Source organism: Ammospiza nelsoni, chromosome 1, assembly GCF_027579445.1.
Source record: "Ammospiza nelsoni isolate bAmmNel1 chromosome 1, bAmmNel1.pri, whole genome shotgun sequence".
Taxonomy (NCBI): Eukaryota; Metazoa; Chordata; class Aves; order Passeriformes; family Passerellidae; genus Ammospiza; species Ammospiza nelsoni.
In genome coordinates, this window is record NC_080633.1 from 137,399,869 (window position 1) to 137,688,226 (window position 288,358).

Consider the following 288,358-nt stretch of genomic DNA (forward strand, 5'->3'; position numbering starts at 1 on the left):
AGCTGGCCATGTGCATGGCACAGGTCCACTGTAAGCTTCAGCAAATTTTACAGCTCTTTCTGCTACAGGTTTTAAAAACGCACTCTGACAACTGACATCAATTTCATGTTGGTAAAGCAGTTAAAAACAAAATACTTTGATTGATATGTTAAATTAAAAAGAGAATGCTATACTTCTACAGTAGTTCTCTTATTTTACTACCCAGTGAAAAAAATCCAGAATAATTTGAATGATAAAAGAAGAGTTTATCAGAGAGTGTTATCTTTAAAGGGTGTGTGAGAAGAAGTTGGGTTAGGCAGAGAGCCACTAGAAGCTTTTTTTGTATCAATGTTAGTTTTGAACATCTTCCAGTATATGGGCATGAATTTAGATGTGTGCACTTATCCTGTTAAAACAGTTTGTTTTAAAAGCTTCCCAGGATTTTAGCTATGGTGACCTAGAAAAGCAGTGTTATAGGCCCTGAGAAATGTGAAAATCAAGTCCAGACCCTTGAGTAGCCAGACTCTGAGAGATGTCTGCTGTAGGTGCCTATTGGACAAACCTCCCCTGGAGCTGGTTTGGTCTCCATCCTGCAGCCAGCCTATGCATGTGGATAACTGCAAGCATAGCCCCCCGAGCCCCATGACACTTCTCACGTGTGTGACTGTCTGCAGAGCCATAAGGAAATAACTGTACTTTTTGGCTTGTATTTAACTATTCATTGTGTTCGGATTTTTTTAATCACTGTTATTCTCCCAAAGTAGGCCATGCTTCCTCAGGGATATTTATGAAATTGTTCTACATCTCCTGAACAACTATCTGGATCCCAGCATATTCTTCTGAAAACTTTTTAATATAAATAAACATGTGGGAGAGGTTTTTGTTCTTATGAATGGGGGCAGGTACTGTGTTCTCGGAAAGGCTGTTGAGTGCAGACAATCAAGTCTATTGCATTTTTTATGCTGAACACCTTATTAATACCAGACATATCCGCTTTTGCCTGGGTCGCAGGAACAGTTCAGGGGAAAGAATGCTTTATCTCCAGTCAATAAATCATTTATGTCGAGAGTGCCAAAGACCAAGTCAACATGAAAGGGAGCAAATAAGTTATTCTGGCAAAGGAAGTGAATTTAAATATGCTCAGAGCCATTAGTTCTCTGCAAAAGAGGGGAAGACTAATGCTGTTTTCATAAAGCAGCCATTATCAGCCAGTGCAGATAGATAAATTCATCAAGGCCGTGCTGCTGTTACAGTGATCACCAGTTATTATCTCTGAGACAAGGCAGGGTTGTGACCAGGACCCTGTTCCTGTGCAGACCTGCAGCCCTCCTCCCAGCCTGGAGCCTGCCCTGCTGCCACGCTCCCCTGGCTTCCCTGTGCCAGGTTCAGCATCAGATCCCTCCAGGAATCCCTGGCAGAGCTCAGCCATCCCGAGTGCTCCGCTCCGTGACATGGCCTCCACCAGAAACCTGAGGAGTTGCTCACCCCAGAGAGCACACTGCAGCTGGGATCATCCTTTGCACTGTTTTGTTCCTTGTTTCTTTTTCAGCTGGGTGGCTTTCTGTGCCTGAGCACCTGCCAATTTACTCTGTTAAGGGAAAGGCAGCCTTCCAGGAGGGGAGTTTGGAAAAGCTCCATGAGCTCTTTGGTTTTGCTGGTCCAGATGCATGGCAGTGCTGAACCAGTGAGTCCACCCCTCCCCGGCTCTTCCTTAGGGTAAGTGTTGTCACTCAACTGCAGCTGCAATGTCATTGAGGAAATGAAACCACTAAAAATTACAAAATTCTGGGTTTGCCCTGAATTTTCAGAAGACCCCATGGCAGACCCTGGCAGACCTCCATTGGCACTACTCCATCACAGGCTCCAGAGATGTGTTGATTAGTGCCAGCCAAGGAACCAGCATCGAGGTGGCATTTTTTTGTGATCACTAAAATGAACCTCCCTGCACCTGCCACAAAGCCAAAAGATCTGCATTATTCAAAATAAAGCAAAGCAAAACCCTGCATCTTTCACATTGGTCCCCTTAAGAGTTACCATCTCTGCCATCAGAGTCTCCTTGAACAGCTCTGCTGCAGGACTGCAATTAACCCTGGTACATATAGGCTGTCAATAAGATTGTAATTTAAAAAGAGAAGGTCCTTTGGTATAATTAAAATTGATGGGTGAGGGGAAAATATGACCAACATTACCTGCAACCTCTTATAGTAAAATTCAGGAAAGTAATCTGGAGGGCAAAAAACCCACCAACATAATGTATGGGTGATTAGGCAGGCTCATGAGGATAAATCAGCAAATAAGGAAAGTAGATGCTTAATGAAGGAAGCCAAAAATGTATGGGAAGTCAGTGGCAAATAGGTTAGGGCTGGTTACACCAAAGACTTTACATATATCCTAATAAATACTGCCATAGCAAAGCTAAGTGTGATGTTAGACAGGCCCAGCACAGAGATTGCTCACACTACATTGGAAACCCAACAAACAGTCTTGTTTTGTATTTGAAAGCAGTGGAAGGAGAGAGTCAGATTACACATTCAAATGTAATTGCTCCTGCTCCATCAGTAGTTACAGGTAATATTAAGCAGTAACTATCCAAACATAATTTTAAATTTGTAGAACCATTACCTGAATCCAAAAGTGAAGGAAAAATTTGCCTAGGACTCCTCAGAACCAGAAAGCATAAAGGAAGCTTCAAATGACACCAGACCCACAATAATGCAGAAGAATGAGTGGTTTGATACAGAAAACTATAGACTCATTAGCTTCCTATCAGTCTTAGGCAAAATCATGGAAAAGTTGATATGGTGTAATCATTAGAGTAATTGATTAAATTGTTCATATTATTTTTATAGAACTGTATTATGCCAAATAAACTTGCTATTATTTTTGTGGTATCAAAGGATTGTTGAGAAAAGAGGCTCTGCTGGCATACTATACTTAGCCTCCTATAGAGCATTTGATTCTGATAAAGAACAAAATAGCACAATGCAAAATCAATATCACCCATATTTAATGGATTAAAAATGGATTACAGGCTGATCACAAAAAATAGCTGTAAATATGAATTATCCTCACTGAGACTATTTCTGATGAGCTCCTCCCAAGGTTCGCTCTATTTTCAATATACCCCCCAGGGAAAGAGAAAATTACTGTTGGCAACAGCCAGAGATGACAAAAACAGGGGCACAATAAATAATGATTTGAGCAGGTCAGTACTGGAGAATAACCTGGAGGACAGAAAAGTTAAAAACCCAGGAGAGATGGCAGCAAGTCCAACTTAGTAGCATGGGGAGTATGCAATAACACAGTGGCTGTGAAGGTGTCATAAATTATCTGTTCAGCATCAGCCCCAGAGATGCCTTTGCCAGCTGGAATGTAGGACCTGGCAATAGTGATGCCATTCCAGTCTTTCAAGAAAGGTATCAACAACCTGGGAAGATTATTTTCAATAGTTCCCAGTGTCATTCAAGGGCAGGAAAACAGGTCTTATTATAGTGTCAAACTAATGAAGCTCAAGCTATTAATTTATCTCAGAAGCAATTTGAAGCGGTGACTTGATCTCTGTCTGCAATCACAATCTTCTGTCTGGGCAGGGAAACGCTGTCTGAAGGCAGGTGGCTCTTGTGTTTGGAGGAAAAGGGAAAGATGTGCTCTGCTGGTTGGAAACTGATTTCAGGCTAGAAATTAAGTGCAAATACTCAACAGGGAGGATAATTACCAGTGGAGACAACTTACTCAGTTACCTGGTATGTTCTCCATCACATAAAGTCTTTAAATGTATGCACAGTATTTTTCTAAGTCAAAAAGCTCTACCTCAAACTGAAGCCCAGGCTTGGTGCAGCAATTACTGGGTGAAGTTATTAGGCATGTGTTATGCAAGGATTAGACTAGATCATCAGATGTAAACTTCTGAATTAAAAATATCCTGAAGTTTCCAATATTACAGGAAGGCAGGGCGATCTATATCCTCTTTTTTTCTCTCCCCCACAAAATGGTATTAATTTAAACAGCTTCTGTGGAAAGCTCTGCATTTGGTATGAGCATCACTAGGTCTGCTCAAGTTGTAAGGTTCTGCTGCACATATTTAAAGGATGAGAACTGGACAAGAAAGGACAACAAAACGCTTGGACATACCAAGAATCTGCAGCTTTTCATTGATGGCAGCCTGGGACAAAATGCTGCATGCAAATGATGGGGCCATGTGGATGTGTAGTCAAAGCAAGGCACAACACCTGTGGGTTTGCCAGTTAAGGAGGCAGCATCTTGCTGGCAAGAAACAGATTTTCGTGCCTGCAACAAGTGGCAGAGAAGCTGCAGTGCTGATGGAGAGGGTGATTGTATCACTGTGCAGCTGGGCACAGCACACAGGTTCCTTGCTTCAAAGACAGCAAACTTCTGCTCTCATGAGGAGCCCCACTGGAGCTGGGTAATAAAGCCCTGCAAGTGAAATTACATCAGTGGGATTACCCAGAGACATGACAGCTGCTCCCAGCAGTGGGTTTTTGCCAGATTGGGTCCCATTACCATTGACTGGATTGAATGTTGTACTTCAGAAATAAGCAAAGGAGTACTTGCTGTCTGATTCAGATCTCACAAAACCACTGTTGATGTGCACAAGGCAAGTGTGAACCACTGGAGTCACCGTCCATGTGCTTCATCAACTGTGGGGAAAGCACAAACTGGATGTACAGTCCAAAGAGTAAACAGTTCACACAAACAAGGGAAACTATAAAAGCATTATTTACTGCAGATTGGTCCTGGACACCTTGGAGCTCTGGAGGAGAGTGTTCTGTGACAGGCATGGCTGGGGCCAGCTGGGATGGGGTGAAGCTGGACTGGCACATGACTCTGACATCTGCTTCTGCCATAAGAGTGGGACTGACAGCATTATCACAGCTCAGGCTCAGGCCAGGCTCAGTCTAAGAAGGAAATGAAAAGCTCCTTTCTGGTACTAATACCAAATATATCTAAATAGTTTCTCAGAAAATAAAAATCCTCTGTAGTTGTTACACCTCTAATCACATTCCTTCTATTAAGCATTTGCCTTGAATTTATCTATTTAATATCATGAGTCACCAAATTAAATAGCAAAACACAGGGATTTTTATAGCAGAGATTGGTATTGCAGCAAAACTGCATGTAAGCAATAAGAAGCTGTGCAGGGAAGGAAAAAAACCCTCAGATTGTGCCATCAGATGCTTAGGGGACTTGCTAAGTTGGTTGCGTTTTTTTCAATATTGAGAGGGCAGCTTTACATCTAGGCAGAAGTTTTCCTTACCGAGCTAGGCTTTGGTCTCAAGAGCAGATAGAGAAAGAAATATTTGGAGTACTTTTGTCACTTTGTCTGCTTCCCTTGTATATAAGAGGCTCCTTCTCTGCACTTCTGAGAAAGGTGGAGAGGAGATTAAGTGACAGTAGAAGAAGCACAGAGGAACAGGAGCTTCCAGCCTATGCAAAGCATCTCAGCATGAGACTCACATCTCATCCTTCTCCCCTGAATCCAGCCCCACTGACCAAGGGGAGGAATGGAGCCATGCTGGGCTACCCCCCAGGCAGAGAGCAGTGCTCTGTGTGTGCTGAGCAGCTCCTGCAGCCATGGCAGGAGACATTTCCTGGCAGGACTGAACAATTCCCTGGTGATGGGAATGACCAGCATTTCCCCAGAGGGGATGTGTCCTCTCAGGAGAGGACTCCTTTGCTTTGCACTAAGCTGCAGGGATGCTTGGCAAGGCTAAGATGAGTATTTTTAAATTTCTCACAGATATTGCAGAATCTGAAGGTGGCAGGGCAGTACCTTGGCACATGCTGGGCTTTGCTTTCATTTCTTGTAGGGGCTGCAGCTACCTGGACCTGCCTCGAAATTATTGTTTCTTTTTCACTGTCTGGGTAAGAGGGGAGAATGCCTGCCTGGCTCTGCACACCATAAACCAGCAAAGAGGGCTCTAAATTTGGGGTCCTCTGCTTTGGGGAGTTGAATTTAGGGTTATTTGAACATGACCTTGAGGATGTCAGGCAGCTGGAATTGCAGTTGCACCTGAGTTGTCTCCAAAGGCTGCTTCCCAAAAAGGAGCCCATGGACAGAATCAGATCCCAGGCTGTGCTGGTGCATCCACATCGGCCTCTGATGATGGACATGAGCTGCAGGGAGTGACAGGGAGGCTGGGATCAAGGTCCTGGGAGATCTGGTCTCCTGATGCAGGACATGGGATGCAGAAAGGCTGACTGTGAGCCCTTGGCCATGGTCGAAGCAGTCATTGAAGCCAGCAAGCCGTGTCTGGTCCTGCTGCCTTGGGACTCAGTTCTGGCTTAGATTCACTAAGGAAATACTCTAAGCCAATGATCTCCTTTTAATGTTAACTTGGTTGATAATCTAGGAAGATGCCAGCACTCTAATGCTTATAAAGTGACACACTGTTATTCCCAGTACATCTATGGCTGAACTTTTTAATGATGGAGCCAAATGAGGTGGCATGAGACAAAAGTGTGCCTTTTTGTTTGATGTACACTGCGTTTCCCCAGGCATCCAAGGTGTTCAGCTGCACAGCTGTGCTTTTTTCCCAAAACAAAACTTATCATGCAAACTAATTTTTAGTATACAAAGTGGCCATCACTTAATTCCAACTAACAGCTTTTATATTCAGTCTTTACTTCTGTTTTCAAAAATCAACAAAAATAAAGCCCGGGCGGGAGGGAGGAGTTCTTTTAAACAATAAAATTAAAACCAATATCAAGTTTTTGGTATCTTTGGGCATGATCTCTGGAAGCTTTGGGTATCTGCTTTATCATTTTGTATATTTGACAATTTTGTACTCTGCATTGTTTGACTTCATTTGTGCATGGCAATGTATTAAAACATGGAATTTTTATTATACAGTAAAAGTATTTTGTTTGATTTAAATAAGATCAAGCTTGATCCAGGTCATGAACTGTAGGGGAAAAACCCCAGAATTTTCTCTAGAAACAATTCTCACCTGGCAGTCCAAGCATTTTCATTCAGGTTGTTTCCAAGACCTGAAGGTGGGCAGAGCTTTTTGCCCACCCTCAGGTCTCCTTCCGCAGTGGCAGTCCCTGGCTCTGTGCAGTGAATTGCTGCACGGGTGCAGGGGTTGCCCAAATGCAGCGCAGCACAGCTGGACCTGAGCAAAGGGCTCTGCTCTGCTGGGCAGGGCTTGGCTGGGAATCCAGACCAGCTCTTCTGGTTTTGCTTTAGTGCAGTGCAACAGTGAGCAGACACTGCACACTGTGAGGAAGAATTCTCCTTTCACTGCCCTTATTTCTCAAGACTTGGGGGATGCCCTTGTCAGCAGTGAAGCATCCTCCAAGGGGACCAAAAGAAGCAGGTACTAGACTGTTTATGCTGTGAGGCATTTCACTTCCATCCCACCCACCCCATTTATTCTCAGTATTTATGGCATGCAAGCAATTTAAAAGTCAATGGATTAGGTAGCTTTCACAAAAATGCTGAAATGATGAAATTCCAGCATGATATTATGCTCTTCCATATATGTAGGTTTTTCTTTTCAGCCATAATTCTGAATATTCTCACATTTGTAAGGCAGAGACTGATGACATGTTTGGTCAAACACAAAACACTGGATTAATACAAAATAGTAGAACAAAATTATATAGTGTAAGCTATAACTGACATAGACAAGATAATTTGTCATCTAAAAAAATCATAAATCATGTTTTTTATTTTAGCATCTCATGATGGGACTGCAATTTACTAAATTCTGTTTATGTCTTTAAAAAGCTTTTTACTCCATAAACCTTGTCAGTGAGAAGAAAGTGTTAGCAGGGAAAGCTCTGCTTTTGAACAGATCTGTGCACATTACTTCTTGGGCTGAGGGAAATAAAAACAAGAAAGAGAAAGTTGCTATGTCACATACCCTTTGCACCATCAGAGTCTCCCTAGGGGTTACAGTGGTGCCATATTATTACAACTCTGTGTGCTGCATGCTAGGATTTTTTCCATTATAAACAATATGCCACCTAAACCAGATCTGCTTTATAATGAAACAGCAGCTGTCGTGATCATGAAATATTTCTCCCTGGTGACACAGAAAATATTAGCTGAAGCTGTGGGCAAGGCGTTTCCATTTGTGCCCGTACGGGTTTGGCGTTACAAATCCTGGGGATGGGGTTGCAGTTTCTTTATGCACAGTTTGTCAGAAGCCATCAATGGAGCCACCAATTGTACAGTTCATTCTTCCTGGTCATTTCCTTCCAGTGGCAATCAGTTCTTGATGAAACTTGCATGACCTTGTGTTATACCCATGTACATCCTATGGATCCATCAAAGTTTACCATCAAACCCCTGAACACCTATCAGGGGTTACAGGTCCAAGCTGTGCTGCTTGGAATTATGCCTTAAGTTTTAGCTTAGGACCCGTTTAGTTCAATGCCCTGTCCCTGTCCAAAAAATGTATTCTTGAACTAACATTGTGTTAGCTTAGCAGCTCTGTTCTCATTTGAGCAAAGCCTTCTGATGTGAGCACATATCCTGAGTCCATAGTGAAGTCCAGAGAATGAAGTCCAACCCTAGAAACACACAGGATATTCCCAGTCCCATTGCTGACCTGTTGCTTGTGAAAGGACAGAAGGACACGTTCCCTTCCATCATCTCTTCGTGTCCCATCTCCTTACTGTAAAACTGGAACTGCATTTACCTGTCCCTGCTAAACCTTGGAAGTCACCAGAGGAGCTGCAAGTCTTCCAAGAAGACTGTGTTACCAGTTGGATTGTTTTGAACAGGCTGGGCACTGTGATACAAAAGAGACAAGATTGCCCTTATCTGAGAGACAAGAAGATGCCATCCACAGCTCCTGCTTCTCCCATGCTGCCTCTCCCTGCCCCCAGGTGCTGAACTGTGTGTGCAGTGACACTGCCACGGGTGAGGTGTCACATTGTCCTGCTCTTGGCTGTCTGAGGTCTGCTCCTCTTTTATGCACTCCTCATTCATGTCACTGCCTTGTCACTGCCTTCTTGCTTTTCTGCACTTGATGTGATTTCTTGCCTTCTACTGTTATTAGCATCACATGGGAAATACTGAATTATTGCATGTGAGAAACACACCGTCAAAAAGGAGAGTATTCCTTTTAAAGAATGGCACCAAGGCCTTGGCCTTGGGAGGAGATAAAGCAGAGAACAAATTGCTACAGGGTTTTTTTAGGGAGACACGGGGATTAACCTCATCTCCATGTCAGTGATGGAACAACAGACTAAAATAGCACACTGGACACTTTCTAGGAACAAAAACAACAACAGCAACAAAAAAAATCCTTTTTAGGAACAGGGATGCTGAAGCAGCTGCTTAAAAGGGATGGAGAATAGCTTTGAAAAGCATCCCTCAGCAATCCTGACCCTGTGGTATGACAGGACCAAGTTGTCTACCAAGATCTCTTTCTCAGCTCAATTTTCCTGCAGGTAAGACTTGAATGGGAAGCAAAGAGTTACCTCTGTTAATTATCATTACTTTACATTTCAAATGGAACTGCTACTGCATTTTCTACCTCTTCCAGGTAAAAACCTGCTACCATGTAGCTATGACTAATTCCAGCCTCATTTAAGTCAATACCTCTGGCTGTCAGCTGAGAAACTGGGACACGTCCCCTGCAGTGGCCAGTTCAGATGCAGAGCCAGAGCCTGGGGTGACAGCAGGGACCAGGCCCACCTTCCCATCCAAGCCACCAGTTCGTGTGCTGTGGGGTGACAAATGCAGCTCTCAGTGAGACCTGTGACACAAAACGGGGGCACCCTGCAGGACCAGGGTCAGCCCAGCTCTTCACATCCACGCTTTCATCTGGTCTTTATTAGGCACCATCAGAAAATTAGGGACAGGTAGAGGAAAGCCCTGGAATTAGGGGTTAAAACAAACAAAAAATTATATCGAGCCCATTTGTGAGCTGAAGAGAGGCAGGATTTTATAGCCTCGAGAGCTTCAGCCATCCATTACAGAGGGCAGGCTGAGGGAGCGTGCGTGGCCACCTCCACCAACAGCTCTAGGCAGATTAGGAAAACTGCTTTCCCTTCACTGGGGAGTTTCACTGCAGAGAAATGAAGCCCTTCAGGGCACATCATAAGTCTCAGCTTGAGCACTGTGCCCTGGCCCTTTCCAGGCGCGACGGGAGAGCCGGGCTGGTGCTGAGCGCCAGATGCTCAGCCCGAGCGGTGCTGTGGCTCCGCTCCGTGCTGTGAAATGGGACAGAGCAGACTAGGTGGGAGGCAGATTGCTTTATGGAAAATATTGGAAACCATTGTACTAAGCTGATTAACTCATTTTAACAATTTTACTTAGCTGCAACAGTTGCCCCACATGAAAAGTGCAGCTGCAAGGATTTGCACAACAGAAACACTCCCACATGCAGGAAAGCCAGATAAGCCCCTGCCTGTCGTCATTACAGCAGGAAATTTTAGTGCTTTGGGGACATTGCAGGGTTTTTTCTGCCTCTGTTTGAGTTTTAATCCAGAGCATGGAGGGTACTCTTATGCTGACTGATTTTGTCCACATCCCTTAGGTCCCAGGCTCAGCCTGATTTTGGCAATTCTTGGCAGGTAAAACTTTTGTCAGGAACATGAGAAATTGTGGGAATTAGGGCTCCCACTGTCTAAATTCCTCCTGGGGACAACAGCTGCTTGTTTTACCCTTAGGCAGCATCTCCTCTGCCCTCCTCCACTTCCACGAGTGAGTTGTACAGTATTACGCAGGGGAAATTAGGCTTTCTTCATGCTTCCCCTCTTGCTCCATGTTATTAGTCCTCTAACAAGCTGCCTCTTAATCCCAAAATATGAATATGAACCTTTTGGACAATGTTCTGCCAGTCCCATGAGGGACTTGGCAACCAACAGAAAAACCAAGATTGTCTGGAATATTATCCAAACACGTTGGACCAAGGACCACCCTCAGCCTTCAGCATTTCTCATGGGTCACCAGTCACACACCCCTCCCTGTTAAATTAAAACCACTCTAAAAACAGTGTGGTTTTAAACACTAGCAGCAGGGCATTTATATGGAATTTTCAGACTGATACTTCTCCACGGGCCAGTTTGGGACCTCCTGAGAGTAGGATATTGTCTCAAAATATTCCCTGAAAACCATCAAGAAGCTTTGGTATCTAAGCACATCAGGAGCAGTTCTGCCATCTCTGCAAGCATTAGCTGCAAATCCATTTTACCCTCTCTAGATGTTTCAGAGCTCATGGCTGGTGCTTTTGCTCCAATTTCCCATGCTTCCAATTATAGATTTGGAGCAGCAGCAGACCTCCACCAGAAGCAGGAGCTGGGGTGGCTGCATGCTCCCTCAGTGCCAGCCAAGGCACAGAGCTGCTGCAGGGAACCAGAAGCTGTGGGCATGCATCTCCATGGAAATAGGTCCTTGGGAACATCAGAGCCATGCTGGGGGTTGCATTCTGTCATTCAGTTTGTTCTGAATGGTAGCACTGTAAAAATCAATATGGCATTTTTAAAATGGATTATGAGGCAGTTAAATGACAAGTCTCCAAAGAGGAGTTGCAAATGAAGGGGGATCCCATGGGGGTTTTTATAGAGGGAATAGTCAGGAAGCTGTTCTTGGCTGTTTACCTACGAGGTCACAACAGATAAGCAATTGAATACAAGTTCCATGTGTGATGCTCTTGTTAAAGGGGCCAATATGACTCTAGGATGTATAAATGGGAATATTGAGTACTAGGGGAAACTTATTAGCTCTATACATGACACTAATGAGACAAAATGAGTCTGGTTCAGCTGTCAACACTTAAAAATCATGTTGTAACACTGAGGAAGGTTGGGTGAAGAGCTGCAAGGCTGATTGAAAATATATCTTACAATGACCCAAAAGAGCACAATCCATTTATATTATCCAAGAGGAATATAAGGGATGAATTGATCTATAAGTATCTACACGTGGAGAAGGAATACAGTACCAGAGACTACTTAACCTAGCAGACAAAGGCATATAAACCAGGAGGAGTGGAGCTAAAAAAAAAAATGCAGTTGAAAATGAGGCACATTTTTCTCCTTAATGGTCTTCTAATTAACCACTGGAGGAGCTGACATGGGATATGGTTCTCCATCACCCCAGCAGATACTTGAATTAAGCATGGATGTCTTCGTACATGATGTAGCTCATGTATTGGTGTGGGAATTGCTGGGCAAAACTCCATGGTCTGCATTATGCAGGAGGGCAGAGGAAACCACCATGAGGGTGCCTTCTGGCTGTGAAATCTGTGAAACTATCAAAGTGATGACATCTGTATATCACATCCTGGCAGCATCCTGCCTATTTATGCAACACATATTATGAAAAGAGTCTTTTAAGGATATTTAGAGGGCTTTAAATATTTTATTAGGGGTTTTTTAATATACTCTACCTGTAAAACCAGGTAGATGAAATAAACTTTAAAAATAATAAAAAACATCCTGAAATAGATTTTCTATACCCCCAAATCCCAGTCTTAAAGCCAATATCTCAGAATATTCTGGGCTTTCAGTATGATGCTCCAAGGACTCAGGCCTTTATCGTGGTTTAAAGCTTCTATTTCACAGATTTATAGACGCTAAACTCAGGAGAGACTACTGTGAATATCTAATCTGACCTTGTACATAACAGAGGCCACAGGCCAACCCTCAATTGCCTCCAGGCCACACTGAAGCCTTCCAGATTCTTCCTTCAGCCCATAGCCAAGACACAGCCTTCCCCTTCATCCTCACAAACTTCAGATCATCTAACATCTCACCTTCCTTCTGCATCCTTCCTTCTGCCCCTGACAAATGAAATCTTTCCTGGCACATGTCCATTCAAATTGCTGCTGCAAAGATCATTTGCCATTCCTATATCTCCTTGCTGGCTCTCCCTTTTGCCTTTTCACCAACACATCTGCTCCTCTTAGTCCCTACCTCTGCCTCTTCATCCCATTTGGTATCAGCTCACTCCAACCTCTCATGGCCCCCTTTGCTACCTTTTCTTTCATATCCCTTCCTTTTTTCCTGAACAAGCCTCATGTGGTGTATCACCAATTCATGTGGAAGGACCCTAAGACACTTCAGTGCTGCTAAAGGAGAAGATTCTCAGAGCATTCCCACCCACCAGGGGACAGGGAATGGGGGCTGTGGTCAGTTCATTACACATTGGCTCTGCCACTCCTTCCTCTTCAGGAGGACAGATCACACTCCTCTCCTTCTCCAGTGTGGGACAGTTCCATGGGACACAGCTCTCCACAAACTCACAGTATGGGTTCTTCCTATGGGCTCCACTTTTCCGCAGACTGCTCTAGTGTGGGTCCCTCCCATGGGGTGCAGTACTCCAGGACCAAACTGCTCCCATGTGGGTCCCTCACAGGGTCACAAGTCCTGGCTCCAGACCTGCTCCAGACTGGGCTTCTCTCCACAGTCTGCAGCACGGGCTTCCCATGGGGTCACAGCCTCCTTTGGGCACCCACCTGGTGCAGTGTGGGGCTCTCCAAGGGCTGCAGGTGAATCTCTGCTCTGCTGTCTGCCCTTCCCCTCCCTCCTCACTGACCCTGCTGTCTGCAGGGCACTTCTGCTCACACATTCTCACTCCTCTCCCCACTGCTGTTATTCTGAAGAGGTTTTTCTTCCCCTTCTTAAATACATTATCACAGAGGTATTACTGACATTGCTGATGGGTTTGGCCTTGAGTGTCCTGGATTGGCATTGGCTCTGTCAGATATGGGGGAAGCTTCTGGCAGCTCCTCACAGAAGCCACCCCCTGAAGTGCCCCTGCTACCAAAACCCTGCCACTCAAACCCAACCCCGTTTATCAGTGACAGATTCTTGTCACTGGATCCTTGTGCAGGGAGAAATCATTCATGTGTGTTATTAAATGTCTGTATATCATTCCAAGGCATACAACAGTGTGGTGCAGTTTCCACCTAGACAAAGCCTGTATTTTAATGCTCTGTGTCCTTCTGAAAGAACCCAGCTTGATCAGCTTCAGTGCAGGAGACATCATGGGACTGTGGTCAGGGGAGAGCAGGGGCAAGGAACAGGAGGTGCCACAGCAGGGGAGCAGGCTGGAGAAGTCAGAGCATGGAGGAGCTCATCCCAGACTTTCCTTTCTAGAGAAGAGCTCCTTGCCCTCTGTGTGTGAGTGCTGCTCTGCCTGGGGTGACAGGTAAGTGGGGAGAAAGGATGCACAGCAGAATCCACTGCCTTCACTGCTCCTGCTCCATGAAAACTCACAAGCATCCCCTTTTACAAAGCCTCAGTGCACAGAGCTTTTTAACCTGATACTGCTCTAAACAACTGCACAAGGTTGCCTTGCTTTATGCTACAGCAGATTTTAATCTTTCTGGAGCCAAACTGAATAAAATTGCCAAAAACTGACACATGTCTCTGCTCAGTGCTGCCTATTGACACGCAGGCACCTCTGGCCAAGCTGAGAGGAAAACATCTGTCAGTAGGTGTTAATGAGACCATCACATGTAGCAGGCAAGACCCAACCAGCTCAGCAAGATCTGACAAAATTCATGTTCTCATCGGGTGATCACAGCTATCTATGGTTCCACTCAGCTGTCAGGGAATGACTTGCACACATCTTTCCTCACACGGATATTTTATGAATTTTGGAGTTAGCAGGATGCAAATCTGCCCTTTGAGGATCATCTGGCAGAGCAGAGCTTTGGCCAGTACCTTGCAGGACTTCTGCAGGAAAACAAAGCAGTATTAAAGAATGCCCTAAGTGTCCATCTCTGTGAGCCAGCACAGTTGAAGCCTGGGGGCAGGAAGTACTTCTGTTTAGCAGAGATGTGAAGTTAAATGCCCCATTGTTTGTAACTAGTCCTGATGCCACGTTGTTTTTGCAGGAAGTCATGGGCAGCTTCAATCTTTTTACCTGCCAGCAGTCCTGAAGGAAACCCTGCTGTTGGAGGAGGAGTGTGGCATGTTTTCAGGCTGTCAGGCAATGGCATCATGGCTTTAAACACTGGTGAGTTAAAGCACAAGGGAGGGGGCTGAGGGAAAGGGAGAGAGGGGAAGCAGTAGTTCACAGAGAAAGTTTTCATTTAATTAGCTGATAATTTACATCTCACTGTACAAATCAGAGCTAAGCATATCTGTCCCAGCCAATGTATATGACTCACAGTTCGTCACATAGATATTCTGGAAGTGAGAAGTTACAGAAATAAAAATCATGAATTATCAGTTGTTCTTCTATTCTCGTGGACAGCATCTTTTATTAAATGTAAATTCCATATATAGCCATTGCAAACAGGAAAAATAGCTAAAGTCAAGTTTGCATGGATGGAGAAGTGACAAAACAAGAAACTGAGGATGGATTTCACCCTGTTGTGTTGGAGGATCCACCTGACCAGCACAAAACATCTGCAAAGTGTTTCCAGCTCTGCTTGGGGATTGCCCATCCAGTCTGCAGCAGACAGCTGCAGTAATGATGCACAGCCTGAAAGCTGCTGTTTCTGTGACCACCTGAGGAGCCTCAGACGGAGACTGTGGTTCACTAAAGTTAATAAACCACAGATGAGCCCTACTTGCTAATGCTTCTTGAAGGCAAATTCATAGACAAGTCCCAAAAAATTGTAAGAATTTTCAATGAGACACCTGGTTTTATGCATGAGCCCCTCTCTGCAGTATGCTGAGATCCTGCCATGCTTCCTGCAAAGATAAAAGCAGCAAATGCCTCTTCACACACATTTAAAAGTCACATCACAGAATCTGAGCTAAACAGCTAAAAAAGAAATGGCTCATTTTTAATGTGAGGTCCATGAAAGGTTCACTGTGGACATAACTCAGCCCTGTCCTGCTCTTGAGAGCCAACATGGGCTTTTGCCATGGCTTGTTGGGAGGACACACGTGGTTTGTCTGCAGAGGGTGGTGAGCTCATTTCTCAATGTTTCTTTAGCATGCCAAGAGATGCCAAGGGTTTGCACAGAGGGAAAAAGAGCCCCATTCCAAACCATCTCAAATGAGACCCCCTTTCAAGGAGCTGCTGCCCCATATCTCTCTTCTAAAGATGCACCAAGCAGGAGGACTACAATGTGTATTTTTTTTCCTCTGAAGTACATCTATGGAGTCAACAAACATATGGATATAAATTTAGCTGTTTAACTGACTCAACTGTTTAGAAATTTAACAAAAAAATGTACATGCCAGTAGGTATCTGGAAACCAGTGTTTTCTATCTGAGACAGCAAAATGAATGGAGAGCAATATTCAAACACTGAAAGTTAGCAGACTAGGTACAAAAATATACCAGTTGCTAGGAGATGGCATTTAATCTGGAATTTTAGGCAGTAAGTAAAAATAAAGTTATAAGAAGAAATATTGTTTAGGGCAGAAATCAGGCTGAAGCAAGAGGCTGTTTGGGAGAGAGAGCACAGCAAGGACGCTGCCCAGCCACATGCTGTGGGGCTGGAGGTGAAGGGCAGGGTTATTGACTTCACTGTGGGAACAAAAGCCCTGCCAGTGAAAGACGGCGAGGACAAAACTCTTTCCTGGTTGAAGCTGCTGGGAGATGTGCTACTGAAGTAAATAAGGGCTGTACTTCAACCTGCAAATATCACCTTTGCTTGTCATGGAAGTCCAATGACAAGCTAAAATGTTGTGAAACTCAGCTCATTCCTCCAGTTGTGAAAATTACAGAAAGAACACAGCAAAGTTCATTGCTTGGAAAGCTGGGTCCCCAAACCAGATTCTGCTGGTTTCTTTCACCACTGAAAGCCCCACCTTCTTAATAGCATTAGAATTGATAAATGCTGGATTTTAAGACTAGACTATCTTGTGAGACCATAAGGGTTCAACAGCAAGGCCAGCAGGGAATGAGTGGGGCTGGCTGCTCCTTACAGCAGCCCAGTCCTTGGTAGGAATTGTCCAAGTGGGATTTTAGTCCTGTTGAATACAAGGCAAAATTGCCATAGATCTCAAGAGACCATCTCCCCCCCGCCCTCACACAGGTAAAGGGTTGTGTGTAACCTAGTCCAGCACATGGTAATCACCTACATATATGGAGGACAAACCTTGCTCCTGGTCCCTATAAGTCCATGCAGGTCTTGGAAGCAGTGTTTGCCTTCAGCACCACCCCTGGGTAATCTCCACCTCAGACATCCCTTTGACCAAGGCTGGTAAGCTTTTCTACAATATTTGGTCACAGTGATTACATTCACTAGTTAGATCAAACTATTGGGGTCCCAAGGCCAAGACAGAAATTCTGACTTTTTACAGCTTTGCTGTTACCTGTAATCCTGATGCTGGAGCACTACTTATTTAGACTTCCTTTGGATAGTGTTTGTCAAAGTGATTAATAATTTTCTCTGGGCAGCAGCCAAAGATCAGAGTCCATGCTGACATCTGCAATCTGCCAGAGGGCTTTGATGCTGTCAGCAGGGCTATGGTGAAGCCTAAATAACCACTGGTCAAGGGGATATGTTCTCCTTGCTCAGAAATCCAAAGGACTGTCCTGTCTGCTGACCCAGCTTGTATTCCAGAGGATAACTACTGATTGCAGACACTGCTGGCTGCTCCACTGGCCTCTGCACAACAAAGTTTCTGGCAGAAAGGCAGTAATGTGTCTGCTGTTACATCAGTGCTGATGGTGGCACTGGCATCTCCTCTTCATGAAACCCAGAGAGCAGGGCTGGTGCCATCAGGATCTGCAGCCTTGCCAGGGTTCCTGCAGTGAGGAGGGGCTGGACAAGGACTGATTGGTTGTTGTTCAATCCCTCTGACTGATTCCACTGCTTGGGTGGCAGAGCATCAGCCAATGAGGGTTGGCTGGATTTTTGTCATTACCTGTGGTTAAGAGCCCAACCACTACAGTCACTGACTGCATCTCTCATATTTTATCATCTCTAGATGACCCTGCTTAAGTGGGAGGGTTGAACCAGATGCCGCCCAGAGGTTCTTTCAACTCAGAGAGTCATTCTGTGACTCTCTGAGTTTTATGCAAGCAATGATTGCTGAAGTTACAGAGCTCACTGTAAAGCTCAGTGTGAGAACTCACCTTTGGGGACCTGCTCTTGCAGCCCTGTGAGAGGCCCAGCCTGTGCTGTAAGGCTTTCCAGTTGCACTGGGGAGACCTCCAGGAGGTACCTGGAGGATGCTTTGAGGAAGGATGATACTGGTGATGTGCACCTAGTGCAGGAAAGCAGGGCCCTTGCAGAAGTGAGGGATGAACATGGGTCACAACAGCCCCACGAAACACTGCAGGCTTGGGGCAGAGTGCCTGGAAAGCTGCATGGTGGAAAAGGACCTGGAAGTGTTGGCCAACAGTGACTGGACATGTTCAATCACCATGTGCCTGGATGGCCAAGAGGGCCAATGGCCTGTATCAGAAGTGTGGCCAGCAGGACCAGGGCAGGGATTGTCCCCCTGTACTACCCTTGGCCTCACCCCACTGGTGAGGCCAGACCTGAAGTGCTGTTTTGGGCCCCCGTTTTGGGCTCCTCACTTGAAGAAGGACATTGAGGGGCTGGAGTGTGTCCAGAGAAGGGCAACAGAGCTGGGGAAGGGTCTGGAGCACAACTCAGGTGAGGAGCAGCTGAGGGAGCTGGGGGTGTTTGGCCTGGAGAAAAGGAGGCCCAGGGGGGAACTTATCACTCTCCAGCTCCCTGAGAGGAGGCTGGAGCCAGGTGGCGTTGGTCTCTTGTCCTAGGTAATAAATGACAGAACAGGAGGAGATAGGCTCAGATTTCACCAAGGGAGGTTTAGATTGGACATTGGGGAAAATGTCTTCACAGAAAGAGTGGCCAGGCACTGGAACAGGCTGCTCAGGGGAGTGGTGGAGTCCCCATCCCTGCAGGTATTTAAAAGATGTGTAGGTGTGGCACTTAGGGACATGGTTTAGTGGTGAACTTGGCAGTGCTGGGTTAGCAGCTGGACTTGATCTAAGAGGTCTTTTCCAGCCTAAAGGATTCTACAATTCCATGATGGCATGGCCACTCTGGGTTGCAGCCAGCTTTTCTCCCAGAATTACTGGAACTGCTGTTGCTTCTGCTGGCAGCAAGCACAGATTTATCAGTGGGTGATGGAGGCAGTAACCTCCATCCCTGCCATGTCAGGTGCAAGGGGCCAACTGCCCACACTGTCCATCTGTCCACACTGTGGCCTAGCCTGGGGCTCCCTTCAGCCCAGTGTGGGGGTTGAATGAAAAAGAGAAACATAAAAGAAGCATGTGGGAAGCGTTAGGATTTTTTCAGCTTATTTGTAAAAGAGTGTGTTCCTGGGCTTTCAAGGGACAGCAGGAGGGTTTTGTCCCTACAAAGTGAGTCACAAAGTGAAAGAAAACCCCAGAGTATCCTTAATTCTCAGTCTGTAATTGTTTGCAGTGATTTCAACCTGGAATATTGTGCTAAAGCAAATCATATCCTGGGCTGCATTAGAAGCATGGCCAGCAGGTGATGCAGGAGCTGATGCTCCCCTTCTATTCTGCTCTTTACAAGACTTGGAGTACTGCATGCAGCTCTGAGACCTCAGTGATTAGTAATGGAAGAAGTAATAGAAAGGCATAGAAGTAATGGAATAATAGAAGTAATGGAAAGGCATGGTCCTGTGGAGCAGGTCCAGAGGAGGGCCACGAAGATGAGCAGAGGGATGGAGCATCTCTCCTATGAAGGCAGTCTCAGAGTTGCTGCTGTTCAGCCTGGAGAAGAAGGCTCCAGGGAGGCCTTTTAGCAGCCTTCAGTACCTAAAGGGGGTTCACAAGAAAGAAAGAAAGAGACTTTTTACCTGTAGTGACAGATCAAGGTGTAATGGTTTTAAACTGAAAATTTGCTAGATTTATATTAGATATGTGGTGATTTGACCTGGGCTGGATCCCAGGTGCCCACCAAAGCCAGTCTACCACTCTCCTCCACACCTGGAGAGGGGAGAGAAAATATAAAGACTTGTGGGTTGGAATAAGAGCAGGGAGAGATCACTCAGCAATTACCATCACTGTCAAAACAGACTTAACTTGGGGAAATTTGTTGAATTTATTACAAATCAAAATAATGGAAGGATAATGAGAAGGCTTAACTTCAGGCTTAACTTCATTCATTATTCTTTATCTCCTCCCCCACAGCAGTGCAGGGCAACAGGGAAGGTGGGTTATGGTCAATTCATCTCAGGCTGTTTCTGCCTCTTCTTCCCCCTCAGGGAGAGTCCTTCCCACTGGAGTCCACAAAATTCTTCAATGTGAGCCTTTCCCAGTTCCCCACAATCTGCTCCAGCATGGGTCCCTTCCATGGGGTGCAGTCCATCAGGAGCAGGCTGCTCCAATGTGGGTCCCTTGCAGGGTCCCAAGTCCTGCCAGCAAACCTGCTTCAGTGTGGGCTCCTCTCCATGGGTCCACAGTCCTGCCAGGGGCTGCTCCATGCAGCTTCCCAGGGTGTCACAGCCTTCTTGGGCATCACCTGCTCCAGCATGGGCTCCTCCATGGATCTCTGCATCCCTGTGATCCTGCATGGGCTGCAGGTGGATCTGTGCATCCCTGTGATCCTCCATGGGCTGCAGGTGGATCTGTGCATCCCTGTGATCCTCCATGGGCTGCAGGTGGATCTGTGCATCCCTGTGATCCTGCATGGGCTGCAGGTGGATCTGTGCATCCCTGTGATCCTGCATGGGCTGCAGGTGGATCTGTGCATCCCTGTGGATCCCCATGGGCTGCAGGGGCACAGCTGCCTCCCCATGGGCTGCACCAGGGGCTGCAGAGGAATCTCTGCTCCAGCCCCTGCAGCCCCTCCTGCCCCTCCTTCCTCACCCATGACTTCCTGCAAAAACAACATGACCTTGGGGACTGCAGAGATGTTTCTCTCACATATTCTCACTCCAATCTTCTCTGGCTGTAATTACTTCCATGCAATAACTTTTTTGTTTCCATTCTAAAATATACTATCACAGAGGCAGTGCTACCACAGCTGCTGGGCTCAGCCTTGGCCAACAGCAGATCCACCCTGGAGCTGACTGGGATTAGCTCTGCTGCCCATGGGAGAACTTCCAGCAGCTTCTCACACAAGCCACCTCTACAGTGCCCCTGCTACCAGAGTCTTGCCATGCAAACCCAATACAGATATTAGAAGAAATTCTTTGCTGTTAGGGTGGTCACAGTATAACTGGTTTCCCAGAGAAGTTGTGGGTGCCCCATCCCTGGAAATGTTTAAGGTCAGTTTGGATGGGGTTTTGAGCTTCTGAACAACCAGATCTATTGCAAGATGACCCTGCCCATGGCAGGGGGCTGGACTAGGTATTTGTGAAAGTTCCCTTCCAGCCTTTCTGTGGTTCCATGACTTGGCCATGTTTTGATTTGGGGGAACTTTGAAAACCTTTAAGTTAGCCACACAGGTCCTGAGAGGTCTGGGAAGAGGCTTCTGTTTCTCTTCTGGTATCTAGAGCTGAAAATAAGTAACTGCTTGGTGAGACAAAGACCCTCCAAACCCAGGGACTGGTACACAGACCAGTCAGTGAACCAGCAGCCACAGGGCTTCTTGCTCCCGGGAGAACAGCAGCTTCCAAACATTAGGAGGATATCTGCCTGCCTTCAGCAAAGCTCACCCCCACATGCATGGACAGTGGGCTGGCTGGGCCTGCTGGTCTCTGCTACCACTGACACACAAAGCCTGACACAGCCTGGTGCCCTGTGCAAAGCCAGAGTAAGCACTGCAATTCCAATAGAAGATGAAGAAGAAATAAAAGCACAAGGCGCTGCCAGGGTCCAATACAGCACCATGTGAATTGAAAGAAATATGGAAGGGGGATAGAATTTGTTACCACTTTCCCATGAGTTTCCTATTTCTCTTCTTTTAAAATTGGATGTTGAGGAGACATGTTAATTTTGAGGGTGCTGCTGTAACCCCAGCTGTAACTCGATGTGCCTGGGGGAGGGAGGGGACAGAGGGAGAGGCTGGTGGGCTTTTCATGTGGGGAAAAGAAGAGAATCCAGGGCAAATCATGTCTGAGGTCTACTCAAGGGTCAGTGAAGATCCAAACACCACCTTTTAAACTGGCTTAAAGCCACATGAGCCAGCTGTGCCCACCCTGAAGGGAGCAATGTCCTGCCAGTGAATAGAAGTGACTGCTAAAGGTTCCCTTTCTGCAACAGCACAGTGAGCCCAGGGGAGAGCTGGGCTGAGCTGAGCTGAGCTGGGCTTAGCCCAACAAGCCATGCCCAGCCCAAGGATTCTCTGCTTCCCTGGCTGAGCTTGAGAAGCCTTCTTATTTCCTCAGCAGCTTCTCAGGGTTTATACTCACCACCTACCTATGGAAATGGGGATGGGGACTCACACCCACTTACTCTGTGCAGCAGAGCAGGCTGTGTGGAGAAGATGGATTACTTTCATCTTGCTGTTGTTTTACCTTTTGATGCCCTGGATGTTTATTCCTTTATCATGTATTAATTATTGGCATTCTCTAGGCTTCCTTCTCTCCTAATCTGATTCAAAACAGACATTTGCATTTGAAAAGTAGCTAGCATGTATAGCAAATCCTTTCCCTTGGTTTGCTATTAATGCAGCCAGCTTTGATGTATTATATTAATGCTGTTTGCCAGGTGTGAAATCAGCACACCACCTATGGAGAGGCACTTCCTTGGTGAACCTACTGCTTTTACCCACAGGCAAAGCATCTACCTACCCTGGTGAGAAACCTGGGTGCTGGCTGCAGCAGCATGGTCCCACACCTGCTCCTCTCCCCGCTGCCTTCCATCTGCTTTGGGGAGCCTCAGAGGCCCTCACTGTGCCCATGATGACCTCACCTGAGGACCTGCCACATCCATGGCAATGGAGGAAGTGAGAGCTAAATGCATGACAGGGCACCAAACCAGGGGCTGAGGGCTGTGCAGGGGGTGAGGCAGGCAAGTGCAGGGTCTTCCTGAGGGCTGTATGCACTGAGGCTGAAATGCATGTGTGCTTCAAAATGATCCAACTTTTATGTAGCAATATCTCCAGTTGAGTAGATTAAATGAATCCTGTGGTGAGTTCAATTCCAGTATTTCCTTTATTTCCTTCCTTAGTTTTTTGTTTTTTGTTTTTTTTTACTGTACTGCTTCCATGGTTTAAGACTTTTGGGAAGTTGTCCTAAGCCTGATGATCTGTTGGAGCTGGTGCAAAGGGCACATGGAGCTGCTGCTGTGACCCCTCAGGCTGGGTTGGCTGTACTGTGAGTGATGGGCACAGGACAGGTGACCAAAGGAGCAGTGCCCAGCCTGCTCACGTGGCCGTAGCAGAGGTGGCTCAGGTCACCAGCCTCAACCCACCATGGTGCTTGTGCAGGCTCTCCCTCTGCTCTGCTGAGGCCTGACAGCCAAACTGCCTGGAGCAGCCTTTCCTCCTCCCCCTGCTCTGGCACCTTATTCCAGATCAGCTGTGGCTCCTTGAATTGGAGTTTGCTCACCTGGCTCCTGCTATCAGGGCTGGCTGAGGAGCCTGTTTCTGTGTGGCAGAGCTGGGGAGGGGATAGGCTTGGCAAGAAGCAGTGCCAAGCAGTAGGGTCTGGAAACCAGGCTCTCCCAGAACAGCATGTCTGATCATGGCATTAGTTGAATAGAAACAGCTCAAAGTAAACTTGTTCCTTCTTAAATGCTCACATAGAGTTTTGCACCATGTTGACTTGGATTGAAAAGAATTTCAGTTAAATTATTACAACTTCTGCCTCTGGACAAAACTTAAAGAGTTTCCAGAGCTCATTTACCAAAGGGGTTGGAAAAGTTATTTCAAGTTAACAGCCCACATTACAGTAATAGTTATTTGAACAGGTGGGGACTGGGGGAAGTAGGGACATTAGCCAAATCATGAATCATAAGCTAATCAGATTGCCACCCATGTTTGCACCAAAAGAAAAGCCATGCACGAAAATACACACATCACCAGCTACAGAATTGACTCAGCAAGGACCCAGACTTTTGTTGGGTTTATTGGGGTTGTTGTCCCCTCTGACAACTCTGAGGGTGTGGGACTTTTTTGTACTCTTTGCTCCCCATTGCATTTCTGCTCCATCCAAGCAGGGAGAAGTTTGGGGCCCTGCACTCTTTAACAAGGTCTATTCTGCACACCCTTGGATTTGAGGCTCTTTCCACAGGTGAGCAGGAAAAGCAATTTCAGATATCCCAGGAGGGTACCTCAGGACACCCATAGCCTCCCCCTCCTGCAGGAATGTTCCTCTCTCTGGTGCAGTAGGATGTATTTGGTGTCCAGGAAGAACTGGGTCACAGAGCTGTTTCTTGAGCCATCCAAAACCCAGGCAAAGAGCTCTGCAGAACCATGCCATGGCCCAGCTATGCTGGGGAGCAAGGGCTGCAGCAGCTCTGCACTGGCTCTGCACTGGGGGTTCATCTTCTCCTAGAGCACAGTCACTGAGAAGTCCCTAGAGTGAAAAAAAAATGGAGATTTAACTGGATTTAGAATAAAATAAAATAAAACTACACCACTGAAACTCTGTTGATGTTAGTGAAATTCCTTGTGTCTTACACCAGCAGGCAGAAAATCAGATCTGAAGTGCTGAGGCTGCTGGCAGATACTTTCCTGTTTGTGTGTGCAGTGGAGAAAAGTGCTTGTTTGGTGCTGATTGCAGACTATGGAATAAGAGCAATTTCTCATCCCACCTCCACAGAAGCTATTTAAATAGTTCTACACCCACTTTGAAAGATGCTCAGTTAGAAAGGAGTAAATCTGGAAGTTATTACTCCTCAAAGAAAGAAAAGCCAATAAACAGGCTCTGCTAGGGCTGCTGGTGCTCTCGGGGACAGCAGCCCCAGGAGCCTCCCCTGGCAGCCAGGCTGCCTTTGCAGTGCACAGCTGCTACTGGCAGCCTGCAGAGCAAACACGCTGCAGAAGGAGCCCTGTGGCTGTGTCTGAGCAGCCCCTGGAGCTGACCCTGTGTCCCATGACCCTGTGTCCCACTGAGGCCCCTGGAGCTGACCCTGTGTCCTATGAGGCCCCTGGAGCTGACCCTGTGTCCCACTGAGGCTCAGGGCCAAAGCCCAGCTGGCTACATGCAGGCCCCTCGCAGGCTGCACCAGCCCCACGTGCTCTCCATCCAGCACAGGAGCAAGGGGAACTCCCAGCCAAACCCAAGGACATGCCAGGAGCAGCAACAGGCAGAGTGCTAATTAAAAAAGCCCTTATGAAACACTGGGGACAGAATGGGAATGTGTCACGTGCAGTCATTCAACGCCTCTCTGTCCCTTCCTCGGGGATCACTGGCCACAAACTCACTCACAAAGTGGAAGTGTTTGCCAGCTCCTTCCCAAAACTGGAGGTGGAGATTTAACCCATGGCACCTCTGCAGGGCCTCTGGCAGGATGCTGCCCACGCTCCCCTCTGCCAGACCCAGCAGGACAGGGAGGGGGGAGGCCCTTCCCCAGAGCAGCTGCTGGCCAAGTCTCTTGCTGGGATATCCTGGGTTGGGAACTGGGCCAGCTCTGTGCAGGGAGAGCCAGTGGGAGCCAATAACCTTGCTGCTGGCTGCCCCCAGGTCACCTCCAATCCTGGTCACACCTGAGAGAGAGCAGGCACTCAGGCAGTCCAGGAGCTTTCCCACCCCCACCACTTCAGATGTTCATGGATTTATGTTGTTTCCAAATTAGGTTGGACCCAAAGAGAAACTTTTAGGAATTGATGCACTCAAAATAGCCACAGACTGTTAAATCCTGGAATAAATCTCATACAATGCTACTGTCAGAGCCAGCTGCTTGTACTCAGACCCTCAGCACTGTCACCTTGCTCCATAACCAGCACACAGGGCCCTGACCCTACAGCAAGTTTTAGGCAATGCCTTGTATGTCTCTGGCTTTTGCCCAGCAGAACTCTGCTTTGAGATTAAGATCTTAATATTTATAAGCCTTTGGTTTTACTATCTGTTTAATATCATGGTAAATCAGGTGCCTACACTACTATTCCTCCAACTCACCTTAACAAAGGGCAGTTACATTTTTCCTTAAAAATAAACTAATTATAAAATCACTGTGATTTTCTCACATTTAAACAGCCAATTATTTCTGAGGATGTGAGAAACTGAGAAACAGCTGTTGCAATGTTGAAGCTCAAACAGTTACATCTCTGCTATTTTAATGGGTAAGAGTCAATATTTTTATTCCCATGTGCTATTACCAAGACATGATAAGCAACCATAGCATTAATATTAATTTGTGGAGCAAAGGTCACTTCAATTTGCCCCAATGAGGAATAAGTTTAACAGAAAATTAGCATTCCACAAACAACTCTTTTGTGTTCCTCTCCCCCCCTTTTCCCCCTCTTCCTTTGTTTTTTGATAAAGCACCACAACCCTGGGTAAGGGCAATTTGGAGGCAGAGACAGTTCTTAAGGCAGCCTTAACTCTTTCCAGATGGGGGAGTGAACTTCAAAAAATGGTTTCCAAAGTTTAACTTGGCATTGTTGACCACTGAATAAAGGGAGAGCACTGACTTTGCCTCTTACCAGAAGGTGGACAAATACCAAATAGGAGTCAGTTCCTCTCCCACTGCCTCCAGGTGAGGGTTTCTGCTAAAAGCTTTGCTCTTCAATCTGTGTATGATCACCCAAACCAAAGTGGCATCTGCAGGTACCTGGCATCTGTAGAAGTCAGGCTTATAAAGGCAGAGCCAAGCCTGGAGCTCCAGGCTGCTGGTTCTGCAAGGCTTTGCTTTAATCTTTGGAAATCCTCGTTGCACTTAGTCAGGGAGAAGCATGTGTGCAGCACAAAGAATGGTGATTTGAGCTAAGCATGGAACGGAGTCACAATTTTGAATTGCACATGTGTCTGTCAACAAGCCCTTTCAAACATCTTAGCTCCATTGTACTTTTATCCTTTTTCCCCTAGGATCATGACACACTTGACAGTGGTGATAAATCAGCTCTCATGCTGCTCTATTAGCCAGGAAAATATTATCAATCCCATTTAGCTGGAGATGTGAGGCCCACAGGTAGTCTAGAGCAGTGATTACCCCAGGAAGCTCCTGTAACAAGGCAGCCTCAGCAGGGGAGTGCCATTCCACCCCCTCAGAGAGGATGCTCTCCTGGAAACTGGGGGGTGATTTGAGGTCTCCTACTAGGACAAACACTTTAAACACAGCATTACCAGATCAAAAAAAAGGAGGGTAGGGACAGGTGAGAGAGAGTGAGAGCACTTTCCTCTTGTGTTTTGAGTGGATTTCAGTGCAAGAAACAAGTTTCTATCTTCAGATTTGAACTCTGTAGATGGAGAAACATCTAATGCCCAGTGAATCAGTCAAGGACACTACTCAACAGCATCAAAACTAACATGCATCCAAGCGTGGGAAGCAGTAGGAAATTTTTGACATTAAAAAAGTGGAAGGTACCTCCAGATTTAAGTGACAGCTGAGCCAGGAACTCTGAGGAATTAATTTTTGAAGGCATTTAAAGCTATAGCTGGACACCATAAGAGACCCAAAAATGAGGAGCCCACACTAATGTGCCTCTCTAAGAATTTGGCCCCAAGTGACTTGCCACAGATTGGGCAGGTGTTAAGTTACAAAGTCATAAATAGAAAACCAATTCCCTCTCCTGGCCTTTCATTTAAAGGCTTGGACAGATTCCCAGACAACTGTCAGCCACATGAGGATATAAATTATTTGGAACAGTGCAAAGGGTAATGAACCAGGGTCAAAAGCCACCTGCAAACTTGCAGACCCTTAGCAGGCAGCAGTGGCCAGAGCAAACCTGGGTTTGGCTACTCATGCTCTTGCCACATGGATACACTGAAATAAATAACTTTTCACCACTGATTCCTCCTCATCTTCAGGCAGAATTCCTATTATACACTGGTTTCTGCTCCATCATCTACCTGCCAGGTGGCAGATGCAGGCAGGAAAAGGTAGGTTTCCTTTTCTGGAATGCTCAGCCTCCAGTGCCTGCCCAGGCTGTGGAAAACTCTCCAGCCAAAGAACTGAAGGCTGGCTGTGTGATTCCTGCCACGCTGCCCACAGGGCCTGAGCAGCAGCAGAAGTGGGCTGGACACAGGCTGATTTCAGTCTGTGACACAGGAAAGTTAAACAGTGTGTGATGGCTAGTCTAGAAAGGTCTTCAAAAAGGCAACTGATCACCACAGCCACTCTCTCCCCAGGTACAGGCACACACATCTCCTGGAGTAGGTTCTGCCTGGCACAATGGGATCTAGATCTCTCTGGAGATGTAACTCAGATTCCTGAGATGTAACTAAGGAATCCTACACATAAAACCTGCTAGCAGTGATCTGCAGAAGTTTATTTATCTGTGGTCTAAAATTACAACCTCACTGCCTTTTTCCAGATGCAAATATTTCAAACCTGAAGCATTTACTGGTGCTGTGAAGTCGGAAACAGCGTGGCTACCTCAAGCGCAGGGCAGTTCAGCTGGAAAGCCAACAGCTTTCACTTCCCTCCTGCACTTCCCTGTTGCAGGGAGCAGCACCATGGCACCACAGGCTCACCAGCACTGCATCCTCAAAACCTATTTTCAAGAGCTACCATCCTTGGCACAGGCAGCAAAGCTCACAGCCTTCCTTTTCTGTTTGAAACTGGTCCCCAGAGGCTTAATTTGCAGAGCAAATTTGCAGTAATGGGATTCCAGATTCCACCTTCCTGTGCCTGACAGAAGGTGCCTCTGTGAGCTGCCTTGGTTCACCTTTCAAGAAGCTGACCTCTTTTTTCCTGAACAGCATCTCAGTTCTGGAATGCAAGCTGTGACAAACGGTTCAGAGAAGGCTACAGGGCTAACGAATCCATTAATATTTAATCACACTTCCCCACTAGTGGGTCATTGTCCAAAATTTTTGACTGCCATACCTAAATCTACATCAGCCACAAATATGACTGCTCTCAGAAACTGACTTTTTCTTATTATTCCAAACTTCTTCCTGCAACAGTCCTCCCACAGTCAAATTATTTTTGAAGAGAATTGTCTTCTCTTGGCTCCAACTGGAGCCAAGTGTGGATTGACCCACATTTTTCTATCAGTAATGTACCCTTCCTTATTAAGGTCTCACCACATTTCCTGAAGAGACACTGCCTTCACACACATTATGATGCATTTCTCCTCCTCAACCCAGCATCAGTGCAGGGACAAGAGGAAAGGACACAACAGCAGCCTCGGCTCATTCTTGGGACATGCAGGGAAGAGTGCTGGGGAAGGAAAGCTTTCGGCTGATGCGAAGTTTCTGTCCCTCAGGTGGTGCAAGACCCCTCTATATCTGGCAGCTGGAGAGGGGAATTGCAGTGCAGGAAAGGCAAATCCAATACTACTTCTAATGTAGGATGTGAATGACAAGGAAAGCAGGTTGGGACAGACTTTAGCATTGGATAGTTACTCGGCACCCAGGGTCTTGTGCAAGCACTTTGAAGCCCATCCCAGGTAATTTCCCCACTATTATTTGCTGAGCTAGCAGGACTGAAACAGATACATCCACTGGCGCTGCAATCATCCCTTCCAGCCCTGTGGGTGCCAAAGCAAGCTGGGCCCCAGCTGTGTTCCCGCCACCCCCTCCAGCCTGGGCTCGCCATGCAGGCCATCCTGCCGGAGCTGAGGGCTCTCCCAGAACACAGGCTGCTGGTGAGGAACTGAATGCCAAGGAGCAGATGAGGTTAAGCTCAAAAACGTAGCTGCAGGGATGGCTGGGTGCTTAGGCAGCTCTCCACAGACCACTCGTTTATCAGCATCGTTTTGCTATCTGCCAGCCCCGAGGAGCCGCCTCAGTGGTGCAGAGGGCCTGCTCCCAGTGAGGCCGGGCACACCGCACCCCGGCCGGCGATGGCCATGGCGGGGACACCCGGGGCTGCGAGGGCAGCGCCGGCAGCGGAGCCACGTCCCGGCCGGCCCCGACCCCACCGCGATCCGCAGCTCTGCCCGCAGCACACAGAACTCTCGTTAGCAGGCGCCTCGCTGCTGGGCTTTTGGGTCTCAGCCCCGGTTTCGGGTCTGTTCCCTCGGGGCCGCTCCAGCACAGCGGCGCCGCACTCGGCAGGGGGCGGCAGCGGCGCCGGCACAGAGCCGGCTCGGGGCACGCTCGGTCGGGGGCTGAAGGCTGCACTAGCAGGGGGGCGAAGGAGCCCCCGAGCCCGGGGTGACTGAATGCCACCCGCGGGGCAGCCCCAAGCGCCCAGGCAGGTCAGCGCCACCCGGGAACCCTCAGTGCTGCCTCAGCAGCGGCGCCCCCCGCCCGCCGGGTTATGAATGGGCGCGGCGGAAGCCCCGCCCCCCCGGACGTGACGCCCGCCAATGGGGGCGCGGGGTGCGCGGCGGGGTGAGGTCAGCGCGCGGGGCCGGGGCGGGGGCGGCGCGGGCCGGGTGCGGCGGGCGGGGGTCGCGGCCCCGGGCGGGCGGGGTGGGCGAGCGCGGGGCTCGGCGGCTGCTGCTGCCGCCGCTGCTGCCGCGGCCCGGGGGAGGCGGGGAAGGAGGGAGGGGCGAGCAAGAGAGGGAGGAGGAGAAAAGGAGGGAGGAGGAGAAGAGGAGGGAGGAGGGTCCTCGCCGCCGCTGCTCTGTCCTGGGGGCCATTCAGCGGGAGCGAGGCGAGGAGCGAGCGACGCCCGGGCCAAGCGTGGGGCGCCGGGCGATGCGGGGCTTTGTCAGGCTGCGGCGCGGCGGCCGCGGGCTGTGAGCCGGCTGGGCTGGGCTGGGCCGGGCCGGGCCGGGCCGGGCTGGGCTGGGCTGGGCTGGCGGCGCGGGGCGGAGAGGGGTGGGCGGGAGCGTGGCGGAGCCGAGCGCCGGCAGCGGCGGGAAGGCGGGAGCGGCGCTGCCCGGTGCCCGCCCCGCGCGGGGGGCCGGCCCTGAGTGCATGCGGGGCGCCCCGCCGGGCCGCCGCCGGGCCGCCGCCCGCCGCCCCTGAGACACCGGCGGCGAGAAAGTTGCGGCGGTCGCCCACATGCGCGGCCGCGGCCGGCGGCTTGGGGAACGGCGCCGAGCGGAGGTGGGCGAAGAGAGTTTGAAGCGCTCGCCGGCGGGAAGATGGCGGAGCGGAGCTGAGAGCGGCGCCCGGCGAGCTCGGGCTGCCCCCGCCTTCCTCCGCAGCCCCCCGGACCCCCGCCGGACACATGCAGGCCAAAAAACGCTACCTGACGCTGCTCTCTGCCGGCACCTGTCTTGCCCTGCTGCTCTACCTGGGAGGTGTGCGGCTGCGGGCGGCCCGGCACTCGCCGCCCGGTAGCCGGCATGGCCCGCGCCCCGGCGGCGCCGAGCGGCCCTGGCCCCGCTTCCCCGACGCCCTGCGGCCCTTCGCGCCCGCCGAGCGCCCGGGCCCCGAGGGCGGCGGGCGCGTCTCCCCCCGTCAGCGGCGGGACGCCAGCGCCGGCCTCTACCGCGGGCGCCGCTGCCGCATGGAGTCCTGCTTCGACTTCGCCCAGTGCCGGAAAAACGGCTTCAAGGTCTACGTGTACCCGCAGCAGAAGGGGGAGAAGATCGCCGAGAGCTACCAAAACGTCCTGGCCGCTATCGAGGGCTCCCGGTTCTACACCTCGGACCCCGGGCAGGCCTGCCTTTTCGTCCTCAGCCTGGACACGCTGGACCGAGACCAGCTCTCGCCCCAGTATGTGCACAACCTCCGCTCCAAGGTGCAGAGCCTCCACCTGTGGAACAACGGCAGAAACCATCTAATTTTTAATTTATACTCCGGCACCTGGCCCGACTACACTGAGGATGTGGGGTTCGACATTGGCCAGGCTATGCTGGCCAAAGCCAGCATCAGTACTGAAAACTTCAGACCCAACTTTGACGTTTCTATCCCGCTCTTTTCTAAGGATCACCCTAGGACAGGAGGGGAGAAGGGATTTTTGAGGTTTAACACCATCCCTCCTCTCAGGAAGTACATGTTGGTATTCAAGGGGAAAAGGTACCTGACGGGGATAGGGTCAGACACCAGGAATGCCTTATATCACGTCCATAACGGAGAGGATGTTGTCCTCCTGACCACCTGCAAGCATGGCAAAGACTGGCAAAAGCACAAGGATTCGCGCTGCGATCGAGACAACGCCGAATACGAAAAGTAAGTGAGCGGTGCCCCTTTCCCGTGCTTGTGTCCGCAGGGCATGCCGGCGTGCCGCCGCCGCCGGGCAGATGGGAGCAGATGTGTGCCGGTGCGCTGGCGGCGGCCGGAGGAAGGCGTTCCTCGGTGCTTTGGGCGAGCCGGTGCCTTCATCGCTGCTTTGGGCGAGCCGGTGCCTTCTCCCGGCACCCGTGAGGCGGCCGGCCGGCTCCGTGCTGCCTCGGCCGGGGAGCTGGCGCGGCGGCACTGAAGGGCGATGCTGTGTCCTGCCCGGGGACGGTGACCTGCATGCGCAGCCTGATCGCTTTCCAAACCTTGCCAGCGGCCGGGGTGCTCTTGGAGGATGCGCTGGCATTTGGCACTGCTTTTTGTCCCCCAGTGCCTCTTAGGCCAGATGCCCTGTGCCTTCCCTGCCCTGAGACAAAGTTTGTACGTGTCCTCAGGTCTCTCCAGGTCGCATGTGAGCCAGGCTCCCAGAGTGGGTTTGTTGCTGAGGGTGATGTCTGGGATGCGCCCTCCAAAAAGCACTGCCTGGCGTTTAACCTGTGTCTGTGTATCTCCACAGACAAGTCTGTAACTTGCCTTGCCGTGTTTTTCCTCTCAGTTCAAACCAGCACAGTATCAGTGAAAGAAGGAGTGTTGGCTGTGTTTGTGTCCTGTGTCTGAGTTTCTGGTTTTCACATGTGAGAGGATACACCAGTGATGCGAGCTCAGTGTGTGCTTTCTGTGAATGCCTGGTTGCTTACCTTTCCTCGACTTTTATTTGTTGGTAATGTCACTGTGAAGCCAAATTTTGTCTCGCTGTGCTGCTGCCCTTGTCTTCCAGTCTGCTTTTTAGGTTTGTATATATAGCTGCCGGGAAAATCGCTTCTGGGAATTACCTCCAGGATTGCGATGCTGACTAAGCCCTTTGCAGCTGATTAGTTTATTTAAATGCCGACCACCGCTATGTTTGCTGCAGAATAGGTTCCTGTATATGAAGTTTTTCACATGAGAGTATTTCCTGGGTAGCACGGATTACACGCTGAATTAAAACAGACCAGCCGTACAGCAGTGCGTGGTGTGCAGTGGAGATGCACCCAGAGCTGCCAGCGGCTGGAGGGTTTTGTGGTGCACAGGGGAACGTGGGTGGAAAAATACTTCTGGAGAGCATTTGGGAAGAAACTACGCTGGCATTAATACTGGTGAAAATTTCCGACTGGCTGCCTGTTTCTCCACCGAAACTATCCCCGGGGGTTGGGAAGAGACCGGGAAGGTTAGCATTGCAAAGTCGAGAAGCCTGCGTGAACTCTGCTCACCTTTTGGTTACTGTAATTCTGCTGCAGAGGGGGAGGAAAGAGCAGTGCAAATACTCAGTGGACTTTTAATCCCGTTCATTTTCAGGAAACTGATGGGCAAATGGTGAAATAATGCACATGTGCAGGTGATACAGCGTCAGTGCCAAATGATCAGTAGAGATACTAAGCTAAGCTCATGTTATTTATCACCTGGGAGTCCCTTTGGCTTGTGATCTCCTTCAGGGAATATATGCTTTGTGGGAAAGAAGGGAGACCTGACAGTTGCAGGCTTTCAGGGTGTATTGGTTTTTTGGTTTTGGATCTGGGCAATTGGAGCTAATTTACAGATGGGGGAAAATCCTGTTTATTTGCTGTATACTACAGTGTGTGTGCTGTCAAGTTGTCATAAAACCAAACATACCTGCCTGTGGTTTCACAGGTGTGAGTCTGATTTTTTTTGCAACTATACCATTTGGTCTAATAAAAGATAGACCTCTCCCTGAGAGTTCTGCTCCCCCTAAGTGTCTTTGCCACTTATTGTGGTTGTCTATAGCAGCCCTCGGGGGTAGGATAGCATGCACCCAGCTGTACACAGTCTGCCACGCTGTTCATACAGGACGCACACTCGCTGCTAGGATGCAGCTGGATCTGGGGTGGGGGGCTTCAACATTTGTTGCAATGCTGCTGTTAAAAGACAGGAACTAAAAACTGATGCTGTCAAGAAAATAAGATTACGCCAAGAACTGAGGCAAGCTCAGTCTGTGGTCAGGCTGCTGAGGTGGAGGGGTTTGCTCTAGTGGACTGCAGCAGATGTGCAGCTCTTTGACCCCGCATCTTAGGGGAGCGAGGACGCCTGACGGGGTGTGCTGCTGCCCCTTCCCCTGGTGCCTCGGTGCCGATGCGCAGCCGAGTGTGCCATCTGCTGCTCTGCCAGCGCCGCGTCCTGCCAGCCCCTGTGTCTTCTGCTGCCTCCTCTGTGCCCGCAGGGACCGTGCCTGGGGCTCCACTCCCTTCATAAAGTCTGCTAGGCTCACATCCCCAAGGTAGCATGACACAGCTGTCCAGTTGAAATGCTTCTGTGCTGATGTGTAACTCAGATGTGAAAGCTGTGGGAAGAACTCCATTTTTCATCCCACATAAAGCAGCATCCGATCATCAGTGAGGCTGTAGTGCTTGGAAAGAAGTGTCTCTAAATATATCTGGGCCTTGAAAACTGCACATGGAGTGGCTCTTGTGAGGTATTTGGGGCTTGGATTTAACAACGCATCTTCAAGGTTTTAATAAAAAAAAAGGAAAAACATACTCTCCAGGATACGTCTGTTGGCATATCCATATACAATTGGCAGTTGCATGTTGTGCTTTTCTGATTTTTCTATCCTCTGCTGTGATACTTACACCACTTCATGTGAAAGACAGTAGTGTAGGTGCCCTGGCCATGGAGAGCTGGTCTTGGGATACCAGTGCTTGCCAGGGTGATGTATGAATGATTTGGTCTAGGTTAGAGGCCTTGCCAAGCCAGGTAGATTAGGTGACCAGATTTTAAAACGTGCTGACCTTGTGTTAGCAGGGCAGTGGTGTTATGATGTGTTGGGTGTGGGGCTGCACAAACCAAATTAATTTGTGATGGGGTTTCATCTAGAGTGTAACATTTGATATTGGGTTCGCATGAGGTCCACCTGTCTGCTGGATGTGGTGTTTCCTCTCTAGGAGATTGAAAAGGCCAAGCAAGGTGACTTCCTGACCTCTGGAAAAATGTGTAGAGTGTCTTTCTTTGTTTGGGGAAAGCATGGATGGGCATGTGTGTATTTGACTGTCTCTGTGAATTGTATTGAAAGATCCATCTGTATGTCACAGCTAATTAATTTGCATCCTAGTTATGCATCTCAGCAGATAAAGCTGAGGCAGACTAAAATGAATTACATTATCATGATTAGACCGCTGGCAAACAGGATATAAAAGAAAACAAAGAAAACCTCTGGTTTTCTTTACAGTGTCCTTGGTTGTCAGAGGTGGCCTTTTTCACCCAGCACTAAGGCAGCTGGGCTTTCTGAATTCCTCCACAATAAGATTTCAGCCTCAAGCTTTCCATTTCACAAAGGGTTAAGGGAATAAAAGCTGCTGCTGCTGAAGTTTGAAGACAGCCTCTTAAATATTTAATGACGGTCTAAATATATACATATGTACAATGTGTTTTAAACAAAGGCAGAATTCATATACAGGCTTAACTGGTTCCAAATAATTACTTTTTGGAAGGTAATATAAATGACTGTGGATACCAAAAGAAATGGAGGAATGTGATGTTCTAGTGAAGCCAGATGCAGAGAAGAAGTTTGCACCAAAATGAGAATCTTTCTAGGAAAGTAAAATAATGTCTGTGGTATATCCCCTGACCTGCAGCAACCCTGCCCTCGGAGGATGGAGAGGGTAGCAGAGATAGTATCAAAAAGCATAAGGTCTCACCAGAAGCTCATGCAGAGAGACTTTTTCCTCATCCATGCTTGATATCTGAAGTTAATGATGAGAATGAAGCAAAAGGGGGAAAAAAAAAAAGGAGTAGAATGTAGAAGGAAAAGTGAGAAAAAAAATGTGTTTTTGGAGAAAAGTGAGCTATGGTGGAGGACAAATAGGATAATGAGGTGTTCTTTATGGACTAGGTTTTTGACTGGTCAGTGCTCAAAAAGCCTGTGTGATCATGACTGACCTGAGAAAAGGAGGTAAAACATGCAGGACCTCATGAGTGGGACTGGTTCTGCCGGAGGAGGTTGGAAGCAAGTGGTGGTGGAGGAGGAGCCTATGGCAGGAGCTGCTCACGGATCTGCCTGGGGCTGTGGGTGCTGGCAGAAGGGGAGAGCAGCAGCACCTTACACTCTGCATGCTTACACCGGGGAGACATCTCTGCAGGGCACACAGTAGCACTAGGCAGGGCTGGATGTGTGCTTCTACAGGAGAATGTACCCAGCTGAACATTTTCATTGGTGCCTGGTACCCGGTAGGTTTACCTGGTGTGCACTCTACTGGTGGAACATGGGCCAATCACAGCTGAACCTGCCACCCTTGAAAAGCATGAGTGATGGTCACTCATGCAATAGGCACAGAATGGGAAGAAAAGCAGGTTTTAGTTTTGCTTCCTTCCCGCTAGGAATAAAATACACATACTGAAAAAAAGAAGTGGTAGAAGTACACATGAGGGATGACTGCCACTCAGCAGACTGGCAGGAGAATGTGAAATGAGGCTTAGGCTTGCCCGTCCAACATGTGATGATAATGTGAATGCTCCATATGCATGTATGTGCATGTTTCAAACAAAGGTGAAATTCTTGTACTTGTAATATACTGAGCTTCCGTGTATTGTACTAAAATACAAATGTAAATGCCACACTTAATCACTCACTGGATTATTTTTTTAATTATCTAAAAGCCTTCACAAGGCAGCTCATTTGCAGCTATTTAGGATGGGTCTGAGAAGTCACCCAGGGTCAGGGTGGTTGTTGTTCAGGACATCTGAAGTGAGATGGGGACCAGTCAGGGCATCTTGTATATCACCAGGCTGTTTTGGGAGCTTGGATAAAACTCAAAAACTACTGAGACTGCTGGGCATTTTCCCAGAGTAACTTGGCTCCTACAGAGACCTGTCCCCACCAGACTACTTTTAAATATTGATTTTTTGAGGAACTGGAAATTTGCCTGGTTTACAATACATTTATCCAAAGTGCAGTAAACAGGTAAATAACAATGAATGTCTGAGAATATAGGACTTGCTCTATTGTGTTCTTCCTCTTGCTCTCTGTATGTATTGCAGAGTGTCCTTATGTGCCTGTTATTGCTGATTTAACGCAAGTAGGGCCCTGAGGGGTAGGAGCTTCCAGAGGCTCCAGGCTGATGCCCTGACAGGAGCTGGGAGCAGGGGCAACAGGGGCATCCCTGAGCTCACAGGCAGCCGTGCACTCCTGAGCCTGGCCGCTTGCAGCAGGCTCTTCCCTCGGTGGATCCGTGAGGGGGAGCGGGTGGATCTGCGTGGCGCGGGTAGATTCGTGTGTGGGAGCAGGTGGATCCATGCATGGGAGCAGGTGGATCTGTGTGGGAGTGGGTGGATCTGTGTGGGGGAACGGGTGATCCGTGTGGCAGTGGGTGGATCTGTGCGGGGCAGCAGTTGATCTGTGTGGGGGAACAGGTGATCCGTGCGTGGGAGTGGCTGGATCCATGTGCGTGTTCCCGGTGTTCCCGTTGCTGGGCACTGCCGCGTGTGTGGCCGGGTTGCAGGGTCAGGCACTGGCAGAGGAGCCCACCCTGCCCGCGGGCCTTAAACCAGGCGCCCTCCTAACCTCAAGTAATTAAGTTTTCTTGTGGGGTGAGTTATTATTATAATTGGTTGCCCCAGGCCTTTCTGTGTCTTTCTATGAAGCATCTCATATGAGGCTGTGTGGTGACAAAGCATTACAGTAGATGGGTGATCTGGTCTGCAGCAGATGTTTTCTGCATGCAGAATGTATGTCAGCACAGCTTTCACAGCTCAAGGGGCTCTGCTTTTATTTTTCTTGCCCAGGAAAATTGATCTAGGATAGTTTATCGATAAATACTCATCATCGAAGAGACACTTGATGACAGAACAAAATTCAAAGAAAAAGATTATCTGAATCATCATTTTAAGTAGTATTAATCTGGAAACAAGTAGTTTCAAGGGCTTGTTGAACCCAGATCAGAATGGAGCTGAGAGTAACAGTTCCAGCTACCTATTTTGGCAAGAGAAAGTGCTCTTGTGCCTCCAGTGAGGTGGCCTCAGCAAGTAGGTGCTGCAGAGCATCCCTTGGTGTTCCTGCCTTCTTACCCTCCCTGTCTGGGTATTTTACAGGGCAAAGTCTGATTTCTGCAGGATGTTCTGTAGTGGCCTAAAGTAACCACTGAAACTGCTCCTAAGGGAGAGAGGTGGCTGAATTTGGGATTCTCTTGTGAGTTGTGTGCAGCTGCCTGCTGCTCCCTACTGCATTGAGGGTGTTCCTGTTTGCATCCATGCATCTGTGAAGTGTTGCATCTCACTGGGAGAATGGGATGGAACAAGAGGAGTCCCAGCTCGAGACAAACCTGAACGGAAACGACTGCTGCTCTGACTGCTGCAGATAATCCTTTTGCCCCACATATAGTCCTGGAACAGCCTGCAGCAAAGTAAACCAGCAGCTGCTTGCAGGAGAGGGAAGTAAATGAAACTGGTCTGCACGAAGCACTTATTTACTCAACAGATGTGAGTCAAGAGAATGTGCTGTAATCTGATGATTTCTGGAGTAATATCTGTGATTGTTTTCCTTTTTTCTCTGAAGGCTTTCTTTCAGAAAATCCACAGAGTTTTGTGGTCTTGGGTAAACAAACTGTTTTGCTAACCAGAGAAGAATAATTGGTAGGTACATGGACAACTGTCTGGCCTGTGAATGGAGTTAAATGGTGTTCTGAGCTGCTAAGGTGACTGACTTCTCATGGACTTGGCTATATCTAGATGATAATGCAAGATTTATACTCTTGTCTCATGTCATATGGATATTAGTTTAGCCTGTGGGAATGTGTGAGTATAACTTTAGGTTATATTTAAGGTTTTACACCTTTCCACATTTCCATGTATTTGGGACATACAGGTTTCATTGAGCTGTAGATTTGTTCCTGTTCCTGTGTTGACCTAGCTATGCTGTGCTTTTATGTGAGGCTTTGTGTTGCTCTTTTTCAATACAAATTTCAGGAGCAAACAGGACATGTATCATCACTGTTTTGCCCTTAATTTGGGAGCCTCCTCAGTCAACTGTAAGGAGCATTGCTACTATGTAATGCTGATACAAGTCACCCCCAGTCTCTAGAGAAGCCAGGGAGGGAGGGAGCTGTGGCAGGGGGTGCCTGAGATCCCAAGTGTGCACAGGAGCTATTAAAGATTCTAGCCAGAGAATGGTGGGAGTCCTTTCTTCCACTTTTACGACAAATTGTAATTTGTAACAATTTGACAGCTGCACTAGAAGAAACTATCCTGGTAGTGGGAGGGGAGCCCCATAGCCTGGGAGGGTGTTTGAAAGCCAAAAGGTGGGAGATCAGCCTACTGCTGTGGTGCAAGGGGAAATTAGTTTAAGAAATTAATTCCAAATGAGAATGAAAGAGAAGAGATTCATTTCACATGGGAAGGGGGAAATAGTGTTGTAAGTAATACAGGCCCTATCTCAGCAAAATGTTGTGTCTTAACTGCTTTTCTGGGAAAAAGCTAGTATGAGTGCTGCCAGGCTGATGACTTTCCAAGTGCAATCTGATTTCCTAAAATGTTATCATTTCTTAGAACAAAAAAACATAACTGTAAGCCAGTCAGGAGGGTTAGGCCTGCTCAATAATAGGAGAAAGAAGAGGCTGTTTTCTTTAAACATCTTGTGTTTCTGCACTTGTCTCTCCCACCAGTTCTTGCTGAGATTTACCTTCAGTTTTTCAGGTGGTTTGGTGCTGTCTCCTTGGCCAGGATGCTAAATGGAAGTTCCCTGAAAGGTGGTAGGGGTGGGATGTTTGTGTCAGGGAAATAAGGCCCCCATTTCATACTCCAGTGAGACAGACTTCTCAGCCCTCCTGCAGTCCCTGGGAGAAGTGAGGTGCTGGCAGAGCTGTTGCAGGAACTCCTGCCTTCTCTTGCCTGGATGTCTCAAGCCTGCAGTCTGACAGTCAGGATTGCCACTGGCAACCATGCTTATGTTTCCATATGCTTTTAAAATGGAAAGGAGTCATTGCTTTTCCTAGGCATTTTAGAGGTTTACTTTAGTGCTTTATAATGTTTAAAGCCTGCGTAAAACTGAAATACTACTTCTATATCCCCTTCTCAGGAAGCATCAGTGAGCATCGGTCTAAAATTATTTTCCAATAAAAGGTGACAGTTGTCAGAAGCAGTATAAAGCAGCTCTAGCAGCTCTCCTCTGTGTGTCTGGTGAGGACAAATAGCCTCTAAAGCTTTTTTTCTGGGTTTTACTTGTCCTGAGTGAGGACATGTTTGTATATGAACCTTTTAACTCTCCTTGCTTCACTCAACTGCTACCAAAGACCATTGCTTTCCCAGGCACTGAAGCGCTGTTGTTCCTGATCACTTGTCCCAAGGACTCCTGCAGTGCAGTTAGCAAATTCAGTAAAGCTTCTGTAAGTTGACTTATTTCTCCATGATGGTTTCTAGTCCAGAAATACATGAGAACAAAATAATTCCTGGGTTCCTAAGTGAATTTTCCATTTATTCACTTTTTTCCCCCTCTAATATCCTCTTTGTGTTTATGAATGAAACAGAATTAGGGCTAATTTAGTTGATTGGCTGCAAAACAAAAGTATTCAATGCTAAGAATGGGAAATGAGAAGGCCTTTCTGAAATGTTACTTCTTTGCATAATTATAATAGATTATAATTATACATTTGGGTGTTTAGCAGTGGATTTGCTGTAAACACGGTCGTGGGAAATCTCTCGTCGCTCGCTTGTGTCGGTTCGAGTCCCAGTGCGGTCCCGCCAATGGCTGTACCAGGATCCCTCACATCATCTTCTCTTCGGGCAGGGTGATGTGCCACAGAGAATGCAGTCTCCACTTCCTTTCCCAGCTCCTCCTACAAAATTACAGCAGGTCGATATGGCCATGTCAGACTGTTGACACAAATCAATAAGATCAATCATTCTTCAGCTCCTAAACAAAATTGAGAGCGTGATGCTGACGGCCTGCGCGTAGCAGTAAATTCCTAAAGGAAAATTGCATACCGTAGTGTTTGCTGAGGGTATCTGTGGGGGATCCTATCCTGTTAATAATTAGTTCTCTGAGGCTGTAAAAAGGAGCATGGTATAAATAGTTTGCTAGAGCTGCAATGTGTGTTATGACCCCTGCAGCCTTCAGGTTGATGGAGAACATCACCTGACCAGCAGCAGTGTGGGAGACTTTGGGTAGGAATCCTGTTTTTCTTCATTCTTCTAGAAGATCTTGATTTCTGATACTGGTTTTTGCCTGGCAAATAATTGCAGATATTTTATCACAATACTGGAATTCGTGGTGCAGTCAGGTAGTTCAGTGTGTTACTACCAGAAAGCCCATCAGAATTGTAGTTTTTGTAGTAGTGAAGAATAAATTCAGAGACTGCTTCTAAAAATCAGAATCTTTGTCTGAAGGGAGGGAGAAATTTTTGTTACAATGTCTGAGTTTATATCTCTGAAGGCTTGTTTTGGTGTGCCTGCTCATAGGCTCAGTCAGCTGCTTCAGGAAGATAAACGCATGAATGTTTAACTCTTAGGAGTTTGCCACCAACCATTGTGCTGGGTGCTAGCAGATTTTTCTTTTAATTAAATGTAATTTATCTAATCCTAATGGGAAACATAATTATAGGATTTATTTTTTAATACTGTGATTTCAGAATTATTTTATAAAGAACAGTAACACTTCCCCCTTAGGGGCGGTTTAAAAATCAGCAAACAAAATAGAAAAAACTGAAGTACACTTTGCTAGAAGTAATAAATCTCAGACAAGATGCAAAAAAAAAAAAAAAAAGGCAGCTGAAATGTTGGAGCTGCAATAAAGCTGCAAATTAATGATCAGTAGGTTGCTGCTGCAAGAGAGACTGAATGCATTATGGATTTGAGGAGACGCCTATAGCTTATTAAATGCCAGCAAATTTTTGCATAAGCAGTAGAAAACCCTGATCAGAAATTGTAAAAGGGTGTGAACTGCAGCTGGAAGATCCAGTGCCACAGAGGATGTGTGCACCATGTGTATGGTTGAAACATAAGAAAGTGCTTCACAGGATCATGCTCTAAAGTTGCATGCTAAGCTCCTTTAGTTTCTGATCGGGGGGATTTAAATGTTTCAGTAAGGCATGACTGTAGTTGCAGGAAGGGATTTATCATACTTTACATAAGAAGGTGTGTATAACTGTTCAAAATAATTTAAAACAAATAATATCCCTTCACCCTTCCACACTCCCTCACACTTTTTTTTTCTCTAAACTCAAAAGCTAAGACTACTACTTGAATTGTAATGGAATAATATATCAAGTGAGTGATCACATCAGGCATGGACACTTACCAAATCACAGCGAGATAACTGTGAATAACTCTCTAGTTTCAACAATTTGCATGGCCATTAACAATTGATGGGTTTCCCTTAGAACCGCATTATCTGTGGCAGCAGGATCTATTCCTGTGCACTGCTCCTGCATACTAAGTGCCAGACAAATTCTCAAAACTGAGGATAATAAAAAATCTGATAGCAGCGAGGTGAATGAAGTAGGTAGAAATTTCAAGGCAACAGTTTTTGAAGATAGAGAAATATTTCAGGCAGTCCTGCATTTTAGTAACTGTTCTTCATCCCCTGTTCCTGCCTGCTTTTTTACTACAGTTCTGCAAGTTTTACTTCAGGCTGATGTTAGGTTTCTCTTCTCTGCCTGGCATCACTTCAGGTTTGATAGTCAGTGTGGCCTGTGGATCAGTTAAAGTAAGATTTTAAAATGCTTTTTGTTACAGTTTTGTGTTGGATAGTTGTCTTCAGAAGCTTTTATGCATATTTGACAAAAGATAAAAATGGCACTGAATTTAGGTGTCCCAGATTGTTGGGTGGCTCTTTCATCGGAGGGATTTCAAGGAGGTGCCAAAGATGTGCTTTCCTTATTAGAATCATACCACGATTTTAATAAGTGAGCGACCCATCCCTTATTTCTAGTGCTTTCATCTCTGCCTGACAGCATGTCAGTTCTTTCCAGATTCCTCTACCAAGCTGACTTTTCCAGCCCCAAATCTTTCTCTTTTTATTTCTCTTTCTCACCTCTTTCCTCTCCCCCTTTCTCCTCACGGGCTGTTGTTGTGGCAAGATGAAAGCAGCTGAGTGAAGTGGTGGCGGGGAAGGCTCGGGAATCAAAGCACATAAGTGGCTGGAGCTGTGGGAAGGCAGGTGGGTGACACATCAAAGTCAGGGCTACGTGTGCTTGCTGCTCTTACCTCTCCTTGTTAATGACCCCCCCGCCATAAACAGAGTTCCTGGGGTTAATTTGTGAGTTCACATGCACACAAATGCAATTACTTCTCTATGGCCTTCCCAAAATTTACTTGCAGAGACCAGTAATAAAATCTCAGCTTTGTTCCTTGGAATATGGCTTTTGCAGATGTGGTGTGTAAGGAACAAGTACCTAAGCTGTTGATAGCAGGAGGTGGTTGTTCACCTTCAGCTGAGGGTAGCCCATCACCTTGTCCCATCTGCCTGTCAGTGTTGTTTCAGGGTTGCTGGAGGCAGGATGAGAGCTGGAAGGGCTGAGCAGCATCTGGCTGTCCCCAGCTGGGCCTTGCACGCTCAGAGACCCTGAGAAGGTGTTGTCAAGGCACCCCTTGGCTGGGGCAAGGAGCATCCGTCACTCAGCCGCAAATGGACGGTGCTTCCTGAGCTCTGTGCCCGGTGTGAAGGCTCCAGGTACCCTCAGCTCAGTAGAAGCCCCAGACTCCCACTCATCTCTAAACTCTGTGCATGTCTCTGGATGTGGAGCTAACTATGGGGGTGGCTGTTTTCTCAGCTTGCCTCTCCTCAGATCCTCCTTTGTCTTTGCTGTGGAGCTCAGCAGTTGAGTACCTTGAGGTCTGGGTTGACTCTTGCTCTGTGTTTGTGCAGGGGGACCTGGTCCTTGTCTTAAGTGTTTGTGCTAAAGGTGTCAAAAAATCATTGCCATTCATTGACAGGGCTCTTCCTCACTGCCTGCTGATGGCTGTTTCAGTTACTGTTGCTGAGAACCAAAATAATCAGGGCACTTGTCTCTTTACTTTCTGTATCACAACATTAGTGAATTGCAGTGAAAACAGGTTTCCATCTTTTGTTTTATTAGCTATTTCTGATGACCTGTAATAATAACCCTTTTTAGCAAAAAGTTTTTTTACTCTTTCATTTTTAATGAAAATACTTTGACACAGGTCATAGTAAAATAATTCACAGTGTGTGAATTATTGTATTGTTATTACAGTGTGTGTGTGTTGTTTAGGTCTAAAACTGGTGGTATAAGAATTTAGAGATAGTGGTGTGATCCCTGGGTGCTCTGATGGTGTAGTTACTGGTTATAGCAATAGTTGTTACTTTTAACTTTGGTCTCAGGGTAACCATGTTTCACAATAATCAATACACTGATTGCTGTAATTGCAGCTTGTGGTACCCTGGTCTAGGCCAAGAAAGTATGGAATTTAATGAATATTTGTAAACAAACTTGATTAGGAAGTAGGTTGAGGATATGCAGTGGTGGAGGATAGAAGAGACCCATCCTCAGCTTTGATAAATAGAACAGATGGAAACCTGAAAATGAGCAGCAAAGCATGGAAACCATCCCACTGCTGTTTACCTTGCGTTTATTGCTGCACCAGGTCCTAAAAAATCTCTACTTAAAAAAAAAATAGAAGCTGACTCCCCACTGCAATGAGATTTTGTGTACACAATTTCAGTCTCCTCTGCAGAACTTTAAAGTATTATCAGACCTAATGTTGAAAACTGGATTTACAATGTAGGGCTGGTATCAGCCTTAAGTAAAGAAGTGTCTATTGTCACCCCATGATTGAATCATAATGCACTTCAAATGAAAAAGGAAACCACCATTGAAAATGGGAAATAGATTTCATAGTGGTGCCTCTGGGGAGGTGAATGGCTGACATCTGGCAGTTGCTGGAAAGTTGGCTGTGTTTTATTGTCCTTTAGGAGCTGCTTCCCATTTTTGCTGATTATTTGCTCTGGTTTTGTCCACATGTTTCAGATGCATGTCCTTCATCTCAGGTATAGAGGCTTGTTCTACACCTTCTGTCAGGCCATTTGGGAGTGTTTTGTATGAGTCTGGCAACTTAGCAGTAGAAGGGTATGTCAGGTTTTGGATGGTTTCTTTAAGGTTGCCTTTACACCTCCTTGCCTTCTCTCTTCTCTTTCTCCATCGTTAAGAATTTGACTTTTATTTGCAGGTTTTCCTGGCTGAGTGCATGAGTGTCTCTAACAAAAGTAGCATTAAATCCTGCTTACTTCGCTTCTCCTTATTTTTTATTTTTTTTTCTTATTTATTTAAAGCTTTTGGTTATCTGTAAAGTTTGGCATTAATGGAACTGCATTAAAGGGAAATGCATAAGGAGCCTAGGCCGATGAATGGTTGCTCCTGCTGCAGGAGCTTGGAGGGGAGGGGGTCTCTCAGCATCTACAGTGCATTTGTTTGCTTCCTACCTGCTGGTTTCCAACAGTATTAATTTTTATGCATTTATTGTATTTAATTAAAAGCAGAGCTGCTTACAGCAATGCTTGCGGAGATTCCGCCTCTCCCCCAGATGCAGCAAATAGGCATCTGGTATTTGTTTTGTATAATACAGTCCTCATAAAATGAAAAGTAATAAAACATAATTATCTGTAAAGGCTTGTTTTATAAGCCTAGGAATGAGCTTGTTCCTGTCTTGTTTTTGTCTAGTTGTAAGATGGTTTTAGCCCCTCTCCAGATTAATAGAGAATCAGTTATTATTGTGTTTTAAACCTTGGTGTGTATGAGTAGAAGGTGGGGTGAATGCATGCATGAGATAGCTCTGCTGGATCTCTAGAGGTGAGGATAGTCTTTCTGTTCCCTTTAGAAGTTTTTCCCTTACAACCAATGGGTTTTATTTGAAATCTTTGGTAAAGTAAGAGGGAGGAAAATCTGTAGACTGCATGAACAGTATTTCTGAGCTATAGGCCTTAAAGTTGGGTTTGAGCCCTTTGGGCACACTGCTCATCCTTGGCAGTGTGAAGGACAGGTGTCATGGGTCTGTGCTCATGCTTGGATGTGTGTAGGATTCCTTGATTTGGCCCTCCCTGCATTACTGAACAGACTTTAACTGCTATGCGTCTTCATTTCTCAGAGTATTGCTGGCTTGATCCACCTCCAGCGGTCGTCAGGATTCCCAGCTCAGGATTCAGCAGTTTTGAGGAGCTAATTATACTAATTTCACCTTAGATTTGCTGCTTGCTATTTGTTTTTAGGCAGCTATGCCATTTGCTTGCCTTTTGCTTGCTGTAACCCTGCAAAGTCCTGCCTGCTACCACATGCTACCCAGTATATTTTTCTGGGAAAAAGTGAAATCAGATCATCTAAACCGATTAGATTGTAAGGTGAGACATGCGAGCGGCTTATGGCTGTCTAAAGATGAAGTGTGAAAACCAAATCCTTTTAGAAAACTCACAGTCTGAATTTATTACTTTTTTATTTTTCTTTAAATTAGTAGTAAGCAAGAATCCACTTTTTTTGTAGTGAAAGCTGAAAGCCATGGGGCTGCAATGCACCTTCAACTTCAGCGAGCTTTGGATATGTTTGCTTCACTCCTGTTCTGTGCATAATTAATTAAAGTGATAGAGGAGAGCTTTGCTAACCTTTATGTGAATTGTAGCCTTCTCAAAACTAGATATAACTTAGGTATTGCTTTTTCTCTGCAAGACAAGTCTTGTAATTTTGAATCTTGATGAGTGGCTGCTTTTGTTCTGCAAGTCTCAGAAACAATGGGGTTGGGAGCATAAAACAAATTGCCAAATGATAACACTTTGGAGAAAAAATCATGTTCAAGTGCCTCATTCCCTACATCTTTCATTCTGCAGAGGCTGCCTTGATGCAGCCCCACTGCTAGGGCAAGGAGATGCTCCCCCAGCCAGTCCTGCTTTCTGGGTGGCACAGTGCCTGGGCATGGCCATGTGCTGAGCTGCTGCTGCCCTGTATTGGAGTAATTTTCTTGAAAAACATTTTCCTTGAAATACACTTTTTATTCATCATATCTGGGGATACTGGTGTAATCTGCTCATTGCTGACTTCAGTTGTTTAACAGCACTGTTGTGGCTGCTCTGAGTCCTCAGCCAGAGCACGGCCAGCAGCAGCAGCAGCAGGGGAGGTGTTAGGAGGCTCTCAGCTGCCTTGTGTGATGTTGCTTTCCATGGCCAGAAGTCTTTGATCTATTCAAACAGAAGCCTGAGAAGTGGGGGATGGATGCCACATTGCAGGCTGATGTGTAAATGCATTCTTTTGCACCAAAGTCTCATTTAACCTCTAAGCTAAATGTGCCATGTATGTCAGAGGCTGCAGAGTCTGGCTACAAGTCAAATGGTCTGAGATGTTTGTCATCCCCACACAGTATATAACGTTCCATTTATGTTTTCATGCAAGATATGGAATTCAAATGTTGTATTTTTTATCTATTCCTTATTGCTCTACTTAGGTGTAGAATAGGGATATATCTCCCTGGGAAGTTAACTGATCCTTATTTCATTCATGTCTCCAGAATGTTCTGAGACCAGTGTTGCTTTGCATTCACAGCAATAGAATTGAATTCAAAAGTTTAGATGCCTTCTGATTCAGACTTCTTATTTCTCAGGAATAATTGGGTTTTACTTTACTTTAGGCAAATGAAATGAAGCTTTTAGCTTCAGTCCTGCTATCAGTGTGGCATGGACTCATCATTTGTTCTCTTAGCCATTGTGTGCGGAGTGATCGCTTTTGGCACGTTTTCTTTTAAATGCAACGCAAAGTGAAATCCTGTTATTTGCACACATCCTGTGGCATGCATATTCAAAGTATCTAGGCAACCTTTATGTAGATGACACTTTTAACTCAAACTTTTCCATCATTATGAGTGTGGTCCTGTGAAAAGAAGCAGGATAAAAAAGGGGGGGGGAAGAAAGGGCTGGTTTGAACTCACTTTGGGCAGCTTGAGTCACTTGTAAAACTCTTTATAGGAAGTATGACACACACTGAAGATCTCTGCTACCTTACACGTAAAACATCAACTTCAGACTATTCTATGTTTTTCCTTTGAGCTTGGGCAGGTAGGGGATCTCCTGGCTCTGCTGGAGATGATAGTAGATCTATCAGTAAAGGGGGGTTTCAGAGCTTCTGCAATCTCACACCAAGCAGTGGACTTTCTTGCGTGGTTCTTGGCTCCAGGCTCAGGAGGATGAGTGGTTCAAAATATCTGCAGCTGTAGCCCTGGGAGGTATGTGTGTTCTGACAGCTTTTGAGTTCAGCTGTGCTTCTCAGAAAACGAGAGCTGAATGGAAGACTTGAAAGACTTAAGGGGAAGCCACCATTGCAATCCCTGCAAGGAATAAATAAAGCTTACACAAAGGAAATAGTTTGAATAAAAGCGTGTCTGTGGGGTCAGGTGTGACCATGACCCATCAATGGTGCAGATGGAGCAGGCATCACTACTGCAGCAGTTTGATCTCCGGTTGGGAACTGGTCTCCAAAGCCAAGGTCGCTGAGATATGTTGCACAAGGAAAGTTGTGGCCCCAGCTTTGTATCAGGATGAATGTAATCTCTTAGAGCAGTTCTGCTTTAGCTAGATGGAGCAAGCATCCTCCAGGCAGGAAGCAGGGCCAGTGCAAACATCACACCGTGTGCTGTGCTTGCTTTGGCAGAAATGGGATTGGTGTCCTCATGCTTGACACTTATTGAATTGGGGTGAGGGTGATCAGCATGGTGCATGTTGGTGTTAAGGAACATGGTGGTGCTGTAGGTCAGTGTGCACAACAAAACAATCACATTTCCCCCCTGCCCCTCCCCATCAACAGGCAGCATACACAGATCTCACTTTGCTGCCCTGGTCTGGTGCTGGGGAACATGATATGTTCCGTCTGTCCAACACTTAAGAGGATGAGGGTGTTTGGAGGACTGGTGCCAGAAGCCTGGGACTGTGGTTTGGGGAGATGAAAGGTTGTGTGTCTGTGATTTACATTTACTGGGAGGTGATTCCTTTGGGCTCTCATTGCATTCAGGGTGTCAGCCCACATACGAGTGATGGCATCTTCCCACATGTGGTTGAGTTGGCCCAGAAGAGCAGGCTGAAGGGAAAGGTGAAAGGGATGGGAGGTACTGGATGCCATTGTTGCCTTGGGTGCTGGGTTTTAGGAGCTAGCAGCCCCAAGCAGCTCACTGAGGTCTCCCTGGAAGCTGATTCAGAACAGAAAATGAAGCTCAGGTTTCTCAAGAGTCTGGTTGCCAGATCCCCTTCTGCATACTCATGCCACCCCTCTGGTCTTTATCCATAGCTGAGCTGAGTGTTTAGCAATAGTAGGACAGTGAGTGTAGCTGTTTCTTAGGGAATGCTAAAAGGAAAAACCTGGGAATAGCCTGGAAAAATATTTAAAGTGTGGGGAGAAAAGATCCAGATTTTTGTGTTTGAATGCTTAGGACAGTAAGTGAAAGCTTCCTATTGCAAGTTAAAGCAACTATGCTCATAGCCAGAGGTTGGGTTTGGGGTTTAAAAAAAAAATCATTATTATTAAAGGCCAGCTGTTTATATAATCTTGACTTAATTTCTGTGCTACAAAAGGCTAAAGCTGTTATCTAGGACTTCGTGATTAATGCCCAGTTTGCCTGTAATGAGGGTACCACTGCTAAGTATCCCCCTGCAGTGATTTCTTCATTTGACCTTATGTCTGTGGGTTGGTCATGAAAGCTTGGATGGATATTGACTACTCTGATCTTGACTGTGTTTTTAATTGCAGGGCAGCAAGAGTCAAGTGGGATAGCATTTTGGGTGGTTGGTGTGGGAATAAAGTGACATGGAAAACTGAACCCTGGTAGCTCCCATGGGACAGTGTGAGTTGTTGCTGCATGATGGTGGGAGAAGCTGCCAAAGGAATGCCACAGTCCCATTAAGTGGGACTGTTAGTGACATGGCTGAGTGAATTCAGCAGTGGGAATGGTGTATTCTTGTATCTGCTTGTCCTCAAAACTGCTGGGGGAAGATACTTGGGTGAAGCAGGACTGGTGGAAAGAAGGGGAGGAGGAAGAGACTCTGAGGATCTGGTGCTGAAATGCAGCTGTTTCTTGGGTGGGTTGTACTGAGTACTGGCAGTTTGCTGTCAGTGGTGCACTCCTGATGAAACATCTTCATGTAGGTGCTGTTGGTGTGCATCTGATTGTTGGGTAGGTTGGAAACAAGTGGAGGAAAGAACAGATACACTTCTGCCAGGTGTAGGCTTCTGTGCAAAAGGATTGAATCAAGGCAACAGCTGCTTTTGGCAGAGGATATATTCTCAGTTACTGGTGTTTTCATAGGCAAATAGCAATAAACTTGTGTGGGTGTTTGAGATATAAGAATGCATAGACAAAGATGCCATCTTTGAGCTTCCAAAGAAAAGCTAAAGTGAAGAGCTGGAGGCTGTAGACAGTACAATATTTTCGTAAGTATAGACAGAGCTGTTGTCTGACCTCTTCCTGTTTATCAGCATATTTGTTAGAAATTATTCTGCTGAGGAACCTTGTAATTTTTGTTGTTAAGGGGAGATAATAAAGATGACCCTAAAGTAGGAGTGGCTTAGAAGAAAACCAATACACTTAAACAGTAAAATGCACTCCTGTAGCAGAAAGCATACTTATGATCAAGGGTGTGAAGGTTTATGCTTGCTTCTATTGAAAAAAGGGGTCTCTGTTTGAGCTGTGCCAGGGTGTGTGGGATGACCTCTGTCCTGCTGGGGTGGCCCAGTGCCAGTGTTGATGTGTAATGGGTGAGACATCTTCTGGGCATTAAGAGAAGCAGGGTGAGCATTAAGGAGCTCTCAAGGAGATAAATATTGGGTGTGAAAACCCAAGGATGGAAGGAGGAGGAGAATTAAGAATTAGAAAAGCAGCACTATATCTTTTATTATAACATCTTTTTCTTCCCTCTCAGCTCTGTTTCCTGTCATGTTTGTTAGGAGTAGGGTTGCAGTGTTTAGGTACTGAGCAGGTGAGAAGGTTACTGTCTCAATTTTTAATGTGATACAGTTGAAACAAATATGCCTGCAACAGAAATGCTCATCGTGGCTTGAAACACCTCAGTGTTGACCTGGAGAACTTCTGGTGTGAGGGCATTTGTGTCTGGCATCTTGATTCACAACCAAACCAAATCTGAGAGCTGTCAGTGCTGAATGGTGCACCACAAGCCTGTGATTTCAAAGCACACACCTTGTATGAACTTGCTCCACTGCTCCAAATTTCATTAGAAACCAAACCAAAACACCAAAGTGTGATCATCTGAGGTAGGTCTGGCAGGGTTTCTACTGAGACAGCTATACACTGAGGCATCCAGCTCTGTTCAGGTGCCATGTCACCTGAAACTGGTGTGAAACCAGTGTGGAGGCAGAAGGGGGTTAGCCTGCAGGGAGATGCATCTGCCCCACAGGCTTCCTGGGTGTTGCAGCCAGGCCTCTGGTTTAAAGAGTGTGATTTTCTTTTAAACATGGTAAAATGATGTGCAAGATGTATTTTTAAACAGAGCATGTTTGTTTTGTATCCCTTTGCAAGAGAGTTTATGTTGGTGTAATCACTGTAGCTAAATTGTCTTTTCTGTCTCACACCCATTATGCAAATGTTATATTACATCCTTATGTGTTTTAGTTTTGATTTTTGTTTTGTACAGAATCAGGCATGGCTGCATTGGGAAGCAGGTGTTGCAGTGGTATTTGAGACACTCTGCTGCTACATGGGAAGGGGGATGGAGGAGCAGGCAGGGAGGGGAAGATGTGCATTAGGCACTGCCTGCTTTCTGTCCCTGTGCAGGGGCTGGTTCAGCAGCCACCTGAGCCTCAGCTTCTGGCAATGGAAACATCCAAAGGATATAATTGTCTGTGGTATTAAAATGCAATGCTTGAAAGTGTCTCACAACACAAAGGTTTACTAAACATTGCATTTGGAGAACATTGGAAAGTGCTAAAATGGCCCTGGGTGTGTATTTGGATAATGGGAGCACAAACTGGATTCTTTGTACAGGATTTTTCTCCCCCTGCTTTCCTGTTTAACGCCTGTCTCTAAATAGTGGTTAATGAAATAAACTCTGAAGCCTGTTTGGATGCTGTATATTGACAAAAGCTGACTATTTCTCTTCTTAATTAAAAATCCTGCCTCTGTTTTTGCTCCAGTTTTTTTGTAATATCAGAAAAGCTGATCCAACATGCCTTGCACGTTTTTCCTGTTACATTATGCCCTGAAAGTTTTGACCTCTAGCTTTTCATAGTGGATTGTAAATTATGCATGAAAATATTCTGTATTGTTGCTGTATGAACTTCATGGAGATGGGGTGTCTTGAGTTGCTCGGTTTGGAAATGTTTCCATGTGCATCCCCAAACTCACAGCAGTATGCTATTTTGCACTCACTTGTACTGAAGATAACTTTTGTCTGTGCAGGCAGAAAACCTGGAGTTGCTCTTAGCCAGTTTAAGATAATGGATCACTTGTAAGAATGTTGCCTAGTATTTATGGCTGCTCACCAGAGGATAATTTCAATAAGAGTTTATCATATTTATTCAGCAGCAGACTAATAAATTCAGATTTGTTTAAACAAAGACTCGAGGAAGAACCTGCTAAACGCTTACGGTTATATTCATGGCAGGCATAAGCTACTCCATTCCACTCAATGTGCTTCTACCTGCTTATGTCAGCAATTAGTTTGGCTCTTAATATCTTATTTTCAGCACTTTTTTTTCTTCTGGGTACAGCAGTTATATTCATCTCTGATGTAAGTGTGTTGTGGATAATGACATCTCTGATGCTGTTTGTCTGTTTAGGGGTTTGATTTCTTGTTGTGACAAAGTCTAGATAAGGAAAAATGCTGTTGCAGGAAGGAATGATCTAACATGCTGAACTCCAATCTGGGAAGGTCTTGAATATGAATTTTCCTGTGCTGTGCTTGTGGCTTTGAAAAGTTCACTCAATCTGTCTTTCCCCCCCATATTTAAATACAATAAAGTATGGTATTTTTGTATGGAAAATGCATGCAATTACATTTATAGTTTGAGATTTTTGCTAGGAGTCAATCTAAAAATGAAGAAACCAGGAGTGAAATGAGTGATCAAATGATGCCTGGGAGCACACATGAATGGGTGAGAGGTACATTTTGACATAATACGAGCTTAAAGCTGTATGTTAATCTCATATAACTTGCTCTACCTGTGTTTGGCATTGCTTCTGGAAGCCAAATGGATATTATTGAAACAAAAGCTTTCACCCAAACTGAAATTTCTGCACCAAAGTTTAATTTGCAGAACCATATCCTTTGTGGGAAGGGAGATAGTTTAAGTAGGTGAAGTATATTATTGGTGGTGTCCAGATTTTTCTCTGCTATGGGCTGTATGTGATTTAAATGTCTCTGCAGGTTCAGAACTGATGTATGTATAGATCCTAGGTTTCATTTACATCCCTGCACATACACACACATCTTAAACAGAATTGAATACACCATGACTTTCTCTGTTTTGCTGGTTGTCATCCCACCGACTTGCCCCTTCTTTGCTTTTAATCATCTTCACTACTAGGTCACTGCAAACTCTCTGAAATAACACGCATTACATATGTTAGCTGTGAAAACCAAACAAACCCTCAGAGGTTAAAGAGTTGGTCTTACAGAGCACAGGCACCACAACTCAGACACCTGAAACAACTCAGCACATGAAATAAGGTTAGTTTTGCAGGCTTTGGTCTTGACTCTTTGGTAAATCCATTTCATATCTAGCCAGAGCAGTGGCAAGAGCAGCACAACCTGACCCAGGAGTCCTGTGCCCCTTTTTCTGCTGGTGGTTTAAGCAGTGCTTGTGCTCCACCAGATATTTTGGCATTTACAGAAGATGGTGATATCTTAAAAAGCTCAGTGAAAGTCTGGTGTTTGGACCTGCAGAGTATGGAGGGTTAATATTGGGAGGAAAATGTAATGGATGGTGACCTTTTCTATGTAAAATTAAGCAAAGGAATGCCATGGTTATTTAAACTGAAAAGGCCTACTAACAGTTGTTGACTTTCTAGGAAACATTTGCATGTGTTGGTTTCTATTCCATCACAAACGGATTTTTCTGTGTCCTGGGAGTGAATCATAATTTTTTCCACTTCGTTTTTAGTTAAAAAATAAAAGAAAGAAAACCCTTTTATAGTAGTGGTTGGAAAACCAAAGAATCCATAGGAGATAAATAAACTGATAGATTATTGAACTAAGCAATGGAAGTGACAGATTCTTGTGCCTTCAAATCCTTGCAAAAAAATTATTACTATGACCAATATGTTGGTTTCTTAATGTGATCTCCTCTTGCACTGCAAATGATTTTATGTGGGCACTGTGCGTTCTGAAATAGAGAGTAAAACAAAGAAAGTGGTGTATACATTTTTGCCATTAGCAGTAGTGTTTGAAGTCCAGTACTGTTGCAAGCTTAAAACTATTGGCCAACAGAGAGTAAGAGAAATCTGCTCAGTTTTTTATTTCTTAAAGTCTTCCAATATAGATTTAAAACACCTGGGCATGTGTGTCTGTGCAGTCTGTGGGCCACAAGTGGTTATGTGCCTGATGACCTTCCTCAGGCAGCACTTACCTGGCAGCCTCAAAGATAAACTTGCAGTTAGTATTTGATGCACAGATGTTACAGGGTTTTAATTGCTATTGTGTCTGGACTGGTGGCAGGGCTCTGTGATTGTTGTGTGCATGGAATTAATGCTAGAAGGTGGATATCAGAACTGCTCATGGATGTGTGGATGGTACAAGATGGGGCTCTTAACGCAAAGTTGCTGTTGTTGGCTGCATCTGCCCTTCTGGAGAGGCCAGAGTCTCCATGTGGTGTTCAAAGCTGATACTTTTTATTCCACCTGATGTGATCTTGCAAGACCTCTCTGTTAAAATAGCCAGAGGTGGTTTTAAATGGTGCTCTCCTGTGTTATCAACAGGGAGTGTACCACACCACCAAGCTGTCTGGAGATAATCACTCCCTCTGTCTACACTGCTGGGGGAGAGCTGGGTGTTTGATGGGAGAAGCTGGAATTTGGCTGGCACTGCTTCAGTGCCCAGGAAACACCAGTGTTCCCCTGCATGGCCTGGAATGGGGTGAGAAGTTGAACTTTGTTGTTATTCAGAGCAAAACAGTGATGGAAACTGAAAAATTCAGTTTGCAGCTATCAGTTTGGAGTAACTGATTTATTTTGAGGATAAAGGTGAGGAAGAGAACTGGGTGCCTTGGCAAATTGTATTTGTGCTGGCCTTGGAGTATCAGATGTTTGCCACTCCTAAATGCACAGGGACATTGAGGTCTGTATGTGGCTTTGTTACTAAATGGAGGTAGCAAAGATGAATGGCCTGCATGATGTTTCTGCAGAGATACTTTGTCACTAACCATGTCAGTCTCACTTTAGGGCGGAGGTTACTGGCCTTAGGTGGGTTTTGGCCCTGACCTGTTAGCATGGGACTGGAGAAGGTGACATTGAAATTGCAGAGCACTGTCCTTGGGCCTGGGAGCCTCCTCTCAGCTAGTGACTGAAATCTGGTGTCAGGATTGTAAGGAGAGATTATAATGGCTGTGCAGCTGGGCAGCAGCTACCAGGAATACTGTTAATGAGTGTTTATGACCCTTCCTGGTGCCTTCAGTGGTTTGGTGCAATAAATGGACACCTTTTTAGTGCTAGTTTGAAAAGGGACAAACTATTTTTGTTAGATTGGTCCTGATTTGCACCAAGAATGCGGTGACCTCTGCCAGTCTCTGTGCATTAACCAATTTCTTAAAGGTTTTACAGATATTTTCCATTAGCCACAGCATAGCTGTTGCCATGAATATTTAATGTCAAGAGCTGTACTTTTCATTACTTTTGTTCCTTTTTTCGCTGCTCTGCTTTGACAAAAGTGGATATCTGCCCTCACAGACCAGGTGGTGGCTGCATGTGCTGCACACCCCACTTGTACCTTCCCCTTCACTTTTTATTTGCAGTTTAGCGAGGCCCTAAACTTTTCCTCCTCCTCCTCCTCCTGGCCCTCCTCTGTAGCCCTCAGGGAGCAGTGCCCTTTCCAACAGGATTTGCAATTGAACTTCACTGAGCACAATGGCTGTCCCGTGCCTCTCTGGGTGCCGGAAGATGAATTCCCCACGCTTCATGGGTCGCTGGGCCTTCTTTATCTGCAACAGGAACAGAGGAATGCCTACAAGACAGAGCCACTTCTGAGGGCACACATGGATCTGCCGAGTCTGGGACACCCTCTGACTTTTATTTCTTTGCTGAAGGAGCCACATTCTTCTGATTTGTAGCCCAAGTACTCTTTGGTTGTAATTTGTTTGGTTAATACTTCTTCCCTTGTCATCTTTCTGTGTCTGTGTTGGCTCCTGTTCCCCACTTCCTGTGCATATCCACAGGCTGTGTTTTGTTCTCAAGGAAAGCTGTCTTCCATTTTCTAAGAGGAAGAATAATGCATGTCCAGGATACCCAGCTGCATGGGGCAAAGGTGGAGGTGTTATGGCATTAGGTTAAGTTTTGCTAAGTGAGTGAGGTATTGCTTAGCTACATTTGAATGTTTCCTAAACTAATGCAGAACAGCCCTGCCATTGCTGCAGCATAGAGGGGTTTGTGTCCCCAGCTGGCCAGTGGAATTGTAGGATGGGTGATGGAATTTGTGTGCACTTTGCAGCAGCTCTGTGTCAGCGCTGGGGGCAGGACATGGGGCCCTTCTATGGCCATCTACATATCTTCTTCAATACAGATTTGGGGCTGAAGCTCTTGAGTTTGTCTCATGTGAACTGTGGTCACTATTGAATTGATGCCCATATGTGCATGTGCTGGTTAATGTGTAAATTGCCAAATCTGTTGGAAAGCCCCAGCAAGCCCTTTGTGCAGAAGCAGGTTTCCACCCCTGCTGTGTTATGGTGGTGTGCTTTAGCAGCCTGTGCCTCACATTTGGGTTTCTGAAGTTTCAGAGACACTGAAGGGCACACTGCTGTAACCATTGAGTGCTTCTGCAATTATCTCAACCATGGTCCATGCTGGCCCAGCTGGGATAGGATGCTGCATGTGTTGTCTGTTCAGAGAAGCTTTGTGCTGGTTGAAGACATCTTCCTGCTGGGGATTGTATCAGGAGGTCTCTTTTTAATTGTTAATTTAGATGTAACTTGTTACAGCCAAGTTATAACCACACATCCTGGATTAGTTTGTATGCCATCTCTTAGTGTCAGGCAGGACCACTGAGGGTTAGAAAAATATTTGATGGTACAAAGAAGGCTTGAGGGCAAGAGACTTTTCCTTCACCATTATCTTTATGACTGGAGCAGCCACAATGCTTCATTCTCCAAAACTTCCTGCAAACTCTGGTCTCTGTAGTTCTGACACCAAGCTAAACCTGATCAATGGAGAATTTGAAACCTCCTGCTTTGTAAATTAGTTCCTGAAGCCTATGGTCACAGTTGTTGTGGGTACTGTAACTGCAGGGGCTGCATGTGCCCAGCATCTCTTATGGGTTTGGTTTTGCAGGATGTGAAAATTGAAACGTTCAGGTCTGGAGGCAGGTGCTGAGGAGTACATGGGAATTGGAGGGCTAAGGCTTGAGAGGCCAAAGCACTTCTCATTGCAGCCTGCCTGGAGTGATGCTGGATTGTGACAACAGTCTGATTGGATTGGGCTTTGCACAATCTACTTAAAATTTTGCAATTGCTCCACAGGCAGGTAATAGCTTTGAGGCAGCAAATGCATTTGTTCTGTCTCACAGACCTGCCACTCTACCAGCCACCGCTGCTCATTGCAGCAGTCACAGACATGTGAGGGGATGGGGCTGCTTGGTGCCACTCTGCCTGGCCCCCTGCACCTTTAGCAGAGGAGGGAGACATGATGTGCACAAGACCTTTTCAGGAATAAAGGGAAATGCTCCTGGTGCCCTGCAGGCATGGAAAAGTGCACCGAAGGCAGAAGGAGTACAATTGGTGAATATTTAATCCTGGCTTCAGGTTTTACTTTCTAAGAATAAATAAGAAAATGTTTCTTGGGTGGAGAATTTTGAAGAAGTGTAAAGCATTACTGGAAGGCAAGTGGTGGTTGTATTGAGCTTGCTTTTTTCCCCAAGCAAAAAGCTTTTGTCTCCTTGCAGGTATTCCCCTTCATGTATGATATGCTTCCATGCCAGATTAAACCGTTGTAAGTAATCTTACCTCTTTTGGATTGAGGGAGTGACAACCGTGCTTGATCTCTTTGCCTTCCTCTCTGCACTGAGAAATGAACTGGGGCTGGGATGTAGTTTTGTAGTGGAGAGCCTGGCTGCTGTCTTGTCAGCACAGGATTGCTAAACTACAGTCTCTGAATTGGACATGCATAATAAAAACATTACTAGCAAGCTTCTCTCTTTTTAAGCACCTTGGTAAGACACACATTGGAAACATTCAGACTTCTCCGCTCTACTCTGTCCTGTCCCTGGGGGAAAGTCTCTGATTGCTCAAACTTGGATTTCCCTAAATGAGAGCTTACAAGCAATTAGGACACTTCCATCATTGCTCTAGCCTTCTATTCAAGATAATATTAAGAGACATCATAACATCACAGTGTCAGAACAAACAAAGCACTATGTAATTTTATCCCATATTAATGCAGAGCGTCGCAGATGGTGCTATCATTAGACAGCAATCTATAAAAACGGCCCATGAGACAAAGCCCTGGCACAATTATTTATTCTTCAATTATTTATTCAGCCCTTTAGGATGTGTAATACTGACAGACAGCACAGAATGTACTGCCTACCAATTTGCAGATCTTGACTGAGTCCTCCATCCTCAATGGAATAAAACATGTATGGGGGAGGGTGATGTCGCATGGCTTTGAATTTTAGTTTTTGTTTGTTTTCCTGTTTATTACACGACTTCAAGGCTACCACTTTGAAGCAATTTCATCCACCCTGTTGTTCATCTGTTTATTTCAGTGAATTGCAAGGAAGATTTAATGTTCTGAACCTGAGGTTTTTAATCTCATGTGTGTTGGAGCCAGGGGTTGATTTCCCCACAGAACTAACATCAGCTGGCCAGCCTTGCAGGGCAGACTAATTGAGTGGGCGCCTGCTTTCCTGCCAGCCCTGTCAATCCAGGGAGCTCTGCTCTCAGCAGCTGACAGTGCTGTGTGTTCTGCACAGACCCACTGCTTTCCAGTTGGATTAATGGGTGAAGATGCAGGCTTGTTTGGTTGAGACTCTCTTGCCCAAGACATGACCCGGTCCTGACAGCTATTACTATTGTAGTGGCATTTTCAGTGAAGAATTTAACCCCTTGATGAATTTTTACTGTTGTTTTACCATCAAAGTGGTGCAAAAAAGTAAACACTTCCATCAAAAGGAACACATCTGCCTCTAAATGTACCTTTGCCTTCTCTGTGATAAGACAAATATTTTTGTGGTTGCCCAGTAAACCAGAACTGGGAACTGATCTGGTTTAAAGCTAGGGACGGATTCAGGTTTAGGCTCTAAGTGACAATGAAATTGCTAAAGTGTCATTTTCTGAAATGGCTCCTATTAATCAGAAAAATCCTCCTAAGCACCTATAGTATATAAACAGTAACATTAATTCTGTAGGATTTTAGAGTCCAAATAAATTGCAGATTTATCTGTCACTAGTGTCTGCTTTCTCTTTCTGGTGTATGTTGATTAGGTTCATCTCTTGACATCCATATTGTCAAAGACCCTGCCTTTTTTACTGAAACGTACCTTAAACTACTGCCTAAAGGTATTCTTCTGTATTGTTGGGTTTCTTTTATAAAATGAATCTATAATGTTCCATTGGAAAGTCTCCCCTCCTTCACTACAGCACTTGTCTTCACATCTGTGATAAAAATTAACAACGGCCCCTTTCACTCAGAAAACCTGTTTCAGTTATTTATAGATTATATTAACTACATGTATTTAAAACTGTAAAATCCAACCCCACTCTTTTATTTGATGTTGAGTCATTCTGGCAAGCCCTTTGTATTAAGCTGGTAAATTTTGGGCTGGTGTAAGTATGTAAGTAACCTCCTAATTTTTTAATTTGGTGGTAAATCTAAAACAAATGTCTTATAACCAACAAGATAAAGTCTCTAATTAGATTAGTTTGCAATTTCTTGGTGCCTGTTTAGAGTGCTAAGTTAGCTATTTTTTTTTTTTCTTGATGAGATAGGATCTCTTGGTCATTTACTTCATTTAAATACTTTCTTAAATTTGACTTAAATCTTACTCTGGATTTTAAAAGTAGATGGAGAAAATGTGTATGTATTGTGTATCTCAGCCCTGCAGGCAGCTGGAGCTGCCATTGCTTGGCAGAGCATTTAAATTGTGTGGGAAGGAGCTGGGGGCTGCTTGTTGTCACTTGTTTAACCCAGGCAGCCTCCTCTGGCTCCTCACTTTTACCTGGGTCCCCTTCCCTTTTCCAGCCTCCATGAGTGAGGCTTTGCCTGCTTCAGCATTCCTGAGGCAGCAGTCCTGATCCAGGCTGTGCATGTGTGGGGCTGGTCCCGTGTCCCCTGTGTGGGACATTTGTGTGTGCTGGGCCCTGGGGACTCGGTGGGGCTGTGCTGTGCTCATGCTGGCTCTGGTGGGAGAGCAGTGAAGCCAGTGCGGGAGGGGAGCAGCCTGGCACTCCTCCATGGCTGCCAGCAGCTTGTGTCCAGGAGAGCTCTCCTGCAGGAGTGGGCTCGCCTGCTGGGGTAATTTCACAATTTAATCCATTTTCAACCATCCTCCATTGTGTAGCTCATAGTCACACAAGCAGAAAAGGGAAAAACCTCACCTGCTTATTGGTTTGAGCTGTTTTTTTCTCCTGTGATAGTTTTAGATTTGAGAAGCTCCTGGAGTGGGACAGCAGGGAAAAGGGGCAGGCAGTGGCCATGGCTGTGCCCACCTGCAGCAGTTCAGGCCCACTTCTGCCATTGGAATGGAGAATATTCCCTTTCTGGGAAGTCACTTCCCAGTAAAGGCCACCAAAGCTTCCTATCCTCACCCTCCTGTTAAAAGAGCGACTAAATTAATTCAGTGAGGGTGACTAAAAGAGCCAAGAGCAGTTCCCCAAGCACCATTTTTGGCATCTGTGCCCCTTAGGAGAGCTCTGCCATGGCAAATCCCCAGGGTCCTGCTCCCGCCCACCTTCCCGGGTGTGGGAGGGCAGCCAAAGCCGGATCCTTGGGATCCTTGGGATGTGACGCTGCTCTGAATTACCAATTGCTACGCTTGCCCAGGTCTGTTTGTCAGCACTATTCAGTGCTGCTTAATCCCCTTTTGTGTCCACTCTGGAAGGCCAGCTGGGATTCTGTGAGTTGGTTCATGCTGTATTCACAGCCCTGGGGAGAAGGAAGGTGAGACCACAAATGGAAAGGTGCTGGGTGTGGAGATGCGTGTGCATATGTGCTTGGCCTTCATGAGGTGTTCCTGTAAAGTTAAGAATATATCTGACCGATGCTAGCAACATAAGTAAAGCAAACAAATTAGTGGCAAAGTCTGGGAAATCTCTGCTGACATGCAGGCTTTAACCCAGGCAGTTGTGCCAAAAGATCCAGAAAAGGCTTAATGGCAGGAGATAATGCTGCTGTGTCAGCACGCATTTTCAGCCCTGGCTGTGAATTTCCTGGCTTTTGTGTACTTGAGTTAAACCCTGATGTTAGTAGCCCATCAGCCCTCCAAATAAGTACCCTCAAACAAAGAGAGAATCAAATCCCAGCAGTTGGCTACTTTGTGGGGGAGACCGGTGGGTAATAACCAGGCATGAACCTGATGAGCATTAAGAGCAATGTTACAGTCTATGAGTGACCTATTATACCTACAGTAGTTTGGGTCAGTATGGACATTCCTGGCCAGAAATTCCCAGAAAAATATATTGAGTTCATGGATCAATAGCTAGAGCTAACAAGTCCTTGGGAGTCAGAGGTGCAGCCACCAGTAATCTTTGTGCTGTTGCTGATAGTGAAATGTGTGTGCTAAAAAAAATTTTTTCTTAAGCAATTGTTTGATTATACTTTTAATGAATGCAGGCTGCAACCAAACACTTTCATGACAACTGTGTAATCTAATTACTGTAGCAATTTATCTATTGCTTTTTTATATTTTACTGTCTATTCCTTGCAACCTGCAAGTTCACAGGTGGGGGCATGTGCTGCAATAATCCCTGTTATGTCCTGGGTGCTGGAAATGCCACATGACCTCCTGGGAGCATGGTAACGGTGGCAGCCAGGGCATTTGCTGTCTAAGGAAACATGATCCTTCTGACAGCACCAAAACAAGAAGACAGATACTGGAAAGAATAAAAAAGATACCTAGCAACATTTCAGTGACAGCAGAATTTGATTTTGAGACTCAGAGTCTGTGCTGGAATCCATTAGGTTCTGATCCCCAGGTGTCCTACTCCTTCAATCTCTTCTAACAAGAAACATTCACGAGAAAGGAAAGGGAAATCTCTCTCTTGAACTTGAAGCTGTAACTGGTGTGTGAGTGAATCTATCTAATCCAGCAAAGCAGGGACAGGGTTTATCTTCTGCCTCAGCCAAGCCCTTCTCAGTGTCTGCAGTGTGGAAACGTACAAAAGTGTAATGTTCTTGGTAATCCATGCAACGTGTGTGCCTTGGAGTACTGTTGGGACAGCCATGCATTGAGTGTGGCCTGTTCATGCTATTGGCAGCCTGTCTGAGCTCAGCCATCCTGCTGGCCCCTCCTGAGCACTGGGACTGGTGTATCCACCCCCAGTGACTGTCAAGGTTTAGCATGGTTGGAAGCATGGCCTTGAGTATCATCAGATCTGCTGACCAGATAAACTGGAGACATGAAATGTTAGAGATGTTTTGGGCAAGGTGGGTTGTCTGGATTTGTGTGGTAGTTGCTAGAGAGAAATGCACACTCCAGGGTGCAATTCTTCCCCTCCTGATGCGGCATTAAAAATAGGTCAGATGACTCAGGCCCTAAAGCTCCACCATGAGCTCTGCAGAGAAGAGATGCCTAGTTCAGATTGTAGTTATTTGAAGAGGATATGACTTGTACTTGACTTAGATGAAAATGGGTTTGGACTTGTGCGTAAAACAAGTCTTAACAGAGGTGGTGCTCTCATGGAAGAACAAATGTTATTTCTACTACCTGTGGAATAACAAATGTTACTTCCACTACCTGTGGAAAAGCTGCATACTCAGGTTGCCTGGAAAATGAACATCTTTTTTTTTTTCCCCTTTAGTTTTGGATGTTGTACTGTGACAAGGTTCAGAGGTACCATTCTGCATTCTTTTGGCATTGGAAATTTCCCTGGGTGTGTTTGCCCTTGCAGCAAGCATACCCATGGGCATGTACAACGACCCATTTGCCCTCTCCCTTGGAATTGTCATAGTGGCCTTGCTGCTAAAGGGTTTTCTGTCAAACAGTCTGTAGAGTTAAGAGTGGGGTCATCTATGTGTTTTAAGTCATGGGTTCTGTGAGCATGTTTGATTTGCAGAGCTGATTTCTAAAAAGACCTGATGACTCTGGTTGCATACTGCTTACCATTATGAGTGATGTGTGCAGTCCACTGTGAGGACACAGTGCAGGGCCCAAGAAATTACAGCTTACCTAGCTTCTGCCTTTGTTTAGTAGGGTTTGAATGGTGTGGTTGATATCTATACTATGGTGATTGGAGGTAGGAGGAGGAGATCTGTCCACAAGCCAATTCTTCTTTTAAATCACCGTAGCCCGCTGTGTCCAGATTGCTGAACAGAGCCTTTGGTCCTACTTCCCTCCTCCCCCTTTAGTGAAGAACTTTGCCTTACACCATTGAACCCAATGTGAGTTCAGGTAAAACCAACTGTGCACCAGACCTAGTGAAGATAAAGTGACTGCCACACTTCAATACTGAAAGTGCTTCTAAAAAGCTCCTTTTCTATAAAAGGCAGCTTTTTGTGTCCACAGTTGACTTTGGAAGCTGGTGTTCTACAAGTGTCCTGTGCTCCTCATTCAGATTCGTAGTTGAAGAGGGACTGATGTTCAGAGGCTGGTGCAGCTGCTGCAAGGTTTTGGTCTGGAAACCTTTAGCTACATTTCAGCCAAGGAGTTGAAAAGTCCTTAAACAACCAGCACTTCCAAGTGGTAAGAAGGAAATGGAGCATCTTCATCACTTCTTTTTGTGGAACTGGTACAATCCCTTACCTCTGTGAGTCAGATAATCACCTTCTACTTATTTTTCTCCAGTGGGCCTCCAACTTCTGCAGTTGTATAAATACTGATGTAGCTGCCATGTAAACATACAGATCGTGCTTTCAGTAAAATCTGAATACACTAAATTTGAAAGTGAAGTTTATTCCACATTAGTCTGATATGCTGGTTTATGTTGAAAACACAATTTGGCCCATTCTTTCTTTGGGTTTTTAAAGAAGGGGAATGTCTGTTACTTTTACCTCTGTAGTACTTCAGATATGCAAATAAGTATAAGAGCTTAAACAAGGACTATGTTTGTCAGTGATTTGTTGGCATACAAGAGTTATTTTTTACAAAAAAGAAAGCAGAAAGGTTGGATGAAGCTCTGTCTTTGAAGATTTCTCACAGAGTTGTGGTTTTCACTGTTGGCTTCCGTGTGGTTTATTGTCCTTCTCAGGGTGGTGGTGGTGGTGGTGGACATGTTTTTCTGATTGCTCCAAGCTATGGTTGGTAGCCTGCCTGCAAGCCAGCTCTGAGTCCTGCAGGACAGGATTACAGCATCTAAATATGCAAGTAAATAATTTTTTTTTAAGTGACAGCAAAATAAAATGAAATTTTATAAAGGACGTGAGAGGAGGCAGGAATGAGGATTCTCTTTTCTCAGTTTCCCCTTCTCCACAAGGTTTTTTTGGATTGTAAAACCTGATGAAAAGCATGATACGGGAATGTTGTAGTGGTCCACAGTGCTGCACTTCTGCATTGGGCCACAGGTATGGGAAGGCATCTCACTGACAGACATGGAGAAAATTGTAGCTTCTCATAACTACATTGGCTGCTTCAAAAAATGTACCATTTAATGGATATAATATTACAGAGCCTTAAGGGTGAGCCATGGTATATTGTTCAATAGCTGAATTCTGTCGTATACAAGTCTTCATTTTGGAGAGAAATGCTTTCAGGCCATGCAGAGAAAAATCCAATAAAGGTTTTAATCTGTAGGAAGCTGAATTTCCTCTGTGTTGTGTGAGACCTAGGTGCCACTTATATCTCATGTATCTGTCAAAATACTTCATAGGTGAATTAAAGTAGCATCTTGCATTCATGGTGACCCCCTGTTTTGGTGATAGTTTCCTCCCTGGGAGCATCGCAAGGAGCAGAGGTGTCTTTGTTTCACTTGGTCAGCCACTTGCCTTTCAGTAACATCTTTTTTCTCAGGCCTCTATGCTAAATTAAGAAACACCAATCCATCTTCAGCTGGCATTCCACAGGCTGGCCTCATGCACTCCATGCACAGCCTGTGTGCTCTAGGAATCATAGACTAGAAGTGCAAAGGAACCTCAGTGATCACCTGGTCTGGCTGTTCTTGGCAAATACATGAGATAAACAATTTTCCCATCACCCCGTCCAGCCAAACCCTAAACATATCCAGTGCTGGAGAGTCCACCACTTCCCTGGGGAGAATATTCCAGTGGCTGGTTGTTCTCATTGTAAAATTTTTTTGTCTTGTCATCGGTTGAAATCTCCTCAGAAGTAACTTGTACCCATTGCCCTTCATTTTCCCCTGTGACAGGAGCAGCGCCCCTGGGGCAGGAAGGTCTCCTGGGCTGGGACAGTGAGGTGATGTGGTGTTTTTGCAGTTGCTCTTGAGCTGGGCTTTGCTCAGCAGAGGTGGCTGGGGCTGGCAGCTCTCTGTGTGCACAGACTGTGCCAGGCCAGGATGGCTCTGTGGCACCAGGGCTGTGCATGTCACAGCCACCCCAGGCACACTTCTGCTCTTGCCTCCGTGTGGGGACAAAGGCTCTACTTGCTCATCTGCTTTAAAAGGGTCTGCAGGATGCTTTGAAACCAGTCATGAGAGTTTGATTTTGGGGAAAATCAGGATGTGAGTGAACAGAGGCAGTGGGGTGGGAGGGGGAAGCAGGCCAGCCTGTCTGCATGGCCTGGGTTGGGTTTGAATGGGCCAAGAGTGGTGTGATGCTTGTGGGAGGATTAGAGCAATAAGGGCTTCAGTATCTCTGAAACAACAAAAGAGTCTGGTGTATTGTGCTCATGTTCTTGAATAAAGCTATTTTACAGTCATTCTGGTAATAGGTTTTAGGGCCAAAGAGAAAATGTTTAGATTCTCTTTTTAAGGATAGTCTATTTGCATTAATTCCTTTGTGTTACATTGAAGGGAATGTCCTGGCAAAATGTCATTTGAAAGGATTATTTTCGAGTTTAAATGCATCCTGCCAATCCCTCCTTTCTTTGCTTCACCTCCAAGAAGAGCAGAGAAGTGTATGCTAAAAGAAATTTTGGCTTCCTAGCTATTTAGGGGCATAAGAGTAAAAATAATTTTGAAAGAACTTAAAGCTACCAAAATGGAAAAGATTTGTTTCTGCGGTTTATTGCAACTGAAGAAATTTGTTGTATTTACCTCCTGCTTTTCAGTTTTGGTGTGAAGTGCACGGGTTTACAGCCTAAAAACGGGTAGAAGCTTGGCTTGCATGGCCATTCTTATTACACAGTCTTGTCCAGCCCAGCTCTCACTTCTATTTTTTTTACAACCCTTGTGAAGTTGTTTTTACTGAGATTTGATGTATGTAAATTCTGCTAAACAGTGATGAATTGAAAGTGAGGAATAATTTAGCACTTGATTTGGAGTAGTACTCTTGACACAGTGAAACTAGACTTTTATTGCATTCTAATTTTAATATATTTTAAAAAGAAAGGAAGATAATTGACTGTTTCTCACAGAATTTTATAAATGGATTTGTAACTCTTAGTGGTTCCAAAAAGAAGTAAACTTGAATGATGCATGAGAGGATGTGATCTATGACTTCTGGCACAAAATAAGCAATGCTCTGAGATGTACTTTACACAGATACTTCAGTATGAACAGAACTTTGCCATAGGCCCTTCCTCATCCACTTGTGAACGTACTGTGTTCTTGTGACTGCTTATGAAGAGGTAGAAAAGTCAAGAATATTGGTATTTTCTGCTGTGACTTAGCAGATAAGCTTGATAGGGATTGAATATCACCTGCTCTGTAAACCTAAAGCTATAGTCTGGGAGCTGTACATTCACAGGCAACTGGCCTTTCATTTTCTCTTGGTACTGATTGTGCAGAGCTGATTGTTGGTTTTGCTACAGCTCTCTTTTGCCATATGTGGTAATTACAGACTGAGGCCTTGCTTGTATAGCACATTTTGTTCTTAAAAATACTTTAAACTTGTTTCTTTCTAGATGTTCACCTCTGATACCTTTTGACCTTACCGTGGAGATGCAGCAGGGGCCAATGGCAGTTCTGATGAGAGAAGGGATAGCAGAGAGCCCTTGCAGCAGTGATAGCACAGAACTCTTGCAGTGGTGATAGCAGAGAGCTTTTGCAGCAGTGATAGCACTGCTAGAACAAAAGAGAATATTGTAGTATTTAAATCACAGAGTCTTTCAAACAGAGGTGAAGCTTCTGTGCTACCAAAACCAGGGTCTCCTGGTAGGTAAGCTTAAGTGTGCTGTTCTGAGTCAAACAAAGTGTATACTCTCCTCTGTGTGGTCATGCTCATAAAAAGTTTTACTCGAGGGAAACTGCCTGAGATTTTACATCTGGTTCTGTCTTTCAGTTAAGGTGTCTCGTGCAGCATGACCAGGTCTTAACACTTTTCAGAAAAGAAGTTACCAAAAGCAGCTGTTTTATCAACTGGCTTACATTTACAAAATTGTAACTGTACAATTACAATTGTAATTGGAAATGTATTCTTCTGATGCAATACATTACAATTTTCTCCCCAAAATACAGACATCAGCACATACATAAATGCACTCTTTACCAAAAGAGACATGAGAATACTGACTGATGTCCAAGAGATAGCATGCAGTTCATTCACTCGAGAAGTTGAGGAAATACCTCCTCAGCAGGAGGAAGAAGTAAGAATGCAGCTTGGAAAGCCTGAAAACCACACTGACATATGCTTCTTGTTCAGCAGCCACCTTGCCTAACCACAAGGTCGAGATTTCTCAGCTCCTCAGTCAGGTCTGTGCAGAGTGGTGCTGGGATCCATAAGTCAAGGTTATTCAGTATCATGATTGTTAAACTCCATTTGTCTTTCATTCTGTATTTATCAGAGAGATCCATGTAGAACTGAGTAAACAAACAAAAAAGATATAATTTTAGTAGAGATTATTCTCAAAAACCCAGAGTTCAGAGGAAACTGTGCAAAGTACATGTTTGTTTCCAAGGAAAACAGTAATGAGAAAGAGTTAGGTCGTTGTGGAAAAAAAACCCACATAAAAGATCTCTTTTAACAAGGACATGGTAACAAAGCTTATCTTCTTGGACAGCTTTGCCTAACAGATAAGGCCCTGGACTTGAAGTGGGTTCAAATCCCAGTTGTGCTGGAGAATTTTTGTCAATTTAGACCTCTCAGTTTGTGCCCTTGTAATTTCTTTTTGCAAAGAGGAAACAGTACAGTTTGTACTCTGAAAACTGTTCAGAGTAGAGATGAGGGCCTTGGGTGTGATGCAGGTGCAGGTTCCTGCCTGTGCTGGGATTTAGGGCCTGGGGCTTGAGCATGACAAGTGGTCCTGCTCACTTTTTTGTCCCGACTGAAGTACTTTCACCCTCCCTTGGCAGAAAAGTTGTTACCAATCGACAGCAATGTTCTCAGAGACCTTACACAGGTAAAATACCTCCCTTTTCCACCCCCAGCTTCAGAGAAAATGAGTGTATTGGTCACTTCAGTGTGTTTGAGCCAAGGCCCAAATGCTGGTTAATTAAGCCTTGTAGCAGGCTTTTGGAGTGTCTAAGCATTGTCCCAGCTTTGCAGGTGGTGAATGAAGCATGGGAAGGTTAACTGGTGTGCTCAGGATTATACAGCCCTGTGATCCATCCCAAACCTACTCTCTTTGTATTCTTTCCTCTGTCTGAGGGTGAGGATTAATGTATCTCATGCTACTAAACCCAGCCTATAAGTGCTAGGCCAGTGTTAGAATAAGGTTGTCAAAGAGCTGGAGAATTGGAAGAGGTACAGAGATCTTACTTTCTGAATTGTGAGTCTTCACAGAAAAGGAAGTCCTGTGTTGCTTGGTGTTACAAACCCTGGACCTGCCAACTCAGTGCTGAAACAAACCTTGAGTGATGAGTAGCAGTGCTTGCTTTTTTCTCAGTATAATGTTGCAATCTTTGTTTTCTCTTTGTGGTATGCAGAGTTTTCTGTAAGCTGCAGAATTGCTGTATTATTGCTGACAGTGTCCTGAGATGTAGTGGAGAATGTGCTAGAAATGGGCAGGCAGTGCTGGTGGGCTTAACTTATTACCACAACTGTAAACTGTGAGAGGATGAAAACAATTGAATGAGAGTGTCTTAAATTTTTACAAAGCAGATTTAAATTCAGCATCTAATGAATTTTCACAAGGAGCGAGCCCAAATGGAGCATCTCAGTTAAATCAAAATTTAATACTCACATTTCAGCATCCCACTGGGGAAATACAGATTCTGTGTATTTTCTGTCATGTAAAAATTAACTGCAAAACCAAGTTCTTCTTCCCTACCCCCCAGCCTTCCAGGCCTACTTTAAATCTCCAAAAGAACCAGCAAACTATAGTCAGTCTATTGGGAAAAACCCTGCAAAGCCAAACCACCAAACAATTGCTAGAAAAATAATTTTCCGTTCTAGATATGTTTAAGGTAGTCATTGGGTCCAGCAGTATTTGTAGCATCAGAAGCACCTGCCACAGGGTTAGCCTTGGCCCTACTGCCTCACATTCCCTTCATGCATCTCTGCTTAACAAGCTGGAAACCTCTAAAGGGTGCCCAGGTACCTCCTGGAATTCTAGCTACTCATAAATCAAAGTCAAGCAGAGGCTTTGTGAACCTTCTATTTAAGTATGTTTTAATTTTCAAGTGGTGGTGCTAGATTGTTGATAGTTATTTTTTCTTCAAACATTTTTTTTAAAGTGTAAACATTATTTAATTAATTTCTAAGTGAGATAAGTAGTGGAAATCTGCCTGTTGTGAAGAAAGAGAATATTGTGGGTCAGTGAAAACTGACAAAAATAATGTTCTGTTTAAGAGCCTGTTAATTCCTTGGTTAACCAGCACAGTCCCAAACAAAATATGACCACAATCTGTGTGTTCATATTGGCCACAGCTCTTGGTATTACCCTAGTATGGGAAAAAAATATTTCATGTTGAGCCTTGTTCAGAAGCCAGTGGTTAAGTTGTAGGTGATTTCAAAATGCAGTTACTCCCTACATAAAAAATGTACAGTAGAGAATAGCAGCTTAACCATGTGGAGAAATAAAGCCAGAAGAGAGAGTATGTTTTCAGTAGCAATTTAGTGCATGATTGATCTTTCTGATAGCAGTAGTGCAGTGTTCATAGCTGAGTAAGCCCACCAGCAACAACTTGCTTGTAATGTGTGTGTGTTGGAAAAATGCAAAGGAAATAAAACAAATTTCAAGTAAAATTTACATTTGTGTTATAAAATTCAACATGTTAGAGTTAATTCCCTTTCCAAAACTCCTCTGTTTATGTGTTTATTTTGCCATTTCCTCTGACTCTTTTCTGTGTCTGTCTTGATATGTCTACTACATCTGGGTTTTTTTAATTAACACCTGAAAGACAAAAACAGTGTTATCAGAGGCAGTTGACTTTGCCACTTTGTGTTTATTTTCTTGTTAAATTGCCTGCAATGCTTCCTACCCTCTCACCCCTCCATTCCTCTGATAAGATACTTGATAAAGTCATTCAGTTTTTTTGCCTGTGAGTGTCCCAGAGGAATTGTCCATTGCCTGGCTTATAGAGACAAGAAACCATTCAGAGGGCAGAGCATGGAGTGGCATGAAAGGCAGGTCCCCCCTCTGAGGACCTGGTGGCTCTCAGAGCAGCAGGGCCAGCTCTGAAGGGTGACACTGATTTGAGATTGTGCAGTTGTGCGACGTGGGCTGTGCACTCAGGGCACGGTTTTGCTCTAGTCATGCTTTGTGGTTGAGTTGTGACTTGGGTGTTAGTGAAGAAAAGCTTGTTTTCCCTGATGATGTGAAGGGAAGCTTGTAAGCTGAAGACTTCTACCTGTAGAAATTTGAATATGGAAGTTGTCAGAACCACGTGGCAGTGGGTGAGAAGATGTCCCTTTTCACCCTGACCCATTCTTCAGCAGTTTCACATGTGTGTCTGGGCAGCCAGGGTGAGTGTAAAGGATGTGTTCAGAACAGCTCTGGCACAGCTGGGGAGCCTTTATGTTTGTCCTTTCCTCTGCAGCCCTCCCTTCACTGCTTCCCTTTGTAACCAGGGTGCTCAGAGTAATAGGCATACTTCAGCATTGTAAAATCAGCATCTTTATATTGATTTATCCCTTTTCACTGCACAGCTTCTTTTCCCATCCAAAACAGGGCAATGGCTCTTACCTTCCTTTCCATCCCCTGCAAAGAATCAATTTGAACACTGTTCTGGTAATAGCACCGAGTCCTGCATTGAGGCAGCAGTGACCCTTTCCCTCAAGCTCCTTGTGCTGCTCTGGCACACAGAGAGTGTGTGCTCCTCCTTCTGTGCTCCTTGTCTACTGACCTTCAGAAATAAGACTGCTGAGCTAAATTTCAGGTCCTGCCTGTTGGTACCTGTGTTCACAAACCTTAACATGGTCTGACAGGTTGATGTCTGCAAAAACTGTCTTCCCAAGAACAGAAAGTGTTCACATTGTTGGATGGGAGATATTCTTGAGCCTGATCCTTATTTGTTTGTCCAAAAAATGAAAATGCTGGAATAATAATGACAACATCTTGGAACACAGAACAGACTCAGTGTTATCTAGACCTGCATAGCCTTAACTTTGAAACAGCCTTCTGAATTTTCCCCATTTGGTTATATTTGTATATTGTTTTTCCTCTAAACTTCAGTTTTGATCTGTTTTGTGCCAGGACTGTGTTGTTGTTGTTTGGTTGGTTGGTTTTCTTGAATGACTGCAGTAGTTATGCCAGGATTTCTGGATTAATAGAACAGATTCATTGTCTGTGTAAGGGCCTGATATATTTCAGTTCCACTTGGGAGGATGCTGGTATCCAGCTTTTGAGAGTATATTAAACCATCATTGTGGGTCATAAATTGTTGTTGTAGTTTGTTCACAAAGTACCTTGAGATTTGCATTCTCTGAACTGATAAATAAAATGAGTGATTGTGTTCTGAGTAAATTCAGGCTGTCATGGTGCTGTTCCTTTGAGGACTGGATGTTGCATGTTGGATTTTGTGTGCATGCTGTGTGAAGCTAGCCTTGTTTCATAAGAACTCACTCCACAGCCATTTAGTGTGAGGTGTTACCTTGTGGCCTGGGAACAGCAGGTTGTTTCAGCTTGGTTAGCTCAGTGGCAGCAGTTCTCCCAAGACCATGCTCTCAGGTCGAAAGTCCATGGTTTGCACAATGGGTTTTAGACTGCTTTCAGTTCCTTTTGTGTGGTTTCCACTCCTTTTTACTCATTCATGACTGCCACATCATTTTTGTGCTAGGAAGAAGAAAGTGAGTTGTTTCCTTTGGGAGGTATCTTTCTGCCTCTAAAGAAGCAGCTTTCAGTATTTGTTTCCTGCTGCTGTACTTCTATCACCAGATCAGCTTCTGTTTTGCTTCTACAGTCTCTGCTTTCAGATGGGTTAAACAGGGCAGTGAGCTGTACAGACTATTGTAGGACATGCTCATCTATGCCTGTTCTGGTTTGTAAAGTAAGCTTAAAGCTGCAGTGTCTGACTGATGGCCTGGGTGAGTGGTGATTGTGTGCCACTGGCATGTCACAGCAGTAAGGTGCTCTGGTGAGTGCTACTTCCATCAGTAATTTCTTCTAGAAGTATTTTCTTCATCAAGATGCACTGAGTGAGATTTGTATATAAAAGTGTGTAACATCTCTGAGATGTATAAAGTACCTGCTGGTAAAGAGGAGTTTGTAGTGCTCTGAATTAGTCTTCTGAAACCTTAATACACCCAGGATGTGCAACCAACCTCCTGTTGTACACAGTGAAAAGAGAGAGCAGCTCCAGAGGCTCGTGTTGCCCTCCTCAGGTTGGTATCTACATGGTTTACATCCATGCCACTGCAGACATGGACAGATGGGATACACTGGGTTTTGAGGAAACCAATCTCTTTTTCTTGACTCAGAGAGTCTGTGGAGCTGACTTACAGTGCCTGGCTTTCAGGTGTCTGAGGTTAGGTGTCAGGAGACCCATCCTAAATCTCTCACTCCAGCTGTGGATCCTGAACAGAGGTCAAGAATTTTAATTAACACCTTTGTCTCTCATCAAATTACTTTACTATATAAGCTCTGGATATTGTGGCTGTAATTGTGTCCTATTTTGAGGCAATTTTAAGAAATAAAAAAATTCCTCTTGCTTAAGCTAGTTATGTCTGGGTGTGTTTACCCTGTTCAGTAGAGCTTTTCTTAGAGACACATCTAGAATGTGTGGAGCTTCTCAGAAAATGAACAGAAGGAGATTTCTGGAACGTCTGTTGTGAAGGAAAAAGAGTATTTTCTGTGAAGAATGTAGCAAGAATTAACAGACATAAAGCAAATTACCATCTGAAATGTTGAGCCTTTGGGAGGTTTCAAAAGACCAAAGGAGATCATGGAAAACACATTCTGCTAATGTAGGACACAGCTTAGTCCATGAAAATTACTAATTTCTGGAAACTTCTTGTAATCATGTCAAACTCCTTACTAAACCATCTGGACTTTTTTCCATTCTTGGCTCAGTTAGTATGTGTAGCCTCTTTTATTTGGCATGAATAGTATGGGGGCTGAAACAAAAGACTCCAGAGTAGGCTAAGGAAACTTTCTCAAAGATCAATTTTATTAAGAGACCACGTGAGACAGAGTTTTGCCCCACTTTGGGATTTTGTAGAATCTCAAGGAGCTAATGTGGCAGGTAGTGAAGGAGCAAGGAACAGTCATGCTAAATTGGGTGCAGGTGCAAGGAGATGGCTGAACCTTGCCCAGAGTCATTGAGTGAGTCAATGTGTATGTGCCTGCCTCCTAGCAGCACGAAATAACTTTAGAAGCTCAATTATCTAATCAAGATAACAAGGCATTTGAGGAAGGATCTTTCCCGTCTGGATCATTTTATTGGATCAGCTAAATTGTATGACTTTGTTAGCTGTAATGTGCCTCAATTGAAAGCTACAGCTTGAGGAAGAAGATGGAGAGGGTGGCCCTGGAGTGAGCCATGCCAAATTGCAAAATTCAGATCTGGATCTTGTGCTCTCCTGAAATTACAGTAGTCTGGGCACACATCTGATCAAGTTGTTTGGCATATTTGGAAGTGTGTCTTTTTCCTCCAGTGTTGTTTGGTTGTTCAAGAGTCATCTCGCTTTGAAATGGCTGGTCTCTTTTCTGCAGTTGTCAAATGTCAGGGTAAGAATTTTGGAGGGAAATTGCTTTGTCTTGAGCTTAGGTGGATCAAAGATGTGTATGTATGTGAGTGTATGTGGAGATTTCACGTCACATGTTATGGGAAGAGATTCCACTTGGGAATGAGACAGGCAGCAGGTATCAACATGCCCAAATACATATTGACAAATGCATTTGATGTGCCTGTCAGAATAGAGCTTGCTCCCTGAGAGAGGGCAGCTGTCTGCTGCTGACTGGAGAGGTGTTTTTGAGCAAATGGATCTTTGTCATCTTTCCATCTGGTAATGTGGATGTGCTAAATTGGTGGAAGGAAGTAGGAGGGAGGTGCAGGAGCCTACCTGCCAGTTGACAGTGTTTTGCTCAGTTCCTTTTCTCTCCAAAAAGCTGCCATCAGAACTGGTTTTCTTACCGATTCTAAAAAGTTATTAAAATACCCAGAAAGAGAATAGTTGTATTCCTAGACACTAAGAATGATCTATGTAGAACATTTTTGTAGTAATAAACTTAGTGTGGTCCTAAGCACCAGTGGAAAGGCAGACACACTTCCCAAGGAAGCTTTCCCTTGTTTCCTGTAGTTTGTGGTCTGCTAATTAGGTCAGTTGGTTTACTTGAGCTATACAGAGATTTGTTGAAGTGCCTGCTTACAGAAGAAGGCATGGCCATCTCCCTGCAAAAAGATGGCAGTTCTGAACAAAAATACTGTTCTTTCTTGGTCCCTGGTTTTATTTTTACCAGGCGACGTGATGTCTGCCAGTTCCCTTTGTAAAAACCTGTGTTACTTTTAATAAATGCCAGAAGTCTGGTGTAGAAACTGAAAATTAAGATATTTGCAAGTTTGCAACTGTTTGTATTGGAATGTGGGTTGTTGCTTTCAGTCAAAAAGAGACTGAATATTTAATTATAAGGATGATTCAAATTAAAATGCTTATTGTTTTGCTTTCCCTCTTATATGGGAAAATGCAGACCCTGTTCTGTAAAAGTTCCCCATGGCTACTTTAGAACAAATATATAGTTATTCCTTCTTCATTACTCTTCACCACTAATTATAAATCACTGGATCACCAGTGTCTGACTCTACTTGCAGTTAAGAATTTATCTGCATTATTCTGGAACTTCCTCTTTTTCCCTGAGGTTTTAACGGGTGATGGCTGTATCAGATTAGAAGGAAAAAGAAAACTTAGACTCATTACATAGGTCTGAGTTGAGGACCAGGGGCTATGATCTGGCTACATTCTCTCATTCATTTTTTACTCCCCAAATAGTGATGCATTCTTGCCAGCAGGCGAATTTAATTCCTTGGCAGTCCACAAAGTTCCTTCCTCCCACTGCCGGCTGTTCAAAAAGTAACCTGCTATTAATGTTCATGCTATTAAAGATGTTCATAGTATATGGTCCTTCACTGTGTTCCTTATTTTCCAGGATCTATAAGGACCCATATTGTCTAATTTGGGATCCATTGCTTAAAATAGCCATTCCTTCGAGAGCTACAAAAGAGGAAAAGTGCTGTGCCCAGTGGTTGGAGTTTATAGGGTTGGTACTTTGCTGTCAGTGCAAATATTTGAAAGTTCATTTTTTGCATATTTTACTATTTAAATCTATCTGTTATTCTTAAAAACACATAAAGAATTTTTCTTATGCTAATTAAAAGCACATTATGTGTTTTTAGACCAAAACAACTGATGCAAGATTTTTAAAATGGATTGTTTCAGAAATTTTTTTGAGCTGTTTTAGGAAAGAAATTGGGCAAAGAGAAACTATTCTTTTCTTGTTTATTTTTCCCCCCCATCTCATGATTTTGACTAAAGATACTTTTGAGGCTTTAAAAAAAAATATAGTTCTGTCTTGTTGGAAAAGATTAGTCTGTTGTAATCACTAGGCAGACATTTGTACAGTAAAGGTGTTAAACCATGAGATAATCGGTTTGGAGATGCTGGGAAGAACAATTTGTCTTGTTCTTTGTCTTCTAGAAAGCAAACACAGTGGTAAAGGTTGTTTCATGCCTCTTAGTTTATTTTTGTGGTCATTACTTTAACCGTAATCCTTTATTTTCTCTTGTTGCCTTGAGGATGGATTTTGATGAACCACCAAATTTTGTAGTATTGGCAGTAGATTGCAGGTAGACTGTTATGTAGAAAAGCATTATGATTTCTTTGCTTTTTGGCTCATTTGGTTGTCTGATTCCAGTGGTGCCAAATGCCAAGAGTTTAGAGTTCTTGTCACCCTTGTGCCTTTGGTGAATTTGAATTTATACTTAAACTGTGCCATATATATTGTTTCAAATTAATTTCTGGTTCACACATTTTTCTAGGCCATTCATTTGAGTTTCTTCATGCTTTCTGAGGGTTCAGCCCTGAGTGAAGTGACCGTGACAAAATCCATCCTCTGGGATTGGGGGTGGGAAGGAGTTGGACTCCTGTAATGAAAGGGAATTCAGTGAGAGGTTCTGATTTCTCTCCAAAGAGTTCGTTACATTTCCTAGCAAAGGCCAGATACTTGTTACTAAAAACTGTTAATTGGATTGAATATGCTTGCAAACAATCATGGGGGTAGTAACAAAGAGCTGTCGGAGAGGATGGACAATGCCTTGTTCTGAGCTTCAGGATAAATGACAGCCCCGTGCTCATTATGAACTGATGGGGTGTTTCTCCACAGTTAAGGTTGCAACTACTTTCCCATTGTATTTTGTTTCATCTGGTTATTTGTTTTGTTGTATGAGAAAACTTGGACTCAAAAATATCTTTTGTCAGTTAGTTAACTTTATTTTTAACAAAGCTTTTTTTGTGTGTTTCCAGTGCTAATTGAAGTCCATCAGTGGCTATATGATTTAATGGCCTTAATAGGAATCTCTGAGCACAAACAAAACAGAGTGCTATAAATCACAGCATGTGCAGAGAAATGTAATTCCTTTCTGTGGAGAGGTAAAGAGCAAAATTACTGAGCTGTATTATATTGCATGCCCTGCAGGTCATCTGAAGAACTAGGATTTCAGAGTTACTCGCTTTTGTAGAATAATGTCACATAAACAGAGTAAAGTACAAATATCAGTGACTTCTTTGTTTCCTTTGTGTGGCCATAAGCAGTGCTGCTGTTGCTGAAGAGTTTTAGCAGTTTACTGTGCTCCCCATACTCGTAGGTGCATGGACAGTAATTTAGCTTAGCACATTTGGTGGCAAATATTCTTGTAAAATAACTCAAGGTAGTTGTTTCTCAAATATCCACCTCTCTGTGGTTCTTGTAGCCAAGGTAATTTGCCTGTGACATTATATGGAGATACCTTACTTCTATTGGGATAATATAATTGTATTTCATTTTTAAGTAGTTGGCAACTGTGCAGAAATTTTTGTGTGAAGATGAGGAGAACTGCTGTGCAATTGCTGGGGTGCGTGGAATATTGTGCTAGCATCTGTTTCTCAACATACTGTATTTTAGTGTACGGACTATAGCATCAATCTTTTTCTCCTTTTGCTAGCAAGACAAGTTCTAAATTCAAAAAAGAAATACAGCAAACATTCACAGACATATGCCAGTAAAAACTGCAGTTGGATAGGTGTGATTTCCCATCTTTTCTCTCTTAACCTTATTAGCTAGAAAATCTAGGATGTCATCTCAGACTAATTGTGCTGCTGGAGTGTATGCATTTTACTGAGCTGAGGGATATCTTTTGATGTACACAGAGATTTAATTATCAGTATACCTCTTGACAGCATTTCAGGAATGGTAGAGAAGAGAACAAGTGGGCTATATTTTAAGCTATCATTGACATCTTCAAACTCCATAGGATGTTGACAATGCATAATGTGATGTAAAATTCCATGGTGGGAAATTGAGAGGTACTGTCAAGACTCAAATTTAAAACAAAAAAGAAAATTGCAGAAGGAAGGAAATAAGCTGTGGATGGCAGGTTATTTCTTCTTGAAATAATGTGTCAAAGATATGTATTTTATTGCTGCTCTTTGCATCCTTCTGCTACCTTACATGCAGAACTACCTACTGTATCTTCTGTGTTACCCCTTCCCAAAGGGAAACCAGTGGTGCAAAGATGAGTTGCTGAAGCTGGTAAACTCCTAAGCTGTGTTAGTCCATGTGCTGTTTCCTGCTCTGCACTAGGATTGATGGAAAAGGAAGTCAGTTAGTTGCTCTAATGGGAAACATGCAGAGAGTCCCAGTGTGAGGTGGATGCATCCAAACCTCTAAAGAGCACAGCACTTCTGGCTGTTGGCTGGGATCAGCTCTGAGGAGCAGGAGGTTCACAGGAGGTGAGCTGGGTTTCCTTTAATGAAAAACCAAACAGCACTTCAAGCTAGATAGCAAGTTCTTAGCTTGGGTTTGTATTTGTAGAAAGAAGTGAAATTTTATATTTATGACATTACCAACTTTTATTTTGAATAGTTGGGACTGGAGGGGGGAGGAGATTGTAGAGAAAGAAACGAGCCTGAAAAACCACTATAAAATAAACCAAGACATTTTTAGTTACACATGCAAAACCTGAAGGTAAGATTTGAAAACAAATGAATTACATTTACACTCACTTAAATGCTCTTACCTTTTGATATGGTATAATGGCACATGTAGGTCCTTGAAACAAAGTGCAATAAACCTTCTGCCTTGTTTCTTTTGTTCCAGCAATGCTGTAAACCATTTAGGATTAACATTTGTAATCTGGTGCTACTTCCTGGACTGAAGTATCACTGTGTAAAGTGCTCTTGTGTGTTTGCTGTCATTCCTCATTACTCACATGCAAGCAGCAGTCGGCGTTGATGGCATGTCTTTGCCTTGCTCATGCTGCCTTGGTGTGGATAGGAAGGTCGTCTGCCTCAGTTGCAAATATTGGAGTTTTAGACCACAAAAGCATAACCCTTTCCTTTTTTTTTTTTTTTCTCACTGAAATGCTTTGATATGGTAATGATCAAAATATGGTGTGATTCCAAAAGAGGTATACAAACTTTCTTGTTCTTGGCATAAAAATATTACTCTCTGGAAACACCTTCTGTGTCAAATGATGGATATGTTCCTGTGATTTATGTAAGTGATTGTCAGGAGGTTTTGTGGCTCATCCAGTTTTAGCAGTCAAGTACTCTTTCCTTGTCACTTATGACATACTTGATGAATTTTCATGATTAGCTAACGTGCTTCGTAATTGTCAAAACTTTGCAATGGTATTCCTTGGAAAATTGAGAAGGAGGAAGTCAGCTCTACCTCCCACTTCTTTTGCACAGCCACACTTTTTTTTTCAGTTCTCTTTTATTTACCCTGTCCAGTAGCCTTTTGGAAACCTCTCAGTTAGCTTTGGTTAACTCTTTCTCAGATTCACACTTTGTTTGTCTGTTCTTTAGCAAACAGCTGTGTTGTTCTTGGCTTGGGCACAGGAATACCTCAGTACAGCAACATGTAAATTGTATTTAACAGGATGGCTTTGGTAGTAAAAGACAGAGTGCTGCTGAGAATGTGACCCTGATATTTTTCATCTCATATTTTATCACTTGTGTTTTCTGGAGAAATACTGTCAAAACTGTGGGGTTTGTTTTCCTATGCATAACCTTTTCAGATGCCCTTGGTCTCTCTTTTGAGTTGGTGTGCACCTCGTTGCCTTGCTGTCCCCATCATTAGTTCAGACACTCCAGCAACCTGTCAAGTACATCCTTCCTGTCACCAGAGAGATTAAGTTCTTTATGGTGTCTTTTATAAAGGTTTAAGTCTGTGATTCTGTGATTTCTGGCTTGGTTGGTGACAGGTGAGGCCCCTAATGAGCAGCCTCTGTGCCACTGGGGAAGGACCCCACCATTAGAGGCAGCAAGGCCAGCACCTCCCTGCTGCTCTCGCTGCCCCTGTCACTTCGCTGTCTCACATGGCTGGCAGTAATTACAGTGCAGCAAACTGGGCAGCAAGGGAAAATGCAGAGGAGCCTTGTGGTCCTGCTTGGGGTCTCCTGCACTCTGGGAAAAGGCAGAGAGGGCACCACAGGGTTTGGCTGGCGGTTCCAGGGTCAGCTCTGGCCGATGGCAGATGGCCATGCCCGTGCTTGGTGTCACCCCTCTGGGCAGAGCTGGGTCCCTGCTCATGCAGGCAGTGCAAAGAGTGCTCCTGGCTCTGCTCTGAGCACTGCGTGCCTGTTCTTTAAGCTAAGCCCACTTACTCTTGGAGAGTGCAGGATTACTCCCTGAAAGGCAGAGGATCAGGTGTTCTTGCTGTGTTTGTGGGGCTGGCCAGGGTCCCCCTGACATCCCTCCCCAACGCTGGGTGTGCAGAGTCTGTCATGTCCTTCTGCCAGGCTCAGCTGGCTGCTGTGCACGTACCTTGTATTGGGCTGTCACCCACAGCTCCTGAGGGCAGGTGTTCAGAGATCCCTGTCTGATGTGCAACATCTTTGAGGGGAGAACACGTACACTGCACCCTGCAAGGCTCTGAAGGTGTATATTATCAATTGTTTTCCCTCCTACCTTCCATTTCAAACCTTTCTGTGAACTTTAATCCTGCCATTAATTTGCCTGAAGGAAACATGAGTCGACTGTTTTTGAATCTCAGTATTGAATCCTTGTTGCATCAGGAGTTTGTCTCTGGAGGCAGGGGCTCTGGGTGCCCAGAAGAGGATGCCCTGCTCCCGTGTTGCCAGCAACACAGCATCCATCAGGAATGCTGTGGAAGTGAGGACAAGCAGTCACTGCTGTTGTCATCACATGTTTGACCTGCTTTGTGCCAGGGACACCAAGAAGTTACCAATGGTTGCAATTGGTGCAGCACTGCTTGTTGCTAAAATAGTGTGATGGGGTTTTGTATTTTTTTTTCTTTTCCTTGATAAAGTTTGGAAATTTAATCCTTTGTCCTTGAAAAGTCTCTACAAAAATAAAATCTCTCCGAGAAGAGAAACTGGTGGATGTGCTTTCTGAATTGCTTACATAAATAACTAGAAAACTCATTTTCTTGTCTCTTCAAAGCATCACAGCCCAGTGTACCTGATGGGGGGCAGTGTTCCAGGCTTGCCCCCTGGGTCATGCAGAGGCCGGTGTGTGATTATGCCAGTCTGTTTGCAGGAAAGCTGCAATGGTGAGACCTACTAAAATCTATAGTGAGTGTAAGAAAATATTCTACTGGGCTCTCTATTGCTTCTCTCTCCACAGTGTTTAGCCTGCTTCTCTGTCTTCTTCATCAAAACGCACTTGATTTTGTCTTTGAAATCTAGACTCATCACTTCTCATGAATCTTGTGGTGAAGTTGCTTGTTTTGTGGAAAAGGGGTATTAAAATTATTTTAAAACTTTAAAAATGGATAGTCAGAATGAAATTTGAAAATAAGTGTTCGTAGTGGAAGTTCCACAGCTATTACCAGGTGATGGCTCTTCAAAGGCTTTGACATTTTTACTGTTGGTTTAAGTGGGGGTGAATCTATGCTAGAGTCTGGTCCTTCTGACAATCCAACCCACATGACATTATAGGAAGACATAATGTAGAAGCAGAGGGGAGTGGGGAGTATTTTAAAGCAAGTAGAAGTGGACAGTAACTGAAAGCTTTCTAAAATCCCGTGAACTGAACTTCAGTTTTGATGGATCTTACTGCAGATGCCATTTTAAAAGCTGTCATGTCAGCAAAGGAAGGAGCAAGGCCCCCTCTCTAGGTCAGTTCAGCATCAGAGGCTTGAGAAGAACTTGGAATGAAAATGTAAAAATTAATTTTGAAGAGATTTTCTGATTTTTCTGTTTAGAAGGTTGACTGCATTAACAAAGTGCAATGATGGCTCTGTTGCAGTGAGTAGATACCCAGTGACATGGACACTCATCCCTGCCCCTGAGTCGCCCCAAGGCTGGGGAAGGGGGGTGGGGGGCGAGGACAGGCTGCCTGCCTCAGGAATCCATCACCTTGGCATTTGGGCAGATCACTTGCTCCAATGACACTTCAGAGGGAGCTTTCTGGTTGCCTCTGCATTCCTGGATAATTCCTGAAAAGGCTACCCCAGCAACTGATCACAGAGCTGCTATAAAGCAAATTCCTGGATGACACCACGGTGTCGGGTTGCAGCCTGAGTTTGCTCTTTCTGCCCTGCACGGAGGTGTGCAGGGCTGTGCCTGCGCGGGCACGCTGAGCTCCCTCCTGGCCAGGGGGAATGGGTGACCGTGGCTCTCATGTGCTTTGTTGCTAACACAGAGCTGACAGCAATATTGATGAGTGGTGGTTGAGTTGTGCTGGAATAGCTGAGACTGGTAATATTCATGGCTGCATTAAACCCCACAGCCTAAATGCTCTCCCTCCTGCATTTCCACCTGCTTTAGATGTGTTTCCAACAGTGGATTTCCAGTGCATTAGTGTGTGTGTGTGTGTACATGTGTGCATGTGCACAGATTAATCTCCAAAGTGGTCATTTCCAGCAGAGTCTTAATCTGCAGTTTCCTTTGTGAGGAGCTGTCTGTGTGGAGAGTAGATTTGAGCCTTTATAGCAGCAGGTCACATGCAGGGCAGTCAGCCAGTGTGGATTTTCCTAGTTCTGCTATGCAGGAGACCTAAATCTTTTTACCTGACTGGGTTTTCCTTCTCAGCAGTGACACGTCTGTGATCCTTCCCTGCTCAAGCCCAGATTTCTTTCTTGAGCAGGCATTACCCAATTTCTCTGTGTAGCTTATGCTTTTTTCTGCCAGTATCTTCCTGCGGCTTGGACCTTACAGCTCCTCAAGGACTGAGCTGACATCAGCAGTTCTGCCTTTATTTATTGTCCTCCCTCCAGCAAAGCAGCATGGATGGTGTTTAATCTACAGTGGTTCCTCCACTTGGCTGCCCCTGTTCTTCTCACATTTGTTACTGAGTCTGATCTTGTATTACATGAATAGCAGCATATATGAAAATATCTAAGTGCTTTGTGCTGGCAAACACTGTGTTCTGGACTGTGACCACACAGGGAGCTGGAAGTTTCCCTGGGTGTTTGTAATGGTGAAGTTGCCCTGGAGCATGGTTTTTCCAATTGTGACCATCACAGTAGCTGACAGAGCTCTCATGCAAAATTTCATGAAGATGATAATATTACAAATAGTAGGGCTGTTGCAGAATATTCTTTTTCTCAGTTACATGATACAAAGTGAGATTAAAGCTAAGCGAACTTTCTAACCAGTACAAGAAGAATGTTGCTCATAAAAGAGTCAGTGACCCCCTTTTAAAGGACCAGGCTTCATTGCTAGAAAATCTGGATAAGCAAAGCCAGTTAGTGCTTCTGAAAAAAAGCAATTAGATTTTTGTAATATAGATGAAATCAATTTGATTTTTCTAATGCTTACAAATTCAGTTCCTAAATTATATTAATCAACATGGCACAGGAGAATCAGTTGATTTTTACAGTAACTAGAGCAGCTGTGCCCTGGGCTATGGCCCCAGCCTCTCCAGTTAAGGGATATTGTATGAGATATGGTGTGAAGAAAGCTAAGAGCAGGCATTGCTGTGCTCTTCTGAGTGAGAGCATTTTGTTCTTTGTTGGAAGCTGAGATTGAAAGGGTAAGGTAACTTTTTCTGAGAATACTTGTAAAGAGTATCAGAGTTTTATTGATAATTATAGCTCCTTTTCCTTCACCTTCTGTTATCTCTTTAGTTATTTACCTGTGTGAAGGTGCAGAGGGCTGATGTGAAAACTGTGATGCACACAAGTCCGTGTCCATATTTTCAACAATTGTTGAGTTCAGAAAGGGATACTTGTCTCTCTGTTTTATTGTTCAGCTATCTTGAAGGAATCTTTTGTATTTCTTTTCTACTAAAGCTTTCTTTATTTTTCCTGGGTGTGTTGATCCTGTCTGTTACCTTCAGAAGTTTTGAATTCCGTCCTACCATGTGGTTTTTCAGCATCTCGGTCTTTTGACTGTCACTTGCCAACTCCTGGCCAGCCGGATGGTGTCACCTGGATTGGGCCTGGGGGCCCTTGCATATGAAAGGATCCTTGCTGGGTCCCTTGCTGATGGTGTCAATGTGCATTAGGACTTCTCCAGTGGAGCAAGGAGGAAAGGAGAGGCAAATCAGCATCCGCTTGTGAAGGCAGAGCACTTATGTTAAAATGTGAATGGTTTCATCCAGATGTGAAATGGCCTTCAGAATTACTGGCATGGAAGGAGGTGGTGGGATTTGGTTTCAAATAGCACTGTCAGCTTGTGCCTTCTTGAAATCTCTCTTAGATCTTGTTTTGCATGAAGGCAGTTGAAATGCTGACAGTGCATTTGAAACCAAAGCTGTTAACATCCATAAGTTTAATGTTTATTTACGTCACCAAGGTAGACATAAAATCTGAAGAACATGTACTCGAGAAAAATCTTCATATTGGTAAAAGAGATATTGGGTCTCTCTGCTAATGGTTATTCAGTGGTTCAGTTCATAGTCCCCAAATGCTGAAATGCTGAATTTCAGGCTGGGAGCCACTGGGATGGGCAGGTCCCCTGGGTGATGAAGGTGCTCCGTGCTGCTGAATCGACTGCAGGGGGCTGGAGCGGGCTGGGGGGTCTCAGACCCATCAGCAGGGTCTGAGGGTGGTACAGCAGAGCTGGATGACTCGGGCAGTGTGTGTCCATCCTGCCACAGCTAATGTCTGTCTGCTACAAGAAACGTGCAAGAGCTGCTATCCACAGTGATATTCACATTCAGGAAGTTCTCAGCAATTAAGCACTTTCTTTTTAATGTAAGTTTTCTTTTGCACAGTGAATGATTTATGACAAGGGTTTAAAATTTATTGCTTTGACTATGCCTGCATACTTTGAACACTCTAAATAAAAATCAGAAACCTTTGAAACAAACTCGTAAATATTCAGAATATAATACTTTCTGGAGGATGTGCAATGTAGTTATCACCAGTCAGTTACAGAAAGATATTTACACAATGTAGGCATTGTTACTTAAACTCCTAGTAATACAATTATTCCATTAGTTACCAAATCCTGAAATAACCTGAAGCCCCTGAGATCTGAGGTAGTTAATGTCAAAGGGAATATGTTGCATTTTAAACAAAGCAAGCTATTTTAAACAAGGATTAGTTACTTGTCTTTTGTCTAATGCTTTGCAGTGTATATTTGAAAAGAAGATTCACATTTTCTGTCTGCTCAGGTAACAGTGAACTTTTCTTACTGGATTTTGGAACCATAGCGTTTCCTAACCACACACAGATAAGGAAAAGCTGTCCCCTCCCCCCAAGTCATTTGAAGTTCTCAGCCCATTTGTCACAGAGAGATATGTCACCCTAAAACAAATCTGGTATGCAGGAGAGCACTCAGCCACTGTTCTCTGGGGTAGAAAACCAGCATTGGTCACCTTGCTGGTGAGAGCAAATCATCAGGACTGTCCATGCAAACCAGATTTATGTACATAAACCAGATTACTGGGCTGGAGGATGTGAGCCCTGCAAAGGTGGGTTCTCAGGATGTGGAGGTAATTTATTTTTGTTTTGAACAGATGGGGAAGGTGGATAGTTGTTGTTGTAGGGGGAGCAGGTGGACGCTCTGTTACTCTGACTGCCAGTGAGTTTTTATTCTCAGCCTTCAGAAGTATTTCCCAGGTGTTTTGTGCTGGGCAGCGGTCCATAGCTGGGGAGCCTGGCAGGTTTTTCTGTTCATAGTATCAATACCCTTCACTAGTGTGTGACAGCAGGTCACACAAGTGTGACATCCCCAGACATCTATGTGAGTCCCCCCTGTGGTTTTAGTAATCAGGCATTTAGGTGCTTAAATCCCTGTTCAAGGCCTGGGAGAGTTTGGGTGCATAGTCACTGGCCTGTTTTGGCCCCAGGATGGTTGTGTGACCCCCAAATGATTTTTGAAGCTGTCTGTACATGCTGCAGAATTGGGCCTTCCAGACTTGCCTCCTTCACTTTGGCTATGCAGGGGCATGTCATTGGGTCAGAAAACAGGCTGGAAATAATAGTGAGGTAATTTCCTTAGCTCCCTTTTGACTTGATTCCTCTGATTCTGTGATGGTAGTTTTTGAAATTGTTTAAGCCATGCAGCAGCAGTGAGAGTATTAAGTATGTTATAGGGGTGATCAAAAGCTTGTGGCTGAGCTAATTTCAGGCTTGTATTTAGTTAAACACTCTCTGTATTGGGTAATGACAAAATGGTGTCCTTCATGAGAGTCCTTCCATTGTTTTTTCTCTAGCCCAAATAATTATTGATGAGAAAGTAGGAACAAGAGTAAGAAAGGGCTTATTTCATACAAGAGTCATCATCTTAAATATGTTCATTGTAGACTGTAATTTTCTTTTGCCTTGAGCATTGTTTAAGTAAGTTTATATTAAGCATTGATCCTATTTTGTTGAAATATTTGCATGGTTCATGCTTTTGATTTGTTAAACAGTGCATTTGTAGTCACACCCATTCAGGAAATCTATGCCAGCCAGCCATAATTTTACTTGATATTAAATTGTACACGATGGCTTTGAAAACAAGCAGCTTGCAGGATTGTGTACTCTCTGTTTCTTTTGAGTCTCTTCCAAAATTACAGTTTAAGTGTGTTTCTGGTTCTGCCTGAAATTTTGACTCTGTGGCATTTGCTTTCAAAAGACTTCTGGTGAGGAAAGAGTCCATGTGCTACCAGACAACCTAAAATGAAAGAACTAATAATAAAGCTCTGTTTCTCTGTAAACTTAGGTACTTTGGGTATTTGGATACATTTTTCTAAATCAATTCTGACAAGAGATTCAAAACTTTCTAGCAGCCTAGAAAATAGCTTCAGTAATTAAAATTTCTGTGTAAATAACAAAACTGATTTTTTAAAATTTCCTTTTAAGGGGAGACAATCTGATAAGCAGAATATAAGCAAGTACCCAGGTGGGAAACAGTTACTTTCTTGTGTTCTTGCATTCATGTTGGTAATTGAGAACAAAATCCAGATGCCTGCAATGTCAGGTATTTAGAACAAGTATGTGCAAGGTGCTGTTCAAGAAGGCAAACCAAATCAAAACTGGAAACTGCTGCATTGCCAATTAGTTCTTCCTTTGATTCTTTGCTGTAGACTGAAACGTTAGCGAATTAAGATTGTGGAGATAAATATTTCTTCGGCAAGTTTAGCAAAATAAATTTTAAACTCACAGCAGACACATTCTTACTATACAAATTTCTCTTTATTCTTATTCCTTGCTGTGGTCTGTGACTGTCTTTTGAGCAGAGTGATTTTGTTTTGGGGTTGTTTCTCTTTGCAGGTAGTGCAGCCACTGCAGCTGTGTAATGCTGAGTTTTGCACTGGCCAGGATCTGTTGTCAGTTTGGAGGTGCTTCACTCTCAGTGGTGATGATTTCCTTTCCACCAGCACAAACTCTCTAAGTGCACAATTGCTGCATTTTCTGTGCAATCAGAAACCTTTTCTGCACTAAAATACTTGTGTGCAGAGATTATGTTTTTATCCTGGGCGTGTCTGGAGCTGTGGACTTGTGAAACACTCACTTCCTTTAGGTGTAGAGGACTAAACTGTGACAGAAGCACAGTCCTATAGGAATTAACAGGTCTTTCCTCAATGTGCTTCTTAGTCTGGAAATTTAAAGCCAATTTTGGTGAGAGGAATCTTTCCTGCCTCCTCAACGTTGCTCTGGTCACTGCCTTTTATTTTTTGTTTGCTTACCTTAGTAGCTGTAATTACAATATGATGTCCTGTCCTTAATGGAGTTTTTCTTTCTTTCTGTGAAATATTTCTGCCTCTTGTAATGAAACACATGGTTGCTTGATTTTTATTTTTTTTTTTTAAGATGAGATAGAAATTCTGATTTCAAGGCTCAGAGTATCTGCCTGTATGAGGGATTGAGTGCTGTATTGCCTGAATTTCCAGGGCCCAGCATTTTATGTGTGAGCAATTAAGTACTTCACCAGTTTCTGCTTTTGGGATTCCTGGCTACCTGTACTGCTTTGTCTGTTCTGTTGCAATACTCAGCACATAGTCATAATCCCTGGTTTGAGAGATAGTAATTATTGAGCAGATGCAGCATACAATGATAGTGAGGCTTTTAAGCAGCTTACTGATAAAGCAGTTTAAAGAATGTTTACCAGCTATAGTAACATTACTTCTGGTTGCCTGTCTTAATTCATTTCAGATTAATCTGTCTTATAGTCGGAAGGAAAATGAAGTGAGTCAATAACTTAAAGAGTTATGTAAAATCTGTACAGTGCTAAATAATTGTGCAGTTTTATGTATGCTGCTGAAATTGGAATGTCAATTTGACACAAATTTGCCAAAACAGAATGCTAGATGATCCTACCTCTTCCTCAAATAAAAGCCTTGAAACTTCCCTTTATGTACTGCTTGGGAGTTTACCAATCTTGTCTTCTTTCACAGGATGTCTTAGGCATGCTTGTTTTTCCGTATGGCAGTTCACTAAATGTGCCTGTGTTGTGTGTGGGAGTGTGGGGGTGTGTTTCAGAGAATGATGGTCAGAGGTGTATGTGAATATGCACACAAACAGTATGCCCCATTCCCAGCCACTCATGTTGAACAAATAACCAGCTGAATCAGATAAGGATATGACAAATGAGATACATCTAATTGTATCAAGAGCAAACAGACTAAAAGTGACTAAATATTTTGGCAGAGGGCCCTACTGAGGAAATTAGATAAAGTGTTTCTGTTACATTGTGTGGGAAGGAAGAGAGGGTCTGAATTCTCCCCTCCTCCAAAGCTCTTAAGCCCAAAATATGATTCTCTTTGACTGTTTAGAGCTGTTGAAAAATTGGCAAAAGGCGACCTTGGGGCATGCCAGTGCCAGATATTAAAACTCATCATGTGGAACCCATGGCTAAATCCTTTTGCTTATTGAACTTTCTGTAGTTTGTGACTGTTAGTTAGTTTTTCCTATTTATTTTAGAAAAGGGCCAGTGGGAAAAGTCTGGGCTCCCCACCCTAAAGAAAATAAATTGTGATTTCATCATGTTTTGGCCAAATCTCTGTTCTTTATTTCATTGCAGGCATTCAAATCTGCCCTGATTGTTGGTTCTGCTCTTTTACTGCATCCAACTCAAGCTTTGCAAATGTAGCTTAGGGCTTATTCCAATGTATAATTTCAGCTGCTCTGTGTCAGCTGTTCTGTTACAAGGTTCATCCAATTTCCTTAGTTGCTTAGTTCCTATTAAACTTCAAGCTCTGAAGGTTGCTTAGACAAGAATCTCCCTTTTTTGCATTTGATTTTTTTTTTCTCCCCTCATGGTTAGTGTAAGTTGCTAGGAACAGGGAGTACAAACTGAATTTAAGGGCATGGTAGTCTTTTGCATCCATTAGAAACATTTTGTGTCCATCACCTCACTGCTCAACATGGACAAATGTCTGTGCCTGATTGTTGAATGCAAGACAAGTTAGTTGATGAATTTGTTTAGGTTTCATTGTGCACAGTACTGTGTTGCACAAAATTATGCCCTCTTTTTTATAACACTGGTTTCTTTGATTTTTTTCTGGGAAAGTGTGCATCTGAAGTCTATATATCTATTAGCTTTCTTCACTGCCATTTAGATTAAGCTAAAATGCAAGCTTCAGTGCAGTGTATGTATAACCTGATGTGTTTTGTAGTATCATCAACAAAGACTGCATGGCCACTTTTTCATTTATCCATTATCAGTGACAGTTCATGAGAAAAATTCCTTTACTTTGAAGGCCAAATGTGTGACTTCATTCTGTGTGCCTTGGGACAACTTTTCTTATGTAGTAACTGGATATGCAGACACTGTATCAGTCTTGAGAGCTGAATTATTTTGGTAAATGAAGCTTATAATTGTTGTACTCCATTTTCTCCTGTGTAGCTTACTGCCTTGACCTGAGTTTGTAAATCAGACAAACAGTACCAAACATGTTGTAGCTCAGTCTCTAGATGAGAGTCCTGCTTCCTCCAGACCAGAGCCCTGAGCTGCTTTGAGTGTGGCAGTGTAGCAAACAGATGTGGAAGCCCCAGCCATCAGGTTTAGGGGTACTTGGAGGGTTGGAGTAGGGAGAGGAAGGAGCTGTTTGATTTTAATATCTGTCTTGGAATAGAGGAGGTGAGAGAGCATGAAGAGGAAACCCGCTCCTTTGGGAATCCTGGCTCATTGCAAATGGCAGTTTCAGCATGAACCTGACCCCAGACCTGACTCTGCCCCCTCCCTTGGTTTCTGACAAAACTTGTTAAGTGCACACAGCTCCTTCTTATATGACCTTGACCTCTGCAAAGGTCTTTGCAGAATGAATGCTGATTTTTGCCAAAGGTGGATGTTTGCTTGCTTGCTTGCAAAAGTGTTGAATAACATGTGCCAGCTGGAAAAGAGGAGATAGTTTTTTCTCTCGTGTGCTTGTGAACACAAATAACATGTATTATGATAATAATACATCACTCAGAAAGCAACACTTCAGTGCTTCTCTGTATATGTTAGGATGTGAGTTAAAGTGAAGCAACAAAGATTGGGGAACATCCTGTGGGAGGAAAATACAGTGCTTTCTACTTTTTCACAGAAGAAATGAGATTTACATTTGAAAACATTTGGTTCATCAGCTTTTGTGTCTTGTTTTTTGCCATTGAAAAAGTAGGTGAAATAGGATAGGTTGGCTGTGGAAAAGCAGAGCTACAGAAATGGAGCACAGCCAGCATTTGTTTCTGGCTTGTTAAAACAGACCATGCAGATGTCTAGTAAGAATGCCAAGACTCACTCTCAGCAAAGTTGAAGATTTTCAAACTTTCTTACATACCCTAACACTGATTGCTGGTACTGTTTCCTGTATGACTTTGTAACTTCTGCAAAAGCCTTCTCAGTCTGAAGCCTTGACTGTCCTGAGCTTGTGGAGCTTGGGAGCCCTGTTGAGAATGGATGCACACTGGGTGTTTGAAGGTGGGAATGATCAGACAAGCATGGTTAGGGAGTATGGGTATGAGATTGGAGCTGCTCAAAAATACAGGTTTTTGTGTTTCTTGGGTTTTAGGTCATGAAACCACCATTAGTGCTAATAGGAATTTGTGTGGCCTAATCTTCATAAACAGCATTAACATGCACCCCACAATACTTCATGTGTTAATGTGCATGAAAACTGGCTTTCAGCTAGCATATTTGAAGGAGGCAAGATGGGGTTTTGGAGGTCATTATTACCACATATTAAAGTAAAATTTATGTTGCACAACTCAAAACTCTCAAACAGATGGAGCTGGAATTGCTCCCAGCATCTGGCTAGAACACCAGAGCTTCCTCAGGAAGGGGGAGAAGCGATGTAAGAATTCAAACCATCCCTCCACTCCTTTTAAGTAAACCCTAACCATGCAAAGTGAGGAAGCTGTGGCACAAAAAGCTTTCTTTGCCACCCAACACATCCTATTTTGTCTTTCCTTGGGGGTTTAAAATTAACAGGATGGTCTCCAGGCCATTGCTGTTGGGGTGTGGGTTTGCAGGACAGCCAATGTGTGGTGTGTCCTTGTGGGAGAGGGAGACTGACCCTCCAGCCTTGCACTTGCTGTGTGCTGGCATCTCCTGCCTGCCAGAGGAGCAGTCCTGAGTGTACCAAATGCAAGGCTTGAGGTCTTTGCTGTATAGCAGGAGAGCAGTATCTTGGGCTGAGTCAAAGATGGAGAGGCACGAGAGGAGTGTAGTTGGAGGAAGATGGCTTTGAGGCAAGCTGCTTGCACAGGTGTTCTCCAGGCTTTTGTCCCTGACTTGAAAGAGCTGCTGAGTACTATGGGATGTGTAAGCTGCCACTAACCTGGGAATCTGGGAGTTTCTGCCACGCTTGATACTGAGGGAGTCAGGCTGATTTTTCTTCTGGCAAGGGATGGCGAGTCACCTTTCTGTGCAAACTCTTGTTTCTGTAGTGGCTCCCTTTTCACACCCATATATAGCTTTTGTTTGATAACTATGTGAAAATAAAACCACTGAGAAAATTAGATGTGTGCCAGTTTTTAACTTAGAAGTGAGATTACCTTAGCCTTTGCCACACATTATTTAAAATATTGCTCTTTATGTCTTGATATACATTTTAATGCCCTTATATTTCCCTGCTTGTAGACAGGATCTTCATGAGGAAGGGCCACAAACATTACCTACTAAACCAGGAATTTTTGTAGTCTGTAAACTACACCATAAATTTTAACCTGACCATTTAGATAGAAAAAGGCCCGCTACCCATAATTAGCACTGTGTTCGAAGCCTGTGCTGCTTGCATATTGTTTAAAGAATTTAAGAGAAATGAATTTCATATGTGAGGCTTTCTTTGTAAGCAAAGGGTAAACCAAAAGGAATTTCCTGGGATTGTTGCATATATTAGATCTGAAGAGCTTTTGGGGCGGTGGTGTGTTTAAAATATTGTGAAAAGCAAACCTTAAGCACAGAAATTGAGGTCATTAGGATTTCTTTGTACTGAGAAATGCTTGCATATGGACCAAAGCAAGGAGTTTATCTGGCTACCTGCCACTGCCTCCTACCTCACTCTTCATAGAAAGCATTTTCTTCCAAACACAGCAGAATGGGAACTCAGCTTAAAAGAGCCTTGTGGTTTAGATGCCTTTACAATCACTATGCAGGCAGGGGAAAAAACATATGACTGAGATCTTGTTACGTAATTCGGGGCTCCTACATGCAGAAAATGAAAACTGAATTTTAAAAAAGTGAAACTGAATTTAAAAAAAATCTCCCAAAGGATGTGTTGCAGTTCAGTCAGGAATAATACTCTGTTCACAAGAGTGAAAGCTAGGGAAAAAACTTCTGGGTTAATGCAGATTTAATTTGTGATTTTTAGCTTTTGGTAAAGTAATTCTCTCACACAAGTAGAAGAAGAGCCTAAACTAAGGCAACTCTGCTCTTTATAACAAGATGCAGGACTTACTCTAACAACAGAAATGATGGCTCTTTCTTTTGCTCTTCCCACTTGTACAATTTTAACGGCACGGGAGGAACTGTGTGTACTAGTAGCCTTGGGCTTTTGCAGCCCGTCCCTGCCCGGGAGGATTAACGCACACAGAGAGTCCTGCACTGTCCTGTTTGGCAGCCAGCACGGGGAAAGTGCCATCTGCATGGCAGCTGCTGTGCTCTGGCCTCCATTAATTTATCTCATATTGCATAATAGCCAACAGTTTTTTCCTTTGTGCAATATTTGACCTTCTGGGACAATCATTTTCTCCTGGCATGTGTGGGTGGGTTTTTTCCCTTATCTCTTCTGTGACAAGCCTCATTTCAGGCCATGCTTTCAGGTCCTTTTGTAACTTTCTGCCACCTTGATCTGGTTTTGCTCTACTGGGTGAGTGTGGGCCCTTGGGGTGGGAAGGCTCATGCAGTTCCTGCCTGTGAGTGTGCGTGCGGTCCCCAGTGTCCTGCTCCTCTCTCCTCACCTCCATCCCCAGCATGCTCATGGATTGAGAGAGAAGGTCTGCCTGAGACTACTTTTGAGACACATACTAGGGAGGGAAGTAAAAGCTTCTGTTGATGAATTTACGTTGTAAGTGCAAGTAGTGGATCTTGTTGCTTTCAGGCAATCTCACAAGTTACTTAATTGAAACTCCTACAAATTTCACGTAGCCCCAGTGGTTTTTCTCCTATCTGTTTTGTTCTCTAATCAAACAGAAAACCCCAAATCAGCTCATTTGGACACAATTACAATGCAACATCTGTTTGAAAAGCAAACAATGTTTGTGAATACTTATGGTTATGAAATGGTTGCTCCGAAACAGAAACCAAACACTAAATGAAACAAAAGTCCCCAGCTTCTACAGTTTTGCTCCATGAATTTACTGCATTTGCAGAAGAGGACAAGGGAGTAAACACAGAATAAAGGAATGCAGCTTGAAAGTAACCCATTTATTCAGTTAGAGTTTTTCTCATTATTGTTGTCTAGTTGTAAATAGCTTTGAGGATTACATTCATATGATCTACACCTGGTTCATTCATTCAAACTATTTCTAACCAGGTATTTATTTTACCTGGAAATCAAGTTTATCTTACTGCTTTCTTGCAGAATGTGGCCATGTCACAAAGAGAATGTTTGATTGGAAATAAATTAAGATTGCTTTTGGTTTGGCTTTCATTCCTCCAGATGTGAATGGGAGTCTGTCTCATCCCCCACTCCTTTGTTTTTTTCTTTCTCTGGGGGGAAGTTACTCAAATGACTCAAATTTTTATTGTACTATGACAGAGCATCATGCGTGAACCACTAGAAGCAGAGGGCAGATAAAAGGTTAAATTTTTGTATTCTTCTATATCTGATAAAGAATTCTCACCATTTTTACCAGAGCTGTTCCAGCTCTAGAGCCCTCTGCCAGTCCTCATCTGTTGCATGAAAAAAAAAGAGTATATAGATGGATTTTACTTTGGTTGCTAGGGGGTTTTGCATTCATAGGTTATAGGTATTTGTAGCTGGCTTTGAGATGTAAAAACCCTACATTTTTACTTAGGATCAGAAGAAAGATACACATCCTGTCATTTTAAATGCATGAGGGAAATTACATTAAAGTAACATTTCCACACGAAAAAAATAATCCATTAGGTTGTTCATGGGTTTTTCAAATGTGCTGAATATTTTTAGACGCTGCTGCTGAATTCAGTAGCACACCAGTGCTGTTTAGATTTGGCAGTTAATCCCCTAACTTCACCTTTAGCGCTGGTTTTGAAGCTTTCTGGCTTGTTGTGTAATTTCAGCAAATTGCCCTGTTCTCCTGTGAGGCACACATGGAGGCCAAAGGAAGGTGGCCCCAGTTTGGGGGTAGATGAAGCTCCTTTGAGCAGCTGCTTTGGGGGTGCTCCTGCTGTGTGAGGCAGTAGCAGGGTGTCCACCCAGGGAGCCTGTGGCAGGAGTGCGGCTTTGAGAGCCAGGGAATCCTCCTGGAGAGAGGGTGGGAGACAGGCAGTGAAAACCCTCTGTGATTTGGTGTGAAATGCCCATGCAATGCATCTCCTTAGAGCAGGCTGGCTGGGAACCTCCTTTAGTTAAGCCCTGGAATGAAGCACAGCACTGGTTTGCCTGCCTTGTCTTTCCCCTGAGATTTTTGGATAGGGTTATGCTGTTCCAACCACCAAGTGCAAGAGCCTTAAAGCTCTCTCCCCCAAGAGAGGTGGAAGAGGAGGTTAGGATGTTTTCATCATTAGACAGGCTATTCTTTTTGGCATGAAAAAAATACTATTTGGAAAGATTGTTTTGTGCTCTGTGTGCTGCTGGACAGGTGCAGGACAAAAATTGGGGCCAAATCTCTCTTAGTTTTCCCATGGTCCTGGCCATCCCTGTTGGGCTGCCTGGCCCCAGGAGGCACAAGTGGAGGGGCCATGGGGAATTCTGTGCCCCTCTGGCAGCCCTTGGGTGGGATGCCCTGGTGTCTTCACTCTCATTGTCTGCCTCTACTTTCAGCTGCTCTTGACACCAGGTAGAAATGAGTGGAAGAAGCAGGCAAGGCTCCTGGGATGCCAGCTGCAGTGTAGCAGGAGAAAAAATGCTCCATCCAGAGTGTCTTTCTCATCCCCCAGCTGATAGCAAAGCAATGGGGAGTGGGTAGGATTGAACCCCTGGTGAAAATTGAAAGGGCTCCCATCTCGCAGCCTTCAGTTTAATTTTGCTATTTTAAATCAAACTTTTGCTCAGTGGTTTTGAGTCTAGACTTTTTGATAGGAAAGCAAGGGAATAAAAATATCCTCTTGTGCAGGTTGTGTTTGCAAAATGAAACACTTCCTCCCCCACTTCCTCTTAAACCAAACAGATCCCTCCCGCAAGAAAACTGGCAAATCTCAGAGCTGATCCTAACCCTGTGAAAAGTGTCAGAGCAAAATAAAGACTCCCAAAGCAAGTGATATTATAAAAAAGGGAGGGAACAGGAAAACCCTTGACTTTCGTGTGAAGCTCAGCTTGTTTGGAGGGCAGTAGATGCCAGCTTTCACTGCAGACCCAGTTTATTGTCCCTGCCCTGGAGATTATCACCTCCTCTTTCCATTTGATCATCAAGGAAAATGGAGACAGTTTCTCAAAGTGAATACAAAATATAATGCAATTGCTACTGCATTACTTTTTCACAAGGTATTGTATTTGCAGATCAGGGAAGGATCAGATCAAAGGAGAGAGGGAAAAATGAATGATGCCAATAGGAACAAATCAGAAATTGTGATTGCTGGGAGTTTGAGCTTTCCACATTAGCAACCAATGCCTCTGTTCTGCTGGGAGAACAAGTCAGTTTTGGACCTATTGCAGATGCTGGTTAGTCATGTTTTCCAACCAGAGAGGAAAATTTTCCCAGTCTGCTCCCCATGACTTGTATCCAACTGTGTGGACAGTTTTCCATCCTGGAAAACTTGAAATCAGAGTGGAGTGGGGGAAGGTGGATGAGAGAGCTGGCTGCTCCATAATTTTGTAGGTAGCATTGGCATGTTGGAAGATGATGCTTCCTTCTGACAACAGAGCTAGAAGGAAATAGCATGTTTAAAAATGCTACACAAATGCAAAACAGATATTGTGGGTTTGATATAATGTAGATCAGAAGGCTTAAGTATGTTTTAGATGGGAAAACTGTTGAACTTCATTATTTTCTGTTGGGCAGCTGTCAAAAAACCCAGCCCAAACCCTTCTTGAATTTTCAAAAAATAGTTCAGCTTTCAGAGTATTTCCATGGATGGGGGAAGACTTGATTTGCAAGATGATTTTCTTTGCCATGCTACTGGCACAGGCTTGCACTTAGTGTAGGTGCTTCTATTTTTTTTTTTTGCTTTATGTGTCTTCTGTCACATAGCATATTTCTAGACAACCTCTCTCTCTGGGCTCTGCACAAAAACATCTAATTGAAAATGAATGTAGAAACAGCTGATGTTCAGTGGTGTTCAAATTTTGGATTCAGCTCATCTACTGAGCTCTGTGTTACACCAGTGGAAAAATGCTGGCTGTGTTTCATCACATCTGACTGTTGACTAAGTTAGATGCATTTTAGCTGTTGCCAGATGTACAAGATACAGTAAAATGAACATTTCCTGTAGCAAATTAAGACTTTTTGGCTTTGTGACGATATTGGCAGAAGCTGCTTGTTTGCACTGGGGATTTGGCCAGATTGTGCCGGTCAATACAGACAATAAATTAAGTTAGAAGAGGAGATCTCCTGATCTAGCTGAATTTATCTTATTCTTCTGATTAGCTAAGTTTGGGGGTTGCAGCCTTCTATTGTCATTCCTGACTGTGATACTGGTGCTAGATACACCCACCATTAAGCACAGCCAAATGCCTTGTGGCATTTCTTAGCCAGACTGAACCAGTGAAGACAAGCTTTTCTGGAAGGGGGGCATCTTGGACGAAATGACTGACTGTGTGTGTTTCCAAATCCCAGTCTGTCATGAACTGAGACACTGTGGAGTCAGGAACACAATGCATGACTCACTTCATCATGTGACTGAATACATCAGGGCCAGGCTGGATGGGGCACTGAGCAACATGGAAAATGTCCCTGCCCATGGCAGGGGTTGGAACCAGATGGTCTTTAAGGTCTCTTCCAACCCAAACCATTCAATGATCCAGTGTTTTTGGGATTTTGGCAAAGAGATAGCTTGTCACATGAAGGCTTGCTAGTTTGTAGATAGACTGCTCAGAGACAGACAGGAGGTCCATGACTCTCTTAGCCCTGAACTGCTTGAGGCTGAAGTGCTTACTGGATTGTATTTTAGGGTCATTTCTAATTCTTCATCATGCTCACTGATTCCCAGGAGTGGGAACTGTGCACGTATCTGGACTGTGGGGTGTTGTCCTGCAGCTGCTGCTGTTGTACATTAGCAGTTGTGGAGTCTAAACGGTTTAGAGAGTTGGGGTTTGCTTTTCTGTGTCCCTGCAATTGCTTACTGAAGGGGTGCTGCCTGTCCTGAGCAGTAGATGAGTGGCTTTGGTGGATACAAGAAATAAACCAGGAAATTTGCCATGTTAACATGAGCTCACTGATGGATAGAGTAAGCAAGGATCACAGGGAGAGCAGAAGAGCTGGGTTAAGGCATTTCTGTCTCTTGTCCTCTAGCTGACTTGGAATTTACTGCTTGAAAAGCTTTTAAGTGCTGTTAGGGCAGGCAAACTGGGGGGGGGGGGGGGGGGAAGGCAGCTGTTTGTTTAAGAGCCCTGGTTATGGTTGAGTATCTGTGTCAGAGGCCTTAGAAAAGCAATGACATTGTAAATACCTGACATTTGCTGAGCTTTAAAAGGGGAAGGTTATCAGCCTCTGAAAAAACCAAAACTACTCACAGAGCCACCCAGCTATGAGAGCTGAGCAAAGGAATTTTTTTTAACCGGTGCAACATTTAGTATACTTAAAATTATTGTCACCTAGAAGTGGTTTAAAAATTCCCACCCATTCTGTTGGCTGCAGTAAGTTGACCTGAGTGGTGTCTGCGACTGAATAAAGTGAGAAAGTGCAGAACTCCTGGCTTGGCTTGAGTGAGAGAAGGGGTCACAGCCAGGCTGGGCTAGTCTTGCCTGAATTTAGATATTCAAGAGAAGAACATCTGTGTTAATACCTATGAATGTAGTGCAGTCAGTGTAGAAACACTGTAGTCTTTGAGGGAAGGGTTTCATCCATGGCACTTGTTTTGAGATGGAAAGCCATGGAGCTGTGCTGGACCTGAGACTTTTGAGCTTCACAGAATGACAGGAGAGGTGGCTCCTCTCTGCCAGCACCAGCACTGTCATGTAATGGGAAAATTCCCACAAGCTGAAATTCAGGGATTGGAGGTATCCATCTGTCTCTTGTCATGTCTGGCCTGGTTGCCATTGAAGGAAGGCTGCCCTGTGCTGGAGCCATCCTAGCAACTGCATGGGAAGAAGTTACCTGCCTTGCACCTATTGTCTTGTTGTAAGACACAGGGTCCACAAAGCAGTAGCTGCAGCTCTTTAGGGAGCTGAAAGCTTGGAAAGCCTGGGGTGAAAATGCTGTGCTAATAATGTATGAGGTGTATAAGCTATGCCTCGTTTAAAACAGATGTATGGGTCCCCAAGGATTGTAGTAAATGGGGCAAGGAAAGGTTTGACCCAAGTTGTAGCATTGCTTTATCTGTCTCCTTCAAAAATGAAAACAGGTTTAAAGAAGGTGGTCCCTTTGGGAATACCTTTAAATAAATAAATGCATTTACAGTTATCTACTATTACCAGATCCCTTGGCTATTGAAAGCAGAGCTCACGATTTGCATTAGCAAACTAACCCTGCTATCAAAAAAAAAAAAGAAAAAAAAAAGTATCGTGGAAGGCTGGTGGAGGGAGGATATCTCTCTATCACATTTGGTGATCTGTATTAATGCAGTGGGAAAGACACTTAGAAATTCATCCAACTGGGGAATTCATCAATATCTCACCCAAAAGCCCCAAATCCTTAGGGCCAGTCTAGATCCTGTTTACTCCTGTAAATAATCCCATGCAAATCAATTTACTTTCATGGGTAGACTAAACAGGATTTGTCTGTAATTAGCATGAAGTGGAACAGATTGCAGGCGTGCTTATCTTCACATATAGAGGTGCAGCCAGCAGAGGTTGAACACTGGGTGTTGCATCATCAACAGAGCAAGGACAGCAGGGACTGGTGGATACTGGGAAGCTTTGCTTGAATGGAGGACCTTGGCCTTTGTCATGATTCTCCAGTAAATGCTATGAAAACAAGCTAACTTCAAAACAAGTTTTCCAGATCAAAACAGTGCAAAGTAAAACCTCATGTGAGATTGGATTCCTTCTGTTTTACTTTTCCCTGACACAGCACTGAATTCAGAGATGAACACAGCCTCAGTTCTTAGTTATGTTGCATTTTTCAGATTAAACCCAGTGGTAGTTCTGACTCGAATTGTAAAGCATATTTCATCTTTAATTTATTAGTTCTAATACATTATTATTTAATACTTCATCTCCCAATTGGCTTTAAGTAGCTTTTTCTTAATACTTGAATCCCCCAAGCGACAATAGTTTACTTACTGGTTTAAGCTCAATTTGTGCTTCATATGCTGTCAAGATGAGGACAACTTTAAATCAGGCCTTTTTCAAAGATTTTAGGTGGGGCTGTTTTTTATCTGTTGGGTGTTAAGCAGTGATGGCCCCACACACATATCATCACACCAAGTGGGTTATATCTAAGTGATGTTGTACATTTTAACATGCTGGATGATGCCTCCAGATGTGTTTGGATGGATCTCTTCCCAGGGTGAAACTTGTTTGTGTCCTCAGGGTCTGAGAACGTGTGGGCCCCTTGCTGCCATAGCTCATATGTGAATGCAGCCTTTGTCCTTAAAGTTGGCCTCCTAATGTTTTGTGTTGCATTTGAAGGATGTTTGGTTACACTCCCTCAAAATGAAGGTTTGATTTTCCTTTGTAGCTTAGATTGGTTTTTGGTCCATTAAGTATCACTTAGTTCCGTGCTTGCCGTGGTAGGGATGATAGTTCACATATAGAGGAGGAAATTCCCTCTCCTCTGATACAAGATGAAGGTGTATTTTTGCTCTTTATATGGATGGTAATAAAATGCCTTAGTAACCTTTTTAAAAAATATTTTAGTACTTCAATGATACTTCTTATGTGCTGGATACCAAGCCAATATTTGCAAAAACTAAATCTTGTGTTGTGCAAGACACCACGGTCTCATCCACGTGACTCGAACTTGCCTAAGCCAAGTTAATATAGAAAAATAGAAGTGAGGTCAGTAGAACAGCATTAAATTTGCTCATGCAAAACTAAAAGGAAAAGTTGGCCTTTACAAAGGTTAGTTTTTGCTGGCAAATGCATAGGGAGTAGATGCATAATGATAATGGTTTTCTGGAGCTTTTTCCTTTCAGTTTGGTGAAAACTATAGGTTTAGTATTTAACTTAAGAATAAGAAAGCCTTAGCCTGAATGAAATTAGAAGGAAAATAACACTGAATTTAGCAGGAGTTAAATTTGCTCAGGGATGAGTAAACCTGCCTTTTCATTTCTGATTTGTGAGCTGCTAGAGCTGGGGGTTTGATCAAACAAAAGTGGAATGGCAGCCTGAGGAGATTTATTTACACAGTATGTGCAGTGGCTGTTAATTGCGTTGGTTGAAGAAAATAAAATTGGATATGTTTGATATATTGATATGAATAAATAAAGCAGAATCTGTTTCCTAAGTGGAGCACTGGTATTTGCATTTACTCTGTGTGTGTGTGTGTGTGTGTGTGTGTGTGTGTGTCAATAGGGGTCTGGCAATTTGCAGCCTGTGCAGGACTCCCTGCAGGGTAGGAACCCACCTCATGATAACCAATGAGTAAGCTCTTGAAAACCTGATACAGATAGGAAAAAAATCTAATTGATTTGATGTGATAGCAAGCATTTTGGGGAAGATCTGTCACTGAGGCAGGAAATGACCCAGTGCTTAATATCCGGGTTTGACCTTGCTTGTCAGTTTTAGTAATAATGAACACTTAATATTTGTAGCTAAGCCTGCAAACAACAGAAGGGAAATTACAGGCAGGTTTCAAATCCATGTGCAGAAATGAGCAAACCAGAAATTTTTCATGCCTTGTACTGAATAACATAAATATTTTATTTAGATTTAAGGAATAACGTTTAAAGTGAAAAGTGACAGCTAGCTGAAAAATGGCCCTGAGTGTGGAACTGAAAGGCATGTACTTGAAGTAGATTTTTAGGGATTTTAAAATTTTTTTTTCAAGTTGGGTCACTTCATACTTTCCAGATGCAAACCCTCCTGGTTATATTTGCTGGCTCCCCAATACTGGTGCATGTGTATCCTGTTGTGCAGCATCCACCATCAGAGCAGCCTCTGGCCCTTTTTCATGTTTGGGAAGTTCCCAAGCAACAGGGTGGGCATTGCAGAGCCCCAGAGCACCCAGGAGCAGCTTTTGGAGCTTGGGGCTGGCTGATGGCTCCTGCACTGATTGCTCCTGGGCTGCCCAGCCAAGGCCAGCTGAAGGAAAGGCTGGTGCTGCAATGGAGCACCTGAGGTGAACGTGGGGCTGGGGCCCCCAGGTGTGGGGAGGGCAAGGACAGCCCAGGCAGCTCCTCACTGTGCTCAGGCACCCTCACCTGGGAGCTGGGGAGCCTGAACCCGGGGCACCTCGCAGGTCCTTTGCCTGGCTCTTGTGTTTTAAAGCTTCTTGATAATTGATCACACCAATTGGTCACCGAGGCCACTGGAGTCCACCTTCCCCAGGTGGAGACCCTGGCAGTGTCAGGGGCGAGCAGCTGGCTGCCAGGCTGGCCATGCACCCCGGGACACAGCCTGTGGACCCCTGCCTCAGCCAGAAGAGGAGTGGGCATGGCTGTGGTAATCACATATCCTATGAACAGAGAGGGACATTATTCTCTCCCAGGATTTTCCTGGGAAGCTGTGAGAAGATGTGAAAAAGCTCAGAGAAAAAAATTCTTATCTCATTTGCTGCACCTGTCGTTGTGCACATGTGGAATGTGTTATGGAGATTGTTTCCCAAAAGGTAGTTTCCTAATTGGACTCTGGTGATGGTATTTTGATTGAATTGGCCAGTTAGGTCAAAGCTGTATCAGACTGTCTGGCAAGGGCCATTGGTTTTTCAAGCAGTATAGTATGGAATAGTGTAGTAAGAATAAAGCAATTGATCAGCCTTCTGCAATCATGGAGTCATTCCCCATTCGAGGGCTTGATGCTGCTATGCATGGTGGTGTGTGTCTATGTGTCTCATGAGAGGGAGAGGAGGGAAGCCTATGTTTCTCTGCCAGCCATCAGTGCAGTCAGTGGGTAAGGCTGGACTCTCTGAAGGATTGCTTTGAGGTGGTCACTGGCTCCTGTGCAGAGCAGCTGCAGGCAGATGGTTCCTTGCAGGAGTGTGTCCATGTGAGAGGCTGTGGGTGCTGCCAGCAGCCACAGTGATAGCCTGCCCATGTCCTTACCAGCTCCCTGCTCACATCCCAGCCACAGGAGTGCAGGGGCCACCAGCCAAATCAGCAGCCATGCTGGCACCTCCCTTGTCTTAGCTATGGGCAATGCACACTCCTATTCCCATTATTAATCTCTTTTCACTGTCACACAAACTTCAGGGCTGTCACACTCATTCAGCAGCTGACTGACAGGCCTGCTGTAGCATTTGATCTGCAGCTCAAGGAAGGGTGCTTGTCCTGGTGCATGTTTTGGCAGATCTGTCAGCTCTCTATTAATTTTATAATTGCTACTTCAGGGTTCAAAACTGCTGGGTTTTTTTTGATTGTATTGAGATAGTTGTAACTTCATTAAGACAGCTGTAAAAGCGTAGCTAAGGCTAGCACCACATGGGCTAGCGGAAGGAAGGTCTTTATTAACCAATAGATCTGTTTCTGTTCACAGTATCTGTGAAATTTGCCATGTTTTGCCCAAATCCAAAACCAAAGAGCAAGTGAGAAAATCTGCTCTTTCAATATTTTCTCATGCCATGTTTCTTGTAGCAGAGAGATAAGAACACTGTGGGTTGTTGTTGCAACTGGCAACCAAAGTCAGTTTGCATGAGAGCAGAGGTGACAAGCTGGAGGGATGGCTTTTGGGAGCCAGTGCCCTGGATCCATGTGTCCATTGACAGGGGGTCACATATTGCTGCACAAGCAGGGCTTGGTGTGTGTGATTCAATCTGTCACAAATTTTCCCATCCAGGTTTACAAACCATTGGGACAGGGCTTAAAACTAGAATTTCTAAGCAGCTCCAGCACTCTATGAACGGGGGCTCTGTTATAATAAGAAACTAGCAGACAACTGCTCCTTCTGCTGTTGTGCAGCTCTCTGCATGGGGCTGCCCTCACAGCAGGACCATGTGTCTGTGCAGGCTATAATGAGACAGAGTTCTGGCTGGTTTTGTTTATGAGTGAAGGGCAGAGCTTTAAAAAAGCCCACTTGCTAGCTGTGAGTAAAGCTATGTGGTTTGACCAGAGAAGGAGATTAAGGTATAAATTCACCCTGCTTTTTTTTTAAGTTTTAATTAAAAGAGGAAGGTCTGACCTTTCTGTGCCAAGACAGCCTTTCAAATTAATTTAAAATGCATTAGTGAGCTCTGCTGAGGTCTACAAGTAGATGACTCCTCTGTCACCACTGCTGCTCATTCCTTTCCCAAGAAGCAAGAAAACTAAACTCTGCTATCTGATACAGTTTTGAAACCTAGAGTTGAACAGGACATTTATTGGGCAAGGGAGAAAACAAATCTTGTTAAAACAAGATAAACAGCAAGTTGTAGTCTATATGGGAGCTGTGTGAAGGGTTGGACAAATAGGAAGGCAGCAGCTCAAGCTGGGTTTCCACAGTGGGCACCCTGAAGTTACTCTAAAGAAGTGGAAGAGCAGTAGTGCAATTCTGGCCTTGATTTACATCTCATTTTTAAACAGCAAATCTAGCTGAAGGGAATAAAGCAATTTCCATGCCATGGGAGTAGCTCCCAGATCTCTCTCTCTTCTGTGCAGCTGAATAAAGAGTCATTTTACAAAGACCTTTTCTCTAATAAATAGCAAAGCAATCTCATAAAGAAAGTAATGTGCTTTTTAGGCTCAGTAACCATATTGAATTAAATGTTATGCACAGTGTAATTACATTTGCCTGTCAGTTGTATTAATGTGAATTTCCTTGATTAATTTTTCAAGTTAGTTGATATTAAGTAGGTAGGAAGTTTAACATCCCTTTAGACCTCCTCTGTCAGCCTGGCTCAGCTAGTGGAGGGAGGGCAAAGCTAAGCACAGTCAGCGTTCAGTGTTATTTAATTAACTCAGCCTCTTTAATAAGCACCTGGAATCTTCATCTTCCCAGTCATCTGTAGTCGTCTTACACAGCTGGGTCCAGTGTGACTCCTGAGCTGTGAGGAGCACTCCTGTCAGGTGGGGGGCAGCACTTGGAAGCAGCGTGAATGCCCAGATCCACAAGTTTTTACAAGGTGGTGATGGTGGAGGGGTTTGTGAAATGGTGAACTGCAGCTTTGACCATGTGCCTGTGCCATGTTCAGAGTGGCACTGTGAGTATGCAAGTTCAGTCATTTCCTTGAAGTTGTGTGGAGTATGTGACTGCCAAGGATGTGGAGGAGTAGTTTGAGAGCAGAGGTGAATAGCAGAAGCCTTACCAAGACAAGATAGTGCACTGCTTTACATACACATCCCAGCTGATTTCTTCCAGTTATCATCCTGAATGTCAGCTCACTGCCTTTCCCAAAAGCTGTCACTTATTGTGCTGCAGAGGCTCTGTTTTTTTCTTGAGGCTTTGTGTTTGGGTCTCAGCCACACAGAGGATATTCATTGCTCAGACATACCTGGCTGGCCAGTTACCATATCCAGTGATCTCACAACATGCAGCACAAACTCTTGAAACCAGTGGATGTTGAGATGTAAGTCTGACCATCTCTGAATTAATAAAATGCTTGAAGCTATTTTAGAGAGGAAGCTGCAGTCATCTGCACAGTGGGGGTCTGTTCATTACAGCTGTGCTGCTTTTTGCTTGGTGTCTGCAAACTTTATATCAGGTTTCAGTTACTGATTCATCTCTCAAACATGTGTGTTTACTCAGGGAGCATGGGGAGTCCTGGTGTAAGTGTGAAGTAGGAATGAACTGAAACAAGCCCACGGACATGGGGACCCTTCATGTGTGAATTGGTCTGGATTATAGTGATCCAAATAAACAATCATTTGGATGCATCCATTCTGCAGCACTCTAACACACAGCTCTTGGGAGATGAAAAAAGTCTGTTTAGTGTCTTCCTTAGTTAGAAGGAAGAAATGGGAGCCTGGCTGTAGAAAAATGTTTCAAGACTGGTAGTCTGTTTCATGTTATAGGGCTTGCCATATTTGATCCACCAAATTTCTTAAATATTGGTGCTCTCCACAACTGATTAGCAGTTAACATCTCTAAAGCCATGGGGTGCACTGTATTTTGTTTCCAGTGCACATAGCTTATGCTCCTTAATCCCATTCTTTAAGTATTTCAAAGCAGTTTGGGAAAACATACAAAGCCAAGTACACCTGATCAAGTAAGCAGAGATTTGGGAACAACTGGAAGCACTGTATAGGAAGGTCCAACATAAACAAGGTTATTGCTTTAGCAGGATTTTATTTACTCTTGCCCTACTGTTCCCCTATGGAGCATATACTGTAGCAAACCATATGCTGCATGCAAAGTTCAAAGTACCCTGCCAAGCTGTAAGACAGTATGGTCAGGAACAGATTCTCCATGCCTTGCTTTTTTTGCTTTCTTTCCCCCCTGTTCCAAGTAGTTGGCATATTTGCCAGTTTTTAGCTTATTCTCATTTAAAAGAAAATTTAAAAAAGAACACCCACCCCCCCACCCCCCCCCCCACCTCTCTCCAACTAACACTTGGAAGAATTGGAAGATAAAAGATTACCCACAGGCTTCTCTCTACTTTTAGAGCTAGCGAGAGGAATACGCTGTTTCAGCTGCCTGTCATTTCCAGGTCCTGCCCTAGCTGGACTGAGTCCTTGCCAGGCCATACATGGTTTGTTGGGAGCAAGTATTTCTTTTTCTATGTGACCAGTGCCTTATCAAATAAGAGAAAGTGAGATCCTGGCTTGATTAAATAATAGTGTGAAAGTTGTTTGCTTGTCAGTTCAGTGTAGCCGTTTTTGTACCTGGAGTTAAAGATGGCAGAAAATGAAGTGGATAGGGAAACTCAAATCATTGCACTTAGCTGTTGCAAGCCTCAGGGTACAAGAAATAAAAATGACCAGACTCCAAATTTCTTACATGGTTGGTTGACAACCTACAGTAAATGAGGCTGTATACCTTGTCTTTCTACAGAAGTAATTTCTTCTGTAGAATGGGAGTGTTCATAAATGTTGCATGAGTACGATGAGAACAAATTAATTCATTATTGCCTGAACGTTGACCAAACTTGTATTTTCTTGATTCAGTCATGTTGGTACCTAACAGTGTGAGTGAAGGTTTAGTAACCACAGTGTTGAATGTCATGCTAAGGAAGAGCATGGGCTTCACCATTGAGACATAGAAAGCCTGGATAATCAGGGGAGCAGCTACATTTTTAAAGCTATAGCAGATTTACCTTCACATTTCTAAATAGCCTGCATCTCTTCTGTTCTTTGGATCAGCTTCTGTCTTTTTGCTATAGGGCAGAAAAGAAATTGGCCTTGTTCCATATTGAAGGGGAAGAAACAGTTTTGTGGGGAAATCCACTTGCTCAAGGGCTCTTATGGGTTGGAAGTATTTTGAAATACTTGTGATTTGGATCATAATGAGTTATGCTACTGATTCAAGTTAAAACTCCTTTTAACCTCCTTTAAGGAGGTGTGAGTATTCATGTGTATTGCTGGTAATGGTAAGTCATGTTTGGCATTGATTACAGATATTTTTGGTGTGCCCAGAGTGCCTAAATGCCTCTCAGTGGATGGTAGGGAATAGGCTGGGATTGCTGCAGGCAGCTGAGAGCTCTGGCACTGTCTCAGCAGTCAGACAGGAGCAGCAAAGCACTGTGCAAGACCTCTCGGTGTTCTGGAGAGGTTATCTGGATGGCACTTGATAACCTTCTACAGATGAGACTCAGACCATACCTCTTGTGTTCTCCTCATGTAAATAAAGGCTGCTTAAGCAGGCCTGCTGCTCAGGAAAACCTGAGTTATTCAGGCAGTAATGTGCCTTAGGAAAAGAGCTGCAGCAGTTTCTCAGGGAAAGTCTGATTCATCACTTGTCTGCATGCCTGGACAAGAAAAGGGTCATATTTCTGCTAGACACCAAAGCAAGGGGGGGAGGGTGTTTTTGACTTGATTTATCAACTAGGAGAGATGAATTAGAACCCTCAGGGGAGGGAAAACTTCACAGAAACTGAAATATTTTTACATTGCAGATGATTGTGGCCTCCAGACTTTTTCTTGTATGGCATTTATGCAAGCACACATTCCAAAACAAAATTAAACAAACAGTCCCTTGAAGACTCCTAATTAGCCACTTTGCTCAATACTCAATTAGAATAACCATGTAGGTAAAATATGACTGCAGTGCAGAGAATCTCATTTGAAGTAGCAGTCCATAAGTAATGTTTAGGAACAAGTAATAGAGTTCATCAATGAATGCATTTTGCTTGGAGCAAATTCGGCGCTGCAGACGATTGGCAGGGCAGGGTGAGATGCTATAAACCTGATGGAGTCTTGTAATTTAAAACAGAGGCCTGGAGTTCAGAAGATTAGGAAAGATCATGCCTCTGCCAGAAACCTTAATGTGACCTCAGGCAAGTCACTTTACCTTTCTGTGCCTTATCTGAATAAATATCTCTGTTTCCTATCTGTAAGATGAAGATAGTGTTCATACGTGTCCTGAAACACAAGTGTTAATAAAATAAACAGAAACCATCAGATAGGAAGCTCTCCAGAAGAACAAAAGCTGAGTTGTATACATTTGTACAGCCCTCGTTTGCAAGTGGTTTTTTCTTAGGCCACTTGCAAGTATATACTCTATTGGGACTTCCTTGGCTTGCCCTCCGTGTGAGGAGGGTAGGTCTGAACAAGACATTTGGATTCAGACCCTCTGAATACAGAGGGGCAGAGAGCAGCTGGATTTTCTAGCTGGACTTAAAGTGGAGTGTTGGATATTATTGTTAGCTGCACAGTGATTAAACTTTGCTTTGGAGCCTGACACTAGAGCTCAGATAGGAAGTGAGATTTTGTGGCTAGACTCTGTTTCTACCAAAGCATGTTAACTAAAAAAGCATTAAACAAATTCCACTACTTAGAAATTACCATCTCTGCAAGTACCTATTAGTTTCAATTCCTCAAAAGGGCACAACTCTCACAACTAGTAAACTATACTTACTGTTAATGACATTTAAACTGTGCTAGTAGATAGTTTTAGCTGACTCACATGCTTTTCATAGTCCAGAGAGAATTACCTAGAAGTTATAACACTGTAGGCTTGTCTTCTCCCCGCCCCACTTCTCCAGCTTCTCTTACAGTCACATTAAAGTGTGTGCAATGTTCTTGCTCACACTTTGCTAACTGTTCATGCAAGTGAAGACCTTACTGAGGGATGCCTCCTCAGAAAGGCATTTTGTCAAGTGAATCATGCTTTTGAGGTGTTGTGTCCCAGGTGAGGTATAATGCAAAATTCAAGGAAAGATTAGAGGAATGCCTGAATATTTCTGGAAGAATAGCAGGCAACACTTAATGATAGGTGTTAAAGTCATGACTTTATTAAAGTATTAATAAATACTTTATTATTATTAAAGTATTAAGTTATTAAAGTATTAATATCACAGAATTAAACGAGCTGTCATTTAAAGAAGTGCTTTGCCTAAAGAACAAAAAAAAATGTTTGAAAACATTTTTTACAACTCTGAGGAAATTTTATATGTGTCTCAGGTGGTAACTTGAATTATCTGGGGACAGCATCTTTTAGCTATATTCCAGGCAATTGTGAATTACTGGATGCTGAGAAGACCAGGATCTTCTTGAAAATAAGTTGCAGTCCAGCTTGTGACTTTGATAATGCATTTCTGTATGTGAGATCAAACAAAGGCTGCAGAAGTGGCTGCAGAGCTGAAGCTGCAGACACTGGAAATGGGGGAGGGCTGTGAGGATGGCCACAGCAGCACAGGCTTGCATGAAGGAACACTTGCAGCTTTGTGTGTTGTTCACAGAGTAGGGACATTTGATAGGTCATAAAATCCTTTGCTTAAATTCAAAAGCAGTGTTATGGTTCATGGAAGAACACTTTGGGAAGTTCTAAAAGATTTTGCTTTTCCAAGGTTGTATGCCCAGGATGTGGGAAACTGAGTCACTTTGTTGTTTCTTGGGATTCAGACAACCAAAAATTCAAAAAAGGCACTAATGAAGTAGGTGAAAATGTAGCCCTTTATTCATTCTTTATGATAGACAGGAAAGGAAAGGTCACAATTAGTAACAGTTTGACATAAAACTGTTTAAATATTTTGTACTTTTCCTACCTTACTTGTAATATTCAAATCAGGTGTTCTACCTGCAGGAACTTTCTAACAGGTCATTAAAAACAACCCAGCAGTTATGAATTGATTTATTCTAAATTTTAATTTTAAATGACATTTGTATAATTTTCCAAAAGGGTTGAAGCTTTCATAAAACTTATTTCAATAATTTTTATTTTTATTTTTCCCAAAAGAAGCTTCCCAGAAGGAGTCAGGTCATGTATCTTTACTTATCATCCTGATTAAATCTCTCCATACTGGAGACAGTTATCATTTCCTTCCCAACCTCTCCTTGTCTTTTGAAAATACCAATAGGTAATTTTAGCAACATAGATAAGGAATTCCATTATAACTGGGAAGCCAATTATCTGTCAAGATGTTATTGCAATATTATTAGAAAACTGGATACTTAAGCAGCAGGTAATTTTTTTTGTATTTCCTGCATAACTATCATGTACTCTGTTTTGATTAGATCCTAATGATACTGAGAACATTTTAAACAAATACTCTCAGTCCGTGCAAATGAGAAACATTTTACTTCTCCATTGTGCAGCAATGGTAATTAATACATCTTGTAATATTCAAACTATTCCTGATTGAATCATGGTGCACCAAAGAGGGCTTTGTAAATAATCTTCCCATTAACCCTGCTGAGAGCTCTGGGAGAAAAAAGGAAATGTCATAAATTGCATTATTGTGCCTAAATGTGTCTACCAACAGTGATGTTGTACCTATAGATTTCCTTGCCCCTAATCCAGCTCCTACCCTGGCCCACCCATGGTGAGTGGGACCAACTCAGTTTTCCATCATTTTTATGATGCCAGCAGGCTTTGCAGTGCTGGGCCCAGCAGACTGGCCAGTTCCTGTCCACCAACTCCCTCAGTGGCTTCACCCTGCACTTACCAGTGCTTTGTCCTGGTAGTGCACACCCTCTCCAGAAGAGCAGTCCCAGCATCCAGGCATGTGCAGCCTAAGCCATTTCTGCCCAGGATGACCTCGCTGGCTGGTGGTAGGCTTGGATTCTGGTAGAAGTGTGTTTCATATTAGTCAGCATAAAGGCTGTGCCAAGGAGTATCTGCTTGGAACAAGCTACCTTGGTGAGTTGTTCCTTGAGGACCATTGCCAAGCTTACATGCAAGTGGCCTTTGGGATTAAAAAACCTTAAATGCTCCAGTTAATTACTAATTTTGCCAATCCCTTACCTCAGTGATGAAATATGTGCAAGCCAGAGAAAGAAGTTTGTTTTGGTTTTGAGTTGAGCATATTCTAACTTTAGCAGCACCCTTTCTTAAGGCCCCCTCATTAAGGAGGGGATGCATTTTTAGGGGAGCACTGCCAACCCAACAACAGCAGAGAAAAAAATAAATAAAAGAACCTTGTGTTATTTTATGTTAGCTCTCTTATTCTCCAGTTCCTTTACAGAAGTTTGTTGTAACTATGTGAATTTAGAGGAAAGAAATTGCTGTTTTCTAAATGCTTTATTTCAACTTCGTTAGGCAGCTTCACTCTTTCCCCTGTGTCATCAGCTTCCCCTTGTTGTTTGCATGGCTCTTTTCTATATCTACAGGAAGCAGGTTTGTAAAAATAGGAAAATGTGCAGTTAAAACATAATAAAAAAGTCAGATAGCTCATGGGCATGGACACTAATCGGGTTTTAGGGTTTCCAGTGTCTGTATTTTGTATAAGAGCCCCCCTCTGTTGATCTCCATATTGGTTCGTGATTGGATGATAAGCAGGCAGTAGCCTTGAACACCATCATTTGCAAAACTTCATTTTCTGTGTGTTTGGGCATGTCAGCAGCCTTTGAAGATTTATTAATAACAGATTATACTCTTTTTAAGGGGTGTTTTCAAGTTCCTGCCTTAGATGAGGGAGTGGCTCATTTACCTCTGCAACCACCCATATCTAACTGCCTAAACCAAATCGCTTCAAACTCCTTTTATAACATAACTGCCAAAACCTGCCAGAAGATCCCTCCTGGGTGAAAGGTTGTTCAGAAGAGCATCCCTCCTGCTCCTGGGGATGGCTCTGTGGGTCTGTGTAGGTTGCACACGAGCTGCTGCACATTGCTAGACTTCTTTCTTTACCTGCTTGTCTAAAGCACCAGCATGAACTCCTTGTGCTTCTGCATTTTTTTCCCTTTGAAAACTGAAAGGCATTTGGTACGGGTAAAGTGTTAACAGTAAGTCACCATGAGTTGCAACAGAAGACACAGAAAGGAAGAAATTTGATTCAATTTAGCAGATTCAGTTTAGATGTAGTTTGGCAATTTTTTGTTTGAGTTAACCATGTAGGATCAGTACTTCTGAACACTTCTGTTTCGTAAAAAACAGAGTAAAAGGAGAAGCAGAGTGAGAACAAGAGGTGCTTTAATACTTGTGAAGTACTACAGAAGTGCCAGTGAATCAACCTCCATTTAGCTGTTCCCGAGTTGTAGTTGTACCTTCCCAGTGCCGGTGCTAACATTTGCCACAGAGCACACAAATCTTGGATCTTTCTGTGGGAAAATACTTGGGGCTTCAGACACTGACAATTTTTTAATTATAGCCCGTGGCAATCCCAGCTTTACGGAAGGAATTTCATGGGGAACTGGCATTTCTGTCCATCAGTGTACTTCATTTACATTTTTAAAATATTTTGATTGTGCTTAAATAACTGGTAATTGAGTGCAGGTGGTAGATTTTGAGTATGTTCTTCATTACTTTTGGCAGGAAAAGAGAAAGCTATCTTTATGAATAAATACTTATTCTTTCCAGAACTTAAATGCTGAGATTCCTTCTTTGTGGGAAAGAGAGTTTCATTTCTCAACCCATGGTTCAGATCTATGACTTGCCCTTTTTGGGACACACATACTAAATACACTTTTAATCTCACAATATGCCCAGGTGTTCATTTTCTTTTTTCTTTCAGCTCCAGAGCTGTAAGTAATTCTGGACTCATTCCATCCACCTGGTTGAGTGGTTTTTTTCTATTCTTGATTTCTATTTTTCTCCTTCTCTTTCCCCATCTCCCTCGTGTTTCATTTCCTCAGCTTTTCTGCCAGAACAGCTTTTTGTTTCAATCACCTCAGGGAATGGAGTGGCCATAATGAATTGGGCATTTTATAGGGGCTCCATGGAGGAGTCAGGTGTGGCAGGAGCGGTCATGAGGCAGCGCTGCAGCAAAGCTCCCAGCCCAGGGCAGCTGCCTGGCACAGGGCACAGGGCAGCTGCCTGGCATTGCCTGTGGCTGGTGGATCTCTCACTTTTTGCAGTGGCTTCTGGTCCATGAAGCACAACCTCCCTTCAGTGGGGTTGGGGAATATTTCTGGGAGCAGAGATATAACTGCCGCAGAGATCTGTGCTCTTCCATCCTTACTAATCAAGACTGCTGATGAAACATTTGTTTGTCAGGGTTGGATGTTTAGCTAAATATAGGAATAAATTTTTTGTAGTATGAAGATGAACATCAAGGATCTTAGCACAGGGTAATGTCAGTGAAATGCAGATGGAATGAATGTCTCTTGTCAAGCTATTATCCTTCCTATGATCTAAGGAGGTGCTGGATGGGAGTGATTCATTTCTGTTTGCTTCTTTATTTGTTTGTTCTGTCCTAGGTTATTGTTACCTGTATTGCTGTTCCATCCTCAGCTTCAGGCATGGAACAGGATTCCCTAAGAATCCTAAACAATGATACACATTTGCAAGAAATGATCTCGTTTCTGGCACTGGGACAAGAAAAACTCTTGCCCTGATCTAATTTGTCTAAGCTGCTGTTGTAAAATTCCATGAAGTTAATCTATGTTCCAGTCTTGGACACTGATGTTTTCACTTGATACCCAACTAAAATGCATTTTGTTGCAACTGGAGGTATTTTGTCCATTTACCATTGGTCATAGGAATCTTTAACTTTTTTTTTTTAATTTTATTTTTTTTTTCAGCTTAACATTTTATGTTTTTATTTCTTAACCCTTTTTTATTTTTTTACTTTGTGCAACTAATTCTATTCTAATTCCTTCAGTCATTGGTTAAATTTCTTAAATATCTTCTGACTTTTGCTTCCCTATTCAGGGCCTGGGCTGTTTTAAATTTGTCTGCTGCTGTATCTGTGTTAATGCATTGTCTGAGCCTGGACACAGGAATGTGACTGAGGTCTCACAAAGACTGAATAAACAGAGCAATTATCTCCCAATTATCTCCCATTTCTTACATACACCATTTCTCTTCCTAAAACTCAAGATTTTGGGGGTTTTTGTAGCAGCATAACTTTGTTGACTCATGTTTGTGTTGTGAATTGCTATGACCCTCAGATTCTCATTTCTGGTTCTGGTATTTGTGCCTCAGTGTTTGCTTCCAAAGTGTATTATTTAGCTTGTTAATTAGCTCTTCTGAGTGTACTAAGTTCTTTGGAATCAAGAGTAGCTCATATTTTCCCATGTGGAGAGGTTTTTTCCTCTTTATCCCTGCTCTTTCTTCTGTTGCTATGTGAAAGACAACACACACAGACAACAAAGAAACTGCCAGATATTCAGAAGAAACAGAGACGCTTAGAATATACAAAATAAGTAGGATTAAAAAAAAATAAAAAGGAAAATATTTTTCTTTCTTAGCTGCGGTAATTTTAACTGCGTTTTTATGAATGGTAGGGGAAACAGATATCTAACGTACAGTTTTAATGGATTGAAGGGTAAATTGAGAGAGCAAATTCTAAAAAAACGAAAAAGAAGGGAAAAACATGCCACAACAAAATGGAAGGAACTATTCAATATATTGCTTAGTATTTCTAGGGATGATGTTATGATTTAGCCAGCTAGAAGTGGCCATAGGAGCTTTTGTAAATATGATGGATAGTGGAATAATTAATGGTTTACTTTAATTTTTCCATTCAAATATGTTTGCACATGAATTACTGTTTGTCCTGGGTATATTAAAACGTCATCTTACTGGATAAATAGATAGATCAATGCATTCAATGTTAATCATGTCTTCAAATTTATTTTAGCTGAGAGTCATGAGGCTGAAGTCTTCTAAACATATGCATTTCTTAGTGATTTTGACTTTTAATTCAGCCAGGAAACGGGGATTTAAAGTAGATTGCTAATATGATTGTTCTGGGAAGGGAAAATACAGGGTGGAATGAGCTTATTCCAGTAAAAATGTTTTGAAATTCACCAAATGGACAGTGAGCCTTCAGTTTGTATTGTCTGATACCACACCGTCAATGTTATTGGCCAATATAAATTCTTCAAATGTCCTGTACTGTAAATAAAAACCTCTTCCTGAGGAAATTTTAGGGTAAGAATAGCTCAGACTTTATGCCTAAGTAAATGCTTCACTTTTATCCCAAATTTGTAATAAGAATATTTGTGCTGCTTGTTGCTGTTGCTCTCAAACCACTGAACTCTCCTCTCCAAATACAAATCTCACATGGCCATCGGGCGAGGTGGAGCACTTGTGCTTTGGGAGTGTTCACCTTGCAGAGTCCCACCAGGAAGGATCCCTCTTTTCAGGGCAGGATGTACCTGCTGCCTCCTCCTGCCAGGTCAGGACACTTGGAGTTTGGCTGTTACTACTTACCTGTCTTGATTCCTTTTTCTCTGTCTTCTGAGGCAGCGGGATTCCAAGGATCAGGAATACATCAGAGGATACACAGTGACACACAGCTGTTGTGGATGGTGGAGTTCTTCATGGGCTCTGCTGGAGGTGGTCTGTGGCACAAAAGGTGGGACTGTGTGGCCTCAGAACAGAGGGGATGGGGCAGGAGCCAGCTGTTGGGTACCTTAGTTGCTGTTATCTCCAACCAATCCAATCTCCAATCCCTTTCCTTTTTTGTGCTGGTGGTGAGGCTACCAATGAATCCTGCATTTTGACCCATGGCTACTATTGCCACTCACCCTTTCATTAGCCTTTGTCCTTTCCTTTTGCACTAAGGAAGCAATTTATGAGCACTCAGGGATGCAACAGCAAGCACTGGGAAGAGAGGTCATCCAAAGTTTGGAGGGTTGCTAATTCGATTTTTTCTTCATTAATTAGTCAAAGCTAATTAGTGTCTGTCTTTGCAGAGATCCTGCTGCAAACACAAGAAGAGAGTAGTTAAGTCAGGAACTTTAAAGCACCCTTGTGTTACTAACAGTGCCAACAGACATTAACCCCCTGTCCTCCTATCCTTTCCAGTTTTTGGACTTTCCCATGGTGTGTAAGACTTACCTCTTGCCAGACAATGCTATTGAAATGCCCTGAAGTCAGGTAATGTGTCTAAATCACCAGCCAAGCCAGACGGGACGGCAGTTCCTTCTGCTTACATCTTGGAGGCAGCTTTGCATCTGGAGGAGGGAATCCAGGGCTCGCTGGGGGCTTGCTTTGAACATATCCCCTCTGTCTCTGCCCTTTCTCCTCCTGGGCTGACCCAGCTGTAAAAGTGTCAGCCTGGCTGGCCATCCCCAACCAGCCAGACATGATGCATCGTTCCTCTGGCTCTTCCCTGTGTTCTGGTGACTGCCAGGCTCAGGGAAGCTTTTTGCTGGACTGCTGGTGCAGAAGAGAGGTGTGGCACTCCCACTGCCAGCCTCCATGCTTATTTTGGTGAAAATCAATTGTTTTCCAGGCACTCCTGTTCCATAGAGCAAAGATCTGGTGTCGTTTATTAGTGTAAAAGGAAATTAGGATTCCTAGCATTACCTGTTAACTTTACCAGGGAAAAAGAGATTCCTGGAATTTAAAACTACCCCGTTGGGGTTTTTTTCTATTTTTAATTATAAATTAGTATGCAAATAGTCCAAAGTCACTTGGACTGCTGTTGTAAACTTCAGTGAATGGGAAAAGCTCTCTATGATAGCTGAAGGGATGAAAGCAGCATGTAGAAAATGCCTGATAGCTGCTAAGTGAGAAACGGAATAGGGCAAGGGACTGAGCTTGTTCACAGCCTGGAGGTCTTGTGACACAGCAGATGTCCCCTGTGTTTGGTTGCCTGGGCCCTTGGGAGGGTGCAGCTCAGCATCAGTCTGTCATGCTGCTGCTGCCTGGTCTGGGGCAGGGTGTGCACTCAGAGTCCTGCTGTGGTTTGATCCTCACCACTGAGGATCCCAGCATCCCTCATGGGGGGCAATTGTAAATGTTTCCATGCCCAGGTAGGTACCAATGAGGACATGCTACCCAAAGCATCAAATAACTCTGTGCTGCTCTGTGAACCAGCAGTACAGTGTGATCTGATGTACAAATATTTAGGTTGGAAACTCCCAGTTCAGGATCCTTGTGCAGACCTGTGTGTGTCATCACACACCTGCTGTGAGCACTGAGTGACTTGACCACAATCTCCAGAAATGATCTTTGCTTACCTTAGTGAAGCTGAGATCAGAGTCAGATGTCTGTCTGACCCTTTTGTTGAGCACACAGATATAACAACCCTACCTTCTCTTCCAGCATTAATTATTGATCACAAAAAACTTTTTTTGAACACAGCATTATATTATTGCTATTACTTTTATATATATCTTTCCTTCTTTTTACTCTTGGCTTATGGGCTGTTGCTGTCACAGAGGTTGTCAGGAGGGTGGCTGTCTACAGCTGTCAGCTAAGACAGACCACTTTAATTACTTTTTTTTTCATTTTATATTCAAGTCACTGTTTTAGCCATGCTGAGGTTGAGTTCTCAGAACTTGGAGATAGCTTCTGCTGAGCCCCAGTGGGGAGCCCCATCCCTTTTCTTTGGAAGTCCTTCTTTGTTTCCCTCCCCACTAACACTGTTAAGGAGCAGATATTATCCTTTTTTATATGCTTGATACAAAAATTAGCTTTGATTCAATACCTGATATTCCTAAAACTTTCTATTGTACTGTTTAATGTCTGGCATTTATGGTATTGGAATTGTATCTATCTCTGTAAGGCTTTTTTGTTGGCAACATCTAATTTTTAATGAGTAGAAAATTCAGGAATGTTAACCTAAGTATCAGACAGTCAGGAATATCAGTCTTTCAAGCCCTGTGCTGCTCTGATTTAATATGCATGACAGTCTCTTAGAAACTTCCTTCAGGTTATTTCATTAATTCAATGGTGTAGTTTTATGTTGGGCATTTACTGGCTGAGAGAAAGATTGGACTGGATTTCAAATATTTGCCATGCTGTGCCATGGTGTGCCACACTTAAAATGTATCATGTATGGGAGCTGATAATTCAGATGTGACAGAGTCCAGGCATCAGCAGGAAATTTCAGGTGTGACAGAGTCCAGGCATCAGCAGAAAAGGTGGTGGTGGGAAGCAGAGCCATTTCCCCACAGTGCCTGGCTCTGCTGGCAGTGCTGCTGTGCCCTGTCTGCCTGCAGCCACACCACTGCTGTGTGACTCGGTGCCCTTGGCACTGCAGTTTCCCCACTTCTTGGGAACATCACTTCAGCTATCATAGGGAGCTTTTTTTCCTTGCTTGCATGTTGGGCTGGGACTGGAAGGGCAGGTGCTAATCTCTGAGTCCAGTGTAAGTCTGGAGTGGTCTTCTCTTTGAAGTCAGCGCTGTTTCCTCTACGTTTGCATCTGTGCTACTGAGATCCAGATCTGGTACAAGGTGACAGGAGCTTTTCTTGCCCTTTTTTGTTTTTTGTTGCTGAAGTGCTGCCACTTAGAGAAGATGTTAGGTTTCACTCGTACCTAAATCAACACAGATGTTTCTCTGAACAGAAATTTCCACTATGGGCTAAGCTAATGTAGTTTCTTAAAGTCAAATATCTCTGAATCATTCTGAGTTTTTCTGTTTACAAGGGATTTTTCTAAAATCATATTAAATCCCCAGTTACTTCTCCAAGAGGTTTTATTATAGGAACTTGGTAATATGCTGCCAAGTTTCCTCAACCCTCCTCCTATCCCACTGCTTCCTAGATCTTAAAAGAAGGTTGAGAGCTCCTCATATCCATTGAAATAGTTACTGGTATAATTTTAAAGTAAAGTCTTTTCTTTACATGTGTGCTTTGCCTCTCTGTCCCAATGAACTCTGAGTGTTTGATCTGCCATGCTGGGTGGTGAGGTCTGATGGAGAGGCTGCTCTGCCCTGGCTGGCCTGGCTGCTTTCTGGCCTTGTGTTTAGTAAAGCTATTGCTGGTAACTGGTTAAATGGATAAGATCACTTGGGCAGCCTAATCCCAATAGCCTTATCTTACTGAGAGCAGTTTGCAATTATAACAAAACACGTTCCAATGTAAATGCTTAAGCACCTTACACATTAACCCACTCAGATGCCTTGCCTTGAGTGGGAGTCCTCATGGAGTTGGGGTAGACATAGCAGCTGCATCCCTTGTCCCTCCCCCTGAACATCCCCTGTGGGTAGGGCAGCCACTTCACCTGGAGAAGAAGGCAACAGCTTGGAAGAGTGTGCCCTGATCAGGTGAGGTGTATGGACCCTGCCAGGAGGGATGGCCAGCTTGCTTCTCTTATGTCAGTTTGGATGTTTTCTGTACCAGAGCAGCACTGCTATCGTTTCACCCCAAAGAAGGAGTTGCAGTGGTGGGGAGGGATGGCCTGATGGGTGTCCTGAGAGCAAACATGGAGCTGCAGAGCACCACTCACTGTTTTATACAGAGCTCTTGCCCCTGCAGGGACTGCTGCAGGCTCTGCATCCCCCTCCACCATCAGCATCACTTGATTGGCCAGGATGGTTCATAGATTGGACAAAAAGGAAAATTACTCCCTTTGGCTGCATAAGTCTAGACAGGAGCAGAAGCATTTTAGGCATGTTCTGTTTTGTTTTGGTTTGTTGGTGATTATTTTTTTTTAACTGAGGAGTGTAAGATGAGGCTGCATTCTTTGGTATAAAATTAGTGCTAGACTGCTCTGGCTCAGCAGAGCAGGACGTGAATTCCTAACTGTGAGAGCCTGGGAGTCACTTTGTAAGGCTTGTGGTTTCATGCTCCTGCAGTCCCATGTGCTTTTCCATTTTTCAGATTGTGGGGTTTAGGGGTTTGGTTTTGTTTTTTAGGGGTTTGTTCTTTTCTTTGCTTTTTTCCCACTTTTTGTATGTTCCAGAGTTGTGTTCTCTTTTGGGGTTTTTTACCCTTTTTTTTTGATTGCATGCCAAACTGTAATACAGAAGACATTAAAGCACTTCACATTCAGCCTTCCTGAAAAGTAGACAATTCTGGGCTGGAACACCATAAACTAATAGGGCAGAAAAAAGGCATCATAGTCCAAAACCAAGGATTCTCAAGTAAAAGGCAATGCAGACCACTCCAGTATGGATGGATGTCACGCTCTTAAATGTTTGTTTAGCTGGGACTTAGAGAGTATATTGTCAAGCTGCAAAACAGACTAGAAGATAAAGTGTTGGGAAGGTCATTACCAAAATATCTAGAGAGTCCAACATTATTAGCTGCAAACTACTGGTTTCTACTCCTAAAGCTAAAGAGGAATCTCTGGGAGGTCCTTGGCAGTTGCTTGGGCTCTGCAGCCAGAGGACAATGGCACCTGTAGGCTTTAACCATCAGTTTGAGCCACAGGCTGCAATACTTGCATCAGACAGCAGCTCCCAAGTGCTGTTTCAGCAGATGTAATGAAGGGGAACAGAAGCCAAGCTGGAGGGAAGCAGGACCAGCAGCATCAGTTATAAGGCACAGAGTTTAGCTTCTGAGATTTCCTGTTTTCCTCCTCTCCTGCTTCTGTCTCCTCACCATGGGTCATGGGTGCATAAGTGGCCTTTGTGCTTATTATCCCTCTTAATCTTTCCCAGTGCAGTTCTCCATCCGTGATAGAAGTGCCTTGCCTTCTTATTTGAAAAGCAAATAAGGGCAAAATAATGGAGAGCCTTTTTATGAATTATGGAAAGAAAGAAGCTGGGGCTTGTGTGTATGAAAGAACTCACAATGGAGCCTGCCTTGTGCTGTTTATACAACCTGATCTTAAACACTACCCAAGAAGTGTCAGTGACCATAAATGGGGAGGGCTAATGCACAGCTGGTTTTATGGGTAGGTTAAAGCAGAGATCACTGGAGTGAGACTCATAAGCCTGGAAGAATTGAATGAGGAGCAGCTGCTTAAGGCCTTATTCCCATTCATAATGCCTGTGCAAGTGCACTCGAGGCTGGTTACTCGTTTTGGAGACACGAGGCAGAAAATGCATAAACAACAGAGCCGGGGAGAAAACCACGCAGATTGTTCCTACTCTGTTGATCTCAGTTCAAATCTGATTGCTGTAAAACCAAGCAAGTTTAATTCATGTCAGGCACCTCGCTCACATAAAGCCAGAGTTGGGGGCCAGCCCTACTCAGTATCTGTCTTCTCAGAGGCTGGGTCAAATTCATAGGAGAAATGAACACCCTGTCTTCTGGAGACTGAGTGCACATTTTCTGAATACCTGACAGTCTTTAGGTATTTCAGTCATCACCAGGTAGGAGGAGCTGTGCTCTGGAGGCAGGGGGTCCCTGCAGGGCCAGTTCCAGGGCAGGTCAGGCTGCTGGGGCAGCAGAGCGTGCCACTGGTGGGGCCCTGGCTGGGGGCCCTTCCCATGGAAATCTGGGCTGGGGAATAGCACTCAGGGAAGGTCCTGCCTGCCTGGGGAGGACATTAGCACAGGCATTGTGTAGGGATGTCCGGGTTAGACAGAACATCTCTGCCTGCCAGTGCTGTTGCAGCATTCCTGCTGTTCTCCCTGACACCCAGAAAGGTTGATGATTTCTTCTAAAATGTCTTTTTTTTAATTGTGGGGTTTTCTAAAGATCATTAAGTGTGAAAAGGAGAAAAGCATATTTATGTGAACTGTGGGTTAAAAATAAAGGGGAATGGGATATTTAAAGACTCATAAAAAACATTGAAGATTTTTAAATTGCAATGGTTCTGTCAGTGTGGATATGCAGGGGGTTATGCATGTATGTAGATAATTTTCATATGGATTTGTGCATGTCTTTCTTATGCAGTGTTGATAGTATTCATATTGAAGAGAACGTCCTATAAATGACTTTAATCAGTCTGTTCCTTTCCCTGTAACAATAAAATCTTTGCATTAGCTTTCCATATGTCTACATTTCTAATAGAGATGTTGTGCTGAACACAATTTGGCCAAGTTAAAAAATAAGTTTTGCTTAAGAATGAGGAACTGATGGAGGACTCAACTCTTTTCTTGCTGGGGTTGATGTAAATCATGAGTAAGTTTATTGGAGTTGATTACATTATAGTGGTGCAAGGAAACTCTTTAATGAGATGTGAGTCAGGCTCAGAAAGTCCCATGCAGAGATGCCAAATGGCAGCATGGGATCATCAGAAAATCCCACAGAGCAACTTGAAAGTTAATTATTAGGGACATTTTCTCTTCTGGAGCAAAGTCTGTTGTTTATTGAATCAGGTTATGAACCTGCACAAATCCTGCTATGATTATTAGGCCAAGATCACACCACACCATAGAAAAAATGTGTTTTCTTTCTCCTATTTATTTGTTAGTCTTATGTGTTATCCTATTTTATGCCTTGTGTTTCCCTTGTGTTTTCCATCTGGCAGCTTCTACTCTGTGTATCTTTTCAGATAAGGATGAGGGTGGAAAAGGAAGGTTTTTTCCCTGGAAATATGAAGGACTAGCAGAAAGAGTCCCTTCTGCTAGCAAGTAGATTAACAGTTTAGCCCATAAGCACCTTCACTGAACTTCTTCAGAGTTTGTAGCATATTTGTGCTGCTGCACATGGGAGAAGGCTCTCTTGGCTCACATCTTTATGTCAGTTCCTACCAAGAAGACCAGAAGAAATTGATAACATCTTATCTGACTTGAGCAATAGCTTCGGCCATCAGCCAGGGAGGATTTCCCGTCACGGAACAGAGGGATGTTTCAGTTGAACCTCATTGATGCTATTTCTAATCCTAAACTAATTAATGAGCAAAACTGTACCCCAGAGAGACATTCTCGTATGTTCTTTATGAATTCACACTTCCTCATGAGTAAGAAATCATTGTGGTTAAAACTGATAAGAGGAAACTCTTGCAAGGACTGCAGGATGCTCATGTGGTGGAGGTTGTAGGTGTCCTTCAGCTTATTTATGAGTAATGCTAGAAGAGTGGGAAGGACAAACAAAACATCATTAAGGGCCAGTGCTATCCCAAAAAAGAAACAGAAAAATTTGGAAGAGAATCAGACATGAGTGCTGTATGCAAGAGCCTGTTTCAGGCTTCCTATGGGAGCCTGGGCATTCACAGGTTGGTGAGTGCAGGAAGGATCACTGTCACCAGGATAAATACATGCTGCTCTGAGGATGAAAGCTCTGGTTGCAAGGACATTTCCACAGAAATCTTTTGGAACAGGGAAATAAAAAGTTTCTGTAGTGGAATAGTGAACAAGTCCAAGATGTTTCACCAGCCAAGATATCTGGAGAGCCAAGAAATGGGGACATACACCCTGGGGGAAGGGAGTAGCATGGTGCTGAGACTCAGACTTTAAATCCTAAAAAAAACCTGATGGGGAAGGTGATGCCTGGTAGACCAAAGCCCCCCAAAAGGGGTGAAACACAGTTGCACATGGGATACTTCTGGCCTGAGCTGTTCTCTCTGGTATGCACTGATATGTTACTCTGCCCCATTTCTGCCTTTTCAATGTCAAACAATGCATGGTTTTTCCTCCCCACAGCTTCTCTGGGGAATGCGAAGTTTGGGAGTTTTCTCCTTGGCGTGGTAACTAACATCCTTTGTGGTCCAGAAAGAACCTCCCTGGGCCGTGTGAGCAGCTCTGCACATCCAGCCAGATGCAATACTGCACATGAGCTGCTTACCCAAGGGAAAGCAGAGTGGGAAGCCAAGTTCTTGGGAATGAGGAGTGGAAAGCTGAGTCACCAGACCAGCCTACCCCTGAGCTTTGCTCTTTTTGCTAAAAAGTGGACACAAGGCTGTTGCAAACACAGTAATTGTACTCCCTGTGTCTCTACTTTTGAAATCAGGCTGGAGAAGAGCTGTGAATTAATCCTGTGTTAGGGAAGGATGGGTAAAATGGGCTGTTACAGGCAGGAGGTAAGAGCTGCCCTGCCCCAGCACATGCAGCCTCCCTGGGCAAGCACTGCCTGAGCCCTGGGAAGGATCTGGGGGGACCCAGGGGCTGGGGCTGGGACAGGAGTTGGGCTGCTGCATGGCTTGTCTGGTGCCAGGTTTATTGCTTGTGCTAGAAAGCAGTATAGCCTTTCAGAAAAATGAGACTGGAGGGAAAAGGAACAGTTATTAAAAGTATCATTAATACATAAAAAAGTTTTCATAAAACTTGGCTCCAAAGAAAATAAAAAGAAATCTCTGTATCGTGTGAGTGGAGTCACCAAGGAAAGCATTCACAGGGCTTGGAACAACCAACGCCTGCATCGTGCTGGGTGCAGTGTCCTTGGAGCTGCCTCTGGGACAGAGGAACATTTTTCAGAGGGGTAAGAAGGTTGCTCTCTGGCATGCTGAATGTTTGTCAAGTAAAAAAAGTCACACAATTCCCATGAACTTGTAAACTAGCTGTTCATAGTTCTGGCATTACCTCTTTAAAAGCAATGTGAGCCATCTCTGGCTGTGGATACTGTAGTCATCACAGAGTGACTTCAGAAATGTGAGTCAGATCATGACACCGGCTTCCTGCTTGCTGAGTAATCAGTCTGACTTTTGGTATGCACACCCAGCCCATTCCCGCTGTGCCACGTGTTTTATCCGGGCTTTTTTATTTCGTTTCTTTCTTGAATTTATTTATGGGTTGATTTGTTGAGCAGTTGACTTGAGCCAAGCACACCAAAGCATTTTGCATTCCAGGGTGTATTTTATTAATTTTCTGTTTGGAATTATTACTGGTGTTGATGAGAGCCCCGCAGGGGAGGGGGCTGAGAAGCCTCTGCTTTGTGCTTTGGTGCCAGGATATCTGCTTGCTCAGGCTTTACATGAGCTGGCAGCACCAAGGACCAAGGAGGGAGATGGGGAAGTATGGCTCAGACTCCCTGCATCAGGGAGGTTTAGGGAGATGCTGTTTGAATTGACTCCCCACCAGCTGAACACAATACATCATGGATCTGGGCTGAGGCTGATGTTTTAATGGTTTGATTAGTTTAGGAAGAATACTTCTATTGTGTGTCTTCGATTATGTTAAGTACTGTGTGAAGTTGTTATATCAGGATGAGCTTAGATTGCTTTTCTGTATACAGTACAGTCTGCCTATCCAGGATCCTACCAGTAAGCTGCTGGAATCCTCTTAAGTAAGGAGCTGTTAAATTAATAAAGCTGTTAATCACATGGGGGTAAAAAAAGAGATAGAGAGGAGGAGAAAAGTCTTATGTAGAAATGCCAAATTGTAGCTTGATGGTTTCCACATGGGATGGTCTCGCAGTGCTGGGTAGAACAGTTCTTGTGTTAGAGAGCTTTTTTTCATATGGTGATTTTTATACAGCTTTTTTCTTAGATATCTTCTGTGTCAGAGTTTGCTCCTAATCAAATGTAACACTTAGATTGCACTGTGCTTCTTAAATGTTAATCCCAACAGAACCCCATTATACTCAGTAAAACCCTGTTATTATTATCCTCTGCACAGAGGCAAGAATTGCAGGCAAGGAAGTGAATTGCTAAAGCTCTTCTGCAGAGTTGCCATCAGTTCCAGTTCAAGACTGACAACATGTGTTCACACCATGGCACTTTGCTTTCACTGTAAATACAGTTTTAGGACTATGTAAAAGGTATTTTAGGTGTATTTAAGTATGACAGAATTGACTTAGGTGTTACTGAAGTCAATAGGATTTAGGTGGCTTGCCATACAGTCCAGTACTTTCAAAATTTTGCTTTGTCTCCATTACTCATCAGAGTTGCATGAAAGAAAAGGCTCTGAAATGGAATGTGATAAATAATTTACATAGAATATAGTTGAAAATTTACTTTTTCTGTATGATTAGCTATATGCAGCTCTTAATCAGTGTAAGCAATGACCTGGGTTTGATTGCTCTTCTTTTACCAAACATGGCTCTAACACAGAGTGCAGCTGTGGCAGACATGGATGTATATGTGTCTGATTGTTCACATGTTGAAATAAACAGGGTCCTTGCCAGACAGTTTGATGTCAGTGTGGTTTTAGTCTTTGCTCCTTTTTTCAGGGAGGAAGTGATTGCTATGGCTCAGCCTTTTAGCACAGGATGCCCTGTCTCAAGTGCATATTTTGACTGAGATCACAGAATCAGAATAGTTTGGGTTGGAAGGGATCTTTAAAGGTCATCTAGTTCCTACCACCCCACAAATGAGGAGAGACATCTTCAGCTAGATCAGATTGCTCAGAGCCCTATCCAGTCTGACCCTGAACACTTCCATGAGCTTGTTCATGTCTTGGTCTGGAAAGTTCTTGTATGTCAGATGTCCAGCATGACATGCTGGCAAATGAAAGCAATTAAATGTAAGAAAAAAAAAAAGCAGAATTAAAAAAAAAAAATACACCTTTATGGAGTGTTGGGAGCTGCAAGCAGAGCAGCAATGCTGATCTGTGTGCAGGGGCCAGGCCCATACAGAGATGTGAGTGGTATGTGTCACCAGGAAACCTACAGGCAATCTTAAGCCATAATCTGTCAGTGGTTTTGCATTTCCCTTTGAAGTCAGGGGAACTGTGTTCCTCTAGCATGACCTTTGTATCCTTCTTTGGATCTTATTGTATGGACTGGAGGCCAGCGTGTCATTACAAAGGGGCAGAAAAGCAGAGCTGTCTGGGCTTCTTTGTTGTTTTAAGACCTTTTCTGTTACAAACTTTGCCTGGACAGTCAGGGAGGGAAAGGGAAGTGGCAGTGCTGGCACACCACTGCTGCCCCCCAGCTGAGCACCAGCCTCAGCCACACTGCCCACCGTGGGTGTGCCTGGCTCTGCAGAGTCACCCCTGCCTAGCCTTGTGCACCAAACTGCTCCTGACTGCTGCAGCTGAACATCCACATCCACTCATCTGGGCTGGTGGGCTTTTGTCCTGTGAACAGCTAGCAAAGGCACCTCATAGCAGTAGCTGATGTTTTTTGGCAGGCAGGGCAGGGTATCTGGCCTCATCTCCACTGAATCCCAGCTCTTGGCCTTGGTTCAGAGAGAGGCACTCAGAGCAGATCCAGTTGACTGAGAAAATCTCTTTTTCAGATGATGAGCTGTGTCAGAGGGATAAGGCTTTCGAGGAATGGCACTCCCAAGCCTAACTTTAGCACTTTGGCTGGAGCTGCAGTGCTGCATATGAGATGCAGCAGGATTAGAAAGGTCAGTCAACAGAAGCACTTCCCTGGCAAACTCAGGGCTTGACAGTGACCCAGAGCTGCTGCCAGCTGTTGCCTGCTGCATGGCTCCAGGCCATTCAAGGCTGTCTTGCTCCATTGCCACCAATGGGGCTGGCAGATCTGATGGCAGCCTCTCAGTGTTGCACAGCCAGCCATGGCCAGACATCACATGTGCTCTTTCAGACAAGAGCTCCATCAACACTGAGGCCATGAAGCCACACGACAGAGGTGCTGGTGCTGACAAATGTGTCCTGCCATCCCTTGAGCACCTCTGCCCAGTGCAGTCCCCCTGCACAAGTGCTGGGATGAGCAGCCCTGCCCTGTGCTCCTCAGAATCCTCCTCCAGACCTTGCACATCCTAGCAGGAGGGCTCTAAGAGCATCTCATCTCCATCTGATACTTGGCTTGCATTGTATCAAAGGCAAAATTACTCCAAACAACCCACCACCAGACCAAAAGATCTGTGTTATCTCTTGCAACTGAAGTAATCCAAAAAACCTTGGATGTCCTTTAGAGTACTCTGAGTTGAGAGACACACTTTTGCTCCTTGGGAAGAGTAGGTGATGCTGACCTCAGACACAGGCAGCAACAATATCTTTAATCTCATGTTGTACTGGATTCTTAATCTCCCTTACATTGCTGTATCTCATTTGCACATATTTTCCTGTGAACGTAGAGATAGGGGCTTTTTTCAAATATTAATCAGCCTGACTGATAGTAGAGATTTGTGCATCTGACAGCATGACATCAGTTCTGTGCAAGACTGGTTGTTTGCAAGCCACTATAGAGCACCTCCTTGAAACAAGTGTTTCACAGGCAAGATTGGGATTTTTAGGTGTAAGTTTTCCAACTTGTATTTACTTCAATAAAAAGAAGAAGGACATAATTCTTAGGCATATTAATATCCTTATGTTGCCATCTCAAATATTGTTAGAAGTTAGTTGAGATCTTAAAATCCAATTTGTATCTGATAGCCCAATATATGTTAAGATTACCATGGAGATAAGTGGAAGTGTGTCTTGCTTTCTCTCCTTCCCTCAGTACCTCAGAACCTGCCTCTCTCACCTGGAGTGTTATCAAGAGAGAAAAACTAATTGAGCAGCTGAAATAGTGCAAGATTGATCACAGCACAGGATCAGTGATAAATGGCACCCTGTGCTGCTATTGGTGAAATGCAGGGTGTGGAGCTGCAGCTCTATTTCTGCCAGCATTTAGAAAATCCACCTTTGGTTACAGAGCAAGGAAGGCAGAATTGGGGTTTGTTTCTTGTTTGTGGAGATCTACCCTTTTTTATCTCATTTTTTTTGGATTTTTTTTTTTTTTTTGAAATCCAAAGCAGGCACTGCAGCTGCTCACTCCTGCCAGCAGGGCTGGGCCAGGCTCCAGCAGGGCCAGCACAGGGCAGTGGTCAGGGCAGGACAGGGTGCTGGTGGTGCAGAGCTGCTCTGGAGTCCTGCTGGTGTGGGACTAGTGACTGGTGACCAGTGGGACAAGAAGGTGAGCAGCTCTCATTTGCTTGTGAAGCATCCCCAGTTTTACCAAAAGCTCTGCAGCAGCTTGTCATCTGAGAGGCACAGAAATGTTCTTACAATGACCTTTTTTGTTTAATTTTTTTTCTCCCAGCCCTTTCTTTATGAAAGCTGTTGCATCCTGGCTGCTGTCAGTTTAGGAGTTTGTTAAACCATTCCAGACATGTTTGTAGAATATCTGTTCTGAGTGTAATCTACACTGTGCTCCCTGGACCCTTCCTCTCTGTCACAGAAAAAGAAGCTTGATAGAGTTAAATGCAAAATACAATTTCCACTGAATTGTGAGAATTGACTGCATAAGCCTCCTCTGTAAACAGAAAGCACCAATTTGTACAGCTCTGCAGTTAAATACTGGAGATTAATTTTTTACAAATGTTTGTATTTAAATTTAATATACATCCTAAGCCTTTTCCCTTTTTCTTCTTCTGCCTTTCATTTGTAACAGGCATGGAGTTAGTTAGAATTACTTCTTTCCCAAAACAAAGGGGTCTAATTTCTGAACCTCGTGCTAGGCATGGAAAAGTTTGCTTCCCTAAACAGGATTTACCCACTCAGCCTCCCCAGCTGCTGCAGGCAGTGTGTCCCAGGCTGCGCAGAGCTGTGCCCTGTGCTGCCCTTGCAGGGCTGCCTGAGCCTTGCCTGCAGGGCTTGTGGGCAGCTCCTCTTCCTCCCCACTCATCTCTGTAGTGCTTCATCTCTTCACGTTATTTTGGGAGTGATGGGTGGAAGAAGGAGAACATCTCCTCCAACTCTCTTCACAGTGTCTCCTTGCATCCGTGCATGTTTCAAAAGTGCAATAAATAAGTGTTCTGGCCCAGATTCAGTTGCTGTGGGGGAGTTTCAATGGTTTGAAGTGCTGCTGCGTCTGTCAGGCAGTGTGAGTTGTCTCTGATGGGGTCTCTGGGTGTGTCTTGCTGGGGACCAGGCGCTGGGAGGAGAGCAGTGCCCCCATCCATCTCATCAGCCTCTGCAGCAGCTGTGCTCCCACCCTGCATTCACACACAGCCTCTCCATTGCCAGCTTCTGGGTTTGCTTGTGTAGCACATTGCCTCCAGAATGAAATTACTCTTTCTCTTGGGGAAAATAAGTCTCCTCAGCTTTATAGGCAAATTAGTCTCAAGGTGTTTAAGGAGGACTTACAGTGCAATAGCCTTGTGGATGACATTGGAGACAAATATGAACAGCAGTACCTCAGGTTTTTTCAGTTTTCTTTTGTCTGTCACTCATTTATTTAATTAACTTAATCCCTTAATTAAAGCAATAGTAAGAAATGAAACATTAGAAAATCATGCCGCTTCACACTTCATTAATAATCTCAAGAATGTTTCTACCACTGTATCTTTTAACCTGTATTTATTTTTAAAAGAATATTGAGGAGGATGCATCTTCTGTTATTTTCTGTTGTCATGTTTGCTGTTACCTTTCTGCTTTTTATATATTTTAATGATTGCCTTGAAAGTACATGATTGGCACACATAGATATTTATGTGCCTAACCATCTGCAGATCAAGTAATCTGTAGAAATTAATGCTGAAATTCATGTTGATGTAGTTCAGGAAAAAGAAGGCAGAATAGGAATAATCCTTTCAGAAAAGCCATGAAATGTAAAAAAGGCCTATGTTGCAGCATGTGAGTAACAGAGCTCTACAAAAGAGAAATGACAGTGACATCGAAGCCATCACTAAGCACTTCACAGCTTTCCTTTGGCATTGTAAACCCTTTGAGCTCTGTTCTTCTGGTTGATGTGATGCCTGCTGGACCCCGTGCTGTGTTTTACAGCCTTCCAGTAATTCTCTTCCCCAGCATATATTCTCTGTAGGCATTGGTGCTGTGTGACCCTGCTGCCTGGCCTGCTGAAGACAAATACCCAACCAAACTCAAATCCATTGCCCATGTCCTGTCTGTGTAGCACTCAATCTTGGGAATGACCCCCCTCTTAATTTTTCTTGCTGAGTCTGTCCACAGAGGCAGCAATGCTTTATCTGTGTGAATTAAAAACCTGAATAAAAGGCAGTGTCTCAACAGCTCTCATTATTTATCTACCTTTATGTTTGTCTTATAGAACAAATAAAAGTGCATTGGGCAGTATGTGATGTGGAACAGTTGAGGAGCTTGGCTTTCTCCAGCTGGTATCCAGAGTGGCTTCAAAGCTTTGTGACCTCTTTATTATGTTCACAGATAAGCCTTGGAGTGGGGAGGGAGGCAGAGGCTGCATCAGTGGGTACTGAGACAGTCCCCAGCTTAGTTCTCTGGCTGAGTTGACTGCAGGTGTCTGCAGTTTTTGTGCCTCATGTAGTGGAAGATCACCCAGGGAGGTGCCAGTGCTCATTATGTCTGAGTATGCAGCTTTGGTTAGCTACCAGTTACTCCTTGGCTGATCATCTCCAGGCACAGGTGTTCAACTGAGCACAGCAGCTTTGTGCACCATCGACTTAGAAGGCAGTAGGGTCACAAATAGGGGCGTGCAATTTTTACTAGGTCATGAGAGGTGGTTATTATACTGTTGCTGAGTTATAACATCTTCATAGAAGATGCTTGTGGCAGGGGAGATTCAATTTAGGGGTGACTGATTTACGAGATTGCACCAGTGATATATGCATCAATCTGTGCACAAGCTGCTCAAAATGGATGCATGGGGAGTACTTCTCTGGGCATAAATGTACTATATATTATAAATTCATAATGCTTATGTAGACCAGTGTATGCCTTCCCAGTAGTATGTGGAAGGAGCAGGGAATAGAGAGATACCTGCCTCCACTAAAACATGGAACATCGTACTGGAGGTGCCAATATCTCAAGGATCAGAAGGGACTTCTTAAGTGCATTCATTACACATCAATCTCACATGTGTGTGCAAAGACACATACGTAAATGAGTACTGGAAGACTGAGTTATGTATTCCATGTATGTAAATGCCTGCTCATGCACTTAGAAGTATACTGTTGGCTGTAGGTTGCAAGTATAGCAAAACCATATGGCTTAAAAAATAACTTCAGCTCTGTGCTGTGAAATGGAAGAGAAATGCAGTGTAATGTGTGGAGCTGCAGTCACTCCTTTTACCTCTGGGATTTTGACACATCCATTAACAAGGAGACCTTGGTGGTGCAGTTGTTTTCAATCACTGTCAGTCTCATGGAAAATTCAGAGGAAAAAATGCACAAATGACTGGTGATGTTGTTTAAGCGATAGTGCTGAAACTCATTCATTTAATTTGAGTTATATATGACCATATAAATAAAATATGTGTGTATGTGTACATAATATTCTCATATGTATGATTAAATGTTTGTATGGTACCTTCCATTCCAAAATGTTAGGTTGTGTAACAACATAAAAGACCTTAAAGTTAGGGAAAAAATTTAACTTGTATGCAAACACAGTTTATTTCTTCTTGCTCGTTAGTAAAACAACACAATTGCCATGAAACAGGTTATCCACCCAACAGCATGTAGAAAGGCATTGTTTAACTCAGAAAACCAGAGTGGAGTGTAATGCAGTATGCCGCTGAACTGATGACTTGAAGACCGGGTATTCATTATACCCAAAGTGGGGCTGGAGGTGACTGGGGGTAAGTAACTTGATTTTAGATGGAAAAGGATTTTATTGGCTGCAAGATTATCTGGGAACCTGAGTATACATAATGGTATATGCATAAGGAAAAGTCAATAAACGATATGCAAAAATAATAAAAGAGATTGAAATAAGTAAGATAGAGATGAGTCTCAGCAGCAAAATCCAGATGTGGATTTTGTAGCAGATACTTTTTAAATGAAAAATTTTGGGAACTATTTTCCCTTTCTCCTTCCAGCTTCCTCTTGCTTGGGCCCCTCTCTAATATAAGCCACATAAGAGAAATGCCAGTCATAATCTAATATTGCACTTGGTGAATGTGAAATATTAAGAAACAATGGGGAAATGAGAAAAAGAGACTGTAGGAGAACCAGTCTCCAGACCTGGCCTCTCTTTCAGGGGTTTATCCATTCTGGGAAAGAGGATATACAGTATTTTCAGTAATGTTTTCCACAGTTATTCATTTGCAGCTTTGTTTTTGGCCTGGTCCTCAGGTCTCTGATATTTTTCTTTTTTCTTATTTGTGATGTGAGTCTGATATCCACCATCATCGCCAATAACCTGAAAACAAATTACTTTCATAAACTGGGGAAGTTAAACCTCTGACTGTCCATAGCCTCCACTGCCATTAATGGCCTTTTTGTTCATGCCCCCAGACGCCCGTCTTAAAAAATCCTTGTGCCTAGACATGACTCAGAGGATAGATGTTCAAGCATGAATGACAAATTGGTTTATCGCAAATATATGAAAAAGAAATGAGGTGTGACGATGTCTAAGTTAGATAGGCTTCTGAAAAGCCAGCGTGACCTTGTGCAATGTGTGTGCCTAGTTGCTAAATTTAACTGGGTAAAGGCTTGTTAAGAAAGTGCTAATGCTCCTTTTCCAGGAGGAAAATGGGTCTTTTGGGTTCCCTAGGCACCTGACCTCTTTCGGTGCAAATATTGAATAGCTTGCACATCCCGACCTGCTTCTATTTACAACCCTTCCAGCTGAGCCCAAGGAAATACTGCTGGGAGCAGGGGAGGAGGAGACCAAAGCACAGACCAAGCAGGAGAAAGACCCACATCTTCTCTTCACTACTTTGTACAGCAGGTCTCACAGAAGTAAAGACTGCCCTGTTACCCTGTTGGAAATGGGATCTGTGCTAAGGCCAAACAGGAGATAGGAGGGAGCTCATGGCTCTGCTTTTCACAGCTCCGTTTTGGCCCGGCAGCTGTTGCAGTGCCCAGCAGGAGTGTGCTATCCCTGGCACACAGCTTCATTTCCTGAGCCATGGAGGCTGTCTTGGGTGGGATGACACCTGTAGCTTCGGGTGTTTTCCTTGCTGTTGACCCTCAGGGTGGCCAAATGTCCTCCCCACCAGCTGTGCAGCAGTCCTGGCCTGGCCACTCCCAGCTGCATCCTCTTGGCCACCTCAGGGGCAAAATGCATAGCTAGCCAGGCAGCTTGGAACTGCAGTGCTGTCTGGTTCAAAGACTTTTCCTACTCCCCTGGGCTACAATGTGGCCTCACTTGGGCTTTCTGTAGAAACTCAATTGCCCTACATATTTCTGGAGGCACGTCACCTTTGCTCTGTCAGCTGGGGCCATGCAGGCTGTTGACAGCAGTGGAAAGATGACTTCATGCGTCTTGCAGTCTGTGCTCCCGTCTCTGCTTTCCAGGCTGGGCAGCATTTAAGGTTTTTCTTTCTGTTGGTTTTGGTTTGGTTTGTTGTTTTTTTTTTTAATTTTTTTTACAGAAGGAGCTACCCTGACTTACACTCCAGTTATGATTCACTGTAATCATCAGGTCCTTTTCTGAAAGGCTGTAATCTATTAGTCGCTCCTCACCCCACATGAAGTGTATTAATAACAGGAAAGGTTCATTTCAGAAAGTCCTTTGTAAACTGTGCATTGGGCACAATTGCATGGCAAAGCAGAAACCTTGCAGACTACAGTTATAAATCCCAAAGAGCTTTACCAGAAAACTTGGGTAGCCCTGTTTCCGTTTTATGGATGTGGAAACCAGCTCATGGAGAAGGCACCTGACAGGATTTTTACCATCCCAGAGGGAGCTGGATGGGCAGAGATGGAAGGAGCCTAGTGATCTGTAGCTCCTGCCCTGTCCTGTGCCTACCCTGCCAGCAGGAAATGAGTGCTGTGCTCTGCTTATCTCTTATCTGACCCACTTCTTCACAATATTTCCCTCTTAATTCTTGTCTTTCAAGCACAGTGGTGTGGTGGGATGGGGATTCTCATCGCTACATGCACCAGAGAGATAAATGTTATGTCCCAGTGTAAGCTTATTTGTGTAAGCTGGCCCACTGGCATTTTTACTTTGAAGAGTCAGCTCTTTTGAAACACCCCTGTTGCAATAGCTCACAGAGGGTACAAATCAGCAAAATAGGAAGATAGGTGGTTTGCAGATAGTTTACTGGCTGGAGGTGTTTGGACCTTGAGTCACTCACCATCACTTTGCTTTGCATACAAAATATCTTGTATCAAATTACCCCTGTGCATTTTTGTCCTCTTTTTCTATGCCTCCAAGGTCTGACAGTAACAATTACTCTGCTTTCATAAACCTGCTGGACAGCAGTGCAGATGCTTGGTCACATCTCCTATTTATTTGACTTGTTTAGGCTTGCAGTGATAATTGTTTTTTCTCTGAAGCATATGATATAACCCATGAGGCCCGTGTGAGGCTGCCATGAGCCATGCAACGCAGCGATCACTGGCAAATGCTGATTACCTTTGTGCTCAGATGATTTGAGAGGATGTTGCATGAAGGTGTAAATAGATAATTTTCTTTAGCTTCTGTTAGCAATGCAACCAAAGGGATTCCCCCTCATTTAGCATTATTCCAATTCAATTTGCAGCAGCCTTGTCAGCCAAGAAATACCCTGGTGAGCTTCTGGTCAAGAGTGGCTTTCTAAGTACCACTAGAAAAGCAGCCAGCCCTCCCAGAAAAAATGAGTCCTTTTTCTTGTCCATGTTTGTTGCTACTAGCAAGTTCTATTATTTAGGCTGCCTGGTAATAGTTTGAAGGCATAAAAAAAGTATTAAATAATTTGTCTGCTTTCTTTTACACTTATTTACAGAAAATCAAAATTAATAGTTGTCTTTGAACTGAGGGGGATTCTTTTCACTTTGCCATTTTCTTCTCCTTTTTCTTCATGTTGAATCAAGACCCCTGGGTCCTGCAGTGAAGAAAACTAGCAGCCTTATTGGTAAAACTTAGAAGGTTTGAGAATGGGGTGGAAGTCTCTCAAGGAGAATTCTGTTTTCTTTTCAAGAACAGTTACACTTGTTCCTAAATGGATTATCTTCTTCAGCAGGACAGCCCTGAGTGTGAGGGAATATTTTCCTTTTTTATGGAGATTTAACGGACTTTTTAAATTGCCAGTGTAGCAGCAAAGTACTTTAATACGGGGAAAGACTGGAAACTGAAGAGTTTATGTGGATGATTATGGTGGCACTGTGGGCTTTATTTTGGCAGATTGGACAAAATTCTTCTTTTATTTTCTTTGTTTTGTTGCTGGATTTGTGGTCTTTGCCTGGGAGGGGGCTGCTGGTTGAGCATAATGGTGGCTATGGATGTCACAGGCTTCTCTCTCAAAAGGTCTGCTGCCATTGGAGCTAGTGCCACACTGTGGGATGGATCTGGGCTCATCTCATTCCCTCTGTCTCTGTGCTAGGTGTGTGTTACCCCAAAAGGATGACCCAAGTGGGCAAGTGTGAGGCTTTTAACTCCGAGTGCACAATTGGGTTATGGTGATCCTTCTGCCCAGTTTTGCTCTGTGTCTAGATCCAGCTGGAGAAAACTCAGTGCTTTGACTAACTGCTGTTACTTGGTTCCAGTACTTCCCCATCAGGTATTTTAATTAAACAAATTCTAGTTCCCTCTTAGCATAAATGCAAACTTCACACCCATAACTCTCATAATTTTGGCTTAGTTTGTAGCCTCCACCAAGAGCCAGCACACTGCCACGCTGGAAATTTTAGACTCACACAGGATGACTGCTGCTTTGAAAATCAGATAAAAATCTTTTTACTGCCTCATAAACAATAAAAATGCAGAAGGACCAAGGTCCTGCATTTGTGCAGATTCAAGTCTGAGAAGAAGCTGTGTTGGAGAAGGAAAGCCAGAGTGTTTTTGCAGGGATGAAGGGAAGGGTGTGGCTGAAGAGCCCCTCTTGGGCCAGGAATTGTGGCTGGACTTTCAGATCATAGCCAGACTGTGCCCTGTTGTGGAGACATCTCACCTTCCCCTTCCCCTTCCCCTTCCCCTTCCCTTAGTGGTGGCAGAGCAAATCTGGTAGGAGAGAGTCTGTGGGTCACAATTCATGTAGAGGGAAAATTACAAAACACCTCATTTGTAAAAACAAATGTCCACACAAGGCTAATTCTTCTTGTGTTTGTTATGAAATAATTCTGGTATGTTTTACTTTTCCTACTCAGCTTTCATCTTTAAACCAGGTCTTCCTTATTTAGTCCCTCATGTGTGGATGCCATTTCCTCCAAGCTGGCTGCTAGATGAGGGCAGGCATCCTCCAGCTGTGACTGCCCCAGCAGCCAGAGGGTCAGGGATGGATGCAGGTGTGTTGGGTGGCCTCCCTGAGCTGGGGGTGCCCACCAGGACTGCCATGACCTGCAAATGCACTCAGCATTCACCACCCCCTTTGGCCAGGGAAGCATTCATGGTGCAGGAATTACCAGTCCCATTACCTCTCAAGTGCCAGGGAAATGAAGCTTTTGCATTACAAGCCCATGGTAAATCACAGGGAGGGATGACAGCATTGTTAGCATGGGCAAAGATACTGTAATTTATGTATAAATAACTCAGAGGAGACAGAGGTGTCAAGATAATTCAGCTACCTTAAAATGCCTTCTCACATTCTGTAGAGATGCCTGTGATTTACACACCATAGTTCACAGCATTTTCATAATTACACAGGGATTTTGTGGGTGTTCATTCTTGCAGGTTACAGCCCCCAGCAGTAACCCACTTTTCCAGGAGGTCCTGGAGGACATGGGACAGGTTTGCTTCTTCCTCCTCTGTGTTCCTGGCTGGGCTGGGACAGTGGAGAAAGTGTGTCCTTTGCCAGTGTGCCTTTCCTCAGCAAGTTCACACAGTATCCCAGAGCCACCAGCCACAAACTGCCCCAGGAGAAGGGGCACCAGGCAAAGCACACAATGCCTCCTGCAGTGACAGGCCATGCCATTGGTTTCCATCAGTTCTCAAGGCTTTTTTTGAGATGGATTTTTGCTTACAATTAAGCTTGTCTTTACAAATGGGGGACGTTTCACCAGTTCCCTTTGGTCATACTGTTTACTTGCTGAGGAGCAGTGTGGCTGTCAGGTTTAATTCTGCACCTACATGAACTTGTTTAGATTTGTCTGCCTCCTGGTGGCTAATGCCAAGTGTCTGGAGGCACTGTTTCCTGTTCAACTGTGTGGGAGAAGATGTATTTTTAATAAAAGGTTTAAAAGAGCTTGGCATTACTGGGCCTACAAATCATCAGAACATTTCAGGAGCCTTAATGTGTTCCAGCACAACTGAGTTTTCAACTCATTATTGGCACATTCAGTAGCATTTGTATTTTTGTGTTAGCAGTGTAGTGACCTTTTACTGACTGTAGTCTTCAGCCAGGTGAACTGCTCCATCTAGTTTTTGGGGTACAGTTTGAGCTCCTCCTGTGGGATCTCCTGGACAGGAAACCCACAACCCTGCTGCCTCAGGTGGGTGGACCTGCAGTGCTGATATTTCTTCCAGGTAATTTTCAGAGAAATAAGTCTCAGACTTTTTGGGTAGACCTGGCATGAAGTGGGCTGGATCACAGGCATTTTCTGCCCTTCTAGTTCTCTTTTCCTTGCCATGCAGATTTTGTCCTGGCACCCTACCTAAGGACCACTGGCATTAGACTTGAAAGGCAGTAGCATGAGCATACATTACAGTAGCTCCTGGTGTGGTTGATGATTCTACTTGTGTTACAGAAATTTCCATTCCAAGAAGAGCCAAGTAGAAAAACAGCTTTTGAGTCCTGGAGCTTTCAATTGCAGAACAGTTTAATGGAAGTGCTGCATTTCTCCAGAAATTCATCACATGTTGCAAACAGCAGTCAAGTTGCATCATAGCCCAATAAGGTCTGGGCAGGCTCCTCCACCCATTATAATGACAGGAAAAAGAGAGGTGGTTCAGGTACTGTATGTGGACTGAAGGTGTAGAGAGAGAGGAGTCCAGACTTACTGTACACACACACAAATAAAAATAACTCTAAAAGAGCTGAGGCAGCAGCCTCAGCTTGTCTGATGCCTTTGTTTGGGGGACAAAAGCATGTTTTTCATTTCCATTAAGCTTAATATGATTGAACTATTGAAATGCCCCCCTCATCGCTGCTGAGAGGTGCTTCCATCTGTGGCTGCTGTCGTCACATTGGAGTGTTGAGGACCACTTGCAGCATGTCCTTCTTTGCACCATCTGAGTGTGAGCTTGAGGGTGCTCTGCCACACCTGACAGAGGAGCTGTGAGAATTTGATAATAGTTGTACCATGTATGCAATATTTGAGCTATTTTTTTAGTTTGCCTCCATCCAACTCAGAGCACAGCAGGAACAAGTGGAAAAAAACCAACTTGTGATGAGCTGCAGGCAGGCTGGGCTGGGGAAGAAGCACCCTACCAGTCTCCTTGGGGAAAAAACAAATGAGGTTGTAGACATTGAACAGTTTTGGAAGCTTCGCCCTTGGGTTTTTTTAAGGGGAGGGTGGGGAAACTCAGGTCTTGAAGCTGCAGTGGTAGAGCAGGACCTTCTGGTGGGCACACCTTGGGCACCATCTTCAGATGAGGAGCTGGTAGAGACAGGGACTACAGGGTACGGGTTGAAGTATTTTGTGGTATCATTTCCTGGCAGAGCAGTAGTATTACCTTCTGCTGCTGTATCTAGAAAACCAGTCTTTCTGCAGTCTTCTTTTCCAATAGGGGACTTTTGTCTTAAATACAGAACTTGATAAAAATAATGATTCATCTGCTATTCTCATGCTGGAAAGCAGTTGTTCAGTGAATAGGTTAATGTCTGAACCTTTAAAATAGAAGGAATGACTTAGACATTTTATAGGTTTTTTTCTAACTTTAGCCTGAGAGACGGCGAGCAGGGGATTCAACTTGAAGAGAAAAACACATGTGCAGCAAGGGAATTGTGGGTTTGGGGTTTCTTTCCAAGCTTTGCTTGGCTTTTGTGGGCTCCAGCCCCATGCTCCCCTGGCCATGCTTCCTGCTGCAGGACGACTGTAGGGCTCAGGGAGAGTGAAGGTTGTGGTGTCCTTCAGAAAATCCAGCTTTCCAAAGGTTTGGAATAAAGATTTTGCAATTGAGCTGCAGTTTTTGAGGGGAATTCTTTGGGGATGGAAACAAACAGCTCATCATAGCATTTCACAGGATTTAGCAAAAGGCAGTGCTTCAGCAAGGGACTCTGTGGGTATTTGGAGCTTTTTTAGTAATGGCATGGGGGAATTTTTTCCTTTTGTCTCATGGTGAGTAGAGTGTATACAACTGACTTCTGAATGGAATAGATTCCTTTTAGAAACTGGAACTGATGTTAAACTGTGATTTGACCCACTGATGAATTAATAAAACACTGAAGCACTACAAATTTTAAACAACTCCCAGTCCCACAGGAAATTCAGAGCAGAGCCCGGACCAGAGCCTATATCTGTCGCTGTGGGAGCAGACTTCCCCAGAGACTGATTAGGGTGTGAAATCCCTGGCAGTTCCTCCTCACCATCTATCTGGGAGAAGCTGCAGCTGAAGTGAGCCTTCCTGCAGGGAGTCTGAATATTTTGGCTAATCACCTTTTTTCCCACGGTCCGTTTTTTCCCCCCATTTCTTTTTTTTTTTAATTGCTCGAATTTCCAATGAGCTAAAAATATGCAGGGTGCACGTGCCTAGATGCCTCCATAGGTCTCAGCATACCTTCTCTGGAAATAATGGAGAAAAATCCAAAATGTGGTGCCAAGAGGATCATTTGCAAGGGAATGAATTTGCAGTCAGCTGTAGCATTGCCATGGTAAACAGGCAGGCTTGTAGGGGTTTAAAATCCTCAAAGGGTCTTGCAGAGCTCTGGAGATACAGAGTAAAAATGAGTTTAAAATTGCAAGCTCACTGCCACGTTGGGGGAAGGCTGCTGCAGCAAGACATTGTTTAAGGGCTCTGTTTTCATCATGCTTCTGAAAATGTGCTCTTGGAAACAGGGATTTGTGCCTAAATGGGAATCCAGACATACAAAACACTTCATTTATTCATGTAAATGTCTGTATAAAAATGCAAATGTAGTACCTATGGCGATTGCCTCCATATTGGGCTACAGTATAGCATATAAAAGGCATACTGATGAGTTTTCAGTGAATTTTCTGAAAATACTTGAACAGTTATGGGCTCTGATGTATAGAGTTACCTTCTAAAGTAATTTAAAGAATTAGATATTTGGTTTTGCATCCCAATGGCTCAGCTTCCCCACAACTTAGAAAATACTTCTGATTTAAAAGACATCTGAATCTAGAAATCAGCTTTATTTCTAATTTTGCTGATGGTTAACTTCAGTCTGGGGCATATTTCTTAGATAGTTCCAACCTCAGCTTATGTATTTATTTACTTCATTTAGGGTTTTGTAATTTTTTTTAAAAGCATGCTTTGATCTTCAGGCAGATGCAGTACAGCTGAATCCAAACCACAGTAATCAAAAAGGATGGCTGAGGACTGAAACTGCCTGTACCTGGCAAAAAAAAAGCAGTAGATATTAACACTGGGCTTGCTGAAGAGTCCACTTATAATTGGTGATTAATTTCAATTTTTAAACTGTCCCTCATTTGATAAGATGTCTTGCCATGTTGCAAGTATCATTTGATAGTCTCCTGTTAAGAATTGCAAATAAGGATGTTTTGGCTGACACTTCAATAAAATAGCAGCTGATTTGGAAAGATGTGAATAATGTTGGTGAGTTGTGCATAACCTGTGCCAGCACTAATGCTCTGCTGCCAGTCGCATGAGGAAGAGTTAAAATACCATGCTGCCTGTGCTGCCATTCTCCCAGCACTGCTTTTGACAAGAACAAGGAGCTTTATCTGTGGGTAAGGCCAGACGCTGTCTGAGCTGTCTTCCCAGGAGAGCAAGAAACAAAAAAATGAGAAGAAATGAAAAAAGAGCAAACTCTGGCATGTGAACATGCACATGGGGACAGACACACACCTCCCCTCCCCTTAACCCATCTTGGGGAAAGCAGCATTCCTTATCTGCAGCTTATTGTGGGGAAAGGATACACAGTAATGTGCATGCAGGCGCTGGATGTTCCTGTATCAGTCCCATCTGGACACGTTCAGCTCACTTCCCAGCATGTGGGGATGGTCTAGAGGGGTTTATGTTTTCCATGCTGAGAGTCTGTTTTGCAATAAAGAAAAAAATAAAAGTTTGGTCACTCCTGATGCTACATATTTCAGAGTACACCTGCCCCACAAGGTCCATTTCCACAGTGTTGGCTCTTTCTAATCTTCAAATTGAGACCCTGAGCTCTGGTGGATCAAACATAATAGGGTTATATTTAAATGTATGAATATGCAATGCCCACTCTCACTCTCTTTTCTCTTTGCTTGTTTTCCTGGTGGTTTTCCCTACCTGCCTTTCCTGGTGCTTTCTCCCTCCCCACCTATTAAAAATAAAACCAGCCTGGCTGAAATGGATGGGGTTTGTTGCTGCAGGCTCGGATTTCCAGAGCCTTGTCAGACAACAAAGAGAGCAATGCACTGGGGTTGCCTTTATGCAGCCTGAGAAGCTCCTGTTGATCAAATTTGCCACGTCCTGGTTGAAGAAGCTTTCCTGGAGCAGGAGCGATCAGCTGTCTCCAGACAGCCTTGTCACAGGGTGCCTGCTGCCTCCCTTGGCTCTCTGCTCAGCCAAGCCACACTGCCTGGAGATGCCTAATGAGGGACAAGCCAGGATGCTTTGTGCTCTAATTAATAAAAAATTAACCTCTGGTCGCTGGCTGCTTCCAGCACTCCCAGCAGCACTTGTTTGCAGGGAGGCAGCTATTATTTTCTGTCTCATTCTTTTAGACAGGCACAAATAGAGACAAAGGAATCACCCTTTGCCAGGAGCTTTTCCAGCGTTTTTTTAGACAGCATCATACATCCATGTATGAAGGTTTTTAAGTCATTTTGGGATTGAGTGTTCAAGTAATGAACTGTATTTAACTTTTGAGCTGCCTGGATCCCATTGCAGCCCTTCAGCAGCAGCATTTAGGAGTTTCTGCCCTGTTTTACTAAACACCATCGACTGCTCCCAGTCTTTAAATAGTTAAAGATTACTTTAATCTATAATATTGTTTTGGGGATGGATTTTCTTCTCCCTACTTTTGCTCTTTCTCAGTCATCATAGTGAACTTGCAATGAGGAAATTGTCCAAAAGATGAATTTTTTGTTTTTCTCAGGTCAGGGGGAAAGGAAGAGAAATATGTTATGACTTGCTGGCTTTGAGGGAACAGACTTTCTAGCCCTGTGTGTTCTCACCAGCGTAAGTGAATTCCTTGTGCCCAGGAGCAGGGAGAGTTTTGGGTTCCACCCGTTGTTTCTTGTCCAGCTGCTGACTTTCTGTGACCTTGGAGGAGGTACTAAACCTGCCAACTTTATTTTCTCTGACCGTAAATCAGCCATTATTTCTGTAACAGAAAAGGAATTTTTGTTTAAAATTAATGGCAGAGGTTTGGGGTCTGACTTCTCAGCTCCATGCAACACTGGAGACTGTAGAGTAGTTAAATTGGTTGGGCTCAATCTTTGAATGTCTTCTGCTCCATAGTACAAGTACTATAGTTATGAAGGCTGGTGGAGTTTAATTCTTCCTATGATGACTTTCTGGCATTTTCAGGCATGTGCAGGATGCAGAGAACTTTCATTTTTCATATGTTATGCAGAGGAAGATGATATTAATGCAGGGTAGACTATACTCTTGAGGGGGTCATGTGTGCCAGCAGTTTTTGAGAGGTGAGCGGGTCTGTGGTAGTCAGTGTTTGGCACCAAACATCGTCTTGGTATGATTTTGAATTACTTTCACAGTACATAATTGCAAGCCTGGAGGAAGATTACAACACTGCCCCACAGGTGCTGTGCTTTTACTAATTTGTTTCAAACATGCTCAACAGATGAGCAACTCTGACATAATACCACTTCCTGAATTTCCTTTCATTTTCGCCACTGATAAAGGTTTTATTTGATGAACAGCAGAATGAATAAACCTGAGGTGTCAGCCTTGATTTTTGTGGCATGCTGGCTCTTCAAGGCAAGAAAAGGAAGGATAGAAGAGAGTTCAAATTTATCATCTTGAGAAGTCTGATTACCATGTAAAGAAACAGATGTTATCATCCTTTGCACAGAATAGCCCTGCCAGATTTCTGCAAGACAGTGCATTAAATACCTGATAGTGGCACAACAATGTAGTAGATCTTAAATACCTTCTACCTGTATCAGTGGCTGAGGTGTAGAAGTCCTCAGGAGCTGTTGCAGGTTCAGAGGCAGCCTATCTGAAAGGTGATGTGTGGTGACATGGTGCCAGGCTGGAAAAGCTGTCCCAGTGCTTGTATTCCAACACATCGTGCTTCCAGCCCTGGGCCACCATCACTGGGCACAACAGGTTTCATCTTCTCCCGTAGGAATACCCTGCTTTATGTTTCCATTGTGTTTAAGTGTTGCTGTCCACCAACTAATAGTGGAGGTCAGTGTTGGTTCCTTACTGAAGATGAAGGGAGACAATCATGCAGGCTGGAAAGAGCAGGATGCTGTTTGCAAGTAGGAAAGTCTGTGGGAATCATCAGCTTTTATTGTGGGTCAGGAGGGGGCTCTTCTTGTTCTTTGTTTCTTTCAAAGAAGAAAAAAATACCACCTTTTGAAGAATATTCCTCAAGGTAAATAAATTTTGGCCAAGGAAGAACATTTGGGAAATAATTTTTTATAGAGCTAAGGTGTGCTATCTGATGAGAATGCTTTGCTGTATTCTTCAGCTAAATCAATAAATAAATATACATAAACATATGCATAGAAAGAAGTACGCCAGCTTGGTCTTCTTGTTTGTTACTGTTGGCTTTGGCACTGAAACAATGTATTTCTTAAATTAACACAGGAGACTATCTTTATTGCATTAAGAAATCTGAGTAAAAGAATAAAGCCATCTCAGTGAGCCAAATTGTTGGTGATCTAGCACGCCACTTTTTTACACTTTTTGAAAAAATTTCTAGTCACGAAGTGTGACAGTTGAAAATGAAGCAGCACCTTGTTTGCTTGGCCTCTGCAAATCTAATAGTAATCTCCAAAAAATTACCTATTTCTAGTCTAAATGTTTAATGGGTAACTGCCTACAAGTGGCAGAAATTAATCAAAATGAGAATGCTTTTAAGCCAGATCTTTTAGCTTCTTTTCAATAATAGATAATTATTGACATTTCTAGGAAGCAGATGGAGTCCCGGAATAGCAGCAGTACAATAAGTCCTTCAGTCTTTCTTTCAACTTGAGCTTGGGGCTTTCCCTCTCGGAAGAAGCAAAATCTTGAGTGTTGATGGCAACAGCAATGCTCCCTGCAATTGAAAATTAGCTGTTTCCACCATTTAGTCATTTCTGGTTTGAAGCACTTTCAGTGTTTGAGGTCTGTGCTGAGAATTGCTAGCGAGGGAAACAATAACTGATGTTATAATTTTTGTGGTGCAGAAATATTAGCTCTCTGGCAAGTGGACTAAACATACCAGACTCATTTCTCATAGGACACCAGAAAAGGTTCAGTGCAGAATGTAACTCAGACAAATTGTTGGTATTTCAGAGCATAGACCAGGAAGGATTAATTTTTCCAATAACTCTCTTCATGTGGTCAGAAATTTTGAGTGGCAGCAACCCATTTGGCAAATGACATCGCTAATGTCGTCTGCAAATCTAACTTCTCTCCTAAACTAGAGAGTGTATTTTTTTTGTTGATGAATGCTGCTGTAGGTGTAAAATTCTCCTGTATCCAAAATGAGAATGTAATCCTCATTTCAGATGTGTGTGCTGAAGGAGAAAGGAAGAGAGTTGTTATTGCCTTAAGTCCTTCAGGGCTGTTGGTTTATCAGGCTTGGCGGGATTTGGTTGTAGTTCAAAGTGCAAATTCTTGAAAGAGTGGAGATGGCTGCTGAGCCTTACTGAAATTGTTTTATTTTTCAGTCTTTTGTGTTAAGAGAAAGCTGTGGTTCATGTAACTTCAGAACCCTCTTTTCTTCAATCTCACGAATTTCTTGCATGTGTGTCCCCAGTGTATAACATGCACACATTTCTAATGTAGAAGTGCAAACTCAGATATGTGAAATGTATTTTTACTGTGTTGAGACCTACACAGGTATGCTTGGTTCTTGCTAATATACAAGCATATATACATGCATGAAAAGGTCTTGAGTTTGAGGTGTATTTAAGTGTGTAGTTCAGTCTGTGAACCTCTCATTTAAGTTCTATTCCAAATTAATTTTGATATTGCTTTTAATCTCAAAGACATCAATACATTTCTTTAAAAACTGTAAATCAGTCCCTTTGTAGATTTCCCAGCTCTGTCAGGTTCAGGAGTAGTAAAGCCTATTTCCGAGTGCTTTTTGCAGTATTTCTAAATGTGAGTGCGGCTTCTGCAGTTGTTCTTCATAAAAAGCACTTTTTGACAATTTCAGAAAATGTAAATTTAATCTTGATAAGTGCTTTCCCTGAATGCAACCTTTCCTCTGTAGTGAGAGAGTGTATCTTACATCAGCATAAATGCATTCAAATAGCTCTATATACAGGCAAGTGACATCTCATTCAAAAGATGTTCTAGGATCATTTCGAAGACCCTATTATCCAGCAGAAAGTTTAGTGTAGATTAGGGAAAATGTAATACAGTTTTTGGTTTTCTGTTTTTTTCCCCCTGTGTAACAAAGTGATTCAGGACTTAGCCTAGAAATAATTTTCCACACTATCTTCTGAGCTGATCACTGTCATTATTTTAGGTTTAGAAAGCGCTATTCATTAATTTTTTCTGCCCTGTTATACAGACAGAGTTAGTAGGTAATGCAGAGCTTTCTATTGTAAAAAAATTGCATAGGTAAAATGGAAAGACTGGAGTCTTTTATTTCTTACACGTTGATGTTTTTTTCCCATTTGCAAATGAAATTTTAAGTTTTTCAATAGTATTTTTGAAAACTTTCACATCCTACCTTTCGGAAGAGTCATGGGGAGTAATATAGCAAAATTGTTTGAAAACAAACAGTAATGTTTCAGGGATCTTGTTGTGTACAAGTAGTGTAAGTATGAATGAATTACCTGGCTTGTAAATCCTGAAACATTAGTGGGATGTTGGGGGTTGAAAACCATTCCAGATTTATATTTTCTCCAGGTATTCAGCATCCCATCAATATTCTGGTTTGCACAGATACAGTTGAAAGGGAAGCCTTCTCAGAGCCCCGTGCTGCTTTAATGAGGGTACGGTGTGTCAGTCACAGCGGAGCTGTTCCCCTCTGGACAAAGCTCTGCTGGGTTTGGAGGTGCCTGCACAGCCTTGCTTCCTTGTCAACACCAAGCAGAACCCAGGAGCAGGATCCAGGCACCACAAGCAGACAAAGTCTATCTAAGGCATCTGCCCAGGCCTGGAATGTGTAGTTCAGGATGCAGTGGATGTCTGCACCCTATTGGAGCAAGTGGCAGCTGTAGGCTGGGTAGAAGACCCTAGGAAGCCTCAAAAGGTAGCAGATGTCTGCATTTGGGCATAGCTTAAGCTGCTCAAGAGAGCAGGAGAGGGATTAGTACCAGTTAAACCTTATTAGACTTTTTTTTTTGGCAAATTTCAATGAGTACTTGAGGACATCTTTGTGGCGTGTGGATGTATGTGTGGGTTACAGTAGTAGGAAACCTGATGCTGGATTTTATCATCAGCATGCATCTTCTGCCTTGATTTTCCCATCACTGCGGTTTAACCCCAGGCAGCAGCCAAGCCCCAGGCAGCCATTTGCTCACTCCCCCACCAGTGGGACTGGGGACTGAATTGAAAGAGTAAAAGCTAGAAAATTTGTGGGTTGAGATAAGGACAGTTTAATAGGGAAGGAAAAAAACCATACATGCAAACAAAGGAAAACAAGGAGTTAATTCACTGCTGCTCATGGCCTGGCAGGTGTTCAGCCATTTCCGAGAGAGCAGGGCCCCATAATGCATGATGGTGACTTGGCAAGACAAATGTCATCACTCCAAATGTCTCCCTTCTTCCCCCAACTTTATATCCTGAGCATGATGTTATGTGGTCTGGAATATGCCTTCAATCAGTTTGTGTCACCTGTCCTAGCTCTGTCTCCTCCCAGTCTCCCAGGCCCCCAGCTTCCCTGCCAGGATGACAGTACAAAAAGCAGAAAAGGCCTTTGTTCTGTGTAAGCCCTAGACAGCAATAACAGAAGCATCTCTATATTATCAACTTTTGTGTTCAGCACGAATCCAAAACACAGCCCCACACCAGCTACTGTGAAGAAAATTACCTCTACCCCAGCCGAAACCAGCACACCTGTATGTTAGTTGAAAGGGCTTTCTCAGATGGATTGTGCTAGTCCAGAGCACTGTTCTTGGACTGGTTTAGGGCCCCTAAATCTCTTGCTTGCATATTGGTCCAGTTGTTTACATTCCTGTCCAGGCTGTTCAGGCAGTGCCTGTGCCTCAGTGGAAGGCGCCATTGGCTTCCAATGTTGTGACTCTCAAATAAGCTCAATTTCAAAGTTTGTGGAAATCAAGCTTTTTAATCTGATGACTGAATGGGAATGTGAAGCTAAGAACTTGGCAGCAGAGAGAAAAACGAGAGGATTCATCGTCTTTAGCTTAACACTTTGAGGTTTCAGCATTTGCCCATTGCCTTGAATTCTGCTATGATTCATGCATGTGGATGTGCAGAGGAGTTCCTGGGTAAAGCATGCGTGGGCATATAGATGTGCTCTGGTGAATACCGTGGTGGATGGTGATTTGGTTGAATTGCAGGTTTCTATAGACAAGAACAAGTGGGAGAACTATAGCAAACGTGAGCGTGATTAGAATTTCCAGCAAGAAACCCTTTGGTCAGCAGGAAAGAGGAAAAGCAAAGCAGTTTGACATGTGAGAACAAGAACATTTCCTATTGCCTAGACTGGTCCTTGAGACTTTGAAATGCCCTCTTTGTCGAGGAAGCATGCAAATGTTCTCATTATTTTCTATAATTTGCATTATTAAACAAAAGTTATTACCCAGGCTCAAGCTTTCTCAGAGCACTGAGTCAAAGATACTGTTTTGCTTGCTGACACTGCATGCTCAAATGAACCTAATGGTGTTCTGTGCAGAAGTATTTTATCTTTAAGGACCCTTAATTGCTTTAACATGCCGTGCTGTAAACAGCCTGAATCACCGATAAACAACAGTCCTTTCCAGCTCTGTTGTTAGGTAGGGTTAAAGGCTCTGGCTCAAATTAAGAGTTAATCCTTATTCTTAAATAAGGGGAACTAAGTCCTTGAAAGAAAAAGTTAAAAAACCACCTTCAGTAGTTTCTAATCCCGATTTTTAGCCCTGGGTGCTTCCAGAGCAGTCTCATCTCTGATTCTGGAATCCTATTTCTGGCTCGTTTTTTCTATCATCTGTGTTTGTCTCTCTCCCTGTTGATCATGGACTGACATCGCTCTTTGAGGCTTGCCAGTTTTTTTTTCCTTTTTCTGAAGGTCCACCCCTTTGCAGACACTCTGTCTTTCTTTGATAGTCTAGAGGTGCCCTGATGGAGTGAGGCTCTCCTCTCCTCCAGCAGTGCTGCAGAACATGCTTTCCCTGAAGGATCTGGGGCAAGATGGATGCTCACCATGGAGAAATAATGCCTTTGATCATAGCAGGAGCCCTGTGGCTGCTGAGGGCAAGGAGTGAGGGGTAAAGGGGATCTGTGAGACTGATCCCCAAAACTGACACCAGTGCCTCAGATTTTAAAACCAAACCCTGTGAAATGAGTGGAGAGTTTTCCTTTGTGTTTTTCCTACCCAGGCTGAGGGTGGTCAGAGTGACGTGGGCTCAGGGTGAAATGCAGCGCTGGCAGCAGCTGCCTGGGTGTGGGGAGCCTGCTGCAGAGAGTGCAGCAGTGCTGCCCTGCTGCTCCTCTTTATTCCCCATAAGGAAGAGACTAAATGAGTTGTTGATGTCTGAAAAAGGCAAAGGGCAGGGGAAAAAGCAATAAAGTGCTTGTCTGGCACGCAGGCTGGAGCAGCAGGGAGGGAAGCTGTGGGAGATGGAGGGCTGGCACCAATTCCAGCCTTCTGTCCTGCACCAAGCTGTGCTAAAGAGCGTGTTTGGCTGCAAAAGTACAGATACTTCTCTATCCTGGAGGTCAGTTTGCTTATTCATTTCTCATCACTGGCTTTCCATTTACACCAGGAAGCAGTTTAACTCTTCTAAGGACTTGGCTGGCGTGAGGGGTTGCTCTTGCCCATGTGGCCATATCACATCTGCTTATCTTACCCTATGCTTTTATCTCTAAGGATTTTGAGTGCTGGTGAGGATGTTTCCCATGATCCAGCTCTCCTGCACGTGTACACACACATAGTGGGAGGTCTCTATATGAGTTTTGATTCCAGCTGTGGGATGACTACAGGATGGTTGGAGTGCTGTAATAACTAAAAGGCAATTTCTTTAATCCAGACTGGCCTCTGCTCTGCTTGAAAAATTACTTGTTTGCTCTTAGCCCCTCAAATACTCTTCTGTAAACAGCACTGAAGAGTGGATGCTCCTAATCTGTCCCAGCGTCAATCCAGCATGTCCTAGCTTACCAGAACCATTTCCATGTGGCAGATCTACTTGATTAAATGGGTGTGAGGTTGGCTCCCCAGTAGTAACCCTTGTGCCAAATGGGATAGCTGCTGATGCTGTGGTCACAGAATCAGGTGACTCCACAGGTGGCCTCTGTAAAAGGGAGTAAAAGGGCATTTCCCCTGGTTGAGACAAAGCGTGGCTGCACAAACCTGATGTCCTTCACTTAGCTCCTCAGCCAGAGGGAGTGCTTCCTGCTGCAGCTTCCCAGCCTTGCTTGGCAAAGGGCAGCAGGGGATGCTGGTGGCTCTCTGGAACAAGGGCATTGCCTGGACGCTGGTCACCCTGGAAGACTGGGATGGCATCATATTTTATGCAGATTAATCCTTGAGTCCACATGAGTATTTAAATAAGTTGAATTGGGAGACATTATTGTGATTAGGCTACTTCATCTTCTTAACTTGGAATACTTTCTCCTTAAGGGTGTTCAAACAATGGAGTTGAGCCTTCAGATTCATAGCTGCCACTTTATTATCCTATTAGTCAATTATGGCTGCTGAGGAGCAGGACTAAGTGACAGTATGGCAGATTACAGCAATTTATTTGCAGTTCTGTTAGTCTGGTACCACATATCATCAGGCTGTTTAAATTTAATGATAGGGTTTTTGCATGTGTTTTAGTGCTGTTAAAGTTGTAATCAAAATGTGTAGGAAAACCCCCACTGACCTGCATAAATACTCCCATCTTCAGCACTGCTTTCATGCCCTGTTGTAATCCTTGTTAGCAGAGCTGACTCACTAATTAGAAGAAGCAACCTGCCTTAGAAATAATAGATTTTTTTTCTTGTTTTTACCACTTTACAAAGCTTTGAGGAATAGAAGTTGGTGGTGACCTTCGTTTGGCTCTGCTTTTGAGATGTTCTCTCACCACCCACCTGATTGAAATTAAAATGTAGAAACAGGTACGTGTTATTTTGTTTACCATAAGCCCAGCATGGAAATTCCTTGTGGGGGAAAACAGTCACCCACTGGACCTCAGCCATCAGGAGGGCACTGGTGATGTTGTTCTTGAAGAGGTGTCTGCAGTCAAACAGTGCAGCCTCCAGCATGGTCCCAGCTCCCATCACCTTTGATCTTCAGAGATCACTGTGTTATAAAATTGAACGAGGCCAGACTTTGAGAAGAAAAATGCTTTCGTTTATTAAAACAAACTGCAGAGGACGGAGAGTTTGAGGTAAGCCCAAACTCCCACACAACAGCCCAAAAATATCAATGTGTCCCAAAACACGCTGGGTGCTCCCCAAATAGTAAGTCGCTCAGAAGAAGAGCACCAAACACAACCAAAACCCCCATTTTATAACCCCTCTCAGATCCAGGATTGTTGGGGTTTTGGATCCGTGCATTGATGGGTCGGTGTCCGGCGTTCTCATTGGTCTTTATCGATATTCATTCTGGACCAGTCATTTTCTTGGGGGTTTGAACGATTGGCCATGTCCCCTGTCCAATCACCTTCCACCACCCTACGACCATCGCCCCAACCAAACCCTGGATCCCCCCTCCCCAGGACTCACAACAAATATTCATCAACCCACCTCAAAACAACAGTTCTCAACTCAGCCCTAATTTAACACAAATTGAACACCATTTATAACAACTGTTGCAGAGGAATGGAGAAACCAGCAAAATTTTGTCCCTTCATGGGACATGTAACTGCAGAGGTCTGAAAGCAGGCTTGAGCATCCTCCAAAGCAGTATCCATGACCTTTCAGTGGAAGTTGGTCAAGCTTACAAGCTGACTGCTGGTGACCATCTGCTTCCTTGAGAGACTCAGCCTGAGGACTGCGATGCATTGCTGCTGCTGCCCTGAGGTATAGCCATTCAGTGGAGCATCCAAAAGCTTCCTGGCCAGAATTCATAAACACTGAAAAATTTGAGAGATTTTTTTCAAGGATTTGGTGTCTTAACTGGGATATTCAGTCATTTTGTCCTGCACTGAAATAAAGGTGTAATCATCAAACTTGTGAGCATACTCAGCCAACACACTCAGAGCCCATGTGGGGGAGATGGATGAGGTTGCAACTGCTGTTTGCTTTGATGCAAAGCAGCAACCTAAATGAAATAGGGATATGTGGAATGAAATTTAGGGATAGTGTTTTGTGACATGTGGGGAGCTCCTACAAAGAGCTGCTAAGCACTGAGTGCATAAAGCATGTTGCTTATATGGAGGAGAATGGGTGGCCAGGAGACAAACAGCTCTGGGAAAAATACATGAAGAATGAGTTTCTGTTTAATGCCCAGAAACAGAGTAGAGGATCATGAGAAGGCCTGGATGGAGCTTGTAGCTACAAGTGGACAGACCTTTCTCCTCTTTTGCCCTCAAGAGGAGCTGGCAGGCTTCAATTTTTTTTTTTTTCCTCTGCAGCTCAGCTTTTTGGTTGAGTTGGGGCAGGGATTTTTACTTGCCTTTCCATTCACCTGCATTGATTCAGTGACTGTGCATGAGCTGCATGGATCCTGCTGCAGCCCTTCAGCAGCAGCACTTTGGGTTTTCTGCTGTTTTACCAAACCACCATCAAAGCCCCCCAAAGGGTGATCCTCACCAACCCTCTCCCACCTGCCTCTGCCCTGCACTGGAGCTTTCCCGGGGGAAACCAGCCAAGAGCCTGTGACTCCCGTTCACAGGAGCCCCATGGACCTCAGTCTGCAGTCCTGCAGCCATTGGCACAGGAACTGCAGGGGCACTGCCTTCCCTGGGATTTCTGTGAGGCTGGGATAGTCCTGCCTTTCCTTTGGAGGGACCAATATTCTCTGATTGGTGTTCAGCAGCTGCTAATTAGTGAGTAATGTTATGTAAAGCTGAGCTGGGCTTCCAGAAATATACCAGTCGTGTATGAGTTAGGGAATGGTTTACAGACAACGAGTGTTATTTTGTGCAAGGGCAGGGACAATTAAATGGATTTTCTTTGAGCTGTTAACCAGGAGGCATAATACCATTTATTACATCCATATTGGGAATATGTCACATAAAAACATAATTGATGGAAGTATTATCTTGCTTAATTGGGAAATCGAAAAAGCCACTTCCCGTTTATTTACAGTTTATTAGTAACAGTATCTCCTGTTTGGTCTGGGATGGTTTGTACATAAGTCACAGGCTTTGTGCATTAGATTCAGTATATAATTCTCTTAAAAGACTCCTCAGTCCTTTAAGAGAGAAAACTGAGAAAACTGGCTCCTCATTTTAGAAATGACAGCTTCTGTTGAATGCGCTGCTGAAGCCTCACAGTATTTTACAAAGGCGTGGTACTACCAACAGCTAGGATAACTGACAGATTCAGAGGAAAAATAATAAAAATACTGTTTTCTATTTTATTTAATAGGCAAATTCCCTAAATCTTTTGTTGCCTTTTGTTGCCTCTCTTCATGAGGAGTTTCACCTTGACTCTGCTTGACAGTGCCTTGCATAGTCAGGATAATTATTTTCCCAGTAGTGTTTGGCGGTGTCTCTCTGGTGATTTTGAGGATGTTCTTCCAGTAACAAGAAACTTACTTTTAAAGGGAAAATACGATTATGAAATAATGAAAATATGTGAAGAGTCTGAGGCAGAGATAAAACTTCAAATGGAGAACAGGAAATGAAAGAAGAATTCGCCCCATTTGGATTTTAAGCTCTTGCTTTGCTTTTCAACTTCATTTTTAAATCAAGATGCTACCAGAAATCCAGACTTTTTCAGCCACCTAAAATATTAAAACCAAAAATAACAAAATATTAAAACCAAAAATAACAAGTATTTGATTTTGCATCAAAAAAATGTAACTGTTTTACTAAAAATACTGATTTCAGTGAATGGGCAGTTTCTGCTGAGAAGAAATTAATTAGGGAAGGATTTGAGTTTTTGTCACAATCAGCTTTAATGAAGATGTTATTTTCAGTCTAAAGCACTTTTTCTTTCAACTGTGGAACTCATTTTAGTGAGTGTAAGACACATTTCCTTATCATCCCAGGGATGTTTATCTTGCAACCGCATCCAGAGCACAGCAGGAGAAGGTGGGTAGACTTGCCATGGGTGGGCAGCAAGGGTGGGACAATAATGTTATTGTGCTTGGAGTGCTCTGGTGTTCTCCTGCTGGGCACAGAGATGCATCCACTGCCCCAAGGTGTTCACCCAAAGTGAACCTGGGCCCATTGTTGGTTTTGGGTCCTTGTTCAGTGCCTGAGAGGTGTTGCCATGAGGGCAGGGCAGCGAGGCGGAAAAACAGTTGGTTTTATTCTCTCACTGTGAAAACAGATTTTAAAGAAACTTCCAAGCAGAAGCTCACTGTCTGAAACATATGGACATTTTTCAAGCAGAGTAATTTATTAACCTCTATGCAAGTACGCAGAAGGCTACTGAGATACTGTTTTCAAGTTTGATACAAAATGAGAGAAAATAGTATTTCTGAAAGAAAAATTACTCCTTTGGAGTCTCTGCTCCCCACTGCACTTTTTTGCCCTCCTGAGCTGAGTGGTTCAGGTATCACCAAAACTGAAAGGATGAGAAGGAAAGTGATTTAAGCAGCGAGCCAAAACTTGTCCACATGAAACCAGGAGAACATTCCTGAGCTGCAGCCCATCACATCAAACTGGTCAAAACCTTTTGACTGACTTACAGCCCAGGACATATCATTACACCTCTCTTGTGTTTGGTCTCCACTCCCTGCATGGCAAGAACCAAATCCTGCTCTGTCTCTGTGATATTTTGGATGAGCATTGGTGGTTCAGCTGTTTTACTGGGGGATGTTGCTGTACAGTGCAGGTTGTTGGCCAAGGGGGTGCCAAACCAAGTAGATATTCATCCAGCTCCTAACAGGGCTTAGCATATGAGCACAGCTCCCATTTACACAACTCTTCCTCTCTCTTGCTTTCTGTTTTCTAATCACCACCTTGAAATACAGGTTTATTTTCTGGCAGTGTTTTAAAATCCGTAGCATTATGAATGGTTATGAATGGGCAGTGGGTTAAAGCACAGAAAGTTCAAAAGCAGAGTTCATCAGCGCGGTAGAGTGAAGTCCAGGTCTCTGAACACACAGCCAACTCTGCCAAATAACCTTTCAAAAATTGGCTGATTTAAAAACTAGCTTGGGCCAGGATTTGCTCTGGTCCATCAGACATTCATTACTTCTGCTCTTGAGTTGCATGATGTCCTTATCTTTATCGGGAAAATGGCTCAAATCATTGGGAGCTGCTTGAAATGATTGGTGACGTGACAGAGCCTCTTATTTACTCCTAGAATAACCATAAGCATTGCATGAATGCTGTGACATGCCCTGTGCCTGCTGCTGGCTATTGCCCGGAGCCTGGAGCCAGACACTTGGCTGTGCACTCGTGAGGCAGCTCCCTGAGATCACACTGGGACTGGTCTTGCAGAGAGAGCTGCTGGGGTGCAGCAGTGACTGCATCTTCCGTGTGAATCTGCGAGCTCTGGAGCCTAGATGATTAGCAGCATTCAGTCTGAAATTGGAAAAGATGAGAAGTTCTAACCAGATGATGTCAGAAATGTATTATTTAGAACTCTTTACTATAAGAGATAACATTAAATTGTTATTTAAAATGTTTCTTTATGAGAGGGGAGGGCAGTGTGGAAGCTCCATACAGGTCTTTGTGTGCCATGTCCTTGTACAGTGCTGCCCAGGCCAAAGGGGTACAGGAGATACATGGACTGCCTCTCACCCAGGTGGACATTTGTCCAAAAGTTCTCCCTACACCAGATCAAGGAGACAATTTTCACTGCTGTCTGGCCCACATAATTCCCTAGTGAGGCAAAATAGCCACGGTGGGGACACAAGACTCCTGCTCATGCAGAGCTGTCCCATATCACTGCTCATGGCTGTCAGGTACCATCAGACTAGTTCAGGGGTGCCTGCCTGAAATGGGGGCATGTGATCTGCCCTCCCTGGTGCCCTTGGTGTCCCATTTACTTGTCTGCCAAAGACCAAATAAATAAAAAGTTTCCTTGTTACTTGCAGTGGACCATGTCAGCATGAATTAAATTGCTACTTCGGTTCATTTCTCAGCACTGTGATTGTTCACACCCTTTCTCCCTCACCTCTTTTTGTGGTAAATTACCAAAATTATGGGTTTGAGGCAGATATGGTGCTGAGGTGAGTGACAGCAACAGGTCAAGAGGCAGCTTGGAGCTGTGCTCCAAATGCTCGTGATGACTTCCTTTCCCTGGGGATCTAGAGCAATCCAAGCCCTTTCTAGTGCTCTCAGTGGCCATATACCAGAACTGAACACTCCAGGCCAGATTTGCAGGACTGCATAGGGCACTGTTCACATATTTATTTCAAAAGGAAGTTAAATGCATGTATAGCTTTAAACCTTGTTCATGTTCTCCCACTAGGGAGATGTAGTTGGAAACATTGGCTTTGCTAAGTGTTGCAAGTGGTTTTCAGGATTAGGCCTTTAAATCTCATTGTGCCAATCAAGCAGACAAATACAAAATTATGTTCTCTCATCCAGTTGTGTAGAAATGAGTCTCTCATACCTGGATTTGCACAGTGTTGGGAGGTATCACATCTCAGTAGTTATCATGGGAGCTTGTCATCCCCCAGCCTGGATGAAGAGATGCTGTGTGATTCAGCTCTGCTGCCTGCTGCTCAGCACCATGCCAAGGAGGGAGGGAGAAGCCCTAGATGGCATTTCCATCTCTAGAATTTTTCTTCCTATTGTCATTTCTTCTTAGCTGGTGCCAAGCAAAAAAGCAGTAAGTTGTTCAAACAGCTGTCTTTTGGCTCTCCAGCAGCATGAAATGCCACGTCTCCTAAGAACCATCCAGTTGCAAGCAAAATGCAGTTGGCCAGGCACTGAAGAGCGCTGTCTCTGAGGTCAAGGGGGCTATTTTTTGCTCTTTGGTGTGTAGGAATGTGCAGGAGGTGAATCTGAAGAGTTAAAGACATGTTCTTGGGTGGATTAGAAGGGTTTAGGATGAGACTTCCCCACCAAGTGAAAGGGTAAACATACATTGGATGATGTAGAAGCTGTTTCTGGTGCAAACATCATTTCCTCCCAAAGATGCATTCAGGTGATACAAATGGCTGGACACAGGGGAGTCACAAAACATGCTTGTGAAAAAACAAAACCTCAGAGTTTTGGGCATTAGCCTGAAAACTGAATCCAGAGTTTCAAGGCTCTGCTGGAATATAACCTTGCAGTCTGTTCAAAGGCAATTTAAAAACAAAATTAAGTATTTGCTACCAAGGGTCTGATGCAAGAAAACCTTCTACTAGCTGCACAAGAGGCTGAGTGGCTCCTGTCATTATCCCTTTTTCCACTGAAGTCTCTCCACTCTCTGTGGCTTTGTTGTTCCCTTCTCCTCATTCCCTGCTCTCCCCTCTATGCAGTGCCATAGGGATGTGAGCATCCTTTCTGAGTGCTGGGGTATCCCTGACCCTGCTCTAGACTTGGGTTTGAAAGTATGACACCTGACTCAATAAAACCAGGTCAAGGGGATCAGTGCTGAGACATTCACTTTGGATAGTTTATTATCCCAACAAATGTGAAATTATTATGAAAGTAATCATAAGGAACAAAGGAGCTGTGGCTAACAAAGGCACCCTGGCTGCTGAACCAACTGAGCTGAGCATGTCCCTCATCACCTCTGCACTGGTTTTAGCCAAACTTTTGTATTTTCAGGGACAGCTGTATTCCCTCTTATGTCAACATTATCCTGGATCCAGTCCCCTTTACTGTAAAAACTTGTCTCTGAGAAATTGAACAAAGAATTTTTCTGATCTCTTGAATATAAAATTCCTAAAAATAGTCCACGGGAACAGTTTTACACTTGAAGAGCAAAATCGTGCACAAATGTTGTAATGCAGATTTGTATCCTAATTATTTTTTCTTACTAACAGGCATAGTTTTGCTACAGTGTGAACAAGTCCATAACACTGAAGGTTTATCCACTTAGAAGAACTTGGTGTTTTCCTTCCTCTCCTTAGGGCTTTACTGAGAGACCACAGAATCAAACTATTAAATGCCATCCCAAAAATCCCAAAGTTAAACGCCCCATTAATTCTGCACCCTTCCTTACACCAGGAAATACCAGCTGGTTCAGCTGGATGGCCCCAGGTTAGTACAATGAGTAAAAAGATTTAAACTGGGCAAAAGGCAAGAGTCCTTAACTGAAAAAATACAACAGAAGTGCTATAGTTAAAATACTGTGTTTGAGAGCACTCCTTAGATCAGGATCATGTGATCAGATTATTTTAGAGTTGGCTGAAGCACACAGAAACACAGACAGTGTTGTCAAAGGATCTTGTGTTAGTGGCAGGGATGCTGTTCCAGGCTGTTCTGCCTAAGCCACTGTCACTCCCATCCTCTTTCCTAATGAATGGTGCAGTGCATCCACTGTGCCAGCAAGGGCCCCTCAGCTGTGAACAGACCTCAGACCAGTTTGAGTGGAAGGGGGTGAGCTGGATCTGAGTGTGTTTGGGTGTGAGCCCATGTATGTCAATTCTCCCTACCTGCAAGTTGGTGGAAGAGCTAATCCCTCCTAACACCTGCGTGCTGTTAGCTCAGTGCTAGGGCAAACAGGGTGGACAATAGGGTATTCTTAAAATCCCACATGGCAAAGCATGCAAAAGCCATTCCAGGACATATACAGAGAGATTTCTGTATGTCTGCATTCTGCCTGTAAGTGTTGTAGAAACATCCAAAGTATTGGGCTGCATGTTCACTGGGGAAAACATGTGGTAAGCCATTGTGCTTCTTCTGTGACTCCTGAAAAGCAGAGATGTGAGCTGGCAGGGGCTGGTGATTGACACATTGTGGTGCTGCAGATGAACACACTGTGCTAGCTCTTTGGTGTCAAGTGCTTTTGTAGCCTCACATCTTTATTTTCCATGGACAGATGTCCAAATGATGGTCTGATGGAGAGCTGGGGTCAGGCTGGAGCATCACCTCCCTGCAGCAGAGGCGTTAGCAGTGCTTCCCTTCCACCAGGTGCTGCATTGGCCCCCTGGGTCTGAGGCTGTTGCAAACAGGGCTGTGGTGCTGGGAGCCTGGGCTGGTGCCACTGCCCCAGCCTTGTGCAGCATGGGTCCATCTGGGAGCTTTATCACAGCTGTTTGTTTTTAATCTGTTGATGTATCCAAGGTAGGCTAAAGAAGAAGCTGTGCTTCTTTCCAGAATGCCATCTTGAGAGTCACACAGGACTTCTGCAATGCCTACAGTGAAAGGACAAGAGGAAATGGCCTTAAGCTGAGACAGAATAGGTTCAGATTAGATATTAGAAAAAAAATTTTAGAGTGGTCAGGCACTACAATACTCAAGGAGGTCATGGAGTCACCATCCTTGGAGGTGTTTAAGAGCCATCTGGATTTGGTGCTGGATGATGTGGTTTAGTGTTTTAGGGGTTCCAGTGGTAGTGCTGGGTTTTTGGACGGTTGGATAATCTTAAACATCTCTTCAACTGTGATGATTTTATGGTTCTATGATAGACCCTGGAGAAAAGGAGGGTATGGAGGCACTGGCTTGGGAAATGTGTTTGCCCTCTCAGCTTGCTGAAAACCTTGTCTAGAGAGACTTGAGCAGTTTTCTAAGAGGAGTTGTGTCCTCTCCTCCAGTGGGATGTCCCATGTGATGAGCACATCTACCCTTCTGTTTGACATGATGATGTTTAGCTGCTGCTCCATGAAGCTGATGTAGTAGTCAAGAGTTCCTCAATACCAGAGGTACCTAGAGTGCCAAGGCCCCCCTCCTGTCTTCCCTATGAATAAGTAAAAACCTGTTCTTTTTTGACCCCCAAAGAGATGTCTGAATTCAGTAAAGAAACCATAGGCAGCCCCAGACAATTCAATTATAGACTGTCACCTGGATTTAAATCACAGATATGTTCTTATAGTCAATGCTCTTTGTGTTGTGACAATTTCAGAATTCTTCCCACCTTATTTTCCTCTCTGAACAGCTAAAATGAAAATATTGAACGAGCCTTAAATAAGCTAAAGCTTGTCAGGAAGATCTGAGAGTGTATACTGCTGTTTCAGAGGTGAGCCAAAAGCTGTGTGCATATAATACATATTGTCAGTTATTAGGCCCTGCTTGAGCAAGAAAAAAAGGTGTCATCTGCTTTGTAACAAAAATGTAGAAGAAATTGTGCTCTACTCCTGAAATTGTCTGTATTGGGACAGTAATATTTTACAGTGGTTGGCATTAAGGCTGATGATACTGACTACACTTGATTAGCTTGTTGCAAGCAAGTATTTTAGGTTTCTCAAAGAATCACCAACAAAGGTATTGGCAAAAGCAGGGTTAATATAAAAGTGAAAAAGTTCAGTGAAAAAAGTTTGAGTGACAAAGTTCATTGATAAGGTTCTCTGTACTATTCACTCTATAGTTAAGGCACACAGAGAAAAATTGTACTAAAATCTAGAATCAACATCGAAAACTAAATCAACCTAAAATTATCTTCATGGAGACAGGGGATGGAAAGAAGGTAACGATGGGAAAGGGTTAGGATCATCTTGTGTTGATTCACAAGGTTTGGAGTGGACCCCCTTGCCAAACTTAGCCCCAGACTGGACCCATGGTTTATGCCTAAAGGTTAGGCCTAAGCAGCATTTGATTTCACAACACCTAATCAAAAGTCTAATTTAAACATTTAAAAATAGATTCTGTAGAATTTGCTATGACCACTACAGTAACTCATTGTTAGGCCTAACTTACTTATTAATTTTACATACCTAAGAATCTAAGAGAACAACATTAGTGGTATATTTGCTGTAGCATATTTCCATTCACACACACAGTGCTGAAGGGGAATGTACAAAGCACATACCTGGGAAAAATTCCCCCCAGGTTCAGTGAAGTACTCACATCAAATGCCTTTGTATCTTCTTAACAGGCAAAGGGTTGAGCCGTGAGGAGTGGGGGTATCAGCCCAGGCTTCATTTTTGGCTTTTGGCAGTGATCCTCCAAGTTACAGTGATCTTGAGAGTTCACTAACTCTGAGAGGATTCCCCTTCACAGCCTTTGTGGTCCAGGAGAGCTCAAAGGGTCTCACTTAAGGCTGCTGTTTATAGGGTTACAAGAGAAATTTGCTTTAGTCATAATAATTTTCAAAGTGGCCACAGTTTAGGTCAATAACTTTCTTTGAAAGTTTGATAGCAAAAATGTTGTTCAACTTGAGGACTGTTACTCAGGCACCAAAAATAAGTTTCTATGGCTGTTTATTAAAAACTAGGAGCTTGTTAGAGAGCATTTCCTCCTGGGAGCAGACATTTTTTCTGATAAGGTGAAGAGGAGCTTAGCTCAGGTGCTGTTCATCAAGGCCAAAGCCTAGAAAGCATTTATTACATCACAGGAGTGGGATGTAATCACATAGCTTAAGATGGCACTAAAATAGGATCTGGTGCGACCAACCTTTTTAAAGTTTCACAACCTTTGCATGTTTGGTGGATGAGTCTGTAGATAAGCAGAGAAATGGCTGATTGCAGTTTCAAAGTGGTACATTATAACCAAGTATGTAAATATGTAGAGCTTATAGGACAAGAAAGCTTCAAAGTGGGGCAAAGGAGGCAGTCTCCTGTTATTCGAGGGTTCAAAGGTCTTCAGCAACAGGCTGAGGATAGAAGAAGGCTCAGGAGCATCATAAGTGGCAAAGGTTCTCAGGTATTTAATGAAATCAATTGATCCATGTAACGACTTTGATGAATTTTCCATGAGGGAATGCGATTGCACCCGTGCACATTAACAACCACATGGACTCCCAGGGCGGCCAGCAGGAGCACAGTGCTCCCACTGCTCAGGGGCTGTGCTGTGTGACAGTCCCCATGGCATCCTTTGGTCAGCAGCAGCTCCAGCAGGCAGGGCTTCGGGGCAAAGGCTGGCAGTAATTGAGAGCATTTATGAGGAGATTTTTGTCATTTGTTTGCACAATCACAAAAGCTTTGTTTTCAGACCTCAGTGGTTGTAGGTAGCTCTGACAATGCAGTCAGCAAATAAATAACTGCACTGCATAGTTCTTTGATTTGGATATGAGGAAAAACAAATTAATTTGAAAGCTTTTTGAAGGAATAATCGGCTATGTCAAGCCATGCAGACAGTCCTCCTGACATAATGGGCCACAATAGGAAACTCAAATAATTCACCTCACTGCCAAAGCCTCCCCTTGTGCTCCTGACCTTCTGCACACTCTGTGCTTTTGCTTTCTGCAGGCTTCACCTGCACCTGTGAAGGAAATTTCTACAAGTAGGAATTAAAACTAGTTTCAAGCTGTCACTGCTTCTCAGTCCCCTGCAACTTGTTTTCCATCTGTTGCTCCCCATAGCCTTCCTTCTCCTGCAGATGTAGGAGAGGGTTCCTTTGCTTCTCCTGAATGAACTGTCTCCTTGCCAAGTGACATCTGTAGGCAGCCTCCTCCAGCCTCTGGCTGTGGTCAGTACTATATGTGAGGAAGGCCTTACAGTCCCCAAGGGTGACTATAAAGTAGTTCCCCCAAAGTTTAGCTTCCCCCACACCTCCAGTCCAAAATATGCCACAGACTTAATTTAAACATCCCTCATTCATTTTATGTGAAATATAATGTAGCCATGCTAGTCATGTTATTTATTGCTCATCCTTTCTCTGATCCTCCAGAAGTTCCTGGCCTGAATTTTATTTAGAGACAATTAGTGCCATGTCTTAATTATAAACTATGGACTGGGGAGAAAAAAAATCTTCTAGTGCTTTAAATCCATCTTTTTGTTGTCGTTGTTGGCTATTCTTATTGTACAGCTAAAAACAAATGGGAATGCCAAGTGTCTTCTGCTTTATACTTCTTGTTGTTCTGCATTCCATATGGGACTGGCTCTGCTCTCATCCTCAAACTTGCTTTCTTTTTGGGAAGCTGTTTCTGCTCCTTCACATTAGTGATACTTGGACCCAGACCAGATTCTGTTGTGGAAGCATTCGTGGCTGCCTGAGCAGTGCCATTCATAACCTACCACTGAGCTTGAATGGTCCTTTTCTCTTCCTTCATCCCATTGCTTTCATATTTTTCTTGCCCTTCTGACAGTTGCTATACATCTTGCTGTACGTCTAGTCACCTGCAGAGTCAGTCACTTTGCAGGTTCTCCTCTCTTCCAGGTCACTGCATGCTCAAAGTAAACACTTTGAAAATTAAGTATAAGGAGGTGGGAGCCGACAGGGCATTTCTGCCTCCTTATGTACATGCCTTAAATATTGCTGCTAAAAATAAGTGGAGAAAAATGTGAAAAGTGTCGTGTTAAAACTGATAGTGTTCCCCAGGAGAGGGGTGTTGTTCTTCTCCAGCTTTATTGGTCTTCTGACCTAATTCACCCACCCCCAGAAAAGTTGTCTGCACTTACTCCTTTTCTTTAATTAAGAAGAATGCAGCCAGCAGATTCATGCTGAGACCATCCCACTCAGCTGTCAAGCCCCATGGGAGTTGCCATGTCCCCTGCAGCCCCCAGCCCTTTCCCAGGGGCTAAGTGCTGCCACTGATGGATTCCTGATACTCTGGTGCCTGCAGCCATGAGCAGTGCTTGATTTATGGAGCCTGCTGAGAGCACAGAGCCCTGGTGGCATGAAAAAGGCTCGGGTGCATCCTGACAGCACAGGGTTGGCAGTGCCAAGGGATCTGCCTGCTGTTCTAGCTCAGCCACTGATCTGTTGTATGATGGAGAAGTCCCAGATTTTTTGATGACTTACAGATATAGTTTGAGTGTCTTTCAGTAGAGGAGCAGTCCCTTAAGTACAGCTAGAGGAACCACAGCTTGGTCTTACTTGACTGTGGTGCAGCTGGAATGTAATGAACTATAACAAAAATACCAAGTTGCTCATCAAGCAAAAAACCCAGCTGTTTGGTATTAATGTTTTCAAGAAGTAATTTTGTGCCCAGTGTATACTGACAAAGTATTTTTGTTTGTGCTAACACTGTATAATAAAATTCTTGGAGAGTTAATAAATAGGGAAGGGTTTTTTTGTGGTGGTTGTTGCTGTTGGGTGGTTGTTACTGAGCACAGCAGTGCACCTCCTGTGCTTTCGAGGCTGATTGGAGCTACAACTGATGCCATGCAATGGTGAACGATACAATTTCTCCAGTAGCTGGTGGAATTCAAACCGGCTGTTGGAACTTGTACCCACACAGCCCCTGAGTCTGCAAGGGGAGAAAAAAAAGAAACAACAGTTCAATGCAACAATCAAGAACAAGGCATCTGCCTTTTCCTCTAGACTCACTTTGCACAAGTGCTGTCAATTAGAATTTGATTTCTCAGCCAAGGTGCTTCCTGCGGAGGGAGGCGGGAGGAGCACAGCTGATCAGGGGCATGGATGTGACTCGCAGTAACAAATGAGCTGTGGCATTGCTTGGGTTGAGAGAGGAGTTTTACCAGTGCTGATGGTGGATTATTTGTGTATTTAAATTCTGCTGCAAGTTAAACAGACATGGAAACCTCTCACGATATTCATGTTTCCACACTAGGTGTAGTAGTTATGTAGCAAATGTATTAACCGCAGGTTTGCACCAAACATGCAAAAACAAATTAGAAATAGGGAAATACAAACACATTTTCTCATTAGGGGATATAAGTATGTGCTGACTGTAGTACAAATACAATTTTTATTCCATTTGTGTAACCTTTGGTATTTTAATGAAGTCCTGTTCCTGTGTACAGCGTATGGTTCACTGTCAGATAATTTAACACTAAGAAAATCTGTCTTGAATAAATTAGAATATATTTGCAAATTAATTGGTTAATTAGATTTTAGACATCTCTTGAGGACAGGAGAGAAACAGATGTGTGCAAAAGCCACACAGATAGTTTGGGGATGAGTGTTTCTTCTAGGGTTTTATCACTCAGTTTTGTGAAAAACAGCCTTTCACAAGTGCCAAAGATTAAAAAACTCTCGGCTTTAAATGCAGAACATTAAACTCCAATTTCTGTGGTGCTGCTGATTTTTTCTGGGGCACAAGCAGAGCCATTTGGACCTGTTTGCTGAATGACTGCACTCAGAATATGCAAGGTATCTCTTGAGCTGCTTTTTTTTCTAGGAGTATCCGTGAAGCCGTCTGGAAATCCTCTGAACTAAACACTGGCAGATCAGCAGAGAGATGCCAGCTGGCATCGTGGTGAAGTCAGGCAACTCATAAGAAGAAGCAGGTCTAAGATGGAGCCCAGGATTTAGAAGAACAGTCACCGAAGAAAGAAAACTGACAGGGCAGGTTTTTTTCTCAGCTACGTCGGTGTAAATCCAGAGCAACTCCACTGAGATTCACACCAGAGTAACTGAGAGCAGAATCTGGCCAACATCATCCACTGACCTCAGGAGAGGGCTCGGATGGAGAATAATTCCCTTGCCTTCCTCTTACAAGTCTTTTGCACCTGATTTTTAGAGAGGCACGAGTTCAATTTTACTCACTTTGGGGACAGACATAGTACAATCATATGGTAGCCACTGATTTATTTTTACTGATTGGTAAAAGTAATAAGATTCTGCTTAAAAAAATATACACTTCTGTATTCTTTATTGACTTAGACCCCTTCAAAAACAAATTCTGAGTAAATCTTCTTTGGAAACCGAGGAAATTCAAATTTTATGGCCTCAAGTTGGTCCAGAAGCTGAGTAGGAGAGGATTTTCAGCTTAAAAGCAGTTCAGCAGCTCTCTGCAATCTGGGCTGATCCTAAGAGCAGCAGAGGTGGGTAGCTGGTGCTACCTCATGCACTTTTCAGCTCTGCTGGAGCAGTGCTGCAGTCTCAGCCCAAACCAGAGGACATTGATCAGTCCCTCTTGGAAGACAGCCGGTGATCACATTACTTTGTTTGCGTGGTTTTATCTCCAGGATCCCATTCTGGGTGTGTTCACAACCATTTGGCAATGGTAGTTAAATGGCCTCATCGTTAAAAGCAATATTTGCAGTGTACAGTAAGACAAACAAGAGCCATTTGTGTGCGTCATTGATGGTTGCACAAGCAGTCCCCGGGCTGTGCACGGAGCTGGCGCGGTGCTGCCTGCCCGGGGTCACAGCGCGCACGTCCCAGGCAGGAGCGCTTTTCCTGCTGGCCCGACCTCTCTTGGCCACCAGGACCCTGGTGCTGCTGGGAAGAACCTTCAAGTCATGGTCTTTCTTTGACCTTGGTGGGTTTTTATAAGCAGCAGACAGAGCAAAGTGAAAGCCTTGTTGCTGTCGATGTGTGAAAACTGCAGCCAGGTTTTTCAAGCTCCAGAGGCTGAAGCTGCAGGGCTGAGCTTGCAGGGGATGCCCACAGCTGCACCGTGGCACTGCACAGGAGGCACCAAAGGAGGCCATGGGGCTGCTGGGCACAGTCACCATGTGTCCTTGGCCTGGGACTGCTGCCAGCAGCCACATGCCTTCAGGAAGAGAGCACAGCTTTTAACAGGGTTGTTGTAGACTGGGATGTGCAAAAACTTGGCCATGGTGACCTCGATGCACTAATTTATGAGAGCATCTGGACTGGCCCCTGAGGGCAGCATGACTGCAGTGTGTGGGTAAGAAGCTCGTGTGGCTGGATCGTGCCAGCAGGCTGCTGTCCTGTCCTTTGGTGACCCGGCCACTGCTGGGTCCCAGGCAGCCCCTGGGGATGTCTCTGCTGGGTGCTTGGCCTTTCAGTCCTGTTAACCCCAGAGCCCAGCTCTCCTTTGGCAGGCAGGGAGCTCCTGTTCCTCTGCAGTAGCTGGCTGTCTCCTGAGCCTGCTCCCTTCTGGCCTTGGCCCTTCTTTCCTCTCCTGTGCAGCAGGGTGCCTGCTTTTAGTGGGATCTGGTTTGTATCACTGGAAAAGCAGCACTACACCACCATCCATGCCTGGGGGCTGTGGAACAGTGTATCCTCCAGCCCAGCCAGAGCTGCCCTTCCTCCTAGTTATGCAGACTAGTTATGTTCCTGCAAATAAGTGAGAGTGTAGCTGCATTAGGACCTGAGGCTAGGAGACTGCTGGTCTGCAGCTGGGATGAGTATAAGCAGCTACAGAAGATGCCCATGGACATTTCCCTGGAGCATTTATCTGAATGCAGAGAGTACTGGTTCCTTTCGCAAAATGAATTTGTACATTTGTCAGGAGTCTGGGGGTTGAGGAGACACCCAGAAATTACCAGCTACAATAGAATGCACAGAGTAATGGGTTAATATTATCTTCCATAACTTCTCTATGGGGCTTTTGTCAAATCTGTGATTCAAGTAGTGTTTTCTGAGGCTTTTGACATTTGTGGCAGCACTGGGACAGACAGTAAGGTCGTGTGTCACTTTAAAGGCTTAATTTTTTCCGGATTTCTCACAAAACTGGAGCTGAAAGCTCTCTCATGAATTTCTTGGGGAATCTGCTGAGGCAGCAATCATGTTATCTTTCAAAACTCCATGAAAAAGGTCACCACAGAATCATGCCAACCCTGCCAGGCTGAAGGAGAAGGGGCTGAGAGGCTGCTTTCACACCTGTGAAACCACAGCCAGCTCGAGATGCCATGGTGTGGGCAAAACACAAACCACACATCTGCTTGCATGGTAAGGTTTCTGCCAGAGATGTATTTATTCAGCAGAGTAAGAAAGCCCAAAGTAGGGGGAAAAAAACTGTATTTGAGAGGTGCGACTGCAGTGCTCAGACCTTCCTCCCCTCTGAACACAAACTAACCTGGGGCACGATAAAACAAGCAAGGAGCTGCCTGCCAATTTATTTCTCATTCTTTCTCCATTTCTGCAAACCTCCCACAGCAGATTATTAATTTGTGATGAAAAGCTAGTTCTAAACAGGACATCTCAGTGCAAAAGACAATAAACACTGATGTTCCCAACTAAATTACAAAGGTCTTGGTAGGTTTTGTGTAAGAACTGGCTGCATTACTAGACAGAGATCATAAACCTTTGAAAGGCAGAGGGAGGAGAAAAGAAAATATTCCATGTAGGGAAAATGTGATTGTGTTAATGACTTTGCTAATCCCTACGCATCCAGTTTTATCCATTCATGCTTCCAGCATCTGCGAGTGAACTTGGGAGGGCTTCAGTAATCCATTAAAACAAGATCATTTTAAATTTCCATCTAGGCATAATAATTTATTGGTTTGGGGTTTTTCCCCCTACTACTCTGCTAATTTATGAATGCCTCTCTTAAGTTTGCCAAAATGATAATCAACCTTGATACTTTATTTGGGATGATCATCCTTGTGGAAAAGTCTTGTAGTGAATTTTATAGGAATGAAACCAGTTGAGATCTATAGAAATACAATATTGATCTCAGTTCAAAAAAAAAAAAAAAAAGAAAATACACATTTGTAACTGTCCATACATCAGATGAATAATTCTTGAGTAAGGTGAGTGTGCTGGTCTGAAGCAGAAAAATCCTGAAGGTTATTTGTTATGGGGTGTAGGCAGTTGTTATTTAGTCCTACAGAATTTGTTGTACCTCCAGTAAGGCTGTCTAAGTAATGACTGGAATGCTTATCAGAAGATACCCCCAGGCATTTCAGTACTAATGTAATTGGATGAAGTTTACATGATGGAATATTGGAAGTAGAGCTTTTGTGCTCAGGACTGTGGAAAAGCCCCAGATAGGAGTAGCTTTTACAGGAAATGGAGGGCCAGATGGAGCAGGAGATTACAGTGTCTGACCTCCTGCGAGCCCATGGTGTCACCCCGTGCTGCAGGCAGTGACAGAGGATGGGTTACTGCGTGTCCTGGCTGAGCACTGCCTTCCCCTGCCCAGAGGTCCCTTCATGAGCAGCCACCAGCTCTGCTGGCACTTTGGTTCAGTGCTTAAAGTACCTTCAGTGCCCAGCATTACTACAGATTTCTATTGATGTTTGTTTCACTTTTAACTTCCACCTCTTGATCCTTGTTATGCCCTTTTTCAGAAGGTTGAAGAACTCTTGCTTCCTTTTATTTTTCTCCCTGTAGAGCCACTTATATGCTGTAATCAAGCCACTTCTCCCTCTTCTCACTGATAAGCTGAACAAGCTGAGGTCTTTCAGTCTCTCTCAGAAGGGTATTTACTATAGTCCTTTAAATAACTTCTCTGTCCCTTTTCTCTGTCTTCAATTATTCACCATCTTTATAAAATGTGGAGATGTTAGCAAAGTGTATTTTCTGGTGCCTGCCTCACTGACTCGAAGTACAAAGGGACAATTTCTTCTCTGTGTGTACATGATTGATGTGTCTAAGGATTCATTTGCTTTTCTGTAACAGCCTTGAGCTGCTTGTCCACAATGACACTCTAATTCTATACAGAATTGTTCCATTCTAAGGTAAAAAGTCTTGTTTCAGATGTCAAGCATTATATTTTGGCTTACTGAATTTTATAGTCTCTTAAACAGATGTAAAAGATGTTTGTGCTACATGAGGATGCTCCAGAACCCTGCTCCAGGTCTGCACCTTTTTAGCCTCCAATGTTGGCAAAAATTGCTGACGCATCTAACACATGATTTGAGGCACTGCTGTAGGAAAATGCCTCTATCACAGCCCATCTGGAGTCTGAGAAGGGCAGCTGGGGGAGAGCAGCTGCTCAGAAGTTTGTAGGGAGACCTCTAGGTCTTATTTATACTCCTTGGGGACACAACACACAAAACCCAGACTCAGCTGGGAACTATGCAGCCTGTTCTCCCACTAGCACAGGGGGCTGCACTTACAGTTTTTGAGAGGTAGGAAGTTGAAGTTACCCTGATAGAGAATTCTCTTTTACAGATGTCTTTTCACATGCTCCGTGCTTATGACTGGAATTTCAAAAATATGTTAAATATTTTAAAACTAATACCAGCATTAACCCACCAGTATAAAAAGCAGTTGCATGTTGCACTGCATCATTGCATGGCCTCTCATACAGTCGAGACTTTTCCCATCCATCTGTTGGCTGTTAGCATTTGGCTGAAGAGCTGTTGTTCATCTGACTAATCTCATCACTGCTGGCATCCTCTCCCAAACCCTTTTGTCTGGACAGTCATGTTTTCCTTGGCAGTCTGCAAAGCACACCAGATCATACGTCCCTCTGAGCACTTGCATGCTGATGCCTCTCCCTTTCCATTTGTCCTTGCACCTTCATGGCTGGGGCAGATAGTGAAGGCAGGGCAGGGAGCAGGGACAGAGCAAAGGGCTTTTTTTGGCAGGCAGAGTCATTGTGGCCCTGCACACTTCCTGTGGGAATGGAGGAGGTGTCTGGCAGTGTCCCAGGGATGGGGCTGGTAGAGCTGCTCCCTGCTGTGAGTGTGCTTCGGCTACTGGCCCCAGAACAGAGCTGCAAATACACTTAGGAGTTCCCTGCTCTCCTACAGCTCATGTGAAGTGTTTCAGTGTGTGGCAGATTATAGGAGAAGGTGCCAACATATGCCTAACCTGATCTGTGCTTCTCATTGGGGTTCTGGCTACAAAACCTACCAGCTTTAGATTTCCTTGCTGAGGTATAAAATTTCTCGTGGTTAAGGCTTTATTTGGAGTAGAGATGCCTCTCTGCAAAAGAGGGAGTCTTTTAAAGTCTGCACAAACTAGTCAGTAATTCTGAGACAACTGAATTTGTTGGTTTCTTTAAAGAAACATAATTATTTTAAAATGACAAACTGTTCCTTTTGTTGATAAATGTTTTATATCTTTGCTGCTATGCCTGAATAGTTTGTGTAAATAATTTATTAGCTTGCAAACAGACGTAGCACGTTCAGGCAAACACTGCCCAGCGGGGCAGGAATGCTAAAAAGGGGAAACAGGGTTGAGAGCAGTGCTGAGCACCGAGAGCAGGAGTGGGTATCAGTAGGGACAGAGAAACACCATCTGCAGCTCATAGGCTCTGCCCAACATAGCTCAGATGCCTGACACTGTAGTGAGGCACTGGAGGTGCAGATGTGAGCAGCCAGGCAGTCACCATCAGCAGGTGTGTCTGTGAGACACTTAGGAGCAAAGTGACTGTGGTGCTCAGAGCTATGAAATGATCTGGTTTACATAATGTTTGGCATTTAACCTTTTCTAACTGGTTTTCTTGCTTTGCATGCTTAAAAAGAGCTCTCCTTCAGTTTGCTGTGGTTGGTTATTCCTGTAACTTGGTTCTCAAAATGGGCCTTGTTTTTTGAAAAAGTATTTTTTCAAAAATCATGTGTCAGGTCCTTTTATGTGTCAGGGCAGGGTCAGGCAGGAGAAGAAGGCTAAGCACATGCATCAGTGGTTTCCAGATGAAAGTCCTTTCTAAATAGTGTGGAAGTGTGTGCATATAAGTATGCATGGATGCAAATGTGCTTCTGGGGTTTTTTAGACAGCAATTTTGCCTGAAAGTCCTATATGTCACAATGGGGACTTAGAGAACCATAGGAAGGTCTGGGTCTGGTCCAATCCCCTGCTGTGGACAGGCCATCTTTCAATAGATCAGATTGCTCAAAACCCCAACCAGTCTGACCTTGAACACTTCCAGTGACATCCTGAATTTCCCTGGGCAATCTATTCCAGTGTCTCAGTACCCTTGAAGTGAAAAATTCCTTCCTTGCATCCAATCTAAACTTCTTTCAGTTTGAAATTATTATCTTTTGTACCTGTGAAAGAGGATAAAACTCTTTCCAGCCTTACTGAATGTAGTATAGACACCCTGCTCTGGTTCAACATCAACTGAAGATCACTGGAGTTTCCTCAAGAATACTGTGGAAGGTAGGAAACACCTAATAAAAACCACCTGCAGGTCTAAACTGATGCTTGATGGCATGCAGCTCACTCTGGCTGAGGAGGAGAGGAGAAGGGCTCCAAAGGGCCCTTGGTGATGCACAAATGAAGGGGAGCAGTGCACTAGTTATAGATGCCTTTTTTGCTGAGAAAAATAAATAAGAGAAAACTTGGATTTTACTGTAGTCAGCAGAAGTGAGCGAGCCCAGAGGAGCAGATCTGTAGAGTGACAGATTCCATTTTACCTGGCCACTCAGTGAAGCACAGTCCTGGTTCTCAAACCACACATGGCATGGCCTTGATTTAGCTTTATCTAGGCAAAACTGTGAATGGTTATATGAGGCATCACCAAAAAATATTTATCAGTAGATTTTTCCTGCTATATTCTCTTTTCTCTCTATTAGAAAATAAAAATTATTTTAATACTGACTGTTGACTGAAATAAGGAAAAAAAAATTGCCTTTCCTACCCTTCTAGAGTTCACACTCCTGCTCTGCTTTATTGCAGAAGTTTGTCCTCATTAAATCCAGAAGATCATCTGCTCTCAGCCAGTGGAAACTATCCTGGACTGTTAACAGTGCTGGGATTTTACCCTAAAATTCAGAGTTACAAAACCAAAATACAGAGTTAGGGTTGTTCCCCTCTCCCCACTTTATGTCCTAATCCTATTTTTGAGGTAGCTTTGTCTTCATTTGTAGAAAGGAGGAAGAAAATACTTGGAGATCCTGATATGAAGGCAAGTAGAAGAATTAATAATCAGCCAGAATAACAAAGTATCTGGATGTGTTGTGGTGTACTTCTCCTGGGCACTAAGCTACAGGTGACTCTGCTTGAGTAAAAAATCAAAATCACTTCTCTATTTCATTCAAAGTTGTTCCTTGGATTTGCTGAACTAATTTCTCCTCCAAGCATGGTCACATTTTAGGTCAGCATGCCTAGACAACATGGGGCTGTGCCAGCAGTTCCTGTGTGAAGTCTCTTTGTTTTTTTGGAAACAAATCCAGCCATTCATAGAAATGAACTCCTGCATAATTAGAGCCAGCATTGCACATCATCTCTGCTTTCCATTTTTAGATGGTACGTCTGGAGGACTATAACTTTTAAAGATGCCAACAAGCCACTTAGGAGCTCGATAGCTGTTATGGGAAAATCTGTGGAGCTGAATAGGAAATGATAAGCTTCATAAGGACTATTCTAAGTTGTTTGCTAAAGAGCTCAGCCAGACATTCCAAGCAAGAATAGAAACTATAGCCCCTTCTAATTTGATCTTCAGGGGATTGTACTTCCTCTACAGTCCTGCTGAAGCCCCAGTCCTACAGGCAGCTTAACAGAGAGTCCTCTGGTCTCTTCTGGGTCCAGTTATTGGACTGTTGCATAAATGGGTGCAGAGCACTGCTTTTATCCATTTTTTACCCTCTGGGGCATGTAATCAACCTTTTTTCTATCTAGATTTTTTAAAACATTCAGTAACCACAGCCACTGAAGTGTGAAAGTCTAGAAAACTGATCCTCTTCAGCATTTTTTAACCTCAAGATTTTAATAAGGAGCTATTTAAAAATAATTAAGAAAGATTTGGAAGCCTTTTATTTTTTTGACAGGTAGGTAGCAGTCGTCACCTTCAGTGCCAACAGGTGTGTTGACAGGTGAACTCTCTCACAATAAGTCTTTTATATCTCTGGATGCTGAGGCTCTCAGGTATGTCTTGTAATCTCAAAATTAGAGTGGGTAGCAGATGAACTAAAATTTGTTTCTTTGTTCAGAAAATGCAGTATAGATTTCTCTTTGTTTGAATCTTTAATCCAAACTGGTTCTTTAACAACTGATATTCCAGTTGTGGTTTGGTTTTTTAGCTTGTTGGGTGTTTTGGGGTTTTTTTTTGTTTTTTTTTTTTTTTTAAGTTAGACAATAAATCAATAAGAACATTGTCCTTGCAGTGGGAAATTACCCCAAGGATGTTCACTGCTGGACTGTCACAGCATGTGCGTTCAGTTAATGGGAGTAGATGGAGCTATTTAGGACAAGTGTTTGACACTGCTTCATGGCTATGAGAAGGCTAAAGTCCAAACAAAGTCAATCTGTGAAGGACAGAATAGACTATCCCAAATTTTAAAAATAAATATCATAGAATTACAGAATTATTTGTGTTGGGAGGCATATTTTAAGATCATCTAGTCCAGCCTCTCTGCCATGGGCAGGCAGAACACTTCCAGGGATGCGACATCCTAGGCATTTCTAGACAATCTAATATAAGTGCCTCATCACCCTCACACTGGAAAAATCCTTCCTTATGTCTGATGTAAATCCAACACTTTAAATTTAAAAGTATTACTTTTGTCACTACAGGATGTGGTAAAAATTCTTCTTTCCATCTTTCATATAAGCCCCCTTTATTGTATATTGAAAAGCCACAGTAAGGACTCACTGGAGTCTTTTCCAGGCTGAACAGCCCAAACTCTCAGCCTTTCTTTGTAGGACAGATGCTCCAGCCCTCTGATTGTCTCTGTGGCCTTCTCTGGAGCTGCTCCAGCAGGTCCGTGTCCTTCTTGTGTTGGGGACCCCAGAGCTGGCCATGGTGTTCCAGGTGGGGTCTCACCAGAGTGGAATAGAGGGGGAGAACCATCTCTGTAACCTGCTGGTCACGCTTCTTTTGATGCAGCCCAGTATAGAAGTTTCCTGTTGCAACACCAAAGCAGACTATCAAGAGTTAGATACTAGTTAGTTTCAACTTACTCCTGCATTTTTCCTTGCAGAATACTGAGGAGCAAGGCTGAGTAGATGAAGCCCAAGTTCAACTACATGGTGGTTTCATTGGTGGAGGTGCTGGTTTGTTCTCCTGCCAGCAGACTGGGGTTCTTTATGTTAAAATATTCTAAAAGGAGTTTGTGATCTCCAGGAAATGGCAATGTAGAGGTACCATAATGATGCAAAGTGCTGGTGTTACTTATTGTTAGAAGAATCCTGTTAGTAGTGGCTGTCTGAGCCACATCTTAATAGCTTGGTCTGATCTTTACCTTGGAAGGGTCCAGCACCTTGGTGGTCAGTAAGTGCCAGCTGGGCACTTTTCAGACAGAGTATTCAAACATGCTTTTGTCACTTCAGAGTGCATGTCAGGGGAGATGGGGCCAGGTAAAATCTTAGCGTGTGGCTTTGTGTGTGCGTGTTCCTGGGTGTGCATCCACGCATGCATGCATCAGTATCCCTGCTTTCCCACTGACCTGGAGGGTGTTTACCATGTGTGGGGCTGCCTTTACATTCTTAACAAGATACAGGCAAGCACTGCATTTGCTTCTCCGTGGATTGTTCTTGTTCAGGCATGAGGTGAGTTTTCTTGCTGCCAGCACAGCGAGTGCAGCTGTGAAACAGGAGCTCTTAGAGGACTTCAAAGCCTGGGAGCTGGTGTTTGGTTTTAGAAGAAGCACTACACAGTGCCATGAGCAGGTTGCTGGTAACATGGGTGTAACACTACCTAGAGAGGCACCTCTGCAAGGTTTGCCTCTGACATGCCACTTACAAACCTACTCTGGTACACTTGCTAAATAAGCAGTTACCTTTAATTATCAAATGATGTTGGTGAGACCACATTTACTGTGTAAGATTCTGGGTGGCCTAGCTGCTACACTGGGAGCCAGTTGGATAGCATTTTGCAATCCAAGTGTTGTGCATGCCTTGCATGCATCATATAGATTTACAGGATGTTATGTGTAAATATTTAGACAGAAATCTTTAGAGCATTTTTTTTTGTTGGAATGCACATTGACGTTAACGGCTTGTGTATCCAAATGTTTTTCTGCATAATATTGAAGTGAACTGAATCCAGCAGTGATGTCACTGGAGACTTTAAAGATATTTTCAGTTTTAAGGGCTACTGTCCATCTTAACTGTAAAATAAAGTTTCTTTAGCAGTGCATTAAAATGAAAAGTCCATTTCCCTGTTTTTCTTTGCTAATCCAACCTTCTGAACTAAAGGAAGATGCTGACATGAAATGGAGAAAATAGTTGTGCTTCACAGTTAGTTGCTGCATGCTTACAGAGTTTCATTTTCATTGCAAGGCCTAGTAGAATTATTGAGAGTTTTCAGACTGGGCTCGTGCTCATAGCCATACTCTGCTCATACTCTGCTCATACCCATGCTCTGCTCATACCCATTCTCAGCCATTACCACTGTTCTGAAGTCTCTGTTCACACCCGCTGCTGCAGTTAGTAGCATCCCTTGGAGTCCAGCAGCCTGGGCAGTGAGGTGGCAGTGGCTGCAGTGATGAGCTGGACTGATAGAAATATTCCAATGGCTGCCTTTCAGCACTTGGCAAGAAAATCCTTTTTATGTTAGTTTCAAGGTCGTCAGATATCATTATAGCCAAGTATTAAAAATTTCAAAGAAAGGAGGCAGTGTGTTTGATTTATAGAATAATTATCTAGCTTTCGCTCTAACTTGGCTTTGGCAATGGTTTTGCAAGCACTCGAAAATTAAATCCATTTTTTATGGCACTACAAGGTATTATCTCACAGCAAATGATAATTAAACACCTGTGAAATCAATTAGCCTTTTAAACAGGGAAAGAAAGTTTTCCAATTATGTTTTTGCACCTCCAAACTTTCTAATTCCAGAACCAGCACTTGCAGAGCAGGAGATGCACTGCCAGTGGCCAGAGCATTCAGAGCCCCCAAAGCTTTGTGCAGCCGTAAATCCAGAAGCAAGCACTCGCAGTGACGGCTCCTTCCAGGCAGGATGTGTGAGCCTTCCCAGCTCAGGCCTGGGCAGCTCTCTGTCTCACACACAGCCAAGCTGTCAGCCCTTCTACAAAGGCACTTACTCACTTGGTGCTTTCAATGCCAACTTTTACTTGACAGTTTATTTAAAAGCCAACATACCTTAGTGGAAACCAAGCAACAAGACGCTCCGTGTGACTGAGTGGGGTTTCTTCTCAGGCTCTCCAGCCAGGAGTTCAGAGCCATCTGTATTAAGCATTTACATATGGAAAAGTGGCCAATTGGTTAATAGCTGAAAATTAATACACTGGAAAACTGAGAAACACTTCTCCATTTACCCTTGTGTTACAGGTTTTAGTGTCTGTCTTTGTTGTAGGACTTTATACGATACAGAAACTTCTGGAGGATGCAGTGTGCTTGCAGATTCAGAGAGGAAGCCTTGGACATAGTTGGTTAAGTGCCATCACAATTTTTTGGCTCAGGAAGTAAAAAAGCAGCTCTAGTCGCATCTGACTTCTACAGCGGAATGTGCTGATAGTCCCTGCCAAAGATGAGCTCCAGCATCTTCCAAAAGATGGATTATGTGTGGCACTGTTAAAATATGTACTGCTGGGTTAAACCCATTGCATTTGATTTGAGTTAAACCTGTTGTATTTGGCTTGGGTTCTGCTCCTATATTTCCATCTGAATTTTAATAGCCATAACATGCAGCTGGATTTCAGTGAATGCTGCATCACCAGAGAGGAAGAAGTAAGGTCAGTGCTGTGGTTAGAATTCTCAAGGTCCCTCTAGCTGCTGGAGAAGCCACCAGTCATTTGTGTCTCAGGTTTCATCTATGAAACAGGAATGGTGATTGTATCCTGTCAAAAAACATGTTGTCTACATGACAGGTGACATACAGCTAGATAAAGTGTTATGATAATCACTGCATCTATACATATCTGCTGGTCTAAACAGTCTTTTTAGATTTTAGACCTCTCTTCAATCAGTGGTGATAAAGAAGTGACTCTCAAAAAATTAGTTTATACTCAAATTGATAGTGAAAATATTTTCCAGGCTAGTTTATAAGCTCTACAGTGTAGTGACATGGGGAAATGCTTAAGCTGTAGGAAGGAATGTATGGCATGGCTGATTAGTCAATGCAGAGCTTCTGCAGCCTGCCAGGCCTCTTTGGGATAATGGAGAACCAGGAATGCCAAACAGCCTTCTAATCCATGTGCTGATTAACATGGTCGGCACATCAGAAGAAAAAAAAAGAAAAAAGGGGGATGGGGGAAGGGGGAAGACAGAAGCTGTGTGTTGGATCAAGGAGTTAAAATGGTAGGAGCCTTTGGCCAGGCAGTGTTTCTCCTTTGGATAATTGCCCACACAGCACTGCAGTATTTACACCTGGGTGATCGATGGGGCCAGACATATTTCCTCAACTATGGGTGGTGGCAGGGAGGGAATAATTCAATTAAGTTGTGAATAAATTAGAATTGATTGCAAATAGAGCTATTCTTTTATGCTGCCTAAAAAGGTACTAGCTGTGAACAAGGTACACTTAATTATTATAAAAAGAAGCCTGAAAGTTAATAAAACATGCCTCTAATACTTACAGAGGGATGCCAGCTTTGGATTAAATCTTTAGCTATTTTAATTTTGAAGACCCAACTGTCATTTTTAAGGCATATGCATTTTGGATTTTAACATTTGAATGCTGCAGCTGAGACCAGGCCAAGCCGACCCTAAAATTGGCAGTAAAATGTTACCTCTGTGCGAGCGTGCAGAATGAAGAGATCAGGAATGTATGAGCAATAAGCATGTGCCCCAACTCCCCGCCAGTCTTCTAATGTGGAAACCTGGAGCTTTCTGGAAATAAATACCTTCTGAGCAAAGCAGAGGACTCCTCTAAAAGCTTTTCTACAGTAAATGCTAGGGAAGATAAACTGCCAGGAGGAAAGGAAAGTGCCAGAAGTAGTGCAACACCAAAGCAGTGCTGCTTTGTAAGTAAGGAAGTGCCCAGCCAGCCCCTGCTCAGTGCTCTGCAGTGCTGGTCTTTGCTCTCATTTTCTGGAGCCTGAAAAACCTCCACAGCTGGGTAAAAAAAGAGGGTAGGCAGGTCTCCTTTACCCCTGTAGGCAGGTAAAGGAGAGCTGTCCACACACGCTGGCAACTCCAAGTTTGCAGAAACCACAGCAATGCAAGCTGGAAGACCATAACAAATGTCCCTGCCATCTTCAGATGTTACCAGCTAATGGTAATAAGTAGTTCTGGAAACAGATCTAACCCCCAGTGCTGGGGAGAAGAATAAGAGGAAACCCTGGAAGAACCTCTTCTAAACACTTGACTGTTTTCTCTATAGCTTAGGATGCTCCTCCAGTTGCAAGTGGAGGTTCTCATTCTTGATTGCCTCCCTGAGGTTTTGCTGAGATTAGTCAGTGGAGATAGTTGGGAAATAAAGCCTGTTGTTGATGCAGTACTGATGTTTGCATTAAATGCCAGATTGGTACTTAATGTACAACATCAGTAGTCTAACTGAGAGGGTGTTCCTGGAAGTCTGTACCAGCTCTGATTTCTCTCCTGGACAAGTGAAGGAGAAATTTCAAGTCCAGCAATCACTTAATTCAGATACTTACCCTTAATCATAGAGATAATTTCACTCACTTCACTGAAAGTATTTTAAGTCTGAGTTAAGGAGAGCACAGAGATGCTTTCAGGTGTAATGCTGTATGCTTTCTACTATGTGGTGCAAAATGTACATAAACATTTTGCAATTCCTGTCAGAATGCTGGCAAAAATCAAATCTGCTGCTGTGTGCATGGTTCTCTCTGGGCTGAATGGGAAGGAGTCTGAAAGTGAAAACTGCCCTGAGCCTTCTGTCCTCACTGTGGCCTGTGGGCTGGAGTTTCATTTACCAAGTGATGTTTTTGTGGCAAAGGTCTCTTCCAAATGCTGCCTGGCAGTCCAAAAAAAAAAAAAAAAGAAAAAAAAAGAAATGGTCTCTGCTGCAAGTTTTACTCTGAAATACTGTTTGGTACATGTACATTATTTCCCCTGTAAGTGATGCTTCCAGTTACAAAGCTGTGCTTGCAACCTGACAGAAATGTTTGGGGCTGGTTACAAGTATTGCACAAAAAGTGTTCCCAAATTTGTATTTAAACATCCTGGGCCATCTTCTGTCTTCCAGCTAAAGGCAGAGTGCTCCTATTGCTTGGCATGCTACCCATGGATTCTTAGGAGTAGAAATAGCACCTCATGTTTGCAGATTTCAAATAGATGCTTGATCCCAGAGTGGTCTCTGAGGGGTTTAAAGTGGGCATGGGTCCCTTATCACTGAGCTCAAAGATCCCAGTGAGTCACCTTAGAGCATTTTGGTTGAAATTGCAGGGAAATTTGTTCAATAGAATCTCTGCTGTGATTCGTTCACTTCAGCAGCTCTTGATGGATATTACTTTACTCTGGATCTGTTCCTTCTGTTTTTGTGGATCCTCCCTGAAGCAAGTAGTTATTTTGTGCCCATACAAAGTTTGGATGGGGTTTTCTGTGTACATATGATGTAGATAAATTGCTTGATGACCAGGAACTGTGCTATTACAGACCTCTGCAATAAATCACACGTTAAGTTTTAAAAGGCTCAAAAATAGGAGCAAGATGCTAACTGGTAGAAAATTGAGGTTTTTTGAGGTAGAAAATGGTTAACAAAATCCTCTTTTTTTTTTTTTTTTTTTTTTTCCCTTTCTAAATCTATCCTAATACCAGCCAGTTAGATATGAAAGAAAAGGTGCCCAGTATAGGATGCCACTGGGATATGAAAGACTCACTTGCAGTGACCCTGCTCTCTGCTTTCCTTTCTGTTCTGGTTTTGCCATCAATGTTTTGTGGATAATGTTGCATTCCAGGGTATTAACAGGATTTTACTTTTTTATCTAGCCAATGATGGGGAACTTCTGCCTGGTGTATTCTAGCCCTACAGGGTATTCTATTTTTGGTATTTATTAATTTTGTTGTCCTACAATACACAGTAAAAGCAATGAGCCTCAGACCTCTCAATATGTAAAAAAGGAGTGCTTAAAAATGGCAACTTTTTAAAAAATTTGGGGGTTTTGTATTCCAGTTCTAGTATTTTCTCCTGTATGCTGTATCAGTGCTGACTGGTCAAGCTGGGACATGGCTGCCAATCTCAATCCCACACAGAGAAAAATAAATAGCTGCCATTCAGATAGAATATGTATATATGTATTTTATCCAAAGTTGAGATAGGATCCAAAAGAAAAAAGGGACTTTGAAGTCTGTTTTGTAGTTTTAATTAATGCAATGAGGGGTTTTATTTTACTCTCAGTGGAGATAATCTTAATCCATTCACAGTGACCTTTTCTTGTGCAAATTAGCTATACACGCTTGTTTAAGCAAATGGGCCTTTGCAAGATGTCTCTTCCTAAAGACAGAGCTTATAATTGAAAATTGGCTTACTCCCATCTGTCTGGCCTGTGTGAGAATACAAACATAGATCCTAACTTCTTTGTATGTAAAATACAATCATGTGTATATGTATATGTGTGCACATAGACACACATACAAAAATTTGCTCTGCCTGCAGGACATGGTAAAATTAGACTACTGGTGTCAAAAAAATTCATTGCTACAAGTTGCTGTCAAAATAGCACCCATGTGCAGAGTCCAGGACACTCTGGAGAAGGGAGGGTGTTCTATCTGGATCCTTTTGACTCAGTCGAGGTCAGTGCCATTGACAGTGCCATGGGCTTGTCAGAAGTACAATTTGCTAATAACAGGCGGGAAGCTGTTGGGATTTGATGTGTGGTTTTGGTGAATGATTTCGTGGTGGTTGATGTAATTGGGAAAAAAACCCCAGAAGTGTCTATCAGCACTTTAGTTCAGAGAAGCATGGATCATTGCAGCTATGTGATTAATTGCCAAAATCTGCTCATATATTCCTCTCTCCACACTTAACAATAACCACCAAGTGAGTCATTGTATCCCCCCATCCCTTTTTTAGTGCCTGCTTGATAAGGAAATATTTCTTTGGCATAGCTTGAATATTTTTTTGCTTTGTACAAACCTCTTGTGAACACAGCTATGCATGGTTTTGACTAAATCTGAATAGAAATCAGGGTCACAGAAGTACTGCAACAATGCTTTGGGTATCAAAATATTTAATGTGAGTTTGTTCTTGGAAGTTGTGCACTGTTTATATAGAACTGGCTCATTATTGCAAAGGCAAAATTACTTCCTTCCTTATCAATCTCATTACCACTCTCCCCAGCATTCTCCCACGGTGCTTGTTCCTGAGGATGAGCAAAAAGGAGCCAGGGAGGAGGCTGACATGCATGGAGGGAGTCAGTTAACCTGGTGCTGAACGGTCTGGGTTGGGGATGATTTTATCCAGATGTGTCTCAACAGCTGTTTGCATTTTCACGCCCAGTTACTCTAGGACTCACTGCTAATTGAATTTTCTCTTTTCTGCCCTGTTCTTGTTAGGTATGATTACCGTGAAATGCTGCACAATGCCACTTTCTGTCTGGTTCCCCGTGGCCGCAGGCTTGGCTCTTTCAGGTTTTTGGAAGCCTTGCAGGTAAGAGCTGCAGTTTAAAGCAGTGACTACGCTGGCTGTGATTCAGTGTGCAATAGCAGGGAGGGGGGGAGGAGGGAAATGTGTTTCATTTCCCTAGTGGACAGTAATCCACTTTGCAAAAGCCTCTATTCATACTTCTGGAGCAATTGGCAGCTTCTTCCCAGGAGGGGCTGAGGCACTGAACTCATATGAAGGTTGGATTGCTCTATCTCCAGGAAAAGGGTTTCCCTGGATGTGGTGAGGCTGAGAGATTGGTTAAGAACAGTATTTTGTCAAGCTATGAGGCTTCCCCTGGGAGACACTGGCCTTTATATGTAAGCCCTGGGGCAGTGAAAATAGCTTTTTGTTTGCACTTAGCCAAAACAGACCTGCTTATGCATTGCCAGTTTTGAGGTGGTGCTTGCTGAACATACAGAACATGGCCTGGAGGCATTAAAGCTCCAGATGGAAGCTTTACATAAAAGTAGACATAAGCTGATCTCAGGGAGTTCGTGTGCTGTCTGGGACAGCACCTGAATATCCTTCACCTTTTAAAAAATTGGTTAGTGGGTCCCTTTTTACTGTGGGCCAGTAACAGAAGGCAATACAAAACGGCTCTGGAGTCCCTGTGGCCAGGCAGCACAGTGGTCAAGCCTGACACCTGCCTGTCTGGCAGGGTTTTTTTTTGGCAAACATCAGCCTAATCCTGGATCTTCAGTCAGGCATAGAGAGCATTTTGTGAGGAGCTGCAGCTTCCCTGTGGACCTGGCATCTGGATTTCCATGGGGGCTGGAGTGGAGAGAAGGAGGTGCTTGGTTTCAGTGAAATGGCAAATGAACACACCTTGCAGGGTCCTGCCTCCAGGAGTCGTTTTGCCATTTGGAAAGTGTCACAGCATTGACAGTAAAGCTGTCAGTGAATGACATCCCATCCCTTTTCGTCATCAACCGTGCAATGTCCCAGCCACTGTTAGAGAGTGTTGTTCACTGCAGTGCTGAGCAGGACTCAGGTACTTAAGTGTAGGTGTATTATGTAATTTTAGAAGCCCAGGGTACCCAGAAACCCTTCTGGCTTTCTGCTGCTTCTCCAGAAGGACTCCAGTAGATCCTGTCTTATGTCTGCCCACCTTTGATGAGTTTTTTGGATACCTTACATGCCTTGGACACATAGGTGTAATCACTGAACCCCACACCTGCAATCAAATTTGAGATCCAAGTTATGGACTGTCACTTGCCTCTTCCTCCTACTAAAGAGAAGATTAATAGCCTGAAAAGTGCTGTTTTCTCTCCAGCCTCTTCAGAGGAAGAAGTGGGACTGGCTTGTATGAGATGACAAGTCACTTCAGATCCTCCTGAAGAGCACTCCTCAGCTCTTCTCTTGTCTTGGCTCAAAGTCATGCAGCTTCTGTTAAATACATCATCTCAGGAGGGGAAAGCAAGGGTTGCACCTCACTGCACAGCACTTGTGGGCTCCTGGTCAGTGATAAAATGTAGGCAACTGTGGATTTTGATATCAGGCCAGCAGCAGTATTCACCAATAATGATGTATTCCCAGTTTCTGTCTGGATCCAGGTGATGTTGAAAGTCTTAATCCACATTAGTGCAACGTTTTAAATGTGAAAACACATTACTAAGTGTTTTTAGTTGCCTTTTTTATGCATTGATGTAATTCCTTACAGAAGATCACAGTTGTTTACACATAATAATCACTGCTGTAATGTAGACTTGACCAGTCTGAGATGCTCTGCATGATGCATCTTACCAAGGAAGGTACAGCAGTCTGAAAGATTCCCTTTTATACCATCTTTTGGAAGGCCTGAACCCTAGTCTGGACCAAACTCAGAACACTTAAGCTTGGTTTGATCCAAAAGAAACTGAACCAGAGCACAGGTTTGATAAAAATCCTCTGGTACTAGGTTATTTCATCTCATCAGAAGGTGTTTGGTTTGGATCCTTGTTGAGATTGAGCTGACCAGAACATAGTGGTGATCATTTGTTTATGGAAATACTGACCTATTTGCTAAGTATTCACAAACTGCCTGTGCAGAAGAACTGGTAAAACTCACAAAAGTTTAATTAGTTTACACAGATCATACTGGTAAGAAACGGATACTAAATGTGTATGGGGTTTTTTTGTTTGTTTTGGGACATACAACAATTCTTTTTTTTGTAGACAGGTGATGACAGACGAGTTGTATTTGTGCAGTTGCCTCTATTTGGAAAGTTGATACCAAACAGGATAGAGAATTTACTCCTTCATGGGAAAGGTGATGAGGAGTTAAATACGATCTGTATTTTCTGTAGGGTTGTCACTAACATACTATAAAACTGGGGAAGTTGCTCCTTGCTAAGTGGTTCACAAAGCAGCAAGGAAGGCCATCATTTTGTATTAAATTCTCCAGTGTCCCATCCGCTGCACTGAACAGTTCTGCCCTTGTCTGGCAGCGTAAGCACCAGATTGCAAATGCCACTGTCCATGCAAACCCCACCTTTCAGTGCATATGAATGAGCCCAAAATGGAAAACTGTAAACACTTGGGCTGCCCTGCTGTGGCTTCTGGTGTTCTTTGCCATGTTGCCTCACCTGAGCTGGTGCAGAGAGGGGGTCAGGGTGCTGGTGGAGAGCTGGGACTGCTGCTGACGGCAGCTCTGTGCCCGCAGGCCGCCTGTGTCCCGGTCATGCTCAGCAATGGATGGGAGCTGCCGTTCTCAGAAGTGATTGATTGGAACCAAGCTGCCATCATCGGCGATGAGAGATTGTTATTACAGGTAAGGAACAGACCACGGCCTTCACTTGATTATTGCTGCCACCATCTCAGTGGACAGGGAAGATGAATCCAAAAGGTCAGCGTTGTAAAAGATTCTTTTATCATGAAGGGACTGTCTGTGTCAGGCTGGCTGTGAGCTCATTTAATATGACATTATTTGACCTGAAGGTCATTGCAGCCACCAGGCCAAATTCTTAAGTGCAGGAGACTTTTATTTTTGCGAAGAGCGTGAAACCTCTTCTGGTGTGGAGCACTTGGATGCCAATCTGAGGTAGACCTGTCCAGGTACTGGGATGAAATGGGAAAACATTTGAGGGTGGATTCTGCCCCAGTCCTTAAAAAATAGTTTATCCTCAGGGGTATCCTCAGGAAAGCAGGTATTTTCTCAGGCAGGAGTTATCATCTAACAATTTGATGAGAAGCACAATCTCTCCCCTTTCTGATATGTGGACCATGTAGCATTGCTTTTTGAAGCAGTGTTCCTGTCACTTATAGTTAATCTTGAGGTCATAGAACAAAAATGGGCTGAGAAGTTACAAATTCCCTGTTACTTCCAGCATCTGCTTTGGTTTTAAATGCACTTTGGTTGTTTTGTTTTTTTCAGCTATCTTAGTGGGTATTACAGTCCAAATATATTCTGTAAATTCTGCAGAAATGTTCACGTTAGGAGGAGTTCTTGGAAAATTGTTTTTTCTAAAGTGCCATTGTCCAGCATAAGGCTGAGATCCACAAGATCTGGAATAAGCACAAAGTAGCCACTAAGAGCAACATTTTTTTTTTTTTTTTGATCCTTGAGTTTAGTGTCCTCCACAGGGAGAAGCCCTCAAAGGTACCGGTGTGGTGGCACCCCAAAACAAAGTATCTTTGCCGTGTCATCACATGGCTGTTAACTTGTCTAAGGAAGTAAATATTTGTGAAGAGCTGGCCTAGCAAGACTTGCATGGAGTGCCTATTCTACTTAATGTCATACAAGCTGCAAATATAAAAGGGCCATTTGATTTTTGCTTCTGTGGACAGCACATTTTTTCTGAGCAAAATTATGTCTCTCTTTAAATAACAATAATTTGCTGATCTTCATGTTTTCCGGTAACGTGCCGTTCGTTCACTTCACGCAGCTGCTTCCATATTGAACAGCTACTGCTCTGTTATTAACAGTGTTTTTAAAGAACTGGCAGAGGGCCTGAATGTCTGCTCTGGGAAATGTTTTTGTTATGTTACAGTCTTTCATTTCCTGTTTGAGAGCAACTTGGATGTTTTTATTTGCATATTCTCCTCATCATAGTGCTGGGAGCTTTTCTGCATTTATTTGTGCAGGGTGGTTTTTCCCTCCCCCCTACTCATTGCTGAAATGACCTTTTATTAAAGTTCTAATAATTCCAATGTAATCATGCTGGATTTGTATTAATATATCATTTTCCCCACCTGTCTTTCTGGACAAGTAGATTAATAGGCAAATGCATTTAAAATGGGAGCTCTGATTTTTCTTTCCAGCTGTTGTAACAGAGCCTCCATCAAGGCTCTTTTTAACCTTGACACTGTGTTTGCTGGCACTCAGGAGTATGGTATGGTGTGTAAAATGATAACTTTGTGCAGTAACCTTCATAGTCAGAGCAGCATTCCCTTTCATAAGATGTAGTGGGGGTTGAGTATTGATTTTATGGGTGAATTACACGTGTGCATACGCACTACACAAGGTTGCACATACTGCATTAAATGTTTATTGAGAAAATACTGTATTGCCACTAAGAAGTGACTTTAATCCTGTCTTTGCTACTAATAATGTTTCTGGGTGTGACTAATACACATCTGTGCAGCCAGTACAGGTAATGTTTATTATCCTTCTGCTTATTGTAGCACATCATGAATAGTGATGTGATCTCTTAGACATGTGCCAATACATGTTTTCAGGTTCTGTCTTTACTTTTGCAGGGAGTATTTTACCTTAAGACTTACCTTTTACTTAAAGGGCCTGTAGGGGAGGGAAATACAGCAGCATCTCGGGCAATCTGACCCCATTTTCTTCTGCTCCACCTTGCTGCAGTGCTAACTCATAAGCCCAAAGTCTGTATTATATTAGCAGTGTCTCTAAGATGATGGTCTAAGAGTTGAAGGGCTGAGAGAGCAAACACTGGCCCATCTGACACTGCACCCAGTGGAGCCATGGGCAAAGTGTCCAGACCTGGTTGCAAACTCTGCAAGTAAAGAATTTGGTGGCTCTTGTAAAAATTTTTTACATGTAAATTTTCAAAGTTGCAAATTTTCTTCAGGAAAGAGGTTTCATGGGAAATAGTTTGATTTGGGAACACGTGAAAGCAAATAATGATCGCCAGCTCTTCTCAGAATATTTTAGGAATAAGCAGAGTGGGTTTTGATCAGGAAAGGGTTGAATGTGGTGGGATGCAGGCAAACTTCAGAATAAGCTGGAATGCACAAGGACACAATCACTCACTTTTGTGATTTCTAACTGAAATCTCAGAATTGTTTAAGCTGGGAAAGACCTCTAAGCTCATCGAGACCAACCACTAAATTATGCCAACTTGTCAGATACTGATTTCTCATAAATCTTTTACCTGAGTCATTAGTTTTAAAAGCAAATACCTGGGCTGTGTGTGTGTGAACACAACTGTTCATTTCTAGAGAAAGATGATCACAAAGCAGCAGCATATTCTAAATGCCTTTCTAGTGCTGTGGCTAGCTCTCATCACTGGAACAAATTTCAGTAAATCCCCTTGATAATGTCACTTTGCATTGTCCAAGTTGTACTGGAGGCCTTGGTCAATGTCCTAAGTTAAAAAATGGCATATACACACTTTAGTTTTGAGAAGGACATGGGGATGGTGAGAGAGGTAGACATGAAGCCCTTCCCTTCTGATCTAGTGAGCAGTTACATTTTTTAATGGAAAAGTGCTGTAGCAGGACAATTTAGGGTTTATTTGTAAGGCAACTTATACAACAATTCATGTGTAGATTGTGGAAAGAGGGCAAAAATGAGCACTGTTTTCCCTTGTGAATAACAGATGTTGTGGAAGATGTTATTCTTTCCACCTAAGGTAATTACTAAAATGCAATTTGATCCGTGGGCTCCCAAAAAGTGGAGTCTTACTTAAAGTGTTGCTGTGTTTTCCTTAGGACACTTAGTGTTGCCATGCTGTGGTAAATGCAGTTCCAGATCCCATTAATATACTTGGAATGTGGGGATTATTGTTGAACTCTCAGCCCCTGCAGGTACTAGGTTGTTAAAATACTAGTCCATGAAGAGTTTTGTGGGATGAAAATCACAAGGACTGCATGGAGGGGCTCCTTACTATGCCACACCACTCATTACCATAAACAATCAAAAATGAAAAGCAGATTAAAAAATTAATATATTCAATATCAGAGGTTATAAAGGGTTGTGTCTCATTTGTTTTACATCAAGGTTTTAACTGCTGACACACATCTCCACTGGACTGGAGTGCTGAAGCTGTACAACCTGCTAATGGAGGAGAGGGCTTGTCAGCAGCATATTAATTTGATGAGATTGTGTTGTTTCTAAAGCTTCTGACTATATTACATCCTGTATTACAGATTCCTTCTACAATCAGGTCTATCCATCAGGATAAAATCCTAGCACTTAGACAGCAGACACAGTTCTTGTGGGAGGCTTATTTTTCTTCAGTTGAGAAGATTGTATTGACTACACTAGAGGTAAGTAAAAATTGCCTGAGACCTTGCCAAGCAGTGAGATTTCCATACCTGTCCAACTACTCCTGTCCTCAGCTGGCTTCAGACCTTGGTTTTCATGACATGCAATTGGTCACTGGGAAAAAAGCTCAGCATCTTGATGAGTTTTCCCCCCTAAGGAAATACTTCCTTCATTATTGGAATCCACATTAGAAAACTGACACGGTGAAAAATGGGAGCTACCCAACACATGGAAAAGTTGTCATGTGTGATCTTGACTTTGCAAGGCTTTATGGCTTATGAATCACTATCCTTGTCATTGGTGGTAAATGTATTTCTTAAGAAACCTTTCTGGAATTCTTTTTGGAAATATGCTACTGTAGAGCTCTTCCTTGACCATTCCTTAACATTTTGAGGCCTCGTGATGGGGGCATTGATCTGGCTCGAGAAAAAGGGGGGGTTGTAAATTCTATATGTTATCTTCACACACAGGAGAAGGGAAAGGCCTGATCATTCTTGTAAATTATTAATAGACAATCATAATTAGACTGCTATTAAAAGAGGAGACAGATGATCTCAAATGTGGAGAGAATCCTTTTTGAATTGAAAGACAGGGGAAAGATGAAAGGCTCTTCAGAAGTAGGGCCCAAGCTGCAGTTTCAAAAGCAGGTTTCTTTTCTAACTGTTTTGCAATTTTTCACATAATTTTTTGACACATTTGTACCACTGAAAGGGGCTCACTTTGTAGGTGCTAATGCAGTCGTCTTATGCTAATGCTTCTGCAATTGCAGCTGTCTTTGTGCACAGTTGAAATGCACAGTTGATAAGGCTCCACATTTCCTGCTGTACCTGCTTCTCCCTGAAAACTACAAATGAGTGCCCATGGCTGATCAATCTCCAGCTGCTGCAAGGCAGTCCCTTAGGTTTTTCCATGCCAGTGAAGAAAATCAGGCAGGGAACATTTGCAGAGCCCCTGGCATAGCTATCCTCACAATGCTCCCATTGCCCTCAGAAGAGCATGTCTTCATCTGTGCTACCTGTTGGGAGCTGCTCTTCATCCTCAAACTCCTCATGAGCACTGATGAGGTAGTGATAATTACCACAGCCCACACCAGGATCAGACAAAGGTGGAAGACCATGTGCCATTGCTCACAGTTTAATTAAGCCTCCCAGAAGTGCTGCTAGGGTCCATCAGGTGCCTCAGGAATCCTCTGCCTTCCCTGCATGTGCCCTGTTGTTGGTAGGGGTTGCTAAAAGACAGGGGCACACGGCTGTCCCCACTGCCCCTCTCCTGCCTGTGCTGGCCCTGAACTCCAGGGCACATAAAACCCACAGCTCCCACAGCCTTGGTGTCCATCACATCAAGTTCCAGTGCGCACACATGTGTCTTTGGTGCTGCTTTGGGACACATTGGCCCATGTGGCTTCAGGAGCCCAAGGGACAGCAAAACCTCTAAAGCTAAAGCTTATGGGTAACCAGCAAGCTGGAGTTTCTGCTCAGAGCAGAAAAATCAAAGTCAAGACAAAAGTCTTCCCAGAAGATTTAGTTTAATGAAACCAATTAATGTATGCCTGGTGTTGATGTTCTGGGTTTTTTCATCTGTTTGGGAGACTGATTTTGGTTTGAGATTTTGTTGTTGTTGTTGTTTTTTAATTCAGGACTCAAGTTTTTGAGACAGCTAAGAGGGATTATTTTCTTTTCACTCACTTCACATTTCAACTTGCCTAAGTAAAGTTCCATGTTAACTTTCCTTAGGAAAGGATTAATACAGCTGAGAGTGACTTTTGTTGTCTGAAACCTGCAAGCAAGCAGTATATCCTCTTTGTAAAATCTAATGCCTGGAAGTAAATTCCTAGCAGGATTTTTTTTTTTTGTATGTGGATGTGATCCATCTTCTGTTGTAATACTGTTGTGTCAGAGTGCTCTGATGATTCCAGATATCATCAGAATAATCACTTGCCCACTAACTGCAGTGCCAGTGTATGTCCCTGTCTGAGGATATCAGCACAGAAAAAGTCTTCACCAAATCACATGTCTGCAAGGACATCACAGCCCTTTATTCTGCACACCTCTGGAAACTTTAAATCACATTTTAAGTTCCTTGATCATCTCACAGCATTTGGTGGCTGTTGTGATTCAACCCCAGGCAGCAGCCAAGCCCCAGGCAGCTGCTCACTCACTCTCCCACCAGTGTGGTCAGGGAGGGAGCTGGAAGAGTAAAAGACAAAAAACTCATGGGTTGGGATAAATACAGTTTAATAGGGAAAGCAAAAGCTACATAAAAAAATGAAGCAAAACAAGGAATTAAGTCACTGCTTCCCACTGGCAGGCAGGTGTTCAGCCATCTCCAGGAGAGCAGGGCACCATCACGTGTAATGGTGACTTGAGGAAACAAACACAATCACTCCAAATGTCTTCCTCTTCCTCCTTCTTCCCCTCACTTTATATCCTGAGCATGATGTCATTTGGTCTGGAATTTCCCTTAGGCCAGTTTGGGTCACCCGTGCTGGCTGTGTCTCCTCCCAGCCTCCCAGGCACCCCCAATTTCCTTGACACGGTGGCTGTATGAAAAGCAGAAAAGGCCTTGGCTCTGTGCAAGCCCTGCTCAGCAATAACAAAAACATCTCTACAAGTGTCAACCCTGTGTTTAGCACAAATCCAAACCACAGCCCCGTAGCAGCCACTGTGAAGAAAATGAGCTATACCCCAGCATAGTGACCTAAGCCAACCAGGTGATAGCCCAAAATAAGATGTTTGAATCATTTGGCCAGCACTCCCTGTGGCAGGCACAGAGGAGCTGCCCAGTATCTTGGACAAGGTGTGGGTTAGGCAGTGATGCTCACCAGTGTCTGCTGCAGGCTGGTGAGGGGGAGCTCTGGCAGTGCAGCAGTGGCTGCTGCAGGCACCAGCAGATGTTTGCTCCAGCATATCTGCACTTCTTCAGCTTCATCTTCTCTTGAAGCAAACCCAGAACATCCCTGCACTGCATCCCCAGTCCTCCACTCAGGAAAAGGAGGAGAGAGGGACAGCACAAAGTACAGAATATAAATGCTGGGTGCTTGGCTAGGGTCTGTTGAAAAGCAGCAATGATTAGGACAATATGTGAACTTTTGGAAGTGTGAGGATGAGGGAGACAAAAATATTTGACTATTAGTGCATTCCAAAAAGAAGAGGGAGATCTTGCCAGAGATCCTAACCCCTTTCTTCTCTTATTAAACTTCTTGTCATGCCTCATCATTGGAGAGACCAGGTAAATGCTGTCTCTGCAATATGTGCAACACTGTACACTCTACGTTTTAATTCCTTGTGTCCTCCATGTTATTTTTTTTACACTTTTTAGTTCTCTTTCTGCCAGGTTTTCCCCCTCTGTCCTGACAGCTAGGTTGCATATGTAGGCCCAGGAGAATGATGAATTAGTGCTGCACTTTCTCCTGTGGTGCACCACCTCAGCAGCTCCCCAGGAGGATGCAGGAGCCCTCAGGTGAGGTTGGGGAGGCTGAGGGGCTCCCAGGCAGCCGGAGCTGCCGGGGCACCAGGGCTGGAGCTGCGCCGGCTCCGGGCGTGGAACACGAGCCTCGTGTTTGCCCCGCAGCCTTGCTGGCTGCCAGTGCCCAGAAAACTCCTCTGCCTGGGTAAACCTCCTGGCCAGGCAAATTTACAGACTTCTACTTGTCCAATTCTGCCCCAGTTCTGAGACAGCAAGAGGGAGGAGCTGCAGTATTTATGCTTTGTGGTAAACACTCAAAAATAAATACTTTCCAGGTTCTCTCTTGTTTAGTGGCATAACTTGCAGTTAGGTAAACAACAGTCATTGTCTGTGTTTTTTCCTGTCCCCACTGCCATGTGGGAGATTTGACAACTGATACCCTCACTTCTCAACTAGAAATATTCACATACATTCTTGTCAGTGATGGCATTACAGTCCTAAGTCTGTTATTCCAAAACAAAAAGTTAAATTAACTTACTCATGTGAGTGAATTACTGCATATTAGCTGTGGTAATTGGCTGTAGGCAAAATTCAGAAAAGTATGCATTTAACATCTGCCCCAGTTTAGCAGTACATGTATTGCCACCAGCAGTGGATTGTCTAACACAATGTAACTGGTGTTTTAATCTTTTCTTGTCATGGCAATCAAAAATTCCAGGAAGACAGCTGCTTGTGGCAATACTTATTCATGTATTGACCAAATGTCCCTGAATTTAGGAGCTTACAGACATTTTAGCTTGCTTAGAGTGCTGCAGCTGCTTTTGTTCTTCTTGTGGTGGGCCTTTTTGCTTGTTTTTTGGTTTTCCTACACTTCAGTCCAGCTTCAGAGACATGAAGTTTCACCCAGATACGTCTGTGTTAAGGCCAGAGACATTGGGTTACAACAACCAACATGTTCTTGGCACTCAAGCCCTGTGCACTGCATAAACTGCCAGATACATGGAAACCTCCTTGGAAAATAACAAAAGATGAGCTGCAGAAGAGGGCAAAGCATTCCTGCTTAGCCAGCTTGGGGGAAAATTCATCCTTCACCACCCACTGGCCCTTTGCAGCATTCCATCTCCAGACCTGCTAACTTCTAATGCTCCAAGGGAAATCAAATCTGTAAGAATATGTGGCTCAAGAGTGTACTGCACTTAGAAAGTTGCACCTTCTTTGGAGGCTGAATTTGTCCTATTAGAGATTCCCACCACTGAATCTTGTTGTGCCTTTGCAGGAAGTTTAAAGGATTTCCCATCAGTGTTAGAAACACTCTTGTTCCTGCAATCAGGCATCCCATGCGAAGCAACTGTAATTTCATAAATACACACTAATTGTATGGCCTGGTATTGTTTTTTCTTTTTTTGCTTGTGGTATTCTAGGTGATACAGTAGATGACAGCAATCTGATCTGATCTCAAAAATCTAAGAATCTCTGGTTTTGGCACCCCATAGAGTCAGGCAGTAGTTGGGAAAAGATCATGTTTCATCCAATGAGGAACTGTTGCAGAACTGAGATGTGGAATCAGTGATGCATCTGAATGCTAATATCCCTTTATAATTAAGAAAAAATTAATAATTAGTGCAGCCTGATTTGCTGAAAGTCTTTTTGGTTTTGAATACTCTCCTTATCTCCTAATATTATCTGGCTTTTTAATGCCATCTTCAAATAATTGTCTTCTTTCTGTGAGTTCTGGATGGTAAAGCTGACAATAAACTAATCAGGCTTACAACTACTAAGATACTCAAATAGACAAAATATTTGACTTGAATTATAAAAAGCAATAAATTGTATGGTCCCTGTGTCCAGAGAGACTAATCAGGTGCTCTAAAACCTATGGCACAAAGCCTGAGCTGCTGAAGTGGCGTCAGAGTGTGCAGGTTCTGAGTCCTTTTAAGAGAGATCAAGGAGGAGGGTCTAGTAATTTGTGTGCCTCAGCTTTTTGCAGAATGGGTGATGATTCCAGTCAGCTGGAGTCCCTGAAGCTTCTACCAGTGACTATGACAGTCTATTTAAAAATCATTATTTCTCTTGTTTTCCAGATTATTCAGGACAGAATATTTAAGCACATATCACGTAACAGCTTAATATGGAACAAACATCCTGGAGGGTTATTTGTACTGCCACAATATTCCTCATATCTGGGAGATTTTCCTTACTACTATGCTAATCTAGGTGAGTGAATCCTTGCTATAATGTAGTAACATCTGGAATTTCTAGTGGAATTTTGAAGTTTTGTCTTTGAGTAGCATGTGCCAAGTGACTTACCATTCATTTCTAGTTAATGATGCCTTTCATTTATCCTGTCTCAGTCTTCACTGCCCACTGTAGACTGTAACATCTGACTCATCAACATGCATCATGTGCCTCTTGCTTGCAGAGATTGTTTAAAAAAAAAAAGTATGTTCCCTCATACTTTTCAGTTGCTGGTAATTAATGCCTGAGTTGCTGACCCATTCATGGCCTGAGGGGACATAAGAGGAATAGCTTTTTGCTTTCTGTGTTTATTTCTGCTTGGCAAATTGGGAAAGTGGTAATTTACCCATGACACTTTTTATTGGAGTGCACACTTGGTATGGATTTACTCTGCATACCATGTGTCTTCATATGAATCCCACTAGAAGGAATGAATAGAGCTTAGTGTTCATGGCTTTTTCCTGAAGCAGAGCTTGAACAATGAGTTCTGCAGGCGAATGTGCCTCCAGGCTGAAGGGATCCTGCTTACCAGACTGCTGCTACTTTTGGCTCAGCCTCTGCCATCCCACTTGTGTGGATCTGTACTGCTCACCTGCTAAAAATTGACAGTTACTGTGTTAAAAAAGGGAGAAGAAGGTTTCTGTGCTAATTCTGATGAAAAACAACTATGACCCCCACACTGATGAATTTAGATAAGGTTGAGAGCAGTAAGGAAGGGTAGGCGCCAGTAGGATGTGTTATTCCTGGCAAAAAAGGAAATCATAGCGAGACAAAAATTTAAAAATGGAAGGCAAGGATGCAAGCAGAATTATCAGCTCAGGATGTAATTGAAGATTCATGTGGATAGGAATCAACCCAGAAAGAGCAAAAATCTGACACAGGCTGTAATGGAACTGAGGAAAATGAATAAGCTCCTGGAATTTGTGGAGATAATCTGTAAAAAAACATCAAGCATCCAGAGCCAGGCAGCAAAACAGAGCCTGTGTCGAGAAAGACATTTGGCTGAACAAACTAGATGTCAATATTGTGGGACAAACTGGATGAAAAAGAGAGATAACAGAACATCTGTGGAAAGAGTGAGTAAGAAAAGGAAATAATTGTTTTGGAGTCCGGCATTTCAAAGTGGAAGTTAAAGGTGCAGAGTGGGAGTTAAAGGGAAGTGTGATCTCCTCTGAAGCATCTGGTATCTGAGAGGAAGGGAGATGACCTAAAAAAACCTGGCAAGGTTTGCATTAAGTGCAGATTGTTTTTTCCATCCCCAAAGTCCTTTAATCTGTAATAACTGGGGCGATTTTGTCTTTACTGAACACGTCTCTCTTCACTTCAGGTCTGAAGCCTCTTTCCACATTCACTGCCGTTATCCACGCAGTTACTCCCCTGGTTTCCCAATCTCAGCCTGTGCTGAAACTCCTGGTTGCTGTAGCCAAGTCCCAGTACTGTGCACAGGTAAGCAGCACTGTTTGGCTGTCAGTCACAGCAGAGAGAAACCACTCTGCCAGGAATGTGGAGCCTTGTGAGTCAGCCCTGTTTCAGCCCTCTGTTTCAATTCTGATGTTTCTTTCCTCTGAGATTTCTATGGTCTATGACCTACATGTATGGGAAATAAAAATTCTGAGTATAATGGGAGTGGAATAGAGATAGTAATTAAACCCATTGTTACATAAGACAGGTAAGTAATGAGTGCACTTTAAAGACCAGCATTGTGTGTGCTGCAAACTGCACAAGGATGCTTATGCTTTATGAGCTGTTACGTGATCTTCCTTCCTTCTGCTGTGACTCTTAATCTCATCAGTGCCAGGATTTTGGCTTCTCTAAATAAAACCCTGGGGAGTTCAGTAGGAGCACCCTCTTGCAGTGGAGTGTCACAAGCAGTTTTGCGTTTGATGAGAGCCACAGTAAATCAGTCACATCTGTATCATATGGCTGAAACAGAGACTTCCCAAGTTTCTGCCCAACCTATATTTACCAGAGAGATATATATTGTAAGTAGTTGGATTGGGTGAAATCAATGTAGGAAGTGATATTTTTATGCAGATTTGTTACATTGCCTTGGATTTTGAAAATCCTAATTTGAATCTAACACATCTGTCTGAAAATCTGAGACCTTAGAGTATGGGCCGCGTTGCCGCAAAGGTCTTTGATCATGGTCCAATATTCTCTTTCAGATTATTGTTTTATGGAATTGTGATAAACCCCTCCCAGCCAAACACCGCTGGCCTGCCACTTCTGTGCCTGTCATAGTCATTGAAGGAGAAAGCAAGGTAGGTGGAGAGGAGCATGGTAAAAGGTTGCCTGCATTCTCTGATGGGACGGGAATTTATTTTTGCAGCGCCTTTGGTGAAAGCTTTGTAGTTCCCAACAAAATGACAGCTCCCTTCTATTCCTTGGCCTTTTGTACCAGCTTAGTTGCAGATTCGTGTTTCATGCATGGACCCTGTGCACTCAGAAATCATCAGCATGACAATTAATGCCCTGAATCTGAGATTCACAGGTGGGACTCAGTTTTGAAATGTGACCCCAGCAGCAGAGAGGGCTGACCCCATCGTTGGAGATTCCATCTCTCTGCAGGTGCATGAAAGTAGTGATGCAGCTGCACTCCTTGAGTCTAAGTCACCTGCAGGACTTGGGGGTCAGCTATGGACTCAAAAGCAGAGTTAAAAATGAGAAATTGCCTTTGAAAAGTATCTTCTTTTATGGTACTTGAGAGGTACTGCTGCCATCAAAAAAAAAAGGGGGCTTGGAACACTTGTGTGGGAACAAAATCACCATGTCATCTCTTGCTGTGCAACACACATGTCTTGTTTGTACTTTCACAAAGTGAAAATAGATGCCATCAGATGAGAAAAGACTCACTTAAGTGGATGAATCCTTTCCAAATGCAGGCCTGAGAGGAGCAAGATTTCTTGCTTCTAGAATCTGAAACAGATTTGAGCTGGACCTCTGTGCAGTCTCTGTCAGCTGGCTCCAGAGCTCTGTGTTGCAAAGGGAACTTTTAGTTGCCTTGCCTGTACAATCCTATTTTGAATTTGTAATTTTGTCTTTGGTCTTTTCTCCTTATCACGTTAACAACACCCTGCAAGGTTGGCAGCTAAAGGCTCTGGCCCTAGCTAGCCACATAAACAGTATCAGGAGAATTGCTACAGGGCCAAGAAAGATTGTAGAGATTTCTGAGCCTTTTGAATGTTCTGAGTGTTTTTATTTTCTTTTTGTAAAACTAGCAGAGGTGAGATAGAGGAGAAATCTCTGACCAGTACTATAATGTTTGTAGAAATTGGCCCCAGGCACTATTTAGATTACAAATGAGTCTCCTGAGTACATAAAGGTGTGTTTATAGTGGACAGTCTCTTCCCTCTAATATCCCAGCATATTCCCAATGGCTTCTTATGTGCAAAGCTGGTTTTTTGGACCGAGTTTGCAGAGCCAGAGCAACACAGTTCAAAAGTTGCACAAAGAAACTGCTTTTCATCTCCAAACTTGGCCAAGGCCTGCTGGCAGGCACCAGTACTCCATGCAGCTGATCATGGTGGTGTGCCTTTACCAAACATTCACTCTTCCCTTGAAATCAAATATTATAACACCCATTTTACAAAATGGTACTTTAGCTATTAAAAAATACATGACAAGTCCTGACTGGTGTACTACTTAAAATTTTTGCACAATCTGTAAAAGATTAGGGATGAGAACAGGTGATCCTGTGTTTGTGCAGTGGGTGTTTGCTCTACAAGCCCCCTGGTCCCTGTGCTGCAGACAGAACCAGCTGGCCAGCTCTTGCTAGAACCCACCTTGCAGCTCCAGCCTGTCTCTGCCAGGGTGCCACCACCTGCTGCCTGCTTGCTCTGCTTCATCTTAGTGTAAGCAGAGCAAAACCCTCAGCCCAGGCAGATCACCTTCCTCAGAGCCCTGCCTCCCTGCACCAAGGCCATCACAGTGATGAAGGGGTCTGTCTCCAGACAGACATTGTGGACATCTTGATTATGGAAACAGATCTTTCTCTGAATCAAGGCATAGATTCCAAAGACCTGTTCCCAAACAGGTTGCAGGGAATGTAGAACTGACCATGTCAATTAGGAGGGTTGTGTAAAACTTCTCCATGTCCTTGTTTCTGTACAGTGGATTCCTCTTACTGGGATTGACCTTTGAAGTTTTCTCTTGGCATAGTAAATTGGTAGAGAAGTCTAGTAATTAACCAGGCTGTTTGTCTTAGTAAATGAGGGAAACAAACTGTGTTGTGTCCTTGTTATTCTTCATGAGTTCTCAAAAGGTGCTATTTAGTGTGTTAAAGAAACCATATGGATTTTCATTTCTTGCTGTTATCTTTTTGATCCAGCTTTCCCATCTATTTCCTATTACTTTGAGGACTGTGTGCTATATCTTTAAAAAGCTTATTCTGTATATAGGTTTTTTATATATAGAATGGTGTGAATTGGAAGGGCCTTAAAGACTATCCAGTGCCAACCCCTCTGCCATGGACCAAGAAACCTCCCACTAGACCAGGTTGCTCAGAGCCCTGTGCAGCCTGGCCTTGAGCACTCCCAGGGATGGGGCATCCACAGTTTCTCTGGGCAACCTGTTACAGTGCCTCACCACCCTCACAGTAAAGATTTTTTCCTAATACCTAATCTAAACCTCCTCTCTGTCAGTTTGAATTCATTCCCCCTTGTGCTGTCTCTACATGCTCTTATAAAACATCCCTCTCCATCTTTCTTTCAGGCTCCCTGCAGGTACTGGAAGGCCATTTAAGAATGCGACTTCTTAAAATGCTACAATACCTATATAATTCTTCATGCAGATAAAGCTTGATTTGAGCTTTAAAAGCTTGAGTTCTTTAGTATGTTCTCCTTTTCTGATGGAGAATGTTGCACCATCCTGGCATTAAAACATCCTTCACACACAGCCTGGGCTGTTTGGTTTCCCAGCTGTGCAAGCTTATGAAGGCTGCAAAGTCCTTCTCAGCGTTCATTACCTCTGATCCTCACACCCTGTAGGAGAGCAGAGGGACAGTCCTAGCCACCAGGGAAAATATCCTCCACAAAGAAGCGGTAGGCACATCTAATTATCAGTACAGACCAGTGCAGTTTGTCACTAAAGGAAAGCAGCCTGCTGCAAAGAGGGAGGTCTGTTCAGAAATTACTCCTCAGATAGAAGGTATAGGCTGACTGCTGGAGTGACAAAAATGACACTCCTTCACTTTTGAGCTGAAGGGTCCTTTCCATCAGACAGAAATATGCCACCTACCTCAGACAAGAGGAAATAAGAGTGAGGAATCAAATTAAGTATTTGCCTTGGAAATGAATCCTTCAAGTGATTTTTATTTTTTCCCCTTCCTGCCTTGAATACGCACAGGTTATGAGCAGTCGCTTCCTACCCTACGACAACATCGTGACAGACGCAGTGCTGAGCCTGGATGAGGACACCGTGCTTTCAACCACTGAGGTAAGGGTCTCTGCTTTCAACCACTGAGGTAAGTAAGGGTTTCTGGGACTCTGCTTGGCTCCTGGGCTCATCCTGAGCACAGCAGGTTCGCTCTTCTCTTGCCATTGCCAGTGAGCAAATGTTACAAGATTTCCTGCTGCGCTGCTCAGATTTAGGGTGTTGCACTCGTTTCTGCAGCCCTGCCACTGCCTGCCATCAGAGGAGCTTTCGCCCTGGTTAATTGGCTCATCATTAGCATATGGTGCTTCCGTTCTTTATTATTTTAGTAACATTGCTGCAGGCGGGTGTAGGCAGCCGAGAGCAGTCAGCTTTAATATTCTGCTCTCACTTTTGTTATTGGGGTGGCTTCCCCTCCCACAGTATCAGTAGAGGGTGTGGGGAGAGGGGGAAGGCTTGTCAGCAGAGAGGGACTGCTATCACTCCAAAATACAGCATTGCCACCCTGGTGCAGATTTCACTGAGGAATGCTCTTTCTCCATTGTGTCAGCCCATAAAATTGGAGTTCTTTGCTAGTTTAGGTGCTCGAGTGTCTGTGCCAAGAGCAAGATAGCACTAAGAGAAGAAAAATACTGTAGAAAACCAATTTTTACAACTGGGATGAGTATTGATTTTTAGAACCTCTTCCTGAGAACCACAAGGGAAACCGATGACAGTTTATATAGAGTGCAATATTTGGGAAATACATTATTAATGATGGCCAGGGAATAGCTTGAAAAACTCGATTTTCTTTTGTTTTCCCTTTTTTCCTCCATGTCCATGGTCATTCTGCTCTCCCCACTTCACCTACATAAAAATGCATTTCTGTCAGTGATGAGGATCTTTCACTGATGCTGCCAGTACTTATATGTCAGTGAAGAAATGTGTAACATTAGTCTTCAGTCACTGCTATATACCCTAAGATGTCACTGAATTTGTTCTAAATGGATGAGATTGCAACTGCTCTTCTCCCCTGTACAGATGTTGTGCTGTGGTTAGACTGCCAAAGAAATAGCCTTGGTAGCTCTCTTTTGCTTCAAAAATGAAAGAAATAGTTGACATTGAACCTGTTTGATGCCAATGTTACACCTTGGTAGTTTCTGCTAGATGAGGAAGAATATGGCTGCTGCCAAAGCACTTGTGTGCAAAGCCCTGCACAGCCCAAAGAAACCCCAAAGCAATAAAAGACATTTCTCCTTGGGCTGGACTTCCTAAGCAGGTTGTTGCTCAGGATGAAGGGTCCCATCTCAGCTGCCCTGGGGATCATGGTAACACTTCTAAGGTACTTCATTGCACTGACAGGGTATTTACAGCAATCCAGCCTGTGGATTCCCTGAGGATTTGAGGCTTTGTTTTGTTTTGACTGGTATTTAGTCATCCTGCAAACTTCAGAGTCATACAGGCTTCTGGAACACATATGAAATATGAAATAAATAGTGTTTCTCATTTGACTTGGCCATGTTTTACCCTAAACATTTTGAAGCACAAATACTTGCTGTTGTGTGAGGCAGCCTACACTTTTCTTTGTGGCTTTGTTACTTTGCTTTGTTTTCTTTGTTGCTCCTGTGAGCAACTTACATCTGATCCTGTGTTTGTGCAGTGGGTGTTTGCTCTACGAGCCCCCTGGTCCCTGTGCTGCAGACAGAACCAGCTGGCCAGCTCTTGCTAGAGCCCACCTTGCAGCTCCAGCCTGTCTCTGCCAGGGTGCCACCACCAGCAGCTCTGCTTGGTGGCTCTCCATGAAGAGAGAACTCTCTATTGCTTCACTTCCCCATGGTACAGCTTACACCAGTGTGATGTGACATCTCCTTTGAAACTAGCTACTCATGGAGGGTTGTGGTGCCACAGCTACAAGGCCCAGAAAAGGCAGTTTAGAAACATGGTCAAAGACAATCACATTCCCATGAGAGCAGCAGTCACCAGGCACATCCTCTGGACTGTCTGATCCCGGTATGTAAAGGTTTTCCACTCTCAACAGAGCAGGGGGTGATTGTTCTGTGAGAGGAGCTGTTCCACAGGCACAGAGGGTGTGTGCATGGGAAGTCATTAGGAGTCAGCATGGGTCATGATCCAGAGGTTTAAGAGATTGCCAGCCTGGTTGGGTTTTCCTGGTGATCAGCCAAGAGTGGCAGTGCTGCTGGAAATTACTTAGGATGAGACCTGAGGGGCTTTTCTAATAAAGGGAGTTTTCTCTTAGGGTGGTTGCTTTACTGCATCTCCCTAGTGCAAGGGCAGATACTTGAAAGCACAAGAGAGGGCACTGGGTGCAGCAATTTTATTATTTATTTAAGTTTGAGATTCTCAGACGTCTGTAAAGAAAACAGATGTCACATTTTATGGGAAAGGCCTTTATAGAGAAAAAAACCCTTCAGTTCTTTCATGTGGTATTGATTTGGATGAGATCAGAACTATCACAACGGTAACTGGTTTGTGCACATTGTCTTTCTGGTTGGCCTCAGATTCCTGAAACAACTTTAAAGAAAATAATCAGGACCTAACTTTGTATTTCAGCCCATGTGCGACTCTTCTGTTTCATAAAAACGCTGTAAATGTGAGAAGTCTGACAGTAATCAACAAAAAATGGGACTGTTCTCAGAGCGGCTATTCTTTACCTAACCTCTACACCCTTAACTTTGACTGCATTCTTGGAAGGTTTTTCAAACATTTTTGAGCGAAGTTTTAGGTCCCTCTGGTACTGAGGCGAGCCTAATGTGCAGTGCAGAAAGAAAGCCCTCTTTTTTGGGGTTTGAATAGAACAATAAGAATTGTGTATAACTCTTAAAAAATTTCAGTCTAGTTTGAGCTCCAAAATCTAAGTTGAAGGGTGGGGACTGCCAACCATTGATAAAATCTTTCCATATATATTTTTACCAAACTCTTGTCAAATATCAGGCTGACAATCCTTTTGCAAGCTACCCAGATCATCCCTTTCCTAATATCACTAGATTTTGTTTGGTAGGATCATGGGGTAGCAATGTCCTGTCACTTCTCAATTCTCAGAGATTTGAGTTATTAGAGTAGCTACAGCAAGACAATAAAATAAAAAAATGCCATTGGCAGCATTTTAGCATTTGACATAGTCTTGTGTCTCATACAATATAAAGCATTTTTCATAAAGTTTGGGCTCCCTATGCAATTTAACTAAATGGGAATTTTATCTTCCTCTTTATTAAGCTATATCTTGAACCTTTTTGGTCATATTGACAGTCTTGAAAGTATGACTGACATGGTCTTCAGAAGGCTCAAAACAGAAAATATAAAAGGACTCCACACTGACTGTTTTATTTTCACTGAGCCACCTTTACCATTTAAAGTGCTTGACTCCTGATTTTCCAAGCTCTGTGTTAACAGTGATTATAATGGTAGGTGCAATGCATGAAGATGTGCAGAAATTTCAGTTTACCACATGGCCATTACCCCTTGGTGTTGCATCAAGGTATAAATACATGCACCTACACCCATTTTTTCTGTAACTTGAAAAGGTTTGATATGTAAAGGGCAAGCTTGAAAATGTTAATGTAATGCTGTGATGCTCTAGACTCCCTTTAACAGGAACCATTAAAATGTGCATAATTATAGGGCAAAATGTCAAGCAGTCAGTTTAATTTACTGATGAATACACAGAATTACTGTTTTGCAACAGTTCCAAGATTTTGAACTGCAAATTAGTGGCAAGGTTGTATTTTGTTTTGTTGACATTTGTTGAAATAGTTTCAGTATTCATTTGGCCTGTACCTTTGTCCACAGGTGGATTTTGCCTTTACAGTTTGGCAGAGCTTTCCAGAGAGGATTGTAGGCTATCCTGCACGCAGTCACTTCTGGGACAACACTAAGGAAAGGTGGGGGTATACCTCCAAATGGACTAATGACTATTCCATGGTATTGACAGGAGCTGCTATTTACCACAAGTAAGAATCCAGAGCATCTGCTATCCTTCTTCTGTATGAAACATAATAGTAAAGAGGGGGTGGGGTGTGAAGAACATTCTTCTGGGGAGGGGGAAAAAAGATAGTAAGTGGGTCTACTTTTTATGGGGTAATAATTTAAGTTCTTGGTTGAGCTCTGGGGATCTGGTAATCATTACAGCACTTGTTGGGTCTCTTTGAAGTCACTTGTGTTTTGAGGCAGTCGGACTGCTCTTTTTAACATCAGGAATTACATACTTCAAAGAGTTCCCGAATTCATTAAGCTGCTTGGCTGAATGGCCTGTAGCATAGCAGAAAGGAGGTTACTTCCAGACCAGCTCTGGGTATGTGTTGGCTGACAGCTACAGACTGCAAAGTCTTCTGGCTACTCTAGAAATGTAGTACAATGGGCATGCGACAGTTCAGCATATTGCAGCATGTTGGAGAAAACCTATGCTGTTAGAACTTCAGCAGACCAAGGTCCTCTCTACATTTAAAGAAAAAGAAAATTCTGGAATCTCTAATCCACACCCCCACTAAGGAGAAGACAGGCCACAGGGGATGATACAGACTCAAAGGAGAATAATTTCAACAATGAGAAGAGCAGTAGGGCAGTTTTAATGCAAGTTCTTTCCAACTGAACAGTTTGGGAAGAAAATAGGGAGGATGAATTCATCAGTGTTGTCTATCATATTGTAGCACAGTGGGGCTCTCCTTCCTCCTTGTCCATTATCTTGATACTTAGGCCCACATTGTTTCCTTCAACATGGTTGCAGAAAAGGTATATGTTCTCTTTCTCCTTTAGCACTCTTTGCTGTCCTGATGAGACACGGATTTTCCCTTCTTGTTGGAGGGTGAGACCAAAGAAAGGAAGTGCTGTATGGGGAGATGAGTACAAAACTTAGGTTTCAATTGAGATAGAAATGTCCTGGATACCTGAAAGCCCAGTGACTTGTATTAATAACACTGCTGTTGCTTTTCAGATATTATCACTACCTGTACACTCATTACCTGCCTGCCAGCCTAAAGAATATGGTGGACCAACTGGCCAATTGTGAGGACATTCTTATGAATTTTTTGGTGTCAGCCGTGACAAAATTGCCTCCAATCAAAGTAACACAGAAAAAACAGTATAAGGAGACCATGATGGGACAGGTATGTAATCACAGCATGTTTCAGCAGTTGGGATGTATGATAATGTAACTAACAGGTTCACTTCTAAGTTAGGCTTACAGAGTGGTACAATTCTGTCAAATATTTTTGCAGATTCTAGTTTAGCAGAGCTGTGAATAGACTTTAGATATGCTTATTATAATGAAGAAAAAAGAAAACCAGCAAACATCTACTGTGAATGCTGTTTCCCTTCATAGTTTTCTGACATGATGTTACTCATGGTGATCCCAAACTCTTGACACTGATGACTATGGTGACTGAATTCCAGTTAAACCCTAATTTTCTAAGTATTCTAGACCAAAAACCTAGTAATGGAATGCTAGAAGCATAAGTAAATTCTAGAAATATTTTCTATTTTTTATTATTATTGATTAATATAATGTACCAGGCTGTCCCTGTGCTCTTTTAAATTATATAGTGTGATTCAAGCACTGACACTGAACTGTCACAACAGAGATAATTTGTGATATGCAAGTGTTTTTTCCCCACAGGAAACATTTTATCCCACAGTCATGCCATCACTCATTAGCAGCCATGAAGTGCTTGTTTTAGGTCTTCTTCCAGATACTGGATAAGCCTTCTATCCTTGCAGAAGTACCTCTAGTAACAGGGCTACATGGTAGTGTGGGGACACTTGTCCTCCTACCCTGTGTGAGAGAGCAATGAGGGGAATAGCAAGTCCTGAGCAGCCTCCCCTCTGTGCTGCCATGGTGTCAGTGATCTCAGTGCAAGCAGCACCACCATTACTGGGGGGCAGGTGAAACAAGGACCCTCGATTTTCCCCTCCCATTTTCCCCTGGTAGCATTACTCAGATCTTTGACTGGGGACTTGCCATGCCAGTGTGTAAACTGCATTATCTCTGTGTCACTGTGCTGGCACCTGAGGTGGCATTGGTAGCATTCAGCAGTTCTGACTCGTCTGGGTGCCCAGGAGACCTTCTGTGAACAAGAAGGTCCCATCCAGAAAGTCCCTATTGCTTCCAGCTTCAGCCTCACCTCTCCACAGGGCTGTGCTTTGGCTGTTTGGCAAAGATGGAGCATTCATTTTTCATCTTACAGCACGGGTGACTCGAGTCAGCCATGAACTATAACTCTCTCCTACAGACAAGTTGTTCCTCCAGCTTTAGGAAATGTAATGGACTGTGTTCATAATTCCTTGAAAGACAAATAAAAAATTAACATAACCTCAGTGTTGTGACAGAGATGAATAGTCATATGGAAATTCAGGGTTAATGGCCAAAATACCTGCTATAATCCTCTAGCAACAAGCTTTTACTTGCTCTTTAGTGGCTCTGTATAATCAGGAGGCTGCAATCAATGCACATTATAATCTACCACTTGAGCTGAACTGGACAGGCCTTATCACAGTCATTTGGCAAGTCCCTGACTTTATCTATTTCTTCATGTTTTAATTTACATCCTTTGACTTTATCAATTTATATTTGTTTTTAATATAGTGGAAACATAAGTGCTATAGAGAGATGCATGGGAAGTGGCACAAAAAACTCCTAGGTTCTCAACATTCATACTTTATCTTAAATAATAGTTTTATTATGTTTGTAAATGTTCTTTAGGTACAGACAATGAATAATAGCAGCTTTAAAGCTGCAAGGGCCTTTTTTTTCCAGAGCTGCTGAGTTTCAATGGACTTCCACAGGGATTACAGCTGCCCTGAACTTTGGAAAATCATGCCAGAATATTTTGCATGTATGCAGTCAAAGACCATGGTGTTTTCCTTGGGTCAGAGTTAAATATGATGTAGTGTGGGACTCCATTTTTTGTCAGTGAGACAGTGCTGATGCACTGGACTTGGCCAGAGGGATTCCTGGAAGCACCTTGCTTTTCACTGCAGGGCACCTACACACAAGAGTAATGCCAAGCACATAAGACCATCTAAATTGCAAGCTGGTTGAAATTACTTGTCTATAAATTCCTGCAGATCTGAACAGCAAAAGTTGAGGTTTGACCCTGAATAATTGTTTTCCTTCTATGGCTGAAGACCATGGGCAGCAACTGGCCTGGCCTTGGGTGTGCACCTCTGCTGGAAAGCAATGGCCCTCTGTTTTTTCCTGGTGGTTTTTAAGAACTTGTTGTATCTCTGAAATAGCTGGAGGGTTTGAAGGAAAGAACAGTGGGGGATAAGGTGAAATAGAGTGCTGGCAAGATTTGGGAGTGCTGCTTGTGGCTGTTGTGTTCCACAGGCTGGCTCGTGGTCGAGCTCATGTTTCCACTCAGCCCTGTCCTCTGCTGTCTTTGGGAAGTCAGGCGTGTCCAGCTCGGCACTGCTGGATCTGCTGTGGGCAGGGTGTTCTTGCCCTCTTTGAGCCCCCCAGGCGGGTTCTGGCCGCCACAGAGCCGCGTGTCCCCGAGGCCTGGCATGGTGGGGCGCCATGGTGAATGCCTGGCCCAGCTCCCACCATTCATTCTCGCCATTCCCTCCATTCCCACCATTCCCTCCATTCCCACCATTCCCTCCATTCCCTCCATTCCCACCATTCCCACCATTCCCGCCATTCCCACCATTCCCACCATTCCCATCATTCCCACCATTCCCACCATTCCCACCATTCCCACCATTCCCACCATTCCCATCATTCCCACCATTCCCTCCATTCCCATCATTCCCACCATTCCCACCATTCCCTCCATTCCCACCATTCCCACCATTCCCTCCATTCCCGCCATTCCCTCCATTCCCACCATTCCCTCCATTCCCACCATCCTGTGTGCCAAGGGTCACCCTGATCTCTGTTCTCCTCTCCTCACAGACGTCCCGGGCCTCGCGCTGGGCCGACCCCGACCACTTTGCCCAGCGGCAGAGCTGCATGAACACTTTTGCCAGCTGGTTTGGCTATATGCCGCTGATCCACTCACAGATGAGGCTCGACCCTGTCCTCTTTAAAGACCAGGTCTCCATCCTGAGGAAGAAGTACCGAGACATTGAACGACTCTGAGGCCGCTGCCGAGGGAGACGGACTGTGCGCCGGCAGCGAGCGCCCGACCCCGCCGGCCGCGGCTCCGCGCCCAACCGCCGGCACGCTGCTGTCGCTGGGACTAGGTCGTGTACAGTTTCATTATGGAACATTAAATAATTATTTTTGAAATGATTGCTATGCAGGTTTAAACTTTTTTAATGATCAAAAGAAAAAAAAAACCCTATTAAAAACAGAGTTCTTTCTTTAATCAAAATTGTGTTGGTTGTGAATATTTCAGAGCTGCCATTTCTTTCTTTTATGCATTTGATTGTCAATGCAATTTTCATTCCTTTTTCCCTGCACAGTTAAACGCTGGAATCTCACTGGGGGAAAATGCAGCAGGTTCAGAAACAAACTAAGCACAAACAGGACAGAACTGAAGTATTAATCTTTCTTGTTTACTACCAACTTTTTTTTCCAGTTTTCCCCAAGCCAGTAGCAGCCCCTGTAGCTGAAATCCTTTGGACAGCTGGAAAACTAGAGAATCTCCACGGAGCCAAATGAGAGGGCAGATCCTTCTGGTTGGGGACCTCTGTTTTAAAGGCAATCAGCCTTGCCTTGAAGGGAGAGAGGAGCATTATTGTGGAGGAGCATGACATGGAGCACAGGGACACATGTGCACAGCAGGGCTGCAGGGCTGTGTGTTGTGCTCAGGGAGGCACACCTGAGTATCCCTGCCCATGGATGGCACAGCACCCCGGGGCATGGTGGTCCTGTGGGACACCCAGAGCCTGTGCAAGTCCCTGCTGCAGGCAGTGGTGCCTCTTGGCAGCTAAACATCCAGAAGTAGATTTGTTCTGAGGGTAAAAGGAATGGTGATGGAAAGCAAGAAAGCACTTTGGTGCTTGCAGTGCAGGTATTTGGCCTGTAACTGGCTTATTTGAAATCAAAGCATGGGCTTCTCTTTTTTCCTTTTTTTTTTTTTTTTTTTTTTTTTGGAAGTGCAAATATATAGAAACATTCCCTCATGGAGGTCTGACACCTGAAGTAAAGCATATGGTCAGACACTGGGTCCTGGCACCAGTGGTGTTCCCAGGCATGCTTGGGGCAGGGTAACTCATACAAAAAACCTGCTTCTGAAAGATGAGTGCTGCTCATGCTCCAAAATGGTTTTAGCATTTCAAATATAAGTGGTTTTAAATTGAAATATTCCAGTTGTTTATTTTTTTGTAGTCTTTTGCTTATTTATGTGTTTCTTTGCATTGAAGAGTGAAAACAGAAGCAGTGATTTGGGTCAGGAAGATGCCATTCCAGTTTGCTAAGAAAATAAGCACTTTAAAAATGTTTCAAACCCTCACATTTTGGGGTGCTCTGTAATTATCCCCACCCCAAGAGGAGCTCTGTTAAGTCACAGCAAGAGGGTTTAGTGCTGATGCCCAGAAGACCAGCAAGCCTTTCTATACCTCACTTCTTTGTAAGCAGGCAGTCTGGTAGCAGGGATGAAGAGTAGCAACTCTTCAGTCACTACCAGTCCCATCTAGTAGGGATGAAGAGTAATTGGACCAGAATGACCACCTGTTTCCTTCAGGCTCAGGCACCTATTTAATATGCAGCTTTAAGCAACTCACATAACCAGGGCATGCCTCAATTTCCTGTTTGTAAAAGTAATAGTTACTGATTGTAGAGAGAATGCTGTGAAGCTCAAATAATTTCTCTTGCTGGTAAGATTATTATTCCTAAACAGAAAGTTGCTGTCAAAGTGAAAAGTACATGTTGCTAAATGTTGAATGCAACCTGACATGTGAAGACTTGCAGAGGGTGCTTTGCTTTGCATATGTATTGCAGTATTTGAACAGAGCATGTCAAGTTAGGACAGGACCATCAGGTTCCTGGCATTTTGTTTTAGAATCATAGAATGGTTTGGGTTGGAAAGGATCTTGAAAATCATTTGGTTCCAATCCCCCTGCCATGGGCAGGGACATCTTCCACTAGACCAGGTTGCTCAGAGCCTCATCCAGCCTGGCTTTGGACACCTCCAGGGTGTTCTGTGCAACCTGTTCCAGTGCCTCACCACCCTCACAGTAAAGAATTTCTTCCTAATACCTGATCTGAATCTACCTTCTTTCAGTTGAAAACCATTACCCCTTGACCTGTCACTACATACCAGTGTAAATCTGAACCAAATCTTTAAAGGAATCTGCCAAAACATGTGAGACTGCAGTGACTTAAGTTGCTGAAAGGAAGAGGTGCCACTTTTCCCTCAATTCCCATTGCTCTCCCAGTCTCTGGCCATGCAGTCTCACCTGATACCTTCTGCCATGGTGGTGGCCACCAGATGCTTCTGTGAGCCCATTCAGCTCTCTAAACTCATGGAAAACTGTCCAGTGATTTATTGGCTTTTTCTAATACCAATTTAGAGAGTTAAATCAGCATGTGGAGAGAAATGTCAAGAGGCAGCAGTAGGTAGGCAAGGCCAGGGAGGGAAGGGGAGCAGGATATATTTCAGTCTGTGTTTGGGTGAGCTGCTAATTCAGCTGCCCACATCTTGTAAGAATCTGAACCTCACTTCCCTGTGCTCTCAGGTCTGTGCTTGGTGATCTGCATGGGAAGGTGAAATCCACTGATTCTATTTTCCAGAGTGAAAGGCTCAGTGGCTCCCATGACTTGGAGATCAGGTAGCTCATTCAAGGACTGGAACAGACCTTCTCCTTAGACTCCCTTTTTGGAGAATGTGCCAAACACTGGATGAGGCTTTCAGGGCTCACGTTTTTGCTCGTGCCATGTGCAGGTGAGTGAGCACCCATGTCCACCAGAGCATCTGCACCTCTGGGAAGCAGTCACTGGTCTGTAGCCAACAAGAGAGACCCGTACTAAAGCAAAATTACAGTTCTGCTTGGGTTTTAGTAAATGCCATTTGGGTTGGAGTTTCAGCTAGAAAGAGAGTAACTAACTATTTTTGGAGTGCAGCAAGTCAGGCCAAGCTTTTTAGCTGTTTGACGTTCTGTTATCGTCACTTTTTGGGGTGGCTGAAAGAGACTGTGCTAAAGTTCACTCTCAGTGTGATTCGAGGCCCCTTGTGTTTACTGATTGCTAATTAAGCAAGTGACAATGGAAGGCTTAGCTCCAGAGGGATGAGGATAGGTAGGAGCATTTCCCTTTGCGTGTGTTGCCCGGGTGCAGCCGGCGTGCTGGGAAGGAATGTCCCTCACGGCCGTCGCTCTCCGTGCCCGCAGCCCCGGGCTGCAGGGGAAGGGCTGGACACAGACCCAGCTCAGAGACTCTGGGTGTTACCCTCACTGTGGCCATCGCTGGCCAGTGCTCCTGAGAACAGCAGGCAAAGCCTCCCACGTCCACCTGTGTTGGACAGAGCTGTGTTGTTTCCTTTGTGAATGAAATCACTCTTCTGTCGTGTCCTAGGTGCAAGTTAATGGTTCTTTATTCTTTTTTTTATCCTCTCCCAATTCAGATGGTGCTGAAACAAGGTTCATTCCTTGTTGCTCCTTTTGTAGGTTTTTTTTATTATTATTTTTCATTAACAGCAGGCTATGTTAGCCTTTACTTTACAGGTACTTGAATGCCTGATGACTTGACTGAGTGTTACGCATGTGGCCTTTTGTAAAGGTTACTGACCTTAATTTAATCAGGGGTGAGATGGGTGGATGAATGTGAATAGATCCATGCCATTAAAACAGAATAGAAGTAGGGATTAGAGTTTGGGAGAACTGATGAATTTTTAATTGAATTTATTAAAGGTAAAAAAAAAAAATTAGAAACCCTTCCCAGTTATAATTGAATGAGATCTATTGCTGGAGAAAGGTTTCATGAGAAAAATGTGACACAAAAATAGGGGCAAACTTCCAAGATAGAAAGTGCCTGGCACTCCTTGCAGTCCCTTGGGCCTGCACAAGATTTTATTTGCCCTCTTTCTATTTTGTGAAAATCTCTAATGATTACCATACCTTTTTCTAGATGTGAATGTTTAAGCTTTGTAATAATTTCATAGTGAACACACTGGTGTGCTAATGCATGGCTATTGAGCACTTTGATCTTTTCCATTGGAAAACATCATGGATTTGATCAATTTCAGGTTGCAATTTTTCTTTTAGAGCCAATTTTGGCAAAGAAATTAATTTTTCGCCAATGAGCGCCTTTTAAAATAGCTCATTTACCAAAAGATGTCGTTTGGAGAATGGAAGTCATCATTTGAAGCAATGAAAAAAAGAGCTAGATGTAGACTCAGATTTTTTAAAAATCTTTACATGCCCAGTGTACAATGTTGTGTCCTCCTCTTTTGCACTCCTCTACTGAAACTAAAGGAATATCATAACATCTGTTATCCATCAACAACAATTTGTTAATTCCTCCACTTAAACATCCTCTTACAGCAGAGGGTGGTTTGGTTGTCTGCTCTTTTTTTTTTTTTTTTTTTTTTTTCCATTCCCAGGCAGGCTCTGATGTCTGTTCTGGAAATGTGGCCTTCAAGGGCATCAGCCTGACAGAGCCATTTCCCTGGGCTGTAGTGGGATTTCACAGGATGCACCTGTGGTCTTCCAAGGACGGACCTGCCCCACGCAGGGTCTGGGCTGGTGTCTGCTGGAAATAAAATTGCATCTTCCAAAATTTTGTACATCTCACCCTTGTTTAAAACTAAGTCAAGCTGGCCTTTATACCACTATTTTAACTGTCTTCACACACATTTTTTTGAGTTGGAATTAAATTAGAGGGAGTTAAATTAGTCAAGGGTTAAACTGGGGGGCTGGGTGGGTATGGGACTCATCAGATGCTTTGAGATGCTCCCTCCCATTCTTTCACAATGTTTTTAGTGATTATTTTACAGTGGTTAGTGATGATCCAATGGGCCTTGCGACCTTGTACATAATTCTGTATATTTATTTTGAGAGAAAATATGTATAGTGTTTGGATTATGAGAATGGAAACCTGAACTGAGAATTCTTAGGTCGGCAAATGTAAAGCAAAAAGGCAAACAAAAATACAATCTTATTTTGTATAAAATGTACATTTTTGAGAAAAATTTTCTAATGCATTACCAATGTTTTCATAGTGCTGCCACATTTTTTTAAAGTGTTTCTCCCTCTTTGTTTGACTATTGACAACATGGTGCAATTAAACCTAAAGCAAATGTGTGAATGAGAGAAAAAGAGAGAATGAGAAATTTAAAAGCCATATAATTTGGTTTACTTCATTAACCTGTATACCATCATAGGTTTACCATCTAAGATAGGTTGGTTTTATAGATAGTGTCACCAAAGACTTTTTTTCTTCAGATTTATTTTGAAAAGTTGTTAATAAAGGACGTACATTTCTGTTGCAGTGTGTTCTTATTTTCAAGGTAGAATAACAAATCTTTGGTTTGGTTCTTGAGAATGCAAATTTGGAAGCACAGTTGCCACATATGTCAATCTGGGGCAGTTAAATGAAAGGCTCTTTATCTGCTCTCTCCTCAGCCTGAACTGAGCGTTGGCTCTGTGCATATCCTGTGTCTCTTGTGCACTGACAAACGTGTGGTGTAGCATGTGGACACAGTGTCCTAATCCAGCAGCACTGACAGGCGCTTGCAGTCCTACCTGAGGGCAGAGCTTTGGTCTGTGTCACTTGTGTAAAGCAGGACAGTGTCCCTGCATTGTGACACAGTCATTGTTAGGAACAGTGACTTTTAGAAGGAGTCACTGTAATGTGTATGTGCAAAAACAATCGCTCCAACAGCTCTGAGGCCTTTGAAGGCTGATGCCTGCAGGCTGAGGATATATTGATTTATGACCCATATTTATTGTTGGGGGGTATCAGAATCCTGTCAGTCACAGGGGTTTGCATTCAGCCCACCTGACTCTATATGTGCACAAAGCATCCCCTCTCTCTCTGTCAGAGCTTGGCCTTGCTGTCTCCCTTCACAGCTGATGAACAGAACAAAGAACTGCTGGGGATGTCTCTCCTCACCTGTTTCAGACATAGGCTTTAGCATGAGATGAGTTGTGCCTCACTGTGCTGGTTTCTCTCTGCTGATGGTGCAAGCACCCTGATTGCAGGATCTGCAGCACAGATGCCAACATCTGGTCAGATGAATCCCACCCTGGGAAAGCTCCTGATAACACCAGTGGGCCCAGGATCATGGCTTGTACGTTTGAGGGCTCAGTCGCTGGTTTGTTCCCATCAGAGATGTTCAGGCTGGCCTCATCCCTTCTGGGGGTCAGACTGCCAGGGCATGCACAGGTCCTTATACTGTCAGCCCATCTGAGCTGCCAGTCATGGAAGACTGATGTATCTTCGGAAGAGGTTGAAAGATGTGAGTTTGCTCTTCTGGTTTTCAGTGCCACTACAGATTCCTTCAAAACTGTGTCCCAGCAGTCAGTGGTGTTTGATACTGGTTATGGGCTTCTCCCTGCCAGAAAGTGAACACAAAATGTTTCCCTGAAAATGATCTCATAACACTCCTTCAGCACTTGAATTTTGTGGTTTTGCTATGTTATTTATACAAAACAGCTTGTGGTGGGATTAATTTGACTAAATGCAAATACATCTGTAGATGCCACCAGAAGGCTGGTGTCTCCATTGGCATTTAGCATGGACTGACTGGTGAAGAGCTGTAGTCTGAAACCTGACTTTCATGCTATATTTACCTTGGAGGTGGGGATTTAAATGTGGGGCGGAGTGTGTCAGGTTCGCATCTGCCCCCTCCAGCTTTATTTCATCAGAAAAGGGTCCAGTCTGTGTGCTCCATTGTGGCCCTGATGCCTTGTAAAGGCTGACCTAGAACAGAGACTGAGCTAAAGAAAAAAATAGGGATTTATTAAAAGGCCTCAATGGATATACCTTGGGCAGCACAAGATCCCAGCCAGGGCTACAGCCAAGATGAACCCAAAATGGTCACAAAATGAACAACTGGTCACGGGGTCTCTCACTTTTATAAGTTCTGGTCCATTAGAATCTGGGAGTTAATTGTCCAGTTACAGCTTTAGCCCATGAAGTCCCATCCTTCTTGTTTTTCTCTCTTCAGTCCACATTGTTTATGCTCTTGGCCTCTCAGGATCCAAATCCTGAAATTTGGATCATTTGTCCTTGGGTCCCCAGCTAGAGAAGGAATTGTTTTGTCTACCTACTCTGTGAAGAAATCTTATTATCCCCTAATATGAAGCTCAGAAGTACACACTAAAGCAATACAGAATCTGAAAAATACAAAAGCTGAAACCTGAGGCATCAGCCCTGTGATGTGAACCAAAATGAGGCAAAGGAGAAAACTGGGATTGTCCCCTCAGAAGTGCCATGTTGGCCTCAGTGCGGCCCTCAGTAGCCTGCAGAGGAAGGGGAGATCAAATCCAAAACCAATCAGGTGAGGAGGATCCCTGGGGACCTGTGCCCACTTCACCTCTGCTCTAGAGAAAAGTGGTCCATAAAGGAAGAAAAGCCTGCCCTGGAGATCTCTGTGTTGATGTGTTGAGTGAGGGAATCCCACGCTGGTGTCAGTTTTGTCTGCTAGCCTGCCACACTGGGAATGAAAACTGTTCTTAGCTGGAACACACCAAAGCCAGGTCTGTGCAGTCCCTGGGACCTTGCTTCCTTTCATGAAGTGAGGATCTGCCCCACAATATTTAGCACATAATCAGTTCAACTTTGAATGCACTCTTGAGAGCTTTTTTGAACAGCCTCACTGAAGCCTGTTGTGCTGTCACTTGAATGGAGGTAGATAAGAGAGTTGGCACTAACCAAAGCCTCATTTTATTTTTGTTTTCAAATGATTAGCAGAGAGAAAAGAAACAAGTGTCTGCTTTCCCTTTCTAAAGCTGTTAGCTAATCGTATCCACAATGTTATCGGAGAGAAACAGATTTTACTCAAGATTTTGAGCTGTGTGAGGTGACATTGAAGTCACTGCATAATATGGTTTATTCCACACTTCATTTCCCTGCATGACTTCAGGGCTGTGTGCAGGTTTTAGGAGCTGCCAGCTCCAGGTACTGCCAGTCCTGGGAAGCTGAATTTGCACATCCCCTGCATTTCTATTGCGCATTAAGGCTGGATGGGTTCTCCATGCTGCAGTGGCTGCTCTGTGCAGCTTGAGCTCTTACCTCTCTCCTTTCTGTAATTAACTATTGTCTTGCTGGTGGTGGGGAGGAAAATTATGGAACAGCTATATTTCTTTGGAGAAAATGTAAGTTAAAGCCATTTCTGAGATTCCAGAAGAAGAATGTAGTGTTATCACAAACTGCTGAGGTAATGGCTGCAAAAGATACAACACTTTCTCCAAGTTTTGGCAGAAATGAGAATTTTAAGTGTGTAAAATATTTTCCCTCAAGTTCATCCCTTCCCCTCTACAGAGACTTTGCTCCCATTCACAATCACAAAACAACCACAAATCAGTTGCTGGCAATTGAGAGATACATTGAGTTTTCTTTGTTTCTAAAAAAGGATCCACAGTCAGTTCCTCCTTGTATTAAGCACACCGAGGTCTGTGGCACTCCCAGGGAGGATTTGATTTGGTAGCCATGAAGATGACAGAAATTCTTCCTACATTTTTAGGAATAATTTGGGATCTGTTAGGACATCTTCATGGAATCATAGAATGGTTTGGTTTGGAAGAGACATCATTAAAGATCATCTAGTTCAATTAGACCATCTTGACTTGGAGAGATACCTGCAGTAACTCTGGTCTGATGTTTCAAAATGTTCAGCTTTTAGTTCCACCATGGTCTGCTCTGTGGATACTAGGCTGGGTCTTTTTCTGAAAATCTGCTCCATTTTACAGTCTCATCACTTAAACTTCTGTGAATCTGTACAATGCAGTAGATAAGGTGTACGGGACTCATATCCACACTATTGCTACCTCTGATGGAGCATCAGGGAGCTGGGAAGAGAGAATGAAAATGGACAAGTTAAGAGTACCTGAAACTGTATTCAAAAATCAAGAATTTAAAACAGAGTAATGGAGGTCAATATATCAGGAAAAAAGATGGATTTTCCTCTTGCTTTGATTGGTGTAAATCCCTCTTGGTGGTGGTGAAGACAATGGATTGTTTTCAGCCCAAGAAAGGACAGAATTAGACTTTCAAAGCATGATGTTAAAATACCTTTTTATCCAGTGATGTCTTGGTACTTCTAGATAACAAAGCACATTTACAACAGCCCCTTGTGAAAGACTGCTGGGAAAATAGAGTCTTCTGCTTTCCCTGAAACAGGCAGTTAAAGTGCTATGTTAATGCCAGCCAGTGACTACATTAAGATTATTTTTAATATCCAGGAAATCCTCAAGAGAAGCTAAAATAAAACATTTGTCACATTATAACTTTTAAAGAAAATGTATACCGGTTCATTGCAATACCATTTCCCTCAGAACCTTAATAGAATTGTTGCTACTAGGGCTAAAACTGAGTCTAGCCCAGGAAGATCTAAAAATTGGGAATTGTTTATGATATCAAGCAATAATGTTGTTCTCAAAATCCATGGATGATTTAAATGCAATCCCTTTAAGTGTTGAAATCTGTCTAGATTGCTCCAAAGGCAAATAAGTCAAATGTAATTTTTTGTCTCCCTCTCTTAGAGCAGGGCCAAATTCTGCTTTCAGCAGAAAAACACTGGAGTGAATCCAAAATTATTGTGCTCCTCATGCCTTCCCTGAGCCCCAGGCTGGGGTCCCACAGGAGATTTGTGCCCTTCCTTGGCTGTGAGGCCTTGGGGAGAGCGTGGCTTGGCCTGACATGTCCCCTCACAGGGCCTTTGCTGGGCTCACTGTGCTGCTGGGCAGTGCAAGTCCAAAAGTGGGACATGATCCCAGATGGGGATGGGGCTTTGCCTCCCTGAATTCCATTCTACGGCCCTGGTAACAGAATTCAAGTCTGATACATTTAGAGGGGTAACGTCAGTAGTAACTGAGGTCTTGAGGAAGATGTTTTTCATGAAACGAGATCAAGGACTGATTGATGTGATTTTTGGTCTGTCTTTGGGTAGGACTCTTGCTCCACTTCCCAACTCTTCTAATTATTTAGTCTGAGGTAAAAAACCATTTAACCTCTCTGCACCTCACTGTTCCTAAACAGCAAGTAGATATTCATAAATACCCTCCTTTGCCATGAGAAATGTGAACTGCAGGGGTTCATAGCTGGTGCTTTCTGGTCCTCAGGTGAAATATTCAGTCTAAGAGTAAATTTTTATTACATGGTGCAGAAGCCCTGGAACTGGTATGGAGAATAGGGGAGAATAGGGGAGAGCACTGGGTGTGGCTGCTTCTGACCCCTTTTGCTACAAGTGTGGTTGTGGTTTCCACTCATTTGTTCTATTTAACCTCTAACTGAAGAGAAGGTTTGGAAAAATGCAATGATTTATGGTGACACGCAGCAATAACAATATCACAGTCACAGCCACTCACAAAAATGGTTGGAAGTCATTAATCCTGTATAACAAAGGGGCAGACTTTTGAGGCCCAGTCTTGTAAGGCATGGCTAGCCCAGCCTGTTGAGCCCCAGCTCATTACAGTTATGGATACAGCCTGTCTGCAGGTCCAGCTGTTCTGGAGGTTATCCATGCCCTCGTGTTACACACGTCCATGTGCTAGCAGGGGAAAAAGGCAAATCAGTGCCAGGACCAGAAGAAGAGCCCAGCTTTGCCAGCAACTATCATCTTTCTAGAACTGTGTTGTCTTTTTTTATATCTCCACAGCTCTGACATTGTATATTCCCCAGGTGTCAGGTAAATGAAGAAATCTGAACCTTCACACAGCCTTTGGATTTGAGCTTTCTGAGGACAGCCTGCCTAGTCTGTGTGTTTGGACTGATGCCATGTGAATGACTGAAGTCCTGCTGTATTATGCAGCTGGCACATGTCACCACTTATTTAATTTTCCAAGATTGCATGCACCAATCTAAGTTTTCTTGGATTTTTACAAAAAAAAAAAAAAAAAAGACAAAAAACAAATAAAAAAAACAGCTGTACTGTTTAAACTAAGGAAATTATCAGAATTTATTTATGACCCCTGACTGCTCATCCTGACAGGGCAAACTCAGTGGGAATGTGGAGTCAGTGCCAAGCTGACCTCTGGAAGGTGCTGTGGAATCCAGTGTGCTGGCAGGAAAGGGTGTGTTAGTGCGTGCAGCAATGATGGAAAAAATACAGAGGTGCCCAGACAATTTGTTTTGCATCCTGAGATTTTTCCAGCAATGGCCTCTAGTGCTTTTCATGTTATGCATCAAATGTGATCAGCCACATGGCACAGTCTGGTGAAGTAAATGCATTGGGTCACTAAAGTGCATTAAGTGCCATTTACTGCATCGATTTAATTCTGTCCCTGGTCAAACTTATAATAACTGTCTCTCTCCCTTACTGCTGCTTTCCCTTTTCCCTTTACTGCTGAGCAGGCAATAGCATCTCTTTTCTTGCCCAGCAGAGTCACTCAGCCTAGCTGATAGCCTGAGCCTGCTGCCTTCATCCTGCCCTGAGCAATGCAGGGGATCAGAGCCTGTAGATCCAGGCTGGCAACCTGCATGGGCTCAGCGTGGCTTTGGGGAGCCTGGAAAGCCTTTGGCTTTTTTTACTCTCAGTGCCAGGGCATGGCAGCTCTGCTACTAGAGAAATTCAAACCTGCCCACAATGATTTTTTTCTCTTGTAAGCTATGCTTTTCCTGTGGAAGATTTCCCTTAGCAGAGCAGGAGTTGTGCAGGATGAAAGATGCAAGTGTGTTAGCATGGTTGGGATTGAGTCTGGAGAATGGATGTCCCTACCAGAAGAGTTTCTTCTGCAGGAATTTGTTTATGTCTCTCCCTGTGTAAGTGCCAGAGCAGATTGGAGGTCAGCGCTCAGATTAATTCTCCATGTAGAAAAAAGCTTTCTCTTTCTTTCTTTTTTCCCCTCTCAAGTGCTTACACAACCTCTTTTTTTCACTAAAGAGTGCTGACTCTTTGCTTTTCCACTTTAAATTTCCAAAACACTGGTTTAAGTGTGCTCTGTCTTGCACTCCTTTGCAATTATCCCTTTTAATCTGGTTACAAGGTTATGGTACTTCAAATTTAAATCACATCATATTAGGAGGTTTTGCAAACCTTGTGTGAACAATGAACTTTTCACATGTAACTCCAGAATCTCCTTGAATCTAAAAGAATTCCTTTGTGATAGAAAGTTAGTGAACAAATACTCAGAAGTAAGGCAGCACATTTCAACCCACAGCATAATTAATTTCAATGCTCCAGCATGGGTTGGGCAGTGAGGAAGGTGCTGCTGGATAAGATCTTTGCATCACTGCTGCTCCTGGAGCCTCAGTTCTCTCCTCTGTGCTCCAAAGCAGCCAACTTCAAAGGGATCCCCATAAAATATGCTATGGTGCAATTTTACACACAGAGTACATAATTGTTTTTAACTGATCTGATTGTATTTCTGTTCAGGATCCACAGCTCCTGTCTTTGCCATCTGAAGTGTCCTCCTGAAGTGAGGCTGATGTGGGCCCAGGAACACGGCCAGTTCCACTGGTGAGCTCCAGCTGCTGTGTGCCAATGCACTGACAAAGCAGCTGTGAAGCCAATTGTGCTGGGTTTATATTTCCTCTGCTGCATCAGAGTGGCTCTGGGCAGCTGGGGCACAGCAGAAAACAGGGACCTTGATCATGTTTAATATTTACTGTGTCCTCTATCAGGGTGTGGATCTTGCCTTGGCAAGGAGCTGTGTAGCACATCCCTCCTCTGTGGCTGTTGCACACTCAGGGAAGGCCTCTGCACAGGTGTCCCTCTGGGGCACCAGGGCACTGTCACTTTGCTATTGACAGCACTGCAGGCCTGAGATTTTCCTCACTAGGTGTCTAGTGTATTTAAAAATACTTAAGGGAAAGAAGGGGACAACCTAATGATGCTGAAGGTACCAATGAAAAGATAAAGCTGCCACTGGAGCAGCTGCAGAGAGAGCAGCCCCCAGGAGCTGGTGAGGCTTTGGCAAGCTGGGGCTGTGAGATGAGCCCGGCCTGGAGCTGGCCTTGGCACTGGGGCTGCCGGGGCAGTGGCATCTCCCAGGGCTGGTGTGGGCCTTGGGGAGCCACATCTGCTTCCCAGCTGCTTCAGAGGGGCTTTCTGTGCAGACAGAGGAGGAGGAAAGGGTAGGGACAAAGGCACCTCACCTTCCAGGGAAGCTGTGAGATGAGAGCCAAGGGAAAGGAAACTTTGAAGTTTTGCTTCCCATTATCACAGTCAATGCTCCATTGTAGAGCATATTTCTTTGTCTGCTTCTTCTTCTTTGCTCTTTTTTTTCCTTCTTTTTATTTATTTTTTTAAGAAATTCACATTTTGTGACCAATTAACAAATTATTTGCCTAGAGAGCAAGTGAACAGAAAGATGTGGTAGAACATATGGAGGAACACACTGTGCTTGGTCCCTGCAGATTTGAACTGAGAAGCAAGGTCCAGGAATAATAAGTTTATGAGCAGAATAGGCTGGAAATAGACTTTGGAAGAGGAAGAGAAGGTAAATGGGAACCAAGTTCCATGTCATTTCTCCCTGAAAATTGCAGACAAGGGGAAGAAAAGCCCTAAGGAATCATTAAAAAATATGAGAGCAATCAGGGAAAGTGGCAAAGGTTTCCAAACTGGAAAGGAAATACAAATTGGGACAGATTTTTTGTGAAGAGCAAAAGCATCAAAATTACAATTCAGAATGTACAGAATTACAGAATCAAGGAGGTTGGGAGTGACCTTTGAGATCATCAAGTCCACCCTATGACCAAGCGTGACCTTGTCAGCCAGACCGTGGGGCTAAGTGCCACATCTGTCTTTACTTAAACACCTCCAGTGACTCCACCACCTCCCTGGGAACCCATTCCAATGCCCAACCACCTTATCTGTGGAGAAATTCTTCCTGATATCCAATCTAAACCTCCCCTGGCACAGCCTAAGACTCCATATAGCCATGAGAGAACAGTGGGTGTTCTGTCCTGGGGCATTTCAGGGACTAGAGGGAGACAAACCCCAACCTGCTGGTGGAGGTGGGGGGGGTGTGTGAAGGAAGTGAGCTGGAGCAGAAGGTCATTTGTATTTGTTTCGTTCTTTTGCAAGAAATCCCTGGACTAAAACGTTGTAGGGGACAAGCTGAGGATTTGAAGAGTGGGAGAAAAAAATCAGCCTGAGTCTGGGCTGGGCCATGTCAGAAACTGGTTGTTTAGCAAAGACAGCATGTAAGGGCTGTCTCTGAGGCATAGAAATTTGACTGGCTCATGTGATTTCCACTATTAATATTCTGTAACATGCTAATAAAGGCATCAAGTTCTGCTGCTGGACTAAGGCATGCTGGCCCCAGAGCCATGACTGCAGTGTTTGGAATGGAGGGTACAGAGGAGAGCAGGGAGGGCTTACATATACTCTGGACTGAAAATGGGGAAAGGCCAGGAAACGACTCCAGCTATGGAGCTGGAACAGCACAGGGTCTGTTCTCCAGGCCTGAGGTTGGATGTCACAGCTTCCACCCACCTCTACCTCTTCCCTTCCCTCTCTTTCCACCCTCAAACCCAACATGCATGTGGTCAGATGCTGGTAGGGACAATTCCCAGCCTGTGCCGTCCCTAAAATGGTGTGTGGGTGATGTCTGGGGCAGGGAGCTGGTACAGCCAGATCCACACCAGGCAGGAGCACAGGCAGCTGGGTGCTCTGACCCTGCAGAAACACTGCCAGGATGTTCATGGCTCAGACAGGGGAGCTAGAATACACAGCCAATGCTTGGTGATGCCTGGGGAGCTTGAACAGCCAGAAAAACCACCAGAGCAGAGAACATGTTGTACAGATGGCTTATTGCAGTTCTTTGATTTGGTAGATCCTGATTTTGCTTTTAATGTGTGTTGGTGGCATTGGCCGAGGTCAGGAGGTGTCTCCGTGCCAGCAGGAGAAGGGGCTCTCCCTGAGGGGGTCTGGCTGCTGGGTCCCTGCCCCTCCTTCCCTTCCACTCACGGCCGCCATTCCCACCTCCTGGGCTGGGAATGTTCTGGGTCAGGCTGCTCTCGCTGCCCGACTTGGGCTAGGCTGGATCACAGCCATCATCTCCTGACCAGGGAATGGCTCCCTGGCCCTCACTGACACTTAACCAGGCTATTCACAGACAGGATTTTTGTTCCCAAGGGCTCAGCTCCCATTTAGGCACCTGCAGATAAGGGTCAAATTTCCTGAAGTGCTCATCAGGCAGCTGCCTCCCCTGGGACATCTAATCATAGATTAAAAAAAAAGAGAAAAGTATGCTGAACTGTTCAGAAAGATCCAGCCATTTGTAAGCCCATAGGAGCAATGATTGTTCTTTATTTTACATCCTTAGTGTTGGGCCCATGAGCTGATAATTTCTATAAAATTAACTCCTTAGTTTCCCCCTTGGAAGAACAGATAACATTTTCTTTGTGGTTTTTTTGGAAGCTGAAGATGCTGATGGAAGATGAAGGCTTCAGATTGTGTCCCTGTCTTGCTGCATGAAGAAGCTGTTTGCTCAATTGGCACTACAGGCAAAAATTGAATTCCTGTTTTGCTCTGTGTTAACAGATGGATACTGGATGAAGAACACTGGATGAAGTATTAATTTTTAAACATATATGAAGAAGAGAGAAGCCCACCTAGAACAAACCCATTTATGTTTTAAAGGCAGGTTAACATTTTCTTTTGGGCTTTTTGCTATCAGGGTGAGAAAAGCATTAGTTCTAATAACTAGTTTGCTGCTCAGCCACAAAATTATGAGTCTTTCTGCCTTAGAAAGCAACATTCAATGACAAAAATAAGGACTAAATTGCCTAAAGCAGTTGTGTCCCATCTTTCAACCAAGACATCACACAACTTAAAGACACTAGAGCTCTGCACAACTTCCTAAAGCAGGATTGGATGAGTCTATGGTGCATGAGAAAAATATTGTTGCCCTTGATCACACAATGGAAGAGGTTGTTGCAGTTCAGAGATGTAGGCAGGGAGTTGGCTGTGGTGAAAATGGACCCTTCAGTCTGGCTGTACCTGGGTGGAGTGGTGGATTTGCACTGGACTGTCAGGGCTTTTCTCCTTCTGGGCACAGCTTGAGAGGACATGGGGGAGGGATATGATGCAGCAGGGACACATCCCCTTCTTTGGTCTATTACGGAGATGTTGCAAGAATTTGGCCAGATCACTTCTCAATTTCTGGCATCAGCTTCTCTGCCAATAAAACAGGAATGATGCCATCAGCTCCAAGATGGAGGTTAGAAAGCACTAATGAAGGGCTGTCTGCAATTACATCCAAATTTAGAAGGAAAATGGGCTCTTGTTCCCCTGGACCTAATGTAATAAATAAATAAATGGAGCAGTCCTGGCTTTATTGGCAATTCTATCTGATTAGATGGAACTTAATTTCTGATATTTTTTCTGCTGGTGGCTGTATTACAAAGGCACCCCACAGAACCAGCTTGACCTCTGGGTTCCTCATAATTTTCCTGGGTATGAAGTTACTCTCTCACAGAATTTGTTTCCTCAGCATGCTTTTGTGGGGCTGGTGCTTTAAATCAGGCTGAGCAAGCAGCTGCAGCCCTGACATGGTCATTTTACAGCTGGCTGCTGTTTGTCGCCTCTCCCCCTTTCCCAGCTGCCAAGTACTGTTTTACCTTTATTATTGCTGTGGAGATGACATTATCTTACACTTGAGAATTTCCCTGCCATAGAGTTGTTCTGGATAATGTTTGTGTACAGATGATGTTTATGAAAGCCAGGGGGCAATTTACTTACTGCAGTGGGCACCATTGCAATGTGTAAAATCATCCTACACAAATACCATTGACTGAATGGCTCCCTTCCTTCTCATAATTCATTAGCAGAACAGGTTACCTGGGAATGGGAGGGAATCTCCATCACTTGGAGACTAAATCAGCCTGACTGCTTCCCAAGGAGAGTGCTCTTGCTGAATTGCATGGCATTGGGCTGGATGGGGGCATTGCCAGGGAAAACTGATGGGCTCCCTTATGCAGGTGGGCAGATGAGACACCCACCGTGAGCTGGCTGGCCTTAAAGCCTGAAAATCCACTGCAGCAATGCTGGCTGTTCCAACACAGAAATCAAAAGACTGATGGATAAAATATGTCCCTCTTTCTTTCTGAAATCTTTCCAAAGGCCAGGCCTGTGATATGGATTGGGCACACCAGTTTGCTCCAGAAATGGTAGATCCAGCTTGCATGGAAAACTTAATTACTTTCCCTGCCTGGGCCCCTTGACTTATTGCTGTCTGTGGAAATCTGAGTAAATACTGTCTGGATTGATGACAGTCAATGGAAAAGAGCTTTCTCCAGCCAAGAAGAAGGAAAGAGAGTGTTGAGCCAAAGTCCTTCCTCTGGATGCATTGCTCTCCCAAATTCAGCTGCTTCTTGTGGCCTGAGGAGACGTTGAAGTGCCTTATCATGAAAACTCTGCTTTGAAGTAGTTTCCCAAGATCCTTTTCCATATTCATCATGAGGCTTCTTTATGCCAGCAGCCAATTCTGACCACCTGTAACCACCCTTTATTTACTTGTTGGGTGAGGATCATGCCTGGAAAGCTGATGTTAGCACCAGGATGGATGTTGGCATGAGCTGGTGCTGCATGCAGGGTGGCAGGAAGATTCTTAGGCTGGTGCTTGTGGTGTGGCCCTGAAGATCAGGACTAGAAATCAACAGCACTACTCAGCTTTTAAACACACAAACATACTAAAATTATTATGAGGTGTCCCCTTTTAGTTATTTTGCACTTTAGCTGGGACTACAAAAGTACCTGCTTGTGAGAAGAAGTTGTTTTTGTTATTGATCATCTATTGATCCATGCAAAGAGCAGGTTTATACTGTTTTCTTAATGTTGTGCAAAGAAAATGAAAATATTTATGGTTGGGAATACTTGTTTTATGCTCTCCATGATGTCAGTAGCCACCCATCCTCCTTTGGTGCTGCCTTGTCAGTAAATTCATCAGGGCAGGGGAATTCCTGGTTAGCACTTACCGTAGTGAAACTCTGACCTCCTGACTCCCTGCAATGGATAACCTCCTCCTCTCAGGTATAAAATATCTTTACCTCTAGACAGTGATAAAGGGGGTGTGTAAGAAGGTAAACAGATTCCTCATCCCTGGAAATATTCAGGTCAGGCTCTGGGAAACTTGGAGGAAGGTGTCCCTGCCTGTGGCAGGAGGGCTGGAACTAGGTGACCTTTAAAGGTCCCTTTCAGCCCAAACTGTTCCATATCTCTGTGATGATTCTGTGACAGTGATTTCACTGCATGTGGTGCAGGTGATCAGCAGCTGTGGTCCCCCTCCTGCCTGCCTCAGCCCTGGTGCCTGGGGCTGGCAGAAGCTGGGCTCTTGTCCTGGCAGCTGGTGGGTGTAAGGGACACGTGCTCACCCTGGTGCTGACTCCCATGAGATGAACTTCTGCAGCCCAAGCCTTCAGAGAGGTGACCAGAGAGCCATTCCCTGTGCCCCAGCTCACTCCAGGCTCTCTGAAATGTCCCTCTATTTACTAGTTTCAAAAATACAGGCCAGTAGCAGAGACTGTCCCCCATGATAAAGACTCTGCAAAATCAGCCCCCTTGGTCTCCACGAGCCTCCTGGGATGTGAGGAGCAATACAACTCTGACTTGCATGAGTTAGGAATTTGCCTGTGCCCGGGCACAACTGGAACTGGGAACATACCCATAAGACCAGCTCCACTGTATTTTTGTGTCTGTTGGAACTTCCCTGTGCTGGGTTGTGTAGATCATCAATGACTGTGTCATTGCCTTCCTGTGCAGCCAATATAAATTAGCATAATCCATTTTCACTTAACACCGCCCTCAGAAGACAAAGATTTCAGCAGTCATGTCTGTTCTCCTCCCTTAGGCAAAATGCTAAAATCAAGCTTGGAAGTGAAAAATTGAAAAATCACCTCCTGGAGCTTAACATGGTGGTTACAACACAAGAATTGGTTGTAATTGACCCATGTAATTGACCCATGGATTATGGGTCAATTCCTTGTAGAGTGCAGGAAGATCTTCTGGTTTCTGATAGCTGTCCCAGTTCATTCAAGCCATGTGGTTAGATCAGGCAAATGTTAGTTTTTCTCTAGGAGGATAGGAAAAAATAACCCCAGGAACCAACCTCAAGTTGGACCAGGGGAAGTTTAGAGTGGATATCAGGAAAAATTTCTTCCCCAAAATGGTTGTCAAGCATTGGAACTGACTGCTCAAGGAGGTGGTGGAGCCACCACCTATGGAGGTATTTAAAAGGTGTGTAGATGTGTCAGGTAGGGACATGGTTTAGTGTTGGCCTGGGCAGTGCTGGGTTAATGGCTGGACTTGATACCCTTAAAGATATTTTCAAAACTAAATAATTCTGTGCATAGCAATTTCTGTCTAGCTCCCACACCCTATATTTTATCTGCTTTCTTTTGCTGCTCAAAGTCATCCATTGAAATGTGCACTTATAAAAGACCTGTGGAGTCAGATGGGATACCAGCTCCTTCTTGACTGTGGATGAAGGCAGGTCCTCAGTGGCATTGGACAAAATCTGTGTAGCTCTTACAGGGACTGATTCTGTCTTACAAATTAGACCATCTGCTTCCATGATACCAAGTTTTTTAGGTCTTTGACTGCCTACCTCTGCACTCCTGACTCGCAGGCCCCTTTGTCTGTCCAGCAGTAATTTTCCCTCTCTACTACTCTGTGTCAGCAAGTTATGAAGAAAATAAAAACCTTTCAGCAGTAGCCCTGAGGTTAGAGGAAAATGTCCTGATGACAAATATTCCTGTTAGCTCCAGAAATTTTGGAATTAATAATATTAGTCTCCCCCATTTGTAATACAGACTGTGGCTCCACAGCACAGAACAACAAAGGCTTGTGGTGTAATCCTCCTTTCTGTACCTGTCCTGCAGCATGTGTAGTTATCCCTTTTGTATGACTGGGAGAAAGAATATGCAAGAAAGTGATCAGAGAGGCCACAGGTCTTGCTCAAGAACTCAGTGGTCTGCAGCAGGTCTGTGTGTTCCCGTCTCCCTTTGTCTTTCCCTTTTATTCTGTCCCTAGGTGACACAAGTGGAGCTGCTTTCCATAAGAAAACGTGTTTTTGTATGGCTGTGTCTGGTCTCCCCCATGACCTACCTCAAGCTTGTTTCTTTTGGATCTTGGCATTCACAAGCACTTCCCAAATTCTCTCCCACTGAGCATTTAATGCCTTTCATTCTCTAAGGATTATCCTTTTATCAGCAAAACTAACCTACAAACCCACTGCAATCAGTCAGAGGAATCCAGCTGATTTAGAGAGCATTTTGTCAGGTGACAAAATGAGAAGGACAGATGATGAAGATCACATGCAGCAGGATTGGGAAGCTCAGACTGGGGACTTTCCAATAAATGTCTTCTGTTATGAAATGTGTCACAGGATTCTTTCTATCTAGGACTCTGATTTTCTTGGGATAGTTTGAAGAACAAGGCTGCAGAGTGCTACAGAAAGAGCCTTTGTTTGTTTCTTTGTTCTTAAGCTATGGAAGGGAGCTCAGGAAGCTGAACTGTTCTGACCCTTGACCAGGAGCACACACATGTTGCTGAGATTATTTTGGAATATTGATTGCGTGCTTGGTAGTACTAAATCTTGTGCTTGCACATAGACCTTCTCACCCTTGTTTTGGTGTCTTCATCCAAACCCCCCACTCTGCTCTAAGAGTGCCAGCTGTTTCCATCTAACTCAGTGGGATCAAAGCAGTAATGGACTCTGATAATGCTTCACAAGCCAAAGCTTATTGAGGCAGTAAGAAAGATGAGCAGCAGGGTGTCCACAGTATGTATGGACACAGTGACTTATTCCATCACTGACAGCAAACATAAGATCATGGTGATGCTGTGCCTTCTGAGCCCTGCCAGGAGCTCCTGGAGTCCCATTGCCTGGCAGCAGCAGCCCACTCTGCACACACCTTTGGACTGAGCTGTCCCTTGGCTCCACCTGAGCAGTGGGAGCAGCAAAGCAGACCTTACACTAACAGCTCTGCCCACACTGCTGCTGCCAGGCTGGGAACAGGGTGCTGGCAGTCTGTCTGTCCCAGCACTGGCACTGGCCAGAGGCAGGGCATCAGCAGCCTGCCTTTGTGACAATATTGGCCATGGGCAGGGTAGGCAGAGTGTCATGGCCACTGCCTGGTGACATGGTGAGGTGGCCGTGGCCTGTTACTGTATTTGGCACAGATATCTCTGTTTGAATCCATCCTTCTCAGCTCATCTGGAATAACCATCAGCACTGGTAATATCAACAGAAAGACCTCATCTCTACTCCAGCCCATCCCCTTCCCTTCCATCTCCTGAGCAAACAGAGGAAGGAGGGTCACATGCTCTCTACTCTTGTGACCTGGCTGTCATTTACATTTACCCAGGACTTTACACCGCAGCATCTCAAAGCCCTTTGTGCCACTGTGGTAAGCAGGTTTTTTCCTCCACTGTGGAAAGGAGGAGAACAGGAATGGCAGGCACAGCCCTGGGCAGTAGTGGGGCCAGAGAGCTGAATGTGGCACCTCTCTGATCCTGCAGGGAGACAAAAGCACCATCAGGTTCCCGTGGTCTAGCTGGCATCTGTGGCATCCACTGTGCAACATAGGAGGTAGGACTCCATTTCCATGTCTCCTCTGAGACCTCATCCAGCCCTCCCCCTGTGGTGCTCCACACTCCCATGCACTCCCATATTTTCTTCACTCAGTTTGGGGTGTGTGGAATATGCCTTAAGACAGAGAGTTCAAGCAGGGTTTGTTAAGCAGGATGTGTTCTTTGACATCTCCTGTGCAGTGCCATGTGGCAGGAAACCCTTTCTCACAGCTGTAAGTATCTACCCCATAAACAATATATGTGCTTAGTCAGAGCCTCATTTTACTTCAGCTGCTCTTTTGTCATGAGCAATATTCTTTTAATATTTACAGTGTTTTTCTGGTGCTAGCATTCATATCCCCTCAGAAGAAAAGCTGTCTTTACCAATGTACTGTATTAACATTCCTATCCTGAATCCTTCAAAAATATTGACTTTTCAGAATAAAGTGGAAGAAGTCCAGAATTGCTTGAATCAATGATGTAGGCATATTTACTGAAATTCTCTTGGGCAAAGGCTGACACATCTAAAGATTCACTTAAAAAATTCTGGCACATTATGATCTTATTGAATAAAAATGAGTCTATCCAGGAAAACAGAGCAATCCTGTTAAGTATTTTCAGATCCTGTGGGACAAAGGTGTTCTAGAAAAGTGAGATGGTGTTTATTAGGACTGAGCTGGATTAAGATCATGGAGTGTGAATAGCTCACTAAAGAGTTCGCATGTTAAAAGGAGACAGAGAAATAGCAACAACAGTTTATGCTCTCCTTGCTCTCCAATATCAACCAGTTACAGGAAATACTTGTGCTGGCTTGGTATTACACTGACAGTAACCAGTCCTTCAGCAGGGACCAGCTCACCAAAGGCATGTGCAGTGCACATGGCAGACATTAGGAACGATGCTCTGAAGGTGCAGGGCTGCAGCTTTCAGGTGCTTCAGTCCTTCCATCGTTTCACAGCATCCTTTGCTTGCAGGCAAGCAGTGCTCAGCACAAGCAAGGTGCCCTGCACTGGTTTAGTATTCTGAAAGTTCCTGAAAAGTGTCCTCTTGGTAGAGCTATGGACCCATCTGATCTGGGGGTTTGAAGCCATATGGGAATCCTGGAGACACCCCAAGGAGGGGATGTAACACGAGGATGAGGGAAAGGGAGGAAAGCTCTGACAAGGGTGGGGAGGATCAGGACTCTTCAGTGCCTTGCCCCTGGCCACAGGAAGATCCTCCAAGGAAGAGGATGCTGCTGACAGAGGCTCTGCTCTGTCCATGCTAAAGCAAAGTCCTTGCAGCTGTGTTGTGGGGATTGTAGAAGTCCCAAGGACATGTTAGTGTCTGTGAAGTGTTTACTGAAGAGGTCAGAGAACATTTTTGTTCCCCTTTACATCCTGCTTCCATGCAGGCTGGTTCTGGAACAAGCTGCTGGTTCCCAGGGGTGTGGAGGGAGATGCCTTCACACTATCCCCAGCACAGAAATGTGCCCACATTGATGGGAGGGCATTTGCCTGACAGGGCAACAGGGGTAGTTTGAACAGCCATTTTATGTCTTCTCCACCCTATGTGCAATTTATTCATGAGCTTGCAGCCAGATCATGTGGATTAATTAACATATATTAATAAAAACAAAGGCATTTACTCCTTAAAAACAATGCAGTTCTCTCCTCACTTGAGGAAGACCTCAATGTCTTTGATGTTCTTCCTCACTTGTGTGGGTCTCTCTGAGCCAATACTCAGTCTCTACTTTCTTTTCATCCTTTAAACCTTCATACTGCAATGCACTGTCTCAAAAGCAATATCCACTATGCAAATTATTGGCAGAAAGAGATCATTTTGTATCCAAGGTCAGCACACATTTACACTGAATTCATTATACAGCAATTGGCTTGGAAGGGCTTTTGAATGCTAAGATTGTTTATACAGTTTTTATTTCTTTATCTTATGCAGAGTTGGACTTGCACCTAGAAAGATATTTTGATGCTTTAATGGAAATCTCTAGTCATTTTGCACAGAGAATTGGAAAGAAATAGGAGTGCTGAAAAGGACTCTCTGTCCCTTGCTATTGCTCTCTGAATCTGCAAACAGACCTGGAACAGCTGGCTGCACGTACAGCCCCAGCCTTTGCAGATGTACAGCAGGCAGGTGTAAAGGAAAGCCTGACTCCAAATCAGACCCTCTCCACTAATGGTTGGCAGTCACATGCCCTGGCCACTGTGCTTCACTGTGTCAGGCAGGATCTGTCATGGCAAATGATATGAGTGATGCTGGTTGGCATCTTGTGACATCTGAGGAATCTGGAAAATTGTAACATGATAAAATTCCTTCTTTTTCATTAGTTTATCTTTTAAGGAGATCTTCCTGATAGTCATGCCTCCTGAGAAGTTTCTTTCTTTTTTTTTTTTTTCCCTTTTTAGGGAAAGAATTTCCATCTAATCAAAATGAGAAACTTGAAAAGCATCCCACTGAAAATTAAAAAAAAATAAAAAATCATTCCTGAAAGCCATTCACTTTGAAAGTATTCAGCAATTTGTACCAGGAAACTCTTCCACTGGAAATATTGTTTAGTGACTGTACATAAAACTTAGCTGAGTAAAAAGTTCCTTCCATCTGAGGGATTAGAAATCAGACTATGTGAGAAAAATGCCTTCCTGGTCACATTTTTACGCAATCGTTTCATGGAGTTTGACTGCCCCACAGCAGTCTATCTTTAGCAGGATCATTATGAGCTATTGGATACTGAATTAACAAAATGCCAGCTGTATTCTAGGGGTAGAAGGGTGTAAATCAATAGTAGCTGGAAATAAAGAGTGTTGTCCAATAGCTAGATGACGAAAATCAGAGCTCACATGTTTGTACGCTTCACTCAACCTGAGCTACTGATTCCTACTGTGACCTTGGGCAATCTTTTGACCTCCTTGCACTTTGTACGGTTTTACTACATAACTGACAAGCAGAAAGGCTTTGCCAAGCCCTGATTTATGCATCAAAATCTTGTATATTTGGGGAGATTGATTTTCAGAAATATTTCCTACTTCCACAGTGGTCCTAAGCAAACAATTCTTTAGAGTGCTCTCCAGTTTCTAAAATGGGAGTGGAATGTAAAAGAAGGAAGATACCAAGAACCAATATTAGGGAAGATGAGCATGTAAGTATCATAAGCTGCCATACTAAAAGAGCAATCCTCTCCTGGAAGGATGTCTCCTTGAATGGGTGCAGCCATGCAGAGTTGCATTAACTCCATCTGGTCCAGAATCTGCTTAATAAGTCAGTCATTTATTGCCCATGTATTTTACATGAATCCCTGAGGGATAGAAAATAATAATCCAGGCCCAGATGTGAGCAAAAGGGGCCTGACTTGCTTGTCCTGCCTGCACAGGAATACTCAGAGCATAAGCTTAGCTTCTGGATGCTTCAGAAAAGTAAAAACCCCTTTTGATGCCCTCTTGCCAGGATGTTTTGTGAAGCATGTTATAACTGAAAAACTGCTGGGGAAGGGGAAGAGTGCATGCAAATCAGAACTTTTTCCATGGAAAAAAAAACCGCAGGGCAGAGAGGGGAAAAGAAACTGAAATGAGATATTCTTTGTCCTGGCTACAATCCACTGTCATAAGCAAAAGAGCACCAGGAAAACCTGGGATATTTGAGTCTAAGACTTGTGTTTATGCTTAAATTTTGTATTACTAGTTTCTAAAAAAATAATTGAACCATACTATATTACATGATTAATGGTTTATTCATTAATTTCTCAGCTTTTTGTTAACCAAGAAGTGTGTTACAGCTAATCTGAAGCAGCTATTTAGGGAAGGCCTGGGACAACACACAACATTTTCAATATTCAGATAAGATAGATATTGTCAGTCCATAGCATCTAAAGGAGCTCAGTTATCCAAAATTTCTTTTGAAAAACAAGCAGGGGACTTGAGTGCTCTTTCTGTGATTTACTCTGTTCCCTGAATGTGGAAGATGTCAGCCATGACAATAGTTAGTGATTTATGTTAAAGTTGAATAATTTGCCCAAAAATTGCTGGTGCTCTTGTGCTGTGGTGCAGAGCAGGTGACCCAAGCCCTCTTCTCCACACTGCTAAGTGGGACTTGGCTTTGGTGTTTGTGGTATGGGTGCTTCTGGGTGTCTCTGACCAAAAAAACAAAACCAAAAAAAGCTAAAATACTAATGCTGTTTGAGGGTCTCAGGTGTATTGCATGGGGCCCAAAGGAAATGTGGGTCCTGCTGGTGTGCAATCAGAATGGCAGGGGGAGCTGGCTGCTGGGCTCCAGAGACTGAACTTGGGCCTGCAGTGGTTTTGCACTGCTGGGTCAGGGGCTCAGCAGCTCTGGTGGAGGCTGCTCAAACAGGGCAGTGAGTCCCAAATGTCCTTTGTGCCTTTAGTGCTGCTGACTGCCCCACATCCCACCTGGCCAGCCTGCATGGAGGGCTCAGAGCACACTGCTCAGCCCAGGTGGCTGCAGCCTCTTGCAGGATCACTTTGTTTGGAGAGGGAAATGTGAATTTGAGAAGAGCCCGTTTCATTGTCTTTGCTGTATGTGGCATTCACATTCTCTGATAAAATCCCTTTGCCCAGGATTTTTCTCCTGGGAAGCTGAGGAGCCTTAGAGAAAGGAAAACAACTCTTATCTCATTTGCTTCTCCTCTGTTTTGCTCATGTGGAATGTGTTTGGAGACTGTTTACCCACAGGTGATTGTTTCATTGGATTCTGGTGAGAGTTGTTTTGACTCTTTGGCCAAGCAGGGCCAAGCTGTGTCAGGATGCTGGAAAGAGTCACGAGTTTTCATTATTATCTTTTTAGCATTTAGTAAGTATCCTTTCTGTATTCTTTAGTATAGTATAGCATTCTTTAATGTAATGTAGTATCATAAATAAATGAGCCTTCTGAGAACATGGAGTCAGATGCATCATTCCTGCCTTCATCGACACACTCCCAACAAACACAATAGCTCCCAGCAAATAGTAGGTTTTTCACTTATTTGACTGAGGCAGAAAGATATTCCTTCAGTCTCCCAATATTTTAGAGTAACAACATCTATGAAAGGTCTGTCAAATGAAAAAGAATTTCAAGGACTCAAAGAGCAAGTTTGCCCAAACTATTTATTGTTATGGGAGATTACAGACAGTGATTTGCAAGAAAAGTGGAAAAAAAAGACCAAACCCTTGTATTTGAGTGGTCCCAGTAGCAGTGAGGAGGGTGCCTTCACACAGCAGAGGAGGATGCTGGAGCTCTGCAGAAGGAAACTTCTCTGACTTTAATTTCTTATGACAAACAAGAGCCATTCAACATCAACCACACAAGCAAAGAACCTCTAGTTTCTCCACAGCTCCAACTGACTTGCAGGTGGTTACAGACCATGACTATTCAAATACTTCTTGATTCAAATAATGCTTGGCAGTGGTGTCTGTTCAGTATAGCTGTATATAGGAAAAAGGGTTTAGAAATTTTATGTTTATTACAGTCCAGATTTACTCTTGCCCCCAAAGTGCCATGACAAGAGTGAATAAAATGAACTTACTACCTTGGGAATAATGTGGATTCTATAGTTGGATGATGCTTCCAGGTTAAATTAATCTAGTCACCTGTATTACTTTGAGAAGTGCTAAGAGGAGGGAACTCTGAGATGGAAACTATGATAGCACTGGAAGCAGGGAATAGGATTTAAAGATGGAAGCAGAGGGCTCTGTAAGGAGAATATGGTTTCTTTTTATGGTTCAATTTTATGAAATGTCTGTGTTTCTACCATCTGGCTCCTTACCACCATTTTGTACAAATGGGAATTTGACTGTAGGAAAAGGATCATGTGTGTCTTTCCTCAGCTCATGTCCCAGACAGTGACCTGCCTGGCTGTGACTAATTTCACACTAATTTCACTTCCTCTTTGTTAAAATAGGATCTCCTTAAATTATTTTATGTCGTTTTTAATTTTTGAAATTAGATTTCAAAACTGCCTCTTTTTTTTTTTTTAAAGTGATAGAGAAAAGAAAAATCCTATTTCAGTTTTTACCCACTTAATTATTTTTCCCTTTGACAGGAAGGAAGATGTAAATAAGCAGTGCTGAGTGTTTGCCTAAGAGGAACACTTCTGATTAATTATTTTTCCTTATTCACCTCATTGAAAGAGAGAAGGTCATCTCTGTCTTACACAAAATCAAATTTAGACTGGAACTTCTTTCTTTAGGAAAAATTCTCACTCTTCTTCCCAACTTCTTTGTGCCTACCCACTCTTTATTTCACTCTTTCAAAGAAGAGAATTTACTAAATAAAACTTAGGGTTATATTTGGATATAGTTCTAGTTTTTCATTTAGTAAAAGAATTTCCTTTTCATCTTTTTTTCCAACTAATTAAAGCTACAAAATGAGTGCACCTTCAATATCTGATTTATTTTTCCTCTTAAAAGTCTGCCCATGATTAATTTTTCTCTAATTCTATGCAATCTTTTCAGACTGAAATTCCTTACTTTTAAAAAAATGTGTTGCTGCACATTAACAGTTACTTTGCAAGAACAAAATATATATCTGTGATACTAATACTCAGATTTTATAGTGGACCCCAGTGTGTGCTTTGGGAGATTGGCAGTGAATACTTCTGAGGTAGGATGACCTCTGAGGTAGGATGTGTAGGCAAAAGGTGAGGGACAACTGCCTTGGGCAGAAGTTAAGCTCTCAGTATATTACAGAGACAGTTCCCCTTCAGCTTCCCCTCTTGCATTGACTTTTGTACCTTCTTGGGGTTACAAACCAAAAGCTGAGCAGTGCCAATTTCACCTATAATTTCTTGATCAGTTCTGTTTCTGCTACATCTTTTTAGAAAGGAGGTGACCCAATGTAATTTTCAGGACAATTTTAGGAGGTTTTTTTTCAGCTTTTTACTCTCTGTAGTTCACCTCTAACTGGAAATTTTCAAAGCACATTAATGGTGTTTCCCATAGCTGAACTTTTCAATGACTTTTCTGCAATGTAATCTCTTGGTAGATCACTGCAAAGCTGAGTTTCATTCTCCATGTACTAATGTTCCACTCTATGACTTTGTGAGTGATCTTTAACTCCTCTATTTTTATTTTCTTAATTTGTGCAATGAGGATAGTGACTGCTTTTTCACCTTTAATAGTGGGAATGTGAACTGCTCCAGCAGGATTCAGCATCAGTACTGTGTCTATGACTTCATTTATCTGAGGTTTAGTTACTTTCACATACATTTTTTAAAGCTTCCTTAACTCAAGCTTTGCATTAATTTTACTGATTGTTATCTCAGTGGTGTCCTTGCATTCTTTTTCTCCACGCTATTTCTATTGCTATGAAACTGCAAACAGGACATGGCCATGACACATCAGGTGCTCAGCTCTCCTGCTCTGAGCCTGCCAGCATTGCTCTCCATACATTTCACCCAGGGGTTTTCCCATTCAGCACAAACAGAACAGAAAATGCAAAGAAATATTTTGCAACCTACACAATAAATGACTCAAGGAATAAAACCAGACAAAAAACAGAGATGTGAAAAATGGGTGAAGAAAGTTGAACCCTAGCTGCAGCACTGGAGGTCCCGTCCTGCTCTTACTGAAACAGTGACTATGATTCCCCTGGAGTTAGCCATTCATGAACCAATATATATAGATTTTTTGCTATGTATATGGATCTCTACCCACAAAAGAACTGAGGCATCTACTCCCACTGCTTCCCTTTCAGCAGCCTGAGCAGGCCTATATTTTTCCTTTGCTTTGTTGCTCTTCTCTCTTTCCTCTCTGGTCTTCTCTAGGCAGAAATTCTTCATCAGTTGTGAAGGACTGCAGCCCTCATCCAGACTTCATTTCAGCCCTTTGCTCTTTACTCGATTTGTGAACAGAGAACTAAATTTATCTCCCCTTGTTATTATTTAATTCTGCAATTAGATTGCATTGGTTTGCAAGGCACTTGAGGTTGTAGATTTCAGGAGAGGTGGCATACAAAATAAATGTCTATTGACTTGGCAAGGCTGAGGGTGTCTCATTGATTCCAGTGTTCTCTGTATTATTCTCTGTCTGTTCCATGCTCAATATCCTGTACCTTTTAATTATTTTTTTTTAAAGTGCTGCTGCATATTTAATGCATGTCTTCATTGAGCTGTTCACAGTAATGCCTGTATCTTTTTCTGTGGCTGTAACAACAAATTCAGAGCACATAAATGTTTACAAGTAGTTTTAAACTGTTTCCCACAAACCACATGCCTAGGCTGAGTTTCCTCTAGAATGCTGCTGTCCAATTACCTAGTTTGGTTTAGTTCATTTGAAGCTCCTTACAATCTCATGTCTTAGCTAGGCTGAACTATTTTTGTTTCATCAGCATATTTTATTCCTTCTCTTTTCCTTTCTGCAGGTTAATGAATGTGTATTTTTATTACACTTTGTGATGAGCTGCAGTGAGATATATGGCTGTTTCTTTGAAAGGGAAATGAGACAGCTGTCTATGGAGAATGACCCCAGTGTTGGGTTACAATCTCTGGACAATGCTATTTGTTGACCTCCTGGGAATGGGTTTACTTCTTTTTATGGCACTTTAAATTGCAATTATTTACAAGCATAAGAAAACATGGTTTTTCTTTATCTTCATTTATCTGAAGATCAAACAGCCTCTTATTATTGTGAATATAGTCTGACAAAGTCCCTGAATTACTGGAATAAAAGTTTCCCCCCAATTTTATGGATAGAAATCAAAATCACTCAGGAAAAAAGATTACAAAAGATAACAGGAAAGAGGGCTACCCATCCCAGTTTCTTAGGCATGGCACTGAAAAACAATAATGCTTTTAAGATACTTTTCCAGTCTTCAGCAACTTGGGTTTCTCAGGGATTTTCACAGGTAGAGTCCGTATTTGTTGTCTCCTCACAGCAAGCATTTAACCCGGATAAAGAAAACTCTGGTAAAAAATAGTGGATATTTTCTGAGTGGTTCCTGCTCTGATGGCTGCTTCTGATGGTGAGGTTCTCTGGGTAGTTTCTGCAGCAAAAAGAAAATTGTTTTCAGGTCCAGGCTTGGACCACTGGTCTCTCTACTGGCGACAACATGCTGTGAATGTATCTGTGTGTCTTCAACACAGCCATCATCATCATGCCCTTGGCTCCAGGACAGCTGTCTCTGCATGGTAAACACTCCCAAATGGTTGCATTGCTGTTGTCCATAATTTCACATCAGGAAGGGAGGAAAAAACATGGCTTTAACCCCTGTGGAGAAATATCCCCGAGGCTTCTCCAAATCTGCACAGCAAGCCAAGGACAGTCACTGGTAGAGGCAGCTTTTCTGCCTTTAGTTGTAGGCTCTGCCCTTGCTCCTTTTTTACTCAGCTGCTGGATAATCTCTGTTCCTAATCTTGCCTTTAACTGGCATTGGCCAGAGACTCTCAATGGATTTATTCCTTATCATGGCTAAGTTTTTCCATGATCTTGCAGGGTCTTCCATTTCTCCCTTCTCACCTGGCTAGCTGTTGTCCCCTACAGATCACAGGATTGCAGAATAATTGGTCCTGAAAGGAACATCAGGAGATTTCTGGTCCAACCTCAGCTCAAAGAAGATCTGAAATCAGACTAAGTTGTTCAGGGCTTTATCTAGTTTAGTCTTGCAAACTTCCCAGGGAGGAGACAGCACAAGCTGTCTGGATAACCTGCTCCAATATCTGATTGTCCTCTTGTGGGTAAAGTTTTGCCTGATACCCCAGTAAACATTTAGTGTTCAAACTTATGCCCAGTGTCTCTCATCTCCCCAGCATCACTCTGCTGGTCATCTTCTTGGCGGCCTCTTTGTTGTTGCTGGCAGGCTGCTACAATGTCCACTTGAAGCCATCTCTTCTCCAGGCTGACCAAATCTGGTGCTGCAGATCCTAACACTTTTTCTTCTCCATTTTTTCAATGTATTTCTTGTACTGAGGAGCTCAAGAGAATACAGTGTCTAGATGTGCCCAGCAGGAGCTGAGTGGGAGGAGAGTCCCTCCCCACAAGCTCCTGAGTGTGCTCCCACCAGCCCAGGCCACCTTTTCAACCTGGGCACGCTCTTGATGCTCAGTCAATGCTCTGTCTGCCAGGAGTCCTCAGTCAGCCCAGCCTGCCTTGGGTAGAGCACAACCCATCAATCACTCTCCTCTGAGCAAAACCCTCCAGCCAGGTTTTACCCACACAGTTGGTTGCCCACCCATCCAGACCACAGTGTCTTCAGGTACAAAAGTTGCTGGGAACACTGTCAAAAGCCCTGCTAAAGCTGATATAAGTGTTATCCACTGATTATCCCCTGTACAGAAACCCAGCTATTTGATCATAGAAAACAATAGGTTCAATCAGAAATTATTTACATTCAGTAAATCCAAGATGATTTAGGTTTCCTTGCTGTGCTTTTCCAAATTGTTGGGATGGGACCTGTTGAACCCCAGAGTCCCGGAAATGTTTTCAGAATCTAATTGCTTTATCATTTTTTATATGTTGACCTTGAGTTCACTTTTGAGTTTACTTTTTCTCATTCAGGAATGTGCATTTCTCTCTTTGACAAAACTTGATCCTCCTCCCTCATAAACAGTGAAGGAAGTTAATTTAATTTTTCTCTAATGTCTACCTCTTTTGGCATCTGCTCTTGTGTCTCTGGAGACACAAATGATTCTTTTCTTGACCTCATCTTCTTTATATATTTGAAAAAAGTTTTATTATTTACCTCAAGTCCTTATGCAGTCTTAATTTCACCCTTTCATTAGCTTTTCCAGTTTGTTTGGTGTACTTTTTTTTTTTTTACAGCCCATGTTACATGATTTCTCTGTCTTCCTTAGTACAGTACCTGCTGGGCTTAATGATTTATGTCATTACCTTCAATTAATTTTTGTTAAATCTGAATTTCTTGCAGTTCATCTAGCAGGAACAAAAGAACATTCAACGTTATTTTTTGTATCACTTTTTTATTTTCTGAATTATTTTCTAATATTGCTGTTCTCTATAATGCTGATTACTTGCAGTCCTATACCCATATGAGGAAATCTTATGCAAATACATAAGATTTCATTTTATTTTTAATCCTGCTCCTCTCTCCTGTTTGGGGAATAGAGGAGCAATGAAGCAACCCAGGACATGTGGGCCCCAGTGAGAACCTTGTCTCAGTGCAGCACTGCAATCTATTTTACATATCTATGACATCTCAGTTAGCAAAACTCCTGGCTGTGGTGCTGTCTGTCCAGTGCCTTCCTGCCAGCAAAACCCTCTGAGGAGGAAAGCATCATTTCATCCACTCTGCAAGCATCTGAGAAAGATCTGACTAAATAACATTTCCCAGGTGTTGGGAGACCAGAACAGCAGATTTAATGCTCTATCTCCTTTGGGGCTTGCACAGTGTCCCTGAATCCATGGGATTCATCCCATAACAAAACTTTTGGTAATATGCAATGAAGTACCCAAAGGTCCTTGCCAGAATGGAGCCACTGGCAAAGCAAAGGCCTGGTGTCATTGCCTGGTTGTATCTGTCCAGATGGGCTCGTGGGCATTTTTGAAAGGGTGGGAGCCGTCTTGTTTCTTTGAGTTGTATATGGGATTTACAAGCATATGGTACAATGTTCTTCCTAGGAAAGGATCAGAGACAGATTTGCCCTTGGAATTGTTTGTTGCTTGGTGTTTTTTTAAAAGAAATCTCTGGTATGCTTTTTACTTCCTTAGTTCTTGCACTTGGGTTATTTAGGATCCCAGTTCTGTGTGATGTTTATTTCAGTAAAGACTTTGTTCTCAGAAGTTCTGGTTACGGTATAGCAAGTTCCTCCTTTGCTTCAGCACAGAACATTTCCTTATCTGTGTATTTTAAAACATACAATAAATCTCATGTAGTTAATAATGGAGTATTTTACTGAATACCTGTGAATTAGTAGGTCTTGAAAAAAAAAGATCAGTGTAATTAAGTAAAGAATCTTAAAAATAAGTAACTAGTCATAAGAGACACAACTGTAGGCAGTTCTCTCTACTGCTTTAATCAGAAGCTGACCCTGCTCTTGGATCTCTAATTTCATTCTTGTTCTCTTTCAAAGATGGGCCTTTTTCCCCCCTCAGTTTAGTTTTTGGCAGGGAACAAGGGTGATTAAAAACAGTTAAACAATTAAAAATATTCCCAACTGTTAGTCTGTTCTGCTTCTTTAAACATTTTGCAAATAGGTGCATGCTTCAATATATACAATATGTACACATAATATTTACAGAGATACAGTTTTCTAAAAGCAGGCTGATGCCATTAATCTCAGCTCCACACCCCTGTAGACAATTACTTGACATGATTTCTAGATGTGTTGTGTCAGTAGCTCCTTCTTCACTGCTTGGAAGAGTTCATTGCTTTAAGAATTGCAATTGGTGCCTTTACCCACATGGTCCATCCTTACTAGGGAAGAAAGTGAGGGTTCAAGAGCTGCTCAAGGCCCTCCTTGAAATCTCATAACAAAACAGGAGATGGCACCTCACCAGACCAGCATCCTCTGATCCAGCCATCTAATTTGTGTTTAGGGATTGCTCATACATGCCTTTCTCATTTCATAAAAAAAGACATTAATAATTCCTGGCAGGGGACAAGTATTTCCCTCTCCAGCTCTTTTACCACCCGTGAAGATCACAGAATAAAGCCACAACTGAAGGACATTGTCTGACATTCAAAGAGTGGAGATTTTTGTCTGGGGCTCTACAGCAGTCAAGGGGCAACTGTGAGAAGATGCCCAAGCCTAGCCCTTCTCATGCCTGTCCCCATGGGACTCTGGCTGCCTCACTGTGCATTGCTGGTGGTGCAGTCTGGGTGGCCAAAGGAGGTGACAAAACAACCTTGAAGGCGCCCTGTCCCCCGAGGGCTGGGGACAGGACGTGCTGCTGGTCCTGCTGGACCCAGCGGAGTGCCTGGTGCATGGCCCACACTCAGTGTCCCAGGCTGGAGCCCTCTCCAGCAGCATGGGCTAGGGCAGGACAGATGGCCCCTTCCTCACCCCTGCTGAGGGCAGTTTATCTTCCAACCTCATGCTCATGTCAGATATGAGATATGTGAATAGCCCAAGTCCTGCCTCTAACCAGGGGTACTGGCTTAGCCTGGGATGGAGTCTCTGCTTTTGCACTGAACAATGCAAATGGATGTCGGTGATTTCAGGGCAGGAGTTACTCTGTCTCCCCCAACCTACACTGGGCACAGACATTCCCATCTGCACAAACACACCATGTGTGGCATTCACGTTCTCTGATAAAATCTCTTCACCCAGGATTTTTCTCCTGGGAAGCTGAGGAGCCTTAGAGAAAGGAAAACAACTCTTATCTCATTTGCTTCTCCTCTGTTTTGCTCATGTGGAATGTGTTTGGAGATTGTTTACCCACAGGTGATTGTTTCATTGGATTCTGGTGAGAGTTGTTTTGACTCTTTGGCCAAGCAGGGCCAAGCTGTGTCAGGACGCTGGAAAGAGTCACAAGTTTTCATTATTATCTTTTTAGCATTTAGTAAGTATCCTTTCTGTATTCTTTAGTGTAGTATAATATAGTATAGTATAATATAGTATAGTATAGTATAGTACAGTATAGTACTTTTTAACATGTTATAGTATTATAAAATAGTAGATTAGCCTTCTGAGAACATGGAGTCAGATTCATCATTCCTCCCTGCTACAGGAAATACAATAAGCATGCATACACGCATCAAAACTCCAAACTCATCCTTATCTTACCACTGTAAATGCTGTGCCAGAGCCCTTTGTCCAAAGCCTTGGGGTGAGCAGCCATGCCCTGTTGCTGCATTGTGTCTACCAAAAATGTAATTTCATACTGTATACCTTTGTCTTATAACCCTGAATTAATTTATGGAGAGTCATTATGATTGCCAACTCAGTAAATACTGCTTTAATTTCTGAAGCAGAAAAGAAGGAGTGAATAGTGAGCTTGAAATGATTCACTTAAATTTCCATTCACTTAAATTTCCAATGTGAAGCAGAAATCCCAATTTGCCCATGTGGAAAGAAAAATACAATGTTTTGCTGTTCATGGATTTGAAATAGAGATACTGCTCACCAGAATAATAGGAAAATCACCAGACAAGTCTTCTGAGTTTGTGTGGTGACCTTTCTAGCCTGTCAAAAGTCAGTCAAGACATTTTAAAACAAAAAATTTACTGAATATTATAAGCTAAGAATTGGTATGAAAACTAAAGACAGAATGACAGAATGAATTTCTTGGCATGAGAAAAGAATTAAATGGAATTCAGCCCATCCAATGTGATGTATGCACTTAGACTGACACGACAGGGCAATACAGACTCCAACCAGTCACACTTTTTTGTGTCTCGCAGGAGATGCTGTAGATATATACGCATCATGGCTATATCACTTCTTTTCCCTTGGTCTATGCTCTATTCATGAAATTATATGTGTCATTTTGGCTTACAGAAATATATTGTTGAAACAGAAACACAAACCTGCTGTGTTGCCTGTGGTTCGCTCTGTGAAATTTTAGATCATTACTTTCAGTGTTTTAGAGCTTCAGGCACTGCTTTGCAGGGATGGTCCAGTGAGCTGTGTTGCCCATTGCAATTAAAACGTGTGAGATTGCTTTAAAAATGTGGTATTTGTGAGAAATTAAACAGTCATTCAAACCTATTGGGAAAATTTTCTAACACAGCTCCAGTATGTTCTCATCTGCTCTCTGCTTCCATTATTGATTGTAATGGAGAAGATGTATTCCATGGAAATTACTTACACTGGATGACTAGAATTTCATAAGGGAAGGTCACAGAATAAATGAAAATTAGCTTTATATGATTTTGCTTTGTAATTGGAGACAGATCTTCAAATAGTGTAAAATGGCAAGTTTTGATGAGATCAAGAGTGGTAAAGAAATTTACTTTGGCTTGGCAGCTCTGCACTACAGAACTCAATCAGAAATGTAATACTTCTTAGTAAATTTCTGAGTGAAATCTGAATTTTCTGTTGATTTTATTCACCTATCTTTAAAAATAATTTTTTTCAAGATCAGCTAGGCTTCATAGAAGAAATCCCTTCCTTACTGAAGCTGATGAAGAAAAAGGCATCTTGCTGTTTTCACTGGAGCACATGCAAAATTAGTGCCTTCAGATGCTGCTAGCAAAAATGAAGGGAATGGAGGGAGAAAACCAGGCAGTGGCTACATTATAGTTCTCAAGATAGAAAATTACTGTGCTGCACTCAGTATTTGCTCTTGCATAACATGGAGGTGTCCTGATCTCATCTGCACTCAACACTTCGTGCCTACAGAATAGAAAGGGGAGTTTAATAGTCCCAAAAGTCATGGCCTTACACTGTAGCAGTACATCATGAAAGTACAGGAAAGAGCAAAGCACTGCAGCTGCTCAGGGTATGTGTTTGTAGGAGAAGAACAGATAAGTAGTCAAAAAGATATGAAGGAATTCTGCATCCAGGTGTGACTGCTGCATGCTTGGAGATGAGAATGAAAGGCAAAAAAGGAATGGAGAGGAATTCATCAGTTAGATCTGTCTTCATTCAGCACCAGTGCATGAAGCCATTGCAAGGTCTTGAGTTCTCATACAAAATACTGTTACACAAGCTCCTCAAGATGGGATGAATTTTAATATTTCAGACGAGTTTATGCACTTTGGAATTTTTTGGTTTTTTTTTTTGCTAATATGTACTACATTGCTTTTTGGTGTACTGATTTCTAGAATTGTACAGTAATTTTTCTAATGTGGCCTTGCAGATGGACTTGACCATAAATCTATGCATGGGATGTGCAAGGATGTCATATAAACCTTTCAGCCTGGGAAGTTATGGTTATTCTACTAAGGGGAACTGCAGCTGCTGGTATCTGTGAGTCAAATAAACTTCTGTCTCATTATCATATTGCTATTTAAAAATATGGAACAAACATCTGTCTTCAAATAATAACAGAAAACCTGATTGTTCTGTGTCTTGAGGGCATGAGTTTCTGAGGTCAGTAGGGACAGGAAAAAAGTACTGAAATAACGTGAAAATGTTGGAGGTTTGTGGGTATCTCCGAAAAATAATTGAGCTTCTGTTTAATTTCAGTGAGGCCCTAGGATCTGGAAAATATTCTTGATCTACCAGACATTTGCGGAGTTAGCGCTCCTTAAAGAAATGTTTTTATATGATTTCTAATTATATTCTTTTCTAATGAGTGGAGACAATTTCAGATGATTTGTGGCAGGAGATAGACAGAAGTGTTGAAAAATCAGATGGGAACAATGTGCACTGATGACTTTCCTGGAGTCTCTGTAGGATGATTATTGTTGCCTTTTACCAGACATAGAGACGAAAGTGTATCAGTGAATTGGTAAAAGGTCATTCTACATTTCTTTCTTATTTCCCTAAGAATACAAAGGTTAATCTTTATTTAAGTCCTGTCTCTCTGAAGCAGATCCATTAGAAAGTCAAGGATCAAGCTCTCATGATAGACATCCTTAGAATAGTCACAGAGTGATGCTTTCCTTCCCCTCCACCCACGGTCTCTAGAGAGCTAGTGGCATCCAGCACTGGCTCTTTTCCCACACATAAAGCCTTGGAGAGCCAGGGCTAGTCCACATGGTCCTTCCTATTCCTTCCTTCAATTTCCCATCTTTCCTTCCAGCACCTTGTATGACAAGTCTTACTGACATTGAGGTATTAATGTTTAACCTGGCTCTCTGCTGAGGTACAGGAGGCCATCAGCCACATATGACAGCTGCTCTAGCCTCCTGCTCTGAGCAGGGCTATCTTACTCCAGGTATCTCAGAGCCTTGTCCAGGCTGGTTTTGAATACTTCCAAAGATGGAGGTGCACTGTCTCTCCTGGGCCCCTGATCCTAAGTGAATTTTCCTTTCTTGTGCTAGTTTGAAGATTCCCTTGCTGGAACCTGTGACCTTTGCCTTATCCTTTTGCTGACCGTGAGCAGAGGGGTACTGGGACCATCCTGGGGATGCTGTCCAACAGGGGATGAGCACAGGAGGCAGTCCTCTCACCATACATCTGGAAGTGTTCCATCCTTCTCCTTTTAAAGGAAGGTGTCAAAGACCTCCACCTCCACCTCTACTGCTTTAGGCATCCTCTCCCTTCTACTCATTACAGATTAACTCAAACAATGAGGCAAGACTTCAAAGTAAGCATAAGAAAGACTACTACTCTAAGAGTCGAAACTATAGCAATTTTCACTTATACCACCTTCAGCAAAGCAATATTCACATCCAGTTCTTTCACCTTCTCACCATTACCAGTGCCCTGCAGCATCAAGGTTCACAGGATAGGTCCACTTGTCAGGAAAGAATTTTCTCTTGTATTTGAATTGGTTCAGTGTTTAATTTCATTGCTATTCCCTTCTCACCACCTCCATTCTTGCCTCCAGGTTGTGCCTTGTGACAGGAAAGGACAAAAGACCCTTCTGCCTTCTCTAAGGTCTTCCCAGCCCAGAAGGGAGCTATCCCCAGCTCTCCTGAATCAGGGGCTCAGAATTAGCTCTGCAACCATCTCTGATAGCACTGCTGCACACATGGGATCTTCCAAGAGGGCAAAGCCAACATCTGGAGGCTAGAAACCATGTCAGCCATCCTAAGCTATCTGGTTCCTATTCCTGAACTGGGACTTTCAGGTAAATAACTCCAATCATTGCAATTTCTTCTCCTAGGAGAATGTTACTGAGACTTTTATTGGTTTTATTGACCTGCCTTGCTTTCCTGTAGCCCTGCAGCTCTGCAATATTCTCTCTGAAATAAGGGGACTCGTAATTCACAGGGTTTATTTGACAGCCTTTGTGTGGTCAGGGAAAGAGAAAACAATGCTGGGGAGGCACATTTCCCTGTTCCACTTGCTGTGATCCCAGTATGTTTTGTGTCTCTGCGTGAGGTAATGGGGTCATGTAGTAGGCACAGACTGAAAATATCCTGTGGTTGTAATGTTCAGATCTTCAGAATGTTTGCTGAGGCTGACTCACAAACAGGTTTATCAATCAAACCAGGGTGAATATTTTGTCAATGAGATATTTTTAGAATAATAAATGGACCAGCAATGTATTTAAAAGAGGGTCTTATTTCATAAATATTTCCATGAAAGCTTGAGGAAGTTTAATTATATGACAATCCTTCACCCTATTGTGGAGGAGCAGAATTAAAACTAGCTTCACTTTCCCTCCTCAGCAGCTCTGTGGTTTCTGATCATACCTCTAATTGTTCAGAAGCTCTGCTTTAAATGACTGTTAAATGATTCAGGAATCACATTTATGTGGAGCACTTATTCCACTGATCTTCACAAAAAGCCATGATGGGAAAACCATAGTTCTTTTTATAAAGGACAGCTCTTAAAGCTGCTGTATTTCTTAGTTTTGCCAATGTGCATCTTCTCTAATACGGCTTTGGGTAATTTTTAATTTTTCTCTATAGAAAACCATACTAATTAGCTTGATTAGGTAAGTATTTAGTGAACCAGCAAGTTGCCTGCATAGCCTAGCAAAGCTGTTAGAAAAGGTTTCAGCAACTGAAGCTCACGGGAATATACAGCTTAAACTTCTCAGAAAGACAGCAGGCATCCAATCAATATTTAAGCCTATTTCACAACCTTTCTCTCTGTGATTTTTAACTTGCTGCTCAGCTAACCAAAAGCCTGTGATATGACACTTTCTATTTTAGTATGTCTTTTTTTTGCCAAGATTGAGAGGGGAATTCTTAATACTGAAAATCATTAGAAGTAGTTCACCTCACGATTTCTTTGTTAGACTACAAACAGAATTATAGATGGATTCAGGATTATGGGGTCTGAATACTTCATATTGACAAGAGGTCAGACTCCACTCTAAGGTATACCAATGCAAATCAGAAGATTTTTTTTTTCCCAAAATTCATTGTAGTTACTTTAGTTTTGATGGTATAACTTTTAAGATTATTTTCAGGAAGGAAGTTCTTACAAAGCAGGAAGTGGTACATATATATAAATTACTATTCTTATCAATTTGCACTTTTGGTTTTCACCGAATAATCCTTTGCTGGTGAAGTTTAGGGACTCGAACAGACATTTGTTAGCTCCACAAAGGAAAGTGTAAAGTACAGTGAAGGCTCCCTTTAATTTTTTTTAACCTCAAGCCAAGTTACTACCAGCATGACCATGAAAGTAGTATTACTTCCTGAATACACAGCCTTGATGAGCAATCAATTTGTCTTTCATGACAGGTTTATTGTTTTGTTGAGGAATTGCTTGAAAGGTATTTCATTGTATATAGTGAAGGTGTAATTGGGCTACAGCAGCCTATTCCTTTAATATGTTAGGCAATAATTTCATGTCACCTTTTTGTATACAGGGATTTCATTCTGTTAAACTGATTGATTACTTTATCATGATTCATTTGCTGGCATTTGTATAAAGCAGTGTCTTACTGAAGGGAGAAGTATAAAACTTTAGTCCTGTGCCAAGAGGGCAGGATCTGTGTGAGAGAAGATGACAGCAAAGCAGTGGGTGCTGGACAGAGAGGTCTGCAGGGCATTCAGACCAATAAGTTGTCCAGTCTCTCTTTCCATCCTAGACAGACACAATTAAACCCATCATTTGTCTTCCCTGTCAGACATTTATGTAAATTGCTCTTAACAGTCCTGGTCATCTCTTGTGGCCTGAATCTGCAGGTACACAAACCTCTCTCTGATGCCTCTCTCCACTGCCATTGGAGAAGCCCAAAGAGGCAAAGATGTACTTTGGAAAATTGCATCCTATCATGATTGAGCAGTGCCTCACCATCCATGAAAAACAAATTGTCCCTAAGTTCTGAAAAATATTTATCATTGGTTTCTCAAAAGAATCTGCTGCTGTTCTGACAATCATCCAAATTGGATTGTGCTGAGGAAAAGCTGACCTTCTCCTTTCTCCAGTGAGGTCTTCTATTGGAATTTGATAAATAAAATCAGTCAAAACCCCTTTAAATTTTCTCCTAGAATATTTCCCTAGATGGAAGTCAAAGTGAGGAATATAAGGCTAAATTCTCTCTTGACATAAATCCATTGAACCTAAATTAATCTACCTCTTTAGAACAGTCTGATTGTGGTAACAGGTGAAGTATCCTTTTAGCACAGCACCCAGGACCTAAACTAAGTTACATCAGCAGAAAATTTGTTTTGCTGTGGCTGCAGTTAGAGAGCTCTGATTTTAGCATCACACTAATAAATGTTCCATGCAATGCTTCATGATGAGATTTAGGCAATAAAATTTACTTGTGTTTCCTTACAATTTTAATTTACAAAATTGATCCAGACAGAAAACAAGAAGATTTTCTTTCAGAACCAACAAGGATGTTCCCGTGAAGTTTTGGAGAAAATCTATTAAGCTATGTTTGAATCTCACTTCATTAAACATTTAGGCTGACTTGCTGTTTTGATATTTGTTATAATGGCTTTTGTGTCTTGCTGAAAAACTTGTTGCACTGTTGTTCTCAGTCAGAATTTCCAGAGTGCTAGTTATGTGTGAAGAAGCAGGCATAAATGAAAACACTGAAGAAATTATATCTGCCTGAATATTTTTGCCTAATGTTATTTTGAGGAATGGAAAGCACAGCCTGCAATGTGCGGGTTCCCAGCCATTATCAAACCTAAATTCCCCTGGATGAAGAAAGACAGACTCTTGCCTCTGTATTGTCTGTCCCATCTCTATATTTGTCTGTGTAAGTCTTCCTGTTGAGGTGCAGTTTTGTTTGATGCACATTAATCACCCTGAGCAGTCTGCACAAGGCTGGTCCTGCCCTGCACCGTGCCATCTCCTGCCAGCAGGCTTCACTGCTAATCTGCCATGGAGGATGCTTCATTTGCCACCAGGTGGGTTGCACACAGGGGCTCTGTTGTCCCACTTTTCTTGCTGCTGTCCAGAAAATTGCAATCACGCTTTTAAAATGGACAAGTGGAAAAAGGCAGCATTGCATGCCGTGCACACATTCTGCCTCATTTAGCACCTACATACCAAAAAAAAAAAAAAAGTTAATAGAGTTGCCAAACCAATTACATTAGATTAAATTAGATTAGTGAGCCAAAAAATAAAGACATCATGGCAGACAGGTCTAGGAATGCTGTGGCAAAAGGGAGTGTGGGATGCCCAGCTCTAGAAAAATATTAATTTACTCAGTAAGCTACCACTATAATAAAAATATTTTAAAAATGTCAAATGAAACTAAAACATTTTAGACATATGGTGCATTAGCCAAAATTTTAAACATTTGCCTTGAGCTCCATAAATGTAAAATGATGGAATGTGCTTAGCAGGCAATACAGATTATCTGAATTAAACTGCACATGTTCATTGTAATGCAGGCCAGTTATAAATGCAATACAGACCACATCTCCCTAATCTCATCTAATGATGACATCTATGCTTTTCTCTTACTTTGAAAAGTGATGGTCATTTCTGTCTTGGTGTATTATTTCTGTTGACTGAAAAGATAAATATTATACATTAGTGATCAACACTCCCTCAACACCCAAACAAATCAATGCTTTGATTACTCTAATTAGGGTACTGGACTGGGTGTCAGGAGGAACATTCACTACACTTGCTATCAATAATCTTGGAAATCACTGCTATTCTCTGGGTTTAGGTCCTGCACCAGATGGCAGAGATAAAGCAAAAGAAGCCTCCTCTGTCAATCCCTACCTGGTTTATACAGATGAACTGGGATTTGTAGGGCTCTTGGGCACTTTTGACAAAGGCTGTAGAAAACATGCACACAGTGGGTGTTCTCAGATAAAAGAGCCAGCCCTCCCAGAATGTGCAACACCTCCAGGGGTTTCAGAAATATCCTCCAATTGTCTGAATAGGAGACAATAAGAGAGAAAACCAAGCTCCCTATTGTTATGAGTAAATCTGTGAAGAAAAGAGTCAACTTCTGTAGTACAGGAGTTACAATCCTTCTAAAAAGTGTATTATTTAAAAAGCACCAACCCAGTAAATTTTCTGGACTTTGAAAGCAGATGTCTTGATAATCCTTGCTTAAATTGACCATGAAAGTTTCTCAGCAAAGCAACTGGGGACTTTACAAATTGTATGCTTGAGATGATATTTTGGGCAGGTTAGGATTCCTGCATCCTCTTATTGAAACCTGCAGCCAGGCAAACAGTTCTATTAGGTAGGAAACAACAAGGGTTGGTAAGTCAAAGGACAAAAATGGTGACTATTGTGATAGCAGTTAGAAAGGAAGGGAACTGGCTGCAGAGAGGGAAGAGGATCTGAGTTCACCTGTGGTTAAAGAGTGGTTGCAGTATATGAAAATCATCTGTGGGTGCTACAGTAATATTTGAGGAAGGCTATTGAGTAAAGCAAATTGATAGTCTGGGTCAGAAATACTGTTAAGTCTTGTTTAAAAATCAGGCAGCATCAGAAAGCTGGTGACACTGTGTGGCAGTGATGGATTAACCCTTTGCTTGACAGGTGACTGAATATGCTTCCTCTCAATCTGTTTGCCCAGGGACAAGAAGTAGAAATCTTGTCACATTGGCACAGCTGTGCTGGGGGTACAAGCTCTGAGCAGGCACAGTACAGCCCCAGATGGAGCTGCTGGGGGGCTCTGGGACCCTTTGTGCCTGTTCCAGCATGGCTATCCTCCTCCTCTTCCTTCACCTCCTCCTCCTCTTTCTCTCTGCTCTCCTCTAGAGTTTAAATACAGGTGCTTTTCTCTATTGTCAGGACTGCCAGAGGGAAATTTAGGATTTTGTTGCCAGTTTCCCTTTATCTTTCGGGCTTGCTAGGAAAGATCAGAGGAGGAGCTTTTCCTTCCCATTTATCTCACACCATAACTCTCAACACCATATGGGGGATCTGCTGGCTCCAAACAGCATATGCAGGTACACTGCTCTGGCACACACACGAGCTTCATGCGAGTTGCCTTGATTCAACATGACTTCCAAACCAGAGGAGAAGCAGCATGCTCCAGACAAGTCAGACATGGCTGGCAGTCGTTCAGTAGGCCAAGCTGTCCAGCTGCACTCCCAGGCATGCCGTGGCTGGAACCTGAGGGCTCTCAGGCCAGCAGGGATGGCTGCTGTGTGGCTGGGGACTCACAGGCCCTCAGGCCAGCAGGGATGGCTGCTGTGTGGCTGTGGCTGGGACTCACAGGCCCTTATGCCAGCAGGGATGGCTGCTGTGTGGCTGGGACCCAGGGGCTCTCTGGCCAGCAGGGATGGCTGCTGTGTGGCTGGGGACTCACAGGCCCTCAGGCCAGCAGGGATGGCTGCTGTGTGACTGTGGCTGGGACTCACAGGCTCTCAGGCCAGCAGGGATGGCTGCTGTGTGGCTGGGACCCAAGGGCTCCCAGGCCAGCAGGGATGGCTGCTCGCCTGCCCAGGGCAGTGGCCCGGCCTGGTAGCCAGCCGGCCTCTGCCCGTGGCCACAGCCACAGCTGGGCCTCTCCAGGGGCTCTTGGAGAGATGCCTCCCACCAGATGCCCACAGAGGGGATGGGAGGCGGGGCCGGGAGGCGAAGACTGAGCCCAGTGAGCTCCTGGCTGCTGAAGACGTGGCTGGTTCCAGCTGACAGAACCATGCCCAAAGCAATCACTCACCTGCCTGAAGCCCAGGAGCTCCATATGGAACGGGGCGCTTTGGCCTCTAGTTGCTTCAGCAGGTTTCCGTCTCACACTAAGAGGCGTTCAACAGGATCAAAACTGACATTTTTCTACATTTGTATGTAGTTCAGACAAGGACAACCCAAAAAGTAAGTGCAAAAGCAAGCTGAGAGTTACTGGCTCAGGTTATCTTCAAGAGAGCTGGAGGGAAAAGATAGGGATATGGGTGGTGGAGGGAAATGGGAATCTCCAGAGCCAGTTTGTCAGATTAAACTGTTGTTTTCCTCTCTAAGTCAAGCATCAACAAGACCTGGGCTTGCTTCTTCAGGTGAGCTCTGTGAGTCATGACAACTCTGGACACATAGGACACATCTGGTGGCATATTGAGAAGGGGTGGCCAGCTGAGGAAAGTGACTAGCAATGGTCACATGCAATACTAAAGGACAGCTCATACCTTATGAACTTTTTCTTCAGTTTTTTCTTCCCTATTTTTCCTTCTCATGTAATTTTTCAGGCATTTGGATCAAAGCACATATGGAAAGTGCCCAGACAACAACAGCTTTGACTGTGCAGGAAGAGGCTACTACCCAGAGGAACTTAGTAGCCCTGCCTGCTATGATTTTAAATTTAAATTTTTCCCATGACATTAAATTGACAATTTGGATTTCTTCTGTCTCTAATCACCAGTTTATATCCTGAGATTGCAAAGCAGGTGCAGAGGGGGATAAATGTTGCTTGCTGAAAAGGGCATGGCACAAGACTTGTTGCCACAAGGGCAATAAACTCCTGAGGTTATGTGGAAGTTGAACCTCCTGATATATAAAGATATTTATTTAGCTCTTGAGCATAAATCTCTCTAGTGAATTTCAGAATCTCCCTGACACAGGAATACTGAGCCTAAGGCATATTAATATGGAGCTTCTGCAAGAGGTATTTCTGTGTAAATTGGACTTGTTACTCCAGATGATTATAGTTTCTTTTCCAAAGAGCACAACTGCACTAGAGAAACCAATATAATTTAGAAAGAGACCACTAGAAGCCAGTTCTGTGAAAGGAATGAGTTTTATGTGGCCATACTAAATTTAGGTGTGACAGATATACTGAAGGAAAACTGCTTTAAAATAACACATGTGCCTCAGAAGTTGTGGCTATCTGCCCATCCTTTCCTGCTTGCACTAAGTTACCCAGATGTATGTGTGCCTCCTTGCTTGGAAAATACTTTCTAACTCCCTTGCCTTTACGACCAACTGGCCCAAGTCCAAAGCCTTGGTAGTGTCATATTTCTGTCTGCATGCCTCAGTGTGCACAGCAAAAGTAATCATGGCAACTAGTGTCAGGTAAGTACCCTGGTGTCTGGATGGATGGATGGATGGATGGATGGATGGATGGATGGATGGATGGAAGGAAGGAAGGAAGAACACTGCTGGAGATTAGTTTCTCTGTGTTAACACTAAAATCCATAAGAAGCTGGGGTCAAATCGTCCTTACTTCTTACTATGACACTATGCCAATAGATGTTATGTCTTATACAGGGAGGAGGCAGGGGCTGATTTTAACCTTTTTCTGGTCAAGTTGTGTGTACAGCAGCTGGTATGTTATATTGGGCAGTGGGGCAGATGGCGCTTACTATACCCAATGGCTGCTGTCCAACAAACACATTTTTCCATAAAATACGGAAGAGCGGCATCATTTTGTGAACATGGACCTTGTTTTAATGGTGTTTTTATTCCCTCACAGCTGTGGAACCACATCTCAGGTGGTTCCTTGGCCTTACCCTTGAGATGTTTCAGAAATTGAAGCAAGACCATGATGCAGAACACCACTTGCTGTGGCAGTCGTTTCACTTGCAGCCCAGACAAAACACACGCAGCTTGCCCAGGAGCTTGTAGACTGAACTCAAAAGCTGAGATGACAGTAGCAGAGAGGCGGCTTTTCTTCTTGAAACATAGTTGCCATTTTTTTATAATACTTAACCAGAAACAAAGGAGTTTAGGGTTTTTCACTTGTTGACTGCCATAAGCAGCTCACAGGACAAGAGTAAATTTATAAATGGATTTCTCAATCAAACATTAGGAAATCACCAGGCTCTGGGGCTCTTGTAGATGCATACCATTTTTATTTATTTCTGTTCAGATTTTAAAGTGTGCAGTGGTACAGTGGCAGCTCTGGCTCATTATAGAATAGTGCATCTTCAAAGAGGTTCACCTTCCACCTTATCAGAATTCCTTGATCCTATTTCTTCTTTAAAGATAGAGAACATTTTTTGGGAGGTAACAAATCAGGAAATATATGTTTTGCTGCTATCTTTAATGTGAAGCTAGTGTGTGATGGTAAAACAGATAGATTAGGCCAAAATGTGAAAAATGAAATAAACAAGATAAATGAACCCAGATCAGACAGTGATGAGGTCTCGCAATGATCACTTTGAAAATATTTGTCTTATGTCCAAGGTGTCTCTGTTTCCACAACAGAAAAGCCAAGATGAAAGAGCCTGTTTTTACAGGGATGGTGCTGGATTTCTGCACCAAAAACTAAAAAATGTTATGTTGTTATGATAGAAATGACACTATAGCAAGAAAAACTAGGATAGGAATGCTACTGTTATAGTAAAAAAGTCCAGTTAATAAAGAACACAGTATACCTGTAAAACACATACTTCTCTTCATAAGAGAAATGCTTATTAGAGAAGCCCCTTCTTCAGAAAGTGTGGGGATTTCGAGACACTCTGACTATGTATTAAAAATAATTTATTGAGATGCATTCCAGTATCTTATTTATATCATAGTACATCACTGTATTTCTTGCTTGAGTCTTTGGAGCTTTTGACACATCAGCCTTGATATGCATAAGTTTATTGCTTCTTTTGTTATGTCAGTGGTCATGAATTCCTAACTCTTTGAAGTAGGTTTTTTAAAAGAGTGAGTGGAAAAAAATATTCTCAGTAAACATCTGTTAAGATCGGGAGACACAAGAAAGGAAACTTTGCTGTCACAGTAGCCTTCTTTGTTCAGTGTAATCTAACTAGTCATCTCCTGTACTTGGAGCTATCTTGTCAGCTAGGTATTGTTTCTCTTCTGCTGAGCAAAATCAGACTGACTTTTGTGTTACTAATTCCCTGAAGAAACCAGAACTGTTACACTTCTGAACCATTTCTCAAAGTATTACCATCTTACATCACATTCTGTGCCAGATTGGGGATTTCCATTTCTTATCTGGCTCCTCAGTGTTCAGCCCCTGCACCCCCTTTGCAACTCCCTCCACATGATGTGGACACCATAAAGATTTTCTCTCCATGCACAACATATAAAACAAGGGCATTTTTTTCCTTAGTGGCCTGTCCCCATCTCCCAGCCAGCATTTGCCTGGAGGAAAGCCAGCTGTGTCTGAAATCACTGAGAGAAAAGCAGTGCTATCAAAAGACTGCCAAATAATGCAGGAGGGAGTTGAAAGAGATGCTCTGAGATAATATTTCAAGGCAGCCCAAGCTTTCTGCTACATTTTCTTTTGGATCAGCCTGCAAACCAGGGAAGGTTCAATCAGATTTCAGGACATAGAACCTTATTTCTGAGCCTTTTTCCCTCCGTACCTTATTATACTGTAGTCTTCAGGTGGCCCTTCTTGACTGGTCATGACAGGACTTCGAGGTCAGCATTGAGTGCTCTGCAGGTTGCTTCAGAAGTGAGGCAAATTGTTCACAGTCTCCTTTACCACTCCTTTCTGGTAAAACTGTTAATGATCTTCATAAGCAAACCGTGGCAGTGCATGAACTATTAACCTTAATCCATTTGACATTCTCCCTTCCATGTTTTAATTATATTTACAGCTTTCAAGGAGGTTCTTGGCCTTTCTCTTTTTATCCTGGGCTTTTCCCAGTGGACCCCAGCTTTACTTCACTTCTCCTGTATGCACTTAGTAACGTGTGCAATGTACCTTTCTTGTTGCCACAAGGTTTGGCTTGTATGAAGTGAAAAATAGGAACATAAGCCTATTTCTATATTCTTATTTCCAGGGCATTTATTTACTGGAGATTTTCTGAACCCTTTGCATGAAATCACAATAAGTCAGGTAAAAAAAGGGAAAAAAATTCTAATTGATGCTGAAGGCTGTCCAACAGAAAAGGCTCTTTCACAGTTAGCAGCTTGACATTGATTCTCCCTTGATTTCTGGAACCTTCTCCTCCCAGTGTGGTTGCTGAAGTCCCAAGTAGAGGCATATATGTTGTATATTGGTGCATATTGTATATTTTTTTCACATAAGTGCTGGGCTCAGTATAAAAGAAATAGGGTTTAAACTGTAGAAAAGTAGCTCACAGCACAGTTCTGAAAAGAAAAGATCAGCAGCTCTGTGGAGCTGATGGTCTTTGTCAGCAGGCAGTGATTCACAGCTACCAGAGCAGCTCTCTTCTGTCACTTCAGAGGAAAAAGTCCCATCCACACCAGTGTGGCAGGCCTCAGCTGTAATTGTAGGTCTCAGAGGCAAGAATCCAAAGCAGCTCAATCCAGCTTGAGCCATTCTGTGGCTGTGACAGTGCAGTTGGTTGTGCCACTGCAGGTGCTTTTGGTGTCTCTTTCTCCATGAGTGACCCTGTGAAAGTGATGGGTCCCTGGAAATTCAGACCCCATATGGCAACTTCATGTGGTTGTCCTGGGTAGTCAAAAGCATCACAAAAGATAGAATATGTTTTTTTGCCATGATTATCTCTTTCATAGAACCCAAACCAGACCATGCTTGTATTCCCACAACACATTGTTTCCTGCCCTTTCTGTAGCTATAGGGTGTCTACTGTCAGTCATTACTGAAAAGTCCAGGCACCTCTCAGTCCAATACATAATGTCACTGATGTAGGGAAGCAGAGTGAATGCCATTCACTCTGGCAGGGAGGGATTAAAGTCCAGCATGAAGAAAATTGAAAAAGAGAGACTCAAACTAATTTCCAACCAAATGTCCAACTTCGTTTCTTACTCTGATGATGATCTTTTGTTGGTGATTAATGAAAGATGCTGAAATGATCAATAGCTGGATAAGATGACAAATGGTCAGACCAAAGGCTTATGCAGTTTTGTACTCTTGTGTGTATGGAAGACTGAAAATGTTTGTATAATGAAGGCCAAGAACAAGATAAACATGTGATCCTGGGAGCAGCTTTCAGTCACTTTCAGCTCAGAGGCCTTCTGTACCAGAAATGGTTGTTGCTTCCTCTCCCATTAACATTTGGGTTTTCTGTAAAATTGTGAAACAAAATTTCATGCACAAACCCCTTTGGTAAAGAGCAATCCCTTATTGGCTGATCTCCTTTATTCACCTCTTTGGCAGCTCCTTCAAAGGCCTATCATAGATTTCTAAGGCAGGACTTATAATAGCTGCACTGACTTCCAAAAATACATCACATGCATTTAGGCATCCCCAGTTCCTATTTTTACTACAATTCCTAATTTGTCTGTTAGTTGTGTCAGTTTTAGACATCAATATCTCCCTTGATCTCTGTACAAAAAGGGACATTGCAGTGTTTCAGTTCCAAAGTGGTTTTAAGGGAGAAGTTAAGGTTTCACAGCAGACTATTCAAGAAATTCAGATTTTTAATTTGCATAGGTTCATCTTGATAGTATTTGAATGCTCTGCACTGATGCCTTAAGTGATTAGTATCTATTATGTGATGGTTACTTTTCATCCCTGAATTGGAGTGAACTCTGTTCCCTGGAATGTTTTATTTTGGTACAGCTTTATCAGTTTTGGTTTTGTTTAGCTTTGTTTTCTTGGAAAAATGCACATGTTATTCTGCATTTACTTTCGAGAAGGCAAGGTTAGAGAGACTAAATAAATATTCCGTATTTATTTTAGAGAGACAAGGTTAGGTTGAGGGAGCTCAACAGTCACAGGCTGACCAGTTCTGCTTCCACAGATAAGCTTTGCCCTAGTTTTAGAGAGGTTCAGTTGCATCAGAAGAGCAAAGTTACCGAGTACAGGTTTTATTGAGGGCTTTAAGCAGTATTTAAGGTACTTTGGGCTCAAGATGGGAATTATTTGAATGACTGATCACATTGTGAATTGCATTTTTGTTGTGTTTGAAAAGACAATACAAGATCTGAAGGAAAAATCTGGTTTTTCAGGGTCAGCTCTACCATATGAAGTGCTGTGTGAATCTCTGGTGTACAACTTGAGTGTCTTACACACAGAATCATTATCACTAGGTTGGAAGAGACCTTCAAGCTCATTGAGTCCAAATCAGCCCTAACACCTCAACTAAACCCTGGCACCAAGTCCCAAATCCAGTCTTTTTTTAAACACATCCAGTAATGGGGACTACACCACTTCCCTGGGCAGACCATTCCAGTACTTTATCACTCTTTCCATAAAAACTTTTTTCTAATATCCAGTCTAAACTTCCCTTGGCGCAGCTTGAGACTGTGTCCTCTCATTCTGTCAGTTGCTGTCTGGAGAAAGAGACCAACCCCCAGCTGACCACAGCCACCTGTCAGGGAGTTGTAGAGAGTGTTGTAGATAAGTTCACCCCTGAGTCTCCTTTTCTCCAGGCTACACACCCCCAGCTCCCTCAGTTGTTCCTCACAGGGTTTGTGTTCCAAGCCCCTCACCAGCCTCGTTGCCGCCTCTGGACACGCTCAAGTGTCTCAACGTCCTTCCAAACTGAGGGGCCAGAGCTGGACACAGCACTCAAGGTGCAGCCCCACCAGTGCCAGTACAGGGGAAGGATGACCTCCCTGCTCCTGCTGACTACACTGTTCCTGACACAGGCCAGGGTGCCATTGGCCTTCTTTGCTACCAGGGCACACTGCTGGCTCATGCCCAGTTGGCTGCTGACCAGCACCCCCAGGTCCCTTTCTGCCTGGGCACTGTCCGGCCACACCGTCCCCAGCCTGTAACACTGCAGAGGTTATTGTGGCCTAAATGCAGGACTTGGCACTTGGACTTATTAAACATCATCTTACTGGACTCTGCCCATTCATCCACTCATTCCAGGTCTCTCTGCAGAGCCCTCCTACCTTTCAACAGAATGATACACACTCCCAGCTTGGTGTCATCTGCAAATTACTAATGAAAGACTCAATCCCCTCATCCATGTGGTCAATAAAAATATTGAACAGCACTGGCCCCAGCACAGACCCCTGAGGGACACCACTGCTGACCGGCCCCAGCTGGATGCAGCTCTGCTCACCACCACCCTCTGGGCCCAGCCAGTTCCTAACCCAGCACAGAGTGCTCCTGTCCAAGCCGTGGGCTGCAGCTTTCCCAGGAGTGTGCTGTGGGAGACAGTGGCAAAGGCCTTGCTGAAGTCCAAACAGACAACATCCACAGCCTTTCCTGCATCCACCAGGCAGGTCACTTGGTCATTAAAGGAGATCAGGTTGGTCAAACATGACCTACCCCTCCTAAACCCTGCTGGCTGGGTCTGATACCCTGGCCATCCTGTAAGTGCTGCACGATGACACTCCGTACAAACTGTTCCATTGCCTTACCAGGTACTGAGGTCAGGCTGACTGGCCTGTAATTACCAGGATCCTCCTTCCCATCCTTTTTGTGAATGGTAATCTCACTGGCCATCTTCCAGTCCTCTGGAACCTCACCTGTGAGCCAGGACTGTTGGTAAATGATGGAGAGTGGCTTCACAAGCTCATCTGCCAGCTCCCTCATCACCCTGGGATGGATCCCATCTGGTTCCATAGATCACACTAGTGATAAAGGAGTGAACAGCTGAAGTCAGTCACAGACAGGCATGAAACACATTCCAGCTAACTGCAGAATCCATGTGGAAGTCCTCATGCAACCAGTTAATATTGACAGGGAATGACTACTCCACCAGCAAAGACCAAGAGGATTGTCCCAGGGGAGGTAGGTTTGGGCTCCAAACTTCTGAGTCCTGTGACACACCAGATTCTCTCCTCACAGGGATTCTGCCTGTGGTTTCAAGTTCACAGACCATGGATTGGCTGAGAAATTAACACTGAGAAGAAGTTCAGCAGAGGGAGCTTTCTCATTAATATTAATGTGTTCAGGTGTGTCATGGGATAACTGAACAAGTGCATTCCTGTGCTAAGGAACTGAGTTTATGTTCATGCTAGCACTCTGTGAGATGCTCTGTGCAGCCACCAAAAGGCTGTTTCAAAGTAGCATGAAGTCTTTCTGTATTGAAGAGTTTGAGACTGATGTTTTCTAGCCCTGCTAGTTCAGGTGCCTCTGCTGTGGTCATTTTAAATGCTCTCAGGCTGAAGATGAGCAACAGAAAGCAATAAAAACCAAGAAAGTACTCACTAGAAATTTGTTATGAAGGAGGGCATCTCAGCTTGCTGGTGCACTCCAAAATTTTTTCATACATACATCCAGTATTAAACTCAGACTCTTAATTTCCTTTAGGCTATGATTTCAGGTGTCTCAGCTTATTCACAGGTACGCAAAAAATTCAAAAGTCTCATACAGTCCAGAAACTTCCTAATGGCCCAGACAGGTCCATAAGGCAAGTAAGCCCTGGTAAAGAAATAGCAACCATAATAGCTGCAGATTGCTTCCTAGGGATTTATGCCTTCCCTTAAGAGCATGGAGACAGGCAGAGGTGGCTGGGTCACCCCTGCTGGGGGATGCATCCAGGGGCAGCCCTCATCTGGTCCTTCTGCAACCTACAGAGCCCTTCCAAGGTATTGCTCTTTACTCCCACCTGAGCCAGTTATAAGGGGGCTGTGCAGTTTAATACGAGGTGTAAGAGATAAACCAGGTTTTAGTTCCTTCCAGTCACTGGAACAGTGCAGCCACTGTTGTGCTACTGACAGCATTCCCCCAGGCTCCTTGGCCTGGTTACAGCTTGGGTAGCTGCAATCTGCCTACTTTCAGTCTCCCCAGAGATCCTGTTGGCAGCATTATTCTTTTTCCACTTCTTGTCCTAATTTAGTTGGGTTATCTTGCTGTGTACTGTTAAATACTGCCACAATCCATATCAGAGGTGGCTACATGTCAGGTTTGGGTAAAACAATCTCTCATTAGGGGAGCCTTGTCTTCCAGGCTTTGCTCCTCTGAATAATCCAGAGGTGTGTATTTAGGCTTCCAGAGGTCCAGTGGTACTACTGGGCAATGCTCTCAGAAGAATAACATCACTCAAATGGCCTAGAGCTTTACGCCCATCTACACAAAATCCTTGCAGGAAATGTGAAGTCTTTGTTTAAATTTTCTGTTTCAAATCAATTAGAAAATAAACATAACACTGGGGGGGGGGGGAAGTGAAAAACCTGAAGGGATTTATCTTGCCTGCTCTGAAACCATTAAAAGCTTGAGGCTTTGAATATTCCTGTATACTGAACCATGATATCTACAGTCTTTCAGCTCAATTTGGGTTCACTGGAAGTCAGAATTAAAAATGCAGCCCACTGGGCCTGTGTGTAAATGAATTAAAACCAGTAGAGCAAAGATTCCACTGTTTTAGGAGTTTTGCACAGATCCACAATTTATAAAGACGCTGATAAATAACTTGGAGAAAATATTTTTAAAATAAAGGCAAAATACTTGTATGTCTCTTTCACTAGTAGCCATCCACTTTTCTTCCCTCCTCAAGTCTCTGGGCTAAGCAGCTCATTAGTGGTCCCTGGTGAGAGGTCCCTGGTGAGGCAGAGAAGGTGCATTATCCCTGGGCTACCTTTTGCTCTGCTCTGTCTGGGGAGCAGGCTTTCATTCATCAATTGACAGGATGGAGTGCAGACACCCTGTCTAAGTAAATAATGGGAAAGACATCTAAATTTCCTGCATGTGATGTAAAATATAACCTTGATCTTTCATTCTTGAGCAACAAGGCACAGCAGCTGTGAGTTTCATCCAACAGGAACGTTATACAATACATATGCACATATTTAAAAATTGCACAACTTTTAGATAAGTTATGCATGCATTTGTTTTCAGATGCAGTCAATATCTACACTGGCAAGAGATTTTTAGGTTTTGATATATGGCTCTGATGGCTGCCTTTGTAGGGAGAATGCATCCTTAAACACTGCACTGTCAAAGTAATATCCACAAATCGTTCAGCGCCCATCACTGGCAGATAGTAAATATTTTATACCTTACTGAAAAATAATATTTCTTCTTCTCAAGTATTGCTCATGTGTTCCCTTTGGGCAACTCTCAGAATAGCCTTTTGGGATTAATAAAAACTAATAGTTCCCTTTATGCTTTTAAAGCTTTCGTCACATGGGCTCCCAAAGCACTTCCACGGCAGCAATCTCAGTCACTTACTTTGGAAAACAAATATACATTAAGGGATTATAGGGAAAGCAAAACTTCTTTCCTCTATTCCAGCATGAAGATGTCACCCATGCTGTGTGCAGGACTGCCACTAGCATGGATGGTGTCTCTGCAGGGCTGGCATGGAGGAGCAGCCCTGCTCCAGGAAGATGCATCAAAACACTGTACAAAGAAAATGAATGGTGTGCCTGGGGCAGGCTGCTGGGCTCAGAGAAAAGGCTATGAATAAAGGAGTCATATATCCTTCTGGTTTTTAATCCACATTATTGTTATTTCCCATATACTGATCCATCTTTTTATTGCTGTATTTGCAGCTGGATTGAAATAATTCGGTTTAATGATAATTTTTGCTTTAGGAACAGATTGCCTTACATTATTTCAGATAAAACCAACACTGAGCAGGATTGTTGCAGGGGCATTCTGGCTAGCCCACAGGCACCTCTGTTTTCTCTACTTTCAGGTTACAGGTTGTTGATGATGCTGGCCCAAGCTTCATTTGCCATGATTATGGTTTTGAGAAGCAGCAGTATGTTATTATGTCCCTGGAAGCTGGACATTATAAAGGGAATAATAATAATAATAATAATAATAATAATAATAATAATAATAATAATAATAATAATAATAATAATAATAATAATAATAATAATGCTTCCAGAACACTCTGACAATGATCTAACATTCTGCCCTTCAGCTATTCCTCCAAACAAAATTTCCAGTATGTATTCTTCCCTTTCAAATGTCTAATGGAGTGTTGAGCCAGCAAGACAGCTGGGAAGTTCGAGTTTCTGCCTGCACAATGGTAGCAGTGTCTGTGCTGTCAAAATTAACTCTCCATTTTTTCCTGCTTGTGCTGAAAAAGATCTTTCTAACATTTGAAAAATATACTTTGTGCTGAGAGATCTTATGTTCCTTTGCTGGTTTAGTTCAAGCAAAGCTAATTAAAAAATTCAATTCTAGTGTTATTCAAATACCCAGTGATACCTCAAACACTGGTTTCATGACAGTTTATTTTAAATACATGATTTCATGGTGTGTGGAAGGATCAGCACAGCACATCACTGCTTGGCTAATGAGGTGATGGGCACTGCATAAAACCTGAAAAGAAGCATCAGCCCAGCTCTATAGATATTTCCAGACTAGATTGACACAATACCTGCTGATACTGGCACTTATCCATGAAATCCACCTCTGGATTGCACTTACCCAAGAAATTTCATCATGGTCTGTGGGGTTTTGCAGCTGAAGGGGAGAACAGGATCTTGCCCATTTTTATTGCACACCTAATTTCTGTTGAACGGTGGATTTTGTGATTTATTTTTCAGCCAATGCACAAAACTGCTTCAAAACATCAGACATGTGAATTGGCACTTTTTGACCTGAGCTGCAAGACAAAGAAGGTTTATACAGATCTGCAATATCCATTTTGACCTCTCTGTCTTTGATGGTAACAGCACATGTTCAGCATGAGCTCAGCTTTTAATATATAAGTGACCCCCTTGGGGATCTGTTCTAAAGAAACTTGGGCTTCTCAATGATGGAAATAAATGTTTTTCTCTTTAAGGGAGAGGGGGAAGCAAGTAAGGAGTACTCTGCTCCTTGGATATGGAAGGTACATGTGAATACAAGGTGCCATTTATCATTATTTGATATATAGCAAAATACAGTAATTTCACTTAGCAGCAGGTTTTAAGAAGATTAAACATGCTAGGAAAATTGTTTTAGAATAACAGTGTAACAGGATATTGTACATTATTTTGCAGTAGGCTGTCATGCTATGTCACCATAATTCTTCAATATTTAATTAAAACCCACAGCAAATTAATATTCAGGTCTTGTCAAGAAAACTAATTGGATACAGGGACCAGCTGCTGCAGAAGTTGGGATGTCAGCTTCAGATGGTAATGTGAATGGTTCTCACTGGCTTGTGGGTACCTGTTTAAAGCACTCATCATAGAATCATAGAATTACAGAAACATGGATAGAATGGTTTGGGTTGGGAGGGACATTAAAACATCTAGTTGCAATCCCCTTGCCATGAGCAGAAACCTTCCACTAGACCAGGTTACTCAAAGCTCCATCCAGCTTGGCTTGTACTCCTCAAAGGATGGGGCATCCAAAGATTCTCTGGGGAGCCCGTGCCAGTGCCTCATAGTGAAGATCACCATGGACTTATGGACAAGACTGGTTTTGTTTAAAACAAAGTCTTTGCAATTTAGAGAGAAAGACTTATCTTTATTCATAAAACATGATCTGAATATGATAAAATATGAACTAAATCCTATTTAATTTACAGACTGGAGTTTTATTTAAAGCAATTCTAAGATGATGCTCTGTGATAGAAAATTCTCTTCAGGGAAAGGTGACAGCCACTAGTGTTCATGGTTTTAGGCACCTCTGCTTCTGCATACCCAATAGACCTTCAGTTTCTTCCCCTGTCTCTGAGATTAAACTCTTTCAAGGTAAGGGTGGATACTTCAAATCATTAGTCCCCTTGTTAGCATTGTAATCCTTGCACTGGTCTCAGCCACCACTTAGCCACCACTCCACTACATATTTATGGTGGAGTGACTGTGGGAACTGTAGTACCCATTGGAATGGGGCCAGCCACACTGACCAGGTTTCAGGCTAAATAATGAAAGCCCTGACATTAAATATATCATAATGAATCACATTTCAATTCAAGGTGATATTTTATAGCTCTGCAGTATCAGAGATGTGTATGGTTTTTTTTAAATAAGTTTTAAATTACTAGGATTTTCTACAGCTCATTTGTAAACTCACAAGTACAGGGCATTGCAAGGTATCTGTATTTCAGTGTTTATCAGAACGTAGAGCACTGTTTGCAAATTGCTCAGGAGTAGGAAAAAAACCCCATGAAAACTGGCATAAATGGGACTTATAAATATTGTGTTAGTATGGGCTATGTAATTCTCCTACTCTTGCAGTACTATACAATATCCACAAAGATACTCTCTTTTCTAGTAAATTGTTGTGATTTTTTTCCATCATTGATTTATATTGAAGTGCTGAACTCCAACACTTTTGTTCCTAGCTAGCAATTAAGATGAAAGCAGTGTCCTTTCTGAGAATGGCATTCATTCAGGCAATACAGAGACTTGACACAGTTTTGCTCTTTTACTCAGCAGTTGTTTTCAAAACAATAGAAAGGAACTCTATTTCATTGCCTCAAAAATAAAGAAAGAGGAAAAAAAAAAAACAAAGAAAAAAGGCAGTAAAAATTGAGCTTACAAAGAGAGGAGAAATGGGGTTTGCAGGGAGCCAATGTCATGCTGTGTGGAAGCTAATATAGCAAATTCAGAGTAAATGTAAATGTACTATGTTAGGCAAATTAGAGATGGTTGAATTAATCTTGAGTAAGTGACCAACATTGTCCTGCTTCTGTCTGGGTTCTCCACTTGATGCTGATTTCTGGTTATGCTCTTGTTGCTATTTAAGAAGATTCTTCTATGGGTTACTCCTGTGAGTACCTGAGCTGCTTGCAGACATCAAGGACATCAAGAATTCTCTTGAACCAGTGATGAAATGCCAGTCCCAGTGGGTCTGGGGTTCAGCAGGAGTCCTTGCCCTGGGACTTGCTCCCAACTCCTCTGAGACTGTCAAGGATCTCAGCCCAGGCCTTGATGGCCTGGATCTGGCCCTGGGGAGCTCTGCATTTCCTGCTGAGCCTCATGCTCAAGTTTTCAGGTGCTGGTCTCATGGCCCTTACCCAGTGGATGGGAGACACAAACACCCATGCAGTGGAAGAGTTCCAGGTGGGCAGAAACCATTGCCTGGCTGAGAGCTCTTTATCCCCCTCATCTAGAGAGTGGTGCTGGGTGAGCTGCAACACCAAGTGGGTGACACATTCAGTCCTGCTTATATCCTTTTTTCTGTCTTGGCAGTGCTTGGGCAGGGTCTCTTTGCAGGCCAGTGGCACAACTGCTGTGGAGGAAGACCAACACCTTTCAGACTTCACCAGAGGCAGACCAACACCTTTCAGACTTCATCAGAGGCAGACCAACATCTTTCTAGGCTTTGGTACAACATTAGGTAGTAAACACCTCCTCTTGTAGTGCTTGTTCTGCCACAGAGAACAGTATTGCTCTGCACTGTATTGGTGTATATCTTCCACATGCAATTCCTGCTAATTTAATGAATTATTTAGCTGTGCCATGCTCACAGGCTCATGCCAACACGGTAATGGAATTCTGTACTGGCTACGGGTGTAGCCAGATGTTCACAATTTTCCTCCCTCTTTCTGCACAGATTTTATGTAAATTGCAGGAAGAACAGCACTGCCATCACCACCTTCTCCATTAATAAATTCTGTTAACAGGGTCCATGCCTCTACAACTCAGCCCACAAGGGACAAGCTGCTGGGTGTGATCCCTACTTTTGTGAGTTAAGGATGCTCAGTGGTGGGAAGGTAAGGGCCACTGGTGCCATTTCTTCAGTCACCTGCTCCTGCTGGTGTAAATCACACGTAACCACTGTAGGCTGATCTACACTGAAGTGTTGTCAGGAGAGAACCAGGCTCAGCAAACTCAGGAAGAATTAGATAAGCAAAAAGTTACAGGGTGATCAGAAGGTGATGACAGAAACACAGCAGGAAATCCAGACTTGTAGGGTGTGACAGTTTTGCAGAAACTTTTTTCCTAGGGATTGTTTTTCCACAGTTGGTACGATTTTACTGAGTACCTACAGAGAGAAGAGTTGGCCTCACTCTCTCTGTTTTCCACTATTCAGTCCCCTCTTCAGAGGATTTACTTGTGATTTACACTTGCAGAAGTGAGAAGAGATTCAAGCTGTGCTCATGCAATTATACCAAACAGGGGAGAGAGGCCAGCAGAGCTGGATTTGGTGGATTTTGGGGCTGGGGCTATTTTTGCACAGCTGTGCTCCCTGCTCAGCCATTCAAACCACTCCACTGGGATGCAGCCATTCTGAAGTCCAAGCAGTTTCAGTTCAGGGCTGCTTTTCAACTCATAACAACATCTGTGCTAGGAAAGTATTTAAATATGAGCTCACTTTTATCAACTTCATTGCAGTATTTAAGCTTAAGCATGTGCTTAAATGTTTTTCTGAAGTGGGCCCTTGGTTTGATAGCATTTTATACATGATGTCAAAGTTAATGAGCATCAGGCCACTACTCAAGAGTGTGAGAGTACCCATTTACAGAGGTCTAGAAATGTAATTTATAATTCAAGTCTTTCAAGGGAAGGATAATTGTCTGATTTTGCACTGCTGCATGGGAGAAAATAAAAGTGGGTTTTGTGTTTGTGCGCATTGTGCTTTTTGGGTTTATGTAATTTTGTTTTATAGATTGCTTCATGTTTTGGGGCATTGAAGTCTACCTGATGCTGTAAAATGCTTCCAATAAAGCCAAGTCTTGCACCTTGCCACAGCTGTGGGATTTTGTGGAAGTGTTATACTTGTTGCAGACTCCATCTGTGGTCTTGCTCACCCCAAATGCTCAATAATTACATGCTAACTTCACACCCTGACACAGGGATGATGATGGATGGTCTCTGGCCAGAGTGATCCCTGCTCTGTGGTCACTTCAGCTGCCTTGCCAATGAGGCTGCCTTTCTGTTTACTCAGTTAATGAGGATCAGCATTACAAACTGCACGGCAGGGATTCAGTATACATTACCAGTTAATAGACATAATTGAGTGGAAGGAAAACTAGTTTCTGATGTCACAAAATGTCTCTTGTGATAAAGCATTTGGAATATAATGGTTAACATTTCATTTAGCACTGATGAAGTATTGTGTACTGGTTGATACCTATTGTTTGTGAAATCATAATGACATAAAAATTGCTAGCAGATACATTCCAGTCATATTGGGTGAAGGCTTCCTCTCCATTTTTCTTGTCTTTCCAGTCTTACTAATTCTCCAAACATGCCATCATACACCTAGTGCCAGGATTTGAGTATCTGTTTTTCTGTCTCCATATTTAGACTCCTGAAAAGATAGCCAAATCTTTCTTGTTTTGTGGTTTGTTTTCTTTTTCACAGAAACCTAAACACTGAGATCAGTGGGAGTTGAAGACTGACTAATATTTCAAATTGGGCAACTTAACTATGCTACAGGACATATGTTTTTAGCAGATCAATAGACAAGCATCAGGAAAGAGCATGTAGGATAATTTTTAGGCTTGGTAGGACCACTAAGACTTTGGGTTGTGCATGGTACAGACTTTTTTGGCACTTGGTACAGACTTTTGGCACACTCCCCTTTGGCACCATTAAGAATCTTGGCTCTGAGCTGGGAAACAGCCAGCAAACTAGCATTATTTACTGCTTGTTGACCATCCATATTCTGATTTGACAAGTATTCATCAATATGTTATTTTATTTTGAAAAAAAAAAAAAAAAAGACTCAACTGAGACAGTATTTTACCTTATTTTTTTCCCCAGTACGTTGTCATATCAGTTTCAACAAAAAAGATATGTTTAACTCACAGATATATTTGCTTTTCTAACAGGAAAAACCTTGAGAATAAAAGAAAACAGGAATACATTGGGGGACATAAACAGTAGTTTTCTGTCTATATAGAAATAAATAACATCTAAAAATCTTTTTGCTTCCTACTTTAGTAGACTAAAATCCTAAAAGCTTCTTATGTGTGCTGGCTGACTAAAAATAAAGAGCATTTATCACATTATCATTCACACAAAAACTGCCTGCACAGCCTGTGTAGTCCCCAAGCTGCTGGAGGCAGGAAGGATATTTCATGTCAGTACCAGTTTATGTGGCTGAGTTCTTCTCTTGCTTTCTCTCCGGAACAGGATATTAGACAACACACGCTTTCAGGCTGATGTGTTATGACCAACATTAACTTCTTAAGCTTGAAAATACAAGTTGTTAGTCAAAATGCTGGCAATTATTTTAGTACTGGTAGTGCCTTTATAAATATTAATCAGATTAAACAAGAAAGAAGATACCAGAAAATAGAGCAGTTAAACTCGAGGCTTTGCAGACTGCATGGGCTGTAATTTGCCTCATCTTGTGCATTGGCAGGTTGGTGCTCTCCATGGACTTGTCTTAGAAGCCAAGCACATGTTTCTGGAAGCATCCCTGTGAGTCTCCTGTCTGCTGGTGCACCTTAATTTGGCTAAGGAGGGACTACGGGGGCCTGTGGGTGCAAAGAAGAAGGTGATTTGTACTGCCTTGTGGAAAAGTAATCAGGAAGTCATTTTCTGGTGAGGAAGGATCCAGGGTATGGGCTTAGGAACTCTTTGGGAGCCACCCTTTGTACAGCCCAAGCCAAGAGACCATGTGAGCTGTACTTTCTGATGTTACATCTGATTTCTTGGGGTATGGCTGGAAGATGAGGGGAGTTCTTGAGGTGATGCTGTCAGGCTTTGCCTCAGATGGACCCACAATTGTTCCCACTGGCATACTGAGAAAGCTGACTTCTCCAAAATCACTTGGATGGAAAGGGGAGAGGAGAGATCCACCATGGTCTGCTCTTTGTGCTGGTACTGTGTCCTGCTTTAGGGCAAGGTGGCACCATCACAAGCCAGAGCAGCACACAGGTGTGTCCAGCACATTAGCAATGGGTCTCAGACCACAGATGTCAGTCAGGTAGAAATAAACTGCAAAGCATCTGGAGGGAGATGTCAGGGGTGGTCAGGACTGCAGCACTACCCTGGAGTGGCACATACCCATCATGGCTATCTGTAAGTTCTCCAGCCTTTGCTGACACTACCTGCTTATGAGGAACTTGCAGAGATGTAAGAGATGAAAAGAAGGCCACCATGAAAAGCTAACTGTGCAAAACTTCTGTTCTTTTAATATTCACTTGCATTTTAAAGCATTGGATCTCCATTCATTTAAGAAGACTTCCCTGACTCTCTCTGGTAACTGTGCATCATCACTTCCCTCAGTCTTTTTTAATCTGAGTGCAGATGGTTAACACCACAAAAAATGGATGGATGGAGGTACAATCAGTTTTCTCTGTCTAGAATCCACAAAGGCTTCCTCCTCACCTGACACAGGAAAATTATCCTGTAACACCAGCCCATGCTGGCAAGGTCAGGTCTGCCATACCCTGGGGAACATTAACCTAAATACACTTCTTGAAATATGTGTGAGTGGCTCAGGGGAAATCTCTCTCAGACAAATTTCCAGACAGGGTTAATGCCTTTACTTTCCTTTGTTCCAACTTGGACATTTTGTCAAACCTGGAGACTGTTAACAGTCCAGGGATCAGGAAGGTGATCAGGATGCAAAGGTGAAAAATGAAAAGAAAAAACTAGGGTAAAAAACCCAAGAAGTAGGAAGGAAGCTACTGGTTATGAGATCCAACCCATGCTGTGGCTCATTATTATTACTTGCAACTGCAAATGTTGATGAAGTGCTGCAGAGTGCCACTAATTAGTAGGCATGGCTCTCCAACTGCTGCAGCATGTGGTCAATGAGTTCCTGCCTCCAAGAGATGTTCTGCACTGCAAGAAGAGAGATTTATGTTACTGACAAACATAAAGAGAGACTGAAATACAGCCTATATGCCACATTAGGAATGAGATTTCTCCTACACCTACGTATCTGCAGAAATTATCTCAGGCTGGAGAGCTGGTGAGAGGTGAGGCTCAGCATCTAGGGTGCAAGTCAGAATATAAATCTTTTCTTCTCTTCAGACTCCCACCAATCTGTTCAGCAGTATCTGAGAAAAAGAAATCAAACCCATGCAACCTGGAATGCTGTTGGGTGGCTTAGTGACAATCATTTATGCATACCCAACAGCATTGGCACTATGGCTGATGCCTTCCACAGTTTTCATGTCTGTGTTGTATAAAATTCTCTTAATTATATTCCTAGTCAAACTCTTTCTGCCCCTTGTAGGCTATATGTCTTTTACAAGCCTGGTTAATAGGATATGAGCAAAGAAACCCATAAAGTTCAAGAAAGGACAGAACACTGTGCTCACTAGTGGCAATTAACAGGAGTTGATATGGTGCCAGGTTAAGTGGGAGCAGTGATGGGGCTACAGTCATCCCTTGGAGGCTTGCACCGTGTGCCACTTGGTTGGTGTGTAGGGACAGGGGCCTAAATTCCCCTTTGTTCCTGGGTAGATCCCACTCCTCCTTCAGTGCTGAACGTAGCTTTGCACTGCAGACCAACCCTTTGGCACGTTGTTTTTCTAGTGCAGTGTACAGCTCAGCTTCAGTTTTCCAGCCTCTGAACTGCTGAATGAAGTCCTTTAGAACCTCATGAGGATGAAGAACATCTTGGGTGGCAAAGATTAAGTTCTTCTAGTTATATACTACTATGTCAAATACTTTCCTGGCAATCTTTCATTAAGCTAGATCTTAACATGACTTTGTCATTTACTCCCACTTGTGCTAAAATGCAGATCTAGGAATTAGCTCCTCTGTTAGCTAGGTAACTTCTTTCAACTTCTGTTCTAATTTTAGAAGATTGACTTACAACTGTAAGCTCCTCAAGCTGTCAGTATTCTTTACGTTTAAACAGTTATTCTGCCTTGCTCACACTTGGCCCTGATATTTTTACAGATAATGACCATATTCTCTCCCAGCCTTCACTTTGATAAGATAGAAAAGTCAACATTTTCTAGTGTTGCCTTAAAAAATAAATGTTAAAGTTCCAGAACATCCTACAAGGCCTGGTCTCCCCCACTGAATTCTTCTTTGTTACCACATGGCAGGAGAACTGGGTATGAGACTCCAGTTACAATCTTAACAAAGTTTTGCTCAGCTCAAGGCACTAAGTCTGCCTTGTGCATGCAGGAACTACCTTGCCTGTAAGCTCTTTGGTGAGGATGTGGGACTACATTAATGTAATTGTCCTCCAGCTTTCAAATCTTCAAATGGTTTCACATTTGCCTCTAGTTCTGCTCGTAGGAGGGGCACCTCTTTTTTCTCCTATAGAAAGAACCAGAATCTAAATTAGGAGCAGACTGACAAATATTTTAATAAAATACATTCTGCCATTTTGTTTGACACTGGGAATGGGCAGCTTATAGATCAGAGAACATTTTACATGTTAGTCTAGGCTTGGCTTCCTATGACCCCATGCCTCTCCAAGCACGCGCTGCACGTGTGCGCATGTATGGATGTGTATGTGTTATTAATAAGTTTTCAACTCCTTGACTAATTTCAAACATATTTGACAATCTTAGTGGTACTGTATCCCTACAGATTTAATGAAAATCAGCAGCCAAGAGGAGGAAAGAGCTGTGCTGTCATCTCCACTGAAGGAAAGGTTGCAGACAAGCTTCCCTTAACCCTTTCTTAGATACTAGGAAACCCTGTCAGGTTCCCAGACATGTGAAACAGTAATTTGGAGCTCATGGGTTGTTATATATTATATAGTCAAGCCAGAACACAAATCCATAGGAAACCGGCTTGCATTAGTTCTGCTGCTCTGAGCTGTTTGCTGTATTTGTGTATTTTCCCTTGCTTAAAGAATTGGATATCTCTGAAAATGCATATCCACCCTTGTCTTCTTACGGTCTTGTAATATGTATGGAAATTGTGTATCTGCAGACATATATTTGAATACATCTCATGAATGAATTTGTCTTTCATTCACACCCACTCTCCCGCTGTATCTCTACTTCTTTATATATTCCAGCTGTTTAGATGATCCATATTTATTTCTCAATCTATAGATTTTATTGACAACCTTACAGACAAGCACATTGCCACCATCCAAATCTTCTCTCTGCTTACCCCCAGGTGTTAGACCTATAGATAAATTTGCTGTGGCTGTTTATAGGATGAAGAAAAAACAACATGAATTGAAGGTAATAAGATCTCTGTGGAAGGAGGTACGGCCCTGGCATTGCACAGTTTATAGATACCCCAGAGGTTCTGACTAGAACCAAGATTTGGCCCCAACTCAAGCCAGAGATCAATAGCTATGCTGTTAGCAATATATATCTGTTAACAAAACATTGGTCCAAGTTACTTAGTCCAATAGTTCACTAACTGCAATACTGCATGTGGTGCTGGGAAACTGTTCCAAGGGCTTTTAAAGAGAAAATAACAGTCCTTCTTGGGTGCTCTGTGTTTTCACAATAAACAACCATAAATAAGATGCTGCTAGTAGACTCCATTTTCTCTGATTACACAGCTCCCTGCCTTTCTGTCCATCAGCCACACACTAAATCTCTCTCTTTCCTTGAAGTATCTTACACTGTGCAAAATCAATATGCTGTCAGAGTACTTTGCTACCTGACTGGTGACACCAGTGTGGCATCTCCCCTGGGAGCCTATGTGTGGGAGAAAAAATTCACCCTGTCCTAGGCTGGATTTAGAGGGGGTCTGAGAAGTCAGGTGCTGTGGGGGACTTTGGCATTTTTTTGGCTCCAGCTCACTTCTGGATCTCTGCACCTGGCCCCTTCAGTTCACAGCCCCCAGGGGCCTCCAACATCCCATGCCTCAGCAAACTTGGCCAGACCACAGCCACAGCAGCAGCAGAGTGAGCTTCTGCCAGCTCCCAGCTCAGCATTATCAGTGTTAAAATATTTACTGCATGTGCAATTCTCAACAGCTCTTAACTCTGGCAAATGAAAACCAATTTTAACCGGAACACTCCAAAACACTTCTCTGCAATGAGGGCTATCTATCTGTCTGACAAATTCAGGATTGCTTCCCCCAGCTGTTTTGGCATTAGAGCTGTTTAAAAAAAAAAAAAAAAAAAAAAAAAAAAAAAGAGTTGCAACAATTTTCTGCTTTATAGATGTTGAAAAAAAAAAATCATTCTCTTTGTATTAAAAGCTGGTGGTATCTTCATGCCAACAAATCAAATGAGATTTCAACTGCAGGAGCAAATAGAAAAATTCTGCCTGATCAATAGACATTCAAAGTGTTATCAGGAATTAGCCAGAGGGAGCTGGGATGGAAATGCCTGCTGATGTCAGCCACTATATGTAATGTCCTGTCTCAGGGCAGTTTGAACCCTGCAGGGCTGTGGATTGATCCAGATTTTAGGGCACAGAACCATAAGTCCCTGTGGTCTGCCAAACCACTCACATGTGTGATGCCAGGCATGTGACTGAACCCTATTCCTTCCTACTGAGCACCCAGACACTCACTCAACTCACAGCTGGAATATCTGATGGGCTCTTTGAGGGTCCCAGTCAGCATAAAATCTACAAAATTCAGCTTTGCTTTTGCTTCCCACTTAGTTTAGCCTCATTGCTGCATTTGCAGGTTCAGTGTGTGTATGACCAAGCTGTGAAAACAGCAACCAAACAAAATGATACCCTAAGGTCTGATCAGCAGCTCTCTGGGATTTACTTCTTTCAGGCTATCATCCTCAATTTTAAATTGGAGCAGGGAGCACAGCATGGTCATTTTATTGATTGGATTAGAGAAAAATTGAGCCGGCTGATCTGTATGATGACGTTATTGAGCTGTGTTTGCAGCTATGACAGAAACAAAGAGTTTTTATTGGATTACTGGAGCACAGAGAGAAAAGGGGAGAGAAAAGGCAATGCAGAGGTGAGCAGGTATTAGGCTTGGTGCCTCTGTGCTCAGCCTCTCCAGCAAGGGCTCTCTCTTTGCTAGCCTGGCGGCCCAGCTCATTGCTGGGCTGCTGCTGCCTTCCCAAACAACCACGTATCCAGAGAGACAGGACTTAGCTGCAGTCCCTCATTAGTGGGTGCTCACATCAAACTTGTTCATCACCCAGATAATATTTGTGACTTAAAAAAAACCAACAAAAGCCACAAATATTCTCTTTAAGGGATATTTTTGTGCAAGCCAGGTGTTTAAAACCAGTGGTGTTGCATGACACCTACTGACAAGCAAGGCATATCACAGTTCAGTGTGTAGGCAGCGGAGTTGTTTAGCTTATTTTTACTGGTGATTTATTTTTACATTTGTTAAAAGTATATGATTGAAAAGGAAGGAATTGACATTTTGCACCATGTGAATATGTGACAGTGAGTGACTGGCACATAGACATATGTGTATGTGTGTGTGTGTATAAATGTACCCTACCCTATATTTTATGTACCTCTTTTGCATGTTTAGTTTATAGACTGGTGTTAAAACTACCATGTCCAGCAGCTTTGTTGATTCATTTTATTGGTGGCTGAGGAAGAATGTTAGTTGCAAATGTTGTACTCAGTACAAGAGAGCAACCTACAGGTTATGCTTTTGAAATGATAATATATTTTATTTATATGGTGCCTGTCAGTCATAGAAGTCTCCTGTGAAATATTACTGAAATGAAATGCAGCTATGACTCCATATTAAAATGACACAGTCTGATTCTCCACTGCCTTGCATGCTGTGCCCTTAAACTGCTGAAATCAAACCATGTGGAGAAGAAAACCATACAAGTATGAAGTGGCCTTACAAAATAAGAACATTTTTCAGTTGCTTTGCTCTGGTATGTTTTGTCCTAGTAAATGATCAGGAAGAATTCAGAGCCATGACTGTGCTGAGCTCCTCTTGGGGTTTTATCCCCAGACCAAAACATCCATTATCTTGTCAATTCTCCTGCGGCAAAGGTAGGAGGTCAGAGGGACACATGGCCAGGTGTCAGATGGACCCCACCAAAGGCCATCAGCCTGAGTCAGGATTTCACCCAAGAGCTGTTTTAGCAGGAAGAGTTCCTGCATCACAGCTCAGCCCAGCTCAGCCCTGATCTGCCAACTGAAAACACTGAAGGAAATGGATCTTGTGAGGCTCATCAGCACAATTCAAACCTTAAATGAAAGCAACAAGCAAACAAATGAGCTGTAATTTTATCAGGTGGAAACAGAAATCAGAGGAGCTGTAAGTCTGCAGCAGCTGAGACTTCACTCCTTAAATAAGTTGCACAAAGCCACTGCTGCAACTGGAGTGTTTTTCACCTCAGAAGGCAGCAAGTGGGCCCCATGCCCAAGGAGGAGATATCAACACTGTACATTTTTGGAGATATCATCTCCATGCTGTGAAATTGCCTGTGTGCTAGACTTGTATGGATTTCAATGGGAAAGCTCACCATGAAACCACACAGCACCAAGCCCATGCAGAGTTTTGAAGAAGATACTAGAGATAATGTCAAAATTGCCATGAAAATGGGACCAATGGCTAACAATACTGCCAAAATTGGTCCCATACTTCATTTAAAATGCCATCAAAATAATTCTGGAGCTGAAAGAATCTCAACAAGCATCATTATCAGCTGCACTTGCCGTCAAAATAATTCTGGAGCTGAAAGAATCTCAACAAGCATCATTATCAGCTGCACTTTTCTTCTAAGAATGAAATACAATGGGAAAAATTGTCTTTGTGGATAACCCACTGCTTCAAGGTAAAAGGACTGCAAAAAATTGCTCCATTAGGGTTTAGAAGTTGACACATCAGGCTACAAAATTCCATACAAACAACACAGCTCTCATTTAAAAAACACAAAATCATACACAGTGATGGCATTTTCATCCAAGCTCCCCAAACAGCTCTTTTCCTTAGTGCTGGACACATCTATGTATATCCCTACATGTGTCTGACTTTCACAGAAAATAGGTGCACTGAACACATTTGCTTCCTCAGCCTTGCTGAAAAACAGCTCCTTGCTGCTGCCCAGGATGACCTTAAATGAGAAACTCCTGGAAATAAGCACTCCAGCTTCCTGCTGGAGGAAGGGACCTCATAGCTGCCTCGGGCTAGAGAACAGGCCCAGGGTGCCCAGAGCAGTGGCCAGGCTGGAGGGACTGGCAGTGCACCCTCTGCTCCAGTGATCACCAAATCCCCCTTTAAGGACACTGTTAATGTGATCAGTTCCTTACTTAAAGGATGCCAGAGATGGATCCTGTGAGGAGCAGAAACATAAAATTTAACAATAAAAATGTAAAGGCTGGTAAAACTTTGACATTGGTGAGATCTAATTGAAAATGGCATGATCCTGTCAGAGGTTTCTTGTTTGGTCACTGGAAGAGGTCTGAAAAAAAACACCAAAAACACTACTACAAAGAAGAGTTCTGCATTGGCAAGGCATCCTTCCCTGCTGTGCTTCATCCTTGCACTGGTAGGACCAGTTTACTCAGGAGATGTTCACCTACTTAATTTTAAGTTAAAAAAAAATTAGAAGGTTTTAGGGCCTCAGGGAAGAGTTATGAGCTTAAATATATATTTTTTTAAATTTAATGGTAATGTTTTTATACTGATTCTTTAAAATTATTTGAATGCCCATGGGAGAATATGGTAGTGTTATGTTTACACCAGAGATACTGAGAACACAGCTCCCCTCTAATTTACTCAGTACAACTCCACAGACTTCAAGCAGGTCATAGAGGAAGCAAAGGAGGGCAGAAATTAACCCTGCAGATGTTTGTCTTGCTGAACTCCATTAGTTTATCTGCTGGTGCTCAGCTGGCACACAGCTTGGACTAGGATGAGCATTCCCCTGGCCAGGGACAGTTGCAGCTGTGACATTCTTTGCACAGGGGTGTGTTAGCTGGAGATGTTTGTCTTAGGACACAGCCTAAACAGTATTTTGGTATGCAGTGGTGGCTATAAACATAAACATGGAGGTTGTGTGTGATAGTTAATTTAACTAATGTGTTTATTTACTGGCTTGCTGTCTTTTTGTGTTTGGAAAAGATGACTCATCTGCTACTTGATCCTGCCAATGTTTATTCTGCTGGTGGACTCCCTCTTTACTGAGCAATGACAGCAATCCCACTCATATCAGGCCTATTAGTGAACATTCTCTCACAGGATCAGGTCACAGGCTGCCAGGAAATAAAAGTATCTACCTCCTCACCCCTAGCTGGGGTAGAATTTCAAGGATGCTCATGTCATCATGGACTGTTACCAGGTCTCAAAGCAACACATTGGCTATGTCCAGTTTTTCTAGGGATAACATTTTAAAGGGCACAACATGCAAGGAGGGATTTTTATGTCACTCATCTGAGCACACGACACTGAAGCTCTCACAGGACTTTCTGCCTCATGCTCGGTGGTGCTCAGGTTCCTCCAGTGGCAGAGGCACACAAATGTCTACGACAGTGGCTGGCCAACAAAGCAGGGAGTTGTCTGAGGCTGAGAGAACAGAGAAAGCATCTGCATGCACAAAAACCATCAAGGTTCCTGGGGCCAGGATGAGGGGCACAGCAAACCCACAGTGCCCAGGGTGGGTCAGGACACCTGATGAAGGCACATTAAAGGCCTCTTCTTCCACCACTGCTGCTCCCTGCAAGGGCTGTACAGACAGCCCATGACTGCGCTGAGCAGCCATGGAGTGCCAGGGGACATCAAGGAAACTGTAAGTCAGTCACAGGTGCTTTTCTTTCTTGGAAACCTTTTGGGCTTGTGCCACCTCTGCATCACAGAATGGTTTGGCTTGGAAGGGACCTCAAAGATCATGTAGCTGCATCCCCTCTGCCATGGGCATGGACATCAACCACTAGATCAAGTTGCTCAGGGCCCCATCCAACCTGGCCTTGAACACTTCTTAGGCTCCCCAAGAACATCTAGCCACAGCCTGGGAGCAGGAATGGTCAGGGCCTGCCCAAGTAGGCAGTTTATATGTGGTTCTCTGCCTCTGCCAGCTTTGATGCCATCTGGCCTTTGTGACACCATGCCTCTGCTTATGTTTAATGTATTGGACACCTGCAATTTCTATATGACCACTCTTACTTTGGGTTCCACACCAGAACTATAAAGTAGTTATAGTTGTTTCAGTTGTTTCTCATTTGTAATCACAGGAGTCTGGCTCTTAATTGCCAACTACATCAATATCTCTGAAAACTTGCTGCCTTTGAGGATCCATCTGGGCCTTGGCTTTTTGATGACACAGATGTTAAGCACCTAAGGACTAAAACAGATATTTAATACTTGTAGATAATATCATAGGGTTTGTTGAAAAAGAGCTGACAAAGATTTAGTAAACACCAATGTTGTGCACTTTGGGGCTTTCTAAACTTGAACTTGGCATCATTCATCTACCTAGGTATCCTTGCAAATCTTTGCTTCCCAGTGGAGTCAGATTTGGAATGAGTTTTGGTGTCTAAAGAGATATCTAAGTCCACCCCAAGACCCAAGTTCACCCAGGATCCCCCAGCTCAGCCACCAGACAACCTCCATTCTCCCAAGTCAGGCTACTTGTGAGCCATGGGGGGGCCCAGCCAGTGTCCCTGGAAGGACTGGCAAAGCCCAGGACCAGCCACCTTCTTGTAGCTGGAGCACCAGTCACCGGAGCACCATGGAGGAGAGGACAGAAGAGGACACAGAGCACCAAAGCAAGCAAGAACTGAGAATAAGTTTCCAAGTTGTGCTGAGTGCAGCAGAGCAATGCCCCTCCTATTTCACAGATTCATAGACTCATAGACTCATAGATTTGTAGATCCACAGAATGGTTTAGGATGGAAAGCATTAAATTAAATATCATCTAGATCCAAGCCCCCTTCCATGGGCATGGAAACCTTACACTAGATTAGGTCACATGGACAGTCTTTTTTGCTCCTCTCCAGAAGCAGGCTTGGAAAGAGGTTCCTCAGCTGTAGATGGTGCTGGTCTCCAACCCTCAGTCTGCTCAGGCAGTCCTAGTTCTCACCTCACTTTACCCACTGTATCTCCCACCCTCCGTTTTTTAATCACAGGCCCTCTACTTGCCCCAGAGATGCCAGCTTTAATTGTGTGGCCCTTGTGCACAAGCTATATGCTTTCCTTTCTTTCCTTACACCAGAATAGTGCAACACACAATATAATGGGATAATGTGCTAAAATGAGATGCCAGGGCTGTCTCTTCAGAGGGCTAGGCTGCCAAACATTACACCCACTGGATGTTAAATGAAGGTGATGACTAAGTGTTCACACAGTGGCTTGCTTTTGCTGAAGAGTTTGGCAGACTGACGTAAATTGAAAGCCTGCTGCAGGCAGATTTCCTCCTACTATTTTTGATTTCATGCAAATAAGAATTGCAGGACGCCAGGCAATTTCTACCTATGACTGACATATTTAGTGTTGACAGTTCCACACTGCTTTTATATCTAGAAGTGTGGATTTAATGATACATGCAGGGCAGTTGCAGTTTGCAATATCTCATCACAGACCCATCTCCAGTTCCTCTCCCTCCCCTGTTCCCAGCAGGCTGCATCCAGCCCCATGGCAAGGCTTCCTCGGACACATGCATGGCTATAAATTGTTGCAGTCTGCTGCCAAACTCCCAAAGAAAACACAACAGTGCAATATTTTCTGCTAACAAGCTTTTGTTCTGTGTGTTTCACTGGCCGATTCTGCTGGATAAAAGCTTCCTGATAGGATTAAGGGGTAGCTTAGTCAAACAAAAATTCTCCATCTTCCAGCTGATCCAGGCAAAGAAGCATCTACTGCTCAAAAGCATTTAAGGTAAACTGAAAAAGTCTAGGAGGGAGGCTCAGCAGGTGCAGGGCTTCTGGGAGAGGAACAGAGACATCTGCTTTTGGGGTGATGGGGAGACAGTGGGAAGCAGCTGCACAGGGGAGCAGAAGCCCCACGAGAGTGGAAACTGGAATGTGTTGCAAGAGTCTGGAGCACCAGGGGCAAGTGCAGCTTTGCTCCCTCAGCTTTGGGTCATACCTGTGTGTCACAAGAAGTGCAGGGTAGGGATGGCAGTCACACCCTGCAGCCACCTGCCAGCAGCACTGCTGCCCCCCAGGCCAGGGGCCATGCCTGCAGACAGGGCTGGCTGCACAGACCTTTGGGAAAGCTCACTAAGCTCACTCCTGGATAGATAACCTCTGAGCTCTTTTATGCTTGTCTCTGCCAGCCCAGAAATTTTCCTCTTTATATTTCAGTGTGCTATCCAGCCACCATGAAATGCGGTGGTTTCACATAATGTTTTCCCCACAGCGACCAGTTATGAAATAAAATCTCAAGGAGGAAAGGAGACTAGGAAGTTAGGATGGTAACCAGAACAGGTGACAGAAGTCAATGTTCTAATTTCCATCACTCTCTCATTCAGACCAGAACTTTCCACTGCAGCAATTGCCCATTTGGAGGCATGTGCCCTCTCCTTGCAGGTATTCTGCAGCAGATGCCTGTCTTTCCGTACCATGTTTTAAACAAGGCTGAGGCTGTGCCTCCCTGCCCACAGGCATTTGCAACAAGCTATACACACACAGCTTGGCCAGGGGCACGGTGTGGACTGCAGCCCAAAATTCAGGGGCTGTCCTGGAGGCCACTGGAAATCCATGCATCTAACATACAGACTCAGTCTCCACCAGGGTCCCCATGGAGGACTTAATAATTTTTGGTGGTTTTCCTCCTAAATGTTTGAACTGATGTGAGACTGTTTCCCACAGTGCTGTTTTGACTTTAGGAGGAGAAGGGAAGCTTCAGGATTTTCTGGGGTAGTGGTAACTAACGGATGGTGGACAGATCCAAACTTGGGGAATCTTGCCCACAATGCCTGTGGAAAAGTGTCTCTGAATGAACTATCCTCAGTTATTTAGTAGTGCACATATATCTGTGGGAAGCTAAATTGAAAGGAAACTGAGGGCTACAGCTCCTAGCAGTATGAGGCATCCTGGGCACCTCACCTCTTACTCCATAATTCACACAGGCTCCTGAGACATCTCACCCCTACAGGAGCAGAAAAGCAGGTGCCAAATCAGGCTGAAGGTGTCTTTATTGACGTGCCTCAGAAATTGCTTCAGCTCTAACCTTGTGGCTGGCACAATGTCCCACGATGCTGTATTCCCACTGATATGTTCACAAGAGCACCTGTTTCCTTGAGCATTCAGGTTCCACTGGGAGAGAACAAGTGGAACAAAAATGAGAAAACTCATGAATTGAGATAAAGATAGTTTAATAGGTGAGGGAAAGAGAAAAAAACAAGTGGGATTACTCATCCTATCCCACAGGCAATCCAGCAGAGCAATGACCACCTTGGAAGCCAAAACTCCGTAGTTCACTTCCTCTACCCATTTTTATTCCTGAGCATATCAATCGCTATACAGTACGGAATACTCCTTTGGCCAGTTTGGGTCAGTTGTGGCTCCCAGCTCCACTGGAAAGCTGAGTCTGACTTCACCAATTCCAGCTGGTTCTAAGCACTGCAGTTCAGATAATGGACACAGGATTTCAGTACTAACACTCTATGTGCAAAAGCTAATGAACAAACTACCTACACCTAGACATGGCTAAAATGTCTTTTTTATGGCTAGATATTTCATAGGAGAACTCTTTCCTATATGTTTGAGCTGTTAAACCTAAACCAGTGAGTCAGGGCTACAACACTGGGACCAAAGACCTCAGTAAGTGTTTGTGTTTACAGTCCAGCTTCTGTTTACATTCTTCCCTTCAGCAGCTGACATCAAAGGGGGAAAAAGAAGTGGGTGGCCTATCCCAGGGCTGGTACCAATAATTGCAATTAGGAAGCTTCATAAGAATACACCCAACATTTAAACAGAGCATCCAGTGTTTTGTAGCTTTGCTACACTACTTAACTTTGGTTGCTAATTTAACTAAAAAAGGTCAAACTATTTTTTTAATCACAAACATTCAATTTGTTTAGGCTTTTATGGATTTCCAAGAGCTCATGAACAAAAACCTGAATCCGTCATGTTCATTATTTCTTCTGATCAACCAAGTTAAAGTTTCTTTGAAGACACAACATCATTTGAGCCCATTGCATGCACCCCACCAGTGAGAAAACAGCTGCATCCTACCACCATGTCTCTGCCTATCTGTGCAGACTGTCTCTCTCTTTATTGACATTCAAAGCATTGACAGGAATCAGCCCACCTTGCCTCAGCTATGCCCACTAGCTCATCAACTTCATTGTTTTGTACCTCTCCTAGAGCCTGCTGCTTATTTTCCATGCTCCTTGCATCCACATACAGACAATGCATTAATATTCTTCATCTTCTCTTGCTGAGCTACTCCAGCTTCAGTCTTACCTGTAGGCTGGAAGTACATGTCAGATTATTTGAGTTGGGTGAAAATTTCTCTTCCTTCCTTCACACTGAATTTTACAGCTATCCAATAATGGGTTTGGAACTGGGGGTTTGGTACCCTGTTCTGGCAGAGTAACATTAAACAAAATTGCTTGTATCTAAAAATAATACATGATAATTTTGCTCTCTGTCAGAACCTGGCACACTGCATTCTCTAAAGGGAGATGAATGAATATGTGAAAACATTTTCAGAACAGTTGCTTGTCTATAACAAGTCAATATGAAATCAAGATAGAATTTATACTTTATCTCTTCATAAACACTTACTGAGCTATGTTTCAAACATCATTCAGCATGAACCTTCTGCAGGCCCAAGAATGAAGTACTTCATCTTTCTAGAGTTTTCAGTTCAGAAGGAGACAACACACTTGAATATTCATCTCCTGGACAGCAGGCACAGATTACAACCCTTTCAGAATTTCTTTGTGGAGTGAGGAAATCATGATCCTCTTTCATTTTGCTCTCAATTTCCTGAGAAAATTCTGGGCATAGCAACACATAGAAATTTCCTACAAGGAGTTCTACATGTTAATTAAATCTCCTGAGAGTCATCTCTCCTAGGCTGAAACAAGAGCCAGACATTTGCCAAATTACATCATTTCACCATGAGCAACTTCTCTAAGTCTCACCCGTGTCAGCCATGACAAAAATTGTGGTCATGCCCTGATCATTTCTCCTTAAGACTACTAGAGCCTTCTCTTCATTTTCACTTTTTTCCTTTGCAACCTATTTCAAATGTCTCAGTAAATCATCTGCCTCAACAGCAGCACCTCTGAATTCTTCCATCATCTTCCTTTGCCTTCCTGCATTAAATTTCAGCTACCTGTGCTTCCCTTCAAGGATCCCCAGAACACTGCCCTGACTTATGGCACCAGCTGCAGCATTTCCTGCCCTCATTTCCACTCAGCCAGTTCATCACACCCTGGTGACACCTTTATCGTCTCCTCCACGCCCCAGACCATCCTCAAAAATGGAATTCTTCTTGTATGCAGTTTAGAAAGGAATGCACTTCTGTTTTCATACATCCTTTCTCAAAGTACACCTTCCTCTGTGGATATGTGCTCCTCCAGCCCTTCCTACTCCATTATGATATTCAGACAAGGTCAAATATTGCCAAAACTATCACACTGTGGCCACTAATGACCACCAGGCTTGTGTTTACAATTCACTGGTTAAAAGCCCCTGATGGCAGCAGCATTTTTCAAGCCCTGTACAGTATCTACCTACTTCTAGACATCAACAACTGATAAAACTAAGAGGCTTGGAATAAAGTTCTAGTTTCCTTCTTGTTCTACACATGGAGTCCTGTTACATTTTTAAAAACAGTCCCTTCAGAGGTACAAAAAGAGTCAAAGTGAAGATCAGGTTTTCCTGAGTCCTCCTCTATCCTCGACTGGCTGGCTGAGGCTGCCCAGGACACCTTTGTTCTCCGGCCATAAGGCGTCTTCAGATTTGGTCCTAGATGCTCTCCTTATTTAGAGAACTCCTAGAAGACAAGAGGCTCTGCAGGCTCATGGCTCCAACAAGTGGTGGAGGATCTCGCCTGAGTATTGGAGTCCCACCAAACCTAGTGGCTTTCCTATTGGAAAAGGATGTTTTTTCCAGCCATACAAAATGTGAACAACGTGAGGCTGGGTCTGTTATCATATGTGTCCACCTGGGCTTAAAACCACGACATTGTGTTTGTAGTGAGAACAGTTACAGGACTCTGCTTCTTATGCACCATTTAGAAGTGTGTGAAGAGACCATAAGAAATAGGATGTGTTGTATATTTTCTACAATGCAGTATTATCTGGCAATTTTGCAAGGATCTAGTGAGAAAGTATTGCAACCATATCTCACACTTAAGCCAATAACTGCAAATTCACTGGCATCACAGAAGCAGTATTGGAATTATGCAAAAACTATCTCTCTCTTATTCCTTTGGCCTTACCTACTGTAGCTAAAGGGAGCACTTGCTCATTCTCTTTCTGAAATTTTGGGTTGACCCTGCCTGGATGCCAGGTACCCACCAAAGCCACTCTATCACTCCTCTCCTAAGCTGGACAGAAGTATAACAGAAGGCCCATGGGTTGAGATAAGGGTGGAGAGAGATCATACACCAGTTCTTGTCATGGGCAGAACAGGGTCAACTTAGGAAAATGAGTTTAATTTGTTACCAATAAAAATCAGAGTAAAATTGTGATTAAAAAAAATCTTAAATCACTTTCCCCTCCCTCCTCTCTTCCTCCCAGGCTCTACATCTAAGTTCTCCGAATCCTCCCCCCAGCAGTACAGGGGAACAAGGAATGGGGGCTGTGGTCAGTTCATTACACCTTGTCTCAGCTACTCCTTCCTCCTCATTGGGAGGATTCCTCACATTCCTCCTCTGCTCCAGCATGGGCCCCTTCCACAGGGTGTAGTCCTCAGGAACAGACTGCTGCAATGGGAGTCCCTTGCAGGGTCACAAGTCCTGCCAGGAAACCTGCTCCAGTCTGAGCTTCTGTCCTCAGGGGTCCCTGCCAAGAGCCTGATCCAGCACAGGCTTCCCAAGGAGTCACAGCCTCTTTTGGGCACCCACCTGGTCCAGGCACGGGGCTCTCCAGGGCCTGCAGGTGTATCTCTGCTCCGCCATGGATCCCCATGGGCTGCAGGGGCACAGCTGCCTCACCGTGTTCTGCTCCATGGGTTGCAGTGAAATCTCTGCTCCAGCCCCTGGAGCACCTCCTGCCCCTCCTTCCTCACTGACCTTGGGGCTGCAGGGCTGTTTCTCTCACATATTCTGACTCCTCCAAGCAGTTTTTTCTCTTTCTTGAATATATCATCCCAGAGGTGCTACAACAGGCTGATGGTCTCCGCCTTGGCCAGCAGCAAGTCCATCCTGGAGCCTGTAGGCATTGGCTCTGTCAGACACAAGAGAAGCTTTCAGCAGCTTCTCACAGAAGCCACCCATGTAGCCATCCACTACCTAAACTGCCACAAAACCCCAACACAGCCGTATTTTCTACTTTTCCCTTTTCTGGATCAGCTATTTGATTTGCACTCAGAAGCTGTATCTTCCAACAAATACAAATTATGCACACAGTCTGTGTCATCTGTTTTCATGCAATACATGTTTGCCTTCTCTCTCTGCAGTGAGGCTTCTGTGTATGCAAAAAAAGAGACTTGCATACGAGAGCACACCTTCCAGACACCAAGCTGGCTCCTTTGGGGCAGGACTCACTCTGCTGCACCATCCCCACCTCAGTCTGAGCCTGATGTGCTCCCAGAGATCAGAGAGCTGAGTTTGGGTCCTTTGAGGCAGTGCTTTAAATGCCAGTGGGACGGGTGCTGCATCCCACGGTGCAGTCTCTTGTGCCTCACTGACGAAATGCCCCCCGGTGCCAGTTCCCAAGAGTGAGAGGTGATGAAAGGGTCAGCATGGACTTTTGCCAACATTTAGATCTTATCTAGGGATCACAGCAGCTCAGTTACATCAAGGCTTTGGCAAGATTGTGAGTTCCTGTTAGCAAAACCTGGGCTTCAGTGTTACAGTAACACACACATCTACAGGCTAAATGGGATTTGAACACAGGTATTGGTGTCTTTGTTGGACACTGCACTCGAAGCATCCATGCAACAGTACTCAGCATCCAACGCTTAAACAACAAAGCAATTGCACACATAAATAGCCAGAATTAACCAGGTTTCATTACTTGCTGTGTTATGTAATGATGCAACATCACAGTTATTGTATTTTACAAATTGGTCCCTTCACACTTGTTCCAGAGAGATGTAGACTAATGAAGCAAAGTTCTGTCATGGACTCAAGAGGCAGAAATGTCTCCGTAGATATTTTAAAAAGACCCTTGCTTGAAGAATTAATGTTGATAGAATAAAATGAAGATTGGAACAGGCTCTCTAGTCAAGAAATTCTGTCTATTACAGCTATCTTCCAGAAATAACATGTGCGTTCCTAAAGCTGTGCCTTCTGGAAATTTTGAGGAAATTTATGGGCCTTAAAAGTCAATGTTCTTAGACATGGATAGACACAGAAGAGAGGCACAATACAGAACAGAACTCTCTCAATTAAATGCTTAAAATGTTCCAGTAACAAACTCCCCCACATTAAACGAGATGACAGCTAACTGAGGCATTTCTGATGTGTTCAGCTGCTTTGGTGCCACACAAGCAGATATCATCTCTAGAAGGTACAAGATCCAGCCTACAAAGGCTACTTTGTGCACTGTTTCTCTGAAACAATTTTTAAAGCAATTACTTGGAAATTATGTTCCACTGCATTTGCCATTAGCTTCAGTGGAATCAAGCTTTCATCCATTTCATATCAGCTTTAGGGCTGTTTTTTTTCTGTTTTCCTATTTCTGGCATGATGCAGTTCAAAGAGTAGCTGCAATCTGTCATCTCTTGGTGGATACTGAATGTATGTTGGGGGGAGGCAGGGGAATTAAAAAACCCCAACCTGCCAAGTCTTTCAGCCTTCAACCTTTGGTGCAGTACAAGGTTTACACGATGATTTAAAATCTGCATGTGTAGGAAATAAGGAAGATGGGCTGACTCTATACAGAAAATGGGTTTGGGACAGACACAGATTGATGGCTTTGTGACAATGACACTAAAGTTAATAGCTGATACAGGCAGACAACAGAGTCTATTTTAAATTTCAAATTGAACTCTGTGTCGCTCACAGCATCATACTGACCATTCA

At 43.5% G+C, this 288,358-nt stretch overlaps 1 protein-coding gene across 1 annotated transcript; it reads left to right on the forward strand.

Moving 5' to 3' along the window:
• Positions 1 to 30,715: 30,715 nt before the first annotated feature.
• EXT1 (exostosin glycosyltransferase 1) lies at positions 30,716 to 207,780 on the forward strand. Its single transcript, XM_059477845.1, has 11 exons — positions 30,716 to 31,886; positions 181,941 to 182,034; positions 184,673 to 184,780; positions 188,347 to 188,466; positions 193,951 to 194,083; positions 195,432 to 195,550; positions 196,270 to 196,365; positions 199,448 to 199,537; positions 203,261 to 203,421; positions 204,402 to 204,573; positions 207,360 to 207,780. The coding sequence occupies exons 1-11, from the start codon at positions 30,940 to 30,942 to the stop codon at positions 207,543 to 207,545; spliced, it is 2,226 nt and encodes a 741-aa protein (XP_059333828.1). The 5' UTR covers positions 30,716 to 30,939; the 3' UTR covers positions 207,546 to 207,780.
• Positions 207,781 to 288,358: the final 80,578 nt, after the last annotated feature.

Coding starts and splice junctions, on each gene's coding strand:
- EXT1 (XM_059477845.1), top strand. CDS start 30,940: ATGCAGGCCAAAAAACGCTACCTGACGCTGCTCTCTGCCGGCACCTGT. Junction 199,538..203,260: donor CCGTGCTTTCAACCACTGAG/GTAAGGGTCTCT, acceptor CTTTGTCCACAG/GTGGATTTTGCCTTTACAGT. Junction 203,422..204,401: donor GGAGCTGCTATTTACCACAA/GTAAGAATCCAG, acceptor GTTGCTTTTCAG/ATATTATCACTACCTGTACA.